Raw genomic sequence first — 243,793 nt, forward strand, 5'->3', positions numbered from 1 at the left:
TCCCCCTCCCCCTTAAGGATTTCGAAAACACGATCCGAGACATCGCGGACTCTGGCTCCTGGGAGGCAACACACCAACCGCGAGTCTCTCTCGTTCCCGCAGAATCTCCTATCCGTCCCTTTAACTATGGAGTCCCCAATGACTAATCCTCTACTCCGCTCCCCCCTTCCCTTCTGAGCAACAAGGACAGACTCTGAGCCAGTTAGCTGTACACCATGGCTTACCCCTGCTAAGTCAACCCCCCCAACAGCATCCAATATAATGGCAGAATAGCTTCACACGCTCTTGTTTTGTTTTTGAGTAGCTATGGATCCAGCCAAGAATCATAGAAATCCTACAGTGCAGAAGGAGGCCATTCGGCCGATCGAGTCTGCCCCGACCACAATCCCACCCAGGCCCTATCCCCTTATCTCCACTTATTTACCCTGCTAGTCGCCCAGACACTGGGCCTGATTTTACCAAAGCTTCGCGCCCGTTTTCGGGTGCGGAATCACGGTAAAGTTGGGCGTCGGGCCTATACTGCGATCTGCACCCGATTCCGAGCAGATCGCGGCTTTACCAACACCCGATTCGGGTGCGGGTCCGGCCTGCGCCTGAATCGGGCGGCCCGACGATTTAATCAATTTAATCGACTTAATGAACCACGCGCCCAACTCTACCGCCAAATCCCACTTTACCGTCTTCTGACCCGATCCGCGTCCGCGCTGTTACCGACCTGCAAAATAAAAGTCTGAAGTCGCTGCTACAGCCTCCGAAGAACGGGGTCAGAGACTGCAACGGCTCTCTGACCCAGGTCATCCTCTGGTCGGGGGGGTGTTCCGCTGCCAGTCAGCAGCCGATGCCTCCTGCCGGAGTGGACGTGAGGCCATGCCATCCCACAAAACCTTCAGGATGAAGCGATTCCTCGCAAAGAAGATGAAGCAAAACCGGCCGATTCCACAGCGCATGAAAACCGGCTACAAGATCAGTACAAGTCCAAGAGGAGATACTGGAGAAGGACCAAGCTGGGCCTGTAAAGGGATACACCATCACTGGTACACTACCAGCCACAGCCATCTCTCCCGCTCTCTTGCCCCCACAGGGAAGAGTACTCTGTGGCTGGTAGTGCACCAGTGATGATTTTCATGCGGATCTACTGTGGAATCGGCCGGTTCTGCTTCATTTTCTTAGTGAGGAATCGCTTCATCCTGAAGGTTTTGTGGGATGGCATGGCCGCACATCCACTCCGGCAGGAGGCATCGGCCGCAGACTGGCAGCGGAACCCCCCCCGACCAGAGGATGATACGTCACACCCCCTCTCCTCTCCCACCTCCCCCCCCCCCCCCCCCCCCCCCCCAGGGGATGATCGGTCACACACCCGCCCCCCCCAAGGGGATGATCGGGCACACCCCCTCCCCTCCCACCCCTCAAGGGGATGAGACATCACAACCCCTCCCGTTCCCCCCCACCCCCCCAGGGGATGAGCAGTCACACCCCCTCCCCTCCCACCCCTCTCCCCCCACCCCCGACCAGAGGATGACCGTCAGAGAGCCGTTCTCTCCGCTTTCTGCTTTTATTTTTCGCGCCCGGGTGCGCTCTGTCAGATTTTTTTCAAACTGCACATGCGCAGTTCAGAGCTCCGATCGGTCCGCCAGCGCTAAGCCCCGCCCACAGCACGGATCGGGCCGGAGCCGGCAAAACGTGTATGGGCGCGCTGGAAAGAGGATTCCAGGCGCGGATCTATTTGACGCCCGGATTCGGCACTTAAACTCAAAATGGTAAAATTCCCCCCACTTAGTGTCAACTTAGCATGGCCAATCAACCTAACCCGCACACCTTTGGACTGTGGGAGGAAACCGGAGCACCCGGAGGAAACCCACGCAGACACGAGGAGAATGTGCAAACTCCACACAGACAGTGACCCAAGCCGAGAATTGAACTCGGGTCCCTGGCACTGTAAGGCAGCAGTGCTAACCACTGTGCCACCGTGCTGCCCTTTTGAGATGGCAGATTTCCATCCCCAAAGGACATTCGTAGACCAGATAGGCTTTTCTGACAATCGACAATTGTTTCATGGTGATCATTAGGCTTTTAATTTCAGATTTCTGATGAATTCATATTTCATGATCTGCTGTGGCAGGATTCAAAGTTGGGTCCCCAGAGGATTATTTTGGGTCTCTGGATTACTAGTCCAGTGATAATGCCACAACACCACTCCATTCCCCCTAGATTAATATCTTGTTAGCTTTAAAGGTTTCATGCTGTGCATGCAAAAATCATTATACCTTTCCAAAGCAATGTGCAATTCTGCCAAAGATAGTCATTCACACGCACATAGGTTTTAATAGAATCGCATTTAGTGGGCCAGTTATATTCCCACCTATGCAAAAAGATTAACAAATTCATTAGACCGAAGTCAATTGAATGAAATTTAGGAGTTTAGTGCTGGTAGTCTGGAGAAATGTCTTACAATATTAAAGAGCTATATAAACACAAGTTTTTGTTGTACCCTCATACAGGGGTGGCATGGTGGCACAGTGCTGCCTCACAGCGCCAGGGACCCAGGTTCAATTCTGGCCTCGGGTCACTGTGTGGAGTTTGTAAGTTCTCCCTGTGTCTGTGTGGGTTTCCTCCGGGTGCTCCAGTTTCCTCCCACAGTCCAAAGATGTGCGGGTTAGGTTGATTGGCCATGATAAGGGTATTAGCAGGGTAAATATGTGGGGTTACGGGAATAGGGCCTGGGTGGGATTGTGGTCGGTGCAGACTCGATGGGCCGAATGGCCTCCTTCTGCACTGTAGGGATTTTATGTTACTGAGTTCAACACCAAACTGCAGTTTATAACTCAATTTGTCCTTACGATTTAACAAAAAAATTCCAGGTGGTAAAGCTTAAAAATTAAGATCAAAAGCTTTTCTTTGTTAAGAACAGATGTCATTTGGCTCCTGTTACCCTCAAAAAAATCGAACCAGGAGAAACTTGATGACCGAGTAGATTAGACATTCTGGGCTCAACTCCAACTGTTGGGATGAAAGTCTTGCTTGTCTACCAGCTATAGAGATCGGATGTAAAATCAGTTTCTATAGTCTCAATCCAGTTCCTAATGGGCATGGGAATACAGCAGAATAAGCAACTTAATTAACTATAGGTTGGCTGGTACAGGGTGGAAAATAGAAAAGCGATGTTACATTAATGCAGTGTGGTGGGAGGAGCGCGCTTGGTTGGGTTGCGAAGTGAGACATCTATTTTTGCGTCAGAATACAGAAACTTTACTCCACGTTGGTCGCACTCTCCCAGATGACTGTGCACTTGACATGGGAAGGCTTCTGCTCCAACCCTACTGTCAACATCCCTCAAATGAATCAGTACAGAAATAAAGCATAACCAGAACACATGAAAAGTTCCACTTTAGCTAATTTGCAAAGTAATGCACAGCAAGCAGTATAACTCTGAATATGCCAATTCTGCATTACTGTAATATCTCTGGTATATTAGTAGCACAACAACTAACTTTACCTAGGACAGATACAGGGGGAGGGAGTGGCGTAGTGGACTAGTAATCCAGAAACCCAGAATAATCCTCTGGGGACCCAGGTTTGAATCCTGCCATGGCAGATCATGATATATGAATTTAACAAAAATCTGGAATTAAAAGTCTAATGATGACCGTGAAACAATTATCATAGAAATCATAGAAACCCTACAGTACAGAAAGAGGCCATTCGGCCCATCGAGTCTGTGCCGACCACAATCCCACCCAGGCCCTACCCCCATATCCCTATGTATTTACCCACTAATCCCTCTAACCTACACATTTCAGGACACTAAGGGCAATTTTTTTTAGCATGGCCAATCAACCTAACCCGCACATCTTTGGACTTTGGAATTATCGATTATCGTAAAAAGCCACCTGGTCTACTAATATCCTTTAGGGAAGGAAATCTGCCATCTCACCCAGTCAGGCCTATGTGTGACTCCAGAACCACAGCAATGTGGTTGATTCACAATGCCCTCTGAAATGGCCTAGCCAGCCACACTGTTCAAGGTCAATTAGGGAATGGGCAACAAAACTGACCCAGCCAATGATGCCCATGTCCCATGAACAAACAAAAAAAAGGGAAGAATTTATACAAGGATCAAAGAGTTATTTTCTTTATTGAAAATGCAGTTTAAGTGTTGATCCTAATTTGATATCAGACTCACCTCCTGCTGCAATTCTTCTATCTCTTGTATAATGTCAGGCGGTTGACCACTTAATGGAACATAACTCTTATATGTATCATTTATCACTGTTTCCACCTTGAAGAAACAAAGAGAAGACATGTTTCAGCTTGAATATACTCTAGAACCAACTGGAAATTATTACATCACTTCAGGAAAAAATGTAATCGAAATGTAAAAGATTACCTCTGATGAATAAAGAGCACCTAGAATGCCAGCAGTTATTTGAAGGACCAGAATTAGGAGCAGTCCAATGAAGAACTGTGAAGCAAAAGAAAGATTCTAAAATGCAGAATAGGCTTTTGGCAAACACATACCAAAGATTTCATAGGATCATAGAATCCCTACAGTGCAGAAGGAGGCCATTTGGCCCATCCAGTCTGCGCCAACCACAATCCCATCCCAGTCCCTAACCCCATAATCCTGCTTATTTAGCCTACTAACCCCCTGACATTAAGGGGCAATTTAGCATGGCCAATCAACCTAACCCGCACATCTTTGGACTGTGAGAGGAAACCAGAGCATCTGGAGGAAACCCACGCAAATACGGGGTGAATGTGCAAACTCCATACAGACAGTGACCCAAGCTAGGAATCGAACCCAGGTCCCTAGCACTGTGAGGCAGCAGTGCTAACCACTGTGCCACCGTGCTGCCCGAAATTTAGATACATTCTGGCATCAGTTGCCTCTTCATTTGTCCACTGCATAAATCTTTGCTGCTGTTCCTCCAATCACAATGTATCCTTTTAGTTTTTATTCTGATCTTTGTCCAATTCCTGTCCATCTTTGCTGCCCATCAGATAAAACTCCAAGGAGACAATTATTCATTCATTTATTTTGTGAAAATAGGGTTTCTCTTCCTGCCATTACGCCACATTTGCTTCACTTTATTCCATTTGTCCATCATTCAAACAATTTTTTTCTAACACAGTCTCAGAAACATTATTTTAGCCACAATACCCAGATTGTCACACAACAGCAAACAAAGGCTTAAAATATTAAATGAAAATTGTGTCAGATTTCACTTCAAAATGGCTCCAGTTCTGACATTCACTGCACCCAACATTTTTCAGTGAAAGCCAAGCTCAAAATCTATGACAAAATTAAACAATAGTCTCAGGGGCCGATTTTACCAAATCGGGACTAAGCGCCGGTTCCGGTCGTCAAACGGATCTGCGCCCGGCAGCCGCGCTCCAGCGCGCCCATACGCCTTTTTTCAGCGCCGGTCTATTGGGCAGGGCTGAGCGCTGTTGGAGCGGCCGGAGCTCCAACTGCGCATGCGGAGTTCGGAACAGACCGCAGGCAGCGCGCCCGGGCGCGAAAGGCAAAGCAGCACAGACAGCAGGGAGGATGGAAGGAATTCCCTTTGGAGGATAATGTCCACGTTATAATCACAGGAACTAAAAACCTGACAGTCCAAAATCTGGGATAATATTACAGGACAGGGATGGGGGGATAAACATTTTGAAATATTATCCCAGATTTTGGGGGGGGGGGGGGAATGGAGAAGGGGAGGGCCGTGTCTCCCCTGGGAGGGGGGGGGGAGGGATGTGTCTACCCCTGGCCGGGGGGGGGGGGGGGGGGGAATCCCTCCTCCGGTGAGGAGGAGGGATCGGCCGCAGACTGGCAGCGCCCCCCCACCCCCAGGGTGGTTCGCGGGGGGCGGGGGGGGTCCGCGAAGGATGGTCGGGGGGGGGGATTGGCTTCGGCGGTTCCCCTGCTGAATTGGAGTCCCATTCGAACTTTTATTTAGCAGATCGTTTAATGCGCGGACGCGAAATGGGCCGCAACCTGGTAAAGTCGGATTCGTTGGTAAAGTTGGGCGCGAGCTTCATTAAGTCGATTTAAATGCACGCAAATGCATTTAAATCATCGCGCCGGCCGATTCGGGCGGGCGCCAGACCCGCGCCCGGATCGGGGCTCGGTAAAGACGCGATCTGCCATGAGTCGGGTGCAGATCGCGTTTTAGGCCCGACGCCCAACTTTACCGCGATTTAAATCGGGCCCTTAATGTGACTTTGCTATATGGGTCTACATAGTGCAAGTAAATGAGTTTAAAGTTTATTTATTATTGTCACAAGCGGGCTTAGATGAACAGTGCAATGAAGTTACTGTGAAAATCCCCTAGTCACCGCACTCTGGCACCTGTTCAGGTACACTGAGGGAGAATTTAGCATGGCCAATGCACCTAACCAGCACGTCTTTCTGACTGTGGGAGCATGGCCAATCAACCTGACTCACACATCTTTGGACTGTGGGAGGAAACCGGAGCACCCGGAGGAAATCCACACAGACACGGGGGGAAATGTGCAAACTCCACACAGACAGTGACCCAAGCCGGAGAGGCAGCAGTGCTAACCCACTGTGCCACCGTGCCGGTGCTTGGTGCTTGATCCATCTTAGAACAATATAAGCTGACAGCACGGAGGTATACAGCTTGCTCCACACTATTCTGCATTCCTATAGATAACAGCCTTGCATGTGTGTACATAAATACTACATAGCTCTACTCACTGGCGCAGTGCTGGTAAAGACCTGGATGTCCACAGTCTTTTTCGACAATTAAAATTCCATTCACTGAATTTACATTATGTTTAAAAAGATGGTTTTGCAATGGGTTTGGTTAATGCATCTGATGAGCTCTCCTTCCACTTCAGTGAAGAGCGTGAACATCGCTCTTCACAAACCAATAATGGGTTGGGGGGGGGGCGATCGTTTGGCCTTCCCGTCGCGTCTTTCCCATGACGGGAGGAGGTGTGCCGTTCGGCGGCGACGAGATCTTCTGGTCCCGTCACTCTCAATGGGATTTCCCATTGATTGTACCCCACTCCGCTGGGAAACCCACAGCAGGTGTGCTCCGCCAGCAGGACGAGAAGACCCCACCGGCTTGAACAGCCGGAAAATTCCAGCCAATGTCATTTCTGATTCAGGAAATCACTGTGGAAAATGGTGGGCACAAAGCACGGAGAACTAAGGTTCGATCGCATGTTCAAACCTCACAACAGGAGCAATCTAAGGAAGGATGTGCTGGCCTTGGAAAGGGACCAGAGGAGGTTCACAAGAGTGATCCCTGGAATGAAGAGCTTGTCGTAAGAAGGACGGTTGAGGACTCTGGGTCTTTACTCGTTGGAGTTTAGAAGGATGAGGGGGGATCTTATTAAAACTTACAGGATACTGCGAGGCCTGGATAGAGTGGACGCAGAGAAGATGTTTCCACTCGTAGGAAAAACTAGAACCAGAGGGCATAACCTCAGGCTAAAGGGACAATCCTTTAAAACAGAGAGTGGCGAATCTGTGGAACTCTTTGCCGCAGAAGGCTGTGGAGGCCAGTTCATTGAGTGTCTTTAAGACAGAGATAGATAGGTTCTTGATTGATAAGGGGATCAGTGGTTATGGGGAAAAGGCAGGAGAATGGGGATGAGAAAAATATCAGCCATGATTGAATGGCCGAGTGGCCTAATTCTGCTCCTATGTCTTATGTTCTTATGGTCTAATCATATTTTCCATCAGTAATGAGAACAGATAATGGAGTGGATTTCGTTTTGGGTGATAATATAAAAATGGTATATTAAAGGTAGCATATTTGATTAGCCAACCATCACACATCTCTCTCATTTCTGTAGATGATCAGATATTGTCCACTTTACACCACCACCAGTGTCAAGTTACCTTTCAACATCTTCCGAATACTCCTAACAGTCAAATACATACCAAGATTAACATGCACTTGCTCTCTTTAATAGCTCCACAGCAACCAAGAAATCCAAGCACCATAATGATGGACCCAACAGTGATCAGAAGATTTATAGCAGGGTAAAACTCCCCAAGATTTACTCCAGCAATCTGCAGTGGAAAAGACATAACACATTGAACAAGAAAATAACAGTAAGTTACTTTTTACTAAAATGTACATTTTGCCATAAAGTTAACATTTGTAAGTTTATAAATCCAAAATTGTTTGAATGTTTTACAATATTGCAGAAGAGGATAATAGCTGAATTCACGAAAATTACTTGGGCTCACTGGAGAAAGTCAGTCCCATTCTATCCTTGGATAGATTGGGAGGGAACAAGTTAATTGGAGATCCCATTTTCCATCCCATTCATATATCATAGAATCCCTGCAGTGCAGAAGGAGGCCATTCGGCCCATTGTTGCACCAACAACAATCCCACCCAGACTCTATCCCCATAACCCCACAAATTTACCCTGCTAATCCCCCTGATACTAAGGGGCAATTTAGCAATTTAGCCAATCCACCTAACCCACACATCTTTGGACTGTGGGAGGAAACTGAAGCACCCGGAGGAAACTCACGCAGGCACGGCGAGAACATGCAAACTCCACACAGACAGTTCACCCAAGGCCGGAGCTGAACCTGGATCTCTGGCGCTGCGAAGCAGCAGTGCTAACCACGATGCCACTGTGCCGCCCATACACAGAATCTACAGTGGAGAAGAGGCTGTTTGGCCCATTGAGCCTGCACTGACAACAATCCCACCCAGGTCCTTTCCCCATAACCCCATATATTTACCCTCCTAATCCCCCTGCCACTAGGGGCAATTTGACATGGCCAATCAACCTAACCCGCATATCTTTGGATACTCAAATGTAAAAGAATCATATAGCATTATTCTAAAAAGATGCACGGGTGTCCACCCCAATATTTATCCCTCAAATCGGCCACATTCAAACAGATGATCTGATTGCTATTATTGAAATATTGACGGGAATTCTCCAACATCGTCCGCGGCTGGGATTCTCCAGTCCCGCTGCTGTGAATGGAGAGTTGGCGGAGTGTCAGATTTTCCATATTCGCCGGCAGCGGGGCGTACCAATTGATTACTGCATTTCTGACATTGCCACAGTGACTATGCTTCGGCTTGGAAATGCATTGAAAACACAAGTTCCTTTTCAAAACTAAACTGCAGCTATTGGTAGTAAACACTTTGGATCACACATCAGTCGTCGTTACCTTCCCGGCACTTTTGCTCACGCGTAGCCAAATTGAGATTCCAAGTATAATCGAACCACACAGCTGAAAACCAAAAGATTGAACAGTTTAAAAATACGTGCCTGAACGGGAAACATTCGTTCAGTTCGAATGATCACTGTAAACAGAAATAATACAAACAACATCTCGTTATCCCATAGCACTCAAAAATGTACTCATAGGCCAGAATTTTACTGGCACGCCTGCCCCGATTTCGGGAGCGGGCGAAGCTTGGAGAACAACACTCTCCGTTGGCCGAAGGCAGGATCGCACAAACCTCGGGCAGACATGCCGGTAAAATTCCGCCCACATTATCCCATGAACAATACAAAATAACCGACAGGTAATACAATTATAAATCCATCATTGTCACAATAAATTGAGTTTAATAGCACTGAGGAATGCCTTCAGGCAACTCGCTAGCGAAAGGATCCTCTGGTCCCATCACCGTCAATGGGAATTCCCATGGGAAACCCAAGGCAGGGGTTGCACCGCCGACGGGATCTGGGAATCCCACCAGCGTGGACAGCCGGAGAATTACAGCCTTAGTCTTTATTGTAAGACATGATGTACATTCCTCCATGCGGTGGTCTTGTGGTATTATCGCTGGACTATCAATCCAGAAACTCAGCTAATGTTCTGGGGATCCGGGTTCGAATCCCACCACGGCATAGTGGACAGTGAAGAAGGTTATCTAGGATTGCAACGGAAGCTTGATCAATTGGGCCAGTGGGCTGACGAATGGCAGATGGAGTTTAATTTAGATAAATGCGAGGTGATGCATTTTGGTAGATTGAACCAGGGCAGGACTTACTCAGTTAATGGTAGGGCATTAGGGAGAGTTATAGAACAAAGAGATCTAGGGACACAGGGTTCATAACTCCTTGAAAATGGAGCCACAGTTGGACAGAGTGGTGAAGAAGGCATTCGGCATGCTTAGTATCATTGGTCAGAACATTGAATACAGGAGTTGGGACGTCTTGTTGATTACATTCTAGTTTTGCTTTTAACATTATTGTTTAGCCTGTCCAGTTTTGTCATTTTCGACCAATTGGTTGTAGTACAAATAAGCCCCAAATGGTGAAATCTAATAAACACAAACAATACAGATTGACTGGTGTGTCAGCATCAGTACAAGACATTGGTAAGGCCACACTTGGAATACTGTGTACAGTTCTAGTCACCCTATTATAGAAAGGATATTACTAAACTAGAAAGAGTGCAGAAAAGATTTACTAGGGTGCTACCGGGACTTGATGGTTTGAGTTGTAAGGAGAGGCTGGATAGACTGTGATTTTTTCCTCTGGAGCGTAGGAGGTTTCGGGATGATCTTATAGAGGTCTATAAAATAATGAGGGGCATAGATCAGTTAGATAGTCAATATCTTTTCCCAAAGGTTGGGGAGTCTAAAACTAGAGGGCAAAGGTTTAAGGTGAGAGATACGAAAGTGTCCAGAGGGGCAATTTTCTCACACAGAGAGTGGCGAGTGTCTGAAACAAGCTGCCAGAGGCAGTAGTAGAGGAGGGTACAATTTTGACTTTTAAAAAACTGTTAGACAGTTACATGGGTTAGATGGGTATAGAGGGATATGGGCCAAACGCGGACAATTGGGATTAGCTTAGGGGTTAAAAAAGGGGGCAGCATGGACAAGTTGGGTCGAAGGGTCTGTTTCCATGCTGTAAACCTCTATGATTCTATGAGTAGTGTGCAAAGGGCTGCATCAAAATGGATACCAGGAAAGGTTGAAACACTATGGGGATTGGTATCTTCTCCAGAGTCCAATAGATTTGATGCAGAAGATTACTAAAATTAAGACTACTATTATATTCTTTCCATTGCATACCAGACTGTACTAAGTTTGCTTTGTACATGACACAATGGCACAGTGGTTAGCACTGCTGCCTCAGCTCCAGGCACCCGGGTTCGATTCCTGTCTTGGGTCACTGTCTGTGTGGAGTTTGCACATTCTCTCTGTGTCTGCGTGGGTTTCCTCCAGGTGCTCCAGTTTCCTCCCACAGTCCAAGAAGTGCGGGTTAGGTGCATTGGCCATTCTAAATTGTCCCTTAGTGTCCTGGGATGCACAGGTTAGAGGGATTTTCAGGGTTAATATGTCGAGTTACGGAGATAGGGCCTGGGTGGGAATCTTGTCACTGCAGACTCGATGGGCCAAATAGCTTCCTTCTGCACTGTCGGGCTTCTATGATTCAATGACACACAGACAGGAAACTAGTAATTGCACTCTGCACAATTAAAATGTAAGTACATGGCTTCAAGCTGGTACATAGTGTAAAACCTGCACCCTTAGAAGGACACACAATTAGCTGAAGGGAGAGGAATCAATGAAATGTTGAGGGAGTGCTTGTTTACTTAACATAAATATTAACCTTGACTAACTGCAGGCAATTAGCAAGACCTATGTGGTTTTTGAGAACAAGAACCTCAGGGAAGTAATAAAGGAAAATTCACGTCCCACACATCAATTCCCCTAAACGGCTAATGTTACGCTGCTGTTTAAAAAAGGAAATAGACAAAAGGCGGGTAACTACAGGCCGGCTAGCTTAATGTCTGCAGTTGGGAAAATGCTGGAATCCATCATAGAATCATAGAAGAATCATAGAATCATCATTAAAGAAGAAATAGCAGGCCATCTGGATAAGAATGGTTCGATTAAGCAGATGCAGCATGGATTCATGAGGGGAAAGTCGTGCTTGACGAACTTGTTGGATTTTTATGAAGATGTGACTCGTGCGGTTGACGGAGGGGAACCGGTGGATGCGGTGTTTTTGGATTTCGAAAAGGCGTTTGATAAGGTGCCTCACAATAGGTTGCTGAAGAAGATTGGGTCACACGGAGTTGGGGGTAGGGTGTTAGCGTGGATTGGGGATTGGCTATCCGACAGGAAGCAAAGAGTCAGAATTAATGGATGCTTTTCTGGTTGGCTGATGGTAACTAGTGGCGTGCCGCAGGGATCGGTACTGAGGCCTCAACTATTTACCATTTATATAGACGATCTGGAGGAGGGGACTGAGTGTAGGGTAACAAAGTTTGCAGACGACACAAAGATAAGTGGAAAAGTGAATCGTGTGGAGGGCGTAGAAGGTCTGCAGAGAGATTTGGACAGGCTGAGTGAGTGGGCGAGGATCTGGCAGATGGAGTATAACGTTGACAAATGCGAGGTTATTCACTTTGGAGGAAATAATAGCAAATTGGATTATTATCTAAATGGAAAAAAATTACAACATGCTACTGTGCAAAGGGACCTGGGGGTCCTTGTGCATGAGACACAAAAACCCAGTCTGCAGGTGCAACAGGTGATCAAGAAGGCAAATGGGATGTTGGCCTATATCGCAAGGGGGATAGAATATAAAAGCAGAGATGTCTTGCTGCATCTGCACAGGGCATTGGTGAGGCTGCAGCTGGAATACTGTGTGCAGTATTGGTCCCCTTATTTGCGGAAGGATATATTGGCCTTGGAGGGAGTGCAGAGAAGGTTCACCAGGTTGATACCAGAGATGAGAGGTGTTGATTATGAGGAGAGACTGAGCAGATTGGGTTTGTACTCATTGGAATTTAGAAGGCTGAGGGGGGATCTTATAGAAATCTATAAGATAATGAAGGGGCTGGATAGGGTAGAGGTGGAGAGATTCTTTCCACTTAGAAAGGAAGCTAGAACTAGAGGGCACAGCCTCCAAATAAAGGGGGGTCAGTTTAGAACAAAGAACAAAGAACAGTACAGCACAGGAAACAGGCCCTTCGGCCCTCCAAGCCTGTGCCGCTCCTTGGTCCAACTAGACCAATCGTTTGTATCCCTCCATTCCCAGGCTGCTCATGTGACTATCCAGGTAAGTCTTAAACGATGTCAGCGTGCCTGCCTCCACCACCCTACTTGGCAGCGCATTCCAGGCCCCCACCACCCTCTGTGTCCCTCTGATGTCTGAGTTATACTTCGCCCCTCTCAGCTTGAGCCCGTGACCCCTCGTGATCGTCACCTCCGACCTGGGAAAAAGCTTCCCACTGTTCACCCTATCTATACCCTTCATAATCTTGTATACCTCTATTAGATCTCCCCTCATTCTCCGTCTTTCCAAGGAGAACAACCCCAGTCTACCCAATCTCTCCTCATAGCCAAGACCCTCCATACCAGGCAACATCCTGGTAAACCTTCTCTGCACTCTCTCCAATGCCTCCACGTCCTTCTGGTAGTGCGGCGACCAGAACTGGACGCAGTACTCCAAATGCGGCCTAACCAGTGTTCTATACAGCTGCATCATCAGACTCCAGCTTTTATACTCTATACCCCGTCCTATAAAGGCAAGCATACCATATGCCTTCTTCACCACCTTCTCCACCTGTGTTGCCACCTTCAAGGATTTGTGGACTTGCACACCTAGGTCCCTCTGTGTTTCTATACTCCTGATGACTCTGCCATTTATTGTATAACTCCTCCCTACATTATTTCTTCCAAAATGCATCACTTCGCATTTAGGACAGAGTTGAGGAGGAACTTCTTCTCTCAGAGGGTGGTGAATCTCTGGAATTCTTTGCCCATTGAAGTTCTGGAGGCTACCTCGTTGAATATGTTTAAATCACGGATAGATGGATTCCTGATCGGTAAGAGAATTAGGGGTTATGGGCGATCAGGCGGGTAAGTGGAACTGATCCACTTCAGATCAGCCATGATCTTATTGAATGGTGGGGCAGGCTTGAGGGGCTAGATGGCCTACTCCTGCTCCTATTTCTTATGTTCTTATGTTCTGAAACATGGCTGCCTTACCAACAATTAAACATGCGTGTGTGTGCTGGCAGGAAGTTGTCCCCTCCCAATCTTTATTCGAGAAAATAATTAAAATTGCTGCTGAGAAGACATGAAGATTTCTACAAAATGAGTTACATTGTGTAGGAAATTATTGAAGGGGAAACAATGAATTAAATCTTAATAAAGAGATCCATGCACTTAGGTCAAACTTGCAATTGATAAGGAGCGCAACTCCTGTAAGGGGCTGATCAGGGAGTCAGTGGCAGTCTTATAGCAAGTCAAGCAATAGGACGGAGATGCATAATTGGACGTGGAAATGTAAACACTACAGTTCCACATGGACATTACATTGCTGTCGCTCTGGAGTCCCATGTAGTAAGAAGTCTCACAACACCAGGTTAAAGTCCAACAGGTTTATTTGGTCGCAAAAGCCACTAGTTTTCGAAGCACTGCTCCTTCATCAGGTGATGAACAACACTCACCTGATGAAGGAGCAGTGCTTCGAAAGCTAGTGGCTGTTGCTCCCAAATAAACCTGTTGGACTTTAACCTGGTGTTGTGAGACTTCTTACTGTGTTTACCCCAGTCCAACACCGGCATCTCCACATCATGGTCACATGTAGGCCAGACCAGGTAAGGACGGCAGATTGCCTTCCCTAAACGACATCCGTGAACCAGATGGGTTTTTCCGACAATTGACAATGGTTTCATGGTCATCAGTATATTCTTAATTCCAGGTTATTTTTAATGAACTCAAATTCCACCATCTGCTGTGGTGAGATTCGAACCCTGGTCCCCAGAACATTCGCTGACTTTCTGGAGCAATAGTCTAGCAATAATACCACTAGGCCATCACCTTTTCTTACTTCTTGAACACGAGTGAAGCTTTAACGCTGCTTCTCCTGCTCCTCGCTGACCGGATAATGAATGAGCCACTCCCACCGCGGCTGTAAAGAAATCTTTCGAAGAAAAGCTGTCCGCTTCAGCGTTAGATACTGTGCAATGTGTGGAGAGTTCAGCAAATACACTAAGCGTGGCTATCAGAGAATCAGTGACTCCTGTGTGGGCAGTAGAAAATGAACACAGGCTAAGGTGATGTCCATTTTTTTAATATTAAGTGATGAAACAGACCCAGCTAACTTACACAATACACACTGCTGATTCTGATTTACTGCAATGGCATGCATTCCAAAGCCCAATGTAAACTGATTAATTTTGGCAGATAACATTTCAAAGTAGGAGGGGCAGGTGGTGAGTATTCAGAATGGACTTCCATGGGACAGAAACAACCCCTGGTATAATTTAAGAAATTATTTCTTATAATTCTCCACATCATAATTTAAGAAACTCAGAGCAGCAATTAGTGCAGTGTGGGTATGTTTTGATGGATGAATTAAAGGAGTCAAAATGTTCAACTTCTCCCAAGTCTTCCTCTCCCCAAGAAGGAAAAAGAAGTTACCCAATGTTCTGAGTGTTCAGACCATTCCTGTTAAACATTGTACCTCTCTGTTAGAAAATGCAGGCTCACCACCCCCTTCTGTGTATGCTGAAGAAGATCTCAACATCTGAACCTCTCAACTTCTACCCTCTCTTTCCTCTTCAAAGATGCTCCTTACAGCTGACCGCTTTGACCAAGCTTTCGCTCACCTCAAACAACGTTTCTGTATGTGGCTCAGCGTAAAAATCTTGCTTGACAATGCAGCTGCAGAGTATTTTATGACATTTTTGTACATTTAGAGGCACAATATAAATGCAACTTGCTGTTGTTGAGATTAGACGTAGCCAGTGAATTCAGCCAGAGGTATTTTGCAGTGTAATAAACCTACCTAATGGGGTACCTGGGCAAGCCGCAGGGAAATGGCTTCAAAGAGAACTAAAGATTTGTTTCAAAAGAAGGGAGCAATTGAAGTGTATAAAGATGGCTGGAATGCATGTTTGAGATCAACCAAGTGAGTTTGTGAGGCACATAGCTTTTTCACAGAAGCCGTAATGTTGTTGCTCCAATACTAATAAAAAAGAACTACAAAACAGAGACACATTTATGGATTTGTATGCTTTTTGACTGATGCTTAAAAATGTACATGCATTAATATCTTTGAAATATTAAATTGAATTCCAACTATAAGAAATTTAATATGTTTCCCTTAACATTCTACACCGATTCAACTTTCTTTTCTGAAATAAATTAATTTTTTGTAGCAAAACAGCCTCAAAACAAGGGCCACAGTTAGTTTCTTAATTGATGTAAACATCTGCATCTGAAAGAGATTCATGTGATTGGCTAATGGGTGATAGGCTAATCACTAGCTCAACGGCACATGACCTCGTGTTGCTTGGCAAAACTGTACAACTATAACTTACGACTTTTGATCCATGCCATGCTTAATAAAATTCCAGTTTTTCTGATTAAATATTTCACAGGTTCTAACTGTTAAAATATCTATGGCTAAAGAGATTAATTGCTATCTGATATTTTTAAAATTAGAAACCATTTTGACAACTATTTTCCAAATACTGATAGAGAATAAAAGGTCCTCGTGAACCCTTCATGAGCAACATATGGCTTCCTGGATGAAGCACAGAGAGTGGCAAGGGTGCAGAATGTTCTCTGGGTGGAGGACTGCAACGTCCATCATCAAGAGTGGCTTGGTAGCATCACCACATACTGAGCCCTAAAGGACAGACCCAAAGGACTGGGTCTGTGGCAGGTGGTGAGGGAGCCAACAAAGAGGGGAAAGCATACTTCACCTCATCCTCAACAGCCTGCCTGCCGCAGATGCATCTGTCCATGAGAGTATCAGTAGGAGTGACCACCACACAATCCCTGTGGGAGGAAGTCCGGTCTTCACATTGTAGATACCCTCCATTGCGTTGTATGGTACTGCCACCATGCTAAATGGGGTAGATTTCGAACAGATCTAGCAACTCAAGACTGGGTGTCCATGAGGTGCTATGGGCATCAGCAGCAGCAAACTGTACTCAACGAAGAATCTGTAACCTCATAGCCCAGCATATCCCCCTCACTATCATTACCACCAAGCCAGGGAATCAACCTTGGTTGAATGAAGAGTGTAGGAGGCATGCCAGGAGCAGCACCAGGCATACCAAAAAATAAGGAGTTAACCTGGTGAAGATACAACACAGTTTAAAGTTTATTTATCAGTGTGTCACAAGTAGGGTCACATTAACACTGCAATTAAGTTACTGTGAAACCACCCCCCCCCCCCCCCTCAGTTGCCACATTTCTGTGCCTATTCGGGTACACTGAGGGAGAACTTAGCATGGCCAGTACACCTAACCAGCACGTCTTTTGGACTGTGGGAGGAAACCGGAGCATCCGGAGGAAACCCACACAGACACGGGAAGAACGTGAGGTTACTACTTGACAAAACCAGGATTATAGGAACCCATTTGGAGCAACTGTGGACTGTTTGCTAAAAGAACAGTAATTCCATGGGGAGTGTGCTGAGTGATAAGTATAAAAGAGGAAATGTTTATTAAAGTTTAAGGAGCCTACAAAAAAGTGTTTATCTAGTAGTGTTTTTGGTCATTTGTTACAGTAAAAATTTTAAAACACATCTTGTCATGTTGTTTCTTTCAGCTATTAGCTGGATGTTTGAATCTCATTTTTAAAAAAGTTTAGGTCTCTGAAGATCATAATAACATGCTGGGTGATGATTTGCTTGTTCCAAATACATCATATACTTAAAAACATATTTCTACTATAGTCTGAATTCTATATAATTCAGTGGCATAGCAGATCCATTTTTTTTAAAAGAAAAAAATAAATTTTGTCAAACAAATTAAATGCCCCACAAATAAGAAAATAGAAACATCAGGGGAGAAAAAGTGAACACGTAAGGCGAGGAAAACGGTTTTAAACCAGAACTGAATATTTATGAACGAAGAACAGTACAGCACAGCAACAGGCCCTTCGGCCCACCAAACCTGTGCCAATCTAATATTTTCTTGCCTCTACGTGGTCCTAATCCCTCTACTCCCTGCCTATTCATGTATCTATCCAGATGCCTCTTGAACGTTGGCATAGAACCTGCTTCCACTACCTCCTCCGGCAGCACATTCCAGGCATTCACCATCCTCTGTGAAAAACTTGCCCCTGACATCTCTTTTAAACTTTCCCCCTCTCACTTTCAACCTATACCCCTGAGTAATTGACCCTTCGATGCTGGGAAAAAGACCCTGACTATCCACTCTATCCAAGTCTGTGATAATCTTGTAAACCTCTAACAGGTCCTTCTTCATCCTCCAACGCTCCAGTGAAAACAGTCCAAGTTTGTTCAACCTTTCTTCGTAATCCCATATCCTCCAAATCAGGCAACATCCTGGTAAATCTCTTCTGTACTCTTTCCAACGCATCAACATCCTTTTGGTAGTGTGGCAACCAGAATTGCACACAATATTCCAAATGCGGCCTAACCAAAGTCTTATACAGCTGCAACACGATTTTCCAATTCCTATACTCATTCTTATACCGCTTATCACAGACTCCAATTAGAAAAGTATCCTTCCACTGTTACTCTTTGCTTTCTAAGCCCAAATGATGTGGAGATGCCGGCGTTGAACTGGGGTAAACACAGTAAGAAGTCTCACTCGTTCTAAGCCCAAGCCAGTTTTGTATCCATCTTACCAGCTCACCTCGGATCCAATACAACTTCCCCTTCCATATCAGCCTGCCATAAGGAACATTATCAAAGGCTTTGATAAAATCCATATATACAACATCCACTGCCCTGCCCTGGTCAATTTTTCTTGTCACTTCCTGAAAGAACTCAATCAAGTTTGTGAGACACGACCTCCCTTTCACAAAACCATGCTGCCTATCGCTGATAAGCCTATTTTCTTCCAGACTTGAGTACATCCTGTCCCTAAGAATCTTAACATAGAAACATAGAAAACTACAGCACAAAACAGGCCCTTCGGCCCCACAAGTTGTGCCAAACATATCTCTACCTTTTAGGCCTACCTATAACCCTCCATCCTATTAAGTCCCATGTACTCATCCAGGAGTCTCTTAAAAGACCCTATTGAGTTTGCCTCCACCACCACTGACGGCAGCCGATTCCACTCGCCCACGACCCTCTGTGTGAAAAACTTCCCCCTAACATTTCCCCTGTACCTACCCGCCCAGCACCTTAAACCTGTGTCCTCTCGTAGCAGCCATTTCCACCCTGGGAAAAAGCCTCTGAGAGTCCACCCGATCTATGCCTCTCAACATCTTATATACCTCTATTAGGTCTCCTCTCATCCTACGTCTCTCCAAGGAGAAAAGACCGAGCTCCCTCAGCCTATCCTCATAAGGCATGCCACTCAATCCAGGCAACATCCTTGTAAATCTCCTCTGCACCCTTTTAATCTTTTCCACATCCTTCCTGTAATGAGGTGACCAGAACTGAGCACAGTACTCCAAGTGGGGTCTGACGAGGGTCTTATATAGCTGCATCATTATCCCCGGACTCCTAAACTCAATCCCTCGATTGATAAAGGCCAGCACACCATACGCCTTCTTAACCACCTCCTCCACCAGCGGGGCCGATTTTAGAGTCCTATGGACCTGGACCCCAAGGTCCTTCTGATCCTCTACCATACTAAGAGTCTTTCCCTTTATATTGTACTCCTTCATCCCATTCGACCTGCCAAAATGGACCACTACACATTTATCTGGGTTGAAGTCCATCTCCGCCCAGTCTTCTCCAATAATTTCCCCATCACTGATGTAAGGCTCACCGGCCTGTAATTTCCCAACTTGTCTCTTTTGCCCTTCTTAAATAGAGGAACAATGTTAGCTACTCTCCAATCCTCTGGTACCTTGTCCATGGCTAAAGTGGATACAAAGATTTTGGCCAAGACCTCAGCAATTTCTTCCCTTGCCTCTCTCAGTGTTCTGGGATAGACCCTATCTGGCTCTGGGGACTTGTCCTCCTTAATGTTTTTCAAAACCTCCAATACTTCCTCTCTTTTTATCTCAACATGTCCTGGGATGTCAACATCCTCCTTTCTACATTCACCATCCACCACATCCTTCTCTTTTGTGAATACTGATGCAAAGTACTCATTAAGGACCTCACCCACATCATCTAGCTCCACACACAAATTCCCTCCACTGCCCTTGAGTGGACCTACCCTTTCCTTAGCTATCCTCTTTCTCCTCACATAGGCATAAAAAGTCATCGGATTCTCCTTAATCCTGCCTGCCAAATATGGCCCCCTTTTGCCCTCCTAAATCCCTGTTTAAACTCTTTCCTGCTATCTTTGTATTCTTCAATTATTATGATTCAGTTAAGACTGCTAGTAGTTTCACATCAACATAGAATGGTTTCCATTTTATCTTAATGTGGAAGAATAAAGTCAAATTAGTGAGCTTGTTCTCGTGCGCCTTAACCAGGGAGATAAGTCCCACCCTCTGGGATGTTACAAGCAGGGTGGAGATTAAGTCAAGCCAGCAGTGTCCGGAGGCTTGCACTGAACCGAATGCCAGAAGAGGCGGATACCCCATCATAGGAGTGGCATCGTCTCCAGAATTTAATGGTTTTGATGCAGAGGATTATTACTACTATATCCGTTCCACTTCACACTAGATTGTAGTAAGTTTGAGGTCTGTATGAACTTCTATGAACCAGCAATAGTTTCAGCTCAACTAAAACTGCCAAGTAATTCCCCTGAGGTTAGTACATGTGGTTAAAAAATGCATCCCTTAAAAGATTGTCTGAAGGGGGAAGGAATCAATGAAGTGTGGAGGGTGTGCCCGTTTACTTAAGAAATATTAACCTTGACTAACTGCAACCTGTACTTTGGTTTTCATCTTAAAAATAGAGCAATTAAAATCCAGGCACGTAAGGAACGGGATCTTAAATAATGGCAAGTAGTAATTAGCAAGATCCACGTGCTTTTCAAAAGCAGGGAAGCAATAAAAGGGAACATTCACGTCCACACATCAATGACTCTGAACATGGCCATTTTATCAACCTGTAAATCTCTCTGTCCGCTAACAGGAAGTGGCTCCTTCCCTATCTTAATAGAAAATATCGAAAGAAATACTAAATTGCTGCCAAGAAGACATCGCGGGTTTCTACAAAACGAGTTGCGTTGCACAGACAAGTTATTAAACTGGAAATAAAGATTTCCATCTCAATGATTGAATTCATTTATGTCAAACTCAACTGGTTAAGGAGCTCAACTCCTGTAAGGGACTGATTCAGGAAGTCAGTGGCCGTCTTGTAGCAATTCAAGCATTAGGGTGAAGATTAAATAAAACCTCATTAGGCACGGAAATGTAAACGCTACAGTTTCACATTGATGCAACATGTTAATTAGTTTTGATCGCAATAGTTATCTACCGCAGCGCGGAAACTGATCAGATAACAATTAGAATTAAAACAGCTCACCCAGAATAGAAAGTTGAAGAAGAACATGGAGTACTTTACGCATTTATTAACTCCAGCCATTTTCCTGTGTTGTTTTTTTTCTCCCCCCTCTATCTGTATCCCGACCAGCGAGTGAAACGTTTAACGCTGCTTCTCTTGCTCCTCGCTGACCAGAATGAATGAGCCACTCCCACCGCGGCTGTAAAGAAGTTTGGAGAAGGGAGGCTGCGTCAGACACTGGGCAAAAGTGTGGAGAGTTCAGCAAATGCACCTGGGTGTGACTGTCAGGATCTGCTATCCGGATAGTGTGGTGCCTTATGATTTAAAAAAAACAAAGTGATGAAACAGGGCCAGCCAATCACTGCTGTTTCTTATATTCAGAAAAGGGCTTGCATTCCGGAGCCCAATGTAAATCGGTTAATTTTGGTAGATGACATTTCACTATGGGAGGGGCAGGTGGCCAGTATTCAGAATGGGCTTCCAAGCGACAGAAACTAACCCCTGGTATCATTTTTAAAAAAACAACTGGGGGCAGCAATTAGGGCAGAGTGTATGGCAGTGTGTTCCATCTACAAGACGCATTTGTACCCATTAACCCAATGCTGAATTCTCCCTCAGTGTACCCGGAGTGTGGCGACGAAGGGATTTTCACAGTAACTTCACTGCAGTGTTAAGTTTAAGCCTACTTAAGGGGCCAAAATGGTCTTCCTCATCTATTAATATCTTTTGAGCTTGCAGTTATCAGCCTTCGGGTGGAATATTGGGAACGGAAGGCAAAGTTGCTGAAATAAAAAGAATGAACAAAAGCACTGGAAATACATGGCAGGTTTGCTACCAGCTTATCTGGAATGACCCAGGTCATCCAAGCATTAACTTGATTTGATTTATTATTGTCACATGTATTAGTATACAGTGAAAAGTGTTGATGACATTAGGGTTTGGTTTGATAGCAAACATGAAACCCATTTTTAAAAATGGTTGGCTGAGATTCCTTCAAGCTGTTGGTGATGTTTAATTTATAATATCTAATGTTTAATATACAATGCAGCGATTTCCAACAAACAAGATGATTGTGGTGTGTCTCAGTATAGTATTTCAATTTGTGTTCTCAAACATGGGCAAATTGTTACAAATGAATTATCCACAACAAGTTACACCAGTAACGTCAGAATTTTAAAATGTTTTCACAGGAGTTTAGTAGTCTTGCCCTTCATTCAGAAGATTAGTGTTCATCCACAAACAGTATTATGGCTACAAGAGCAGGTCAGAGACTGGGAATGAATTATGCAGTGAGTAACTTACATCCAGACTTCCCAAAGCCTGTTCGCCATCTATTAGGCATAAGTTAGGAGTGTGATGGAAATCTCTCCACCTGCCCAGATGAGTACAGTAAGTCAAGAAGTGTGACACCATCCAGGACAAAGCACCTTGTTTGATTGGCACCTAAGCCACCACCTGAAATAATCACTCCCTCCGCCACTGATGCACAGTGTGTACCATCTACAAGGTGCACTGCAACAACTCACCAAGGCTCCTTTGACTTTCCAAATCCACGGCCACTACCATCCTGAGGACAAGGGCAGCAGATGCGTGAGAATACCACCAGCTGCATGTTCCCCTCCAAGCCACACACCATCCTGACTTCGAACTATAATCGCTGATTCTTCACTGTCGCTGAGTTGAAAGCCTTGAACTTCCTTCCTAACAGCACTGTGGATGGACATACACTATATGCCATACAGCAGTTAAAGAGAGGGCTTACCAATGCATTCTCAAGGGTAATTAGGGATAGGCAATAAATGTTGGCTTTGCTAATAACATTCACATTCCATGGAAGAATATTTTTTTAAATAGCTGTCACACACACAAATCGTAGGGAGATATGATTAATTAAATACAAGGGTTAAAGCAAGGTCATCAACTCACAGTCTTCAATATATAAATTTTAATGATCACAAACTAGACAATTATTCAGAAGGTTGTGAACCTTTGGAAGTTTCACTTGTTTTGTTTAAAATTAGTCCAAATTAATTTTATTTTAATACCATAATTGGCTAATTCTGCAACTGGTGATGGGCCATAGAACCGATTGATGCCCAGTTTTGTGCTGCTACTTCTGTGTTTTGCATCTATCCCATTGAGCACAATACAAGGGACTGCGCCCTCAGTGCGAAGATAGGGCTTTCTCTCCGCAAGGACTGTGCAATGGTCACTGTTACCAACACTGTATTAGACAAATGTGTTTGCAACAGGTAGATTAGTGAGAGCAAGGTCAAGAAGGTTTTTTTGGCTCTTTCACTACTGGTTGCAGGGCCAGTAAGTGAGATATTTAAGGCAGTGGCTTTGTCCTGCATGGTGTCAAGGTTTTAAGTGTTGTTGGAGTTGCACTCATCCAGGAGACTTGTGCTTTGTCGATGGTGCACAGGCTTTGGGGAGTCAGGGGGTGAGTTACTCACTGCAGCAGCCCCAGCCTCTGACCTGCTTTTTTAGCCATAATTCTCTATGTGGATGAACACTAATCTTCTGATAATGGTGCAATTGAGTGATGGATAGATATGTCTCCAGTGTATCCTGTGCTATTGTGACCCTCAAGTGCTTCTTCCAAATTGTCCAACATGGAGGAGTACTGACTCACAAGACCAGTAGGTGGTAACCAGTAGGTTTCCTTAACCACATTTGACCAGAAGCAATGAAACTTCAGGGATCTGGATCTGGGATCTGGAGCCTCAAAGTAAAGGGGAGCAGGTTTAGGACTGAGTTGAGGAGGAACTTCTTCAACCAAAGGGTTGTGAATCTGTGGACTTCCCTGCCCAGTGAAGTAGTTGAGGCTACCTCATTGCATGTTTTTAAGGCAAGGATGGATAAATTTTTGAACAGTAAAGGAATTAAGGGTTCTGGTGAGCGGGTGGGTAAGTGGAGCTGAGTCCACAAAAAGATCAGCCATGATCTTATTGAATGGTGGAGCAGGCTCGAGGGGCCAGATGGCCTACTCCTAGTTCTTATGTTCTTATGGAGTCAATGTTGAATATCCCCAGGGCTGCTCCCTCCCGACTGTATATCCTAGTGCTGCCACCAATAGTGGGCCTTTCCTGCCAGTGGGACAAGATATACCCAGAGATAGTGACTGGCTGTAAGGCATGTTTTGCTTGCCAGGGACAGTTCTCCCAAATTTGGCACAAGTTCCCTGGTGTTAGTGAGGAGGACTGGGCAGGGTGTGCCTTTGTCATTTCTGGTGCCTAGGTCAATGCCAGGTGATATCTCCAGTTTTATTATTTTCCAACTTTACATAGAACATAGAACAGTACAGCACAGAACAGGCCCTTCGGCCCACAATGTTGTGCCGAGCTTTATCTGAAACTTTGTAGAGGTTTGATACAACATCGCGGCTAGCCATTTCACAGGGCATTTAAGGGTCAACCATATCATGGTGAGTCTAGAGTCACATGCAGGCCAGACTGGGAAGAGATGACAGATCTGCGTGGGTTTCCTTCGGGTGCTTTGGTTTCCTCCCACAGTCTGAAAGACGTGCTGGTTAGGTGCATTGGCCATGCTAAATTCTCCCTCAGTGTACCCGAACAGGCGCTGGAGTGTGGCAACTAGGGGATTTACACAGTGACTTCATCGCAATGTAAGCCGACTTGTGATACCAATAAATAAACTTTAAAGATTTCCTTCCCTGAAAGACATTAATCAACCAGATAGCTTTCACGACAATGACAGTAATTTCCTGATCAACGTTATTGAAACTAACTTTTCATTTCAGATTTATTAACCAATTGAATTTAATTTCGCCCTGGCCAGCCCAATGGGTTTTGGGTCCATGCAAAAGGCCCATCACAACGTTGTTGGCAAACATTTATTAGTCTACCAAAGTTTACATAGAAGAGTTTTATCATTGCTCTTACTTGTAATAGCCTATCAAGAATAACACATTCTTCTGAGTCTTCCTCTCTCCATGAAGCAAACAAAGACCTTCCCAATGTTCTATCCTGTTCAGACAATTCCCCTTAAACAAGATAAACTGGTATATGTTTGTTATAAAGTACTGGCTCACTACTAACCTCTGTGTACTCCAATGAAGATTTCAAAATCTAAACCATTCCACCTCTGTACCTCTCCTTCCTTTTCAAAGGTGCCCCTTACAGCTGACCTCTTTGACCAAGCTTTTGATCATCTGAACTAACATTTCAGTTTGTGGCTCAGTGTCAGATGTTGAAGCCATGACATCCCAAATGTTACGGTGTTAAACACGGTCACATGACATCCCAAATGCTGTGGTGTTAGACACAGCCACATGGCATCCCAGATATTGTGATGTTAAGCCCGGTCACATGACATCCCAATTTCTGTGGTATTAGACACGGTCACAAGAAATCCTAGATGTTATGTTGTTAAACATAATCACATGACATCCCAGATGTTGTGGTGTTAGACAAGATCACATGACATCCAGATGTTATGATGTCAGATACAGTCTTCAGTTCACTAATGAACTGTTCCCTACTTTGCGCAGGAATATAGTTTGATGCATGTGACTCATTCACTAAGATATCCTCAGTCAAATGTTATTTTTAAATTTTATTAGTGTCACAAGCAGGCTTACATTAACACAGCAATGAAGAAAATGTAGAAGCAGAACAATCAAGGAACTGATGGAAAATAATGAAACTATTAACGAACAACAGAATGTCACCAGTAAAAAAAAAACATAATGTTAGCTCTACAACAAACACTACAACCTATCAGCAGCTCAGATAATCATGCAACAAAGAGACAGTCAAACTCGTAATTACAACTTCAAGCACAGAGTACGAGACTTAAAACTGCTACAGTCTGGAGAGAGTGTGGATACAAAATCAGCAGCAAGAAGGCATTGTAATAGAAAGAGTCCTTATCTCGGCTGTAAGTTCTGAGATCTTATAGAATTGAGATGGACCAGGAAAATATCAGAAGGAACAAAAGAGCTTTGATATCATTGGGAAGGCACCTTGAACATATCCATATGGAGACAAAGAAACAGAAACAAGTAGAAACTCTGCATTCATGTGGGTGGAATACACTCTTATTGAAAGGTGAGAAAGTGCAGTTTGTCTTCAACCTTGAATGATGAAAAGAGCTGGCACAGTGGTTGGGGCAGCACGGTGGCACAGTGGTTGGGGCAGCATGGTGGCACAGTGGTTAGCACTGCTGCCTCAGAGCACCAGGGACCTGGGTTCAATTCCATGCTCGGGTCACTGTGTGGAATTTGCACATTCTCCCCATGTCTGCGTGGGTTTCCTCCGGGTGCTCCGGTTTCCTCCCACACTCCAAAGATGTGTGGGTTAGGTTGATTGGCCATGCTAAATTGATCCTAGTGTCAGGGAGATTAGCAGGGTAAATATGTGGGGTTGCGGGAATGGGCCATGGATGAGACTGTGGTCAATGCAGACTCAAAGGGCCGAATGGCCTCCTTCTGTACTGTAGGGATTCTATGATCAGGTGAGGGGGATTGGTCAAGGGACCAGACATTAAACCCTGTGAAGTCGACTTTGAGGGGAGATCAGAAGCACCTGATACTGGTGTGAAATCACAGAATCTTTACAGTCCAAGAGGCCATTCGATCCATCAAGTATGCATTGACTCTCTAAAAGAGCATTTTACCGAGTCTGACTCCTCTGCCTTATCTCTGTAACCTTGGATATTCTCTCTTTTCAGATAACAATCCAATTCCCTTTCGAATACCACGATCGAACCTGCCTCCACCACCCTTCCGGAAGTTCAATCCAGTCTCCAGCCACTCTGTATGAAAACATTTTCCCTCACATCACTTTTATTCCTTTTTGGCAATCATTTTGAACTTGAGTTTTTTAGTTGTTGACGCTTTTTAAAATTTATTAGTGATCATTGTGGGCACTGTACTTCGAGGTCAGCAGGAGAAACTAGTTTACGTTTATTTATTATTGTCACAAGTAGGCTTACATTAACATTGCAATGAAGCTACTGTGAAAATCTCGAGTGGGAACAGTTTCTCACTATTTACCATGTCCATACACCTCAGGAACTTGAATACCTTTATCAAGTCTCCGCACAGACTTTTTTTCCTCTTCCCTCCCCGTCAAGGAAAACAGTCCCAAACTCTCCGATCAATCCTCATTACCGTTCTTTATCCTGTGAATCTCCTCTGTACTCTCTCCAATGCCTTCACATTCTGTCCAGAACCAGACGTAGATGAGGCCTAACAAGGATCATATCAAGTTCAACATGGCCCCCTTACTCTTACACTCAATGCCCCTATTAATAAAGCCTAAGATACTATATGCTTTATTAACTGTCCTCTCAACAGGACAGCATGGTAGCACAGTGGTTAGCACTGCTGCTTCACAGCGCCAGGGACCTGGGTTTGATTCCTGGCTTGGGTCACCGACTGTGTGGAGTCTGCACATTCTCCCCGTGTCTGCGTGGGTATCCTCCGGGTGCTCCGGTTTCCTCCCACATTCTGAAAGACGTGCTGGTTAGTTACGTTGACCTGAAAAGGTGCCGGACTGTGGTGACTAGGGAAATTTCACAGTAACCTCATTGCAGTGTTAATGTAAGCCTTACTTGTGACAAATAAATAAACTTTAAAAACATGCCCCATCTTCAATTACTTATGTACATATAGACCAAGGTCCCTCTGTTTCAGCCTTGCTTTAAGTGTTTCGTCCTCTAATTTTATTCTTCCTTCCAAAATAAATCACCCCACAAGGTACTGAATTTCATCTACCACTTGTCTGCCCAATTTACCAACATGTCCATGTTCTTTTGAAGTTCAAGATGATCTCCATCACAGTTGACCATCTTTTTTCATCTGCAACTACTGTAACTACTGATGTAATGTTGGGATCTGGTGGGATCTTGTGTAGAGTACTGAAGTGTAGATCTGTAAATCAACAAGAATGATTTTTATAGATAACAGTCAATGATAGTATTCTGAGGTTAACAGGTAAACCCTAACGAAACCCCATCTAGACTCCAAACACAAGAGGAAACATTGCTTATGATTGAGCATTTAACTATCGAGAAATATAGGACGGGAATTTCTGTGTTTTGCGGTGGCGGAAGCGGCCATCAGGATTTTCCGGTCCCACTGTTGTCACCAGGGTCTCGAAGATACACAAGGCAAACACACTCGGCCGTCCCATCGTATCGGGCAATGGGACCCTGTGCGAGAACCTCTCCGGCTATGTCAAGGGCATCCTGAAACCCATTGTACAAAGAACTCCCAGCTTTTGTCGCGACATTACGGACTTCCTACAGAAACTCAAAACACATGGAGCAGTTGAACCAGGAGCACTCCTCGTCACAATGGATGTCTCGGCACTCTACACCAGCATCCCCCACGATGATGGCATTGCTGCAACGGCCTCAGTACTCAACACCGACAACTGCCAGTTTCCAGATGTAATTTTACAACTCATCCGCTTCATCCTGGACCACAATGTCTTCACCTTCAACAACCAGTTCTTCATCCAGACACGCGGAACAGCCATGGGGACCAAATTCGCACGTCAATATGCCAACATCTTCATGCACAGGTTCGAACAAGACTTCTTCACCGCACAGGACCTTCAACCGATGCTATATACTAGATACATCGATGACATTTTCTTCCTTTGGACTCATTGTGAACAATCACTGAAACAACTACATGATGACATCAACAAGTTCCATCCCACCATCAGACTCACCATGGACTACTCTCCGGAATCGGTTGCATTCTTGGACACACGCATAAATCGGAGTATCGAGTATAAAAGTTGGAGTGTTATGGTAAGGTTATATAAGGCATTGGTGAGGCCGAATTTGGAGTATTGTGTACAGTTTTGGTCACCTAGTTACAGGAAGGATGTAAATAAGATTGAAAGAGTGCAGAGAAGGTTCACAAGGATGTTGCTGGGACTTGAGAAGCTGAGTTACAGAGAGAGATTGAATAGGTTGGGACTTTATTCCCTGGAGCGTAGAAGATTGAGGGGAGATTTGATAGAGGTGTATAAGATTTTGATGGGTATAGATAGAGTGAATGCAAGCAGGCTTTTTCCGCTGAGGCTAGGGGAGAAAAAAACCAGAGGGCATGGGTTAAGGGTGAAAGGAGAAAAGTTTAAAGGGAATATTAGGGGGGGCTTCTTCACGCAGAGAGTGGTGGGAGTGTGGAATGAGCTGCCGGATAAAGTGGTAAATGCGGGGTCACTTTTAACATTTAAGAAAAACTTGGATGGGTTCATGGATGAGAGGGGTGTGGAGGGATATGGTCCAAGTGCAGGTCAGTGGGGCTAGGCATAAAATGGTTCGGCACAGACAAGAAGGGCCAAAAGGCCTGTTTCTGAGCTGTAATTTTCTATGGTTCTATGGTTCTAAGGACGGTCGCCTCAGCACCTCACTGTACCGCAAGCCCACGGATAACCTCACAATGCTCCACTTCTCCAGCTTCCACCCTAAACACGTTAAAGAAGCCATCCCCTATGGACAAGCCCTCCGAATACACAGGATCTGCTCGGATGAGGAGGATCGCAACAGACACCTCCAGACATTGAAAGATGCCCTCATAAGAACAGGATATGGCGCTCGACTCATCGATCGACAGTTCTGACGTGCCACAGCAAAAAACCGCACCGACCTCCTCAGGAGACAAACACGGGACACGGTGGACAGAGTACGCTTCGTCGTCCAGTACTTCCCCGGAGCGGAGAAGCTACGGCATCTCCTCCGGAGCCTTCAACATGTCATTGATGAAGACGAACATCTCGCCAAGGCCATCCCCACACCCCCACTTCTTGCCTTCAAACAACTGCCCAACCTCAAACAGACCATTGTCCGCAGCAAACTACCCAGCCTTCAGGAGAACAGTGACCACGAAACCACACAACCCTGCCACAGCAACCTCTGCAAGACGTGCCGGATCATCGACACGGATGCCATCATCTCATATGAGAACACCATCTACCAGGTACACGGTACCTACTCTTGCAACTCGGCCAACGTTGTCTACCTGATACGCTGCAGGAAAGGATGTCCCGAGGCATGGTACATTGGGGAAACCATGCAGACGCTACGACAACGGATGAATGAACACCGCTCGACAATCACCAGGCAAGACTGTTCTCTTCCTGTGGGGGAGCGCTTCGGCGGTCACGGGCATTCGGCCTCTGATCTTCGGGTAAGCGTTCTCCAAGGCGGCCTTCACGACACACGACAGCGCAGAGTCGCTGAGCAGAAACTGATAGCCAAGCTCCGCACACATGAGGACGGCCTCAACCGGGATCTTGGGTTCATGTCACACTATCGGTAACCCCCACAGCTTGCCTCCTGGACTTGCAGTCTCACTGGCTGTCCTGTCTGGAGACAATACACATTTCTTTAACCTGTGCCTAATGCTCCCTCCACTCACATTGTCTGTACCTTTAAGACTTGATTAGCTGTAAAGATTCACATTCTAATCAGTATTCTGTAACTTGATTTTGTGTCTCTGTGTGCCTTGTTTGCGAGCAGATATCCACTCCATCTGACGAAGGAGCAGCGCTCCGAAAGCTAATGGCATTTGCTACCAAATAAACCTGTTGGACTTTAACCTGGTGTTGTTAAAACTCTTACTGTGTTTACCCCAGTCCAATGCCGGCATCTCCACATCATGTCAACAGGGTCTCCCAGTGTCTGCACACTCCACCACCGGGAAACCCATGGCTGGGTCATCATTTTTGGAAGGACCAGAAGATCCCACCAGCGGGGACGGGTGGAAGATCCCACACATGGGATGGGGGAGGGGGGGGGATTGTTTAAAAAATAAAACATTATTCGCAGAAGAAAAAGAAATTTCAACCAACACCATTTAAACAAAATATGCCAAGAATTGTTATTTGTAGAATCTGCCTTTGTGTAAATTGACATGTTTTTTCCCCTATGAAACAAAGACTCAGTTTTGTTGTTAAGTGCTGTGAAATATCTTGAGCATGAGAAAGATGCTATGTAAATGCAAAATATTTATTCATAATTTTAACAAATATTTTTTTAAATCGTTAATAATTCCTTCATTCACATCACCCAAAAGATCCTGCTATGATGAAGGTAACTGTTCAGATAACTGGGAAATTCTGTCCATCTGTGTCATCCATTGCAACTTTTCACATCAAAGTACTTTCATGAAACCGGGTGCTCCGGTTTCTTCCCACAGTCCAAAGATGTGCGGGTTAGGTTGATTGGCCATGCTAAATTGACCTTGGTGTCAGAGGGATTAGCAGGGTAAATATGTGGTGTTACGGGACTAGGGTCTCAGTGGGATTGTGGTCGGTACAGACACGATGGGCTGAATGGCCTCTTTCTGCACAGTAGGATTCTGTTTTGGGGCCACTGCTGTTTGTAATATTTATTAATGATCTGGATGAGGGTATAGTTGGGTGGATTAGCAAATTTGCTGATGACACCAAAGTCGGTGGTGTGGTAGACAGTGAGGAAGGGTGTCGTAGTTTGCAGGAAGACTTAGACAGGTTGCAAAGTTGGGCCGAGAGGTGGCGGATGGAGTTTAATGCGGAGAAGTGTGAGGTAATTCACTTTGGTAGGAATAACAGATGTGTTGAGTATAGGGCTAACGGGAGGACTTTGAATAGTGTGGAGGAGCAGAGGGATCTAGGTGTATGTGTGCATAGATCCCTGAAAGTTGGGAATCAAGTAGATAAGGTTGTTAAGAAGGCATATGGTGTCTTGGCGTTTATTGGTAGGGGGATTGAATTTAGGAGTCGTAGCGTTATGTTGCAACTGTACACAACTCTGGTGCGGCCGCACTTGGAGTACTGTGTGCAGTTCTGGTCCCCACATTACAGGAAGGATGTGGAGGCTTTGGAGAGGGTGCAGAGGAGGTTTACCAGGATGTTGCCTGGTATGGAGGGGAGATCCTATGAGGAGAGGCTGAGGGATTTGGGATTGTTTTCGCTGGAAAGGCGGCGGCTAAGAGGGGATCTTATTGAAACATATAAGATGATTAGAGGTTTAGATAGGGTGGATAGTGATAGCCTTTTTCCTCTGATGGAGAAATCCAGCACGAGGGGGCATGGCTTTAAATTGAGGGGGGGTAGTTATAGAACCGATGTCAGGGGTAGGTTCTTTACCCAGAGGGTGGTGAGGGATTGGAATGCCCTGCCGGCATCAGTAGTAAATGCGCCTAGTTTGGGGGCGTTTAAGAGATCCGTGGATAGGTTCATGGACGAAAAGAAATTGGTTTAGGTTGGAGGGTCACAGTTTTTTTTTTAACTGGTCGGTGCAACATCGTGGGCCGAAGGGCCTGTTCTGCGCTGTAGTGTTCTATGTTCTATGTTCTATGTTCTATGATGTTTGTCATATTAATACGGCCTTTGTTAAGGCTATAGTTCAAAAGAATTGATGGTATTTCTACTGATACCATCTTTGGATTTACTTCAACTTGATTTGAACGTATCTGCGATTATTACAGCTGTCAGTTTCCATTCATTCTGCTGTTCAATCTCGGCCTTTTGGCTAAGATCAAGTGTAGTTATGCGGATGCTGCACTTGGTTGAGGTCATTGGGCTGCATTGAAGCTTCATATGTTTCATATGAAGCAATTTTTAAAAGCGGTATCTCGGCCTTTTGGCTAAGATGCAAATGAGATCAAGCCTTGGCAGAGGAAATCTCCGCCTACTCCAATCAGCTTGGCTCATGTAGATCAGGCCCAGGACAGGTTAAATGGTCGCTTGCCCTGTCTTGTCAGCCTGGATTGGAAATGTCTCAACTTGTTGAGACTCTGAATTGGACTTGATTTGATTGAATTGGAAAAGTGTAAAAAAAAACTCATGCACCAAGAACAATGGTGTCCTATCCTGACATCTTGTGGCCACAAAATGTTAGTCAGCTCAACCAGATTTGGGAGAAGTTCTGCAGGAACCGTCCAACTGAGTCTTTGTTTTATAGGGGAAAAGACATGCCAATTTACACAAAAGGCAGCTTCTACAAATAACAATAAAAATGGTACAATCAATGCAATTTGTCGAGCAGAAGGAAACCTTACACCGTGGAGACGAGGGCAAAGATTTTCATGAAGTTCACCACAGAGGTTCATAGAAACATAGAAAGGCTACAGCACAAACAAGCCCTTCGGCCCACAAGTTGCGCCGAACAATTTCCTTACCTTGTAGGCACATCTATAACCCTGTATCTTACTAACCTCCATGAACCTATCCAAATGTCTCTTAAAAGACTCAATCGAATCCGCTTCCACCACCACTACCGGCAGCCGATTCCACGCACCCACCACCCTCTGAGTGAAAAACTTACCCCTAACATCTCCTCTATACCTACTCCCCAGCACCCTAAACCTATGGTTTAGATTCGATTAAAATACATTTTCAAAAGTGGGTGACGAACAAAATTGCCCTTTACTGTGAATAGGTTAAAGAGAAAAGGTCACGTGTCCATTGTTAAAATTACAGCTGTCTCAGCTTTTGACTTGTTTTTCGTTATTTGTGGTCACCTTATTTTTTTTTATTCCCCCCTCTCTCTTAGAAACTTTGATTCTTGCTGGGGAGCATTTCTTCAAGAGCCATCAGTCTTCCAGAACGCACAGTTGAATCTAGGTGAGTTGACTATGGGGGAGGATAGTTTTGATGCCCATCCCATTTGAACCCTAGCCTAAGCTTGAGGTGACAGTATGGGTCACTACTGTTATTTTCAGCATGGCTGGAACAGGACAAGGGGAAATTGTCCAAGGTCGCCTTTCCTGATCACCGTTCCTGATCATAGAATCATAGAATCCCTACAGTGCAGAAGGAAGCCATACGGCCCTTCGAGTCTGCACCGAACACAATCCCACCCAGACCTATTCCCGTAACCCCTCATATTTACGCCGCTAATATCCCTGACACTAAGTAGCAATTTAGCATGGCCAATCAACCTAACCCGCACATCTTTGGGCTGTGGGAGGAAACCGGAGCACCCATTGGAAATCCACGAAGACAGGGGGAGAATGTGCAAACTCTACACAGACAGTGACCTGAGGCCAGAATTGAACCCAGGTCCCTGGCACTGTGAGGCAGCAGTGCTAACCACTGTGCCACCATGCCGCCCCGAACAGTAGCATCTTGTGAGAGCAGGATCATTGTGGGATGTGATAGCCCCTGTGGTTAAATAACTTACTACCACAAAGCAGGATATTAAAGGACTTCAATTTTTTTTTGGCAACGTACCCCAGCTAGCCTTGGAGGCTGTCAGGAGAGGATGATTGCAAAAGGTGTTCATTTAGAGGAGACCACTTACTGTTTAAGCAAGAAAGAGCAACGTGACATTTTCCATTTATGACAGGTGCAAACAGCACATTTTATACATGAGGATTTTGCTGGTGGTGAGCTTGGAGGTGAGAAGGGTGGTGATGTATCGGAACGCTGCACCTTCCCGCCTTTGCCCAAGTTACATTCCAGTGGGAATGTCGAAGGTCAGCCATCTCACTTCACCACCAAACGAGGCTTTTAAGTGACCAATTAATGGCCATTTCTATATATCAGCCTCTGCCTGCTACCTCTGCTGGATTAATACAACTTCAGCTGGACCTATCAGCATGCAACCCGAACAGGAGCTACAACTCTGTGGGCAGTTTGTCACCTTGGTGTTTTTTTTGGGGGGGTAGGCAGGGGGGGGGGCAAGGGTGGAGCTTGTGTGTGCAGTGTGGGGTGGGGGAAGGAATCCCCCAATCAAAGTTAAGAATGTTCAAGGTTGTGCTATACAGACTTTTAATCAGTCCGGGAATCAAGGATTACAGGGATAAGGCAGGAAAGTGGAGTTGAAGATTATCAAACCAGGTCAGTCATGATCTCATTGAATGGCAGAGCAGACTCGATGGGCCGAATGGCCTACTTCCCCCTCCGACATCTTATGGTCACTCAGTGCCTGATTGAGGGACTGGATGTTGGGCAGGGGGTTACCCATTGGAAGCCATGCTCCCCCACCCCCTACCCTTGCTTCAGACCTCTCTGCCTACCTCTGCCCACAACCTCAGCCCATGAAACCAATAACCACATCACCTTGTCCAGGGTCACTCTTTGATGCTGGGGGTGTCCTTCCGACAGCAGCCACAACCTCTTCCATGGCGCTGCTGAGCCTCTGATTGACCAGCATACCCCAGTAGGTGGGACTCCTGTTTATAAAACAAACCTATCTGAAAGTTATGTTAACTACTGATCACAAACAACGGCTTCACAGTCATCGTCAGATTTTTAATTCCAGATTTTAATTGCATCTGGTGGTATTTGAACCCTGGTATTTGAACCCTGGGCCTCAGGATTCTGAGCCCAATAACGATACCACCAAAACCACCGTCTCCCCATTTTATTGCAAAATGCAGAAAAACAAGTTGAGAAAAAAGTAATCAGTTTGGAAAACAATGGTTAATGAATTATCCTTTCGAATTTGTGAATTAATAAGGGCAAGAATCTGGTCAATTACAGTAATTTTCATGTTTACTGTATTTCATTCACTCCAATCTATATCCTGTTAATGACTATTGGTGCACTGTCCATGAATTTTATTGAAGCATCCAGAGACACATGGCTGCCCAGTGTTAATTGAATGGATAAAAGCAAATTACTGCAGATGCTGGAACCTGAAACCAAAAGAGAAAATGCTGGAAAATCTCAGCAGGTCTGGCAGCATCTGTAAGGAGAGAAAAGAGCTGACGTTTCGAGTCCAGGTGACCCTTTGTCAAAGCTAAAAGGCATAGAAAGTGGGAGATATTTACATTGTAGGGTGAGGAAATGAAAGATGAGTCATAGCCACAAAAGCCAGGGAAAAGGCTGCTAATGGCAGTCCACAGAGAGAATAGAAGGTGTGAATGGCCAAACGGCAGAGAAACTGAAATCAGAGGGTAAGCTGTGACAGATGAAGATGTGGAGGGGATGGGTGAGAGAGAGGTAAAATGAAGAAAAAGGGGTAAAGGGGAAGCCCAGGGGAGAAAAGGTAAGGAAAGTGGGGATAAAATTGGGGGAAAGAGTGGGAGAGGAAGAAAAATAAAAAAAGACAATAAAGAGATAAAAGATAGAGAACTGTTAAAAATTAAATAAAATGAAAACAAAGGAGTCGAGGTGGGGTAGAGCTAATTATCTGAAGTTGTTGAATTCAATGTTGAGACCGGAAGGTTGTAAAGTGCCCAGCCGGAAGATGAGATGCTGTTCCTCCAGTTTGCATTGAGCTTCACTGGAACATTGCAACAGGCCAAGGATAGACATTTATTTAATGGGGTCAGGGATGATTAGATTCTTACATTCTCCCTTCTCTTGGGGCTATGCCATCCTTTCCATGATCACTGATGAAATCATGCAAAACGTCATGTGATATAACTCCAAATTTTAGCTATGCGTGCTGCAATAAGGTGCATCATGATAAGACGGTGCACCATATATTCAATGACTTGATAAAGCAGGGCACCATGTCTGCAGTTCCCCAGATAATAAATTTGTAGCCTCTTGTTTGTTATGATTAGGAGAGTTACCAAATAAGTGAATGCCTATTTCAACAACATGTTTTTTTATACTGTCTATAATGTAAAAAAAATGGGAATTGATTGAAAACAAATTGAACCTTTAAGTCTCAATGGGATCTTTAACTTATCTGGTGTGTAGCAGCTAGTGGGGGCGGGGGGGGGGGGGGGGGAGGCAAGAATGGGGCTTGTGTGTGCAGTGTGGAGTGGGGGAAAGAATCCTTCAATCAAAATTAAGAATGTCCAAGGTTGCACTCTACAGATTTTTAATCAGTAAGAGAATCAAGGGTTATAGGGATAAGGTGGGAAAGTGGAGTTGAGGATTATCAAACCAGATCAGTCATAATTTCATTGAATGGCAGAACAGACTCGATGGGCCAAATGGCCTACTGTTGCTCCAATGTCTTATGGTCACTCAGTGCCTGATTGAGGGACTGGATGTTGGACAGGGGGTTACCCACTGGAAGCCACGCAAGGGTAAGTGTCCTCCTTCACTTCAATGGAGCTGGGCTTCGAAGACAAGCTGCGCTGTCTGCACCTTGCCCGCCTGAGCTGAAAGGTCAGGCGAGACAGGCTCAAAGAAAAATTGATGCAAGTAATTGAGCTCGAAGTGGCAATCTGACCTGATTGCCACTATGAGGAAGTGAAAGCCCATTATAGCTGTAGCTACCTCCTGTAGAACCCAAGATGTAGGCCATTAGGTACAGGAGATTTGCTAGATTCAAGCCTCTTAATGGTCTTTTTCCTCTGTCAATGTTAATTACCTTAAGTTCTTCACTCTTACCCTTTATTTCTGGTTTAAAATTTGTGAAGACACAAATTATTTGTTCAAAGTCTCTGCCATTTCCTCATTCCCTACAATAATTTCTCCTGTCTCTGCCCCTCAGCTAACCAGCTTTTACTTTAGCGACTTTCCTTTTCAACCTTAATTTATGGGATATGGCCGCCGCTGGCGAGGTCAGCTTTTATTGCCGTACTTAGTTGCTCTTCAGAAGGTGGTGGTGAGCTGCCTTCTTGAATTTCAGCAGTCAGGTACACCCACAGGGTTAGGGAGAGAGTTCCAGGATTTTGACCCAGTGAAGAACTGACAATATAGTTCCAAGTCAGTTTGGTGAGTGATGGAGGGGAATCTCCAGGTGGTGGTGTTCCCAGGTATCTGCTGACTTTGTCTTTCTAGATGTTAGTGGTCATGGATTTGGAAAGTGATGCTCAAAGAGTTCTTGCAGTGTACACATGGCTGCTGCTGTCCGTAGTGGAGGGGGCCAATGTTTGTGGAAGGGGTACCAATCATCCTGCTTTGTCCTGGATGGTGTCAAGCTACTTCAGTGTTGTTGGAGCTGCACATATCCATTAAGTGTAGAGTATTCCATTGCACTCGTGACTTGTGCCTGGTAGATAATGGGCAGGCTTTGGAGAGTCAGGAGGCGAGTTACTCGCAGGATTCCTAGCCTCCAACCTGCTCTTGTAGCCACAGTACTTATACGGCTAGTCCAGTTCAGTTTCTGGTCAATGGTAACCCCCAGGATATTGGTAGTGGAGGATTCAGCAATGGCAAGGCCACTGAATGCACAGGGGCACGATTAGGTTCTCTCTTGTTGAAGATGGGCATTGCCTGACACTGGTGCAAATGTTACTTGTCACTTGTTAGTCCAAGCCTGGATTTTGTCCAGGACTAGCTGCATTTGGTCATGAGCTGCTTCAGTATCTGAGGAGTTATGAATGGTGTTGAACGTTGTGTAGTCATCTGCAAACATCCCCACTTCTGACCTTATGATGGGAGTTAGGTCATTGATGAAGCAGCTGAAGATGGTTGGGCCTAGGGCACTGCCCTGAGGAACTCCTGCAGTGATGTCATGGAACTGAGATGACATCCAACAACCACAACCATCTTCCTTCGTGTCAGGTCTGACCCCAACCAGTGGAGGATTTTACACTTGATCCCCATTGACTTCAGTTTTGCTGGGGTTTCTTGATGCCACACTCAGTCAGATGCTGCCTTGATGTCAAGGGCATTCACTCTCACTTGATCTCTGGAATTCGGATCTTTAGTGCATGTTTGAACCAAGGCTGTAATGAAGTCAGAAGCTGAGTGACCCTGGCGGAACCTAAATTGAGCATCAGTGAGCAGGTTATTGCTGAGTACGTGTGGCTTGATAGCACTGGTGTTGACCCCTTCCATCACTTGACTGATGAGTAGAATGATGTTGGATTTGTCCTGCTTTTTGTACAGGGCATGCCTGGCCACTTCCCCGCATAAATGCCAGTGTTGTAGTTTTACTGGAACAGTTTGTTTAGGGGTGTGGCAAGTTTTGGAGCACAAGTCTTCAATAATATTGCTGGAATATTATCAGGCCTCTGCAGTATCTGAAGCCTTCACCCATTTCTTGATATCATATGGAGTGAATCAAATTGGCTGAAGACTGGCATCTGTAATGGAGAGGTCTTCTGTTGAGGCCAAGATGGATCATCCACTTGACACTTTTGGCTGAATATTGTAGCAATGCTTCATCCAAATCTTTTGCAGTGACATGCTGTGCTCCTCCATTTTTGAACAGTTAAAGAAAGCAGCTCACCAGCGCCTTCTCAAGGGCAATTAGGAATGGGCGAAGAATGATGGCCTTCCCAGCATTGTTCACAGCTTATGAAAGATATGTAAAAATCTGTATCAGCACCTAAAGAATTTCACCTAAGGAAACTGGTGTCATCTTCATCCTTAGTATTCTGGTCAAACCATTAGCCATAATAACTTCTAACTTTGGTTTGCCTCCTTTATCTCCCTGCCTGATCTTTCTCATCCATCTCCCACTTCATTCCCTTGACATTCCGAGCTGAAGAATTCTATCTTTCTATCGCTTATCAATTGATTGACTGAGTTAACCCTTTGCATGATACCTAACACTTCAACTCATCATTTTTAACTAATTCCACCACACCATATTAAGCCAATAACATCATTCCAATGGTGTTGAGTCCCTAATTCTTTACTTATACAAAGTTCAACAACCTGAAGCATTAGCTCTGTTGCCTTCTGCACAGATGCTGCCTGACCTGCTGAGTATTTCCAGCATTTCTGATTTTTTTCCCTTCATCCTCACTAATTTTTCTTCTCTCCTTTCTGTGTTTTATTCATAGAATGTGTTCACTTACCTTCCAGGTTCCAGGCACCATAGAAAGCATTCTTTCTGTTTGTATCACAGCTTGGTATGGCTCCTGCTCTGCCCAAGACCGCAAGAAACTACAAAGGATCATGAATTAAGCCCAGTCCATCACGCAAACCAGCCTCCCATCCATTGACTCTGTCTACACTTCCCACTGCCTCAGAAGAGCAGCCAGCATAATTAAGGACCCCCTACGCATATTCTCTTCCACCTTCTTCCGTCGGGAAAAAGGTACAGAAGTCTGAGGTCACGTACCAACCGACTCAAGAACAGCTTCTTCCCTGCTGCCATCAGACTTTTGAATGGACCTACCTCGTATTAAGTTGATATTGAGTTGGTGTAATGTTATAGCTGTGACTGTAATACTACACTCTGCACCCTCTGCTTTCCTTCTCTATGTACGGTATACTTTGTATAGTGCACAAGGAACCATACTTTTCACTGTATACTAATACATGTGACAATAATAAATCAAATCAAATCCTCACAAAGGATTAATGTTTGCAATCCACGCCTACGTTTCCACTTTCCAAAACATTGACAGACCTGCTGAGTAGCACCAGCATGCCTTTCTGCTTTTATTTCACAATTCAGCATTTTTAATTAGGAACCTGGGGTCATTATTAATCGGCTATTTGTCAATTTGCTGCTTGCACAGTAGGTGGCAGCACTGGCGCAGCAAAATTGGTCCTGTTAGATTTACAGTCTTGGGTTAAAACTGAATTTGGTTGAACTTTCAACCACTTGAACAAAGTAAAAAGTATAAGTTTAATTATTAGTGTCACAAGTAGGCTTATATTAACACTGCAATGAAGTTGCTGTGAAAATCCCCTGGTCGCCACACTCCAGCGCCTGTTCGGGTACACTGAGGGAGAATTTAGCATAGCCAATGCTCCTAACCAGCACGTCTTTCAGACTTTGGGAGGAAACCAGAGCACCCGGAGGAAACCCACGCGGACACGGGGAGAACGTGCAGACTCCGCACAGACAGTGACCCAAGCCGGAAATCAAACCCAGGTCCCTGGCGCTGTGAGGCAGCAGCGCTAACCACTGTGACACCGTGCCGCCCACAGATAAACATAACATCCAAAACATGAGCAACCAAACAATATAAAGTGTAGCCCCACTGGGTGTCACTTATGCCTATTAATAAAGTAGGGAACTTCAAAATAACACATTGGTGTTGTGTTCTGATTCCAACTTGTGTGGGTCATATATTCAATAAATAAATGAAAACATATTTGAATGACTGGCAGGAATGGAAACACTGCTTGTTACTTTAGTAAACATCCTTTGCAAATTATATTCCCAAATATGTGTGTGCGTGTTTTTTGAGCTGGAATATATTTAAGGTTCTTTTGATTAGTTGCATGTTTTTTTTAATAAACCTTATAATAAAGTTTCACTCAACAAAGGACATATTGTTAGCGCCTGGACCTGGGGAGCTGGGAGCACAGTACCTGCTTTGTACTAAACATCTATAAACAGATGGTGTACATTTTCGATGCCTGTTTTACAACTTTTTATCAGTAATCAAAAGGGTTTTCGCAAATGAATAACAAAAGCACCTTGCTGGTTTTGCCAGCCCCACCCTGTTTTGTGTGTTGTGTGTGTGTGTGTTTCTTTTAAACTGGTAAACAAGGTGGAAATGAATGAGCAGCAACAAGGGGATGGGGGCGGGGGTGGTGTGGGTAAGATAGTGGGGTTGAGGCCCAGATTTTGCCTCAATGCAAAGTTTAAAGTTTATTTATTAGTGTCACAAGTAGGCAACACTGCAATGAAGTTACTGTGAAAAAAACCCTAGTCGCCACACTCCAGTACCTGTTCGGGTACACTGAGGGAGAATTTAGCACGGCCCAATGCACCTAACCAGCACATCTCTCGGACTGTGGGAGGAAATCGGAGCACCTGGAGGAAACCCACGCAGACAAGGAGAGAACGTGCAGACTCCGCACAGACAGTGATCCAATCCAGGAATCAAACCCGGGTCCCTGGCAACATTCAACCGTCATGACTCTGCTGAAACTTGACAGCGAGTCTGAGAGTTCGGACAGTAAGAAGTCTCACAACACCACGTTAAAGTCCAACAGGTTTATTTGGTAGCACAAGCTTTCAAAGTGTCGCTCCTTTTTCAGGCACAGGGAAGAACGTAGCACTCCAGAAGTTTCACAGTAACTTCATTGCAGTGTTAATGTAAGCCTACTTGTGACTAATAAATAAATAAACTTTAATCTTTAAGTTGCTCTCAGTGAGTTCCCAGAGTCTGCCAACTGCCTTGGGTTCATGATCCGATCAGATCTACACTAACATTGCAGAATAAAACCCCTGGAAAATGTTACACCTTGTTACTCCTATGTCCATAAGACCATAAGGTATAGGAGCAGAAATAGGCCACTAGGCCCATCGAGTCTGCTCCGCCATTCAATCATGGCTGATATGATTCTCATCCCCATTCTCCTGCCTTCTTCCCATAGCCCTTAATCCCCTTGTTGATCAAGAACCTATCTGTCTCCGTCCTAAAGACACTCAATGATCTGGGCTCCACAGCCCTCTGTGGCAATGAGATCCACAGATTCACAACCCTCTGGCTGAAGAAATTCCTCCTCATCGCAGTTTTAAAGGAGTGTCCTTTCATTCTGAGCCTGTGCCCTCGAGTTCTAGTCTCTTCCACTAGTGGAAACATCCTCTCCATGTCCACTCTATCCAGGGCTGTCAGTATTCTGTAAGTTTCAATTAGATCCCCCCTCATCCTTCAAAACTCCATTGAGTATAGACACAGACTCTTCAACCATTCCTCATACGACGAACCCTTCATTCCAGGGATCATTCTTGTGGACCTCCTCCTCCCTCCCCCCTCAAGGCCAGCACATCATTCCTTAGGTATGGGGCCCAAAACTGCTCACAATACTCCAAATGGGGTCTGACCAGAGCCTGATACAGCCTCAGAAGTACATCCCTGCTCTTGTATTCTAGCCCTCTAGGAATGAATGCTGACATTGAATTTGCCTTCCGAACTGCCAACTGAACCTGCATGTTAAACTTAAGAGAGTCCTGAACCAGGACTCCAAAGTCTCTTTGTGCATCAGATTTCCAAAGTCTTTCCCCATTTAGGAAATTATCTATGCCTCTATTCTTCCTACCAAAGTGCATAACCTCACACTTTCCCACATTGTATTCCATCTGCCACTTCTTTGCCCACTCTCCTAATCTGTCCAAGTCATTCTGCATCCCGCCCTCCCCCACTTCCTCAACACTACCTGTCCCTCTACATATCTTTGTATCATCCACAAATTTAGCGACCATCTTCCAGATCATGATTGTATATATGGTCTGACGGTGTAAGTTGGATTTTTAACAGCATAGTAACTTCATAATTACTGCTAAACACCCTCACTGACCCGGGAATTATATTTGTGGAAGATTTCTCCACAATGATTTTAAAAATCCATATAATTTTTAAAACATTTCTCTGCTATTTTTTTAAAAAGTCTGTTCATCTTTATTTTAGCTCTTCCTTAATGCAGAAGGACATTTATTATGCCAACAAATAAAAAAACTTAAATTAAACGTGGAAGATTTTAAGTGCTTTCAATTTTCTGGTTGACTGTGTGAATGCTTCAGTTTGATTGGTTACCCACCTGCTCGCTGACATCACTGCTGCTGCAGCAGCCAAGACATTCCCCTCCCCACCCTAAACTTAGGTGTCAAGTTCAAACTCTCCTCGAGAAGGGGGAGAACCACCCCACAGAGATCACTCGATCATTGTGGGAACTACACTTCGGGGTCAGCAGGAGAAACTAGCTTACGTTTATTTATTAGTATCACAAGTAGGCTTACATTAACACTGCAATGAAGTGACTGTGAAAATCCCCTAGTCACCATACTGCGGCACCTGTTTGGGTAAACTGTGGGAGAATTTATCATGGCTAATGCACCTAACCAGCACGTCTTTCAGACTGTGGGCGGAAACCAGAGCACCCAGAGGAAACCCCCGCAGACACGGGGAGAATGTGCAAACTCCGCACGGACAGTGATCCAAGCCAGGAATTGAGCCCAGGTCCCTGATGCTGTGAGGCAGCAGTGATAACCACTGTGCCGCCGTATCTGAAGCAAAAACAGATAATGCTGGAAAGTCTCAGCACCTGTGGAGAGAGAAGCAAAGTTAATTTTTCGTGTCTGGATGACTCTGAGGAGGAACGCACTCGCTTCACCTATAACCTGAAATTGCGGGACTCAAACAGAAGGGACACTTTGCATTTTATCGAGTGAAAAATCTTTCTCTGCCAGGTCCACATGTTTAACTGTTCCCACACATCAGTCCACAAACAAGCATTACAACTGGCCAAATTCCGTACAAGATTGCAAATGCTCATCATTTTATGAAGATTACAATTTTTGTTGACTGTGTTGCTTGATGTGATTATAGGTTTTAGAATTACATGCCACAGTGAATCATAGAATCATAGAATCCCGACAGTGCAGAAGGAGGCCATTCGGCCCATCGATTCTGCACTGACCACAATCCCATCCAGACCCTATCCCCTTAACCCCACATATTTACCGTGCTATTTCCCCTGACACTATGGGGCAATTTAGCATGGACAATCACTCTAATCTGCACATCTTTGGAGGAAACCAGAGTACCCAGAGGAAACCCATGCAGACACAGAGAGAATGACAGACAGTGGGATAAAACAGTACCAACATTAATTTGTTTAGAATTAAATCTCTAGCTGAAAATGATGAATGTCCTTTAATATTTTATATAGATGATCTTGAACTGAGTGGCTTGCTAGATTATTTCAGAGTCAACCATGTTTCTGTGGCTCTGGATTCACATGTAGGCCAGACCAGGTAAAGATGACAGATTTCCTTCCCTAAAGGACATTAGTGAACCAGATGGGTTTTTACAACAATCATGGTCTCATTACTGAGATTATATTCCAGATTTATTCATTGAACTCAAATGTCACCAGTCTCCATTGTGGGATTTGAACCCATGTCTGTACATCCATACCCAGAACATGAGACTGGACCTCTTGATTACTAGTCCTATGGCATTAGCACTATGCCACCATCTCCTTCCTCTGCCTCATCATCAGAGTGCTGTACTTTGTTTTGCTGTATATCTAATATATGTACACTTGCAATGGCAGTGTTGTTTTAGTATTGGCTCTTGATGCAGCTGGACTGGAAATCTTGCAAACTGTGTCAATCCCATGGGTCAAATATGCACAATGAAACCCATTTCCCTTGGGATACAACTGGCAATGGTGGAGAGATTTTATTTTCAGAGTTTTCTGCCTTTGTTTCAGTGCTGTGCCATTTAACACATGAGTGACTATCCACATGTGGCCAATTGGAAATCCAGATGTTGATAGCTGCATTTCAGATTTGCAGAGAGAAAATTAGGAAATAGACCATTGATGAAGCATGTCATTTCAATGCATTCATACATACAGTTTACTTGTATGTACTTTAATCTTTTTGTAGGTTTGTTGGTAAAATGGCAAGATGGATAAATAGAAGGTGCCAATGCTTTTTGCTAATTCTGTGTGTGTGGTTGCTGAATGACGGGAGATGTTGATTAAATAAATTTACATGGAAATTACATTTACCATATTTTCTGGTGTATAGGTCATTGTGGAGCAAAAGTCAAATTGTTTAGATTTCTATTTTCCCAAACTCCGTTCATATACAAGTCAAAGTGGTGTATAAGATAAGACGAGACCAGTCAAATCTCTTTTATCAGTACATTTATTAATGAAAAGGAAAAATCATACAACAGGAACACTGATAAACTTGTAACAGACATGATTTCCAAGACAACTGCGAAACCGTATTAGCACATTAATGCATATACAAATGAATCACTGACTAGGAACACTTTCAATACACTTTACATCAGGGAAGCCTTCAAATTCTTCCTCCTCTGGGTCTGAGTGGAAGTGCCATGTTTCCGCCATTTTCTTTTGCATATTTCACGATGGGGCAGCACGGTGGCACAGTGGTTAGCACTGTTGCCTCACAGTACCAGGGACCTGGGTTCAATTCCGGCCTCGGGTCACTGTCTGTGTGGAGTTTGCACATTCTCCCTGTGTTTGCGTGGGTTTCCTCTGGGTGCTCCGGTTTCCTCCCATATCCCAAAGACGTGCTGGTTAGGTGCATTGGCCATGTTAAATTCTTCCTTAGTGTACCTGAACAGGTGCCGGAGTGTGGCGACTAGGGGATTTTCACAGTAACTTCATTTCAGTGTTAATGTAAGCCTACTTGTGACACTAATAAAAAAACTTATTTCCATTCTAAACTCTAACCTCTGGATTTGTAATGAAAATTGCTAGTACAGGAATTTCCTGGATAAAAGTTTATTTATTAGTCACAGGTAATGCTTACATTAACACTGCAATGAAGTTATTGTGAAATTCCCCGAGTTACCACAGTCCAGCGCCTGTTCAGGTCAATGCACCTAACCAGCACATCTTTCAAAACGTGGGAGGAAACTGGAGCACCCGGAGGAAACCCACGCAGACACGGGAGAACGTGCAAACTCCACACGGACAGTGACCCGGGAATCGAACCCAGGTCAGTGGCGCTGTGAAGCAGCAGCGCTAACAACTGTGCTACCATACCGTGCTGCAGGTCCATCTCTGAGAAGGTGTAATTACAGCGTAACCAGATTAGATGAATAATTTCCATTGTTAATATAGACAGAATTTATAATGACAGAATAAAAACTAATGGGATTTATTACTTTCATATAAAGACACGATTACATGTGAGCAACCTGGTTTAATCATCCCTGACACTCTAACCCCACTTCATCTGAGGACTTCACATCGCAGAGTTACAGAGTCACAGAAATGCTATGGCGCAGAATGAGGCCATTCGGCCCATAGTTTAGAAAGTCCACCAAAGCCTCTACTTTCTCAGGAGGCTAAGGGCATTTGACATGTCCACTATGACTCTCATCAACATTTACAGACACACCATAGAAAGCATCCTTTCCGGATGTATCAACAACTTTGTATGGCTCCTGCTTTGACTAAAACCATAAGAAACTACAAAGGGTTGTGATCACAGCCCAGTCCATAATGCAAACCAGTCTCCCATCCATTGACTCCATCTATACTTTCCGCTGCCTTGGAAAAGCAACCAGCATAATCAAGGACGCCACGCACCCCAAACATATTCTCTTCCACCTTCTTCCGTCGGGAAAAAAATACAAAAGTCTGAGGTCACGTACCAATGGACTCAAGAACAGCTTCTTCCCTGATGCCATCAAACTTTTGAATGGACCTACCTTATGTTAAGTTGATCTTTCTCTACACCCTAATTATGACTGTAATATTATATTCTGCACCCTTGCCTTTCCTTCTCAATGAACAGTATGCTTTGCATTTACAGCACGCAAGAAACAATACTTATCACTGCATACTAGCACATATGACAATAATAAATCAAATCAAATCGTTGTGTCTGCATCAGCAAATGGCCGTGGCTTATCTTGTGCCGTGCCAAGGGTTTGTCCCGGAATAAACACATGTATTCATTCCAATGTTAAACCTCTGCCAATGTTTTTCAGGGATCTTTTGATTTGATTTGATTTATTATTGTCACATGTATTAGTATACAGTGAAAAGTATTGTTTCTTGCAGGCTATACAAACAAAGCATACCATTCAGAGAGAAGGAAAGGAGAGGGTGCAGAATGTAGTGTTACAGGCTTAGCTAGGGTGTAAAGATCAACTTAATACAAGGTAAGTCCATTCAGAAGTCTGATGGCAGCAGGGAAGAAGCTGTTCATGAGTCGGTTAGTACGTGACCTCAGACTTTTGTATCTTTTTCCCGATGGAAGAAGGAGGAAGAGAGTATGTGCGGACTACATGGGACTCTTAATTATGCTGGCTGCTTTTCCGAGACAGCGGGAAATGTAGACAGTGTCAATGGATGGGAGGCTGGTTTGAGTGATGGACTGGGTTTCATTCACAACCCTTTGTAGTTTCTTGCGGTCTTGGACAGAGCAGGAACCATTCCAAGCTGTGATACAGCCACTTATTCAAGTGCAGCCTTGCCATCAAGGGCAATCACTCTCACCCCCTGAAGTGTTGCCCTCACTGGGCTTAGAAATCAATAATGGCCTCGAGGGATAAATGCCAGAGAATGGCCGGCACTCATATAATCATTGCCCCAGAAACAAGGATGGCCAGTGTTCAGAATAGAAACATTCCGATCAGAGGCAGTCGTTTTGGTCACATCCCTTCCATCTTGTACAGTGCATCTGGGGAATTCCTAAGCTTCTCCTCAAATCCTATTAGATAGGCCTCTACAAAGGTCAAAGGAAAATGCACCTGCAAGAAATGAATATCCCTTGCCTCAATGAATAAAAAGTTCTCTTTAAAGTATGTTGATAAAAAACAAGACATCACAGTCAACACACGCCAGTTTTGCAGTACCCAGTTTCAATTAAGCACCAAGTTATTTTGCCTGACTCTCCCTATCCCAGTATCCTGGAATAGTATCCTATTCCATTATGTACATAGCTTAAAACTCAAGTAATCTTTCTATTTAAGGAAAGGTAAATGTTGTGATAGTGTGTTGCTTGCTGAAGTACTTATTAGCATATTATTGAATATCTGAAAAGCAATAGCTATTTAGTCGTATAGAACTTGAGTACTGCTGAAAAAGAAATGCTGTCAAAGCTTTTCATCTTACACTCATCAGGACAATCACAAGAATACCAATGTCAGGGAAAACAACAACCTTATACTGTATGAGAAGAGAGTGTTGATTGGTTGGCCAGTGGATGCTGATTGGTAGGGGTGGTGCAAAATGCACCAGATAATGGTGACTGATAATTAACTGCCAAGCATTGTTTGAAAATTTAAACAAGACAGCTTGACTCAGGTTGGTCAAGGCTTTGCCTGGAGTAACGAACCAGTGAATGGCTATCACTTATTTTGTTTAGCTGAAACAGGTGCAATGTATGTACATGTTCTTTCTGTCTACAAGGAACAAGGCCCTGTGTATTAATATATGTAATTTCCAATACAGGCAAAAGTGCCACTCTGTGATCCTAACTGACAATTTTTAACTGGTTGTCAGCATAATTCTTAGCACACTGAGGATTATGTAGCAAATGTTATCCAATTGCAGAATTACATCTAGTATTGGACACTGTGTTTTGAGTTTTGCAAGTATGGCTGGTTGGGTACAGTTACCCACTGTGAACAGCGAAAGGGAAATGGGATGTACCGCCTACATACTTAGTATCACACTGGCACCGAAATTCATACACCACATTCATAGTCATCTGTGTTATAGGCAGAATGTCTTTTTGGATTGATGACCAAATTTAGTTAGCGGTGAACACCACTTGTATTGCCACTGCATGGTAGCAGTGTGAAACAGCTAGCTTCATCTGTTGTCAATTTTTTGAGATACCATGCCCATCCAGGGTAATCTAAGGTAGACAGTGTACTTTCAGCCTGTTCATGTGTTTGCATGATATACCAGGTGGAGGGATCTGATCCGGGTAGCCATTATCCCAGAGGATGCCATTGATGCACCCTATTCCAGCATCAAGCTTTCATGGTGAGCAAATGCTTTGGGCCCTATTTACAAGGTTGCCGGTAAGACTACTTTAATAGCATGTGGAATTGTAAGAATCCCAAAGCCTGTATTGACCAGTGAAGGTAGGATTGTGCTAGACCGTGGTAGAGAATGCCTGGCAGATTTAGGCGGCACGGTGGCACAATAGTTAGCATTGCCGCCTCACAGTACCAGGGATCGGGTTTGATTCCTGGCTTGGGTCACTATCTGTGTGGAGTCTGCATGTTCTCCCTGTGTCTGCGTGGGTTTCCTCTGGGTGCTCCGGTTTCCTCCCACAGCCTGAAAGATGTGCTGGTTAGATGCATTCACCGTGCTAAATTCTCCCTCAGTGTACCCGAACAGACGCCGGAGGGTGGCGACTGGGGGATTTTCACAGTAACTTCATTGCAGTGTAAGCCTACTTGTAACACTAAAAAATAAACTTTAAAAAAATTCTCAACTAACATGTCAATGAAGCGAGTTCACTGAACTGCTCTATTTCAAAGGTGATTGTGAGTGCCGGAAGGAGTCCATTAAGACATGTAAGGAAATTATTACATGCTGCTACAGATTTAAATATAGCAAACATAGCTTTAACAAAATGTCCTTTTTCAGCAATATGTAAATAGATTACATATGTATTTACATAATCACAGGAACTGATGCAAGCTAACATATGTGCTGTAAACTACAGGGCAATGGATTGGATGCAGAAAAGTAGGATTAGAAAGGGCACCTAGGTGTCCTGGAGCTGGCATGGAGAAGATGGGCCGAATGGCCTCCTTCTGTGCTGTGACTTTTCTATGGTTCCATGTAATACAGTTCTTGGAATAGTTTTAGCAGCGGGTAACACCTGTGTAGTAGGGCTTTCCTGAATCTTATTATTATTTAATAAAGAACCCTTCATTTAATTGATCAATCATTGTCACAGTGTTTTGTACTGGTGTGTTGAGAGTCAATAACCCAATACTGTCTATTTGCCCAATAGTTTGAATAGACAATGATCACAAGCTGGAATGTATTGGGAATGTTACTGAAGATGCCAATAGTTAGTTTGGATTTATATCACAACAAATGTATAAAATGAGATCAGGTCTTGGTTGAGGACTCTGGGTCTGTACAGAGGGGGGATCTCATCATATATAAATGATTTGGAGGAAAATGTAACTGGTTTGATTAGTAAGTTTGCAGACGGCACAAAGGTTAGTGGATTTAAGGAAAGCGATGAGGACCATCAGAGGAAACAGCAGGATATCGATTGGTTGGTGGCTTGGGCAGAGAGATGGCAGATGGAGTGTTATCTGGACAAATGTGAGGTAATGCATTTTAGAAGGTCTAATACAGATAGGAAATATACAGTAGATGGCAGAACCCTTAAGTGTATTGATAGGCAAAGGGATGTGGGTGTACAGTACACAGGTCACTGAAAGTGGCAACACAGATGGAGAAGGTAGTCAAGAAGATATACGGCATGCTTGCCTTCATTGGCCAGGACATTGAGTTTAAAAATTGGCAAGTCATATTGCAACTTTATAGAACCTTAGTTAGGCCGCACTTGGAAGATAGTGTTCAACTCTTTTGATTTGATTTGATTTATTATTGTCACATGTATTAACATACAGTGAAAAGTATTGTTTCTTGCGCGCTATACAGACAAAACATACCATTCATAGAGAAGGAAACGAGAGAGTGCAGAATGTAGTGTTACAGTCATAGCTAGGGCGTAGAGAAAGGTCAACTTAATGCAAGGCAAATCCATTCAAAAGTCTGACAGCAGCAGGGAAGAAGCTGTTCTTGAGTCGGTTGGTATGTGACCTCAGACTTTTGTATCTTTTTCCCAACGGAAGAAGGTGGAAGAGAGAATGTCCAGGGTGCGTGGGGTCCTTAATTATGCTGACTGCTTTGCCGAAGCAGCGGGAAGTGTAGACAGAATCAATGGATGGGAAGCTGGTTTGCGTGATGGATTGGGCTACATTCACGACCTTTTGTAGTTCCTTGCGGTCTTGGGCAGAACAGGAGACATACCAAGCTGTGATACAACCAGAAAGAATGCTTTCTATGGTGTATCTGTAAAAGTAGGTGAGAGTCATAGCTGACATGCCAAATTTCCTTAGTCTCCTGAGAAAGTGGAGGCGCTGCTGGGCTTTCTTAACTATAGTGTCGACATGGGGGGACCTGGACAGGTTGTTGGTGATCTGGACACCTAAAAACTTGAAGCACTCGACCCTTTTTACTTCGTCCCCGTTGATGAAGACAGGGGCATGTTCTCCTTTATGCTTCCTGAAGTTGATGACAATCTCCTTCTGGTTACCACACTACCAGAAAGATGTGGAGGCTTTGGAGAGGGTACAAAAAAGATTTACCAGGATGTTGCCTGGTATGGAGGACATTAGCTATGAGGAGAGGTTGGAGAAACTTAGTTTGTTCTCACTGGAATGACGGAGGTTGAGGGGCGACCTGATAGAAGTCTACAAGAGTAAGAGGGGCATGGACAGAATGGATCGTCAGAAGGTTTTTTCCAGGGTGGAAGAGTCAATTACTAGGGGGCATAGGTTTAAGATTCGAGGGGCAAGGTTTAAAGGAGATATACGAGGCAAGTTTTTTACACAGAGGGTGATGGGTGCCTGGAACTCGCTGCCGGAGGAGGTAGTGGAAGCAGATACAATAGTGAGTTTCAAGGGGCTTCTGGACAAATACATGAATAGGATGGGAATAGAGGGATATGGTCCCTGGAAAGGTAGGGGTTTTTAGTTCAGTCAGGCAGCATAGTCAGTGCAAGCTTGGAAGGCCGAAGGGCCTGTTCCTGTGCTGTAATTTTCTTTGGTCTTTGTTCTTATTGAAACTTACAGGATGCTGCAAAGCCTGGATAGAGTGGATGTGGAGAGGATGTTTCCACCAGTAGGAAAAACTAGAACTAGAGGGCACAACCTCAGGCTAAAGGGACGATCCTTTAAAGCAGAGATGAGGAGGAATTTCTTCAGCCAGAGAGTGGTGAATCTGTGGCACTCTTTGCCGCAGAAGGCTGTGGAGGCCAGGTCATTGAGTGCCTTTAAGACAGAGATAGATAGGTTCTTGATTAATAAGGGGATCAGGGGTTATGAGGAAAAGACAGGAGAGTGGGGATGAGAAAAATATCAGCCATGATTGAATGGTGGGGCAGACTCGATGGGCCGAGTGGCCTAATTCTACTCCAATGTCTTATGGTAAGAATGTATTTTAAATATTATGTAACAGTTTTAACCTTAAAGCAATCCCAGGTGCAATAGGTGTTTTGAGTTAATACTTAATTTATAATTAAAGGAGATCCCCTATTGCTGTTCGCCTTTGGAGATGCTAGTCGAGATTAAATTCCCAATTTCAACTGTTAATGGGCCTCACCAGGTGATGTTATTATTTCCAACCATGTGAAAACACAGGAGTTCTTTGACGATTTGAAAGGGCGAGCTGGACATTGTTTCTGTAAACAATCTCCACAGTACCTTGCCATTGTCCGAGCCCCAGGAATGCACTGCAAAAGCAGACTAGCACCTACCTCCTACCTGTTCTCTGTCAACCCATTTCCTGGAATCAAACCCCCACCTTTAAAATAATAGTTGTGTCATCTCCGGTGAGAATTACAAATTACATCTCCAGAAAACACACACACACAAAATAATGGCTAATCCTAGTAACGTTACACCAGGTGCAAAAACCTTTGTCTATGGAAATCGTATAATTAGGACGAATAAACCATTGAAAGCAAAGGGCATCAGTCACCCAGGAAAGCAAAGCTATTTCTTTCAACTGCAACAACCGATAGACTGTGGAAATGTCCTGTAACAGCGGGGAGAATTGCAAACTGCATAACACAGCATCCAACACCTGATTGTTATCACATTCTCAGTGGCACAACTGGATGGAAAATGGTACACTTACTGAGGAAGTGCACGGCTATAATTAACAATCAAGGATTAAATGCTTTGAAAGAGTGATTCATCTTGCAAGAATTTCTTGGATGGACTTTTTCTTCATTCTTTGAGAAGGGAGCGAGTATAAAATGATTGGAAATCATCAATGATAGAATGGTTCCGGACTAATAATTACCTTCAAGAAATTCAGTACTTCAATGTCAGAAGGAAATTTTCAGTTTTACTTCATGATAAACATTGACAAGAATTGTCCTGCTTTCTCCCAGTCAGGAGAAATGGGATAGATGCAATTGAATTGCTGCATTAACCCTCAAATGCCAACCAACTCAAGAACAGCTTCTTCCCTGCTACCATCAGACTTTTGAATGGACCTAGATCGTATGAAGTTGATCATTCTCTTTTTTGATTTGATTTATTATCATTAGATGTATTAGTATACAGTGAAAAGTATTGTTTCTTGCATGCTATACAGACAAAACATACCATTCATAGAGAAGGAAAGGAGAGGGTGCAAAATATAATGTGACAGTCATAGCTAGGGTGGAGAGAAAGATCAACTTATTGCGAGGTAGGTCCATTCAAAAGTCTGATGGCTGCAGGGAAGAAGCTGTTCTTGAGTCGCTTGGTACGTGATCTCAGACTTTTGTATCTTTTTCCTGACGGTAGAAGGTGGAAGAAAGAATGTCCAGGGTGTGTGGGATCCTTAATTATGCTGGCTGCTTTACCAAGGCAGCGGGAAGTGTAGACAGAGTCAATGGATGGGAGGCTGGTTTGCGTAATGGATTGAGCTACACTCACGACCTTTTGTAGTTTCTTGCGGTCTTGGGCAGAGCTGGAGCCTTACCGAGCTGTGATACAACCAGAAAGAATGCTTTCTATGGTGCATCTGTATAAATTGGTGAGAGTCGTAGCTGACATGCCAAATTTCCTTAGTCTTCTGAGAAAGTGGAGGCGTTGGTGGGCTTTCTTCACTATGGTGTCGGCATGGGGGTCCAGGACAGGTTGTTGGTGATCTGGACACCTTAAAACTTGAAGCTTTCTACCATTTCTACTTCGTCCCTGTTGATGTAGACAGAGTAAGAAGTTTAACAACACCAGGTTAAAGTCCAACAGGTTTATTTGGTAGCAAAAGCCACACAAGCTTTCGGAGCTCTAAGCACCTGAAGGGGCTTAGAGCTCCGAAAGCTTGTGTGGCTTTTGCTACCAAATAAACCTGTTGGACTTTAACCTGGTGTTGTTAAACTTCTTACTGTGTTTACCCCAGTCCAACGCCGGCATCTCCACATCACGATGTAGACAGAGGCATGTTCTCCACCAAGCTTCCTGAAGTCCATGACAATCTCCTTTGTTTTGTTGACATATTCTCTACACCCTAGCTATGACTGTAACACTACATTCTGCACCCTCTCCTTTCCTTCTCTATGTATGATATGATTTGTCTGTATAGCCTGCAAGAAACAATACTTTTCACTGTATACTAACACATGTGACAATAATAGATCAAATCAAATGGAATCAATTTATTAGCCATTGTGTATGTTCATTTTTTAACCTGTGTTTCCTTTCTCATTTTGAGATTTAACACCCATTCCCAAGGTATAGATTTGAAAGGGCTTTTTGAGCTGGACGTAACTTCAGTGCAGTGTTAATGTAAGCCTACTTGTGACACTAATAAATAAACTTTAAAAAACTTAAAACTTGCCTATGTTTCTGTGGCTTAGTTTAAGACGGGACCAATAAATCTGCGTTGCATTGTGTACCTGATTATTATATATATTACGGAAATAGGCGTGTGTTTGTGTTTGTTAGACATTTGTAATCAATATAGGTCATGAGGTGATAAAATCCGCTGCCGTGATTTTCAAGAATTACTCCCATGTCGTCTTTTAAAAGTGAATTGCTGTCGGTAACAATAAATGAACACCCTAATTATAATGTATTTTAAATAACATTGCAGAGAGGGCTACTCTCATCCATTGAATGCAAGTAAGCAGATGCAGGTTCAGCACTTCCAGTGTTAACCCATCTTTGTTGTTATTTTTGGAGTCTTTGCTAACTTTCTTGTCAAAGATCGTTTCGACTCTGGTAGCTTACATCGTTCTCATGGACTAGTCCAGCGACAAGTACCTTTGCAGCCTTGAGGTTTAGGTACGACCGTCAGTAAGAAACCCTCCAAAGAAGGAGCAAGAAAGCTGGTTTGATCATTGATTTTAGCAACTGACCCTCTCATATTTCTGTATTAGATTACATTGCAAAAACACTAGACTCGGTCTTACGTTCAATGAATCAATCGAATGAATGTTGCTAAAGTTTAACGTGCACACAAGTAATTGTTGTAGCATATGAAATGGAAACTTTTGCAGAGCTATGTGAAGGAGGCAGGCGGGGTGTGTGGAGGGTGGGGGGAGGGGGGGGTGGCGTTGGGTGAGTTGATGATGGCGGTGGCTATAACGGGTAATTCTTCAGGGAGCCCACACTGACGCGATGGGCCGAAACGCCTGGTCCTGCGCCCTGTGGTTCATGATAGTTGTATGTTTGCAATTGACACAACCTAATTCCTTCATTGAACCGAATATATTTTTAAAATCAACTTAAGACTTAAAATAATGCTGGTAAAGGACTTTTAAAGAACTGTAAATCATAGAAATCATAGAAATCCTACAGTGCAGAAGGAGGCCATTCGGCCCATCGAGTCTGCACCGACCACAATCCCACCCAGGCCCCACACCCACACCCACACCCACACCCACACCCACACATCTCACCCGCCAATCCCTCCAACCTATGCATCCCAGGACTCTAAGGGGCAATTTTTTTTTTACCTAGCCAATCAACCTAACCCACACATCTTTGGACTGTGGGAGGAAACCGGAGCACCTGGAGGAAACCCACGCAGACATGAGGAGAATGTGCAAACTCCACACAGACAGTGACCCGAGCCGGGAATCGAACCCGGGACCCTGGAGCTGTGAAGCAGCAGTGCTAACCACTGTGCTACCGTGCCGCCCGCTTCTTTTATCTGTACTCGCTTTTGACTGTGGCGGGCTAATTAATCGCAGTTGTTTCTGAAAATCAAAACAGATTGTTGTCTCTTAACGAGTTTCACTCTGATTAAATATTTTAGTGATTTTAAACATACTCCCTCATTGGGAACAGGGCAATTCTCTTTATGTCTGTCCCAGAAAAGAATTATTAGAACTTCCTGGACTTGAAATCACCCATCATAGATGTTGAAGAGGCTGCCAGTCACATAGACACATCACATCAGAGCTATCCGTCTTTAAATTACAGTATTTCATTTTCTAGGCGGATGACGGAATTTGCTTCGTACACGAATCCGAATTGCAGTCGGGTTTTAAGACGGGTACGCACTGTAATGGAAATATACTGTAATGGGTGTGCATGTCAATAGATATCTAGTGCGAGGAATATGCATTGTAATAGATAGTATTTTAATGGATTCACTACATTTGATGTGTACTGCGATGAATGTGAAGTTTAATGGATACGCTTTGATGGATGTGCACTGTCGGGGATATATAATATGTTGAGGTTTACTTTAATGGATATGTTCTTTAACGGATGTATGCTTTGATGGATGGGTACTGTCAGGGATATGCACTTTGATAGGTTTGTACTTTGATGGATATGTACTTTGATGGGTATGTACATTGTGGATATGCATTTTAATGGGTATGTACTTTGGTGGATATGTACGTTGATGGATATATACTTTGATGGGTATATACATTGATGGATATGTACTTTGATGGGTATGTATTTTAATGGGTATGCACTTTGATATGTATTTTGATGGGTATTTACTTTGGTGGCTATGTATTTTGATGGGTATGTACTTTAATTGATATGTACCTTGATGGACATATACTTTGATGGGTATGTATTTTAATGGGTATGTACGTTGATGGATATGTACTTTGATATGTATTTTAATGGGTATGTATTGTGATGGAATGTACTTTCTTGGATACATACTTTGATGGATATGCACTTTGATGGAAATGTAGTTTGATGGATATGTATTTTAATGTGTATGTACTTTAATGGGTATGTACTTTGATGGATATGTACTGTGATGGATATATACTGTGATGGATATATACTGTGATGGATTTATACTGTGATGGGTGTATACTTTAATACTAACGCAGACTTCAGTTATTGGGTTATGGAATTATTTAAGAATGAAAAAATATTTAATCAGGGAAAAAACAACAACTGGCTTATGGACCAAGTCTCAAACATCACTAACTGTCCCTTCAGTCCAGTATCTTCCTGGTGCACCGTTGTGTATCTTTTATGTGCGAATCTTTTATGTGCGAATTCGACATAGCTCTTCGCGCCATCCTGGGCATTTTTGGGGATGAATTTGACAGAATGGTTCATTTGGGTCCAGTCACGTGTCCAAGATCGCCCTTCAGTCCATCCATCTCACACCCTAGGGTTGGGTTTCTCTAAGGTTCTGCTGGCAATCCTTTTCCATGTATCCACGGTTATCCTTCCCGCCCACCCTGGAGCTTACAGAATCCCCTGAGCTCCCGCTCTTTGATCAAATCATTAAAATGCCCTTCCTTCTCCATTCCTGACACCACCCACCTCCACCCTCCCCCCTTGCCTATTTCAACCCTTGCTCTCCTCTAGTTCTGCTTCAAGAAATTGCAACCCCCCCCCCCCCAAAGTACCTCACCCCCCTCCGCCACCCCCAACAAAATCATCTCACTCTTCTTTTCATCATCCCTACTCTAGATATCTTTTGAATCTGTGGAGAGAGAATAGGGCCAACATTTCTGAGGAAGGGTCATCCCCACTCGAAACGTTGGCACTATCCTTTCCCCACAGATTCTGTCAGGTCTGCTGAGATTTTCCAGCATTTCCTGTTTTTGTTTCGGATTCCAGTATCCCCAACATTTTGTTTTTATCCATTTTAAATCCTTGTTTTTTTTCCCCGTGAATTAGAGATTGTGATAAAGATTAAAGAGGGGAGTCAGGGTTGTTTGAAATTATCAACTCGGTTGAAGTAACCAATGCTTTTTAATTTATGTTCCGGTCTAATTAATGACGATTGTAGTCACATGCACCGATTAACATGAATGACTGTATTTCACTCCAGAATTTTCATTAAGTTATATCCCGAATGCGGTGTGACCCTAATAGAAAGTCAGCCCTGTCATGGGCCATTGATAAATCGTATCTGATTGTAGTTGCAGTGTGTAATTACAATATAAAGATTTTTTTTCTCTTCATATCTGATTAATGTCACTATGTTGCATGATATTTTTTAAAAGTGGATACAGCGTGTTCGCGGGCATTAATATCTTGCAAAGCTCAAACAAAGCGCGGAGCTTCAAAAACAGAAGTTTGGATGAAACCTCCACCCATGTTCTGAAATATTCTCAGGCCCCTTTCCCGGAATAAACTGGATTCATGCCGAACTGTTACATTTATTTTAATATCCTTACAGCTATATTTCTAAAGGAAGTTGCAGCAGCCTTTCAAATCCGAATGGGTTTCACAGATGTCGTGGTGATACTAACGCGAGAACGTTGCAGTTTAAGAGGAAATGTAGGAGCATAGGAATCATAGAATCCTACAGTGCAGGAGGAGGACATTCGGCTCATCGAGTCTGCACCGGCCACAATCCCACCCAGGCCCATCCCTATAACCCATATCCCCATTTACGCCATCTGATCCCCCTGACATCAAGGAGCAATTTAGCCAATCCACCTAACCCGCACATCTTTGGACTGTGGGAGGAAACCGGGGGAAACCCACGCTGACACGGGGAGAATGCGCAAACTCCACACAGACAGTGACCCAAACCGTGAATCGAACCCGGGTCCCTGGCGCTGTGAGGCAGCAGTGTTAACCACAGTGCCGCCCCATTCGGCCACTCGAATCTGTTCCTCCATATAACTGGATCACAACTGGTCTTCTTCCTGATTGCCATCTTCCCACAATATCCTTATATCCCTTAATGTCATTGACGTCTAGAAATCTATTGACCGCTGCTTTGAACATACTCAATGACTGAGTCTCCACAGTCCTCTGGCATTCGAAAGATTTACCATCCATTGACTGTAAGAAATTCCTCCTCTTAGTCCTAAATGGCCTACCTCTTATTCTGATACTGTGTTCCCTATTTCTCGATCCCCCTGCCCGCCAACCAGGGGAAACATCTTTCCTGCATCCATCCTGTCAAGCCTTGTAAGAATTTTGTACCCTTCAATGGAATCACCTCTCATTCTTCAAACTCTAGAGAATAAAGGCCCACTCTCCTCAATCTTTCCTCATAGGACAATATCTATGCTGGCACGGTGGCACAGTGGTTCGCACTGCTGCCTCACAGCGCCAGGAACGTGGGTTCAATTCCTGGCTTGGGTCACTGTCTATGCGGAATCTGCACATTCTCCCCGTGTCTGCGTGGGTTTCCTCCGGGTGCTCCGGTTTCCTCCCACAGTCCAAAAGACATGCCAGTTAGGTGCATTGGCCATGCTGAATTCTCCCTCAGTGTACCCGATTAGGGGATTTTCACCGTAACTTCATTACGGTGTAAATGTAAGACTACTTGTGACTAATAAATAAACTTAAAACATGCAATCCTGGGATTATTCAGGTGAACTTGTGTTGCATATTCTCAATGGCAAGGATATCTTTGTTTAGTTAAGGAGGCCAAAACTGGGCACAATCTCATCAAGGCTGTATACAACCACAGCAAGATTTTCTTATTCTTATACTCAACTCCCCTTGCAATTAAGGCTAACAAACCATTTGTCTTCCTAACTGCGTATTGCACCTGCATGTTAGTTTTCAGTGACTCATGAACAAGGACAACCAGGTCTCTTTGGACATCAACCCTTCCCAACATCTCACCATTTAAGAAATTCTCTGTTTCTGTGAAATACACTAAATTTCTGTTTTTCCTACCAAAGTAGATAACTTAATGTTTTTCTACATTTTATTTCTTGCTGCCATGTTCTTGCCCACTTACTTAATCTGTCTAAATCTCCTTGTGGTTTCTTTATATCCTCCTCACAACTCACATTCCCACTGATTTTTGTGTCATCTGCAAAATTGGAAATATTACATATGGTCCACACATCTAAATCATAGATGCAGATTGTGAATTGCTGGGGCGCCAAACACTGATCCTTGTGGTATCCCACTAGTCACAGTCTACCAGCCTGAGAATGATCAATTTATCCTTACTCTTTGTTTTCTGTCCATTAACCAATCCTCAATCCAATATATTTCCTTCAATTCTATTTGCTCTAACTTTGCTTACCAACTTCTTAAATGCAATGTCATCGAAAGCCTTCTGATAATCTAAGATAGCCACTGGTTCTCCCTTATTCAGCTAGTAAAATGCTCAAAAAGAACTCCAACAGGTTTATCAAATTTTATTAATTCAGGAATCAATGTTGACTCTGCCCAATCCTACCATTATTTTCTAAGTGCCCAGTTATCACATCCTTTAGAATACATTCTAGCATCTAAAATCGATTCCAGACTCTATCGACAATGTCAGGCTAACACGTCTGTAATTCCCTGTGTGCTCTCTCTCTCCTTTCTTGAATATTGCATTTGCTACCTTCCCATCCAAGTGTACATTCCAGAATCTATCCATTTTGAAAAATGATCACCTAGGCATTAGGGACTTGCATCTTTCGAATGGTCAGGTTGCCTCTTCTTAAGAATCGGTCATGATTTGGTGTCAAACAAAAGATACAACTCCCGAAGGTACTTGCAAAGCCATACCCATCAATCAAAAGGCACAGAACATGTGCCTATGTAAATCCATTTATAGTAGACAACAGTCTCCCAAATAACGTGGAAACCTCAAACCTTATAGAGGCATTAATTGTATTTCTTTACAACTTTATCCAACATTTATAAAATAGTGATAGAATAGGAGAGTGGTTGAGTAAGGAATGGGGGAGGGTGGAGTTGTGTGTGTGTGTGTTGATTTGATTTGATTTATTATTGTCACATGTATTGGGATACAATGAAAAGTATTGTTTCTTGCCCGCTATACAGAAAAAACATACCATTCATAGAGTACATAGGGGAAAAACATAGACACATAGAAACATAGAAGATAGAAGCAGGAAGAGGCCATTCAGCCCTTTGAGCCTGCTCCACCATTCATCATGATCATGGCTGATTATCCAACTCAAAGCCTAATCCTGCTTTCTCCCCATAACCTTTGGTCCCGTTTGCCCCAAGTGTTATATCTAGCAGCCTCTTGGATACATTCAATGTTCTGGCATCAACTACTTCCTCACAGGCTCACCACTCTTTGGGTGAAGAAATGCCTCCTCATCTCCCTTCTAAATGGCCTACCCTGTATCCTCAGACTGTGATCCCTGGTTCTGGACAACCCCACCATTGGGAACATCCTTCCTGCATCTACCCTGTCTAGTCCTGTGAGAATTTTATAAGTCTCTATGAGATCGCCCTCATTCATCTGAACTCCAGTGAAAATCCTAACCTAGTCAATCTCTCCTCATACATCAGTCCCGCCATCCTCACAATCAGCCTGGTAAACCTTTGCTGCACTCCCTCAAGAGCAAGAACATCCTTCCTCAGAAAGGGAGACAAAAACTGCACACAATATTCTAGGTGTGGCCTCACCAAGGCCCTGTATAATTGCAATAACAATTATTGCACCCTCCCACCCAACTTGGATCATCTGCAAACTTTGAGATGTTACATTTTGTTCCCTCATCCAAATCATTAATATATATTGTGAATAGCTGGGGTCCCAGCACCAATCCCTGTGGCACCCCATTAGTTACTGCCTGCCAATTTGAAAAGGACCCATTAATTCCTGTTTTTTGTTTCCCCTCTGCCAACCAGTTTTCTATCCGTCTCAATACACTTCCTCCAATCCCATGTGCTTAAATCCTGCACGATAATCTCTTATGCGGGACTTTGTCAAAAGCTTTCTGAAAGTCCAAATATACCACATCGACTGACTCCCCCTTGTCAACTCTACTAGTTACATCTTCAAAGAATTCCAACAGATTTGTCAGGCATGATTTCCCCTTCATAAATCCATGCTAACTCTGTCTGATCCTGCCACTGCTTTCGAAATGCTCCGCTCTAAAGTCCTTGACAATGGATTCAAGAATTTTCCCCACTACCGATGTTAGGTTTACTGGTCTATAATTCCCTGTTTTTTCTCCACCTCCCTTTTTGAATCAGAGAATCATAGAAACCCTACAGTGCAGAAAGAGGCCCATCGAGTCTGCACCGACCACAGTCCTACACTCATATCCCTACATAATCCCTACATAATCCTACACTCATATCCCTCATATGGGCCCTACCCCCATATCCCTACATATTTACCCACTAATCCCTCTAACCTACACATCTCAGGACACTAAGGGGCAATTTTAGCATGGCCAATCAACCTAACCCGCACATCTTTGGACTGTGGGAGGAAACCGGTGCACCCTGAGGAAACCCACACAGATAAGGGGAGAATGTGCAAACTCCACAGTGACCCAAGCTGGGAATCGAACCCAGGTCCCTGGAGCTGTGAAGCAGCAGTGCTAACCACTGTGCTATCATGCCGCATAAGAGAATATTGGAGTGACATTAGCTACCCTCCAATCTGCAGGGACTGTTCCAGAGTCTATAGAATCCTGGAAGATGACCACCAATGCATCCACTATTTCTAGAGCCACTACTTCCTTAAGTACTCTGGGAGATGAAGATTATCAGGCCCTGGGGATTCATCTGCCTCCAGCCCCATCAATTTTCCCAGCACCATTCCTCTAAATCTCTACAGAAGGAAAGGAAAGGGTGCAAAATGCAGTGTTACAGTCAGGGCTTGGGTGTAGAGAAAGATCAGCTTGATATAAGATAGGTCCATTCAAAAGTCTGATGGCAGCAGGGAAGAAGCTTTTTTAAAAATTTAAAGTAAAGTTTATTTATTAGTCACAAGTAGGCTAACATTCACACTGCAATGAAGCTACAGTGAAAATCCCCTAGTCACCACATTCCAGCGCCTGTTTGGGTACACTGAGGGAGAATTTAGCATGGCCAATTCACCCAACCTGCACATCTTTTGGGCTGTGGGAGGAAACCGGAGCACCCGGAGGAAACCCACCCAAACACGGGGAGAACGTGCAAAACTCCACACAGACAGTGACCCAAGCCGGGAATCAAATCCGCGTCCCTGGCACTGTGAGGCAGCAGCGCTAACCGCTGTGCCAGCGTGCCAGCCCAGAAGCTGTTCTTGAGTCGGTTGGTATGTGACCCCAGACTTTTTTATCTTTCTCTCGACGGAAGAAGGTGACGGAGAGTATGTGTGGGGTGTGTGTGTGTGTTTTATACATGTTGTGAGCTGAGATTTGTGTCTGGGGATGAACATGTGCGCTTTGTACAGGGTTGGCTCGGGGGACTGACAGTCACCCTGGAGAGGCTGATAGGCACCAGTGTATATTAACTTCTGGCAGGTGATTGGAAGAGAGGTGTGTGGGGGAGGGGGGAGATGGGGACACACCCCCCCTGGTGATGTAACCGGTGGGCGGGGACAGAGTGGCTGGGAGGCGGGGCTGATTATTTAAAGGGGCCGCTACAGCGGCAGGGCTGGAGTTGTCGCTGCTGTGAGCATGTGGCACTCAGAGTGAAGTGACCCTGCCCTTGCTTTCTCACCGACTGCACCCAGACATGAGGCTGCTGCTGCTCCCGTTCTCCCTGCCGCTGCTGCTGCTGCCTCTGTGCTTCCCCTCCCTGCTGCCAGAGCCTGGCCAGCCGAGGAAAAGCGGTTGCCCGACCCCCTGTCAGTGTGAAGAGGACGGCGTCTTGGTGCGGCTGGACTGCTCGGATTTGGGGCTGGCCGCGATCCCCGCCAACCTCAGCCTGTTCACCTCCTACCTGTAAGTCTACATTTGATGATGGTCCACATTGAGCCAGCCCCTAGCCTGGGCTAATACTGTCAGAGATTTAATGAATGAAACATTAAAATACCTTAACATCCCTCCTCCCCATAATGGGTGAAAACTATTCACCACAAGGTTCTGGGGGTAAGAGGCGATGAGGACACTCACTAGAGCTCACCCCATAGCTGGAAGGAACTTTATTCCAGCCCTCAAACTCCATTCATGCGGTGATAGCCGCAAAATGTAGATCATTGGTAGCTAAAGCAGCGAGGGAGAGAGTCATTCCACCTGTAAGCAAGTGTCAGGGGAGAGAGAGAGAGAGTTCCACAGGACAACATTCTCATTCACTGACTTTCCATCCTCTCCCAGGTTGCTGTGTAACCGCGAGAAACACCGGACAGAGCACAACTTGTGGAGGTTAAACCACAGGGACAACGTGTCTCAAACTACAATCTATTCTGTATCTTTGTTTTAAAGTCTTCTCCCCATGGGCAGTGTGCTTTCCCTCATTCCAGGCAGAGGAATTGTTTCTTTGAGAGATTCTGGGTAGACCTAACTCGCGAAATGTGCTTGCTGAATGTCTGGTGGAAGCAGATTCTGCGGCCACTTTCAAACTTGGACAAGAGGAGGAGGAGGGGCGGGGGAGGTGGGTAAGAGACAAAATGCTCTCTCTAAAGAGCTGGAATAGAGAGGACGGGCCGATTGGCCGGCCTTGAGTGCTGGGTCGCTCCCAGAATGAAAGGTGGCTTTTATTCAGGGCAAGGTTGCGGAGTGCGGGTGCAAAACATTGTCACAGATAGTGTTGTCCAGGGCATTATGAACTCTCCCCTAACCTATCCCGGACACACAGCCTGAGCAAGGAAGGGGTTGCCCGAATTATCTCTGCTCTGTGACAGCTGCCCCTGCCTGATATTGTTCGGGTGGCACGGTAGCACATTGGTTAGCACTGCTGCATCACAGCACCAGCGACCTGACCTGGGTTCAATTCCCGGCTTGGGTGGCTGTCTGTGTAGAGTTTGCACATTCTCCTCGTGTCTGTGTGGGTTTCCTCCGGGTGCTCCGGTTTCCTCCCACAGATGTGCGGGTTAGGTGGATTGGCCATGCTAAATTGCCCCGGAATGCGTAAATTAGAAGGATTAGCGGGGTAAATATGTAGGATTACGGGGATGGGGCCTGGGTGGGATTGTGGTTGATGCAGACTTGATGGACTGAATGGCCTCCTTCTGCACTGTAGGGTTTCTATGGGTGTTAAAATCAATGTCAACCCCAAAGCTGACACAAGGCAGAGATTTGACAATTGGAAGAGTTGGGAACTTCATAAATACATTGTAAAAAAAAATGCATTGCCCAACCCCGCGGGACATTAGATTATCATCCGTAATTATTTTGCTTAATCGTTTGTTGCCTAAATTGAAATGAGGAACTACTTTTCCCCCAAGAGTTAACATGTGGTAAATATTCTTAGTGATGTTAATATCTGATATCAATGGAATATTAATGTCTAAATTACCAAGCTAACAATAAAAAGTACATTGATATTTAAATCTTCATCAACTCCCTTCCATACCTCAGCATATAAGTACAATAGCAATTTTCTTTGTTGTAAGTGGCTGTGGTATATTTTAGGACGGATTTCTCATTCAGTACCGCTGCAGCGCTTAAAGGTGAAGTGGTTTCAGCCCGGAATAGTTTCCAATCTCTTCCATTTCACTTTGACTGCCGCTCGGCCCCAAACCAGGACGGAAAGCCTCGAAATAATCATCTTTCACATCTGACGGGAGACATCCAAGCGGCCCCTTCTGCACCCCAGACACAGAGACTCGGACCATCAGAGGGGGCGAGCGAGGCCTCCTGAAATACAATCAATGGCCTGTAACAGGGTGAGGGGCAGCCGGACAAATCACTCGCCGTAAACTGAAGAATCGGGGTGACATTAGAAAAGTCAAAGGAGGTTGGAGCCCTCTGCCCAGGCTGCTCACCCCTCTAGTATAACACACAGCTCAGCCAAGCTTCCCTGATCCATTTCCAAATGCTCTAATGGGAGCTCAGTCCAGGTCACACCTCCTGAAAGAGGAAAAAAAAATGTTCTAAGTTTCACTTGAACTAAAATGTAAGTTTTAGAATGGTGCCACATTTTCTCAGTGGTTGCCCGGGTGAAATCATTTAAATTTATTTATTAAATACACGACAGCCGCCTAAATCAAAGAAAACTGCTATTGTAATAAGATGAGGTGTGGAAGAGAGTTGATGAAGATTTAAATCATTTGACTGCGGCTTTATAAATACCACTCTGAATGAAATGGTGAACACACACCCCGTGGGTCTGGCTAAGACCCCGGGTGATTTGTAATGAAGGCTCCCAATTCTTGCTGTCTATTTGAGTTCCTTCAGTGTAAACCCGAGACGGATGCTAATAGCAGGGTGGAAGGTTATCCAAAGTTGGAGTGCGCTAGTCAGCAATCAGGAATAGGCTCCTTACAGTGCCCAGTAAACCAAGCTACAGGCGAGGGTACACACTGGGGCGTTACAAAGTTGGGGGGAGGGGGGCGGGGGAGATGTGGTGTATAGATGGCGAGGGGAGAATGCTGATTTTAAAAAAAAATTAAAAACAATTAACATTGCTGCTGCTGTTCCTCATATCTGATTCTGTACACATTTTATCTTTACTGCTTCTTATGCATTACGAAAGGCAACATTTCCACAGTCTATCTCAGGACAGGGTGATTAAGAAATCGATCGAATAAAACCAGCTTCCGCGCGTTTAAACAAAAAAAAACTGGTTTAACATCAGTAAACCAGTTACTGGTTAAACATCAGTTGAGAATACGAAAGATAACAGACTTGGTCCTTTCCAACTTTCCAATTTGACATGGACCATGTCTCTGCTGGTAATTTTTAATGAATAATGGTTTACTCTCAATCGATTTTAAAGCTAGCACACTGAGGTAAAATGTGCTTAACGTGGGAAAACTGCGGAAATAAATCAGCCCCTCAACAGTTTATGCCTAGTATAACTTGCTGCAGGTAGGATCCTGGCAGTTTACTAACAAGCTAACGCAGACAGTTCTACCTTGCGTATGTTCTTGTTTAAATCTGACTTCTGAAAGTGTCACGATATGAATTGCATTAGCATTTGTCTTGAGTGAATTTGATAGCTTCAGGGCCTCTTCTCTCCTCCGAATTCTAAACAACTAAGGATTCTCATACCAGAAGCATATTGTTCTAGGAAAATAATTCAGTTCATATGGCGTATAATGTTACACATTATCTCCCACCTCTGTTTGATGGATAGGCAGACAGGGGAAAGCATAAGGTCCTCTGCTTGGGTCAAACAATAGAAGACTGAAGTTTGGAACTCTGTGTGACAACTGGACTGATGAAGGCAGTCTGGTTCCAACAGGGAAGGCGTGGATCGCACTAAATAGGTTTCCTAAGGGGCCTGGTGAGTTGCTCCCTCCCTAGTTTTAACCATCTCTGAGAGCACGGCAACATTCTGTGCATCTTCTGGAATTGGAGAATCCCTACAGTGCAGAAGGAGGCCATATGGCCCATCGAGCCTGCACCGACAGCAATCCCACCCAGACCCTATCCCCATAACCCCACGTATTTAACCTGCTGTGTAGAGGCTGCACGTTCTCCCCGTGTCTGCATGGGTTTCCTCCGGGTGCTCCAGTTTCCTCCCACTGTCCGAAAGATGTGCTGATTAGGTGCATTGGCCATGCTAAATTCTCCTTCAGTGTACCCGAACAGGCCCCGGAGTGTGGCAACTAAGGGATTTTCACAGTAACTTCAATTCCGTGTCAATGTAAGCCTAGTTGTGACACTAATAAATAAACTTTAAAAACTTTAATCCCCCTGACACTAAGGGGCAATTTAGCATGACCCATCAACCTCTTCCCGCACATTTTTGAACTATGGGAGGAAACCAGAGCACTCGGAGGAAACCCATGCGGACATGGGGAGAATGTGCAGACTCCACACAGACAGTCTCCCGAGGCCAGAATCGAATCCGGGCCCCTAGTGTTGTGAGGCAACAGTGCTAATCACTGTACCACCATGCTGCCCCATCCCAATCCTTTAGTTGTGGCATCGCCAGAGACAAGAGTCATCCTGTCACCTTGAAGAAATGGAAAGTAGCATTTAAAACAGAACGACAGCGACGGATCTGTCAAAGTACAAGAGACCCGAAACTTAATTGTAGGAAAAATCTGGAGGAAGTTTGATTTCTAACTCCTGTTTAATACAACAGAGAAAACTTGACACCATTCCAAAATCTACATTTTAGCTCAAGTGAAACTTAGAAATTGGTTTTGTTCACTGATACCAAACCTCTCAAATCCGGTGGACATTATTCTTAAACAATGTCCCATGTGTACTTTCTGAGGACATACTAATGAATCTATATTATGAAAATAAATAAGTTATATCTAGATAAAAGCAAAATACTGCGGACGCTAAAATCTGAAAGCAAAAACAGAAAATGCTGGATAATCTCAGCAGGTCTGACAGCATCTGTGGGGAGCGAATAGAGCCAACGTTTCTAGTCTAGATGACCCTTCGTCAGAGCAAGGTTATATTTACATAGCACCTTTTGCATCCTCAGGATGTTCTACAGCAGTTTGCAGCCACTGAATTATTTCTGCTGTGTAGTTTCTATTGTACTTTAGGCAACATAGCTGTCAATTTACATGTGGCAAGATCCTTAAGACATAACTAAGGTCAATGACCAACTCAGTTCTTGGTGGAGGGATACATGCATTTCCTGTTTTTCTTCAAATACCATAGAATCTTTTAAAAAATTTATTATTGTCACAAGTAGGCTTACATTAACACTGCAATGAAGTTACTGTGAAAATCCCCTGGTCGCCACATTCCGGCACCTGTTCGGATACACTGAAGGAGAATTTAGCATGGCCAATGCACCTAACCAGCACATCTTTCGGATTGTGGGAGGAAACGGGAGCACCCATGCAGACACAGGCAGAACGTTCAGACTTGGCACAGACAGTGACACAAGCCGGGAACCATAGAATCCCTACAGTACAGAAGGAGGCCATTCGGCCCAATGAGCCTGCATCAACCACAATCCCACCCAGGCCCTATTCCCGTAACCCTGCTAATCCCCCTGACACAAGGGTCAATTTAACGTGGCCAAGCAAACTTACCAGCACATTTTTGGACTGTGGGAGGAAATCAGAGAACCTGGAAGAAACCCACATAGACAGGGGGAGAAAGTGCAAACTCCACACAGACAGTGACCTGAGGCCAGAATTAAATCTGGGTCCCTGGCACTGTGAGGCAGCAGTACTAACCATTGTGCCACTGCTCTAGACCACTTCAGCAGGTAAAATAACATCTTATCTGAAAGATAGCCCTTCCAAAAGTGTAGCACTCGCTGATACTGCACTGAAGTGTTACTCTGGCTCACGAGGGAATCTCTGGGGTAGGTATTGAACACACAACCTGTTGATTCTGAGGTAAGAGTCCTGTCACTTAAGGAAGGAAGGAAAGGAGAAGGTTGAGAGGTGGCACGACTGCTGTCTGTAGGATTCTGAAGGGGCTTAATTAGCCTAAACAATGCCAGGCTCTTTCACCTCATCTCGACAGTAAACCAGAGCGCACAGTGGCACAGTGGTTAGCACTGCTGCCTCACAGCACTGGGGACCCTGGTTCAATTGCCGGCTTGGGTCACTGTCTGTGTGGAGCTTGCACGTTCTCCCCGTGTCTGCCTGGATTTCCTCCGGGTGCTCCAGTTTCCTCCCAAAGTCCAAAGATGTGCGGGTTAGGTTGATTGGCCATGCAATATTGATCCTAGTGTCAGGGGGATTAGCAGGGTAAATATGTGGGGTTACGGGAATAGGGCCTGGGTAGGATTGTAGTCGGGGCAGACTCGATGGGCCGAATGGCCTCCTTCTGCACTGTCGAGACTCTATGATAAATGATCAGGGTGGGCAGTGAAGTTAAACCAAGGCTCTATCTGATGCAATTTTTCAAAGCCATGTCAGCTTTTGGCTAAGATGAAGCATTAGATCAAGCCCCGGGATGGGGCGCAGCGCCTCACCCTGTTGGCTCAGATCTTGTTTGATCGAACCCAAGAGGGATGCAATGTCTTGTCTTGCCAACTTGGATCTTATTTGAACTTCCTGTGGGGACCATGATTGGACTGAATTTGAACTGGTTTTTTTGATTAGAATTAAAGTACTGAAAGGTACCAAAAAAACATTTGACACTGAATGGTAAATGGAATGTCATTTTTAGCAGCCTTTAACAGATAAGCAACAGTTAAGATGAGCAAATGCGTCAGTAGTTCAATCTGCCAAAAACTAAAGCATGACATTGTATATAAAGAATTTGAACATTTGCAACAGTTTAATTTGATAAATTAGTTTTGAACTTTTATTAAAGATTGTTCAATATTTTTACAGAGCTCTTTATGTAATTGACCTCTTATTCCCACATTATAACAAGATCCCACTTCAAAATGTACAAATCCTTGGCTGTAAGGTGCTTTCAGACATTCTGAGATCAAGATAATATTAATACAAGGCATTCTTTACATATATTGGTCCAGATTATGCAGTAGTAATGATGGAGAAATTGCCAAAAATTTCTTGAGTCAGCCTTGCGCAGTGAAATAGGGAAATCAAGAAGTTGCAGTCAGTGATCCTATGCTTTTTCAGATGGTGCAAGTTACATAAGAACATAAGAAATAGGAGCAGGAGTAGGCCATCTAGCCCCTCGAGCCTGCCCCGCCATTCAATAAGATCATGGCTGATCTGAAGTGGATCAGTTCCACTTACCCGCCTGATCCCTATAACCCCTAATTCCCTTACCGATCAGGAATCCATCTATCCGTGATTTAAACATATTCAACGAGGTAGCCTCCACCACTTCAGTGGGCAGAGAATTCCAGAGATTCACCACCCTCTGAGAGAAGAAGTTCCTCCTCAACTCTGTCCTAAACTGACCCCCCTTTATTTGGAGGCTGTGCCCTCTAGTTCTAGCTTCCTTTCTAAGTGGAAAGAATCTTTCCACCTCTACCCTATCCAGCCCCTTCATTATCTTATAGGTCTCTATAAGATCCCCCCTCAGCCTTCTAAATTCCAACGAGTACAAACCCAATCTGCTCAGTCTCTCCTCATAATCAACACCCCTCATCTCTGGTATCAACCTGGTGAACCTTCTCTGCACTTCCTCCAAGGCCAATATATCCTTCCGCAAATAAGGGGACCAAAACTGCACACAGTATTCCAGCTGCGGTCTCACCAATGCCCTGTACAGATGCAGCAAGACATCTCTGCTTTTATACTCTATCCCCCTTGCGATATAGGCCAACATCCCATTTGCCTTCTTGATCACCTGTTGCACCTGCAGATTGGGTTTTTGCGTCTCATGCACAAGGATCCCCAGGTCCCTTTGCACAGTAGCATGTTGTAATTTTTTTCCATTTAGATAATAATCCAATTTGCTATTATTTCCTCCAAAGTGAATAACCTCGCATTTGTCAACGTTATACTCCATCTGCCAGATCCTCGCTCACTCACTCAGCCTGTCCAAATCTCTCTGCAGACCTTCTACGCCCTCCACACGATTCACTTTTCCACTTATCTTTGTGTCGTCTGCAAACTTTGTCCCCAAAACTGAGATCAATTAGAAATCATTGAATTGACAAGAACTTCCACTCTCACATTTTTAGTTTCACTGGAAAAAAACTTGTCAAAGTTACACTCTGTTGAAGAAGATATAGTTGGTTTTTATGGTGTAACTACTTGCGAAACAGCCCCCAATAGTATTCTTTTTTTAATTTGCTGAACGTCAAATGTCTCCATTATAAGAAACTCCTCATTTTAATTTCTTTTACAAGTTTATTCATAATATCTTGCCTTCCATATCTGAATGTCACAATCACTTATTTCACTTTCTGTGAATCTTGAAGCTCAAACGTAATGGGATTCAGTGGTTTTTAGTTCTTGCTGTGTTGTCTGTGAGAATACTTCAATGTGATTGGCCACTTATGCTAATTAATGACATCACTGTTGCTGCATGCCTGGACGTTCCCTTGACTTGGAGCCAGCTTCACACTGATATTTGAAAAGATGAAATTTCTGCCACAGAGGTTGCTAAGCTTTTGTGTTGTCCTCACCCCATGGCAAAGCAGACCATTCACTATCACAGTCTAGATTCGTGCATGAAGTGATTTTGGTGGGCTGGCAACAACTGTGGGACTGCTCATATGACTGAAGTGTTTTAAGACATTTTACAATATTAAAGGCAATATGCAACAACCTGCAATCCTATCTTAACATAGATTTGCAACTTAAAGTAATTTAAAGTTTATTTATTAGTCACAAGTAAGGCTGACATTAACGCTGCAATGAAGTTACTGTGAAATTCTCCTCCTCGCTACACTCTGGCGCATGTTCGGGTCAGTGCACCTAACCAACATATCTTTCAGACTGAGAAGAAATTGGAGCACCCCAGAGGAAACCCATGCAGACACGGGGAGAACGTGCAAACTCCACACAGACAGTGACCCAAGCCAAGAATTGAACCCGGGTCCCTGGTGCTGTGAGGCAGCAGTGCTAACCACTGTGCCACTTCAGCAGATAAGGAGTAACAAATGTAGGGAACAAAACACTTTTGGCAGGTTATTTCTTCAGCAATTTTGTATTGCCACCTAATAGAGACCAGTTTTACCTGCAGTCAAGTTCTGAAGAAGGCTCTGATGCCAAAAACTGCCTTCAGGCATATTTAAATTTCCTGCAACACAAAACAGAAAATGCTGGAAATACTCAAGAAATCTTGGAGCATCTTTGGAGAGAAACACAGGGTTAGCGTTTCAGTTTTTCAGTTTTGTATTAAGTTGATCTTTCTCTACGCCCTAGCTATGACTGTAACACTACATTCTGCACTCTCTCCTTCCCTTCTCTATGAAGTGCGCAAGAAACAATACTTTTCACTGTATACTGATACATGTGATAATAATAAATCAAATCAGAGCAATGGAAGTTCTGATGAAAAGTCATCAATTTAACTGTTAACTCTGTTTCTTTCTCCAAACATGCTGCCTGACCTGCTGAGCGCTGATAGCATTTTCTGAGTTTGTTTCAGATTTCCAGCATCTACAGTACTTTACATTTTAATTTCTTGCTACTTCTGTCAGTGCTAAGGTCTATCTGGAAGCTGACCTGCACCTGAGGGGCCTCTGCATCCTGCTCCAGGACAGGAACTCCCAGCACTGATCAGATATAATTTATGTTGGGTGCACTGTTTCCCCTCCAATGTTTTTGGGGGGCAGGGAGGAGAGGGAAGGGTTGCAGAATAATCAGGTCCGAGGAATGTCCGGCTTCAATTTCTACTCAATGCTGTGAATCATTCTTAGTTGTTGCTGCAATTGGACTGTTGGTACCAACCTCGGTAAAGAGCAAAAAAAAGAGTGAACAAAGGCATTTTAATTCTTGATTATTATTCCATAATTTCTTCTGGAAAACATTAATCTTAATTGTTTCATGTAAGTAATCTGTTCACCCATGATATCCCAGTGGTCAAATAGTTTGCTGATAGTCCCTGTCATGGCTGCTGAATTAAAATTGCCACTTGAGTCAGGCACTTTTGCACATCCAAAAGTGGATTGGCCATGCTAAATTACCTATTAGTGTCAGAGAGATTAGCAGGGTAAATGCGTGGGGTTACGGGGATAGGGCCTGGGTGGGATTGTTGTCAGTGCAGGCTCGATGGGGCAAATGGCCTCCCTCTGCTCTGGTGGGAGGGGCGGGCAGCACAGTGGTTAGCACTGCTGCCTCACAGCACCAGGGACCTAGGTTTGATTCCCGGCTTGGGTCACTGTCTGTGTGGAGTTTTCACGTTCTCCCTGTGTCTGTGTGGGTTTCCTCCAGGTGCTCCAGTTTCCTCCCACACTCCAGAGATGTGCTGGTTAGGTGCATTGGCCGTGCTAAATTCTCCCTCAGTGTACCCGAACAGGCTCTGGAGAGTGGCGACTCGGGGATTTTCACAGTAACTTCATTGCAGTGTGAATGTAAGCCTACTTGTGACTAATAAATAAACTTAAAAAGAAACTTTAAAAACTTAAGGGATTTTATGATTCTATGATCAGTGAACTATTAGCAGCTACGGACCTAAATTTCAGCACCAAGGAGAAAATTGGTGGGTGGGTGGGTTTTGATGGTGGATTGGGCTAGGTGGGTGAAGGAGTTTCTGGCAATCCCAATTTGGTAGCAGAATGACAATAATTATATTTTAAAAGGAATGATGCAAACTGAAGATGGGGACCTGCGCATCTTCAAACGTTGACATGGTTTATTGTTTCCAGGGGTCTGTTTAATGAATCACAGAACAGTTTGCCATCACTGATCTCAAAAGCAGATTCATGCAAATGTTTAAATTTCCTGTGACCTGAGCTAAATCTTATCATATATTGCGACTGCCAGCAAACATAAATACTATACAAGGAAGGGTTTAATGTATACATGCCAGATTTATGCTTCAATGTGGCAGTGTTTTGTTTTACCAAACTGTACATTGTTTGTACCAATCTATCTCGTTAGAACTCTTGAATCGGCCCAGTGCTTTGTGTTCCTGGTTTTCATCTTTAACATTTGACAATGTACATACACTGATAACTTGAGTCTGAAAGTTACTATTTACGTTGGTAATGTACAGATGCTTCATACAATTGTATGACATTCCCAGTTGCTTTGAAAGGATTTAAAAGTTTATTAAAGGATTGAGTCTTGATTTTTGTCATTGAAGGTTATGAGTTTGAGCTCTCTCCCTAACAGCGAATGGCCATGAACATCTCTGTATACTGATTTTGACATCCATCAGTGTGCTCATTGTCATCAATACATTTAAATTTTAAATAATCCTCCTGTGGCTAAACATGTTGTTTTATCAAGTAGCTGGACTCGAGAGGTGGGGAGGGGGAGTTGGTGTCAGGTACAATTCTGCTGTAGGCTGAGAGAGTCGGCAGGACTGCTACAATTGCCATTAGTGCCCATGGTTTTAGGATGAGGAGGAGACACCAGGCCCCTGCTATAAATGTACATACACAAGTGAGGACAGGTTCATGGCTATCCCATGATTGAACAGCCTGTCACCACTGATGGCCAAGAGTTCAAAGGACATTCCAAAGACTGTTCCTGCCAAGACTGAGGGTAGATCCAAGGCCATGAAAGCAAAAAAGGTCATCTTGAAGAGAGTTCACAGAATCATAGGAATGATACAGCACAGAAGGGAGCCAGTCAGCCCAACTGGTCCATGCCAACCCAAAGACACTCAGGTTCCCTTTGATACATTGGATGTTGCTACTAAGATTGGCATCATCTCAACTGGTTTCAAGAACAGCTGTATAAATATTTCAATCACGGTCTTAAAATGAAAAATAATAATAAGTTCCTGTCTCCTGTGGAATGACACCCAGAAACATGCCCAGCAGAGAGTTAAGGTGTTCCAGAGAGGAGGGAATGAAGAATTTTGGCATGAGGGGAAAATACACAATAGAGGGTCAATTTTAGAAAATCTCCTACTTTTCTGGAATTTGTTGAATTGTGTTTTGGGGTTTGTGCTATGGATGGCTGTTCAAGTTGAGTTAAGGTGGAATGATGTACATTATCATTGTCAACTACAGAAATTCAATGTTGAAGGAGTTGGAGAGGAGGCTCTTAAAAATTCTCTTTCTCTTGAACTACTTGGAGTTTTCAGATCTGATTTGCACCTCTCCTGAGAGATGCTGTAGCTGTTGGTGGGTGGGGGGGGGGGGGGGGGGGGGCGATGGGTAAGAAACATTGGAGGTTGTGCTGCCTAATGTTTAGCAATGGCATCAAAAAGCAGCATGTTGCATTGGTCTGTCAGAGGATGATTCTGGAAGATTCCTGCTGATCTGCACCACCACACAGTCTGGGAGGAACTCCAGTAAATCATCTTAGAAGAATCATCTTAGAAACCCTACAGCACAGAAAGAGGCCATTCGGCCCATCGAGTCTGCACCGACCACAATCCCACCCAGGCCCTACCCCCATATCCCTACATATTTACCCACTAATCCCTCTAACCTACGCATCCCAGGACACTAAGGGCAATTTTAGCATGGCCAATCAACCTAACCCGCACATCTTTGGACTGTGGGAGGGAAACCGGAGCACCCGGAGGAAACCCACGCAGACACGGGGAGAATGTGCAAACTCCACACAGACAGTGACCCAAGCCGGGAATCGAACCCAGGTCCCTGGAGCTGTGAAGCAGCAATGCTAACCACTGTGCTACCGTGCCGCCCACGGCAAATCGATTGCAGATGACAGCCAATCATCTTCCTGAGAATCGCCAAAGGCCTTTAAGGTTTCCCAGTCCAGAAGGTTATTTGCAATGACGTCAGTGTTGGTGCTCACATTCCGTGGTTTTGGCTGGTGCCTAGTTTAAGAGGGATGAATAGGACAAGACTCAATGGGCAAGACATTTGCACAGATTTAAAAGTGGGCCCCTAATGGAGCAGCTGCTCTTTCACCTGTCTTTTTCAAATGTTTACTTGTTCAAAAGAACTTAATTGGCGCTTTTACTTTTAGCTTTGCAACTTCCTATCCCTATCACAGTTGCCCATATATTTTTCTACCAATTGTATGGTGGCACGGTGGTTAGCACTGCTACCTCACAGCGCAAGGGACCCGCGTTCAATTCCTGGCTTGGGTCACTGTCTGTGCAGAATCTGCACATTCTCTCCATGCCTGCGTGGGTTTCCTCCCACAGTCCGAAAGACATGCTGGTTAGGTCATTGGCCATGCTAAATTCTCCCTCAGTGTACCCAAACAGGCGCAGGAGTGTGGCGACTAGGGGATTTTCACAATAACTTCATTGCAGTGTTACTGTAAGCCTACTCGTGAGTAATAAATAAACTTTTACATCAACATCGTTAGTTGATAGCCATCACACTGAAGCGGAACATCAATAATGGTGATCGCAAGTAATTCAGAGAAGCTGAATTTTGGGCGGTGGGGTTGGTCTGTGGCAGACGGTTTGCACATTAAAGCGGGCAGGCACAGCTTTTGGGAAGGTTCTATAGCCTGAGTTCATTTCTGGATCTGAAGGAACATCCTGACAATTGTTCTCATTAGGATTTGCCATTTTGGTAGATTAATTCTGACTACTTCAGTACTGCCGAGACCTTTCCTGGGGCTCTCATATAGATAGTTAATTGATATTTCTTTCCAATAAATATAGTGACTGACCACCTCATTAGAATATATTTCCAAAGCAGAATTTTTACCTTGCCAATCAATGCAATTATTAATTGCAGTAATCGTGCTGATTTAATTATTGTTGCATTAAAATGACTTTAAAATATATGCTGCAATGCATTACTTTGCATTGATTATTTGGTAAAACAATATTGGCAAATAAAAGTGTTCATTTTCTTGCAGTGATAACTGAACATTCCAGCGCTTGTACTTACAGCTGCATTTTTCCGAAGCTTATATTTTTGTTTGAACTAGTACAAGTTGTACTTTGCACCAGATGCTTGTATTGATGAGGGCTTTTCATGTCCTTAAATACTTGACAAGTGAGATTGTAGCATTACCTACTGCCGTGGTGCATTATTTTGAGTGGGAGACGGGGTGAAGTCACAGTCATCAGAGACATAACATCATTACAGAACACAAGGAGGCCACCCAATCCATCAAGCTCATATCAGATGGATCTGCATTTAAAATTCCCTTTACTTAAAAATTGAAACATAATAGAACAACTTTGTATTCTTTGAGCAGCTAAACACACAACATTGTGTCCTGCAGACATTCCTCTGCGAATGGAACAAAATGAGAATTTTAGTGACCCTGAGGTGAGGTGGGTTAAGTCTTATTATTCAACTGGATCACTATTTTGCTAAGTTTATGGACTTGGTTTGGTGCAATTTCAGCACTGCATCCAACATTACATTAAACCCATTAGCAGCATTGGAATGTAGATCATGATCTCTCACTTAAGTAAATGTCCTTTTTTTAACGCAATATCAAAGCTTTAGTGCCCAGGTTTACCAGCTTTGTAAACCAGTCCACCATAAAGCAGATTAGTACAGATCAACATTTCAGCACTCAAAGCTAACCCCCTCAGATTATATATAAATTAATCCCACTTTTCCACTTCCAGTACTTCAGTGTACAGAATTTTAACCTAACATGCCCATCCGGTATCATAGGAGATTAATATTGGGCAGGTTGTAAAACCCACATTCTACTCAATTTGATGGATTTCTGGCATGATGAATTAGATTAAATCACCCAGAATGTCTTTATTTAGCTTTTATTTTATTTTCCTTTCCATAAAGGAAAGGAATGTACCTCCTCTTGTTTGGATTCATAGGCAATCTCTGCGATGCAGTGTGGTTAGAATCATTGAATTCCTACAATGCAGAGCAAGGCCATTCGCCCCATCGAGCCTGCACCGACAACAATCCCACCCAGGCCCTATCCCTGTAACCCCACATATTTATCCTGCTTGGTCCCCTGGCACTAAGTGGCAATTTAGCATGGCCAATCAATCTAACCCGCACATCTTCGGAGTGTGGGAGGAAACCGGAGCATCTGGAGGAAACGCGTGCAGACACAGGGAGAACGTGGCATAGCTCATGGAACACTAGTGTTTATGTTCTCGCATATTTCCAATCCCTTAAGATACCTTAAACTATCTTTCAGCCTAAATTAGGACACATTAATAAACTCATGTCTGTAGATTTCCCATTTAAATATCTAAAACTCCTTTCTGTTGGACTTCAAGAACTTTATGTATACTTTATGGAGGATTTAATACTTTGTTAATGTTGTGTGTCAGTCACACTTCTTAAAAGGCTGGAAATCTTCCTTCAAGCTTTGACATAAAGTACTTCCAGCAGTCATTATTTAATTTGGGAATGAAGTTTAACACATGTTGAATGATAAAAATCATTTCCGATTAGCTGTTTTAAGCCAATCAAACAAAACTTCAGCTTTAACAAAGGGTCGTCTGGACTCGAAACGTCAGCTCTTTTCTCTCCTTACAGATGCTGCCAGACCTGCTGAGATTTTCCAGCATTTTCTCTCTTGGGGTTGAAACTTCAGTACAACTTTTTGGGAGGTGATGGTCTAGTGGTATTATCGCTGGGGGAGGCCATTCGCCCGCCACTGTGCCCACCCCAGTCCAACGCTGGCATCTCCACAACATAATTGTAGATCTACTGATTTGTGACTGTACTTTAAGATTGAGAACTGTATGTTGAAGGCCATGAATCATGCTAACTAGTTAAGGGTGCTCTTGAATAGAATACAGATAGTTACAGGTTGTCCACCCCAATTCCTATAGAAATTAAGTTATTGTAGGTAGTTTTGCATTTTTGAATGAGGTGCGGTCTTTATATGTGTGTAGCATGCCCTATTTGCCCATTTTCTAAAACTTCAAAATCATATTTTCATTTAACCCCTTGCTTTATCTTTTCCTCTAGATTCTCTTACTAGAACATTGGCGTTGGGTTATTATAAAGTCTCTTATTGTTTGCCTCAGTTTTGCAATGTTGGACTTCAAGAACTTTAATGTCTTCTATATGTAGAACCATAGAACCCATAGAATTTATGGTTTTATATACAGAAGAAATTTAACAATATTTGTAATTCAAATTGCACAGAAGATATTTACTTGTGTAAAACAAATAGGAGAAAAATGCAAAAATACACTAAGCCATCAATTGGCAGATCTTCCTTAAATTGAAATATGTATTTGTCATCAAAGTATGAACTGATTTGATTTATTATTGTCACATGTATTAGTAGTATACAGTGAGAAGTATTGTTTCTTGTGAGCTATACAGACAAAGCATACTGTCCATAGAGACGGAAAGGAGAGAGTGCAGAATGTAGTGTTACAGTCATAGCTAGGGTGTAGAAAGAGGTCAGCTTCATGCGAGGTAGGTCTATTATTCAAAAGTCTGATGGCAGCAGGGAAGAAGCTGTTCTTGAGTCTGTTGGTACGTGTCCTCAGACTTTTGTATCTTTTTCCCGACAGAAGAAGGTGGAAGGGCGAATGTCCAGGGTGCGTGAAGTCTTTGGTTATGCTGGCTGCTTTGCCAAGGCAGCGGGAAGTGTAAACAGTGTCAATGGATGGGAGGCTGGTTTCCGTGATGGATTGGGCTTCATTAACGACCCTTTGTAGTTTATTGCGGTCTTGGACAGAGCAGGAGCCATACCAAGCTGTGATACAACCAGAAAGAATGCTTTCTATGATGCATCTGTAAAAATGGGTGAAAGTCATTGCAGACATACCAAATTTCCTTAGTCTTCTGAGAAAGTAGAGCATTGGTGGGCTTTCTTAACTATAGCGTCAGCATGGACGGACCAGGACAGGTTGTTGATGATCTGGACACATAAAAACATGAAGCTCTCAACCATTTCTACTTTGTCCTCAGTGATGTAGACAGGGGTATGTCCTCCACTACGCTTTCTGAAGTCAATGACTACCTCCTTTGTTTTGTTGACATTGAGGGAGAGATTATTGTCATCGCACCAGCTCACCAGATTCTCTATCTCATTCCTGTACTCCGTCTCGTCATTGTTTGGGATCCGACCCACCACGGTGGTGTCACCAGCAAACATGAAAATCGAGTTGGAGGGCAATTTGGCCGCACAGTATGAAGAATATATATAGTATGGGGCTGAGGACACAGCCTTGTGGCACCAGCGTTGAGGGTGATCGTGGAGGAGCTGTTGTTGCCTATCCTTACTGATTGTGATCTGTGGGTTAGGAACTCTAGGATCCAGTCACAGAGGGAGGAGCTGAGCCCCAGGCCATGGAGTTTGGAGACGAGTTTTGTAGGAATAATGGTGTTGAAGGCTGGAATAAATAGGAGCCTGACATAGGTATCTTTGTTATCTAGGTGTTCCAGGTTGAGTGCAGGGCCAGGGAGATGGCGTCTGCTGTGGACCTGTTGAGGTGGTCGGCGAACTGTAGTGGATCCAGTCAGTCTGGGAGGCTGGAATTGCTTTGTGCCATGACTAACCTTTCGAAGCACTTCATAATGATGGATGTCAGGGCCACCTGATAATCTTTAAGACACGCTGCCTGGCTTTTCTTTGGTACTGGGATGATGGTCGTCTTCTTGAAGCAGATAGGGACCTTAGATTGGCGTAAAGAGAGGTTGAAGATGTCTGTGAATACCCCCGCCACTTGATCCGTGCAGGATCTGACTGCTCCCCCGGGTACCCCATCTGGACCAGTCGCTTTCCATGGGTTGGCTTTTGAGAAGACTGCTCTGACATCTGCAATGGTGACCTCAGATACAGGTTTGTCCAAGGCTTATGGGTGGCACAGTGGTTAGCACTGCTCAGTGCAGGGGCCCAGGTTTGATTCCCGGTCAGGTCACTGTCTGTGCAGAGTCTGCATGTTTTCTCTGTGTCTGCATGGGTTTCCTCCGGGTGCTCTGGTTTCCTCCCACAGGCTGGAAGACGTGCTGGTTGGGTGCATTGGCCATGCTAAATTCTTCCTCAGTGTACCCGAACAGGCACCGGAGTGTGGCGACTAGGGGATTTTCACAGTAACTTCACTGCAGTGTTAATGTAATCCTACTTGTGATTAATAAATAAACTTAAACTTTAAATATGGCATGTGTGTAAACTGATCTAAGTTAAGGGAGGGTAGACGTTTTCAAGAGTCGATTTTGAAAGAATCGAAGTGCAGCTCTATTCTCTGTCTCAGATTTTGACTATTGGGAGAAATAAATTCTTCACTGGGCACACTGTTTCTGCAGCTCATGAATTTTATTGAGCACTTACAGAAACACAGTGATGTGTAGTTCACCTAACTGTGTTTGTTTTACAGCTTAATAGTCTCCACTGGTAGCCTTAGATGTGTATTCAATTCATTAACATTGAATCGACAATTAGAGCTTCTTTCTTCCCTTTCTTTAGTGGGATTAATGGATATCGGCAAGGTTAGTGCATCCACCAGTGCAACCTCTTGCTGGGAAAGCTAGCAGGCTTGACTAATTCCCAGCGGCACTAACTTCATGACTTTATTCTACGCTTTTAAGTTTGACTGAGGGGCTTAAAGGTAATGACATCATGCTGTTGCTTTTGAAAATGGGACAGTTTGCACATTATTTATTGTGGGCATTGAAGGGATCTTATATTCACCAAGAGAAAAACCTGACAGTGAGTTGCTGTTGAAAAATACATTTTGCATCCATACACAGGAAGAGTGGGAACTACCCAACTAAATATATATTTTAATTGTAGTCCTCTTCTACTAAATTGTTCAACAGAAGTAAATATTTTTTCGCATCCTTCATTCAAATGGGATAGTCCTATACATTGTATCAACGAGCATTCATTCCAGGAGGAAAGGAACTTTTGCAAATAGCAGAATACTGCCAAATGGCTATTGATCAGGGAAGAATTGAATGTGCACAAAAGGCTGTGCCTAAACATTGTGTGACAAATAACAATCCTGTCCATTTATTAGGATTTATTTTCCTACTGAAAATGCAATTGCCCAATGTGTAATTGCTAAAAGAGAAAAAAGCTGGCGGAGTTGCATTCTCTGATTCCTAATTAACAGCTTTGGCCTGAAAGAGAGACCCTCTGACTATGCCATGAAATGTTGCAGCTGCATTGTTATTCCGCTTGATCGGTTTGCTAAAAAGTCGGCTGGGCATTGGCAATGGTGTTAGGAGAAAATTCAATAGATGTTTTGTATTGTGCCAACTGAAGTGAAAGAAGGCAGCGATTAAACTTTCAAATGGGCAGCTGTAATCTGCTCGTTAAATGGAGCTAAATATGAGATTTACAGTTAATTCATAGTAATTACATATAAATAAAAACAGCAACAGTGCCTCTAATGCATGCATGAATGATTAAGACAGTTTGTGAAATGCAAATAAAGTGTGCCTGAGCTAAAAATTACTCAGTACCCCAAGTTGTTTGACAAGGTATAGTTTCCTTAATTCCCAGCAGAAGAGTATGCAGTGAAGTAAGCTACATGGAGAATAGAGTTTAATTTATGTTTTGAACCATCTTAGCAACCTGCAGTTTCCCCAAGTTAGAATTTTATTAATATGCACAGATCACAATGGCATTAACATTATGCTATCTGTTGTTTGCCCTTTAAGAAAAATAACAATAGGTTTGTTAAGTCTCGAGTATCAGTGTCTTTTATGTAACACCATACTTTAGCCCATGCTTTCTCTACCGGTGGAATAAAGAAGGCATTTAACTTTAGCCAGATTAAAAAAAAACTTCTTCACATACAAGCAAATGCAATTAGAAAAAAAAATGTAAATCTTGATGTTTCATGAAATGTTAGCAAAGAAGTTAGTAGTTCTCAGTGTACAATGGCTGAACTAAGGAACTTTGGTCACTGTATAAGAACCATTGTCCTGGTTGCCGTGTCGGTTAAAAACAGAGTCCAGCCTGGTCGTGGGAAATACCTACATATCTGACACTAGACTCATTTCTTTGAGAAAAGGGGTGGAATAGAAAGTGTGGTAATTTTACTGTTGCATTCTAATCAGCCATGGTCTGCCTAATTTTCTTTGATCTGGAAGATAAACTAATTTTCCTATAAGCTGGACAAAAGTAGTTAGCTATGTAATGCTTTTATGTTGCCTGAATAGAGTATAGAGCGAGGGCAGGAATAGTAATGGTGGGAGCACAACCTTTCTCTCAAACTCATCCACAGTCGCCACTGCTTTGAAATGAGAACCACAAGCAAAGACTATTGGAATGGCATCCTCTGTGCTGTCTCTCCCCATTGGTGACTCCCAAAATAAAGAGCGGTTATATTAGTGTTGGCTGAAAAGCGGGTTTATTTGGCCAAATGTTTTCTGTTGCAGCAATAACCAACTGTGATAATTAGATTACATGTGTGTAAACACTTGTCAATATGCATTGAATTTCTTCAGGTCTTGCTTTATTACAGGGCTGAGAAATTGCTTCGTAGGTTTTCCTCAATACTTTGACTCTTGCGAACATGACAACATGCTGGAAAAAGGCTCCTGGATTTGTGCACTTTCTAAAATTTGTAGGAATGATCTTCTGTGCTGTGTTTTTGGATACACTAAGCGAGGCGCGGAGAAAAGTGAAGTCGAAGAACTTTGTTTCAGAAAAATGGAGAGGTCAGCTTTGACCTAAGCTGGTTGTTTTTCCTGTCAGAAAAACATAAAGGCAACGGCTGACATGTTGAATTGCGCCAATACCAGAAAAGAGATTAAAGTTGGCGTGATTGCGGGTTTCAAAATTAATCACATTCATTAATGTAACTGATCAGGAGTTGAACAGATGTGTTGGCCCTTGTATCCATTGTCCACTGTTTAAAACAAAGGCTTGATTTACTCCTTAAAAATAAATTACATAATTCCAACAGGGTATAAGTTTTGTTTAGGTTATCTTTAGTTCATTTGGACAGCAATTGCTAATTTGGTATTACAATGTATTACCATCTGTTCAAAATTAATAGGAGCCACATTCACACTGAATCTAACTGGCTGACTGAGGAACTGAGTTTCCAAAATCCAAAACACGAGCAAATATCACAGATGCAGCAAATCTGAAATAGAAACAGAAAATCTCAGCAGCAATAATCTGAAGCATTACCTGGTGTTTCCCCCCTCTACAGATGTGGCCTGCCATGATGAGAATTTCCAGAATTCTCTGTTTCTAACTCAAGATTGAACCTGTTTGCCTGCAGTAGAATGGATGTGATTTTCTTGTCCTGAAACGTACTTGTGGTAAAGCTGTTTAGCATTCACGCAACAGTTGCCACATAAAGAAGGAACATAGAACATAGGAATTAGGAGCAGAAGTAGGCAAATTCCGCCCTTTGAGCCTGCTCCGCCATTCAATCAGATCATGGCTGATCTCTCCCTGGTCTCAAATCCACCCCCCCCCCCACCTGTTCCCCATATCCCCTTATCCCTTTTTTTAAAGTTAGAAATATATCTATCTCCTTCTTGAAACTATTCAATGATTCAGACTCCATGCGCTGTGGGGCAGTGAGTTCCACAAATTCACCACCCTCTGCGAGAAGTAGTTCCTCCTCATCTCCGTTTTAAATCTACCGCCTCTTAACCAATACCTGTGATCTCTTGTTCAGGATTGCCCCACAAGAGGAACCACTTGATCTACATTTACTCTATCAATCCCTTTTAAAAGATGCTGCATTTCTTGGCTGAAAGTGAAATTGAGGCCGGAACTTTACCGGGAAACCCGCCCAATTCCGGGGGAGGGCGAGGTTCGGAGAACGGCATTCTCCGTTGGCTTCGGGCAGGATCGTACAAAATTTGGGCGGACGCGTCGGTAAAATTCCGCCCTGAATGTCACTGAAATGAGATGAATATGTCATGAATATCAGGAAACAATACAAGGCTAGAAATTATTAAGAAAATGTTTTAAATGATTCTTTTTTTTGCAACTTGATCATTGGAATGCATGGCATAGCTCACAAATTAGACCACTCCATTTTAGTGAGAGGTACAGAGAAGCTGTGTGTGTGGAACAATTGTGTGTTGTCCATTTAGTGGCTAAGAAATGTCTATACAGGTCAAGTTCAAGGCTTCAAAGTATAGTTATTCAGTCCTTCCAATTGGTCTCCTGCTGCAAATTAACTGCTTATTTTCATTGAAGTTCAGTGTAACTTGTGAATACATTCCTTCAACTACAACAGGCAAAAGTATAATACTGTAGCCTGCAGCACAAAAGGAAGCTATTTGGCCCATCACGTCTGTGCTGGCTTGTTGCTAGAACTATCCAAAAGTAAACTCAGTGCTGTGCTTTCTCTAATAGTCCTATATCTTCCTTTATCTCAAATGCCTATCCATTTTACTCTTTACAGATGCAGTTGTAACTGATGGACTTAATCCTTGTTGCAGAGTTTATACTCTAGTAACCCTTCGTGTCAAAATACTTCTCCTAACCCCTTCTGATCTTGTTCTTGGTGTCAATTATAAATTGACTGCTTGTCGTTGATTCTTCGGCCAAAGGAAATGCCTTTTGTCTGTCTATTTTGTCAAATCCCTTCATAATTTTAAACCTCAATTTGGTCACATCAGGGATGTTATATGGGCAACTCTCCAGTTCACCAACATAATTTGCATATCTAAGAAGGCTTTAAAAAAGTGTAACTTTGCTATTGCACCTCCTCCTTTCATCAGCAACCCAGGGGTCCCAGTATTAGGGGCTGCGTCTGGTGACTTATCCGCCTTACATTTTATCATTTTTCATCAGAATCAATTCCTTTTCTACAGTATTGTCCGAATTTTGCTCCAATTCTTCACTTATCATCATCTGCAAGACTGACAAAAATATTCCACAGTGGCACAGTGGTTAGCACTGCTGCCTCACAGTGCCAGAGACCCGGGTTCAATTAAAGCCTTGGGTCGCTGTCTGTATGGAGTTTGCACATTTTCCCCGTGTCTGCGTTAGTTTCCTTTAGGTGCTCCTGTATACTCTCACGGTTCAAAGATGTGCAAATTAGGTGGATTGGCCATGCTAACTTGCTCCTTTGTGCCCCATGATGTGTAGATTAGATGGACTAGTCATGGTGAATGTGGCGGGTTACTGGGATAGGGCAGGGGAGAGAGCTTGGGTAAGATACTCCGTCAGAAAGTTGGTGCAGAGTCAATGGGCCATATGGCCCCTACTGCAATGTAGGGCTTCAATGATTCTAAAATAATGGTCTTATGGTTTCCTCCCCACTGCCCCTATTAACCTTTCTGTGTTGGGTGAAAACTTGAAGTAGGCCCAGACTCCATTCAGTGCTTGTGCATACACCACCCCCACTCACCCACTGGCCTGGGAATCCAGGATAACATAAAATGGGTGGACACCTAGCAAAAGTGGTCTCTGACCTTGTTTCCTGCTCTTTGCATTCAGGGAAATGGGTATACCTAGCACCAAGGATCAGAGTCATGTTCTATAGCGAGATTTACTTCTGCATTGCTCAATTGTCTTATCTGTTACGGTAAATCTATGTATCAATATATCAAGCTAATATTTCCTCCTATGTGTGAAGTTTTGCTATTTTGATTTTGTAAAACCCAATTAATTTATCACTATTTATTTTTTAAATTTTTAGTCCATCCAAAACAAAACGATTTCAGTTTGAATACAATTAATAGACCCCATGAGAGAGACAAAGAGGATCCAAGCTGACAAGATGAGGCATTGCACCCCATCTTGGCCTTGATCTGAGGCAATAGGCCGAGATGGCTATGAACAATTGCAGCAGGCAACCCCTCGGTTAAACCTCATCGGCTACTCTGACCACTGACTGCTCTAGCCTGGGAGATCAACCTGCCTGATCATTGACTCTCCCCTGCCAATTGAAATGGGCAGGTGACTTTGGTGACCATGTCATAGATTCGTAGAATCCCTACAGTGCAGAAGGAGGCCATTTGGCCCATCGAGTCTGCACCAACTACAATCCCACCCAGGTCCTATCCCCTTAACCCCACATATTAACCCTAGCTAGTCCCCCTGATACTAAGGGGCAATTTACCAATGCCAATCAACCTAACCCGCACATCTTTGGACTGTGGGAGGCAACCAGAGCACCCGGAGGAAACCCACGCAGACACGAGGAGAACGTGCAAACTCCACACAGTCACCCAAGGCCGGAATCGAATCTGGGTCCCTGGCGTTGTGAAGCAGCAGTGCTAACCACTGTGCCACCATGCTGTATTGTAGCCTTTTGACTACATCAACATTCTAAGACATGCACTGTGATTTTCTGTTATGTTCATGATAGCGGTTATCCTAGAATTTAGGTTGGAACAAAGTTGAACAATGTTTTAGTACATTTATCAGACCCATTCTGTTCTGCACCAGCACAAATATAAACACATCTAATACCTTCCATTTACATTTGAAGTTTAACAGTAGGTCACCCTTTTGATTCCTTATGATAAATGGTTTGCTCCTTTTAGATGATGATTTCCTCAGGCGCTTTCTCAAATGGCTTGGGACAACAATTGCCGGGGCTGAAGATATAGTCAAAGGCTTTAAAAACAACTTGGGCCATAATTACTGAAGCCCTGCCACTAACGGTTGTTACTCTTCTTTCACATCTTCACACACTTCCCATGGGGAATTGCGGAAGGACTCACAGAAAGAAAGAAAAACTTTCATTTATTTACTTTTTATTCATTCACGGCATGTGGGCGTCACTGGCTGGGCCAGTATTTATTGCCCATTCCTAATTGTCCTTGAACTGAGGCCATTACAGAGGATAATTAAGAGTCAACCATATTGCTGTGGATTTAGGGTGGCACAGTGGTTAGCACTGGTGCCTCACAGCGCCAGGGACCTGGGTTCAATTCCAGCCTTGGGTGACTGTCCCTGTGGAGTTTGCACGTTCTCCCTGTGTCTGCGTGGGTTTTCTCTGGGTGCTCCGGTTTCCTCCCACAGTCCAAAATTGCCCCTCAGTCCAGGGGGATTAGCAGGGTTGATGTGTGGGGTTATGGGGATAGAGTCTGGGTTGCATTGTTGTTGGTGCAGGTTCAATGGGCCAAATTGCCTCCTTTTGTGCTGAGGGATACCATGATTCTAAGATCTGGAGTCACATGTAGGTCAGACCAGGTAAGGATGGCGGATTTCCTTCCCTAAAGGGAACCAGATAGGTTTTTACAACAATTGACAATGGTTTTGTGGTCATCATTAGACTTCTAATTCCAGATTTTTATTGAATTCAAATTTCGCCATCTGCCATGGTGGGATTCAAACCTGGATCTCCAGAGTTATCCTGGGTCTCCGCATTCCTAGTCCAGTGACAAAGCCACTGCGCCATTGCTTCCATTATATAGGATATATCTTTCATGACCAACAGATGCCCCAGAGTGCTTTACAATCAATGAAGTGTTTTTTGAAGTGGACTCACTGTTGTAATGTAGGGAAAATGGCCACCAATTTACACCATGCAAGCTCCACAAACAGCCTAATGATAATGACCAACTGAGTGATATGTCCATCCGAGAAAACAGACATGGTTTCAGTTTAACATCTCATTAAAAAGGTGGTGCATTCAGCAATGCAGCACTCTCTCAGTACTCCGATATGACAGGCTGTTGTAGGCACCTCAAAGCCCTGGAGAAGTAATACCAGCAACGCCTTTGAAAATCCAATGGTTAGAAAGGCAGGGCCACAGCAGAGTCCTCCCCCAAGCCAATATGCTCAGCATTGAGGCACTAGTCACTCAAACCAACACTGTTACAAATTAGTTAACAGTCTGCCAAGCTCAAGGGGTGATGATTATGCAGTGGGAAGAGTTTATTAGCTCCCACAACCCTTATGATGAGAAGGAGCTTTCTCACACTCACTGGACATGTGGATCGGAATTTTCCAGCTGTTTACGCCAGCAGCATCTTCTGGTCCAGCCGACAGCACGCCTCCCCTGCAGGTTTCCCAGCGCGCCGGCTGCAGTCAATGGGAGATCCCATTGACAACGGTGGAATCAGAAGATCTCGCTGCTGGCAAACAGTGGCCCAGTGGTTAGCACTGCTGCCTCACAGCGCCAGGAACCCGGGTTCAATTCCGGCCTCGGTCACTGTCTGCGTGGAGTCTGCACGTTCTCCCCGTGTCTGCTTGGGTTTCCTCCGGGTGCTCCGGTTTCCTCCCACAGTCCAAAGATGTGCAGTTTGATTGGACGTGCTAAATTGACTCTAGTGTCAGGGGGATTAGCAGGATAAATATGAGGAGTTACGAGAGTAGGGCCTAGGTGGGATTATGGTCGGTGTAGACTCGATGTGCCGAATGGCTTCCTTCTGCATTGTAGGGATTCCATGATTCTCCCGCTGCAAGAAACATGCCAGAGGGGTCCGGAAAATCCCCCTCACCCCTCCATGATGTCATAGAGGTTTATAGCATGGCAACAGGCCGTTTGGCCCAACTTGTCCATGATGTCCTGTGAGCTGCTAACATAGAATTTAGAGTTGGGGCTTTGCTCTCCGCACCTTCTGATTCAGGGGCTGGAGCCACCACTGAGTGAAAGACTTGCTCTACCATCCATGGGGTAAAGAAGAGGGATAGGTAGTGGTACAGCTCAGACAAAGGCACTTCGGCCCATTGCATCTGCGCCCGTCAAAGACAACGCACCCAACTATTCTAACCCCATTTTCCAGCGCTTGACCCTGGCCTTATATGCCATGGCAGTGCAAGTGCATAGCTAAATATTTCTTAAATGTTACACAAAGAACCATTTTCAGAAGAGAAGACCTACATAGAATGGAGAGCTGGAGTAAAGCTCTTTTTAAATAAGGATAACAATTACTGGTATTAGATCAAAATACTGGGGGATAAGAAGCAAGTAGAGGTTGGAATGGATCCTGGCAAATCTGGACACTGGATAAAAGTACAAATATAAAAGTATAAATATCTCCCACTTTCTATGCCTTTTAGCATTGACAAAGGGTCATCTGGACTCAAAACGTCAGCTCTTTTCTCTCCTTACAGATGCTGCCAGACCTGCTGAGATTTTCCAGCATTTTCTCTTTTGGTTTCATGCCCAGACAGTGTCTGGGCATAAAGCAAGGTCAAAAGCTGGGAAGAAAGTGGTGAGCTAGGATGTAAAGGTTGGAAGGACATCAATTTAAAACGTTTAGGAACTCCTGATGAACAGTGGTGACTTTTTTCCTCACAACTATATAAAATATCACTGAGAAAAGGGCAATAATAAAAACATCTTTGCATTGTAAACCAGTAATGGATTCCTCCAGTTCCTTAAGTCTGTAATGTATGTGAGAGAGACCGTTCTTACTCCACTGCGAAACATTGTGAGGTTTTTCTCGGTGTAATTTTTTAATATTCATTTGTGGGACATGGGCGTTGCTGGCTGGCCAGCATTTATTGATGTGGAGATGCCGGCGTTGGACTGGGGTGGGCACAGTAAGAAGTTTCACAATACCAGGTTAAAGTCCAACAGGTTTATTTGGTAGCACGAGCTTTCGGAGTGCTGCTCCTTCATCAGAGAGTTGCTCCTTCATCTGATGAAGGAGCAATGCTCCAAAAGCTTGTGCTACCAAAAAAACCTGTTGGACTTTAACCTGGTATTGTGAGACTTCTTACTGTGCCTAGCATTTATTGCCCATCCCTCATTGCCCTTGAGGAGGTGGTGGTGAGCTGCTTTCTTGAATCGCTGCAGTCCAGCTTCTGTGGGTTGACCCACAATGCTGTTCAGGAGGGAATTCCAGGGTTTTGACCCAGCAACTGCAAAGGAATGGCGATATATTTCCAAGTCAGGATGGTGAGCGGCTTGGAGGGGAACTTGCAGGTGGTGGTGTTCCCATGTATCTGCTGCCCTTGTCCTTCCAGATGGAAGTGGTCATGGGTTTGGAAGATGCTGACTAAGGATCTTTGGTGAATTGCTGCAGTGCATCTTGTAGATAGTACACACTGCTGCTACTAAGTGTCATTGGTGGAGGGAGCCGATGTTTGTGGATGTGGTGCCAATCAAGCAGAGTGCTTTGTCCTGGATGGTGTCACGCTTCTTGAGTATGATATGTGAATGCAAGCAGCTGTGTGTGAGTGGTGGAGAATTAGATGTTGTGTGTGCCTGCATGTGTGAGAGAGAGACTTGAGGGAGAGATGCTGAGGTGAGTCCTGATTCAGGTCAACTGTTTTATCCAAGCCACCAGAGAGTGATTGCAGGGATCAGGGTGAGATTGTAAACCAGGAATGGAAAAGTTTAATAATTTACAGTGGTCGGTAGAGATTAGATCATATTATTAATCACATTATATATATTATTTTTGTGTATTGAAAATGACTGAAAGTTATAACATAATGCGATGTTGCTTCAGAAATCTACCATAAAGTAATTTTATCAACTAAAATGGGGGAATTCTTTAGAATACTTGAATGATTGAAAAAGTGATGAGTGACATGTCAATCCTGACAAAAATAACTGCGGAAAGCCTAGAACTGTGAAGATGTAATAGTGGAAAAGTAAATAAACTTGTTGCACATTTCAGGTAGATAGTTTTCGCAAATTTGTCCAATCCCAGTATGTTGCAAAAATGACAACTCTTTATATCATCATTAGAACTGAATTGATTAGCATTTGACTTAAGAACAAAGAACAATACAACGCAGGAACAGGCCCTTCGGCCCACCAAGCCTGCGCTCATTCCTGATCCTTATTTAGACCCACTATTTATTGCTCAAACACGCTTTCTATCCTGCTGTTCACCTTCCGTTCATGTGTCCATCAAAATACGCCTTGAATGTTGCTAGCGCGCCTGCTTCCATTGCCTTCACTGGCAGTGCGTTCCAGGTACCCACCTTTCCCCACACGCTTCCCCAAAACGTTCCCCCTTTCATCTTGAACCTGTGCCCTCTTGTAGTTGACCTTCCACCCTGGGGAAAAAAGTCTCTGACTATCTACCTTGTCTATGCCTCTCATAATTTTATAGACTCTATCAAGTCTTCCCTAAGCCTCCATCTTTCCAGTGAAAACAATCCTAGTTTTTTCTACCTCTCCTCATATCAACTGAAATGTTTCTTGCTTTCGGCTTGTTTGTTTTATTGATGTAATACCCACCAAAACTTTTCATTAGCGCATTCCTCCCAAAGAAAAGTTCACAAGTTTAAAACAGGAGAAGGGGGTGACATAGTGGCTAGCACTGCTGACTCATAGCACCAGGGACCCAGGTTCGATTCCTGGCTTGGCTCCCTGAATGTGCGGAGTCTCCCCGTGTCTGCGTGGGTTTCCTCCGAGTGCTCCAGTTTCCTCCCACAGTATGAAAGACGTGCTGGTTAGGTGCATTGGCCATGCTAAATCCTCCCTCAGTGTACCCGAACAGGCGCCGGAGCTTGGCAACTAGGGGATTCTCGCAGTAACTTCAGTGCAGTGTTAACGTAAGCCTACTTGTGACACTAGTAAATAAACTTAACGCCTGAGCTTTACGAACAGAAAATGTTAAATCTGTTGAAGTCTTGTATTATCAGCTGGATCAAATTTCTGGATTGAGCTTTTAAACATATTTTAAAAATGGTTTAAGACGAACTCAACCAATTAGGTATTTCTATAGTTTCTTCACTTTACAAACACATGCTTTAATGTGACCATTCACTGTTCTAAAAAGTTTCTGGAACCAGTAAAACTGGTTTGAGATTTCCGTCTTTATTGCCCATAGTATAACCTGGGAGGGAAAAATGTTACTTCATAAGAAAAATGCAACAAAGCGATGGATTCAGCTGCTTAGGTGATTTATATAAAGTCACTCATTATAGGTGATTACAGTTTGACAGGGAGAAACGAACCTTTCCAGACAGTAAGACCAGGATTCGGTAACTTGCTCGAAAATGTCTCCAGCAGCCTTTCTAAGGCAGCTCCCACTTGTCCACCGCACAAACGCAGAGCTGAAATAACAACCTATGAATACTGCTTGCGAAATGGCTGTGTACACAAGGTGAAGACTGAAGTCTTTACAGCTGAATAGACTTTCTAATCTCAGCATTAGCTGTGCTTTGAGAAAGTTTTCGGTTGCCTTATGTACAGATTAATGGAAAATGCTGGGGCTCTGATTTTCGGGGCGGGGGTGCGCTTTGCAGAAACAGTTTTAAGGATTTATGGGTGGTTGACAAATACCACCTATTCTTTCAAAGTCTTCCGCGGTCCCATTGAAAAGGATCTGAAGGCAAAAGTCTGCCACTAAAGAGGAGAAGACGTTGGAAGGATCTCTGTGTTAGCTCCCTTTTTTTAACTCTCTTTTGCCCACATCTTTCATTACTCCCCTTCAGAAGAAAGAGTCGTGAAGCGCGTGGCTGTGGAAAAGGGGAGGGTAAGGCCCTCTTTTAAAACATTTGAATGAAATAGAATGTGCCAATCTGCTTTTGTCCGTAACCATGAGAACTGAATACAATTGTTTCCACAAAAATGCCTCTGTACTTGTGGATAGGCCTTTAAAAAGACTCTGAACTCGTTTAGTCTGATAGAATGGAACAGAGGGAATACCTTTGTTAAATGTTGTATTCAACAAGAACCAGAAAAGACTGCTTTCAGAGCCAATATGGAATGTTGTTTTTTCTCCCCCCCCTCCTGCCCCCACCTCCTGCCCCCACCTCCTACCCTGACTCTACTGGTTTATAATTCCAATATTGTTGATTTTAAGAACTTTTTTTTATATAACTTATTCAATTGGGAGCTTTTCACTGTTCTCAATAAACTGAACTTTCAGTCAATATGCTGTACTGGCTTCAGGTTACAGAGTGGATTAATAAACAACTTGCATTTATATTGCGCCTTTCACGACCTCACAGCATTTTGCATTCATGTAAGCACTTTTGAAGTCACTGTTGTAGAAAACAAAATGTGAGGTAATGCATTTTGGAAGGTCTAATACAGATGGGAAATATACAGTGAATGGCAGAACCCTTAAGAGTATTGATAGGCAGAGAGATCTGGGTGTACAGGTACACAGGTCACTGAAAGTGGCAACACAGGTAGAGAAGGTAGTCAAGAATGCATACTGCATGCTTGCCTTCATCAGCCAGAATATTGAGTTTAAAAATTGGCAAGTCATGTTGCAGCTTTTTAGAACCTTAGTTAGGCCACACTTGGAATATAGTGTTCAATTCTGGTCGCCACACTACCAGAAGGATGAGGAGGCTTTGGAGAGGGTACAGAACAGATTTATCCGGATGTTGTCTGGTATGTTGGAGGGCATTAGCTCTGAGGAGAGGTTGAAGAAACTTAGTTTGTTCTCACTGCAACGTCGGAGGTTGAGGGGCAACCTGATAGAAGTCCACAAGATTGTGAGGGCCATGGACAGATTGTGTAGTAGGTGAATTGGCCATGCTAAATTCTCCCTCAGTGTACCCGAACACGCAGCACAGTGTGGCGACTAGGAGATTTTCACAGTAACTTCATTGCAGTGTTAATGTATGCCTACTTGTGACTAATAAATAAATAGGCCCAAAGTCCCAGTGATCCACTGACCAAATCAAACAGAATGTTCCTTTGATCATTTGCAATTGGCAGACTCTACTAACCATTCCGCACTTGCAAAAGCCAAAATCAAACATTCACTGATAGATCTGATTCTGCAATTGTTCACCTAATCCTGAGTGAGATAATAACTACACTAACAACCAATTTAAGATGAGCACTCTAGCTCATAACATTGCTTTATACAGTTGCAAGAAGCTACTACATTCATAGATAGAGATCCATTCTCTGCAAATTAAAGGAATGGGTTTAAGCCTTGTAACCCTTTTGAGTTACTGGGAGCTTGGGGAGCCTATTGTTCCCCATTGCTTTCTCCATGGCATTGCCTTGGCCAATCGAATTTAACTTGCTGACCAATTTCCTTGGTCTTCTGAGAAAGTAGAGATGATGGTGAGCTTTCTTAACTATAGTGTCAGCATGGGGGGGACCTGTTGTGTAAATCCTTGCGGTCATTTGAAATTTGGCATTCTTGCATTTAGCCTGATGCACACAAGGTAAAACCCTTGGCAACATGTCCCAATTCTCAGTGATAACTGAGTGTGTACCAAGGGACTACTTCTGTTTCATGTTTCCATTGAGCACATAAACTGTAGATGGGATTTACAGCGCCGTCGCCACAGTGACGGCAGGGCCATAAAATGTGGAGAGCTATTAAAATTCCATTGACGTCGGTGGGTCTGGAAGATCCTGCCAGCAGGAGGAGCTGTAAAATTGCACCCTGTGTGTCTGGTAAGTTACTCTGACTGTGGATTTTACAATCCAGTGATTTTACAAAGTGAGCAATACAGAGGGCTGGATTTTCTGCACCACACCCGCCCCCCATGATGTGTTTTCCAGTGGTGGAGGTGGATCACCATTGGCTGCCAGCAGGATCTTCCGGTCCTGCCGATGTCTATGGCATGTTTTGTGGCTCGCCCATCCTGCCGGTGAGGAACCCGTCGCAGGGGATTGCCTTCTGCAGGAACAGAAGACACTGCTGGTGGGAAGGGTGGGACAATCCCACCCATAGCTTCACAGGTGGGATCTTACTGAACAGCATAATGTTGGGGGACAAAGTAGAAAGGGTCGAGAGCTTCAAGTTTTTAGGTGTCCAGATCACCAACAAACCTGTCCTAGTCTCCCCCATGCTGATACTATAGTTAAGAAAGCCCACCAAAGCCTCTACTTTCTCAGAAGACCAAGAAAATTTGACATGACCACTCTGACTCTCATCAACTTTCACAGATGCACCATAGAAAGCATTCTTTCTGGTTGTATCACAGCTTGATATGGCTTTTGCTCTGCCCAAGACCGCAAGGAACTACAAAAAGTCATGAATGTAGCCCAATCCATCACGCAAACCAGCCTCCCATCCATTGGCTCTGTCTATACTTCCCACTGCCTCGGCAAAGCAACCAGCATAATTATGCACCCCGGACATTCTCTCTTTCACCTTCTTCCGTTGGGAAAAGATACAAAAGTCTGAGGTCACGTACCAACCAACTCAAGAATAGCTTCTTCCCTGCTGCCATCAGACTTTTGAATGGACCTACCTCGCATTAAGTTGATCTTTCTCTACACGCTAGCTATGACTGCAACACTACATTCTGCACTCTCTCCTTTCCTTCTCTATGAACGGTATGTTTTGTCTGTATAGCGCACAAGAAACAATACTTTTCACTGTATGCTCATACATGTGACAATAATAAATGAAATCATAATGTTATCCTTAGAAGCTTGCATGAATCATAGAATGATACAGCACAGAAGCAGACTATTTGGCCAATCATGCATGTCTGTGTCCCTTGGTGGAGCTATCAAATGATTCCCACTCTTCCTTGCTGTTTTCCAATGGCCCTATAGGTATTTTCCATCCAGGTATTTATCCAATTTTCTTTTGAATGTTATTACTGAATCTGTTCCCACCACCCATTCAGGAAGTGTATTTCAGATCAAAACATCTCACTGCAATTATAAAATAAAATATGCTTTTAGTTAAAGTTAGCTTCATCTTGACATTCCTATTCCATTATTTTAGAGTTCATGGTGTATGCTATAGTATTAGTTATCATTCTATAATGAATATAGCGGGGTCGGACAGGGGAACTGTCTGAATCATTGAGAACGATACCAAGATAAACAAGTTAGACTTTAAAAAACTGATAAGAAGCCAGTAAAATGTTTTTAAGATACATTTTAAACAATTTTTATGGAAACGTACCTCTGCTTCATCCAAATTGCCATATTTTACATTCTCTTTCCTACCCTTGAGCAGGAAAGCCTCATTTGCATTTGTTGCCCAGGATGTTATGATCCTTTTTTTTGGCAAATGCTAACCTTTTGGGTGTATTTTTGATGTTTTCATGCTTGTGTTTCTGTGCACTTGAACCTCATATGGGTTCTATTATCCCATCGTACATGTACATTCTAATTCAGTGTTATCACGCAATGGGCGGGATTTTACACCTTCGCTCGTTCCGAAACCGTAAAGCCCCGCCCGAGGTCAATGGACCTTTCCATTGCCCGCTCCGATTCCCGTGGCGGGCGGGGCGGTAAAATTCCGGCCAATGTCTCATACCGGCTTCTTGACATATTTGCACTGGTATCTTCCCTCTTGAGGACAGATAAGAGAAGGAACAACAATTTGGAGAGGAATTGGATTTGGTGATAAGTGGTGGATTACATAAGGCATTACAGAGTATTACATGTGTTGCTAATATCTGGGTGGTGGGAGTGTAATAATAATAATCATGCAGATATCTTGCTGCCACCTTAATGGTTTGTATGGGGCAATCACATGAGATGCGCGGGTTAGGTGGATTGGCCATGCTCAATTGACCCTAGTGTCAGATGGTTAGTAGAGAAACTAAGTAGGGTTATGGGGATTGTGGTTGGTGCAGACTCAATGGGCTGAATGGCTTCCTTCTGCACTGTACGGATTCTATGAACTGATGTTTCATTAAAATTGTAAATAACCAATTTTAACAATTATACTTTTAGATAAAGTTTTGTCAATAACTATGTTCCCAATCAGCAAATATACAGACAAGGACTTCTGCTTTTTCTTTAGGTTAACTCCCAATTTCTGAATCTGGCCAAATCATAGAATCTCTATAGTGCAGGAGGAGGCCATTCGGCCCATCGAGCCTCCCGTAACCCCATATCTTTACCCTGCTAATCCCCTGACACTAGGGTCAATTTAGCCAATCAACCTAACCCGCAGATCTTTGGACTGTGGGAGGAAACTGGAGCACTTGGAGGAAACCCATGCAGACACGGGGAGAACGTGCAGACTCCACACAGACAGTCACCCGAGGCCTGAATTGAACCCGGGTCCCTGGTGCTGTGAGGCAGCAGTGCTAACCACTGTGCCACTGTGCCGCCCCTAATTCATGTGGATTGCATCTGGAGTTGAATTTGAGTTTTGGGCAGGAGTAGGCTAGCTAGTTGCCCACACTTAACAGGACAACCATGATTCTGGAAGGCTAACAACAGTCAATTCAAGTGTATGCAGGAAGTGACCAGGAGAGTGATTGCAGTCTCCAGAATCTGTCATACCCAAACAAGAAGAAGTCTCACAACACCAGGTTAAAGTCCAACAGGTTTATTTGGAATCATGAGCTTTCGGAGCACTGATCACAAGACTCATCTGATGAAGGAGCAGCGCTCCAAAAGCTCGTGATTCCAAATAAACCTGTTGGACTTTAACCTGGTGTTGTGAGACTTCTTACTATACCCAAATAAGGATAGGTTTATCATGTGGAGAATTGCCAAAGTGTAAATTCCTTCACAGACTTACTTGTCCTTTGTCTTGGGAAGGTGTGACCTCAGTGAAAATGTTTCTCTTCTGTACTGGGCAAGCAATTCTGTGATGCAAGTTCAGATCCTGCCGTGGTCACTTGTGTCAAAATTCAGGGCAATTAAACCTTTATCTGTTTTTCTCAATTCTAAAATGTTCCAAAGTGATCACCCTTATTGGTGACAGTGGTTCTTTGTTTCAGTAAAGATAGAACTTGACACATGTGCTGCTTTGACTAGCATGATGTGGAGGTGCCTGTTTGCTACCAAAAAATGGTGTTTGCTACCAAATAAACCTGTTGGACTTTAACCTGGTGTTATTAAAAATCTTACTGTGTTAACTAGCATGACCAGATACATGCTTCTATCCAGATTGGAATGTGATAGCACTAGAGGAGGTACAGAGGAGGTTCACCAGGAAGTTGCCTGGGATGGAACATTTGAGCTATAAGGAGAGACTAGATAGGCTTGGATTGTTTTCTTTAGAGCAGAAAAGGCTGAGGATGGACATGACTGAGGTGTATAAGATTATGAGAGGTACGAACAGGGTGAGTAGAGAGCAGCCTTGGTTGGGGGGGTCACGCATGAGGGGGATAGTTTTAGGGTAAGGGGCAAGAGATTCAAAGGGCTATGAGAAGAAGCTTTTTCACTCACAGGGTGGTGGGAATCTGGAATGCAATGCCAGGGAAGGTAGTGGAGACTTGAAACCTTACAACCTTTAAAAAATATTTGGATGGGTACTTGAGATATCGTAACATTCAAGGATATGGGACAAGTGCAGGAAAATGGGATTAGTGCGCGTTTAGTGGTAGTTATTGTCAGTGCAGACTCGATGGGCCGAATTACCTTTTCTGCACTGTACAGCACTTTGGAATTGTAACGCGGCTGCACTTTCACATTACTGTTCAGGCATTAACCTGTGTCAAGGAGGTGGCGAATGGAGTATGATTTGGGGAACTGAAATGAACCGCTTTGTTAAGAAGGATAATAAATCATATTTTGTAAAAGATGAGTGACTAGCAAGCGTTGGGAGCAGAGGGATTTGAGGCTCATTGTTCTTTGTGGGATACACAAATCACTGGGACTGCAGGTACAATAAGTAATCATGCCGGCAAATGGTCTGTTAGCCTTCATTGCAAGCGGTTTACAGTATGGGACTAAGCAAGTCTTTCTGCAATTATATGGGGCTTTAATACTGGAGTACTGTGTACAGTATTGGTCTCCACTCCAAGGAAGGCTAACAGTAAAGTAAAGTTTATTTATTAGTCACAAGTAAGGCTTACATTAACACTGCAATACAGTTACTGTGAAATTCTCCTGGTCACCACACTCCGGCACCTATTCGGGTCAATGCACCTAACCAGCACGTCTTTCAGAATGTGGGAGGAAACCGGAGCACCCGGAGGAAACCCACGCAGACACAGGGAGGACGTGCAAACTCCACACAGACAGTGACCCAAGCCGGGAATCAAACCCGTGTCCCTGGTGCTGTGAAGCAGCAGTGCTAACCACTGTGCTACCGTGCCGCTCTAAGGCTATTCTTAGAAGGGGTGCAACGATAATGCAGTAGATTGATTCCTGGAGGGAGAGGGCTGCCTTATGAGGATAGATCGAGTGGAATATTTTGCTGAGTTTAGAAGGGGAGATGATCTCATTGAAACATTCAAGATTCTGAACAATTTTGACAGTATAGATTTTGAGAGGTTGCTTTTTCCTGGCTGGAGAGTCTGGAACGAAGGTTCATAGTCTCAGCATAAGGAATTGACCATTTAGAACTGAAATGAGAAGAAATTTCTTGATTCAGCATCGTGAACCTGGGGAATTCTTCTCCCCAGAAGTTGTGTATGTTCAAGACTGAGGTGGTTAGGTCTTTTGGGCAGGAAGGGAATCGAGAGGAATGGGAATAAGGCGGGAAAGTTAAGTGGAGGTAGAAGTTTAGCCATGATCTTGAATTACGGAGCATACTCAAGGGGTTGACTGGCATACCCTGTCATGTTTCCTCTGAACTTTAGACTGGTTTATCTGCCAGAGGTCCACATGCAGTGACCTGGAACAATCGTTTTGTATAGAATGGTGCAGTAACCTTTCACAACCCCTTGTATAACTTGTAGGACAGCAAAAATTGACAAGGCTCTGGGAATTAAGGCATGTCTGAAACTGAAAGGCAAAAGGTAGAGTCCAGCTAAAGTTAGCACAATGTTCAATGCACAATCTGAATAACACTCACTGCAAACAAGACAGTCACTAAAGCAACAGTAACCTTGCACTAAGAGACACTCCGAAGCAAGCAAGACCAGTTTACCGTTGTGCACCTGAGTTGTATGGATGAACACAGTAAGAAGTCTCACAACACCAGGTTAAAATCCAACAGGTTTATTTGGTAGCAAAAGCCACTAGCTTTCGGAGCGCTGCTCCTTCATCAGGTGAGTGGGATTTCAGTTCACAAACAGGGCATATAAAGACATAATCTTGTATGGATGAGACCAGGGCTTCCATTGAAATCATAAAATTCAGTACTGGACCCGATTTGCAAAAGACTATACATTTAAACAAGCTTGCTGGTGCCTCAGTGCACTCTTATCACACAACACAAAATCAAAAGTATGAAAAATTAGGTACATGACAAGTGCACAAAATTGGGGCCAGGCTTTTGACTAGAAACCTCCATCAATGACAACTGATAGACTCTTGGTAAATCTGAGGCTTATATGCGACCTCAGTGTGTAATATTGCATTTGACAGTTACCCTTGATCTCTTCACATTGAAACTGGAGATAATTAATAATTGACACCTTATGATTTTTATAATGTGCAATAGCCAGAGATCCAACTAGATCCTGCCTGCATTCATCTATCTTATTGGAAAGTTAACGGGGTGTCTCCCATCCATTATTTTAGATTTGATTTATTATTGTCACATGTAACAACATACAGTGAAAAGTATTGTTTCTTGCGCGCTGCACAAAGCACAGCATTCATAGAGAAGGAAAGGAGAGAGTGCAGAATGTAATGTTACAGTCACAACTTGGATGTAGAGAAAGATCAACTTTAGTGCAAGGTAGGTCCATTCAAAAGTCTGATGGCAGCAGGGAAGAATCTGTTCTTGAGTTGGTTGGTACGTGACCTCAGACTTTTGTATCTTTTTCCCGATGGAAGAAGGTGGAAGAGAGAATGTTCAGGGTGCGTGGGGTCCTTAATTATGCTGGCTGCTTTTCAGAGGCAGCGGGAAGTGTAGACAGAATCAATTGATGGGAGGCTGGTTTGCATGATGGACTGGGCTTCATTCATGACCCGTTGAGTTTCTTGCAGTCTTGGGTAGAGCAGGAGACATGCCAAGCTATCATGCAACCAGAAAGAATGCTTTCTATGGTGCATCTGTAAAAGTTGGTGAAAATCATAGCTGACATGTCAAATTTCTTTAGTCTTCTGAGAAAATTGGTGCGTTTGTTATTTGACGGCATTCTTTATACAGACCTCCAGTTTCAGTTTAGAATCACAGAATCCCTACAGTGCAGAAGGAGGCCATTCGGCCCATCAAGCCTGCACCAAAAACAATCCCACTTAGACCCTATCCACGTAACCCCACCAAATTACCCTGTTAATCCCCCTGACATGAAGGGACAATTTAGCATGGCCAATCCACCTAACCCGCACATCTTTGGAGTGTGGGAGGAAACCAGAGCACCCGGAGGAAACCCACGTGGACACGGGGAGAATGTGCAAACTCCACACAGACAGTTACCCGAGGCCGGAATTGAACCTGGGTCCCAGGTGCTGTGAGGCAGCAGTGTTCATCACTGTGCCACCATGCCGAAAAGATTAATATGTTCTTTGAAGAAAGTAATTTCAGGTAACAAATTTCTACTGTGGAATGAGCTCATTCACAATGCCATTTGCAATCGAGCAGAAATGTGTTTGTCAGTTACACCGGCACCATGCCTATCCTGTGCTTTTTCTTTATTTGATCATTAATCTTCTTACTCATGCCCAGTAATTGTTTGTTTATTCTACTCCCTCTACTGGAGCCTTGGCCATACTGAATACCAAATTTATTGGCTGAAGTGATTAACCGTCCATGCAACGCACGCCTGACTAACTCACCAAACTCTGTTTGGGGACTGTCCAATCCTAGTCTTTGATTTTTCACATGTTTATCATAAAAGCTACATTAAAAATGTACAGATGAAATCATTTAAATTGCAGCCTAAATAGAGGTCGTTCCGCCTATTGCCAGTGCTGGCACTTCAAGCTGTAGCTATCTATTGCCATTTCACCGCATCCTTTGTTTCCAAATACTTGTCCAATTACTAGATAAATTATCTCTGCCTTCATAGTTTTCCACTGTATCCTGTCCATGGCTCTGATATGAAAACCACACTCAATGCTACTGTGGCCTAGCCAATGTCCTGCACAGAATGAACATCACTCTTTTTTTCCTTTTGTTTCAATGTCCCTATGTATTAATATCCAGATTTGTATTTCTCTTTTTATCCATGAAGCATGAGCCTGCTAGCCCATCAAAATCCTCATCTGAGTCAGCTGCAGCAGAACTCGTGTGTCTCCTCAATGTCCAGGGAACATTCCCTCTGCCCTGGCTGCAGGCCACAGGAGCCTAAAGCCTCAGCATGCACAGATCTCACTCTAATCTGGCCTCTAGAGCCTGAGCATTATCAGTGCCTGAGCTGGTGACTGCTAATGTGAGAGAGAATGACAGTGTTTCTTCGTCAAGAATCACTTCTTCGCTTCCACATCTTGTCCCTTTACCATCGCTTGTCTAGGTGGCACTTCTTGTATATCTGAAAGGAGAGACAAGTATGGGTTGCAGTGAGGATGGGGTGGGGGGGAGGGGGCAATGGCAGTGTAGCGATTTTGATCAGGCAGTTAAGGTTGGCCTGCTTGAATATGAACTCCCTGATTACATAGACAAGGGAGGAGCAGTAGATGTAGTTTATATGGATTTCAGCAAGGCGTTTGATAAGGTGCCCCATGCAAGGCTCATTGAGAAAGTGAAGGGGCATGGGATACAAGGGGACATTTCTTTGTGGATTCAGAACTGGCTTGCCCACAGAAGGCAAAGAGTGGTTGTAGATAGGTCTTTTTCAGCATGGAGGTCGGTCACCAGTGGAGTGTCCCAGGGATCTGTTCTGGGACCCTTGCTCTTTGTGATTTTTATAAATGACCTGGATGAGGAAGTGGAAGGATGGGTTGGCAAGTTTGCTGATGACACAAAGGTTGGTGGGGTTGTGGATAGTGTAGAGGGATGTCAGCAGTTGCAACGAGTCATAGATAAGATGCAAGACTGGGCGGAGAAGTGGCAGATGGACTTCAACCTAGATAAGTGTGTGGTGGTTCATTTTGGCAGGTCGAATAGGATAAAAGAATATAATATTAAGGGTAAGATGCTTGGCAGTGTGGAAGATCAGAAGGATCTTGGGGTCCGGGTTCATAGGACGCTCAAAGCAGCGTCGCAGGTAGAGGCTGTGGTTAAGAAGGTGTATGGAATACTGGCCTTCATCAATAGAGGAATTGAGTTTAGAAATCGGGAGATAATGCTGCAGCTGTATAGGGCCCTGGTCAGACCCCACCTGGAGTACTGGGCCCAGTTCTGGTCGCCTCTTTATAGAAAGGATGTGGAAGTCATAGAAAGGGTGCAGAGGAGATTTACAAGGATGTTGCCTGGATTAGGTGGCATGCCTTATGAGGATAGGTTGAGAGAGCTAGGTCTTTCTCCTTGGAGAGGCGAAGGATGAGAGGTGACCTGATAGAGGTGTATAAGATGTTGAGGGGTATTGATAGAGTGGATTCTCAGAGGCTTTTACCCGGGCTGAAATGGTTGCCACAAGAGGTCACAGGTTTAGGGTGCTGGGGAGTAGGTACAGAGGAGATGTTAGGGGTAAGTTTTTCACTCAGAGGGTGGTGGGTGCGTGGAATCAGCTGCCGGTAGTGGTGGTGGAGGCGGATTCGATAGGGTCTTTTAAGAGACGTTTGGATAAGTTCATGGAAGTTAGTAAGATAGAGGGTTATAGGTAAGCCTAGTAGGTAGGGACATGTTCGCCACAACTTTTGGGCCAAAGGGCCTGTTTGTGCTGTAGCTTTTCTATCTTCTATGTTCTATTAAGGGCCAAATTGATGGTCCAATCAGGAGCCCATGCTCTGTATTTAAACAGGAGTGCCTGTTCCTCTGTATACTGACAGCGCTGACAGCGCTCTGTATAGTGTTGTTGGATCTTGTAGATAAAGACATTTTGGTGAAGCGACCTCCGCCTCCAAGGACTTATTACAGGTGGGGGGAGCAAAGAGGTATATGCTTACACAATGTGAAACTTGTAAATCAGAAGATATTGTGGGATGAGGGGAATGGTATGTGAGAATGAGGATTAGATTTGAGGATACAGTCACCTTCGATGGTTTCAACCCCATCTCTGACCACAAAGTCAATCATGGCCATTTCAATAATGGTGAGAACTGTCTTCTCCATTGTGGGGCGGAACACACAACCATAGCTGTTTTCTGTCAGTTATCGGCCATTGTGGTACAGTTCTACACTATCTTGTCCTGGAAGAGAGGGGGATTTTGATTTGATTTAGTTTACTATTGTCACATGTATTAGTATACAGTGAAAAGTATTGTTACTTGCGCGCTATACAGACAAAGCATACCATTCTTGGAGAAGGAAAGGAGAGAGTGCAGAATGTAGTGTTACAGTCATAGCTAGGGTGTAGAGAAAGATCAACTTAATGCAAGTGTATTTCTGAATGTGGTGTAACGTGTGGGTGATGTGCCTATCATATTTAAATAGCTGGCAACATGAGCAAGTTGTTAGATGTGTGTGTGTGAGAGGCTTGCAGCAGTGCTACATGTGTAAATGTAAGATGAAGCTATGAATGAGGTGAGAGCCATGGTTGATAGGGAGTTACAGGTGAGTGAAGGAGTGTGGGGAATGGAGCAGTGAGGCGAGTGGCTGAGTGGTAAGGATATGGAATTGGAAGATTCACAAACCTTGACTACTGAGGTTGTCTGGCACTGCGTCCAGGTCCTTGAAGCTAAACTGTTGACATTGCTCATGTTGGCTAACTGCACCCCCCCCCCCCCCCCCCCCCCCCCACCACCCCCCTACCTACCTTCACAGTGTCTGGCTGGACAGCCTCCTAGTCTCCTGTAGAAAGAGGACTTCTCTCCTGCCTGCCCCTATCACACTAAAGCCTCCAATGATGCGTAGATTTTAAGGGGTGCAAACTGGTTTGAACTGGTGCTGGCCAATCAGATGATTGCGTCTCTTGCCAAGGTGTACAGCCACTGAACTATGTCGCCTGCATTGAAAGCACCGAGTGCAAAATTAATCGAACACCTTGATCCCTCCATCCATTTTCAGATCTTATCTAATTTTGTGACCCATACATCTGCAACTCTGGCTCCCTTGTTATTTGGATCTACTTCTTTCCACTGTTCTTTTAGTCAGACTGTACTACTTCACAGTGAACTGTTCTGTCACCTTTTGGTCAACTCTTTTAACCAAATTATATCTGCCTGAACCAGTTGCTCCTTCCTCATATTTTGCTATAATCAGCAAACTCTAAGATCATTATTTCTGTATCTATATCCATATCATTCATTTAAATGTAAAACAAGACATCCTCTTCAGATCCCTAGACTGTACCAAGATCCCACCAACCCATTTACCCTTACTCTTTCTGTCACCCACCACTTTCCTTTCCATGGAACCATATTCCCTTTGCACTGTGTTAATTTTCACAACAATCTCTTGTGTGGCTCATTGTCAAACATCTTCTGAAAGTCTATACATACAACATCTATTCCCTCAATGTCTATACACTGAAAACAATCAATTAAATTAGCAGAACTCAACCTTGCCTTTACTGACCATCCATGGTTAGTGCATGTCTTCACTAAGTCCTCAGTAATCACATTGCTTCTGTGATGACTTCTACAGTGGAAGACATTTTTTAAAAGCCTCAATCATTCAACCAATGTGCAGCACAGTGGTTAACACTACTGCCTCACAGCACCAGGGATCCGGCTTCGATTCCCTGCTTGGGTCACTGTCTGTGCGGAGTCTGCACGTTCTCCCCTTGTTTGCGTGGGTTTTCTCTGGGTGCTCTGGTTTCCTCCCACAGTCTGAAAGACGTGCTTGTTAGGTGCATTGGCCGTGCTAAATTCTCCCTCAGTGTACCCGAACAGGCGGCGGAGTGTGGCAACTAGGGGATTTTCACAGTAACTTCATTGCAGTGTTAATGTAAGCCTACTTGTGACACTAATAAATAAACTTAAAACTAAACTGAAACATTAATGCAGCCCTAACTTCAATCCGAGAAAAGCAGAATCAGAAAACCTCCACATAACAAAGAAAGAATGGCTAAAGAGAGAAAAACTGCCTAAGTTTCTTTAATCCCCATCTCCTGAGTCTGGCTGGTGCAGACAGTCATTCAGCATTGGAGGATTCTGTACATTCAGTATCATTCAGTGATTTACTGGAGAGGAGACATTTCTTCACCCAAAGAGTGGTGAGCCTGTGGAATTCATTACCACAGGAAGTGGTTGATGCCAAAACATTGAATGTATTCAAGAGGCGGCTGAACATAGCACTTGGGGTGAATGGGATCAAAGATTATTGGGGAGAAAGCAGGATTAGGCTATTGAGTTGGATGATCAGCCACGATCGTAATGAATGACGGAGCAGGCTCAAAGGGCCAAATGGCCTCCTCCTGCTCCAATCTTCTATGTTTCTATGTTTCCTTTTCCAGTAAGTGTCAGTGTAACTAAGAAACAGTTCAGTGAGTGATAAATGTCTAGCTGGTTTGAGTAGCTGTCTGACAGGAACACCAATACTCTTCGCTGATTTGTTACAGGATGGGAAACACAAAGGGTTGATTGTCCTATCCAAGTGGCTCAACTGAAAATTGTTGAAACTCTTCACAGACAGTTAGGATTTACACAAGACCATCAGGCTATAATACATCTGTTGATGTGTTTAAGAAGTTTCTACGAAGTATATTGCAACATTAGCGCATTTACAAACTCATGATGTGAGTAATAATTTGACAAATCCCAGCAGCCACATTGACACACAAAGAAGATTTTGATGGAGTTTATTGATGTTTCTGATTGAACATTGATTTATATCAATGATGCGTTTGTACAGTAACTTTTTTTTTGTTATGTGCCACTTTCTACTGGCTAGGGTAGCATAAAATGTGTGAAGATGTCTGTCCTTTTCCCAATCAGATACCAAGTTTAGATTGAGTGCAGACAGCATTCACATGAGCAAATCTTCCACACTGTTACTTAATTAGCTTCACTAATGTTCATACAGCTTCATCTTTATTGATGTTCCACTTTATTGTCACAGCTGACAATCAACAGCTTTTTCGACTCTTTCATTTAAGAGACACCAAGATGTGATAATGGTGGCGGGGCGAGGCGAAACATGTTAGTTAAGTAGGCACCAAACTTTTTGAAGTTTATTATTTACTGTCACAAGCCGGCTTACATTAACACTGCAATGAAGTTACTGTGAAAATTCCCCAGACACCACACTCCGAAGCCTGTTTGGGTACACTGAGAGAGAATTTAGCACGGTCAATGCACCCTAACCCGCACTGGATAAAAGCAAATTACTGTGGATGCTGGAATCTGAAACCAAAAGAAAAAACACTGGAAAATCTCAGCAGGTCTGGCAGCATCTGTAGGGAGGGAAAAGAGCTGACGTTTTGAGTCCTGATGACCCTTTGTCAAAGCTTTGCCTGTGGATTGCTGAAAGTAAGAAGGCAAATGGTATGTTGGCCTTCATAGTAAGAGGATTTGAAGATAGGGATAGGGATGTTTTACTGCAATTGTGTAGGGCATTGGTAAGGCCACACCCGGAGTAAAGTGTGCAGTTTTGGTGTCCTTATCTGAGGAAGGATGTCCTTGCTATAGAGGGAGTACAGCGAAGGTTTATCAGGCTGATTCCTGGGATGGCAGGTCTGTCATGTGAGGAGAAACTAAGTCTGTTAGGATTATATTCACTGGAGTTTAGAAGAGTGAGAGGAGATCTCATAGAAATTTATAAAATTCTAACAGTTAGACAGGGTAGATTCAGAAAGAATGTTCCCAATGGTGGGGGTGTCCAGAGCTAGGGGTCATAGTTTGAGGATAAGGGGGTAAACCTTTTAGAACTGAGGTGAGGAGATACTTCTTCACCCAGAGGGTGGTGAATGTGTAGAATTCATTACCACAGAATGTAGTTGAGGCCAAAACGTTGTCTGATTTCAAGAAGAAATTAGATATAGCTCTTGGGGCTGAAGGGATATGGGAGGAAGGGGGGAATCAGGATATTGAATTTGATGATCAGCCATGATCAAAATGAATGGCGGAGCAGGCTCGAAGAGCCAAATGGCCTACTCCTGCTTCTAGTTTCTGTGCTTCTATTAGAGAGATCTGGGCCAAACACAGGCAATTGAGACTAGCTGGGAGGGCACACCATGGTTGGCATGGACCAGTTGGGTCGAAGGGCGTGTTTCCGTGTTGTATTGCTCTATGACTCAGGTTTCATCTGAGCTGTCTGCCACAGATAATGTGCTAGACTGTGTTTCTGCATCATCATTGTCTTCCCGTTCTGCCATGTCTTTCTTTCAGACCACTGCCTGACCAGGCAGCAGTTCTCAGGTATCTGAAAGATGAAAGCCACAAAGGTAAGGTTGTTATGGGGGAAGTTGGTCAGGTGGGGTGAGGATGTGGAAGCAAGACAGGCAGCTTGCTTACACTGTCCGCAGGTTGTACATCAGACAAAATTGTGGGATGAGAGCGAAGTGAACATCAGAAGGTAGATTAGGTACTGGCATGTCTTTGAATGTTTCAGATCTGACACAGGCCTCCAACAAGGGCGAGCACTATTTCCTCCAGGAGGGGTTAAGAATAGACTTCCATGCCTGTTTCCCATCAGTTAGATGCTGCCACCTTCAGTTTTGTACTATCTTGTCCATAAAGTGAAAGGGAAGCGTGTTATTGAGTGTGGTGTAATCTGCCTGGGTGCTGTGCCTGCAGTGATTGAATAGTTGACAGTCTGTATTGAGATGTGGCATGAGATTTTTTTTATTCATTCAGGGGACATGGGCATCACTGGCTGGCCAGCATTTATTGCCCATCCCTAGTTGCCCTTGGAAGACAGTTGAGAGTCAACCACATTGCTATGGCTCTGGAGTCACATGTAGGCCAGACCAGGTAAGGAGAGCAGATTTCCTTCCCTAAAGGATATTAGTGAACTAAATGGGTTTTTCCGACAATCGGCAATGGTTATCAGTAGCTTCTTAATTCCAGATTTTTTTTTATTGAATTCAAATTCCACCATCTGCCGTGGCGGTATTTGAACCCGGGTCCCCAGAACATTAGCTGAGTTTCTGGATTAATAGCTTACTGATAATACCACTGAGCCATCACCTTCCCTTGAAGCAATGAAGAATGAGGGTGAGGTGAAACTATGAATGTCAGGGTATGAGTCATGGGGTGGATTTTCCGGCCGTGCTTCCCTCAAAGCCGGAAAACACAGCCGGAAAATCCCGTCCAAGGTCAACGAACCTTTGCATGGTCCATGTCCCACCCGCTACAATTCCTGTTATGGGTGGGATGGAAAACCTATGCCCATGATGAATAGAATTGAGTGATGGGAGTGTTTGAGCAATTTCCGAGACCATCGGTTCAGTTGATAAGATAAGGCATTTGAAGGGACCTTCAATGATCTTGTCCACTCATGTGAGGTCATTGAACTTCTTTTTGTCTGTATTGCATTCAGGTGCTTAGGGTTCTACTGCAGTGCTCTCTGCTCCCACTGTCTACACTGTGTTTGTTTGTCTACAGGCCCCCATGGAGAGGACATTTCTCCTCCTGTTCACCTCTGCGAGGTCTCCGGTCGAGCACCTGAGAACCTTGGAGTCCACTCTCTCACCACTTCATCATTCTTATTGCTGTCTAGATGCCCTTCCCCAGCCACTTCCAACAGCTGTTACAGTCGCAATTCCGTATTACAAATCTTGTCAGTGAGTAACTACTGTAATATATGCTGCTCCCACAAAAAGATCTAAAATGGCAAAAAAACCCACAATTAACACATATTCAGTATTAGCAAAGACATGTTACTATATTAGGGAGAGAGGGAACTGAGTACAAACCTTTTTGTTACCTCTAAGAGTTGAATCCCAAGGTATCAACTCATCAGAATCATTTTTCTTTCTACTCATTTGTGGGACACAGGTGTCGCTGGCTGGCCAGCATTTATTGCCCATCCCTAGTTGCCTGAGGGCAGTTGAGAGTCAGCCACATTGCTGTGGCTCTGGAGTCACATGTAGGCCAGACCAGGTAAAGACGGCAGATTTCCTCCCCTAAAGGACATTAGTGAACCAGGTAGGTTTTTTCCAAAAATTGACAACGGTCATCAATAGATTAATAATTCCAGATACTTTTTATTGAATTGAAATCCCCCCCCCCACCCCCCCACCCCCCCCCACCCCCCCACCCCCCCCCCCCACCCCCCCCCCCCCACCCCCCCACCACCCCACCCCCCCACCCCCCCCCCCCACCCCCCCCCCCACCCCCCCCCCCACCCCCCCCCCCACCCCCCCACCCCCCCCCACCCCCCCCCCCCACCCCCCCCCCCCCCCCCACCCCCCCACCCCCCCCCACCCCCCCCCACCCCCCCCCACCCCCCCCCCCCCCCCCCCCCACTGCCATGGCAGGATTCGAACTCGGGTCTCCAGAAACATTAGCTGAGTTTTCTGGGTTAATAGTCTAGCAATAGTGCCACGAGGCCCTGTGCAATTTATTTTAAACAATTTTCTGCTTAATTGGATACAGCTAGCAATGATTGCAAACTGCACCGGTGGCCTTACACCCAAGGACAGTTCAAAACATTTCACTGGAAGAAGATAGTACTAAACAAATTATATTTTAAAAACATCTCTATGCAAACTTGTCTTTGTTGTTATACCATTCCAGCTATTCAATCAGACTGATACTCTTTATATGATTGCAAGAATCGTCAATGGTTTGTAAACTTTTGAAGAAAATATTTGAAATGTTTGCGACTATGCATCTAAATATTTAAATGCGTGCATGTGTTCCAGTGCACTGAATTCCAAGGTTTACTCTTCCTTCGGAGAGGCAAATATCAGTAATAAAAGCACATAGTGTGCTTTGTAAAACTGTGGGGGCTGGCAGTGATCACGAGTACTGATAATGAAAGCTTCATTCAGTCAGATGTTGTTTTCCACTATCTTTTGATGATATTGTCAAGGATTTTTTTACTCGGCTAGTTAAACTTTGGCATAGCTTTCTTGCATTGTGCAGTCAAAACATCTGACAGCTGTCTGCACTCGGTGTGATAAAAGAAATACAAAGTCACCGTGCACAGAACTGCAGTTTCTTTTTGACAGCTCTCTTGTTTGTATACTTCCTATAGCTATCGTGAAGGTATTTCATTCCATTGATCCTGACCACAGGAGTACCTGAGGTGGTTCGCTGCACCTGCCTCGAGAGAGACTTGGAGCAGCACTGTTTACATTTAAAATCCTTTTGGGCAAAACAATTGTCCCGTGGGCTGTTTGCCTATTGCAGGTTCTTCTGCAAAGCACTCGTACATCCAAGCAGAAAAGAATGTAGAAAATGATAATAAATAGGTATTTATACTTTTTAAAGTTCATTTATTCGTCTCAAGTAAGTCTTACATTAACACTGCAATGAAGTTACTGTGCAATGCCTCGAGTCACCACATTCCGGCGCCTGTTCGGGTCCATGCACCTAACCAGCACATCTTTCAGACTGTGGGAGGAAACCCACGCAGACACGGGGAGAACGTGCAAACTCCACACAGAGAGTGACCCAAGCCGGGAATTGAACCCAGGTCCCTGGCACTGTGAGGCAGCTGTGCTAACCACTGTGCCACCCCAAATATTTAATTTTTTAAGGAAAGGGAACGAGTTGGATGCATGTCGGGTAATGTCAAAAGATAGCGAGGTAACCAAACAAAACAGCAGCTCATCGAAACAGAGTAAAAACATTGTGATTGAACTCTTCAATTAATGATACTGTTGATTCAGAGAGCCTCCATTTGCAGTTATCATCTGAGATCACATTTACTGCGCTTATCATGATTTTTGAACAGATAATTCAGCCATTCAAGCCAATCACACACATCAAAGTGTTTCTTTTTAAGTTGCTTTTAAGCATTGTAGATCACATATTCCTGAATAATTTGTCCTTACTTATTAAAATCAGAGTCATTACTGTTTCTGAATCTGAGGCTGAACATTTCTTTTCTTGATGAAACCCTTTCCGCATCTCAAAAGGATTGCATTGTCACAGAGACATTTTGATTTGATTTATTATTGTCACATGTATTAGTATACAGTGAAAAGTATTGTTTCTTGCACACTATACAGACAGAGCATGCCGTTCATAGAGAAGGAAACCAGAAAGTGCAGAATGTAGTGTTACAGTCATAGCTAGGGTGTAGAGAAAGATCAAATTAATGCAGGATAGGCCCATTCAAAAATCTGGTGGCAGCAGGGAAGAAGCTGTTCTTGAGTTGGTTGGTACGTGACCTCAGACTTTTGTATCTTTTTCCCGGCGGAAGAAGGTGGAAGAGAGAATGTCAGGATGAGACAAAGTACAGGAATGAGATAGAGAATCTGGTGAACTGGTACGGTAACAATAATCTCTCCCCCAATGTCAACAAAACGAAGCAGATTGTCATCAACGTAGAGGAGAACATGCCGCTGTCTACATCAACGAGGACCAAGTAGAAAGGGTCGAGAACTTCAAGTTTTTAGGTGTCCAGATCACCAACAACCTGTCCTGGTCCCCCCATGCCGACACTATAGTTAAGAAAACCCACCAACGCCTCTACTTCCTCAGAAGACTAAGGAAATTTAGCATGTCAGCTACGACTCTCACCAAGTTTTACAGATGCACCATAGAAAGCATTCTTTCTGGTTGTATCACAGCTTGGTATGGCTCCTGCTCTGCCCAAGACCGCAAGAAACTACAAAAGGTCATGAATGTAGCCCAATCCATCACGCAAACCAGCCTCCCATCCATTTATATCTGGCTCAGCTCTCTGTTAATCAGTGCAATTCCTTAACCTGAGATAGAGCCTAATGGCTGTATTGGCAGCATAGGAAAGCTGTTGAAAACATTGAAGTGAACAGAAATGGTATTAAGGCTATTAACGGTAAAGTCACCTGATGCAGCATTTGATTCAACGCTGCATTGCAACATGAATATTATTAGCCTTACCAAGAACTACTTGGATGTCCATTGAGATGTATAACTGGATTACTTCACAGCTTTGTTTTGTGCCTTATTTCATTTGCTTAATTCATAAGCTTCCAGGAAAGCAAATTGTTTATCAATGCTTACTTAAAAGGATTTGTTGAGCATACAAAAGTTTGACTACTGTTGGCCGTTATTTGATTTCTCAGAAAAAGATAAACTGTGAAACCTTCTTTACAGTAATAATATTCAGAATATCTCTGGGGTCTGAATAATGTCATCGACATTCCTCCAAACCTGAGGTGTAGCAGGGGTGGGGATCTTACCAGAGTTTGGCAGTGTTGGTTCTGGTGAAAAAAATGTTTGGTGAGATTTTCCAGTCTCCCAACTGCATGTTTTCCGGCAGTGGAAAGCCACATGCTGTTCGCTGGCGGCAGGATTCTCTGGTCCCACCGCTGTCAATGGGATTTCCCACTAATGCCACCTCACGCCGCTGCGAAACCCGTCGGAGGGGGTGCGCCACTGGCGGGACCGGAAAATCCTGCCGGCAGGAACGGCCAGAGGATTCCGATGAGTGTCCAGAGAAACATTTCGGTTTTCTCTCCAGATCTCACCACACTCTGTCAAAGAAAAACAGCTGGGCAATTCTCACGCCATCACGGGAAGGGGCCTAAACACACCGGCAAAGACAGGCTATGCTAAGATCAGAGCGGCCTGTTTAAAGGACGCCCCAATCTGAATATGAATAACCCCCACCCAGGCCCACCACGTAAGCCTCAGGGACCACCTCCATCTGATCGGAGTCGGCACCTCCCTCCCCCACCCCTTCCTCAGCAGTCAGTGTCACCTCATCTCCTTCCCCCGAACATCAGATCCCTCCCCTCCAACCCCTCAACTACACAGTCAATGCCAGCAGTCCCCACTCCACTTCCCCTGGGACATTGAACCCCTACCCCCCATCGCTATCCCCCCCCCAAAGGGCCTTCGCCGGCATCCCCATCCGCTCCCGGCCACCAACACATACTAATGAATCCACCGCCCCCCCCCCCCCGCCCCCCCACCACCAATGAGGCTCCTGTTGGCATGGTGCCAACCTGTGGCAAGGAGCAGTGCCACAGGACATTGCCAGGGCATTGCCTGGCCATCTCCCGCTCCCCCGGGGGCTAAACTCATTTTTACATGCCCTGGGGGGATCCCCACGACAGGTTCACGTCTGGGCGCACCTGTTGTAAACCGTGCCAACATGATGTCACATCAGTACGATGTGAATATACGGCGAGGGCTCAATATTTGGCAGGGGGGGATTGGGTTAATCATATTGAAATGCATTCAAATGGATGTAAATCAGGTTCACACTCATTGTGGACACGGGGCAGCACAGTAGCACAGTGGTTAGCACTGCTGCTTCACAGCTCCAGGGACCTGGGTTCGATTCCCAGCTTGGGTCACTGTCTGTGTGGAGTTTGCACATTCTCCTCGTGTCTGCGTGGGTTTCCTCCGGGTGCTCCGGTTCCCTCCCACAGTCCAAAGATGTGCGGGTTAGGTTGATTGGCCAGGTTAAAAATTGCCCCTTAGAGTCCTGAAATGCGTAGGTTAGAGGGATTAGCGGGTAAATATGTGGGGGTAGGGCCTGGGTGGGATTGTGGTTGGTGCAGACTCGATGGGCCAAATGGCCTCCTTCTGCACTGTAGGGATTCTATGATTTCTATGAATCTAATTGCATCACTGGCGAGTGTTGGCAAAAACCAGAAGTCCCGATCTTGCTGGCGAGATCCGTGACTTCCAGTTTTTGCCGTACTTTGAGCCCACGTCGGCAAACTCGCGGACGGCGAAAGCAGGCTCAAGGACCCGCCTCAAATCAAAACCAGCACCTAAGATGTTCTAACATTACATCCTATTTATCTGAATGTTTAAAAATGAATAGACATTCTCAGTTGCTGGATGTTTCAACAATAATTGCAAGTTTATAAAGTTTATTGTAAATAGCCAAATCTGAATGTTATAACTTAGATTAACACAAACTCCACTTCGTCCTCCTGTCTTAGGGATCTCAGCATGAACAATATCACTGAGCTACCCCAGAATGGCCTTTTCAACTTGCATTTCCTGGAGGAGTTGTAAGTATTGCAGCGCTACTCTTAGTCTTAAGCAGAATACTACGCATCACTTGTGGTTATAAGGAATAAAAATGTTTGCCTTGTGACAATGTTGAGAAAAATTAGCAAAGTTGCTTGAAATAAGTAATGCTACAGAGAAAGGATTAACAGTGAACCAATAATCCAAATTAAAATGGGATATGGGGATCAGGCAAGGAAGCTGAGGTGAGGTTAAAGGTCAACTATGATCGTACTGAGCATGCTCAGTGGGCCAATGGCGACTCTTGCTCTTATTGTGGTAAAGGAACCTGTTATAAACTCAAACACAGTAAGAAGTTTAACAACACCAGGTTAAAGTCCAACAGGTTTATTTGGTAGCAAAAGCCACACAAGCTTTCGAGGCTCTGAGCCCCTTCTTCAGGTGAGTGGGAATTCTGTTCACAAACAGAACTTATAAGACACAGACTCAATTTACATGAATAATGGTTGGAATGCGAATACTTACAACTAATCCAGTCTTTAAGAAACAAAACAATGGGAGTGGAGAGAGCATCAAGACAGGCTAAAAAGATGTGTATTGTCTCCAGACAAGACAGCCAGTGAAACTCTGCAGGTCCACGCAACTGTGGGAGTTACAAATAGTGTGACATAAATTCTGATTCTAGGATCGCATGATAAAGACTCAGGAGGAAAAAAGCAGAAATATTTATGTGAAATAGTGTGACATAAACCCAATATCCCGGTTGAGGCCGTCCTTGTGTGTGCGGAACCTGCAGAGTTTGAGTGTGAAACCTGCAGAGTTTCACTGGCTGTCTTGTCTGGAGACAATACACATCTTTTTAGCCTGTCTTGATGCTCTCTCCACTCCCATTGTTTTGTTTCTTAAAGACTGGATTAGTTGTAAGTATTCGCATTCCAACCATTATTCATGTAAATTGAGTCTGTGTCTTATAAGTTCTGTTTGTGAACAGAATTCCCACTCACCTGAAGAAGGGGCTCAGAGCCTCGAAAGCTTGTGTGGCTTTTGCTACCAAATAAACCTGTTGGACTTTAACCTGGTGTTGTTAAACTTCTTACTGTGTTTACCCCAGTCCAACGCCGGCATCTCCACATCATAAACTCAAACACCAAACAATTAAAGAACAAAGAACAGTACAGCACAGGAAACAGGCCCTTCGGCCCTCCAAGCCTGTGCCGCTCCTTGGTCCAACTAGACCAATCGTTTGTATCCCTCCATTCCCAGGCTGCTCATGTGACTATCCAGGTAAGTCTTAAACGATGTCAGCGTGCCTGCCTCCACCACCCTACTTGGCAGCGCATTCCAGGCCCCCACCACCCTCTGTGTAAAAAACGTCCCTCTGATGTCTGAGTTATACTTCGCCCCTCTCAGCTTGAGCCCGTGACCCCTCGTGATCGTCACCTCCGACCTGGGAAAAAGCTTCCCACTGTTCACCCTATCTATACCCTTCATAATCTTGTATACCTCTATTAGATCTCCCCTCATTCTCCGTCTTTCCAAGGAGAACAACCCCAGTCTACCCAATCTCTCCTCATAGCTAAGACCCTCCATACCAGGCAACATCCTGGTAAACCTTCTCTGCACTCTCTCCAATGCCTCCACGAATTAAGACCATGATTCATTAGAAAAATTTGTCCCCTCCACCCATCCCTAAAGTTTTTTTTTTATTTGTTCACGGGCATCGCTGGCTGACCAGCATTTATTGTCCATCCCTAATTGAACTTGAAGGGGCAGTTGAGAGCCAACCACATTGCTGAGGATCACATGTAGACCAGACTAGGTAAGGATGGCAGATTTCCTTCCCTAATGGATATTAGTGAGTCAGATGGGTTTTATGACAATGGTTTCATGGTCATCATTAGACTTTTAAATCTAGATTTTTATTGAATTTCATCATCTGCCATGGTGGGATTTGAACCTGTGACCCCAGAGCATTAGCCTGGGTTTCTGGGTTATTAGTCTCGTGATAATTCCACTGTGCCATCACCTCCCCACACTAGCTTTCTGGGACTTCATTCGAGGAGCTATTCTTCATTAATTGCTACTCAGTTGTGGGAGCAATGACTGAATTTGATTACATCCTTATCAAACATGCAGACACATGCAGTTCCCAACAGGATCACTGGATGATATAGTGGGATGATCATCTCCCTCACTCCTAACCTTATTAACACTGAGAAGCCAACTGTGGTTCTTCCATCACCATCCAAGCTGGGATCAGCAGTGAAGATGAAGAACTAAGCCTGTAGCTTTACTGATCTATATGGGACAATACCACATCGATTGAGTATTTATCCAGTGATCTATGAAGAGTTGCCTCTTCATTTTACTCTCAAGCGGACAGCTATTGACCAGAGAATCTAATGCCATCATCTATGGATGTCAGCACAATTCTCTATATGTAGGCAAAGAAACCAACCCTTAAACCAAAAATGTAATGCTCACCTAAGCCACAAATGCAATTGTAACTTCCCTGGTTCTAGACTCACCAGCCAGGAATAACAGCCTATTCCCATCTACCCTGTCACATCTTGTAAGAATTTTGTAAATTTCAATTCTTTGGAACTCTAGAGAATAAAGGCCCAGTTTACTCAAACTTTCCTCATAAGACAATCCTGCCATCCCAAGGATTAGTCTGGTGAACCTCCATTGCACTCCCTCTATGGCAAGTCCATTCTTCCTTCGATAAGGAGACCAGAACAGTACACAATACTCCAGGTGCGGTCCCACCAGAGACTATGCATTTGCAGCAAGTTTGCTCTGGTACTGAAGTCCTCTTGCAATGAAGGCCAACACACCATTTGCCTTCCTAATTGTTTGCTGCATCGGCCTACTAGCTTTTAGTAACTCCTGAACAAGGACGTCCAGGTCACAGCTCCTCTCAGCATCAACACTTCCCATTCTCTCCCCAATTAAGAAACACTCTGCCTTTCTGTTTTTTTTTGTTACCAAAGTGAATGACTTCACACTTATTCACAATTCTGGGTGGCACGGTTGTACTGCTGTCTCCCAGCGCCAGGACCTGGGTTCGATTCCCAGCTCGGTCCCGGTTTCCACTGTGTGGAGTCTGCACGTTCTCCCCGTGTCTGCATGGGTTTCCTCCGGGTGCTCCAATTTCCTCCCATAATCCGAAAGACATGCTCTTTAGGTGCATTGGGCATGTAAATTTTCCCTCAGTGTACTCGAACAGGCGCCGGAGTGTGGTGACAAGGAATCCCTACAGTGCAGAAGGAGGCCATTTGGCCCATCAAACCTGCACCAACAACAATCCCACCCATGCCCTATCCCTGTAACCCCATGTATTTGCCCTGCTAATCCCCCTAACACGAAGGGCCAGTCGACCTAACTCACACATCTTTGGACTGTGGGAGGAAACCGGGGCACCTGGAGGAAACCCACACAGACACGGGGAGAACGTGCAAACTCCACACAGACAGTAGGGCACTGTATGGATTCTATGTAACAGTCTGCCATCCTGAAAATGACCTATTTATTCCTAATCTCTGTTTTCTGCCTGTTAACCAATTCTCAGTCCATGGCAGTACAATACCCCCCACCAATCCCATGTGCCCTAATTTTGTTAATAACCTCCTATGTGGGACCTTATTTAAAGGCTTGTGGAAATCATATCCTCTATAAACTCCGAAAGGCTGGTCAAACATGATTTCCCTTTCACAAATCCATGTTGACTCTGCCCAAACATTTCATTACGTTGTAAGTGTCCAATTATCCGCATGCTTTATTGTAGATTCAATACAAACGCGAGTAAATTATACTTGTAGAAAAAGTCCGAATTCAGAAATGAATGAAAAGAAAATCCAGCTGTGTACACACATTATGCACGTGGAGATAGCAACTCCATGACTAGGTTGATGATTTCATTAATCTACATTGTTGCAGTGAAATAAAAATTTTAGCTGCAAAACTGAGCTTACAGAAATGAAGACGCTGTATTGATAAGAATCCAGGAACATTTGATTTGATTTATTATTGTGACATGTATTAACATACAGTGAAAAGTATTGTTTCTTGCGTGCTATACAGACAAAGCATACCGTTCATAGGGAAGGAAACGAGAGAGTGCAGAATGTAGTGTTACAGTCACAGCTAGGGTGTAGAGAAAGATCAACTTAATGCAAGGTAGGTCCATTCAAAAGTCTGACAGCAGCAGGGAAGAAGCTGCTCTTGAGTCGATTGGTACGTGACCTCAGACTTTTGTATCTTTTTCCCGACAGAAGAAGATGGAAGAGAGAATGTCCGGGAATTTACCAATTTTATTTACCAATGTTACCAATTTACCAATGTTATGCCATATTATATCTTTCATTATTCTTGCAGATGTCACTTCCACTTTCTCTTAATCGGGTATCATAGAATCCCTACAGTGCAAAAGGAGGCCATTTGGCCCATCGAGCCTGCTACAATCCCTCCTAGGCCGTATCCCCAGAACCCCACGAATCTAACCCACTAGTCCACTGACACGGAGGGATAATTTAGCATGGCTAATCAACCTAGCCCACACATTTTTGGAGTGTGGGAGGAAACTGGAGCACCTGGAGGAAACCCACGCAGACACGGGGAGAACAAACTCCACATAGACAGTCACCCAAGGCCGGAATTGAACCCAGGTCTCAGGCGCTGTGAGGCAGCAGTTCTAACCACCGTGCTGCCCCATGAGAATACAGAATTATACCACCAAATAAAATAACAGAAATGTTTCTTGGCAAATCTGGTGAAAGATATATTTTAAAAAAACACAATTAAATGGTGGGAGGTACAACTTTACTCACTTTATGCTTGTTCATTTAATGAGTGGTCTCTCAACCGTCAGACACTGAAGAACTAAGCAAGGAAGTGCTTGAACAATAAAGGTTGCAATAAAAGAGCCTATAACTGTTAGTCTGGTTTATCCACTAAAACAGAAACCTGCGGAAAGTAGGGACTGGCAGCTGAAGTAGAAAACCTAGCCAGAAATGATCGATTTCGGAGTGCTTTATACTGAGTGCCCAATTTCCATTTTAAAATGTGGAAAATGGGTGTTTTCTAACATAGAGTGGCTTAGTGTATCGTGGAATATAATCCCGTCGGTGTATTTTTACCGCAATTATTGTTTAAAGCCCAAGACAGGTGTTCTAAGGAAAACAAGGAAATGGATACCACCAAGTATTCATTCAGAGGATCGGGTCGCTTTTATTCCCACTGAACAATCATTTTTGGAGCAAACCGCTTACTAACTTCAAATAACACCTGTTCCACCAAATCACATCTAAACATAGAAAGAATTAAATTCAAACAACATTGGCCTGCTCTGCAGGTACATTGAAGGTAAGTCTATATGCACACACATAGAGGAGAATTGTAAAGCAGTTCAGACTAAAGGCTAGTTTAGATTTCCTTGGATTGTAGGAACTGCAGAGGCCGCCAGCTAGCAATGATAGGGCTTTCTATTATTTAGCAGATCTCTGTTACATTCCCCTGCCTTGTATGAGCTGTGGCCTCCTAGTATTGGTGGCATATTGCTTTATGGAAAGTAATGGAGGTTTCCATATCTTACATGTACCTCTTAAAATCTCCTCTGTCTATCGCATTGACGTGTCTTTGACAGAATCTTCTGTTCGTACAAATCGCGTAACTAAATTTGTATCTCAACTGGTCCGTTGACTCGGCATGTTTTACAGTGAGTGGGTGAATCACAGGAGTAAGGTTAGAACAAAGATCTGAACACACTCATTGTGGTGGCAGAACAGCTGCACTATGGTGCTGCACATCTGAGCTAGGGAGGGGAAGGTTGGTCAAGATCCCTGCACCTGATGACTGTTCAGCGACCCATGTCGTGAATGACAGGTGAGAATCACAGTGGACCTGGTTTTATCGCCAGCCAGGTTGGACAGCCTGTGCAATCATAGAATCCCTACAGTACAGAAGGAGGCCATTCGGTCCATCAAATCTGTACCGACAACAATCCCACCCAGGCTCTATCCCCGTAACCCCAATTATTTACCCCGCTAATCCCTCTTAGCTACGCATTCCGGGACACGAAGGGGCAATTTAACATGGCCCTATTCCCGTCACCCCACATATTTACACTGCTAATCCCCCTGATACAAGGGTTAATTTAGCATGGCCAATCCACCTAACCCGCACATCTTTGGAGGGTCACTCAGCATTGAGTGAATACTGACCACTTGGACAAGATAGCTGGGATCAGCTGCCACCTGCTATATAGAAACTTCTCAGGAAGCCCGATATCCCAGCGGGCAGATGTAGCAGGAAACTATGGCATTTATAACGACTGGGCCCCATTCCAATGCCCCCAGTCCACTTCCTGCCCAGAAGCATAGAATCCTTACACTGCAGAAGGAGGCCATTCAGCCAATCAAACCTGCACCGACTCTTTGCCAGAACATTCCACCAGGCTCTATCCCCGTAACCCACGTATTCACCCTGCTAATCACTCTCATTTATACATCTTGGGACACTTCAAGGGCAGTTTAGCATGGTAAATCCACCTAACCTGCACATGTTTGGACTGTGGGAGGAAACCGGAGCACCCGGAGGAAACCCACACAGACGCAGAGAGAATGTGCAAACTCCACACAGACAGTGACCCGAGGCTGGAATTGAACCTGGGTCCCTGGTTCTGTGAGACAGCATTGGGAACCACTGGGCCCCCATGCTGTCCATGGGTGTGAAGACACAGTAAGAAGTCTCACAACTGTGCTTACCCCAGTCCAACGTCGGCACCTCCACATCGTGAAGACACAGACAGGGTAACTACTGACAGGCAAAGATTGGGCATTTCCCAGTAAATGGTGGGGAGGGGGGTTTGTGGAGGAGGGGGGGAGGGGCGGAGGGGGGGCGGTGGGAGACATTCCTGTTCCTCCTAGCCCCACAAACAAAATCTTTGTGACTTACCAACAGGATCACTTTGTCATCAGACAAACTCCATATCTCCTTCTGCCCCGGGGTGAAACTGTAGTGGTCTCTTCACTCAGGCCTCAGTTAAAATTGCATTGAGGTCCCATTGACATAACCAGACCCCAACTTTCCCGAGTTTATGACACTTTCCTCTGTTTTAGTTGGCCACCTCGCCTGCCTGAAAATCCCCTTCTGGTTAACATCCCAAAAGAGTGGGAATGGTCAGAATCTAAATGAAATTGACCAGTAGTTCCCACAAAGCGACTCGGGATAAAATCAAATCCACAATGTCAGTGCTGATGGTGATGAAGATGAATCATAGTAATGACAAACTAACAATGACGATTATGACAATGCAGCTCACCACATAGTTAAAGAAGAGGGAACATCGTGTGGTTAACAGGTTTTGCTGATAGGAACTTCAGTGCAGCTTGACGTCTTGATGTGAATTCCAATAATTGGACAATTTGGTGGAATGTAGGAAGTACTTTGAGTTTCTGCTGTGAGTGGGGAATCAAAAGATCAGATTGATCCAATACAGAGGATTTAATTCATAGAATCCCTACAGTGCAGAAGGAGCTCATTCGGCCCATCGAGTCTGCACCGACCACAATCCCACCCAGCCCCTATTCCCAAAACCCCACATATTTACTCTGTTAATCCCTTTAAACTACACATTCCAGGACACTAAGGGGCAATTTAGCATGGCCAATGCACTTAACCCGCACATCTTTGGACTGTGGGAGGAAACCAGAGCACCCAGAAGAAACCCACACAGACACAGGGAGAATGTGCAAACTCCACACAGACAGTGACCCAAGCCGGGAATCGAACCCAGGTCTCTGGCGCTGTGAGGCAGCAGTGCTAACCACTGTGCCACCGTGCCACCCCCATTGGCCACTGCAAACAGCTTTTCTTCAGTTATTGTACCCTGGATAGAGGCAATGATTAATCAGCCTGCCTCTCTATCGGTCATTACTTCTGGGATATTCCACTGGAGTAGCATCAGACATATCAAATCTCATTTAAATATGGACAGGCTTATATTTGTTCAGGACCAGATCAGAAACTCCAAGGTATGTTATGAAGTTAGCCTAGATCCCTACTTTTGGCATCAGGGTGAGCGTAAGGTGGTTTGCTCCAGGTATGATTCCAGTGACCCACTAGGAAGCTTTTATCAAAACAAACTTTATTGAAGAATAGATTTAGAACATAACAAACAGAATTAGCATAACTTTTACCAATTAAAATACTTAAACACGACAAATTGGTTGATTGGCCATGCTAAATTGACCCTAGTGTCAGGGGATTAGCAGGGCAAATATGTGGGGTTACGGGAATAGGGTGGGATTGTGGTCGGTGCAGACTTGATGGGCCAAATGGCCTCCTTCTGCACTGTAGGGATTCTATGATTCCATGAAATTATAATTCTTAACAGCTAGCTATCTCTATTGTTGAAAATTGTGCCTCAGGAACATTGGTTACAAGGAATTATAACACATTCCTGAATTTATAATGGGCCCAGGGAACTTAAATTTTAACTGAACGTTCTGACTAAAACATTCACTGCCAGATGGATTAATGTAAAAGGCATATTTAAAATCCAAAGTTAAAAAGAAACGGTAAGCATTAGCCAACATTGTTAGCCATGAAACACTGCAGCAAGGCACCAGAGCACTTTCCCTCCTCCACCTGAAACATCATAAATGGCTCTCGCATCTACTCTTAAATTAACCAGATCCTGGGAAATGGTCAGGATGCGGAGAAAGGGATACACAGAATAGGGGAGGCGATGGCCTAGTGGTATTATTGCGAGACTATCAACCCAGAAACTCAGCTAATGTTACAGGGACCCCGTATCGAATCCTACCATGGTAGATGGTGGAATTTGAATTCAATAAAAAATATCTTGAATTAAGAATCTACTGATGTCAATTGTTGGAAAAACCCATCTGGTTCACTATTTGTTTATTATTGTCACAAGTAGGCTTACATTAACACTGCAATGAAGTTACTGTGAAAACCTTCTAGTCGCCACACTCCAGTGCCTGTTCAGGTACACTGAGGGAGAATTTAGCATGGCCAATGCACCTAACCAGCACGTCTTTCGGACTGTGGGAGGAAACCGGAGCACCCAGAGGAAACCCATGCAGACACATGGCGAACGTACAGATTCCACACAGAGACCCAAGCCGGAATTGAACCCGGGTCCCTAACGTTATGAGGCAGCAGTGCTGACCACTGGGCCACCGTGCTGCCCTATTCCTATAGGGAAGGAAACGTGTCATCCTTACCTGGTCTGGCCTACATGTGACTCCAGAGTCACAGCAATGTGGTTGAATCTTAACTGCCGTCTGAAATGACCTGGCAAACCACGCAACTCAGGGGCGACTAGAGATGGGCAGTAAATGCTGGCCCAGCCAGCGACGCTCATGTTCCACGAATGAATAAAAAAGAAAGAAATCCCATCCGAGGAATCCCAACAGAGTAAATCCCTTAATTTCTTTGGTTATTTTAAGTCAATACTTCTCAGAGCTGATCAGTGTCTAAATCATTCTGTGCCTGGTCAGAACCATCATGTCCTACATCTCAATTACACCTGCCAGCAGTTTCTCCGACTTCACCAAGGACTGTACTTGTGTATTTTAGAAACATTTTTAACAGAAGCTAGTGCTCTTGATTGTTGACAGGTAATAGATTGTCCTTGCATTTTGATTTGCTGTCCTATTCTGTGATTTCAAAATGTAATCAGCACCAGAGGTGTTCATTTTTGATTTTGATTTGATTTATTACTGTCACCTGTATTAACATTTAGTGAAATGTATTGTTTCTTGCGCGCTATACAGGCAGAGCATACCATTCATAGAGAAGGAAACGAGAGGGTGCAGAATGTGGTGTTACAGTCATAGCTAGGGTATAGAGAAAGATCAACTTAATATAAGGTAGGTCCATTCAAAAGTCTGATGGCAGCAGGAAGAAGCTGTTCTTGAGTGGGTTGGTACGTGACCCCAGACTTTTCTATCTTTTTCCCGACGGAAGAAGGTGGAAGAGAGAATGTCCGGGGTGCGTGGAGTCCTTAATTATGCTGGTTGCTTCATACATTCCTGATAAAGACTTTCTAAGCTTCCAGGATACATGGGACATAAGACAACTGATACAATTTCACACCTTGTTTTGTTACCTTGTATTTCTCTCTCTTAAAATGGTTCCTTCATCATCAAAAATAACAGTCCTCGGAGGGTAATCTAATTGCTCACCTCGTCCTGCTTTACTGTATTGCTACAGCTAGACTTACATTATAACAGTATCAGTGAGAAATGGTTTCCCTTTGCACTGACTACAATGTTGTACTGCAACCAGGAATTCTAACCCAATGAGGATTCCCTGGGGGACATTTTCGCATTCCGCCTGCCAGGGGAATCATAGTGGGTGAGGGGCGGACCATGGAAAGGTCCATTGACCTTGAGCGGGATTTTCCAGTTTCGGGGCTAGTGCGGCTGGAAAATCCCGCTCTCTGTCTAGGAAGGAGTTTCACTCTGTTTCACTCCAAAACTAGGAAATGCCTGAAGAATGGTACTGCTGTTGTAGTGCAAATGTACCTTAAAACTCATTTGCTGAATGCTACAGAATGGCTCATTCCCCCAGAAATTAAGTAAATATGTCAACATGAGCTAGAATTTAAAAAAACAGAGGATTTCATTCTACAGAGAAGAAAAAGTGAGAATCATGGAATCCTACAGTGCAGAAGGAGGCCATTCAGCCCATCGAGTCGGCACCGACCACAATCCCACCCTGGCCCTATCCCCATAACCCCATGCATTTACCCTAGTTAGTCCCCCTGACACTAAGGGGCAATTTAGCATGGCCAATCCACCTAACCCGCACATCTTTGGACTGTGGGAGGAAACTGAAGAAAGAAGGAAAGAATGGTTTGTGTCTATTAGATGGTTTTCACAACCTCAGGATGTTCCAATGAAGACCAGCACGGCGGCACAAAGGTTAGCACTGCCACCTCACAGTGCCAGGGACTCGGGTACAATTCTAGCCTCGGGTCTGTGTGGAGTTCGCACATTCTCCTTGTGTCTATGTGGGTTTCCTCCGGGTGCTCCGTTTTCCTCCCACAGTTCAAAGATGTGTGGGTTAGCTTGATTGGCCATGATAAATTGCCCATTAGTGTCAGGGGGATTAGGCCTGTAGGTATATGGGGTTATGGGAATGGGACGTGAGTGGGATTATTGTCAGTGCAGGCTCAATGGGCCAAATGGCCTCCTTCTGTACTGTAGCTTCTATACGAAATGCAGTCACTGTTCTAATGTGTTCAATATGGCAGCCATTTTGAGGACAGCAAGCTTCCACAAATAGCTATGAAACAATGACTAGAATTAGTTGTTGGTTAAGGGACCAGATCAGAAACTCCAAGGTATATTATGTAGGCTAGACCCTAACGTTTCCTTCTGATTTTGGTATTGGGGTGAAAATGAGGTGTTTCGTTCCAGATAATATTCAATTGACCCACTAGGAAGCTTTTAGCAAAGCCAACTTTATTTAAGAATACAGTTAGAATATAACGAAAAGAATTAGTGTAAATTTTACCAATTAAAATGGTTAAACATGACAAAGTATTATTCTTAATAGCTATCCATCTCTTTTGCTCCAATTTAGCAGTATTCCCACAGACATAAATCCCTTCTTCAGAACCAGTTAGCTCCAAAAGCACCCCTGGACAGAGATCCAGATAGACACCTTTCTTCTGACTCTCATACAGCAACCTCCAGAGAAAGATCCACTCCCAAACAGCAAAATCACAAGGAGACTTATTTGCAGGCAGATTTCAGTCTGCAACTTCAGTGAGGAAAATCGAGGCACTGCTCTCTAACAATGCCCAGCAGCATCTAACTTGAATATTCTGTGTAAGCGCAGCTCCACCCAATCATATGACCTTACCTGTCAATCAACCTAATCAAGTCCGACTCTGCAAAACCCCAGGGGAAATCAGTTAAAAAAAAGAACAGCATTAGTTCAGATTGAAACCAACATTCTAGCAACTAAGAACAATTATGCTACTGCAGGAACAATAGAGGATGCCAGTTACAGACCCAGCGGCACCTGCTAGAACAGACAGTTAAATAATCCTGCACAAGATATATGACTCAAACACATTTCTAAAAGGCACAGTATCGTCACACAGGACACTGGGAGTAACGCCCATGCTTTTCTTTGAGTAATGCCAAGGGATTTTTACTGAGCACCTGAGAGTTCAGGCAAGGTCATAGTTTAAAGTCTCATCTGAAAGATGACACCTACCATAGTGCAGCACTTTTTCAGTACTTCACTGGATTATGTTCCCACGACTCTGGCATGAGTTTCTAACCCACACAACCCTCTGATTCAGGTCAGAATGCTCTATATGGCTCCTCGTGGCATTTCTCAGGACTTTCCAAAGCAGTTAAATAGTTATGAAGTGCAATAACTGTGTAAGGCAAATATACCAAGTGTGTCTCATTAGACTTACCAGCATTCCTGTTTCCCCCCAACTCTTTGACACAAGCCAGTGGTGCCTACTTCTAGAAGCCAGTACACCACGTACGTCTTTCATGTTATCAAATTAATTAAATCTTTGTTCTTGGGATGTGAGCAATACTGTATTTATTGCCCATCCTGAGTCCCTCTGAGAATGTAGTGGTGGAGTTTCTCTTTAAAACAGAGTGGTAATCTTATAACCTGGCCCCATTTAACTATTTCTTGCTTACTGATTTATAGGATCGAAGGTTTGATTGACAAATCGGTAACAAAACTAAAAGAAAAAAATAATCTGGGAAAACAAAGATAAAATCTGAAACCACCCCGGCCATTGACATGCTTTTGAGTGGTTAGTGTGTTTGAACTTGTTAAAGTCCAATTAGCCAGCAAGGAATTGTTGATAAGGAGATAGGCACAGCTTGTAATCGATAGAAAGCCGGCGTTGCGAAGGAGTGGTTTATTGTTGTTCCTCAAAGCCAGCCTGATGAAAATTCATCTTAGAGTTGTCTGTAGCCTGTGTCTTAGCAGCATTGTGCCAGAGTTTACAAGGCAGCACCGCACAAAGATGGTCAGCTCTGCACACTCTTGGGAGCCAGCCATTACGGGTACAAGTGACTTCAGAGGTTGTTCGCCAGTGTTACACTTTTACATGGACCAGACATATGGGCTGAAATTTTACTGCCCCGCCCGCCACGCGAGGGGCACAACATGGAAAGGTCTGTTGACCCCTGGTGGGATTTTACGTTTTTGGGACAAGCGAGACTGTAAAATCCTACCAACGGTATAAATATTTCAAAACAGAAGTACAGCCAGTTCCTTGGAGCATGTTTTGATTCCATTTGGGAACATAAGTGGAATATATGCTTTCTTTTCAGTGCAATGTAGCTAATTTAGTCTGCCCTGGCATGGTTAATTCATTTTAATTAGTGTGCGCTGCACCTCACACAGAACAAAGGTGTCTTCAGAAACTCTCCCTCACTTGTAGAGGTAATGATTTATGGAGTATTCTGCCAACAGCTGGTTTGTACAGTTTAAATCTGTTGCTGATTTCAGATCTTGTTCTGATCACCTAAACATCTCACCGCAGCTGGGACAGAGCCGAATGACTAAGAGTGTTTTGCCTCGGAAACCAATAACTGTGAATAGGCTGTTATAACAGTTTCTTTCTTAAAATCCATGCTACCTCTTCAGGGAATTACACTGGAGTCAATACGCATTCCTGGTGTAATTTAGGAATAGATGTGGTAAATTGTTTTGTTAGTGAACTTGTCTGGAGTGTTACTGTGGAAGTAAATATATCGAGTTTAAACGTCCACTCTTTTCTCTCCTTCCAGGTGCTGCCAGATCTGCTGAAATTTTCCAGCATTTTCTCTTATTTTATTTTATTTTTTTAAATGTTCTCTACCTTTTACTTCTTCATTGTCTTTCTTTATTTTTCTTTCTTCCCCCTATTTTGTCCCCCACCTTTTCTTATCTTTCCTCCCCCTTTGCTTCCCCTTTCCCCCTTTCTCAATTTTACCTCTCTCCTGCCCATCTCCCCCCTCCCCGCCCCACATCCTCATCTGTCACAGTTTACCCTCTGATTTCAGCTTCTCTGCCGTTTGGCCATTCACACCTTCTATTCTCTCTATGGGCTGCCATTAGCAGCCTTTCCCCTTGTTTTTGAGGCTGTGACTCATCTTTCATTCCCTCACCCTGCAGTAAAAAAAAATCTCTCACTTTTAGCTTTGACAAAGGGTCATCTGGACTCGAAACGTCAGCTCTTTTCTCTCCTTACAGATGCTGCCAGACCTGCTGAGATTTTCCAGCATTTTCACTTTTGGGTTCAGATTCCAGCATCCTCAGTAATTTGCTTTTATCTTTTATATCGAGTTTGAACGTGTTGGGGGGCAAAACTGGACAGGGCCCAGAAACGGGCATGGCCGTGATTTGGGATCACCCCAAATCTGTTCGTTCCGATGCAGGCATTACACCAACTAACTTAAATAATTTGCATGTGCAGCCTGCACTAAGTGGGCTGCTAAGTGGCTGCATGTCTGAGCAGGAGTGTAAAATCATGAGGTTGGCTTGAGTTAAAACTAGGCCACGTCTCTTAGGAAGGAGCTCATAGTGGCTGGAGCGAGTACTATAAATCATTCTAAAGATCATTTTACTGTAAGGAACACTCAGCGATGGCAGAGGGCATTCTCCAGGATTTTGCGAAACTGCATTGCAGGCCTTGGTGGAGGCGATAGATAGGAGGAAAGATGTGATCCATCCACATCTCCAGACAAACTTTGTGAGGGAGTGAGGTCAGATAGCCACTGCGGTCAATACCAACTATCCAGTCCCCGAGGACCTGGATTCGGTGTTGCAAAAAGTTCAATAATGCCATGCGAGTGATCAAGGTCAGTGAATATATCTTCAAATGCCATAGAATCATAGAATACCTACAGTAGAGAAAGAGGCCATTCGGCCCATCGAGTCTGCACCGACCACAATCCCACCCAGGCCCTACCTCCATATCCCGACATATTTACCCACTAATCCCTCTAACCTACGCATCCCAGGACACTAAGGGCAATTTTAGCATGGCCAATCAACCTAACCCGCACATCTTTGGACTGTGGGAGGAAACCGGAGCAGCCAGAGGAAACCCACGCAGACACGAAGAGAATGTGCAAACTCCCCACAGACTGTGACCCAAGCCGGAATCGAACCCAGGTCCCTGGAGCTGTGAAGGAGCAGTGCTAACCACTGTGCTAACGTGCCGCCTATGATAGCTTACCAATTGGACCATCCAACTCAGAGACTGCTCAATGCACCCCTCATCTATCACTCACATATCAACAATCTCTTATCAGCCAGTGCCAGTGTGCCCTTTGGGCATTGCCAGTTTGCCCCTTGGGCAGTGCCAGCCTGGCACTGCCCAAGGGGCAAACTGGCAATGCCCAAGCAGTTACAGCAGCGCAGCGGGCTGGGAAAATCACCCCCTATATCTGTCATTCTTCCAGCTCATCTGCATCATTAAACCATTCATTCTCTTCCCGGCCACTGATATAAAGCAGGATTTTAATATTAAAGAGACTCTCAAATCATCAATGTCAGACATTTAAAATATCTATTGAATTAAATTTCTCGAGATACTTAAACACTGATTGCATTCCATTTATTATAGTAAATGAGAAATTAAGTGGTGGAAATGATACCATTGATTACATGTTCAACACTGTGATATTCCAAATCTTTTACTGAATTTGTTTTAAGCTGGTATTTTGGTAGGAAATCAAAAAGTTACTTACCTAAGATGCATTGTTTCCTTGTTAACTTTCACAAAACAGCATCTTGATGTCCATCTCACTATTAAAATACAAATAATGGCTTGAAGTAGATATAAACTAAAGTTACAGCTGATTAGAAGTGTTGCAAGGGGCTTGTCTTGGAGCAGTTTACAAAGTGCATATATTTGATTTGATTTATTGTTATCACATGTATTGGGATACAATGAAAAGTATTGCTTCTTGCGTGCTATACAGACAAAACATACCGTTCATAGAGTACATAGGGGGAAGGAAAGGCCAGAGTACAGAATATAGTGTTACAGTCATAGCTAGGGTGTAGAGAAAGATCAGCTTAATATATGATAGGTCCATTTTAAAGTCTGATAGCAGCAGGGAAGAAGCTGTTCTTGAATCGGTTGGTACGTGATCCCAAACTTTTGTATCTTTTTCCTGACGGAAGAAGGTGGAAGAGAGAATGTCCAGGGTGCGTGGGGTCCTTAATTATGCTGGCTGCTTTGCCAAGGCAGCGGCAAGTGTAGACAGAGTCAATGGATGGGAGGCTGGTTTGCGTGATGGATTGGGCTACATTCACGACCTTTTGTAGTTCCTTGCGGTCTTGGGCAGAGCAGGAGCCATACCAAGCTGTGATACAACCAGAAAGAATACTTTCTATGGTGCATCTGATGAGAGTCGTAGCTGACATGTCAAATTTCCTTAGTCTTCTGAGAAAGTAGAGACATTGGTGGGCTTTCTTAACTATAGTGTCGGTATGGGGGGACCAGGACAGGTTGTTGGACACCTAAAAACCTGAAGCTCCTGACCCTTTCTACTTCGTCCCCGTTGATGTAGACAGTGGCATGTTCTCCTTTAGTCGATGACAACCTGAAGTCGATGACAACCTGCTTCATTCTGTTGACATTGAAGGAGAGATTATTGTTGCCGCACCAGTTCACCAGATTCTCTATCTCATTCCTGTACTCTGTCTCATCATTGTTTGAGATCCAACCCACTAGGGTGGTGTCGTCAGCAAACTTGAAAATCGAATTAGAGAGGAATTTTCTTCTCTATATTCCTTTGTGTGCTAGGTTTGATGTGAATTAATCCACTCTGATTTGCACTTCTATCTCAGACCTTGCACTATTAATTTCACACCTGTCAGTTGGGTTGATTAAGGGGAAACAACCTCTTGGTCTATTCCGCAAGGACCCGCATGCCCACTTTCCCTCATGGTAACGCCATTAGCTCACAAACCCAGCAATCTGCCACGCAAAATACCAATGTGACTAAGCAGCCCAGGGCAAAGCTAAATAAAATTGGATACCAATTGAACTCAACAGCTTTGTGCAGCGAAGGCTTACCAGGCTGATTCCTGGGGTGACAGGTCTGTCATATGAGGAGAGACTGAGTCGGTTAGGATTATATTCACTGGAGTTTAGAAGAGTGAGAGGTGATCTCATAGAAGCTTATAAAATTCTAACAGGGTTAAACAGGGTAGATTCAGAAAGAATGTTCCCAGATAAATGCGAAGTGATGCATTTTGGTAGAACTAATGTAGGGGAGAGCTATACGATAAATGGCAGAACCATAAAGGGTGTAGATACGCAGAGGGACCTGGGTGTGCAAGTCCACAGATCCTTGAAGGTGACGTCACAGGTGGAGAAGGTAGTGAATAAGGCATATGGCATGCTTGCCTTTATAGGACGGGGCATAGAGTATAAAAGTTGGGGTCTGGTGTTGCACTTGTATAGAACGTTGGTTCGGCCACATTTGGAATACTGCGCCCAGTTCTGATCGCCACACTACCAGAAGGACGTGGAGGCTTTAGAGAGAGTGCAGAGGAGGTTTACCAGGATGTTGCCTAGTATGGAAGGGCTTAGTTATGAGGAGAGATTGGGTAAACTGGGGTTGCTCTCACTGGAAAGACGGAGGATGAGGGGTGACCTAATAGAGGTGTATAAAATTATGAAAGGCATATGTAGGGTGAACGGTGGGAAGCTTTTTCCCAGGTTGGTGGTGACGTTCACGAGGGGTCATAGGTTCAAGGTGAGGGGGAGGAGGTTTAACACGGATATCAGAAGGACGTATTTTACACAGAGGGTGGTGGGCAAGGTGGTGGAGGCGGACACACTGGGAACGTTTAAGACTTACCTAGATAGCCACATGAACGGAATGGGAATGGAGGGATACAAAAGAATGGTCTAGTTTGGACCAGGGAGCGGCGCGGGCTTGGAGGACCGAAGGGCCTGTTCCTGTGCTGTATTGTTCTTTGTTCTTGGTGGGGGAGTCCAGAACTAGGAGTCATTGTTTGAGGATAAGGACTGAGGTGAGGAGAAATTTCTTCACCCAGAAAATGGTGAATGTGTGGAATTCACTACCACAGAAAGTAGTTGAGGCTAAAACATTGTGTGATTTCAAGAAGAAATTAGATATAGCTCTTGGGGTGACACGGTGGCACAGTTAGCACAGCACCGGGTTCAATTCCAGCCTCGGGTCACTATCTGTGTGAAGTTTGCACGTTCTCCCTGTGTCTGCGTGTGTTTCCTGTGGGTGCTCCGGTTTCCTCCCACACTCCAAAGATGTGTGGGTTAGGTGGATTGAACATGTCAGGGGGATTAGCAGGGTAAATACGTGGGGTTACGGGGATGAGGCCTGGGTGGGATTGTTGTTGGTGCTGGCTCGATGGGCCAAATGGCCTCTTTCTGCACTGTAGGGATTCTATGCTTCTTGAGGCTGAAGGGATCAAGAGGTACGGTGGGGAAAGGCGGGGATCAGGATGTTGAATCTGATGATCAGCCATGATCAAAATGAATGGCGGAGCAGCTTGAAGGGCTGAATGGCCGACTGCTGCTTCTATTTTCTATGTTTCAATGTTTCTAAATACTGACCTAAAACGTTGCTGACTTCTCAGCTACTTCAAAGATACTGGATGTAAAAGAGCAAAAGGTATCACAGACAGTATCTTCACATTGCTGTGTGACACACACAAACTGGCTGCAGCATTTTCGAAGTTACAACAGCGACTACACTCCAAAAGCAGTGAACTGGTTGCAAAGCATTTTGGGACGTCAGGAAATCCTGAAAGTGCTATATAAATGCAAATCTGAGAAATCATTAACAGACCAAAGCGACCTAACAAGGGTACTTAAAGGGCAGCATGCTGGCACAGTGCTTAACCCTGCTGCCTCACAGCGCCAGGGACATGGGTTTGATTCCCGGCTTGGGTCACTGTCTGCGTGGAGTCTGCACGTTCTCCCCATGTCTACATGGCTTTCCTCCGGGTGCTCTGGTTTCCTCCCACAGTCTGAAAGACATGCTGGTTAGGTGCATTGGCCGTGCTAAATTCTCCCTCAATGTACCCGAACAGGCGCTGGAGTGTGGCAACTAGGGGATTTTCACAGTAACTTCATTACAGTGTTAATGTAAGCCTACTTGTGACACTAATAAATAAACTTAACAAAAACTTAAAAAAACATACTTTGCAGAAATGCTAACGATGCACTCTCAAAATATTGATGGCGAAGAAGCAAAATTTTAAAAAAAATTTAAGAGGGAGGCAATGGTCTGGTGGTGTTATCGCTTGGCTATTAATCCAGAAACTCAGCTAATGAATCCCGCCACAGCACATGGTGGAATTTGAATTCAACTAAATAAAATATCTGGAATTAAGAATCGACTGATGACTGTCAAACTATTGTTGATTGTTGGAAAAACGCATCTGGTTCACTCATGTCCTTTGGGGAAGGAAATCTGCCGCCCTTACCTGGTCTGGCCTACATGTGACACCAGAGCCACGGTTGACTCTCAGCTGCTCTCGGGCAACTGGGGGTGGGCAATAAATGTTGGCCCAGCCAGCGACGCCCATGTCCAATGAATGACTTTTAAAAAATCCAAGTGCTGTATGAAGGAATTAAGTATTAAAGACTGGTCACAGCCCTTTATGGTTTTGACAAAACAGTAAACATTCATTATCACTCGCCTAAAAGCCCTGCTCACCCTGTGGGTGAATGATGTGTTCCAAATATGATGCAGTGAACAGATTAATGTCTTTGCATGCTCCAGCAATGTCGAGAAATGATTGAGATAATGCAAATGTCCACATTGACACCAAATTGGGTGCAGTTTGTGACCTGCTAGTAAATGCAGTTTCATATCCCTTGGGTTAGTTAACATTCCACAAAGTACAGCTCCAATAAAACATCATATCAGGTTCAAAGAAGCTCAGAGGGCCAATGCAAACGTTATCAATGTATCCAGAACTTATTTAAATACACTGATTGCCTACACTCTCAATAAATTTAAAAGATAATTATGTATGTATGAGCAGTACTTTCTCCTGGTTCTTGACAAATCATAGCTAGGCAATATACAATTGGTTACCAGACTTAGACTTTTTAATTAATTCTTAGGACATGGGCATCACTGGCTGGCCAGCATTTATTGCCCATCCCTAGTTGCTCTTGAACTGAATGGCTTGCTAGGCCATTTCAGAGGACACATTGCTGTGGCTCTGGAGTCACATATAGGCCAGACCAGGTAAGGACGGCAGATTTCCTTCCCCAAAGGACATGACATGAGTGAACCAGATGGGTTTTTCCGACAATCGACAATGGTTTCATGGTCATCAGTTGATTCTTAATTCCAGATTTTTTTATTGAATTCAAATTCCACCACCTGCCATGGCAGGATTCGAACCCGGGTCCCCAGAACATTAGCTAATTTTCTGGATTAATAATCTGGCGATAATACCACTAGGCCATCGCCTCCTCTGACTGGTAGCTGTAGCGTAACTGTATTCTGTGGATCTGGGCACAGCTAAAAATGGAACAACACAAATCCTACGGAGAAAATGACACCAATTAGCCTTCAAAATGTTATTTTTAAATCATTGTACGCAGGAGGTCTGCACCATCAACATCCACAGCCAGTCAATTCATAGCAGGGAAATAATGTCAAGCCACCAGCAGACATATTAACATGTCCGTCACTCAACCAGTGGCTAGGAAATGGACCCCAAGCCACAAGAATACAGCTTTGAATTAAAAGCACATATAGCTCCTTTGGCCTAGCTACTGGAATTTAAAACAGAACCAATGATCCAAGACAGAAACAGAAAAGAAAATTAACATTCATAAACAATGCCAAGGGGAAACTGTTTAAGTGTCTTACCCTCAGTGTGCACAGACACTCATATTTAGGATCAGACATGATGAATTGGGCTTCTCGTTTATTCCTTGTTGCAGTGTTGTGGGTAGATTTGTCCAGCTAACCAGAGTCTCCATAGAAAGTTTCCAGACAGCACTAAAGTTCAGGAGCAACACCATGGAAACACAATGATCCCAAATTTCTGTTTGGAAAAAGTGAGGTTAATGGACTCGGTTATTATGGAATAAATTGGATAGTAACTTACAGAATACGGTATACCTATGTACCATTAAAAGTTGAAATTTAGAAGTTGTGGTCCAAGTTGCCCTGTTCCTTTGACAAAGGGTCATCTGGACTCAATGTCTCTCCTTACAGATGCTGCCAGATCTGCTGAGATTTTCCAGCATCTTCTCTTTTGGTTTCAGATTCCAGCATCCGCAGTAATTTGCTTTTGTCCTATTCCTCCACTGATACCTTGCTGAGAGACTTGATATTGAAATCACTGTAATGGTGAGAAGTTGCTGTACATAGCTTTCCTTATCCACTACGCGCTAGTTAGGTACATTAGCCATGCTAAATTCTCCCTCAATGTACCTGAACTGGCACCTGAGTGTGGCAACTAGGAGATTTTCACAGTAACTTCATTACAGTCTTAATGTAAGCCTACTTGTGACACTAATAAATAAAATACCACAACAGAAAACATTAAGGTAGGTGTGTACAGATGTAAGTGAGTTTTTAACAGCACAATACATCTTAATAATTGCCAAACAACCTCTTTTGCATTAACAGTTTGATCTTTACAAGTGTGGAGACTCATTCCTCCAGAATTTAGTTTTTTCTTCACTTTCCCATCATTAATCTGGTTGGTTGAAGAGACACACTGTTGTTTGCTCCAGATCCCCTGTAGGGAGCGTGATGCTGTATCAGATGACAGTAGCGTGCCACTAAGAAGCACACAAGTTTACGGGTAGTTCTCAGAATAGTGAACTGCGAGTGCTGTTCCCTCACCAATGATTGCAAAATCCAGTTCATTGCATGAGAACATGATGATACAAAGAGAAGAGAGAGAATTGTGTGTGCATTCTGCACATTAATGTTGACATTGTCTCAGTCACTTATTTAACTACCATTGAAGGCACATCATATTCATGGCTTAAACACATGCAAGTCTACAGCTGTTTTGTTTATTTATTTGTGTCATAAGTAGGCTTACACTGCAATGAAGTTACTGTAAAAATCCCCGAGCCACCACACTCTGGCACCTGTTCAGGTACACTGAGGGAGAATTTAGCATGGCCAATGCACCTAAATAGTACATCTTTCATACTGTGGGAGGAAACCGGAGCACCTGGAGGAAACCCACACAGACATTGAGAGAACATGCAGACTCCGCACAGACGGTGACCCAAGCCGGGAACCGAACCCGGGTCTCTGGCGTTGTGAGGCAGCAGTGCTCACCACTGCGCCACCGTGCCTCCACATGCTAAATGGAGGCTCAGAAACACACACATCATCATTTCCACACTAATTGCAGAGAGTTAGTGAGAGGAACTGGGGATTTCAGTTTACTTATTCTCTCCTTTCCATAACAGAATTGGATGCTGCGATTTGAACCAAGTGGACGAATAAGAGTGGAATTTGACATTAGAAGAATAAATGGGGGAAGAGAAAGTTAAATAGTTGAAACAATTTCTCAAAAACAAAAGACCTCAGCAGCAGATTTTGTGCATTAACACCAGAAATTGCATGACCGGTTTTGGTGCAAAATCATGCGTAGAACAGGGGGGGGGGGATTGAACTCGGGAGAAGTTAACAGCCCTCACAATGGAACAGCTGAAAGCAATAGCTGATCAAATGGATGTTAATCCGAGAAGAATGGGCATGAGGTCCCTGAGGCGCTGAAGATGCTGGCTTGCCGGGTGTGTACCTTGGCCTCGGCCCAGAATTATAGAAGCAGCAGACGATATGAAAGCAGAAACAGCAAAGGTTACCTTAGCCAAAATTCACCTTGAAAAATTAGAGTTTCAGGCAAGAATTGAGGGCTGGGAAATGCGGTGGAAAAAGAGCTCCAAGCGAGAGAGAGAGAACCTTCCAACTGTAGAAGAAATTGTTCGCACAAAATGACAACATTTTACCCAGACCGTAACCCCACGTATTTTCACGACTAATCCCCCTAACCTATACATCTTGAGACACTCAGTGTCAATTTAGCATGGCTAATCAACCTAACCCGCATGTCTTTGGGGTGTGGGAGGAAACCGGAGCACCCGGAGGAATCCCGCACAGACACGGGGAGCAAATACCACACAGAGAGTGACCCGAGGCCAGAATTGAACCCAGGCCCCTGGCGCTATGAAAGCAGCAGTGCTAACCACTGTGCCACCATGCAGGGATGCCACTTGTAAGCAAATCAACAGTGTTGGCAAAAGGGCTTACTGGCAAATGTTTGAAGATTCCCTTAGTTAAGGTTTATCTGCAGGGTAAGTTGGTCATTCCAAACCTGCGAATGCTAATTCAGAAGCTCTCCAGATTGCACTTCTTTTGCCTGTTCATAGCTAGCAAAGTTGCCTGCGGGTAACATGGAATAAAACTCATGTGATTTCCCTATCAACTGACCCTGTGTCCAGAGGATATGGAGCAGAGACTAGGGAAACTGATGGGAACCAGCAAAACTCGGCTTAGCTTAGAGGGCAGTACAGTGGTTAGAGCTGCTATCTCACAGCGCCAGGGACCTAGGTTCGAATCCCGGCCTGGGTCACTGTCTGTGTGGAGTTTGAATGTTCTCCCTGTGTCTGCGTGGGTTTCCTCCAGGTGCTCCAGTATCCTCCCACATTCTGAAAGACGTGCTGGTTAGGTGCATTGGCCCGAACAGGTGCCGGACTGGTGACTAGGGGAATTCCACAGTAACTTCATTGCAGTGTGAATGTAAGCCTTACTTGTGCCTAATAAATAAACTTTAGCTTCAAAAGTCAAAGGAAGTTTCAAGAATCTTACAGGGCAAGTGGGAAGGGGCAACAGAGCATGAAGGGATCACCAAGGCTCATGGGAAGCACCACAGGAGAGAGGAGCAGAAGGTGAACCATTGCTTGACAGCAGTAGTGTCCCAGAGGATATGGGACATATTGGGGAAAGATCCATTCATGAGCTGTAGGGAAAAGGGGAGATGTTGGGGCCTAAGACAAAAAGCACTTGGGAAAACCATAAGGGAAATACAAGTGCAGTCAGCGCAAAACTACTCACTAAAAGATTGCCAGGATAAGTTCAAATTTGAAACCTCACTAAACCCAGCAATCAAAGAAACCCAACAGTGCAGAAGAAGGCCATTCAGCCCATCGAGACTGCACCAAAAACAATCCCACCCCAGGCCCTATCCCCACACATTTATCCCACGAATCCCTCTAACCTACACATCCCAGGACACTAATGGGCAATTTAGCATGGCCAATCAACCTAACCAGCACACCTTTGGACTGTGGGAGGAAACCGGAGCACCCGGAGGAAACCCACGTAAACACGGGGAGAATGTACAAACTCAACACAGACTGTGACCCAAGCCAGGAATTGAACCCAGGTCCTTGGAGCCGTGAGGCAGCAGTGCTAACCATTGTACCACTGTGCCACCCTAATGTAGCTTCAGAGCCCACTGAAGACAAGGTGCAGGAAGTGAATCAAGACTCACGAAAGCAAAGTTAAAAAAAGTAATCAAGATTCCATTTTTATTCCCCATGCAGCAGAGGGGCATCATGCTCAGTGAAGACATGTCCTATTGATAACTTCAAACATGTGCTGTGTTTGTATGGAAGCAGCTAGAACTGTCTTCAATATTTTAAGATGGACATATACAAGGTGGCTAAGGTGACGTTTGCTTATTCAACAAGGACTGTCTCATCTCTTTGAGGAAAACCCGCAACAAGCTGCATATTTGACTTCAGCTGTTTGAACCCACCCAAAATCCAACTCAAAGATGGAAAAGGATTAAGATTAAGGGAAAAGGGTGGCACAGTGGTTAGTACTGCTGCCTCACAGCACCAGAGATCTGGGTTTGATTCCTGTCTCGGGTCACTCTCCGTGTGGAGTTTGCACATTCTCCCCGTGTCTGCGTGGGTTTTCTCCGGGTGCTCCGGTTTCCTCCCACAGTCCAGAGATGTGCGGGTTAGGTGGATTGGCCATGCTAAATTGCCCCTTAGTGTCAGGGGGACTAGCTAGGGTAAATGCATGGAGCTATGGGGATAGGGCCTGGGTGGGATTGTGGTCGGTGCAGACTCGATGGGCCAAATGGCCTCCTATTCTCTAGTGGACTCGCAATGACTAAACTCACAGAATTAGCCAAACAGGTGAACTGTTAACTATTCTTTTGGCTTAACACTTGTAGGAGTGCACTATTTTCTTTAATTGTACCTTTCTCGACTGAGTGGTAGATGACTGGCATAGGTTTAGATTTTTGGAGTGAGTGTATAAGTAAACAGTCTTCTTTATTTTTAAACTTACAAAAGTCAACAGCTGATTGTTTAAATTGACCACACGCTAAAGGGGGATTTAGAAACACACATACCTATCTTTCCAAAGTAACTACACTGAATTCAGAGGGTAAGAGAACTGGGGGGTTCAGTTTATTTCTCCTCCTCTGTCCGTCACACAATTAATCATTGGTAAGTTAATGGGGATTGAGTGGTTACTGTGTTGTGATCGCACTGAGGGAGTTGAGATGCAGAGATCAATCTTTTTCCTACTCATCACAGTGAAGATGTTGGAGTTCAGAACTGGATCACTTAGTTTGAGGTACAACATATACCTTCCTGCTTCCAACTAATCTATACCAAGCCGTCACATAGTAGCCTGCATAAACCTTACCCAAGGGCGCTCCACAGCCAAAATAGATGTTTATGTTTTGTTGGGGAACTGACCCTGCACTGCAGGAATGAAAATAGCTATGACAAGTTACTGAAAGACATACTTAGGGGACCTCAGCCCAAGAATGAAGGGATTGTCCTAAATGTATAGTCCAGCAGCGCTGCTTCAACACAAGAGTTCTTCTATTTAATAGAGATTGTAACTTCAAATGCTCCAAAGAAGGAGTTGATGTAATAACCTATCACTATACGTTGTATAGATAAACAGCAGTTTCTCTATGTTCATGGGGTGGCACAGTGGTTAGCGCTGCTGCCTCACTTCGCCAGGGACCCGGGTTTGATTCCGGCTTGGGTCACTGTCTGTGTGGAGTCTGCACGTTCTCCTTTGATTTGACTTATTATTGTCACATGTAGTAACATACAGTGAAAAGTATTGTTTCTTACGTGGTATACAGACAAAACAGACCGCTCTTCGAGAAGGAAATGAGAGGGTGCAGAATGTAGTGTTACAGTCATAGCTAGGGTGCAGAGAAAGATCAGCTTAATGTAAGGTAAGTTCATTCAAAAATCTGACAGCAGTAGGGAAGAAGCTGTTCTTGAGTCGGTGGGTACGTGACCTCAGACTTTTGTATCTTTTTCCCGACGGAAGGAAGAAGGTGGAAGAGAGAATGCCCGGGGTGTGTGGGGTCCTTAATTATGCTGGCTGCTTTGCCAAGGCAGCGGGAAGTGTAGACAGAGTCAATGGATGGGAGGCTCCCCGTGTCTGCGTGGGCTTCCTCCGGGTGCTCCGGTTTCCTCCCACGGTCTGAAAGACGTGCTGGTTAGGTGCATTGGCCATGCTAAATCCTCCCTCAGTGTACCCGAACAGGCGCCGGAGTGTGGCGACAAGGGGATTTTCGCAGTAGTTTCATTGCAGCGTAAATGTAAGCCTACTTGTGACACTAATAAATAAATGGTAGCAAAACCATCAAACCTTATAACAATTGATGTGTTCAATCTATATTAATGAATGGTAGAAATATATTAATTAATTGATCATTCTGTTCTTTATTTCAACCATTGTGGTTCCTGATATTGCTTTGTAAATTTAAGAATTGTGAACTCTACAATTCTAACTTCCTTTGCTGACTAAAGAAAGTACAAAATGCAGTTTTACGAATGCAAACTGCCATGCTTTTTTTTCGCTTTATTTATTAGAAGTGATTATGGGCGGCACGGTGGCACAGTGGGTTAGCACGGCTGCTTCATAGTGCCAGGGACCCGGGTTCGATTCCCAGCTTGGATCGCTGTCTGTGTGGAGTTTGTACATTCTCCCCATGTCTGCGTGGGTTTCCTCCGAGTGCTCCGGTTTCCTCCCACAGTCCAAAGATGTGTAGGTTAGGTGGATTGGCCCATGCTAAATTTCTCCTTAGTGTCAGGGGGACTAGCTTAGGGTAAATGTACGGGGTTATGGGGACAAGGCCTGGGTGGGATTGTGGTCGGTGCAGACTCGATGGGCTGAATGGCTTCCTTCTGCACTTTAGGATTCTATGATTCTATGTGACAAAATCTACCGTAAATGTTTCCCGACAGCCGCTACAGCTTTTTCATGGAAATCCTTATTTTTCGCTATTTTGTTGTGTTTCTCAGCTTCTAAATGAATGCCACATGAAGAAAATGTGTTTGATTATTCTTTCACCCCGCAGGCGTCTTGCAGGAAATGACTTGACACACATCCCCATGGGAGCGTTTGCTGGTCTTTACAATCTGAAAGTCCTGTGAGTAAACTCTTCCTTTATTTGAAACTTTTGCAGTTTTGGTAATGAGTTTGTTCTCGAAGTATTGAACAAAAAAATGTATCTTAGGCCATGCAGGACATTATGTTCAGATTCATAAGGCATTCACATTGCTTGAATTAAACTCGGTCATTGGGGAAACTGGACGGAACGGTAGCACAGTGGTTCGCACTGCTACCTCACAGCACCAGGGATCCGGGTTCGATTCCCGATTTGGGTCACTGTCTGCGTGGAGTTTGCACATCCTCCCCGTGTCTACGTGGGTTTCCTCCGGGCGCTCTAGTTTCCTCCCACAGTCCAAAGATGTGCGGGTTAGGTGGATTGGCCATGATAAATTGCCCCTTAGTGTCAGGGAGATGGGCAGGGTAAATACGTGGGGTCATGGGGATAGGGCCTGGGTGGGATTGTGGTTGGTGCAGACTTGATGGGCCGAATGGCCTTCTTCTGCACTGTAGGGATTCTTTGGTTACCCTAACCAACTGTACCGGAAAGGGTTAGTTGCAAAAATACATGTTCCATTAACAATTTACTACCTTCCACCAAAAATATTTCTGATCCTCACAAAACTTTGGATTGGTACTGTGTGGCACTATTTTGTAGACGGAAATGGGCCATTTCAGTTGTTCCATTGGAGGTCTTGCGACACAGTGGTTAACATCCCTGCCTCCTAGTCAGAAGCTCCAGGTTTGAGTCCCGCCTCAGGACTTCGTGGCCAAGGAAGGTGCATTCATAATGTAGTGAAACAGGTTGACTGTGTTAACCTGCAAATACTTCCAAACACACCAGTGGCTGGTGGTATGAGTAGGAGAGACACCTGGTCAGCCACGCTTGATGTGGAGTGTCACTCCTCAAACTATAAGCCCCTTCCGACTGACTAGCGACATGTTCTGGGAATTACTAGGTATAGAAACAGATAAAAGTCTACCTTATTGCACCACCAGTTGCAGGAAGAGAATTGGAATTGGTCTATTTGGTTGGGCCCAAAGAGGTAAACACAGGATAAGGAACTCTCATTTTTAATTGACTGATATTTTCAGCTTTAACATTATGGAATCATTGAATCCCTACAGTGCAGAAAAGGCCATTCAGCCCATTGAGTCTGCACCGACTCATTGACAGAGCATCTTACCACGGCCCTCTCCCCTGCCCTATCCCTGTAACCCACACATTTACCACAGCTAAGGGGCAGCATGGTGGCACAATGGTTAGCACTGCTGCCTCACAGCCCCAGGGACCCAGGTTCAATTCCCGGCTTAGGCCACTGTCTGTGTGGAGTTTGCACATTCTCCTCGTGTCAGCATGGGTTTCCTCCAGGTGCTACGGTTTCCTCTCACAGTCCATAGATGTGCAGGTTAGGTTGATTGGCCATGATAAATTGACCTTTAGTGTCCAGGGGACTAGCAGCGTGCAGCTATGGGGATAGGTAGGTGGGCTTGTGGTCGGTGCTGTCTCAATGGGTCAAATGGCTTCCTTCAGCGCTGTAGGGATTCTATGTATCTTCTATGTAATCCATCTAACCTACACATCTTGGGACACTGAGGGACAATTTAGCATGGCCAATCCACAGCTTTGCGCTGTGTTTGGATGATGTTTTGTAATGTGATTGAATTGAGACACTGTTGCTTTTTGTCATTTCTAATGCCTGTTAACTATAATGTCAGGTTTTTATGAGCATTGTCCTCATAAAACTGAGTGAAAATAACGCATAAAAATGACCTTCACCTTTGAAAAACTGTATTAAAGATTGTTTTAAGTTTGAAGCTGGTGCCTCTGATGCATGAATTGTCATTGTATCAGTACTAAGATGCCTATTTTATTTCTTAGAACCTTTCAAAAAGATATAAAATCTCTAGTTTCATTGTATGTGCTTGTAACAATTAGAGGATAGAACAGTATATTACATAATAAAGCAGTGAAGTAATGCATAGCCACAAAATGTCAGTGTGATGGAGCTTGTAATGTAGTGTAATTTCTTCTACAGAGGCTATTTCAAACTGAGAGAAAACGTTGTAATTTGAGCTTTGTTCATTAATCATCTTCACTCTGCCTATTAAGGGAATGTTTGTTTCGCCTGAATAAAAAGTAACCCATATTGCCCTAGGGACGGAGAAGTTTAGTACACACACTCCCACGAGAGATATGAAAAACAGGCCTTTGCAAAAACAAATGGTTATTGACAGAGAATGTATTTGGTTTCTGCAAAGGAAACGGGGTAAAGGTGCGAAGAGAGTTGTTCATTAGGTGGTGAAGCGGGCTGCACTTTGGGAGCCCCCGTTCAGACTTTGCATGACTTTGGAAAAATCCTGGGGCAATGTTCCTGACTGTATGATCGCTTGGAACCATCACAACACTGGCTATGCTAAGCATTGGATTGACTCCCCATTGCTGCGAGTAAGTTAAACTTTGTCAGTTTCCAATACAATTCCTGACAAGTAAAAACAAAGGAAATAAAGAGACTTGTGTTTATATAGGGCCTATATATCCATGCTGAGAGACACATGCCAAAAAATGGCACATACAATTCATTATGTTGAATTGCAGTAATGGTTGTTATGCCGGTTGATGCAGCAAACATTTGCGTACACGCCTTTACCCCTCTCTATTACTTTGCAGAAACCAAATACATTCTCTGTCAACAATCAAGAACAAATCAATTGAAGGAGGAATCTTGGGAGGACCTTTGTAATTGTTGACTGACCATTTTATCCCACTATAGCCAGTGTTATCAACTCATATGGTGAACGAAAACAAAACCATTTGTGGTTAGGGAGGGAATGCAGGATAAAATCCAATTAATATACAATTAACACCCATGGTACTATTGAAAGAAGAGCACGGAAACCCTGCTAGTCTTGTAGGACAGCCTAGGGCGGCACGGTGGCCCAGTGGTTAGTGCTGCTGCCTCACAGCGTCAGGGACCCTGGTTCAATTCCGGCCTTGGGTGACTGTTTGTGTGGAGTTTGCACATTCCTTCCTGTGGCTGCATAGTTTCCTCCGGGCGCTCTGGTTTCTTCCCACAGTCCAAAGATGTGCAGGTTAGGTGGATTGGCCATGCTAAATTGCCCCTTGGTGTCCAAAGATATGTAGGTTAGGGGTAAATATGTGGGCTTTACAGGGATAGGGCCTGGGTAGGTATCCTCGGTGGGCTGAATGGCCTCTTTTTGCACTGCAGGGATTCTATGGATTCTATCAAACACCCACGGTGGCATGGTGGCCAAGTGGTTAGCATTGCTGTCTCACAGCGCCAGAGACCCACTTTCAATTCCCGGCTTGAGTCACTGTGTGGAGTTTGCATGTTCTCCCCATGTCTGCGTGGGTTTCCTCCGGGTGCTCCGGTTCCCTCCCACAGTCCGAAAGACGTGGTGGTTGGGTGCTTTGGCCATGCTAAATTCTCCCTCAGTGTACCCGAACAGGCACCGGATTGTTCACAGTAACTTCATTGCAGTGTTAATGTAAGCCTACTTGTGACAAGAATAAATAAAGTTAAAGTTTAAAGCACTATTCAAAGAAGAGGATGGAAACTCTGTTAGTGTCGTTGGACAGCACAGAGTTCTGACAGACCTGACTTAACAGTGATGAGAGAATAGCACACCCACCTTGAATTCCCAATTATTATATTGCACACCAAGAGGGAGGGAAAGCAGCAAATTAAAATATATTTTTATGATAACTTATCCCAAGAACACCAAATGAATTTGCTGTAATAATTCAATGATAAATTCTAAAATGCAATGGAGCCCTGAGATAGATGGACAAAGTGTTTCTTTATGTGTGTACACTTGAAATTCCACACAATGCCCACCTCTGCATACAATTAACCCCAATTAATAAATAATTAACACCCATGACACTCTTCAAAGAAGAACACAGGAGGTTTTTGAGTGTCCTAAACAGCACTATCCTTCAGTCAGGACTGGCGATGAACGCAATGTTGGTGAATTTCAGATCTAGTTGACTGCCTAAGTCACGCAGTGAGTCCTGGTCATATATAGCAAAGTTTAAGGCCTCCCATTTCACCAACAATTAAGTATGCCAATGACTCAAATGTCAGCAAACTGCCCAAGTTAGAGTAACAATGATTGGTGTAGAAATGCAAATCCCCTATGGTCTCGTTGGTGCCAATGAAGCTATCCGCATTGACCTGTCTTGGCATAAGTGAGCATCTTCAATAAGGTGTCTTTAGTTCATGCCAGTAACAAGCACATTGGCTATCCTTTAAAAACAATTTTTAAGCAGAGAAAGAGAAGAAACTTGCATTTACACAGAGCCTTTTGCAGCCTCAAGATATCCAGAAGTACTTTATAATCAATAAAGTATGTTTGAAGTGTGGGTACTATTGCAATGTATGGAAAAGTAGCAATCATTCTGAGCATAGCAATGAGTTAGAATCCCTACAGTGCAGAAGAAGGCCATTCAGCCCATCGAGTCTGCACCGACCACAATCCCACCCAGGTCCTATTCCCATAACCCACACATTTACCCTGCTAATCCCACTGACACTAGGGTCAATTTATCATGGCCAATCAACCTAACCCGCACATCTTTGAGCTGTGGGAGGAAACCATAGCACTCGGAGGGCCCCGAGCAGACACGGGGAGAATGTGCAAACACCACACAAACAGTGAACGGAGGGCCAGAATTGAATCCGGGTCCCTGGCGTTGTGAGACAGCAGTGCTAACCACTCTGCCACCATGCCGCCGTAGATGAATGACTATAATTTGTTTTAACGATGTTGGTCAGGGGACAAGTATTGAACAGGACACTAGAAAAGCTCCTTGCTCTTCTTCGAATAGTGCCATGGGTGTTAACTGTATATTAATTGGGTTTTATTGTATGCAGGTAGTGGGCATTATGTGTACACATATAAAGGAAGACTTTGTTCTTTTGATTCGAAAGAGTATAAAGAACCATTAATTGAAACTGTGGTGTGGTTGAGTTAGGAGATGTATGCTTGTAACATTTCGGTCTGTAAATAAATGTAAGACTGAGTCGAGATTGGCTACAGCCCTATCATTCACCAATTGACTTTCCAATTAGAGCAATGCCAACTTTTATGTACACCTAAATGGACACCCCAATCTAAGTTTAACGCTTCATCTGAAAGATGGCACCTCAGAGTGTGTGGCACTCCCTCAGCGCTGACTTGAATATGGACATAGATTATGTGCTTCTGTCTGTGGAATGGTGTAAATGCAACCACTAAGCTGAGACTGACATCTGGACTGTATTTAGCATCACCTTTCTCTTTTACTGATTTTAAAAAGAGCTAACACTTTGTTCCTCTCTTCTCAATCAGCAGACAAGTCAGAGGCCAGCAATGACCCCAAGTGCTTTTAAGTGTGCAAGCACAGATTTCTGACAGATCTAACTCTGCAGCGATGAGAGAATAGTACAACCACCTTGAATTCCCAGTTATTAGATTGGACTCCAATAAGATCAGAAGTACTGAGGTCTGCAGTCCCCCTGCCAACATTAACAGCTCACCCAGCCCAAACACTGGGATAAAATCTTAGCCTTTCCTGGTTTGTGTCTTCCGGTAGCGCACTGGTGATGCATTTAATCATTAAGCCATTTATTATTTTCTTAGTAGTTTGAGTGAGCAGTCCGGGAAAGGAGGATTGGACAATAATAGCATTAGCTTCTATAATCCAATTTTACTGAGGTTGGGGGGGGGGCACAGTGGCAGGGGTGGCACGGTGGCCCAGTGGTTGGCACTGCTGCTTACAGCGCCAGGGGCCCAGGTTCAATTCCTGGCTTGGGTCACTGTCTGTGTGGAGTTTGCAGTTCTCCCCGTCTCTGCATGGGTTTCCCCCGGGTGCTCCGGTTTCTTCCCACACCCCAAAGATGTGCAGGTTAGGTGGATTGGCCATGCTAAATTGCCCCTTGGTGTCCGGCAGACTAGCTAGGGTAAATGCATGGGGCTGTGGGGATGGGGCCTGGGTGGGATTGTGGTCGGTGCAGACTCGATGGGCCCAATGGCCTCCTTCTGCACGATAGGATTCTATGGTTGACACAAACTGAGAATAGATAGCTGGTGTTAATTGATGCAAATTGAAAGGTTGTCTGCAACAGCATCATAATTTTAAAAATAAATTAGAACTGAGGTGGGTAAAATTACTAATCAGAATGTTGAAATGCCTCACATCTCAATATTTATGAAGGGTATTTCTTGCTGATAATATTGTCAGTTTGAGTAACCTTTGTCTGTCAAATTCCTTTATAACTTGACAATTCAACTAGTTCACAGACCAGGGCCATCATGACTTTTACAGTGGGTGTTTCTGGTATCCAGTAATTGTCACTTTAATAATATCTAAACTGCAAAATTTTCTCTTGCAGTTGAAATACCTGCTTGCAAAATACCAGACTGACAGAATAATGTTCATTCTCCCGTAACTTAAAAATTAAGAATTGCATCAATGGCAAATGAAAGCACATGTTTCATAAATAACACACCAACCACTGCTCTCCCTTGTTTCAGTACTGACTCAAACCTGAGAAGGTTTTAAAGTTTATTGATTAGTGTCACAAGTAGCCTAACGTTAACACTGCAATGAAGTTACTGTGAAAATCCCTTAGTCGCCACACTCCAATGCCTGTTTGGGTACACTGAGGGAGGATTTAGCAAGGCCAGTGCACCTAACCAGCATATCTTGGTGTTTCGCTGAACTTCTCAGCACAGCACCAGCATTACTGAGTCAAATCACAATGTTACTTTGCAAGATAATATCAATCAACGAGGGAAATGCCTGTGAGTTTCCTCAGGAATGCCTCAAAGAGAAACGTTTAGCATTTATACAGATGAAAAAATTAGGAGGTATACAGTTGCTGTGATGCCTCTCTTTAGAACGAGATTGCAAGCTTTAATTAATGCCACCACGTTGCAAACAGAAACAGGTCCAATACACCCAATTCAACATGATTCTTTTATTCTTGTAAACGCCAGTTCTTGTGACATCTGTAGTGAAATATTTTCCATTAATTAATCCTCATAGCCTTGTGCTTTTGGAATCAAAATGTAAACTTGCAACTTAAACCGCAATAAATAAAATGAAGTGTAGCTTGAGGAAACCACACTGGATCTCAAAGTTTTGATGCTCTGACCAGTTCTCTTTTCTTTTTCCAAATAAACAGCATGTTGCAGAACAACCGCCTGGGGGCGGTTCCCGAAGAGGCGCTACAGAACTTGCAGAGCCTCCAGTCGCTGTAAGTACAGACTCTAGTACTGAGTGCTGCTGAGCTAATCCATCACAATAAATGATGGAACAGAAAATGAGTCAACGACACTGCTCCGACTTTGCCTTGGGATCCCATTTGGTGTGTGATATCCAAGTTGCAATTCTGCAGCAAAACCAAAACAGCTGTTTCTCCTTTCCGAAGCTATGTGAAACTTCCTCTTGAAATATTTTCTGCTCCCACTCTTCACTTGTTCACAGGTATTAGCCCTGACTGTGAGAAAGTTAGGGAAGTGAATTGAATTGAATTAATTTATTATTGTCACATATGTTGGGATACACTGAAAAGTATTGTTTCTTGTGAGCTATACAGCCAAAACATACTGTTCATAGAGTACATTGGGGAGAAGGAAAGGAGAGGGTGCAGAATATCGTGTTGCACTCACAGAAAGGATGTAGAGAAAGGTCAGCTAGTATATGATACATCCATTCAAAAGTCTGATGGCAGCAAGGGAGAAGCTGTTCTTGATTCGGTTGGTAAGTGTTCTCAGACTTTTGTATCTTTTTCCCGATGGAAAAAGGTGGAAGACAGTATGGCTTGATGCGTGGGGTCCTTGATTATGCTGGCTGCTTTCTTGAGGCAGTGGGAAGTGTAGACAGAGTCAATGGATGGGAGGCTGGTTTGCGTGATGAACTGGGCTGCATTCACAGCCTTTTGTAATTTCTTGTGGTCTTGGTTAGGGCAGGAGCCATACCAAGCTGTGATACATCCAGAAAGGATGCTTTCTATGATGCATCTGTAGAAATTGGTGAGAGTTGTAGTGAACATGCTGAATTTCCTTAGCCTTCTGAGAACATAGAGGCAATAGCTTTCTTGACTTTAGCATCAGCGTGAGGGACCCATTTCTAAACCATCACTAACGCCTCTTTGAAACCAACTGGGAGTGATTCTAATTCTGACAGGTTCCCCTCCCTCTCTGTGTGGAATTAGGGTTAGGGAGGGAATTTCAGTGGAACCAAAATCTCAGCAAATGAAGAATAGCAGATGGGAAAAAGTTTAACGTTTATTTATTAGTCACAAGTAGGCTTACATTAACACTGCAATGTAGTTACTGTGAAAATCCCCTGGTCACAACAGTCCGGCACCAGTTCGGGTACACTGAGGGAGAATTTGGCACGGCCAATGCACCTAACCCACACATCTTTCGGATTGTGGGAGGAAACTGGAGCACCCAGAGGAAACCCATGCAGACACAGGGAGAACGGGCGAACTCCACACAGACAGTGACCCAAGTCGGGAATCAAACCCGGGTCCCTGGCACTGTGAGGCAGCAGTGCTAACCACTGTGACACCGCCCAAGGCTCTCATTCTGAGGCAATATTGTGATGTGGTTCCTCGGATGCCAGCTTGATATTCAGTTCTATTCGAGTCATTCTGACTGGTAAATCTCACTAGATCACATAATCCCTCAAGTTTGTTTAAATAAGGGGAGTGGTATTCCAATGTGGAATTAGCCTAGACCTGGCTTGAATGGATATGCATTTTTTCCAAAAATACATATATATTTTCTCCCATACTTTTAAATCTTTGAAAAGAAAAGATTATTCGTCGATTTCAGAATAAAGTGTTATGAGGCTCGCCATAAACAAATCCTATGCTTTCTGCAAAACACAAGTTGAGATGTTATTTGAAAAGGGGAGCAGAGCCAGACAATGTGAAATGCCAGCTTGGTAGTTTTATTTGACCTTTTGTTTATTTGATTTATTTCACATGTACTGGTATACAGTGAAAAGTATTGTTTCTTGCGAGTTATACAGACAAAACATACCGTTCATAGAATACATTGGGGAGAAGGAAAGGAGAGGGTGCAGAATATAGTGTTGCAGTTACAGATAGGTTGAAGGGAAAGATCAGCTTAATATATGGTAGGTCCATTCAAAAGTCTGATGGCAGCAGGGAAGAAGCTGTTCTTGAGACGGTTGGTGCGTGTTTTCAGACTTTTGTACCTTTTTCCCGATGGAAGAAGGTGAAGGAGAGTATGTCCGGGATGTGTGGGGTCCTTGATTATGCTGGTTGCTTTTCCAAGGCAGTGGGAAGTGTAGACGGTGTCAATGGCTGGGAGGCTGGTTTGCGTGATGCACTGGGCCAAGTTCACAATTACTTGTAGTTTCTTGTGGTTTTAGTCAGAGCATGAGCCATACCAAGTTGTAATACACATCTGGAAAAGATGTCTTCTATGGTGCATCTGTAAAAAATGGTGAGAGTATTGGCAGCTTTATTTTCCCAGACTCCTTCACAGTTAAGCAATATTTCTGCTAATTTCATCTCTAACGTCAAAAAATCCTTAAAATTCATGAGACAGAGCCACCCAGAACAGGACATCTGACTTAGCCACTTGGCCATCCTGAGCAGTGCTTGACCACTGCAAGTGCCGGAATATTCTGTTCGGCATGTCATCTTGGCTCGCACTTGCTATCCCGGGACCACCATGATCTAAGCTTGTCCACTACTCTGTATGTTCAAACCAGTACCCTTGAACTGAGATGTCATGGTGAACCTGTCTGGTTTACTAGTTCACATGGCTGCTAACGTTGTCAATATTTATTAAAGAGCTACCCATTCTTAACCTTCCTTCCTCAACCAATACTACCATAACAGCAGACTAACCAGCCATTCACCTCTTTGGTGGTGACACAGTGGTATTGTCACTGGACTAGTAATCCAGAGACCCAGAGTAATGCCCTGGGGACCCGGGTTTGAACCCCACTCCAGCAGACAGCAGAATTTGATTTCAATAAAAATCTGGAATTAAATGCCTAATGATGGCCATGAAGCCATTGTTGATTGTCGTTAAAAATCCATCCAGTTCACTAATGCCCTTCAGGGAAGGAAATCTGCTGCCCTTACCTGGTCTGGCCTACATGTGACATGTCACTCTTAACTGTTGTTCAAAGTGGCCTTGTGAGGCACTCAGTTCAAAGGCAGTGGTGGGCGACACAGTGGCATAAAGGTTAGCACTGCTGCCTCACAGTGCCAGGGACCCAGGTTCAATTCCGGCCTCGGGTCACTGTCTGTGCGGAGTTTGCACATTCTCCCCGTGTCTGCGTGGGTTTCCTCCGGGTGCTCCAGTTTCCTCCCAAACTCCAAAGATGTGCGGGTTAGGTGGATTGGCCATGCTAAATTGATCCTTAGTGTCAGGGGGACTAGCTAGAGTAAATGCATGGGGTTATGGGGATAGGGCCTGGGTGGGATTGTGGTCGGTGCAGACTCGATGGGACAAATGGCCTCCTTCTGCACTGTAGGGATTCTATGATCAATTAGGAAAGGGGATCAAATGCTGGCCTTGCCAGCGACACTCATATCCCATGAAAGATTTTGTTTTTAAAAAGACAATGTTTAAACCCTAATCTTTTCCATACATTAGGTCAATTGTCCTGCTGTTTCCTCTTAGACCCAAGAGTCAAATGTTCTTTGATTTTGCTCCTCTGAAGCATCTTGCAATGTTTTAATGTATTATAATTGCAATATAGATGTAAGCTGGTATTTGTGATTTATGGGACCTTACTGTGTATTAAAAAAATGGTGGCTGCAATTTTTTACTGAATAATAGTCATTGCGCATTTTAAAACATTTCTAACAGATATAATGAGGCGATTTGTACCTGTACATCTTTCTTTCTCTCTGTGCCTTGGGCTTATAAACTAAGTGCATGTTCACTGTAGATATTATTTTTAAGGGTGGGGAAGAAGATAAAGTAAAGTTTATTTATTAGTCACAAGTAGGCTTGCACTAACACTGCAATGAGGTTACTGTGAAAATCCCCTAGTTGCCACACCCTGGCACCTGTTTGGGTACACGGAGGGAGAATTTAGGACGGCCAATTCACCTAACACACATATCCGTGGGAGGAAACTGGAGCACCCGGAGGAAACCCACACAGACACGGGGAGAACGTGCAGACTCCACACAGACAGTGACCGAGCCGGGAATCGAACCCAGGTCCCTGGCGCTGTGAGGCAGCAGTGCTACCCACTGTGCCACCGTGATAAAGGATAGACAAGTAAATAAGGTAATGTTCAGGCTTGATAAAAAAATGGAAAATTGCAGACAATTCATCAGAGGCATGTGATGCATAGCTTCACAGTAAGAAGTCTCACAACACCAGGTTAAAGTCCAACAGGTTTATTTGGAAGCAAAAGCCACTAGTTTTCGGAGCGCTGCTCCTCAAATAAACCCGTTGGACTTTAACCTGGTGTTGTGAGACTTCTTACTGTGTTTACCCAAGTCCAACACCGGCATCTCCACATCATATATAGCTTCAGGCATACTTATCCTTGCTGCTGGTAGCTTTAGTGTTTTTGTTGCTATTTAACACATGTCTTCATGCTGTTATCTTTGTTTGAAAGCGTTCTCACGTGAGTAAAATGTGCTGCAAAATTATCACCATTATCTAGATAGTTTTACATCTCCAAACTGACAACATTGTGGCTTGAAGCAACACCATCTATATATGACTAATTGGAAACTAAAAATCTCACCCAAGGTTTGTTATCATTAGCAACCCTATCTTTCAAATAAAGCATGCAATGTGTGTGCATATCAGTACACAAGAGGACGAGATAAAACGAGGTAGGGTAAATCTTGTCTCGTGTCTGTTTTCTATGTAGAGGTGTGGGTGAAAGCCAAGCACTAGATTTTCATCAGCCAATGGAGAGGGGATTTGTGCTGCACAATGCTAAGCTTAGGTTTCTTTACCAGGAAAACAATGTCTCTCTTTCTGATCCTGCACTATTTTCGTGTGGTCTTTTTGCAAGTTGGGAAGGCTTTGGTTGCAAAATGCGCGCACAACTCTTCTGAGGTCAATGTCACCATAGTGAGGATCGCAGGAAATTTGAATTTCCTCCCCCAAAGCTATTGCACATACTGCTGTGGGTTTTGGGAGGCCAAGAAAATACACATGCTTTCAGAGTTCATGACAACTGGGGAATGACTGCTGAGGAATCTGGGATATTCTGACAAGTGAGGATTGACAAGTTCAAAGGTCACTAATAGATGTTTTATTGTAATGAATATATGCTTTAAATGCAGTGATTGATCAAAGAATGCTGTCCTGCAAAGATAGGTTAACCATTACATGGCCAGCATTTTGGAAGTGCTGACATGCACTACAGTACTTTTCCCAAAGGAGAAACCTCTTTAATGCATTCAAAATTTTAAAAAAACATGCTGGAAAACTGCCTTGTCACGTTTTGGACTGAGATTTAAATGTTCAAATGTCTTTGGCTTTCAAAAAGAAAAATTGATCTTTTATTTAACATTAAAAACATCCCAATGGCTTGCTGCACTCCATTGATTGTCAATCTGTTTTGTAATGAAAATGAAAAACCATCTGGTCTTTCAGTTTCAGGGCCCATGGAACTGAAAGCTAATGCTTTAATAGCATGGCTTTTATGAATACTTAGCTGGGTTCCAAAAGTAATGGAATGTTCAGCTCTGTTGAGAGAGTTGCATGGGTGTGATTAGCAGTTTTAAGAGATCGTAAAAGTATAATCTGTCTTTGATGTGGTTCCTGAATACATGTTTGTTTTTTTATACAACTTAAGGATCACTTAAATATAAAGCACCTTTCTGCAGTTTGTTTTGCAGTCTTAACAACAGTTCTCATTAGTTTGTTATAGATTTTTTTTCCACCTGCAACCAATGCTATTGCATGGCTCCTGAGGACCGGTCTTAGTAGATGCTGGGTGAGTGGCTATGGAGAATACATGGTAGATATGAGGGAGTAAATTTTAAGGTTTATTAGTGTCACAAGTAGGCTTACATTAACCCTGCAATTAAGTCACTGTGAAAATCCCCTAGTCGCCACACTCCAGTGCCTGTTCAGGTACACTGAGGAAGAATTTAGCATGGCCAATGCACCTAACCAGCACATCTTTCAGACTGTGGGAGGAAATTGGAGCACCCGGAGGAAACCCGCAGGGAGAGAACATGCAAACTCCGCACAGACAGGAACCCAAGTTGGGAATTGAACCCAGTGGGAGGAGGGGGGGGGGGGAGGAAATTCCATTGTCTACGTTGGTGCTGCAATAGAGGAAGAAAAGAGCTTAGATTTTTGAAGAATGTGGCACAGAAAAATAACTCAGCCCCTCAAAATGTCACACCAGAAAGTTCTTGTGTCCAAGAATCATAAAATATTACAGCACGGAAGGAGGTTATTCACCCCATTGAGTTCATGCCAACACTCTGTCAAGCAATCCAGCCAATCCCATTCCCCATTTTATCTCTGTAGCCCTGTAAGTTTATTTTCCTCAAGTGCCCATCCAATTTCCTTTTGAAGGCCATAAGGAACAGGATCAGGAGTAGGCCATTCAGCCCTTCAAGCCTGCTCCGCCATTTAACGAGATCATGGCTGATCTAAAACTCACAAAGTCCACTTTCCTGCCTTCCCTCCATAACCCTTAATTCCTTGACTGATTAAAACCAATTGCTCTTAGCCTTGAAAATGTTCCAGGACTCATCCTTCACAGCATCCTGGGGTAAAGAATTCCAAAGATTCACCACTCTTTGAGAAAGAAATTCTTCCTCAAATCCGTCTTAAAGATGCACCCCCTTATTTTGTGACTGTGTCCTCTGGTCCTACACTCTCCCATGAGTGCAAACATCCTCACAAGATTTACTCTGTCTATTCCCTCAAAAAATCATTGTTCACCCACTACCCATGTCAGCAGCCAGTTCCAGGTTATTACCCTCATAAATAACTGTTTTCTGACATCTTACCTGCAACTCTAGCCCAAACCTTAAATCTGTGTCTTTACCATCAGTTGATGGAAGCAGCTTCTACCTTTTCTAAACCTGGAAACATTTTAGTAAAGCTCTTGAGGTCCTTTCAATTCTTTGTAAAATGTGCGACCAAAATGCACGCATCTCTCTAATTTTATGAACCCTATGTCAATTTGCACGTGGCTCAGGTAATGATTCAGAGATTATAACCTTGGAAGTTATGTTTCTTAACTTGATGCCTAGCTCCTCAAACTCTCTACACAGGCCCTCTTTCCTTGTTCTACCTGTGCCATTGGTATCTACATGGACCACAACAATGGGATTCTTCCCCTCTCACCGTCAGTTCGTCTCCAGTCCAGATCTCTGGCACTGGGCTGTCGGAGCTGCCGTTCCTTACTACAGAGAACAGTGTCAATCCCCCTCACTACTGTCAGCCACATTGTTGTGGATCTGGAGTCATGCGTAGGCAGCAGATGGGTTTTCTGCCCAGGTGGGATTTGAACCCAGGTCTCTGGATTACTAGCCAGTGGCAATACCGCAGTGCCACCACCTCCCCAGTTGCTGACATAGATGGGATGTGACTGGTCAAATAGTCCACTGGCAATCCCATGTGAAGAAAGGCAGGGTAAAGGAGACTGTCTGATACCAAATCACCCTCCAGGAAAGAGTCAATGCTTTCAGAGGAGCATAAAGGGAGCCATAAGAGTAAAAATCTTCACTGTGTTTTACTTTCAGTTGCGTTGATACAATCATTCCAATTTCTACAGAGGTTTCCTTTCAGGTAAATTAGGTTGAACTCTTTAGACAGAATTTTATCTTGGGTGTCTATTGTCAAAGTTTATTGTGCAATAGAAAAGTCAGTTTTCCTTGTCTTTGGCCTGTTCATGGTCAAGTTATTCAAGCTATCTTCTGTTCAAAGATAACTCCAGTAAAACAAAGGGTTCGTTGTTGAATTTTTGAACTCCGAGGCACCTTAAACAGAACTTTGTTCTGAATGACATGATGGCTTCATTTTCTTTTCCCTTTTGTAACCTGAATTCTCTCCCTGTCGAACCAAAGTAAATAAAGCTGCCGGGTACAGGGAATGGTATCCTGTGACCAGACGATGAAGTATATTGGTCAATAGGAGTGTTACAGCAGCTGGGCAGCAGGCACTGAGATGGAGATGATAAAGGTAGCACAGAATGTGTATTGCTGGCTAGAATAACTCCTTAGAGAAAGACTAGACTTCTTTTGTTCACTTTGGAATCGAGTTGAGTGCTGATTAGGTAAAGATGTGCTGCGATTTAGTTTCAGGTTGTGTTTAGTTTTATAATGCCACATTTACCAGGTGCCACATTCCACAACTACCCGGCTGAAATCTGCTGTCTTGGTCACCTCTGTACAAAAGTCACACCCAGGAGCTTTGCACTAACGCTGGCAAATAAAATCTGTAAGCAGCATGAATCCGCAAACAATAATCCCCATGGTTTTTTTGCACATTGGCAATAAATGAGTAACTAATTTCTCAGACTTTGTAACCCCAGGGGGAAAGAATAAAAATGCTGGACCTGTAAAGTAAAAATCCTGTCAGAATTTTGGGGAGTACAATGTACCCATCAGCATCTAAAAAGGGAAAGGGCAGGGCCAAATGTTTTGGACTGGGACCCTTCATTAACCCGTATGGGCGGCACGGTAGCACAATGGTTAGCACTGCTGCTGCTCCGCTCCAGGGACTTGGGTTCGATTCCCGGCTCGGGTCACTGTCTGTGTGGAGTTTGCACATTCTCCTCGTGTCTGCGTGGGTTTCCTCCGGATGCTCCGGTTTCCTCCCACAGTCCAAAGATGTGCGGGTTAGGTTGATTGGCCATGCTAAAATTGCCCCGTGGTGTCCTGAGATGTGTAGGTTAGAGGGATTAGCGGGTAAATATGTGGGGATACGGGGGTAGGACCTGGGTGGGATTGTGGTCGGTGCAGACTTGATGGGCCAAATGGCCTCTTTCTGCACTGTATGGTTTCTATGGTACTCATTTGCAGACCTGATGGGCCAAATGGCCTCCTTTTGCAGTGTAGGAATTCTATGATTCTGTGAAACATGCCTTGCAATCACAATAGCCAAAAATGGATCCTGTCAATTTTGACTTTATCTGTTCATATTGTCAATAAAATCCCGCCCATTGGTGGAGTTTTCTGTTCTGGAGACTAAGTGCGATGGAAGGCTAGAAAGTTGACGTGATTCCCACTGGGCAGTGGGGCAGGATGAACATGTGCGATCTTCTGCTACAAAGAGCTCAGAAAATCTCATGTTGGGTTGGCCCAGCGTTACTTAAAGTTTATTTATTAGTGTCACAAGTAGGCTTACATTAATACGCAATGAAGTTACTGTGAAAATCCCCGAGTCACCACACTCTGGCGCCTGTTCGGGTACACTGAGGGAGAACTTAACATGGCCCACGCACCTAACCAGCGCGTCTTTCAGACTGTGGGAGGAAACCAGTACACCCGGAGGAAACTCACGCTGACACGGGGAGAACGTACAGACTCGGCAGAGACACTGACCCAAGCCGGGAATCGAACCTGGGTCCCTGGCACTGTGCTAACCATAGTGCCACTGCACCACCCATTTGGGACTGCGTAGTGTGAAGTTGTTGAAGAAGGCTGCTTCAGCTGACCATGTAGCTACAGGAAAGTTTGCCAAGGCGCTGGAGGAACACACTGAGGAGAGAGGCTACCAGGCAGAGCAGTTCTTCAATGCGGATGGAAGTGGCCTGTTCTGGAAGAAAACGCCAAATAGAATTTACCTGTGGAAAGAAGAAAAAATAGCTCCTGGTCCGAAAGCATGAAAGGTCAGGCCGACAGCACTACTGTGTGCCAGTGTAGCTGGTTTTAAATGTAAACTAATGTTGGTTCGTAGGTGAGAAAATCCTAAAGCTTTTAAAGGGAAAAATAAATCCCATCTGCCAGTGTTTTGGAAGACTATCAGCAACGCCTGGGTTACGGCAGTATTTGAAGACTGGTTTGCCAGTTGCTTTCTGCAAGGTCAGGACTTACCTCAGGACAAAGCTTACTTCTGACGCAAATTTAAAAAATACGCTTTTTAATGCAATGAACTATGCTGTACTGGTTAAGAATTGTTTGGAAGGCAATAGAGGGGCACATCCTACACCATTTTCACCATCATTGGTGACACCTGCACCAATCTCTTCACTACTCTTCATGTGCTGGTACAATTCAAATGCCTTATTTTGAATGATTGGACCATTAACTGGGGCCCTCCATTGATGCTGATGCTCTATCCACATGTTTATTCTCCATTTGAATGGCCATGCAAAACTGCCCCTTAGTGTCAGGATAAAATGTGTGGGGTTACAGGGATTGGGCCTGGGTGGGATTGGTGTTGGTGTGGGCTCGATGGGCTGAATGGCCTCCTTTTGCACTGTCGGGATTCCATGATTCTATGATTTCATCTTAAGCTTGGATTTTTCCCACTGATTAGTTAACCTGGCAATTGACAACTAGCGTAAACACTAACACTGGCCCTTATTTTTTTTCTTCGGACTACCTCATGTGAATTCACTGACAGAGTACTCTCTGGTCGTCATGGTAGCTCTTACACCATTTTTCAGTCTGTCTAAACTGTGACTCTTTGTTCCAGCGTCATCACTTCGCTTGGACGTTTTCTGCTTAGTTCTGACTTGCTCACCTTTTAGCAAAGTGTTGTATTGTACAAATACTGCAAAATAATGGTTGGGAGTTACTGTACCCTATAAATCACTGCGAACCATGTACCATTGGAGATGGCACATGCGCAGTGTGCACTATCTACTTGGGAAAGACAATTTGGAAGCCTTGTACTTTATGGCCCCTAAATTCTGTCTTTTATTTTGGGCACAGGTTGGGTGAGATTCTCCGGCCTCCGTGTTTCCCGCCGGCGGGAGGTGGTGCGTGGTTTGCTAGCGATAGGGTTCCCCAGTCCCGCCGCTGTCAATGGGAATTCCCATTGATGTCACCCCACGCTGGCAGGAAACCCGCAGGCTGGGATGTGTTGCCGATGGGACAGGAGAATCCCGTCAGTGTGAACAGCCAGAGAATTCTGGCCCATATCTTTAGAGTGAGAAGGTTGAAATGTTAAATCACAGTGGGGAGAGATTTGGGGCCATGAACCGCGATCGGATGCACAAACACTTCCACGCGGGTAAATGTATTTGCTACAGAGGGGATCACAAACAGCTCGAGTTGACCGTACCATCTACAAGATGCACTGAAGCAACTTAAGAAGACTCCTTCGACATTTCCTTCTCCCAAACATGCGACACCACCACAGAAGGATAAGGGCGGCAGATGCACGGGAACACCAGTTTCCCTCCATCCTGACTTGGAATTGTTCCTTTACTGTCACTGGGGAAAAATCCTGGAACTCTCTAACCACACTGTGGGTGTTCCTACAACACATGGACCGCAGCAATTCAAAACGATGGTTCACCGCCCATCTATTGAACGGTAATTAGGGATGGGTAATAAATGCTGGCTTTAGCCAGCGATGCCCACATCCTGTGAACAAATAGCATTTTTCAATCTCACCTGCAGCTGAGTTACAGTGAATATATTTGTCTCACTTCATGTATAGAAACTAAACCTTAAGAATTGGGGGAGTGAAATAATTTTGCAGCTTGTACCTCTGGATCCAGCTAAAAGATGCAAAGGTCCTAGATAAAGTGTGGTTAAATCAATCCACTTTTATGTTTGTGAATGTCATTCCACAGCACAAAGGTAGCCATCACTTGACTGTAGCTGTGCTAATCTTGCATTTAGAATCCCTACAGTGCAGAAGGAGGCCATTCGGCCCATCGAGTCTGCACCGACCACAATCCCACCCAGGCCCTAGCCTCGTAAACCCTCATATTTACCCTGCTAATCCCCCTGACACTAGGGTTAATTTGCCAATCAATCTAACCTGCACATCTTTGATTACTCAAGGGGCAGTCACACTGATGGTTGAAAACAAAAAATTTAAATATCACAGATTGGAGTGCCGAGGGTACAGGATATTATTTGAGGCAATGTAACAGCACCTATTAGTCCAGTGATGGGCAACCTAGGCTGGTGAGTGGGGTGCACGAGTGGCCCTCCTTCACCTCAGTGGGTCGCAAGTTTGGAATTGGATTTGTTCACTAACCATGGCCCCAAAAATAAGATTGAATACATTTAATACACACCGAATCTTTCATAATGTGTTCTAGAAAATGCTGAATCATTCACATTGACTGAACGGTCATCAACTTCAACTGGTAAAATCAAAAGACTTTGGACACAGAGGGAGCGCACAGCTCTCACAGCCAATGTTGTGTGCAATCTGCGCGCACCTCACTTCATGCGTCCTTGCTTTACGTGAATACCACTTCAGCCTCACCGGTAAGAGAAAAACTAGGTGGATGGAACCCAGCGGAATGTGCAATCCTACACTTGGGCAACGCTCAGCAAAATGTCTTGTGGGTCCAGAACCCAGGCAAGCTGCATGTGGTCTCCGGGCCACATGTTGCCCACGACTGAATTAGTCTGCTGTGGCCCAAGATATAAACCAACCTGCACACAGTGGCACAGTGGTTGGCACTGCTGCCTCACAGCGCCAGGGGCCCGCGTTCGATTCCCAGCTTGGGTCACTGTCTGTGTGGAGTTTGCATGTTCTCCCCGTATGTGTGTTGGTTTCCTCTGGGTGTTCCGCTTTCCTCTCACAGTCTGAAAGATGTGCTGGTTAGGTGCATTGTCCGTGCTAAATTCTCCCTCAGTGTACCCAAACAGGTGCCAGAGTGTGGTGACTCGGGGATTTTCACAGTAACTTCATTGCTGTGTGAATGTAAGCCTACTTGTAACTAATAAATAAACTTTAAACTTTTTATTTCAAACTTAAAATCAAAAAGTTTAAAGTAAAGTAAAGCTTATTTATTAGTCAGAAATAAATTTATATTAACACTTACTGTGAAAATCCCTGTGTTGCCACACTCTGACACCTGTTCAGGTACACTGAGGGAGAATTTAGCATGGCCAATACATCTAACCAGCACGTCTTTTGAACTGTGGGAGGAAACCGGAGCACCCAAAGGAAACCCATGCAGAAATGGGGAGAACATGCAAATTCCACACAGACAGTGACCCAAGCCGGGAATCAAACCCTGGTCCCTGGTGCTGTGAGGCAGCAGTGCTTACCACTGTACCACTGTGCCGCCATCAAAACACACTCCAATTGCCCACAATCCTTCCCAGCTGACAAGATCCCATTGATTAATGTGATGGATAGAAAGGCACAGTGGCAATTTTTAAAAATTCATTCATGGGGCATGGACGTTGCTGGCTGGCCAGCATTTATTGCCCATTCCAAGTTGCCCTTGTTCAGAGGACAGTTGAGAGTTAACCACATTGCTGTGGCTCTGGAGTCACATGTAGGCCAGACCGGGTAAGGACGGCAGATTTCCTTCCCTCGAGGACATTAGTAACCAGATGGGCTTTTTTTTTGACAATCGATAATGGTTTCATTGCCATCAGTAGATTCTTAGTTCCAGATATTTTTTATTGCATTCAAATGCCACCATCTGGTGTGGTGGGATTCGAACGCGGGTCCTCAGAACATTAGCTGAGTTTCTGGATTAATAGTCTAGGGGAAAAAACCATTAGACCATCGCCTCCCTGAATGTATTCAATGCCGTATGTATTCATAACTGTGACAGTTTCTGACTGTAGGTGCCTTCAAATCACATTATAAAAACTCTGATACCGCAAGTGCATTTCGCAGCAATAAACAGAAGACCTTTTTGTTTCCCATTATGTCTTGTGGAGAAGGGAAGTGGCAGTCAGGGAATTGGGGCGGGAGGAGGGAGGGGGCAGTTGGGGAGTTGGGGCGGGAGGAGGGAGGGGGCAGTTGGGGAGTTGGGGCAGGAGGAGGGAGGGGGCACTCGGGGAGTTAGAGCGGGAGGGTGGGGGCAGATGCTCAAAGACCTTTTAGCTTAGATGGGCATTTGGTCGGCACGGACCAGTTTGGGCTGAAGGGCCTGTCTTTGTGCCATAGATTCTATGATTCTGTGACTTACTCACAGAACAAAATGTTACATAGAAAACAAAATTCTTTAGAGAAAAATGGGAGGTTTAGTGTTTTAATAAGTACTGCAGGAAAACTGGTAATGTCATTTTTTTTTGAAATTCCGCTACTTCCCCCTTGTACTATTAACTCAACTGGCCAAGCAAGTCCCACTAAAACATTTTCTCATTGCAATATATCTTAACACAATAGCCTGTGCAAGATGAAAGTGTAGCTATTCAATCATTTTATTTTAAATGTCCTCATAAAATACTTTAATTATGGCATTTGAGTACGAAGTAAATTATTGAGTCTGTGCAGCTTAATTTCCTGGCCAATTTGTTCCAGGTTTTACTTGAGAGAGGAGCATATGTAATGCTTGTCATGGAACACTGAGTCCAATAGGAACTCACTGGGAGTCTGGTCACCTCTCGCTTTCGTGGTTAGAAAACAATCGTAAAATCACACACCCACAGTTTTACTTCAACGGCTTAATTGGCCTCTAGGATAATGAGTCAAACAATAAGGAGCAAGGTTCCCTGGTTTCTTGGAAAAGCTGTCCATTTTTTAATTAAATGAAGCATGATTCTGCTCCCAAGGAAAGTGTAAATCCGTAGTTTACGATTGAGTAATCAACAGGGTACATTATGCAGGATGGTGCAATTATGTCATACAATGAACAATGGGTTTATTCGGTAAAGTCTATTGCTTGAAGTTTTACAGAAATTAATTTTCCCTGCTTTTTGCAGCAAAAACAGAGATGAGGAGGAATTTCTTCAGCCAGAGAGTGGTGAATCTGTGGAACTCTTTGCCGCAGAAGGCTGTGGAGGCCAGGTCATTGAGTGTCTTTAAGACAGAGATAGATAGGTTCTTGATTTACAAGGGGATCAGAGGTTATGGGGAAAAGGCAGGAGAATGGGGATGAGAAAAATACCAGCCATGATTGAATGGCGGAGCAGACTCGATGGGCCGAGTGGCCTAATTCTCCTATGTCTTATGGTCTTGTGGCTAGAGTCAAGGCTGCTGCCTCCTGAAGCACGGTGGAAATGGAGGCAGGCATAAGCCGAGGTGGACAGGTTAGGAGTCTCCAATCTCTGCGACATCAGTCCAGTTCTGCAAATGAGTGTTAGGCAATTTAGCCTCTACCCCTCAACTTCCTCTCCCCCATTAACCCTTTGTGCTCCTCCTTACCTCCAAGCCCCCTTATAGCTCTACATTCTCATTCATCCTGCATCCACTATGGACAGAACTCATGAGCCTCCTAATACCATTGGGAAGTCTTTGAGGTGCTCATGAAACTGTCAAAATAAACCAAAGCCTAATCAAAGAACTCTTCAAAAGCTTTAATTCTCTGAGGAGTTCAGGAAGCTATCAATCAAAGACACAGAGTTGAATTTTCCCATCCTCGTGGGAATCATGGCGGGCAAGACAGAAAATCCGTCAAACTATTTAAAGATCCATTGACCTCGGGTGGGAATTTCGGTCTTGGGGCACACACGGCTGTAAAATCCTGCCCACGGTCATTCAAACCTCAGTTGAAAAAAAGTTAATTCTCTGAAGTGCTGTCAAAATAAATAGCCATTCAAAAATCTCTTCAAAAACATTAGTCTTATTGATAATAGGATTCCAAAGCACAGCTGTGCCAACAAAACATTGAGTGTTGAATAAATTAAAACCTTGAAGCAGTAGAGAAAGGATGAACAGATGACTAGACAGCTCATCAAAGCAATTATTAAATCATGGGGGGGCGGAGGGGAGCAGAGAATTGACACATTAAATTTTAATCTCAAACAGTTGAATGCAGCACTGCATTTCATCCATTGAATAAAGTATTCTAACACCTCTGAACACTTTCACAATGCTAGTAAATTTAGTGGTCACATACCTTTTCAGAACAAACTTATCATATAATCACTCTATTAAAAACATATTTAACTTGTCATCATGTCATATGATATGATAACATTTGAAATTACCTATCAAATGTTTTCCAATGCCACACTAGCCTCCCCTCATGGTCCGTGACTCCTCTGAGCTGCCATGAACCATGTCTCCTAACAAAACAGGCCTGACTCAATGAAAGTAGCGGGCTGTCTAAAATGCGCAAACCCACAATGGAGTAGGCAAGGGTGGGGTTGCTGCGTGCTGGCTGACTACCCAAATCCTTGTCCTAGAGCCATAAATCCCAAATGCTGGCAAAGGTGCAGGAATCCCAGAAGAAGGTCCTATTTGCCCTGACCGAAATCTACCCCTGACTTCATCCCCACGAGGACAGAAGCATGAAAATCCGGCCTCTTGTATATTCCCCAAGTGCCCATCGTTTGCCGTGCATTAGTGTCAGCTGGCTGTAGGATTGTAGGTACTCTTTCAACAAGCCCATCCTTCCTTCACCTAACGTCACTCACATGTACTTTCCAGTGATGGGACCCAGATCCCTCGCTGGCATTCTTTATTCTCATACGCCTAATTGTAGCGCCCAGCTCTCTTGCCATGGTCGAGGCCAGCAGTCAGCAAAATCAGTAGCATCCATGAATGAAGTGTTTGTGTTCGCTGGTCTCTTTCCATTTTCACATTTCATTCTCCCTCTAAGCTTGACACAATAAAATGAGTCAATCACATTATGCAACCGAAGTATATCCAAAATAATCGATGGCCAGGAGATCCCTGGAGCTTCTGCCACCTTACCTTTGATGGATAGCAATGGAACTCCCATTTACACATGTTCTAATATTTAATATCTTTTTCCTGACCAAAGACAATGGAAATAGCATCAAAGCTGGTGTTTTTAGACCCAAGGCAAGATCTGGGGACCCAGGTTCAAATCCCACCATGACAAATGGTGAAATTTGAGTTCAATAACAATCTGGAATCACAAGTCTAGTGATGACCATGAAACCATGTCGTAAAAATCCATTTGGTTCATTAATGTCCTTTAGGGAAGAAAATCTGCTATCCATACCTGGTCTGACCTACATGTGAATCCAGATCCACCAGCAATGCGGTTGACTCTCAAATGCCCCCTGAAATGGAGGGCAGTTAGGCATGGGGAATTAATGCTGGCCCAGCCAATGACACCCACATCCCGTAAATGAATTTTTAAAAAGGACACAGATATTGCTGTGGAACTGGAAGAACAGTCTTCGGCATTCGTTCAGGATTGGGAGAGAGAGGGAGGGAAGGTTGGGGAAGAGGAAGGCTAATGATTCCTTCCAGGAATAGAAATGGGTGTAGCTAATGGCTTTGGACTTTTGAGAATGACTTCAGAATGGTAAGCTGAATTGCCTGATGTTCCTGCTCGACTGGAAGGTGCAGGGTGTGGGATGTAAATTTGAATTCTACCTCAACCACCTCCCCCCCCCCGCCCCCTGCTAAGAAAAGGTACAAATTTAGATTCACTTCTGTTACGAACCCCGCTGATGTTAAATGTCAGGATATCCCAAAACTCGGAAGGGTAACTTGGCATCCCGATTCGTAGTGGCGTATTTTGTCAATTTGGCATAACGTAAGAAAAGATATACAAAACTGGGAAGAAACAGCCCAGCCATTTTATGATCAATTAATAAAGAATATATATTAACTTAAAAGAAAACACATGACAAGAAAGACTCTCATACACTATGACAGTACACTTAAATATATTGATAATATATATAACTATATTAATTGATTGACAGGGTAGCACGGTGGCACAGTGGTTAGCACTGCTGCCTCACAGCGCCAGGGACCTGGGCTTCGATTCCTGGCTTGGCTCACTGCCTGTGTGGAGTTTGCACGTTCCCCCCTGTCTGTGTGCTCCAGTTTCCTCCCACAGTTTGAAAGACGTGCTGATTAGGCGCATTGACCCGAACAGGCGCCGGGCTGTGGTGACTAGGGAAATTTCACAGTAATTTCATTGTCATGTTAATGAAACCTAATGGCTTTGGACTTTTGAGAATGACTTCAGAATGGTAAGCTGAATTGCCTGATGTTCCTGCTGGGCTGGAAGGTGCAGGGTGTGGGATGTAAATTTGAATTCTACCTCAACCCACCATGCCTGCCCACCCCCCCTAAGAAAAAGTACAAATTTAGATTCACTTCTGTTACGAACCCTGCTGATGTTAAATTGTGACAAATAAAATAAACTTTAACTTTAAACTTTAACTGACGGCTAGACACACAAAGTATCTTCAAGTTACCCCTTTGTCCCAAATACCAACATTTCCTCAACCCTGAGATGTCCCTTTTTCCCAAACATTCCATGTAACTCTATGAGCTAAATCCAGCAGATAGTTTAGCACCCACAGGTTATTTGTATACATTTGGGAAAACCGTCTTCAGTTTCAGCAAAGACATAATCTTCTCTGTTCAAGTTTTGGATTTTAATCAGCAGCCTTTTACCAATAGCTTCCATTGCATTAGCTATGAAGAGAAGTTGGAGGAACTTGGTTTGTTCTCACTGGAACGACGGAGGTTGGGGGGTGACCTGATAGAAGTTTACAAGATTATGAGGGGCACGGACAGAATGGAGAGTCAGAAGCTTTTTCCCAGGGTGGAAGAGTCAATTACTAGGGGGCATAGGTTTAAAGTGCGAGGGGCAAGGTTTAAAGGAGATGTACGAGGCAAGTTTTTTACATAGAGGATGGTGGGTGCCTGGAACTCGCTGCCGAGGGAGGTAGTGGAAGCGGATACGATAGTGAGTTTTAAGGAGCGTCTGGACAAATACATGAATAGGATGGGAATAGAGAGATATGCTCCCCGGAAGGGTAGGGGTTTTTAGTTCAGTCGGGCAGCATGGTTGGTGCAGGCTTGGAGGGCCGAAGGGCCTGTTCCTGTGCTGTAATTTTCTTTGTTCTTTGATCTGAAGGTAGCTGCTTCTACTGTGTCCCTTTCTCCAGTTATTGTGCTATGGACATATCATTCCTTTCCTTTGATGTTGCCCACCCAGTGGACCCTGCTTTTAGCATATAAGTGCTAATTCCTTCATATGTTCCACTTTGAAGTCACCTCTTTGACACCCCATTGTTTTCCCCTAGTCACATAGGTAAACACTTGCTTTTCTCACTGGTATGCTAATTCACACATCAAAACACCCCTCAGGTAGCTGCACAGATCAGTCCCCTTCTATCCCCATTCTTGATTTTATTTTATCCCAATTTTGTGTTTTAATCTTCCTCAAATCTTAACACATCCTGGGGACATTATATGATACAAAAACAGATAAATTGTGGAAAGTCTCAGCAGGTCTGACAGCATCTGTGGAGAGAGAATAGAGTGAGCCTACGTTTCGAGTCAGGATGACCCTTCGTTGGAGCTCTGATGAAGGGGCATCTAGAATCCAAACATTGGCTCTATTCTTTCCCAGTAAGAAGTTTAACAACACCAGGTTAAAGTCCAACAGGTTTATTTGGGCAAAGAAAGCTTGTGCCTTTTGCTACCAAATAAACCTGTTGGACTTTAGCCTGGTGTTGTTAAACTTATTACTGTGTTTACCCCAGTCCAACGCAGGCATCTCCACATCTATTCTTTCCCCACAGATGCTGTCAGACCTGCTGAGATTTTCCAGAATTTTGTGTTTCAGGTTCCAGCACCTGCAGTATTTTGCATTTATGACATTTGATACCTCACATATGAATGTGAAATCAATTTTTCTTGTTCTATGGCACTTCTTTAGAATTTTCAGTTATCACCAGTTGCACCAGTCAGGGATATTCTGACACAAAACTGTACAGTAAATTTTCTATTATCTATTTTTAATCATCTTTCATTCAAATGAAAATAAAAGTTCCCAGCTCCTCAGTAGTTCAGTGAGTACACACATCTTGACTCTGAAAGCACACAAGAAATTATTTTAACTTTTCTAATTATTTTAGTCCAATTTTCTTTACTATTGAAGTCAGATGTAGAACAGAATATCCATTCACAATCTCCAGTTTTTCAGTAAACATGTAAGTATAAAGTCACCCTGGCGGTGTGATTTTAACAATGAATATTATATCAGTTGTTTCAGTAGTGTAGTGGTTAACACATTCACCTTACACGCGAAAGGCCCCCAGTTTGAACCTGGGCAGAAACATAACTCATTCAGTTTAAGTCATGTTATCGGAACTTAAATTTCTATGGGCGGCACGGTGGCACAGTGGGTAGTGCTGCTGTCTCACAGCACGGGTGACCCGGGTTCAATTCCCACCTTGGGTCACTGTCTGTGTGGAGTCTGCATTTTCTCCCCGTGTCTGCGTGGGTTTCCTCCGGGTGCACCGGTTTCCTCCCACAGCCCGAAAGATGTGCTGGTTAGGTGCATTGGCCATGCTACATTCTCCCTCAGTGTACCCAAACAGATGGCAGAGTGTGTCAACTAGGGGATTTTCACAGTAACTTCATTGCAGTGTTAATGTAAGCCGACTTGTGACACTAATAAATAAACTTTTAAAAATATATTTAACATAGATACATCAATTAATATGGAGAGGAGAAAAGAAATGATAGTCAAAAGGAATATGAGGGAGTTGGGAACAGGTGGAGGAAAAATGAGTCAAAGTCATAGAAGTCATAGAATCTTACAGTGCAGAAAGAGGCCATTCGGTCCATCGAGTCTGCACCAACCACAATCCCAGCCAGGCCCCATCCCCATATCCCTATATATTTACCTACTAATCCCTCTAACCTATGCATCCCAGGACACTAAGGGGCAATTTAGAATGGCCAATCAACCTAGTGTTTGGTTTTCAGAAGAATTCTTTGAAGATGGGGAAGGATGTAGCAAGCTTGAGCAATTTAGGGAGGATGTTCTACAGGTGCAGGATAACCAACGCTATCCTACCAATGGTGGAGTGTAGGGAGGCAGGGAGGCAGGAATGCAGAAAACATCCAGATTCAAAGGTTGGAAGAAACAAGAGAGCACTCTAACCATTACCCAATAATTCAGCTCATGGTAATTAATGAGATGAAACTGCCATGTCAAAATGTTTGTAACCACATCCTGTTTAAATGAAATGCCTTGGAAAAATCAACATGGATTTTTTTCGACAAACCAGTTGATCTGATGAAAGGAAATAAAAGTAAACACTGGGGCATCCCATAATTTGAGGAAGTGGTTTTGTAAGTAAGACCGACTTGCATAGAAACTATAGAATCCCTACAGTGCAGAAAGGGGTCATTCGGCCCATTGGGTCAGCACCGACCACAAACCCAACCAGGCCCTATTCTGTAACCCCACATATTTACCCTGCTAGTCCCCCTGACACTAGGGGCAATTTTTTAGCATGGCCAATCAACCTAACTCGCACATCTTTGGACTGTGGGGGGAAACCAGAGCACCCGGAGAAAACCCACACAGACACGGGGAGAATGTGCAAACTCCACACAGACAGGGACCCGAGGCTGGAATTGAACCCGGGTCCCTGGCACGGTGAGGCAGCAGTGCTAACCACTGTGCCACTGTGCAGTCGTGCTTCCCAACATTTGGTCATGGGACCGAGTTCCATTTCTATCGATTTCTCTTCCACTAAAGACAACTTTAGTTGGAAAGATGATAGGACCTCAGATTCTTGTGTAAAATTATTCAAAGACAGAACAGGTTAAAAGAAAAAGCCTGAATTTATATAGTACCTTAATGCACCATCGCAACATTCTGAAGTATTTTGCAATCAACAGAAATATCTTGAAAATAACAAAATAATGCATGATCACATGATTTTAGTGGTATCGGGAGAGGGAAGAATTTTGGCCAAGTCACCGGGGAATCTTTTAATTTTTCTTTGAATCATCCCTTGGGAACTTTTACATTCCGGTCCCACCCGCCCCAGGGCCGGAAATTCTCGGCCGAGGTCAACAGAGCTTTTGCTGGTCTGTCAACTTATCCATCCTGCCCACGATGATTCCTGCGGTGGGCAGGACTAGAAGATTTGGATCTTAGTCTCAGTTCAACTTCTCTCCTGAAAAGCAGCTGTCAGTGTCACGTTGATCGGTCCGGCTAAATTGTATGGCTGGAATTGCACTTCCTTGCTCCAGAGGCCCTGGGTGCGGAAAACTGGGGGAACGAAGATCTTGCAAAATAATTCACATCTTGAAACACACCGCCGAAGGTTTCCTGCTGTGACTATGTTGGAGGTGCATGCTACTGTGGGAGTGCTGCACAGTTGGAGATTTATGCCGGAATTTTACTGCCTCACCCGCCCGAGGCTCGTAAAATCCTGCCCGAGGCCAACAGAGAATGCCATTCTGCGAGCCTTGCCCGTCCCAATTCCGTGGCAGGCATGCCTGTAAAATTCTGGCATTAGGGCGAGATTTTCTGGCCGCGCTCAGCCAAACACTGGAAAATCCCGCCCGAGGTCAACGGACCTCTGTATGGTCCTGTCCCACCCGCTACGATTCCCATGGTGGGCGGGATGGGAAAATTCTGCCTTTATTCCCTCAGATGAGACATTAAACCAGAGGTTACCTTCTCAAACTGAGGTAAAACTTCACTTGACACTTCTTCAGTGAAAAGCAGTGGAGTTCTTCCAGGCTTATGACCAAGGTTTATCCTTCAATCAACATAAGTCAAACATACGGTCATTATCCCATTGCTGTGTCTGAGATTTTGCTGTGTGCAAATTGGTTGCCATATTTCCTACATTTTAGTGTGAGCACACTTCAGAAAAATACATTACTGGCTATAAAGTGCTTTGGGATATTCTGGGGTTTTGAAAGGTTGAAGAGAAATGTTCTTCCTCTACGATGTGTTTCCATTTAGTGCAATCATGGACAGATTGACAAAGTGCTGTTTACATTCTCAGCCCTTCCACGGCTATGGAACCAGCCATTGTTCTCCCTAACAAGAAACTTGCAGCATGCAAGCAAGTGCTGGGGAGTTTGCCATGGTTACACTATCCACTCTTGACAGCTCGAGGAAAATGAGGGATGTGTCATGTATGAATATGGAGTGTTCAGGTTTAAATGAGCAAAGGAATCCAAATAGATAAGGAAGTAGTCTGTGAAAGTATGCTGTAGGTTGACGTGTGTGTGTGTGTGCGTGTCTGTGTGTTTGTGTGTGTGTGTGCGTGTGTGTGTGCATGGCTGTGTGTGTGCCTGTGTGTGTGTGTGTGTTCGAGCCTGCTCCACCATTCATTTTGATCATAGCTAATCATGAAATTCAATATCCTGATCCCCCTTCCTCCAAGATCCCTTGATCCCTTTAGCCCCAAGAGCTATATCTAATTTCTTCTTGAAATCACACAACGTTTTGGCCTCAACTACATTCTGTGGTAGTGAATTCCACACATTCACCACTCTCTAGGTGAAGAAATTTCTCCTCACCTCTTAAAAGGTTGACCCCTTATCCTCAAACTATGACCCCTAGTTCTGGACTCCCATACCATTGGGAACATTCTTTCTGAATCCATCCTGTCTAATCCTGTTAGAATTTTATAAGTTTCTATGAGATCCCCTCTCACTCTTCTAACCTCAAATGAATATAATCTTAACTGACTTAGTCTTTCTTCATATGACAGTCCTGCCATCCCAGGAATCAGCCTGGTATATCTTCGCTGCACTCCCTCTATAGCAAGGACATCCTTCCTCTGATAAGGGCACCAAAACTGCACACAATACTCCAGGTGTGGCCCATACAATTGCGGCAAAACATCCCTATTCCTATACTGAAATCCTTTTAGTGTGGTAAGTCCTTAGTGAGTCCCAAACTCTTAACACATTTGCACCACTTAAAAGACCAAGAACTAATTTATTGTGTCATAAAAGTATCTTAAAAGTACCTCCCACAATGATTGCCAACTGATTGGACAATTACCAAATTTTTCTCAATCTGAAAATTCTCCTATGTTAAATGAAGCTGAGAGGAGAATGATAGAGGTCTACAAAATTATGAGGGGCATAGACAGGGTGGATAGTCAGAGGCTTTTTCCCAGGGTGGAAGTGTCAATTAGAAGGGGGCACAGGTTCAAGGTGAGAGGGGGAAAATTTAAAGGAGATATGCAGGGGAAGTTTTTCATGCAGAGAGTGATGGGTACCTGGAATGCACTGCCAGAGGAGATGCTGGAAGCAGGTACATAAGCAACATTTAAGAGGCATCTGGATGGGTACAGAAATAGGGAGGGAATAGAAGGATACGGACCAAGGGAGGAGGGTTTCTTTTAGTTTAGTTAGGGCATCATGATCAGCACAGGCTTGGAGGCCGAAGGGCCTGTTCCTGTGCTGTACTTTTCTTTGTTCTTGTTCTTTGAATAAAGCTGAAATTTAAAGTTACTAGTGCTACGGAAAAGTGCAGAGGTAGATTCAGAGTCAGACTAATATGTTTGAGAGTAGAATCTTCCATTAGTTCAGTCACTCAGGAACTCACCGACAGCCTATTTGTTTCTGCTGGTGACATTCATGAATGAATATTTAACACACTCATTTGACATTTCTCTTTCCCTTAGTTTCACAGAGGTTTAACCCCATTTTAATAAAGTAGTCTTATCAGTGTAGCAGGGCAAGGACTTTCAGTGAAATGTGGAACACAGATTAATTTTAGCAACAGTGATTTTTGACCCTGCGTTCCATCAAAATGCTGCTCACATTGATCAAGGTTATCAACTACATCCGGAGGGACTTTCCAGCCCCAAGAAAATCCCACCCGAGGTCACCGGACCTTTCAATGGTCCTGTCCCAAGAAAATTCCACCCATTGTGTTCCATAGAATCATAGAATCCCTACAGGGCAGAAGGAGGCCATTCGGCCTATCGAGCCTGCACCGACCACAATCCCACCTAGGCCCCTTCCCTGTAACCCCCACATATTTACCCTGCTAATCCCCCTGACACTAATTTAGCATGGCCACTAGTTCCAGGCACCCACTACCCTCTGTGTAAAACATTTGCCTCGTACAGCTCCTTTAAACCTTGCCCATAGCACCTTAACTTTTGCCCCCTAATAAATGACTCTTCCACCCTGGGAAAAATCTTCTGACTATCCACTCTGTCCATGCCCCTCATAATCTTGTAGACTTCTATCAGGTCGCCCCTCAACCTCCGTCATTCCAGTGAGAACAAAGCAAATTTCTCCAACCCCCTCCACATAGCTAATGCCCTCCATACCAGGCAACATCCAGGTAAATCTTTTCTGTACCCTCTCCAAAGCCTCCACACTCTTCTGGTACTGTGGTGACCAGAATTGAACACTATATCCCAAGTGCAGTCTAACTAAGGTTCTATAAAGCTGCAACATGACTTACCAATTTTTAAACTCAATGCCCCAGCCAATGAAGGCACGTATGCCAAATGCCTTCTTGACGACCTTCTCCACCTGCGTTGCCACTTTCAGTGACCTGTGTACCTGTACACCCAGATTCCTCTGCCTATCAATACTCTTAAGGGTTCTGTCATCTACTGTATATTTCCCATCTGTATTAGACCTTCCGAAATGCATGACCTCACATTTGTCCAAATTAAACTCCATCTGCCACCTCTCCGTCCAAGCCTCCAACCGATCTATATCCTGCTGTACCCTCTGACAGTGCTGCTGGCAATTAATTAACACTTGGTATATGGTTTACACTATTAAGTATGGATTTCATCCTTAAAATTGCTTTCTGTCTCCTCCTATAATTAGAAGAGCTGATTTTCTTTCCACAAGTGACTTTCTGGTTTTATCAACTAATCAGAAAGTTAATATCTGGCCTCGGAAGAATAAAGGTCAACTTCAAGAAATAATCATTTACATCTGTAAACAATTTGTGTTTTTAAAGTGCTCACAAATGACTTTAAATGATAACATTTTCCAACTGTCCACGCAGGAGCTATCATGACCCTGAGACACATTTTGAAGCGAATATTGCAACGTCGCATGGAGTGTTAAAGACCATTGTGACATGCCCTCCCACACAATGTGTTGTTCCTTAATAACTGATAAACAAATAGCAATCAAGCTACTGAATGTTTATTTCATTTTTTTTCCAAAAACATAGTCAACTGCCTGCACAGAAAATAAATATTCGCAGACATCCTAATCAGAGTTCAGTCTGGTCACTTGGGATTGGAGCAAAACTGATTTTGTTGTTTCAGGTTTGAATTAAACACGGCAGTTTGCATGATTGCGAAAATACAGTCACTAGAATGTCCGAGGGTTCACAATAAAAGGCCTTAAAATGGGTCCCAGGGCTTTTCTCAATATAAATATATAGGGGCAAATATATAGGGGCGGCACAGTGGCACAGTGGTTATCACTGCTGCCTCACAGCGCCAGGGATTCGGGTTCAATTCACAGTTTGGGTCACTGTCTGTGCGGAGTCTGCATGTTCTCCCCGTGTCTGCGTGGGTTTCCTCCAGGTGCTCCGGTTTCCTCCCACAGTTCAAAAGACGTGCTGGTTAGGTGCATTGGCCATGCTAAATTCTCCCTCAGTGTACCCAGACAGGCGCCGGAGTGTGGCGACCAGGAGATTTTCACAGTAACTTCATTGCAGTGTTAATGTAAACCTTACTTGTGACACTGATAAAATAAACTTTAAACAAGGTAAAACTTGTGAAGTCTGTCTTTTATTTTGTATTTTCCCTTCATATTCTGACAGTATTTGTTAGCAGACTGCAGGATATGATCTGAGCATGTTCAAGTCTTGGAGGGCACCTCAACCCTGGCCTACAGCTTAGCATGCACTTGGATTGGGATAGTTTCAGAAATCAGCAAAGGGCAACCAAAAAGTTGATCACAAAGGAAAAGAAGCAAATATGACAATAGAGCAGCCAGGAATGTAAAGTCAGACTGCAGAAACGTTTGCAAGCATATAAACAGGAGAGTAGCCAGTGTAAGTATTGGTCCATTAGATGGAAGAGGTTATTGTGGAGAATGAGGAAATGGCGGAGACATTAAACAAATATTTTGAGCTGAGTTTTTAGGTCCCTTTGGAGATGAGCATGGAGATGGGCCGGCACAGAATCTGATGCCATCATCCCAAATGTCGGTTTCCCACATATCCATCCAGCCTTGCGCCATAGTCCTGGAGACAGGATGGGGGTAGTTGGGGAGGTGGGGTGGGTGGGGATGGGGGGGTAACAGAGATACCTGCTTGCAAGTGGTGAGTTGCTAATTAAGGAGAGTAAAGGTTTTTGAACCTGACTAGATTACTGCACCCCCCCCCCCCCCCCCCACAAACCACCCCCCCCCCTCCCCCCACAACTGTCTGCTGCCTGGAGGCCGACTCTAGCCAAAAGAGACCAGGAGTATTGCGTCCATGTTTGTTAATGGTACAAAACTAGGTGGGAATGTAAGCTGTGGGAAGGACACACAGAGGCTGTGCAAAGGCTAAGTGAATGGGCAACAAGGGGACAGTTGAAGTATAATGAGGGAATTTGTAGGTTATTCACTTTGGCATTAAGAATAGAGATGTAGAATATGTTAGATAGGTGTGAAACATTTAAATTTTGCTGTCCAGAAGGATGTTATTGTACTTCTAGAACACAGATTTACCTGCAGATACAGCATGCAATTATGAAAATAAATGGCTTGTTGGCCTTCCCTGAAAGAGGATACAAGAATACAATATCCTTGTGCGATTGTATAGGTTTTTGGCCAAGCCTTTGTCTAACACTCCTAACGGGGTGGCCCGGTTAGCACTGCTGCCTCACAGTGCCAGCCACCTGGGTTCAATTCCAGGCTTGGGTCGCTGTCTGTGTGGAGTCTGCACGTTCTCCCCGTGTCTGCGTGGGTTTCCTCTGCATGCTCCAGTTTCCTCCCACAGTCAGAAAGAAGTGCTGGTTAGGTGCATTGGCTGAATTCTCCCTCAGTGTACCCGAACAGGTGCCAGAGTGTGGCGACTAGAGGATTTTCACAGTAACTTCATTGCAGTGTTAATGTACGCCTACCTTGTGACTAATAAATAAACTTTAAATTTAATGAGATCTTAAAAAATGGTGCGCAAAACCAAAATGTGCAAAATGGAAATCACTTTGCTATCAACAAAATGTAACCGTTATCTTTCTGACTTGTAATTTTACATTAAAATCCCATTGGCTGCCTTAAACCGTACCAACCCAAAAAGCCTCTTACTGGCCCTTACTAACTCCTACTGCCTTTCTAACTCTTGATGTGGAGTTGCCGGCGTTGGACTGGGGTGGCCACAGTAAGTAGTCTCACAACACCAGGTTAAAGTCCAACAGGTTTATGTGGTAGTATGAGCTTTCAGAGCGCTGCTCCTTTATCAGGTGAGGGAAGGATTTGTTTCACAAACAGGACATATATAGACACAAACTCAATTACAAGATAATGGTTGGAATGCGAGTCTTAACAGGTAATCAAGTCTTTACAGGTGCAGACAATGCGAGTGGAGAGAGGGTTAAGCACAGGTTAAAGAGGTGTGAATTGTCTCAAGCCAGGACAGTTAGTGAGATTTTGCAAACCCAGGCACGTCGTGGGGGTTACAAATAGTGTGACATGAACCCAAGATCCCGGTTGAGGCCGTCCTCATGTGTGCGGAACTTGGCTATCAGTTTCTACTTTCTAACTCTTGGTAACTTGCTAAGTGTTAGAATTTTCTTCCAGCCCTTCCTTTGGCTCTCCCACTTGCTGATTCCCCTGAGCCTCTTGCTCAAAGACCCTCTTGTTCCATCTCCTAACCCTCCTACTCACTGCTTCCTGCCACCCACCCAGCTCTTTACCTCCCACCAGCAGCCCCACTCTCACACCCTACCTCTCGACACCCCTCTCCTGAGACCTCACTCAAGGTTTGGGATTGGCTGAGGGAAGTGGCGGATGAGAAGATGAGGATAGGGGTGGTGAGCAGAAGGATTGGGAAGGGGAGCAGCAGGATGGAAGCGCCAGGGAGGGAAATGGTGAGTGAGAGGGTCATGGAAGGAAATGGCTTTTGAAAGACTTATGTGCAGTAACCGCAGTAAAATGAAAATTGGGAATGTCCCTAATTTCCAAACTGTGCTAAAATAAAAACATGCTTTTAGAACGTGCTTTAAATGGAGAATATCTGCACTATGCACAGTTTGATCTCCACATTCAAAGGATATATTTTCATTGGACAGCGAAAGTTCACTCAATTGGTTCCTGGGAAAAGAGGGCTTTCCAATGATGAGAGGCTGAGTAAATTGGATAAAGGCTGGAATTCTCCGGCCATTCATACTGGCAGGATTCTGGTCTTGCCGGCAGTGTACCCACTGCCGTGGGATTCCCAGCGGCGTGGTGTGGCTTCAATGGAAATTCCCATTGACGGGGATGCAACCAGATGGTCTTGCCACCAGCGAATGACACACCGCCTTCCTCTAAATGCTGAGGGGAGGCCAGAGAATCTCACCCATCCTCTTTTGAGTTCAGAAGAATGAGAGAAGATCTCATTGAAGCATACAAGATTCTGAAGGATCTTGCCAGGACTGGGCAACATGGTGGCGCAGTGGTTAGCACTGCTGCTTCACGGTGCCAGGGACCCGGGTTCAATTCCGGCCTCGGGTCACTGTCTGTGCGGAGTCTGCACATTCTCCCCGTGTCTGCGTGGGTTTCCTCCGGGTGCACAGGTTTCCTTCCACAGTCCAAAGATGTATGAGTTAGGTTAATTGGCCATGCTAAATTAACCCCAGTGTCAAGGGGATTGGCAGGGTAAATATGAAGAGTTGCGGGAGTGGGGCCTGGGTGGGATTGTGGTCGGTGCAGACTCGATGGGCCGAATGGCCTCCTTCTGCGCTGTGGGGATTCTGTGATCTAACACTGAGAGGTTGGTATCCTTGGCTGGGGAATCTAGAACATAGTGGACACAATCTCTGGATAAGAGGTTGATCATTTAGGACTGAGGTGAGGAGTAATTTCTTTATTCGGAGGGTTGTAACTGTTTGAGCTGCAGGAGATTGTGGTTGCCCCACAGTTGCATCTACTTAATATTGAGATAGACCGAGACTTGGACCACAGAAAATCAAAGGATATGTGGAACAGACGGGAAAGTGGTGTTAAGACAGATAATCAGGCCTGATCATATTGAATGGCAGAGCAGGTTGAAGGGCCATGTACTTTTCTCCTGCTCCTATTTCCCACGTTCTTATAAGGCCTGATTGCAAGCTGAGAATTAAATACCCCATGCTATAAAACCTTTCAAAAAGATGGAAAAACTGGAATAGGAAGAGAGCTGGTTTTATTGATTTTAAAGATACGATTACAATATTTCTGAAGAAAGAGATTTGCTATCAAAGCTTTTCCTCTGGCACTCATCAGGACAACTCGCAAGAAATATCAATAGTGAGGGGAACAACAATTTATACTGTATGAGAGTGTTGACTGATTGGCATTTGAACTCTGATGGAGGCATTACCGTGGAGAATGCAACAGAGAACAGTTATCTGCCAAGTGGTTGTTCGAATTCAAACCGGGCAAGCCAACTCTGATTGGTCAAGGCATTGCCATGAGGAATGAACCAGGGAATGGCTGTCCCCCGAAACCTTTTATTTGTTGTTCCCCTGACAGGGAGTTGGTATTTCTTGTGAGTTGTCCTGATGAGTGCAAGACTAAAAACTTTGATAATATGTCTCCTTATTCAGCAATGCATAATTTCTGTACTACCAACCAATTATTACAATGTTGCTGAAGAGAGGATAAGGCTAAGGGAAACCTATGGTTAGAATTGAGGGGTAAGCCAGGATTGAACACTAGGGTAAGCTAGGATTGAATACGGGCGGCACGCTGGCACAGTGGTTAGCACTGCTGCCTCACAGCGCCACGGACCCGGGTTCGATTCCTGGCTTGGGTCACTGTCTGTGTGGAGTTTGCACGTTCTCTCCGTGTCTGCGTGGGTTTCCTCTGGGTGCTCCAGTTCCTCCCACAGTCCAAAGATGTGTGGATTAGGTGGATTGGCCATGCTAAGTGTCAGGGAGACTAGCTAGGGTAAATGCATGGGGTTATGGGGATAGAGCCCAGGTGGGATTGTGGTCAGTGCAGACTCGATGGGCTGAATGGCCTCCTTCTGCATCTTGTCTGCTATATTTGATGACCTTTGCAGGCAGGAATTGAGAGACTTTATTAATTCAGATATTAGAGAGGCTTGTGGCAAAACTAAAGTTGGTTTATTGGGAGACTATTTTTCATAATTAGACAAGACAGAGTTCCTCCAGTCAGAATGGTACTGAATTTCTTGAGTGAACTCAAGGTAGGAACAATGGGTTGACTATTAGGGGATGCAGGGGGTGGGGAGGGGAGGGGGGGTGTGGTTTGTGGTGGATGGATCGTCCCTCCCAGAAGCAAAGTTGGTGTGGAGCTGTCCTATTGCACATTGGCCCATCCCGCAGACCTATCCCACTGCAAGCAGATTAAACGTGGGCTGAGTGGGACCTCTAACCCTCGCTGCTGGCCAACCGGATTGGCCAGAAGCTCCACCAGTCCCAGCAGCACCAAGAGCGCGTTAGTTGGCACTGTCTGGACTGGAAGAGCTAGAGTCCCGTGGATCCCAGAGACAAGTCTGAGATCTTGGGCAGAAAGGGTATGGGCAGATAGGGAGGGGTGTGGGATGGAGTTATGTGCAGCAAGCAAATAAATATAGAATGTTATGCAGGGTCCGTTTAGTGTATATCATACGCACAAGGAAAAAATAATTCAGTGTATTATAGAATCATAGAATCCCTACAGTGCAGAAAGAGGCCATTCGACCCATCGAGCCTGAGCCAACAACAATACAGGCCCTATCCTTGTAACCCCACATATTTACCTTGCTTGTCCCTCTGACACTAATGGGCAATTTGGCATGGCCAATCGACCTAACCTGCACATCTTTGGATTATATTCCAAACAAGGTTTAAATTTATTTATTAGCATCACAAGTAGGCTTACATTAACACTGCAATGAAGTTACTGTAAAAATCCCCTAGTCGCCACACTCCGACACCTGTTCGGGTACACTGAGGGAGAATTTAGCACGGCCAATGCACCTAATCAGTCCGTCTTTCAGACTGTGGGAGGAAACCAGAGCACCTGAAGGAAACCTACGCGGACACAGGTAGAACGTGCAAACTCCGCACAGACAGTGATCCAAGCCGGGTATCGAACCCGGGTCCCTGGTACTGTGAGACAGCTGTGAGGCAGCTGTGCTAACCACTGTGCTACTGTTCTGCCCCTACTCCCCGGTGCATAAAGTATGCAATGATAGGAGTTATACTTGGATTGAGCCACACCCAATGGATTAACCTGTATAGTTAGACTAACGATTCGCATACTTAAATTGCTAACAATGTAAACAATGCCGATTTTAAGGGTTACATTAAATAAATTCTTCTTCCAGGACTGGTGGAGCTGCCAGCCAATCTGACTGGCCGGCAGTGAGGGGTGGAAGTCCCACTCAGCCCTTGTGTCCACATAAGCAGTGACCATCACCATGTAAATTTAGTTTAAGTCTATTCATTAGTGTCACAAGTAGGCTTACATTAACAATGCAGTGAAGTTACTGTGAAAACCCTCTAGTCGTCACACTCAGATGCCTGTTCAGGTAGACTGAGGGAGAATTTAGCATGGCCAATGCTCCTAACCAGACATCTTTCGGTATGCAAAAGGCAAAACCAGAACTGTTCAAAATGGTAACAAAGGGTAAGCTATTCTCTTAAAACGTATGTGCTGTTGAGTTGACAACACATTGAAAATAAATTGCCCTGGAGTTTATTTGATCCCAAACGAATAACCCTCAGAAAATAAATCTCAACTCTTTTTATTCCCTAGGCGACTGGATGCCAACCATATCTCTGTTGTGCCACCGGACTGTTTCAACGGACTAGTCTCACTCAGACATCTGTGGCTGGATGACAACGCCCTGGCAGATATCCCAGTCAAAGCTCTGAGCAGTTTACCTTGCCTGCAAGCTATGACCTTGGCTTTGAACAGAATTCCTCATATCCCAGACAATGCATTTGGGAACCTTTCCAGTTTGGTCGTTCTGTGAGTAACGTTGCTTTGTTTGCGCTGTTGAGCATGCATAACGAGTGAAGGTATTTCTGTGTAGATACGGTGCTATTTTGAATAAGTGAATAATAGTGATACTAAGTGTACCGTGAAGAGTAGAAATTATTCAATCCGACTTGTAGCCAAGCTAAACAGTTTGGATGAGTGCAGTTTGCTCAGTTCACTTTAGGATGCCAGAATCATTGTGCTAGGCAGGGGTTTTGTCCAACAGTACGTATGAATCAAAATGCTTTGAGCTTGGTTTGAATTTTTGCAAAAAAGATTTGAGGAGTTTTCAAAAAGTCTGCCTACTAAAATAAAAATGGATGCTGCCATTTAATTTAAGGTTCTATTTCATACATGATATCTTAAATTGCCACTCAAGTAATACTTGGGACAGTTACCCTTTACAGTCCTTGGTTTAAAAAGCTTAAAAGCTTTGTCAAGGGGCAGCATAGTGGCACAGTGGTTAGCACTGCTGCCTCACAGCACCAGGGACCCGGGTTCAATTCCTGGCTTGGGTCACTGTCTGTGCAGAGTCCGCATGTTCTCCCTGTGTCTGTGTGGATTTCCTCCGGGTGCTCCGGTTTCCTCCCACAGTCTGAAAGATGTGCTGGTTAGGTGCATTGGCCATGCTAAATTCTCCCTCAGTGTACCCGAACAGGTGCCGGAGAGTGGCGACTAGAAGATTTGCACAGTAACCCCATTGCAGTGTTAATGTAAGTCTACTTGTGACACTAATAATAAAAAATAAATAAATTTAGTGAGGAAATGGTGAGAGACAGCTAAGGCCTGTTACTGAAAAGACTGGTTATAGCTGATCAGGAAATGTAATGACCAGAAATGAGTTTGATGTTGCCAATGTACCTTCTTTGCAGTAGGGCAGCTGTGTCAGAATGGTTTCCCAACACATTCCCATCATTGGGTGAGTTTCCCAGTAGAAGGCAGGCAATTTAAATAGTTAAGGCTCAATTAAGGATGGTTTTTCAGGGAGGCTGCTCCCCGCACCGTGTCGGAGGGCCACCAGCTCCAATGTGGAGGCCTCACTGTGGCATCCCATGAGGCCAGCAAAACCAAAAGCCCCATCCCACAAAGAGAGCCACAAACAGGAAAGACACTCCCCCAGTGATCCAATTGGTGGGGCTTCCCCTCTGAAGGAAAGGGTACGCCGCATTCCCTCCTAAAATATTTAATTCTTTTTGCACTTTCATCAGAGGTGCTCTTGCTATCTCCTACTTGCCTCAGTGGCACCCACCACCCCCCCCCCCCCCCCCGCCCTTGGCGTCGACGGGGTCCTCGGACCTGTGATTGGGCAGCAGCATCTGGAACCTGCCCGCCTTACTTAATAGGACAGCGAGCACTGAGACAACCAATTAGGAGGCCACTTCCAGGAAAATAGCTCCGCCGGTCTAACTCCAAAGATGCGCGGGTTAGATGGATTGGCCATGCCAAATTGCCCCTTGTTGTCAGGGGATGCTGGCAGGGTAAATACATGGGATTATGGGGATAGGGCCTGGGTGGAATTGTTGTCGGTGCAGGCTCGATGGGCCGAATGACCTCCTTCTGCACTGTAGGGATTCTAGGATTCTATGATCCTAACTCCTGGTGACTGCAGGCTCAGGATCCCTATTTGGTCCTGATATCAGAATGTCCCGAAGCCCACAGGAAAATCCTGGTCTGATAACCTCCATCCAAATCTGCAGGCCTAGGACTTAGTAAGGGTGTAACGTTTGAGTACAGTTTGATGCACACAAATACTTAGTCAGTTCAAATACATATTTTCCACTTATTAGCGTAGTCTTATGTATTAGAAAGCATGTTAATGATTTCTAGAATGTATTTCCATCACTAACTTTTCATCACAGACCTAAACGTTGTGGTATTCGCTAATTGCAATAGGGGTGATTCAATGTCCTGAAGTCATTCTCTCAAGCCGTTGCGACTGAGACTCCTGATAACTGTTTTGACTAAACATTTTTGATTTTGATCTTTTAAACTATGTTTAAAGGATATTCTTTCTTGCCATTGAACAAAGGGAGACATGACCCAATGTTTTTTGTGTAATTCATGTTAAGCTGCAGTCTACCATAACAGCTGCCCTTTCTACCTCAATACTGTGAGCAGGTGACAATCCCTGGTATTTTAAGATGACTTATCAACAAGACCTTTGCTGAGTGGTAGTTAGTAAGAGTTGTTGTGGGAGTTTATACCTGGATTGATTCATGATAAAATGTTACAATGCCACGGAGTCAAATGAAACAATCGATGACGCTTGAGTGAGTAATGGTCAGACAACAATGTGTCCTGGAGGAGTGATTCAACACACTGCTAAAGCATGCCATTTTCTTTGTGCTTTTATTTACCCTTACCTTTCCTCTCCTCTAGACCTCGGCCCAGAACTTCCAAACTCCAGGGGTTCTGTGTGTGTGTGTGAACCTACCGTTATACATTGTGTAGATACACAGCAGTTTCTCTATATTCATGGGGTGTCACGGTGACATAACAGTTAGTGCTGCTGCCTCACAGCGCCAGGGACCCGGGTTCCATTCCCGGCTTGGGTCACTGTCTGTGCGGAGTCTGCACGCTCTTCCCGTGTCTGCGTGGGTTTCCTCCGGATGCTCCGGTTTCCTCCCACAGTCCGACAGACATGCTGGTTAGGTGTATTGGCCATGCTAAATTCTCCCTCAGTGTACCCGATCAGGCGCCAGAGTGTGGCGACTAGGGCGTTTTTAGAGTAACTTCATTGCGGTGTTAATGTAAGCTTATTTGTGACACTAATCAATAAACTTTAATGACTCTACCACCCCCCCCACCTCCCACCGTGACTACTCTCCCAACCCCCTGGCTCACCCACCACCCCCAACAACCTCACTAATCGCTTCAACCAGCTGTGTCCTGGAGTGTAAAGGTGGGCCATTTCGCTCATAGCAGGATCATGGCTAGAATTCTCCAGTCTCTCATACTGCTGCCAGCAAGAATTGGGAATTTGGCACTCAGCCAAGTCTCCATTCACAGCAGCGGAACTGGAAAATCGCAGCTGCGGACGAGATCGGAGAATCCTGGCCCGCGACATTAGCATTGTGGAAACAGAAAACATCGATCAAAGGTGATGTAATTTCCCTTGGAGGCAGGAAACAGGGGAGAAGAACAAGTTATTCTGGTCTCTCCCATGACATCACTCTGATCAAAATTAATTTAAGTATTAATACACCAATTTAACTGTATGAAATAACTAGGTAAATAGCGAGGCTTCATGAGAATAACATGTAGGAATTGAACAGAATTCACATAACAATGTCATTTTAAAATTACATTTAGAGTTACTTCCATAAAGTTTAGTTTATTTTTTTATTAGTCACAAGTAAGGCTTACATTAACACTGCAACGAAGTAACTGTGAAATTCCCCTAGTCACCACAGTCCAGCACCTGTTCAGATCAATGCACCTAACCAGCATGTCTTTCAGACCGTGGGAGGAAACCAGAGCACCCGGAGGAAACCCACACAGACACGGGGAAAATGTGCAAACTCCATACAGACAGTGACCCAAGCCAGGAATCGAACCCAGGTCCCTGGCGCTGTGAAGCAGCAATGCTAACCACTATGCTACCGTGCCATCCTACCAGACAGAGCAGCAATGGTTAAGTGTGGCCTGCTAGTTTTGTTGTCCAAGGGATATTGTGAAGGATGCCTTAGGAAGAAGGAACTGGGAAATGCATCTTTAAAAAAAACATAATCCAGAACCAGAAGCTGGAAGAAATTTGGCCTTTTAATTGCATTGGAGTTACAAGCCAGTTGTAAAAATATTGCTCAAGTCTTTTCACAAATTAAAAGTGTTTTTGTGAATGTCACAAGTAGGTTTACATTTACATTGCAATGAAGCTACTGTGAAAATCCCCTAGGCACCACATTCCAGCACCTGTTTGGGTATGCTGAGGGAGAATTTAGCATGGCCAATGCACCTAAACAGCACGTCTTTTGGACTGTGGGAGGAAACCAGAGCAGCCCCACATAAACACAGGGAGAGCGTGCAGACTCCACACAGACAGTGACCCAAGCCAGGAATCGAACCTGTGTCCCTGGCGCTGTGAGGCAGCAGTGCCACCGCAGTGAGGCAGCAGTGCCACCAGCAGTGAGGCAGCACTTGCCACCATGCTGCCTGGTAATTTAACATCCTAGAATGCAGGTATAGCCCTAGGTACAGCGTAATCAAACTGGTGGGTTTAGAAACTCCTCCAGAAAGCTTCTCTTTGATGTTAAACTCATAATTTGTACAAAGGTTAATGAAAAAAAAACAAAAAAAGTTGATCTTTAAGGAATGATTCGAGAAGCTTCAGCATAGGGCAAGATTTTCCAGCCCTTCCTGCCGGCAGGATCTTCCTGTCCCGCTGAAGCTGACACCAGGTGGTGGGTTCCTTGACGTCGGGTCAGACATGCCACGCAACGTGCCATAGACATCAGCGGGATCGGAAGATTCCACCGACAGCCAATAGCGAGCTGTCTCCATTGCTGGAAAACATGCCTTGGGAGGGACAGCTGGAAAACTCTGCCCAAATAATGGGAAGATTCATGGAGGCTTTTAAAAATATTCAGTTGTATAGGTAAGGCAAAAACAAAATAATACTTAAAATGAAGTGAGTTGGGTAAGAATGCAGAACATAAAATTACTTTAAATTAATTCAAATGTAACAGAAGTATTAAGGGAAAAAAGTGTTTATTTGAAGGACTATTAATATTTGGTATATTTTACCAGGGAAGCTTGGAGCAGCAAGGACACTAGAGGTCTTAGAAATTATGCTTTGCTGAGAGAGTTTTGAATAGTAGGAAGATAAGCTTTGAAGGTCTCAGCATTTTCTTCATAAGACCATAAAATATAGGAGCAGAATTAGGACATTCGGCCAATGGAGTCTGCTCCACCATTCAATCATGGTTGATATAATTCTCATCCCCATTCTCCTGCCTTCTCCCTGTAACCCTTATTGATCAAGAACCTATCTATCTCTGTCTTAAAGACACTCAATGTTAAATGTTCTTACAAAGTCAATCAATGATTTAATGTTCAATTTGATTGCTGATACTGAGATTTACATTCTAATTTGATGCTGTGCCTATATTAAAAATATCTCTCATGGAAGCTATTGCAGCTTTCCGATATTAATTCCTTACAACTGCCCATCCAAATTGATTAGATAATAGAGAAGATTAACTCCAAATGCTGAAACTCTGAAATAAAAGCGGGCACACATTGCAGGATGCACCGGGATTTCGAAAGAGGAAAAGGAGGTTAACTTTCTGGATGTAAACCCTTCACACAGCTGGGAAGGGCACGTTTAATGACATTAGCAGTCTAATCCTGTTTTTGGAGTGAAAGTTCACACCCTTTGGATATCTGATTTTAACTGAGGCAGTGGAACAGCAATGCCTGATGTGAATCTTTTAACATGCTTCAAAGCGAATGAGAATGACTTCCGTCGTTAAGTTGGTAATTTAACACTGTAGAGTCTGAGCGAAATTTGAGCCCCTGTGTAAACTTTGGGAGGTGAATCTTCTTAACAAGGAGTAATGGTTTAACGTAATGAAACAGAAAATGCTGGATAAACTCTGAACCATGGCTTCATTTTTAACTGGGGTAAATCCAATTGCGTATATTGCCGCAGTACCTTAACATTTATATTACAGGTAGCCTTTGTACAACTTGGATGACGTGAGTGCTTGGAATGGCTGGAGCACAAGTCCATGGGATGCAGCCAATTATTTTTTTTTAAAGTTTGTTTAAGCCTGTTGCGTGCATTGTCTTTTTCTGACTGTGCCATTAATGTTACCCTGCAGGCATCTCCATAACAATCGAATCCACTCCCTGGGAAAGAAATGCTTTGATGGTCTCCACAGCCTGGAGACGTTGTAAGTTGACCTCTGATTTGTTTTCCCCTCTTTTTTTCTGAATGTTTTCAAAGTATAAAAAGGAAAGGTTGAAATTCAGAGAAAAGGCCCAAAGATCACTGAAGAATCAACATGTCCTTCACAGTAAAACACAGCCAGCAATGTACTTCCAGCGATTCTGTTCTTACATTTGAAAGATGCAACATTCTCCATCAGTGATGGATATTTCATGACATGACAACCAAAATACAGGTTTAAAACTTGAAGATCTGTTATAACATCAATTACTGCAAAATAATCAATTTTGGGAATTTAGTTAGACATTCACTGACGTATAAATGTTTTATATGTATAAATGTTTGCCATGATGTGGAGGTGCCGGCGTTGGACTGGGGTAAACACAGTAAGAAGTCTCACAGCACCAGGTTAAAGTCCAACAGGTTTATTTGGTAGCAAAAGCCACTAGCTTTCGAAGCGCTGCTCCTTCATCAGGTGAGTGGGAGTTCTGTTCACAAACACCCTGTGAACAGAACTCCCACTCACCTGATGAAGGAGCAGCGCTTTGAAAGCTAGTGGCTTTTGCTACCAAATAAACCTGTTGGACTTTAACCTGGTGTTATAGAATCATAGACTCATAGAATCCCTATAGTGCAGAAGGAGGCCATTTGGCCCATCGAGTCCGCACCGACCACAATCCCACCCAGGTCCTATTCCCATAACCCCTCATATTTATCCTGCTAGTCCCCTGACACTAAGGGGCAGTTTAGCATGGCCAATCAACCTAACCCACACATCTTTGGACTGCGGGAGGAAACCGGAGCACCCGGAGGAAACCCACGCAGACACGGGGAGAATGCGCAAACTCCACATAGACAGTGACCCGAGGCTGGAATTGAACCCGGGTCCCTGGCGCTGTGAGGTAGCAGTGCTGACTACTGTGCCACCGTGCTGCCCACGTAATGTTAAGTTTAATTGTAATGTTAAATTTTCGCAAATATTTTCTCTTCTCTTTTTCAGACCCCATGCTCCCACAAGATAACTTTTCAGCTCAGGATAGGATATAAAAGGAGGTTGGGGATACCAAAGAGGGGCGAGGAAACAAATGAGAGCCTGCCCACTGTCTAATGGAAAATTATGCACAATTAAATCTTACAGTATCAGATTCCACAGATAAAATGGTAGATTTTGTTTTGTAATGAGTAGTCCTGAGTAGATGTCAGCAAGATAATGAATAGCAAAGGTCCTAACACCAATCTCTGTGGAAGACTATAGGTAATTCTGTCTCCAAGCAGATATTGTACATCACAGCTAATTGTTAATATAATGCAGCAAATTGCAATTCTATTTTGCACAATTCTGTCTTGTGGAGTAACCTCTTAGAGACATGCAATTTTGTTCTTGTAAAAGATCTTGCTTAGGTTTCAAGTTAGAAGACTGTCTCCAGTTTGGTCCCATCATATGATGGGCAATATTAAGACTTTGGAAAGGGTACAGAAAAGGGCCACATGTTTAATTCACCATTTAAAATACCTTAGTTACCCAGAGGAGTTCAAAGAACCAGGCCTGCAGACATTAGAAAAGCACAGATATGGAGCAACTTGGTTGAAAGGATTTGTGTTTATATAGCACTTTTCATGGCATCAAGAACATTCTAAAGTGCTTTGAAGTCAACAGAGTATTTATAAAGTATACAATGTTGTAACATGGGAAAACGTTCCCAAAATAACAAAGGAATAAATTGCTTACATGGATAAATTCATTCAGATGGATTAAGGAGGGCCAGAGCCAAATTTCCAAGTCACAGCTGAACTAGGCCAGAAGTTAGACTGTTCTTCTTTGCAAGGGCCTGTGGAAAAGCTTCCTGACTTTTGCAGTGAATACTGATTCACCTTCAAGAGATAACTGGAACCTCTCCAGTGTGGAGATTTTGCACCAAGATAGATGCTCTAATATAAATCAGGATCAATGCAACGTCTTGGGCGAGTATTGATCACCTGAAGGAAGCAAAGAGGAATTTTCTAATTTGTCCCGTTAACTTATCGATGATTTAAGCTTTTTTTTTGCTTCACCCTGGAAATGACAAGTTGTAGATGGTTAATGAATATCTGCATCATAATGTATTAGCATCAAAATGAGCTGGTGGCAGCCTAGTTGGACCTCTGGTTTTTCTACAGCACAGAGGCAGGCCATTTTGTCCAACTAGTTTATCTTAGAATTTATGCTTCAAATGAGCTTTCTTGCCGCCTTTTCATCCAGTCCCATCAACATGCCCTTCTATTCCTTTCTCCCTCATGCTTCCCCTTAAATGCATCTATGGTTGCACACTCCACATTCTTGCCACTCTTTGGCTCACAAGGATTCTTCTGAATTCCTTATTGGATTTATTAATGACTATCTTATATTTATAACTTTTAGATTTGGTCTCCCATCAAGTGCAGACATTTTCTCCATGTTTTCCCTCTCAACCCTTTCATTATCCCCTCTCAGACTTCCTTTTTCAGGAGTAAAGTATCTCAGTCTGTTCAGTCCATTCTGGTAGTCACAGCCGCTCAGTTTTAGTATTTGGTTTCATTCTCCTGCTGTCATTTTTCATTGGAGCGTAAAACTCAGGTGGGGGAAAAACTCATCTGCAAATTTACTAACTTCTTAAAACACACACAGATTAGAAAGACACACACGATCTTTCTAAGGGGCATCACTTATCATTGAGCACTTTACACATGAGTGGTCAAATGAATGAGGCTATAGTTCTCCAGCACTATCTTTTAAAAAAACTGGAACCGTATTTGCATCTATCCAATAGGCCTGAACAGTCCCGACTCGAGGGAGTTTTAAAGACGTGGCAATTGACTGGCAGAGGAGATAGTTAAAATACTCAGATCCAGAGCCTGTCAGGTTCTGGACTGCTTTGGTCACAATAACATTTAGACCACACAAATAATGTAAAAAAAACACTTGCAACAAAAGTCTCTCAACAAAAAACATTGTTGAGAGACTGTATAAATGTTTGCCAACTATGACGATACCATTTAATTGTCATCTCAGTTTGGTCCTAAACATTTTAGACGTTTGAGCTATTTAAAGTAAATTAAAGTTTATTTATTAGTCACATGGAAGGCATACATTAACACTGCAATGAAGTTACTGTGAAATTCCCCAAGTCGCCACACTCCAGCACCTGTTCGGGTCAATGCACCTAACCAGCACGTCTTTCGGACAGTGGGAGGAAACCGGAGCACCCGGAGGAAACCCTCGCAGACACGGGGAGAATGTGCAAACTCCACACAGACAGTGACCCAAGCAGGAAATCGAACCCAGGTCCCTGGTGCCTTGAGGCAGCAGTGCCTCAATTTAAGCAATACATGTAGAGCAGAAATTGCAGAACCTTCCCTGTGCTGGTTTCAATGCTTGTATCTGTAGGAATTCCACAAACATGATAGAACAACATCGAACATAGAACAGTACAGCACAGGAAAAGGCTTTTCGGCCCACGATGTTGTGCCGAACATGATGCCAAATTAAACTAATCCCTTCCACCTGCCCTTGATCCATATTCCTCCATTCCTTGCTATTTCATATGCTTATCTAAAATCCCCTTAAACGCCCCTATCATATCTGCCTCTACCACCACCTCTGGTAGCACGTTCCAGACCTACAATCTGTGTAAAAACTTTTATGCCCCTCACATCTCCTTTGAACTTTCCCCCTCTCACCTTATGTGCATGCCCCCTAGGATTAGACATTTCAACTCTGGGCAAAAGATTCTGACTGTCAACCCTATCTATGCCTCTTATAATTTTATAGACTTCTATCAGGTCTCCCCTCAGCAATAACAAAGCAATTGAAGACTTCTTTCAGCACATTCATGATGCAAAGCAGCGAAGAGCAGAACAGTTGATACCATCATCTGCGACTATTAATACTAACTTTATAATGCAAGGCCTATGTGATATTTTGTATGAAAGGTTCGTATCAGAAGAACATTCCTGGCTGTGAGTTCGCGAGTCCATCAATAAATTTACTTCAGTTTTATGTTTGGGGATGCACAGTGGCAGCAGTGTGTACCACCCACAAGATGCACTGCAGCAACATGCCAAGGCTTCTTCGTCAACCTCGGCCAAACATGTGGCATCTACACCTAGAGGGACAAGGAAACTAGGCGCACGGGAACTCCCAAATTTCCCTGCGAGTCACTCATCCTGACTTAGAAATACATCAGCATTCTTTTCCTTGTTGGTGGTGCAACGTCCTGGAACTCCCCAACTCGCAACACTGTGGATTTACTTCCACCAAATGGACTAAAATTATTCAAGAAAGTGGCTCATAACATTCTCAAGAGCAATTTTTTGATTTGATTTGCTTTTTTAAATTTGATTTATTATTGTCACATGTATTGGGATTATTGTTTCTTGCACGCTACTTAAACAAATCATATAATTCAGAGTACATAGGGGAGAAGGAAAGGAGAGGGGCAGAATATAGTGTTGCAGTTACAGATAGGGTGAAGAGAAAGATCAGCTTAATATATGATAGGACCATTCAAAAGTCTGATGGCAGCAGGGAAGAAGCTGTTCTTGAGTCGGTTGGTACGTGTTACAATTGTACGTGGGCAATTAGGGATGGGCAATCAATGTTGGCCTTGCCGGCGACGCTCACATTTTGTGAATGAACAAAAAAATGGAAATTTGGCACTGGAATTCTTAAAGTTGATACAAAGGCAATATCTACAAAAGCGATAACATCTCCAAAAAAAGTAAATATGTTGTAGCTTCCAGCCTATTATAGCTTGATTTATGTATTCATGACAGCTCCTCAATATGCACCTTAAGAAAGTTCCCTCAGTTTTTCAAAAGATAGCCAGGTTTTTAATATGTGTAAATTCACCCATTCCTTTGATTCGACTGAAATTGGTGTGATTGTTGTTGTGACGTGTGTATTAAAGCTTGAAGTGAAATGAAGTTCGCAAAACATGAACTGTTCATTCATATGAATGTGCCACCATGAATTCATTTGCAATCTAACTAAGTTCATTCGGATCGCAACTGCATGTGATCTTGTTATATTTCCTGATATTTGTTTCTCATGCAGAGATTTGAACTACAACAATCTGGATGAATTTCCCGTTGCAATAAAGACATTAACAAATCTCAAGGAATTGTAAGTACGCAATTCAATTCTTTTTCATTCAATTCGATTCAATTCCATTTCACTTGATTATCCATAAGGAAATCCATACAGAAATTCATTTGGGTAACATTGCTTGTTCATTTAAAAAATGACCATATAAATAAGTACAGCAAAAAAAAACAACATCGCCCAATCATTGAGATCCAATTTTAATTAAAATATGTATTAAAGAACTATTACAATGCACTAAAATAATCATAGAAACATAGAAGATAGGAGCAGGAGGAGGCCATTGGCCCTTCGAGCCTGCTCCACCATTCATAGAATCATAGAAATCCTACAGTGCAGAAGGAGGCCATTCGGCCCATCGAGTCTGCACCGACCACAATCCCATCCAGGCCCTACCCCCACATATTTTACCTGCTAATCCCTCTAACCTACGCATCCCAGGACTCTAAGGGGCAATTTTTTTAACCTGGCCAATCAACCTAACCCGCACATCTTTGGACTGTGGGAGGAAACCAGAGCACCCGGAGGAAATCCACGCAGACACGAGGAGAATGTGCAAACTCCACACAGACAGTGACCCGAGCCGGGAATCGAACCCAGGACCCTGGAGCTGTGAAGCAGCAGTGCTAACCACTGTGCTACCGTGCCGCCCATTCATCACGATCATGGCTGATCGTCCAACTCAATAGCCTAATCCTGCTTTCTTCCCATAACCTTTGATCCCATTTGCCCCAAGTGCTATATCCAGCCGTCTCTTGAATGCATTCAATGTTTTGGCATCAATTACTTCCAGTGATAATGAATTCCCACTCTTTGGGTGAAGAAGTGTCTCCTCATCTCCATCCTAAAATGGTCTACACCGAATCCTCAAACTGTGACCCCTGGTTCTGGACGCACCCACCATCGAGAACATCCTCCCTGCATCTACCCTGTCTAGTCCTGTTAGAATTTTATAAATCTCTATGAGGATCCCCCCTCATGAACTCCACTGAAAAAAATGCTAACCTAGTCAATTTCTCCTCATACATCAATCCCGCCATCCCCGGAATCAGCCTGGTAAACCTTTGCTGCACTCCCTCGAGAGCAAGAACATCCTTCCTCAGAAAAGGAGACCAAAACTGAACACAATACTCTAGGTGTAGCCTCACCAAGGCCCTGTATAATTGCAACAACACATCCCTGCTCCTGTATTCGAAACCTCTTGCAATGAACGGCAACATACCATTTGCCTTCTTTACCGCTTGCTGCACCTGCATGCTTACCTTCAGTGACTGGTGCACAAGGACACCCAGGTCCCGCTGCACACTCCCCCTCCCAATTTACAGCCATTCAGGTAGTAATCTGCCTTCTTGCTTTTGCTTCCAAAGTGAATAACCTCACATTTATTGAATACCCTCACATTAATCAGTCAGTGAGTCCAATTCTGAGGGTGGGATTTTTCAGCCTCGCTCGCCCCAAGACTGGAAAATCCTGCCCGAGCTCAACGGGCCTTTCCATGGACTGCTCCTTGCCACTCTGATTCTCGTGGCAGGCGGGACGGTAGAATTCACCCCTGAGTGTCTATCTTTGTCCATACATCAATAGTTCTTACAAAGAGGGGTGGTCAGCATTGCTGCCTCACAGCGCCAGGTTGGGTGACTGTCTGTGTGGAGTCTGCATGTTCTCCCCGTGTCTGCATGGATTTCCTCCAGGTGCCCTGGTTTCCTCCCATAGTTCAAAATATGTGTTGGTTAGGGGGCATTGTCCATGCTTAATTCTCCCTTAGTGTACCCGAACAGGCGCTGGAGTGTGGCGACTAGGGGATTTTCACAGTAACTCCATTGCAGTGTTAATGTAAGCCGACTTGTGACCCTAATAAATAAACTTTAAAATTGTAAAATGAGTTGAGGAACCAATTTGTCCAGCATCTGAAGAATTGTAGCCTTTTTCCTTGAATTCAATCAGCAGTGATACCAAGACAAGAGTGATTCTTATTGTTCATGGCACTCTTATGTCAAGATTCTTCAAGAGCAGATTCCATCACAAAATATCTGCTTATCAAATACCCTCCCTGTCTGATTCAATAATCTTCATAGCCTTCTAAGGCAACAGTACTGAGCAAGACATTGAGAGAGGATAGCACTCTCAACTACAGCCATATAAAACAGATTCATGATTGTAGGATCATGTGTAGGAGAGGCCATTTGGCCCACCAACTCTTCGGCAGAGCACCCTATCCAAGCCCTATCCCTGTAACCCCACGTATTCGCCCCGTTAATCCCCCTAATCCATACATCCTATTGAGGCCAAAACGTTGTCTGATTTCAAGAAGAAATTAGATGTAGCTCTTGGGGCTAAAGGGATCAAGGGATGTGGGGGAAGGTAGGATCAGGATATTGAATTCGATGATCAAAATGAATGGCGGAGTAGGTTCGAAGGGCCGAATGGCCTGTTGAGGATTAACTAGGCAACTCATGGTGAGTACTCAATCTCCTGTGGGCGACACGGTGGCGCAGTGGTTAGCACTGCTGCCTGACAGCGCCAGCAACCCAGGTTCAATTCCCGGCCTTGTGTCTGTGCGCAGTCTGCACATTCCCCTCGTGTCTATGTGGGTTTCCTCCGGGTGCTGCGGTTTCCTCCCACAGTCCAAAGATGTGCACGTTAGGTGGATTGGCCATTGTAAATTCTCCCTCAGTGTACCCGAACACTGGCGCCGGAGTGTGGCGACTAGGGGATTGTCATAGTAACTTCATTGCAGAGTTAATGTAAGCCTAGTTGTGACTAATAAATAAAACGTAAACTTTCCCTAAGCTTTATTACTTGCTAACGCAAGGAGAACAGACACAGTGACTGTCACTCTGGTGTTCTGTTGATTGATATAGATAATTAGCAGTTATAGTTAACTACAGCAAATGAGAAATAAGCAACTTCCTCATCCTTCATTTGCATACATAGTCCACCAATCACAGCATAGTTTTTTGCCCTTTCTTATCCAATAGAAAACCATAACACCATAAGACCATTAGACATAGGAGCAGAATTAGGCCACTCGGCCCATCGAGTCTGCTCCGCCATTCAATCATGGCTGATAATTTTCTCATCCCCATTCTCCTGCCTTTTCCCCATAACCCCTGATCCCCTTATTAATCAAGGAGCGATCTATCTCTATCTTAAAGACATCAATGACCTGGCCTCCACGGCCCCCTGCGGCAAAGAGTTCCACAGATTCACCACTCTCTGGCTGAAGAAATTCCTCCTCATCTCTGTTTTAAAGGATCGTCCCTTTAGCCTGAGATTGTGCCCTCTGGTTCTAGTTTTTCCTACTAGTGGAAACATCCCCTCTACGTCCACTCTATTCAGGCCTCGCAGTATCCTGTAAGTTTCAGTAAGATCTCCCCTCATCCTTCTAAGCTCCAACAAATACAGACCCAGAGTCCTCAACCGTTCCTCATATGACAAGCTCTTCATTCCAGGGACCATTCTTGTGAACATCCTCTGGACCCTTTCCAAGAGGATCCAAAACCGTCTCCTTTATTAGCATCATATGTCAGCATATCTTGTTTTTTGGTATCTGTCATGGTAACTTGTCTTTGTTTCACCCTGTGGCCAAGGCCAGGAATGCAGTGTTTATGAAACTGACACAAAGTTAGATTAGTCTCTTTCCTGACAAGGCCTCATTGAGGTCAGCTGACCTCAATGAGGCCTTGTCTGCCTTGCTGACAGGGCTACCCGCCATAGTTGTTGTAACTTAATTTCCACAGCCTACTCCTGTTTCTAGTTTCTATGTTTCTATCCTGGGACACAAAGGGGCAATTTAGTATGGCCAGTCCACCTCACCTGCACATCTTTGGAGTGTGGGAAGAAACCAGAGCACCCGGAGGAAACCCACACAGACACGGGGAGAACGTGCAGAACTCCACACAGACAGTGACCTGAGGCCAGAATTGAACCCGGTTCCCTGGCGCTGTGAGGCAGCAGTGCTAAGCGCTGTGAGGCAGCAGTGCTAAGCACTGTGCCACCATGTCGAAAAGATTAAAATACACTGAGGTAGTATAATGTATGTCCCTTGCCTTTCACAACTGTACATTGTTCCCTCCAGTTCAACTTATCATCTACATTGGCACTTAGGTGATAAATTGAATTGGAGGGAGGATGTGGTCAAGGGACATAGACAATGCTGTCAGGATTCCGATTCAGAAAGTAGAAGCACCTTTACCATTGAAGCCATTAAGCTGGCAGTTCTACCCGAGGGTGAGTGGTTGGTGTTGTTAGCATTGTGCCCGGTGAATTTTGAGGCCAATCTTTTGGTCCACTTTTATAAAAAGGCAAAAACGCCAATTCCACTATTCTGGTTGGCATTTTCTGTCCTGTATTAAGTGAGCGCTACTATTTAGTTTTACATCTGGAATCTGATAACACTGATTCTGATCCTGGAAGTGGAAATGGAAACCAGAAGAGATTATGACTGAATGAGACAGCGTCTGCTGTGATAGCAGTCAATACCTCCACAATTTGTCCTTTCAAAAGTTACCACCTTTAATTTTCCAACGTTTTTAACTTTGGCCAACGATTTGAAGAGGCTACAAAATTTCTAGACTGCAAAACAGTCAGTGGAAAAGTAAATTGGTAATGGTTCTCGATTCCAGGTAATGGTTAAATATATTCACACAAATCTACAAGGCAGGACTTGTTTTAAATCAAAACATTTAAGTTGTGAGAGTCTTCAGAGGACCCAAACAATGCCATGTCAGTGCACTGGCATGCAGTAGAACTGAGGTCGGGGGAGGTGTTGAGCAAAAGTTAGATTTCTTCCACAATGGGGAAGATTAGCCGAGAAAACGTGCAGAGACTATTCTGCCAGGAATCCAGGCAACTGATCCAAAGTCGTATTGGCAGAAGCAGTTTGTCCACAGGTGATATATGACATCAGGAGATCTGCGGGCGGGACTGGGAGAAAAACAAAAGGAGAATTAATACTGACATTTTAAAGAAAGATTTAAGGGTTTTTCACTTTGAAATATTTTGTAACCAGCATATTTTTTTAAAAGTGGGGAGGAGGAACTATGGTCAAGGAGTTGCCAAGCACTCAGTTCCAGCAACCAGAGGATACAGTAAGTGGCAGGGGCCCCAAGGTGGGGAATGCTTGAGGGATTGTGAGGAGGAGTGATCAGAGTTTTTGGGTATAGGCCGGGGAGGGTACATGTTTGGAGGTCACTAGGTTTTAAGGGGCGGATGCCCATGGTCAGAAGGAGGCTTCTGATGGAGGCACCACTCCCCCATTCCCAACTTCACACCAACTATGTGGGTGCTGAAGTGGGGGAGGGATGGGGGAGTGTGAAGTTGCGTAGACAGGATTCCTTTCCAGACCCCATCTACCCCTACATGGTAGTGATTTTACACTGGAGTGAGCAAGGCCTCAGACCCAAAGGCAGCCATTGCCCCAGTTAAGGCCCTTAAGTGGCCTCTTATGTATAGTTTCCCACCCAGTCTCAGTTCTTAGACCGGTGGGCAGCTGACAGCTCAGACAGGTAATATGCGTAATTAAAGATAGTTGGTGTGAAGTTGGGAATGGGGGAGTGGTGCCTCCATCAGAAGCCCCCTTCTGACCATGGGCATCCGCCCCTTAAAACCTAGTGACCTCCAAACGTGTACCCTCCCCGGCCTATACCCAAAAACTCTGATCACTCCTCACAATCCCTCAAACATTCCCCACCTTGGGGCCCCTGACACTTACCGTATCCTCTGGTTGCTGGAACTGAGTGCTTGGCAACTCCCTGCAGTGCCTCTACAGACCACTGCAGCACTCTGACTGAAGGGACTGGAGACCTACCAGTGAATCTGATTGACTGGCAGCTGTCCAAGGCGCAATTTCCTCTATGTGAAAGGTGGAGGCCCAACCTTGAGCCAATCAACTCTCGTTAAAATGTAATATGACATCAGGGCTGCTGGAATCAGTGGGGTGCCAACTCTATGGAGGCCCATTGCCATCCTGAAGATTCAGTTCCATGTCTTTGTCAGTTTGGGATTTAATTTTCCTGATACCCTTCTCACTGGCCTCCCACTGTCCAAACACCAACTGCTCCAGAACTTCATTGCATACCTGTCACCACTGCCTTCCCCTATCTCCATTAGTTTTCCAGCCATCTGTCTATCAAATTCAAAATCTTTCTCTTCATTTGTATATCCTTCTACAGATTTCTCCAATCGTCTTCCAGTTCTGCATAGTTTAAACCCCCATCTCTCTGTCCCACACTCAGTGGCAGAACATGCAGCAATCTTGTTCCAAGAACCCGGGACTTTCTATCCAAATCCCCTCTCCTTTCTGCAGCTCCCCCCACTTTCAACTATTTCTCTAAAATATACTTTTTCAACCACTCTTTTGACCACCTCCCCTAACTTTCCTCATCCTGCTTTGGTCTGACCATCATATTGGTATGCTTTCTTCATGTGATGCTGCTATAGCAATGTAAGGTATTGTTGTTGTTGGGATCAAATTTGTCCATGGTGGGGATATAATGTACCTACTGCGGCAATTTATTTGAGAACATCTCATAGCATTTCACAAAACAAATAACTTCTGAAAAGCAGCAATTGTTGTGTAACAAATGAAATAAGCCAAATCATTGAATATATTGAATGTATTCAAGAGGCGACTGGACTCAGCACTTGGGGCGAATGGGATCAAAGGTTATGGGGAGAAAGCAGGATTAGGCTATTGAGTTGGATGATCAGCCATGATCGTAATGAATGGCGGAGCAGGCTCGAACGGCCAATGGCGTCCTCCTGCTCCTATCTTCTATGTTTCTATGTTGTTAACATGATTATCCTGTGCTTAGGCACATCGGAAAGGGAAGCAGAGTAGGCCATTCGGCCTATCAAGCCTGCTCTGCCACTCAAACAGATCATTCTAATCACCTACCCCTAAGCCATTTTTCCTTACTGCCCCCATTTCCCATAATGTCAATAGTATCCAGGAATCTATTGATTTATGTCTTCGACATGCTAAATGACTGAGCTTCTGTGTGGTAGAGAATTTTCAAGGTTCACTACATTTTGAGTGAAGAAATTCCTCCTCATCTCAGTCCTAAATGATCTATCCCTTATTCTGTGACTGTTCCCTTGCTTTAGACTTACTTAGAGAAACATCCAATCCAAACATCTACCCTGTTGTAAATTTTGTGAATATTTGCTTCCAGGATTATTTTATTCTTGCGTGGGATGTGGGTGTTACTGGCTGAGCCAGCACTTACTGCCCACCCCGAATTGTCCTTGGACCGAGTGACTTGCTAGGCTCTTCCGGAGGGCAGTTAAGAGTCTGTGAGTCACATGTAGGCCAGACCAAGGTAAGGATGGCAGATTTCCTTCCCTGAAGGACATTAGTGAACCAGATGGGTTTTTATCACAACCCATAATGGTCACATGGTCATCTTTAGAGTTTTAATTCCAGATTTTCATTGAATTCAAATTTCATGCTGCGGGTTTCGAACCTGGATCCACAGAGCATTACAGTGGGTCTCTGGATTACTAGCCCAGTGACAATACCAGTATGCCATCTCGTCCCCTCATTATTTAGGTGAATATAGGTGAATTATTTAGGTAATTATAGGTGAACATCCACAACATGAAAGAACACATGAGCTTTCTGAGAATATGTTGACACAATAAAAACCTTTGGAACTCTATATTGTATGCCATTTTTCATTTGATATAAATGATCTTGTAGGGGGTTTCACAGCAACAACGTACAGGCAATCCCGGAACATGCATTTGCTGGCAATCCATCACTTCTAACAATGTAAGTTTTCCTTTAAAATTTACTTTTACCTCCTAAGTTCCAAGGTGGGCTGGAGCGTGGTTTCTGTCGGAGAGTCTATAGACTTGAAATATTGGCCGGGATTCTCCGCTCTCGTCCGTTCCCGCCCCGCTGACAGCGAGAATGGAGAATTTGGCACTCAGCCAAAACTCCATTCACTGCAGCGGCAACGGAGAATCCCAGTCGCGGATGAGGTCGGAGGTTTTTGGCGGTTAACTCTGTTTGTCTCTTGATGGATGCTGACAGACCTGCTGAGTTTTTCCAGCATCAAGATTTCTGTTTCAGTTTTTGTTCATTTTTTAAATCGACAGGTTTACAGTTTTCAGATTTGTTCTTTCAGAAAATTAATTCGATTAGATATAAATGGCTATCTTTATAATAATGTGTATCATATATTATGGGTGGAATTTTACTGGCACGTCCGCCCAAGGTTCATACGATCCCTCCCGAGGCCAACGGAGAATGCCATTCTTCGAGTCTCGCCCATCTCCGGAATCGGGATGAGCGTGCCGGTAAAATTACTGCCTATATGTATGAGTTTACTCAATAATTAATGGAAATTTATGGAATGAATTTCCAATCTGCACTCAAACCTCACTCCAATTATTTTTTGAATGTTTTCTTTTTCTGTTTTTATAATATTTCTTTCCTTTTCTGTAAATGTGTATTTATTTAAGATGCTGAAAATCCTCAATGGACTACACAACCAATCAGCTTCTACAAGCGTCAACAGGCTACACTGCATTCTGTTTCATTTCTGTCTAATGTAATAAAGATATGCAGTGTTAACCTGAATGGTAAAAACCTCTCTCCAAAGACAAGTGAAGGTTAAACTACTGATGAGAGAAAACTGCACACTCTTCTAGCCTCTTGCAGTTTGATATTGAGTTGTTCTTAACTTTCATGGTAACTCAAATATAATAGGAAAAACTGCTAGATAAATTAATAATCATAATTCTCTTTGTACTACCGCGAACCTATTTTTGATTTGATTTATTACTGTCACATGTATTAGTGTACAGTGAAAAGTATTGTTTCTTGCATGAACAAAGAACAGTACAGCACAGGAAACAGGCCCTTCGACCCTCCAAGCCTGTGCCGCTCCTTGGTCCAACTAGACCAATCGTTTGTATCCCTCCATTCCCAGGCTGCTCATGTGACTATCCAGGTAAGTCTTAAACGATGTCAGCGTGCCTGCCTCCACCACCCTACTTGGCAGCGCATTCCAGGCCCCCACCACCCTCTGTGTAAAAAACATCCCTCTAATATCTGAGTTATACTTCGCCCCTCTCACCTTGAGCCCGTGACCCCTCGTGAACGTCACTTCTGATCTGGGAAAAAGCTTCCCACCGTTCACCCTATCTATCCCCTTCATAATCTTGTACACCTCTATTAGATCTCCCCTCATTCTCCGTCTTTCCAGGGAGAACAACCCCAGTTTACCCAATCTCTCCTCATAGCTAAGACCCTCCATACCAGGCAACATCCTGGTAAACCTTCTCTGCACTCTCTCTAATGCCTCCACGTCCTTCTGGTAGTGCGGCGACCAGAACTGGACGCAGTACTCCAAATGTGGCCTAACCAGCGTTCTATACAGCTGCATCATCAGACTCCAGCTTTTATACTCTATACCCCGTCCTATAAAGGCAAGCATACCATATGCCTTCTTCACCACCTTCTCCACCTGTGTTGCCACCTTCAAGGATTTGTGGACTTGCACACCTAGGTCCCTCTGTGTTTCTATACTCCTGATGACTCTGCCATTTATTGTATAACTCCTCCCTACATTATTTCTTCCAAAATGCATCACTTCGCATTTATCCGGATTAAACTCCATCTGCCACCTCTCCGCCCAATTTTCCAGCCTATCTATATCCTGCTGTATTGCCCGACAATGCTCTTCGCTATCCGCAAGTCCAGCAAGTCCGTGCTTTACAGATAAAGCATACTGTTCATAGAGAAGGAAAGAAGAGGGTGCAGAATGTAGTGTTACAGTCATAACTAGGATGTAGAGAAAGATCAGCTTAATATATGGTAGGTCCATTCAAAAGTCTGTTGGCAGCAGGGAAGAAGCTGTTCTTGAGTCGGTTGGTATGTGACCTCAGACTTTTGCATCTTTTTCCCAAAGGAAGAAAGTGGAAGAGAGTATGTCCGGGGTGCGTGGGGTCCTTCATTATGCTGGCTACTTTTCTGAGGCAGCAAGAAGTGTAGACAGAGTCAGTATATGGGAGCCTAGTTTGCGTGATGGACTGGGCTCCGTTCATGACTCTTTGTAGTTTCTTGCGTTCTTGGAGAGAGCAGGAGCCATACCAAGCAATGATCCAATACAAAGTCCAAATGAACAACTTTAAACAACTGGACGGCATGGTGGCACAGTGGTTAGCACTGCAGCCTCACAGTACCAGGGATCCAGGTTCAATTGCAGCCTTGGGTGACTGTCCATGTGGAGTTTACATGTTTCCCTGTGTCTGCGTGGGTTTGCTCCGGTTTGCTCCCACAGCCCGAAGATGTGTGAGTTAGGTTGACTGGCCATGCTAAATTTCCCTTTCGTGTTACGGGGAGAGGGTCTGGTTGACATTGTTGTCGGTGCAGGCTCGATGGGCTGAATGACCTCTTTCTGCACTGGAAGGAATCTGTGAACTCCTCGCAATGAAAAACCGAAATATAGGTATGTGCCAATAAATTTAAATTTTTACGCAAAAGCTTTTGTACTTAATTCCCAAACACTCCAAGGATAAACTCCGCACTCTTCGTGCATTTCATGCTTACACCAGCATCTTGAGCACAACATTTAAGATGGCAACAGAAGGTGAGAACCCTCATTAGTCAAATAGCCGGTCACTTTCTGTTCTGGGCTCACAGATAAGGACGGCTGGCAGCGATGCAATTGTACTTTAACACGACTCACTGCAGCCAAGAGAACAAGGAAAGGAGGAAAATCCAGAGGAGGTCAAACAAATAAGATGAAAAGAACATTTAGGGAGTGAAATTAGTCCGGCCCAGTAGCACGAAACGAGCAATAACAAATTGGCAGCCTGTTCTGAACTGTGCCAGTTTTAAATTTCAATTGTCCTCAGCCAAACAACTGAATCAGCTTCTTCAATACGACCTGGAAAATATTGTCAAGATTTTAAATTTCAAATCACGTAGAAGTGACAGTGAAACTAGTCAGGTCTCCGAAGGGAGTTGTTCGAGGATCATTGTCCTTGGGACCTCAGTGAGGATATAATGAAAAAGCTAGCTGCCATTTCACTGTGAACCTGTTTTGTGCTACTGGTGTGGATTGGCTTCACCCCTTTAGACTTTGGAATCATTTAACTGAAGCCCAGTCCATCACGCAAATCAGCTTCCCTTCCCATCCATTGACTCTGTCTACACTTTCCACTGCCTCGGAAAAGCAGCCAGCATAATCAAGGACCCCACGCACTTCCGATATTCTCTCTTTCACCTTCTTCTGTTGGGAAAAAGATACAGAAGTCTGAGGTCACGTACCAAGAACAGCTTCTTCCCTGCTGCCACCAGACTTTTGAATGGACCTAGCTTATATTAAGTTGATCCTTTTCTACACCCTGGCTATGACTGTAACACTACATTCTGCACCCTCTCCTTCCCTTCTCCCCTATGTACTCTATGAATGACATGCTTTGTCTGTATAGCACGCAAGAAACAATACTTTTCACTGTATCCCAATACATGTGACAATAATAAAATCAAATGTTTCTATCGAGGGTAAAGGGATCAAGGGATATGGGGGAAGGGGGAGGTTCAGGATATTGAATTCAATGATCAACCATGATCAGAATGAATGGCGGAGCAGGCTCGAAGGGCCAAATGGTCTTCTCCTGCTTCTAAATCAAATTGAAAGAAATTTCACTATCTTGAATGGTTATGCGGAGTACTTTTTTTTCCTACCTGATAGAGACATATCATAACTACTGTTTTGTAATGGATAAAGGATTATGCTGCGGAGATCTGTTTATAATCAGATTGTTGTAGTGAAATTTATCGCAAAATCTTTTGGGACAGCAGAAATGTGAGCCCACAGCTCTCGAGTCGATTATTTGTTACATACAGTTGGTTAGGCAATTATTGTATAGAACATTGTTACAAATATGAAGTTTATCAGCACATTATGTGTTGGGAACTGTCTCTTTAATTTAGGGTTAAATAAAGAAAGGAAGAGGGTCACACGGCCTGTTCTGAATTCTGCCCGGCAACAAGTTTGGGTGGTCGGAAGAAGGGGAGTGCAAGTTGTTTTATTGGCAAGGTGTTCACAGGTGTAGATGTGGCATCTGTACTGACTATGGGGAGAGTGTTAGGGCGGAATTTTCCTGTCCTGCCCGCCATGGGAATTGTAGTGGGCGGGGGCGGACCATGCAAAGGTCCGTTGACCTCGGACGGGATTTTCCTGTCTAGGGGCAAGGATGGCCGGAAAACCCCACCCTTAGCCGCCAAGTCTCACAGGAAGGAGTTGGGAATGTCAGGCTATACAAATTAATACCTTAAACTGTTTATTTAATTCCAAGGTAGAGTGGAGGTGGGGACCTAGAGCATATCTGGCTCACATTTCTACCTGGATACAGGGCCGAACATGATTCACATTCCCACAGAGATGGACATTGAAAGATTAATAGTACATGGCAAGCCTTTGTAGCATTGGCTTACACGATTGTCTAATGTACCACTGAACCTGACAGAAAAAGTCGGTCTGCGAGAATCTGAGAGAGAAAGCAGAGACATCAAGGCAGTCAGATTAGACAATATTGCGTTTAGTATGTTTTTTGACAGTAAAGTCTTGTCATGCAACCCTTCCAGTCAGTCACTGGAAATTCACATTTTTACAAGTCATTGGTTTCTAACAGGTTGTTATAATACTCCCACTGTGCTAATGACATACTGAACTGACTTTTAAAAAATACAAGGTAAAGAATCCAAAATATCAAATCCAAACTTAAAATATTAAGGGTAAACAAAGCTTTATTCACTAAAATTAAAGCAAAATACCACGGGTTCTGGAAATCCAAAATCAAAACAGAAAACACAACAGGTCTGGCAGCATCATAGAATCCCTACAGTGCAGAAGAAGGCCATTTGACCCATCGAGACTGCAACTACTCTCTGACAGAGCATCCCACCCAACCCCTATCCCTGTAACCGCACTTATTAACCCCACTAATCCCCGACCAACACATCCTTAGTGGGACAACTAAAGGGTAATTTAGCATGGCCAATCAACCTAACCCACACATTGTCTCCCCTATGTATTCTATGAACAGCATGCTTTGTCTGTAAAGCACACAAGAAACAATACTTTTCACTGTGTCCCAATACATGTGACAATAATAAATCAAATCAAATCAAACATCGGTGGAGAGAGAAACAGGGTTAACGTTTTGAGTCCAATATGACTTCAGAGCATTTTTTGTTTTTATTTTCTATCATATATTACTTATTAAAGTTTTCTTCAACCCTGTGTTTAAATTTTGTAACTCAGTAGTCTAAGCTGCACTGATCAAAATCAAACATGAGTTGAAAGTTGGCAGCATTGTGTTCTTGAGCCAGTAACTATTCCAAAGATACTCTGTTAGAAGCATTGGTGCGATCACAATGTTCTTGTTCTTTGCAGCCATTTCTATGACAATCCCATTCAGTTTGTTGGAAAGTCTGCTTTTCAACATCTACCGGAGTTACGTATACTGTAAGTATATCATTAAAATTAAACCCTCATATCCTCAATATTTTGTGAGAGATTTACAGGCCAAAAAATTATATCAGCACCAGCACAGTGGCACAGTGGTTAGCGCTGCTGCCTCACAGCGCCAGGGACCAGGGTTCAATTCCGACCTCAGGTCACTGTCTGCGTGGAGTTTGCATGTTCTCCCCATGTCTGTGTGGGTTTCCTCTGGGTGCTCTGGTTTCCTCCCACAGTCCAAAGATGTGTGGGTTAGGTTGATTGGCCATGCTAAATTGCCCCTAATGTCAGGGAATTAGCAGGGTAAATATGTGGGGTTACGGGAATAGGACCTGGGTGGGATTGCGGTTGGTGCAGACTCGATGGGCTGAATGGCCTCCTTCTACAATGAAGAGTTTCTATGGTTTCTATGAAATATTAATCCAATTTCTCTTTCTAGCTCACTAAAAGGAGCCACAGAAATAACTGAATTTCCCGATCTCACTGGGACCATAAGTCTAGAAAGTCTGTAAGTTTTTCAAAATCAAGCTTAGAACAATTTAACTGATATTTCAGAATATATTCAAAAGAATAAACCTGATCAGCTATTTTATTTACCACGGGTAACATCTTTTATTTCGTCAGGACTTTGACAGGAGCACGAATTGCCTTTCTTCCAAGCACTGTTTGCAAGCAGTTACCAAATTTGCAAGTCTTGTAAGTAATAAATGACCTAACCATTGCCTGTTAATAACTCGTGGAATTAAAAACAGACAGACTCAACCTTTTTTAGAGACTTTCTTAAGTTAGAAGGTGGTCACAATCTCTTCATCAAAGTGCATGGCCATTTCATCATCTTGTTTTAGTCCTGTGTTAATGATCTTATGAAAAGGAAGCTGGTGTCTTGTCTAGAATTCATGGGTAGCATTTCAAAGAAATCTATGATATCAGCCCTCAGGCTGCCTTGAAGAAGTCTGGGATTTGGGAAAACTACTGAAGGGCTGCTGCTGATTGTGGAATTGTGGGTATGAAGTCATTATTGATGTCGATGAAATAGAACAGATATTTTGCGAATGGTTGGTGACCTGCCTGCCCTTGAGTTATTAGAGACTCTAAATCATAGAATCCCCACAGTGTCGAAGGAGGCCATTTGGTCCATTGAGTCTGCATCAACTCTACAATAGAGCATCTTACCCAGGCCCCATCTCCCTAACCCCACGTATTTAAAGTTTTTTCCTAAAGTTTATTTATTAGTCACAAGTAAGGCTTACATTAACACTGCAATGAAGTCACTGTGAAATTCCCCGAGTCGCCACACTTCGGCACCTGTTTGGGTCAATGCACCTAACCAGCACGTCTTTCAGACCCATTACCCCATTTGACCCCATTAATCCCCTTAGCCTACATATCTTGGGACACTAAGGGTCAGTTTAGCATGGCCAATCCACCTGACCTGCACATCTCTAGACTGTGGGAGGAAACCGGAACACCCGGAGGAAATCCACGCAGACAGAGGGAGAACGTGCAAACTCCGCACAGACAGTGACCCAAAGCTGGAATTGAACCCGCGCCCCTGGTGCTGAGAGGCAGCAGTGCTAACCACTGTGCCACCCAAATTGGCAGGACCATGCCATGCAGCAAGGCCTCCTTGCGGGTTCGGCCAAAGAGGCCTCCTGATCAGGCAACCTGTATCCCATGAAGGGGCCTCACAGTAGCCCACCCCTGGGCTACTGGGCTCTTCAAGGCCCACCCCTACTTGAAGAGCCAACCCCTACCCTCACAACTGATATTCCCTCCTTGCAATGTGGCCCCGCCTCACCTGTCTTCCGGGCCTCCAGCGATGCTTCTGGCCCAGGGCCTGCTGCAGTCCCAGCAGTGGCCACTGTACCCGGCAACGCTGCTGGGACGGAAGAAAAGTTGGCCGGAATTCTCTGGCCATTCAGTCTCTGCCACCGCCACAAGTGAGGATGGAGAATTAGCCGCTCAGCCAAATCTCTGCAGATCTCTGCAGTTCACTGCAGCGGGACCAGACAATCCCACTGGCGTGAACAGCTGGAGAATTCTGGCTGTTGGCTCTCTTACTGGCCAACAACTCTTGAAAGCGGAAAGTCCTGCTGCACAGAAGTGAAGTAAAGACTTCAGGCAACTAACAGCCTGAGCCAAGAGTCTTGGCTTCGATGCGGGTAGAGGCAGGCTAGCCTCCAACTTTCAACTGGCGGTTGGGGCCATCACCTCTGTGTTAAACCTTGGCGCAGATTTCCGGACGAAAGCCAAGAACATTAGGACAACAGTTGCACATTATTTATTAAGTAGGATAACTGCTGGTGAGGAGGGGGTGGTGGCGATGAGTTTTGACTTTCCATGGTTATCAACCTTTCTGTTCCATTTAACAATGAATATGGTGGTTCACTGTGGTGAGCACTGCTGCCTCGCAGCTGCCAGGGACCCGGTTCAATTCCAGCCTCGGGTGGGTGTGTGAATTCCCATTGAAATCGTAAGAGATGAAAATTGGCTGAGGTATACATCCAGCTGCCACTCTTGCTGAGGAGTGGAATCTCATTTTTAATATTACTGCTGATTTCAAATTGTGTCACTGGCCGATTTTTAAAAATGAACTCCAATTGTATTCTCAACTGTTATGTGTTAACTGTGTTTATGCTCCAATCTATTGGGCTGGATTTTGACAGTGATGGGGGAGCATTGATGATGAGGTGTTCGCGTTTGCCGTCATTACCCCTCTTAAACTGATGGCAACTTCAGAAAGTCGGGCATGTGCAGGTTGGCGACTGAGGTTTCTTTTATTATTAATTTGTGGGACATGGGCGTCACTGGCTGGCCAGCATTTATTGCCCATCTCTAATTGCCCTTGAGGAGGTGGTGGTCAGCTGTCGTTTTGAATCGCTGCAGTCCATGTGCTGTGGACTGACCCACAATGCCCATTGTGGAGGGAATTCCAGGATTTTGACCCAGCGACTGTGAAGTTACAGTCTGTTATTCAGTGCTCTGTCAAAGGCTGCGCCCATCAACTCTCCCCCAACCCAGACCCAATCGTCACTGAAGTCAAACAATAACTTTAACTTTCCTGCCCCACCTCACTGTTAGAAACCCCCTAAAGAGCCACATTTTGTTCAATCAGGTGTAACTGGACTTTTAACAGTGATGCAAATCAAATTTGATTAGCAGGAGAAATTTCCTGAAAAGGGTATGATTCCTTATGTCATTACTAGGGAGACAGAGGTTAAAGGTAAAACGGGAATATTTAAGGGAGATGTGAGAGGCAAGTTTTTTACACAGAGGGTGGTAAGTGCCTGGAATGCGCTGCCAAAGGAGGTGGTAGAGGCAGATGCAATAGCAACATTTAAGAGGCATCTGGACAGATACATGAATAGGCAGGGAATAGAGGGATACAGACTGCGTAAAGGCAAAAAAGGTCATTAGTTTAGAAAGGCATCATGGTGGGCCAAAGGGCCTGTGCTGTACTGTTCTTTGTGACAGTGGAGTGCTGTTAGATGATGCTGCAGTGAGGTCAGAGAAGTCAGCGGCCAGCCAAATCTCCAGGCACTGCAGCGGGATGAGAAAATCCCGCTGGTGTGAACCGTGGTAAGGTTCCGACCAATTTTGTTTTCAAAATGTCTTTTTCCCAAATATATAAGTTTCTACCTTCACCCTCCATGCATAACATAATCTTTAATTTTTTTTATTCGTTCATGGGGCATGGGTGTCGCTGGCTGGCCAGTATTTACTGGCCAGTGGACCTGCAGAGTTTCACTGGCTGTCTTGTCTGGAGACAATACACATCTTTTTAGCCTGTCTTGATGCTCTCTCCACTCCCATTGTTTTGTTTCTTAAAGACTTGATTAGTTGTAAGTATTCGCATTCCAACCATTATTCATGTAAATTGAGTCTGTGTCTTTATAAACTCTGTTTGTGAACAGAATTCCCACTCACCTGAAGAAGGGGCTTAGAGCTTCGAAAGCTTGTGTGGCTTTTGCTACCAAATAAACCTGTTGGACTTTAACCTGGTGTTGTTAAACTTCTTACAGTATTTATTGCCCATCCCTAGTTGCCCGAGGGCAGTTAAGAGTCAACCACGTTGCCGTGGCTCTGGAGTCACATGTAGGCCAGACCAGTTAAGGACGGCAGATTTCTTTCCCTAAAGGACATTAGTGAACCAGACAAATTTTTCGGACAATTGGCAATGGTTTCATAGAAACTAGAAGCAGGAGTAGGCCATTCGGCCCTTCAAGCCTGCTCCACCATTCATTGTGATCATGGCTGATCATCGAATTCAATATCCTGATCCCCCTTCCTCCCATATCCCTTGATCCATTTCATAGAAAACCTGCTTATCATCAGTAGATTCTTAATTCCAGATATATTTTGCTGAATTCAAATGCCACCATCTGCTGTGGTGGGATTCGAACCCGGGTCCCCGGAACATTAGCTGAGTTTCTGGATTGATAGCCTAGCGATAATACCACTAGGCCATCGCCTCCCCTTTGCTCCATGTAAAATAATTTTTCAAACGGTTTTATTTCAGGTTTTTAGTTTCCTCGTTGGGTGAGAATGCAACGCAATTGGCTGCTTGATAACATCCCTCCAATGCCCAGTGAAGAATCAATTGCAGTAACAGATTTCAAGAAGAAATTAGATATAGCTCTTGAGGCTAAAGGGATCAAGGGATATGGGGGAAGGGGGGATCAGGTTATTGGATTCAATGATCAGCCATGATCAAACTGAATGGCGGAGCAGACTCAAAGGGCCGAATGGCCTACTCCTGCTTCTAGTTTCCAACAGGGGCGATAGGGGTGAAACTCTCCCCGGAGTTCTAGCTGTGCCATTGACCATAAACTCCAAGCCAATGAATGAGGCACCTTGATGATGAAACAATAAACTACATATTGAAATGTTTTTAATTGTGTGATCTTGTCTTAAACAGAGACCTGTCCTACAACTGGATCAAGGAACTCCCAAGTTTCTCCGGCTGCCAGAAGCTTCAGAAGCTGTAAGTTCAAAGGCCAAGGTGGTAGAAATATGCTTTGTGCTGCTTTGAAGCGAACTTGAGTTAAGAGCTCTTATACTAACTAACGGCACATTTAAAAAGAGTCCACTCATTTGAATGTGCAACGTCCTTTGATCCAGCTAGAATTCTATTCCCATCAGAAATGCAGAGGGTGTCCATGAGTCGAGAGACTGATTGATTTGATTTGATTTTTATTGTCACATGTATTAACATACAGTGAAAAGTATTGCTTCTTGCGTGCTATACAGACAAAGCATACCATTCATAGAGAAGGAAAGGAGAGAGTGCAGAATGTAGTGTTACAGTCATAGCGAGGGTGAAGAGAAAGATCAACTTCATGCAAGGTAGGTCCATTCAAACGTTTGACAGCAGCAGGGAAGAAGCTGTTCTTGAGTCGGTTGGTACGTGACCTCAGACTTTTGTATCTTTTTCCCGACAGCAGAAGGTGGAAGAGAGAATGCCCGGGGTGCGTGGGGTCCATAATTATGCTGGCTGCTTTTCCGAGGCAGCGGGAAGTGTAGACAATGTTAATGGATGGGAGGCTAGTTTGCGTGATGGATTGGGCTTCATTCACGACCTTTTGTAGTTCCTTGTGGTCTTGGGTAGAGCAGGAGCCATACCAAGCTGTGATACAACCATAAAGAATGCTTTCTATGGTGCATCTGTAAAAGTTGGTGAGAGTTGTAGCTGACATGCCAAATTTCCTTAGTCTTCTGAGAAAGTAGAGGCATTGGTGGGATTGTTAAACTTCATTCTTCTATCTGTTTGCATCTTCAGTGACCTACACCACAACAAAATTAATGAAATCCAGCGCGACACATTCCAACAGCTCACTGCCCTGCGATCACTGTGAGTATCCCACTTGTTTTGCTATGATGAATTTCATTATCGTTAATAAAATGATAGGTTTACTTTGGATGCCAGTGAGAAACATTAGTCAGCTTGACAATTATTTTAAAATGCTGAGTAAATTTTAATCTCATAATAAATAAAATTAGGTTCCAGGCAATCATAGAATCGCTACATTGCAGATGGAGGCCATTTGGCCCATCAAGTCTGCACAGGCCACAATCCCACCCAGGGCCTTTTCCTGTAACCCCACATATTTACCCTGCTAGTCCCCCTGACACTAGGGTCAATTTAGCATGGCCAATCAACCTAACCCACACATCTTTGGACTGTGGGAGGAAACTGGAGCACCCGGAGGAAACCCACGGGGAGAACGTGCAAACACCACACACACAGTCACCCGAGGCTGGAATTGAACCTGGATTCCTGGCGCTGTGAGGTAGCAGTGCTAACCACTGTGCCACCGTGCCGCCCCAATCAAATATTATTTTCCCTCCCCCCCAAAAACTCTTACTATTTTGGCAAACACAAGAACAATTCTTGTTTGCTTGCAGGTTGAGATATTGTTTTGCACATTCTGGGGCTGAAATTGGAATGCATTGATTCTGTTTATTGGATGTAAAATGGATGCAGCACTCCAGTAGTCCCCAGTAAGAGACAGGCCTCTGTCAAATTTAAATGTTTAAGAAACCACTCTGTGGAAACACGGAAAAACAAGGGGTCTCACACAATTAGCCTCGATGGTGACCAGAAACCCCCCAGTAACCCTAACATTTCTCGCTCCAGCCATCTCTCCCTACACACAAGACAAACCTTCCAGCTGCTGCTCATGGATCAAGCACCTCGAGTTCCCCATCTTCATCTCCCCTTGTCTTGGCCAACATTCACCCCTCAATCATTGCTCAAAACCTATGTTCCAGGCATTTATTTCCCTCATGATTGCGTGGTCTTATTGTCCACAAATTGGATGTTGTATGTTTTGTATTAAAACAGTGATTTTGTACTAAAATGGTAAAACGGGGCAGCATGGTGGCACAGTGGTTAGCACTGCTGCCTCACAGCGCCAGGGACCCGGGTTCGATTCCCGGCTTGGGTCACTCTGTGTGGAGTTTGCACATTCTCCTCACATCTGCGTGGGTTTCCTCCGGGTGCTCCAGTTTTCTCCCACGGTCCAAAGATGTGCCGGTTAGGTGGATTGGCCATGCTAAATTGACCCTAGTTTTGGGGGGATTAGCAGGGTAAATATGTGGGGTTATGGGGATAGGGTGGGATTGTTGTCGGTGCAGGCTTTCTGTACTGTAGGGAATCTATGAACTTCTATGAATTAGACTTCACAAGTACAGAGTTGGGGGTAAAGTGCTTTGGAAGGACATGGCGTCATGAGAAAGGTGATAGAAATGCAAGCCTTTTGCTTTTATTTACAATGCAGCAAACACACGGAAGCACCAAGCGCTTTCGGAATGAGTTGGCTGGTGGTGGGGGTTTGCAAGTGACCGACCAGATAGGTCACAGCAGGGTTAAAGGTGAAAGTTGAAGGGGAGAAATGGAGTGCGGAGCATGCTTAGAGACTGTTTACACCTCATTCTCATTGGCTGCTAGATCCTATTACCCGTTGACTATTTTTGAAACCTTCCACAGTCCATGAGGTATACAGGAACTCAATGAAATGCTCATGTGCAAATGGACGTCACCAAGTTTAGACCGGTCCTACCCATGCGCGTGGATCAGAACCAGAATTTCTTAAAGACATTTGTGGAGACCACTCAGATAAAGCTTAAAAACAAAACAGGCGTGTGGTTAATTTTCCGAGGCTTGCAAGATGGGATATGGGGTGGTGACCTTCCTGAGCCTCCACAAAAAAAGGTCCTGCTATCCATTGACTAACTTTCAGCTGCTACCCCCACTGCGAAAATGTAATGCTTCATTTCGACATGGACTTGCCAGCTCTGCTTTGCAAATGAACCATTAGAATCCTGCTCTTGACTCTTTTCCCCACTCATAGAAACATAGAAAAGAGAGGAAGGAGTAGGCCATTCAGCCCTTCGAGCCTGCTCCGCCATTCATTTTGATCATGGCTGATCATCAAATTCAATATCCTGATTCCGCCTTCCCCCCCCATATCCCTTGATCCTTTTCGCCTCACTTCAGTCCAGTCAGTATACTGCCTTTTGATGCATGTTCAGTATAGGCTCCTTGCCTATTATTGGAACCCTGGCCATGAAGATGTGCTGGCCTGGTGTACTCCAGTAGACAACTTCTGGGCTCCCTCCAACCCCCTGCCAATGCATGAAGCGACTGAACTATCATCCCCATCGCATCTTTTCTTTAATATGTCATGCGGAAGCAACGTCCAGAGTAAAGCATTTGAAACTGTTGGATTGCTCAAAATATTGGATGGTTAAACCAATTGGATGCTAAACAATGTCAGCAGCGCAACTGGTTCTGGAAATGCGATTTAACGGCGAGCAGATGGAGCAACACTTTCTAATCCTCTCATTAGCCGTGGTGCCATGAATGTTAACATTGTTCAGGGCATTTAATGTTTTTTTTAGCCCAGCTGCAGGAATGAATCTGCAGGGAAGCCTGAGATTCTCTCATTTCATATCTTAAAGTGAAAAATGAAATACAAAGATCCTCCCTCGATTGCTCATGGCCTGGCTCGAAATGGTCATTGTGGTTGTCTGCATTGCATTAAAAAAAACATACTACTCCAGCTGTGTGATTGATGGAAAGAGGAAAGAAATTCCTACTTAGCAACCGGGTAAAAGAACACTACTGAGGCAAGATGGCACGGTGGCACAGTGGTTAGCACTGCTGCCTCACAGCACCAGGGACCCGGATTCAATTCCTGGCTTAGGTCGCTGTCTGTGCAGAGTCTGTACATTCTCCCCGTGTCTGCGTGGGTTTCCTCCGGGTGCTCCGGTTTCCTCCCACAGTCCAAAGACGTGCTGGTTAGGTGCATTGGCCATGCTAAATTCTCCCTCAGTGTACCTGAACAGGTGCCGGAGTGTGGCAACTAGGGGATTTTCACAGTAACTTCATTGCAGTGTTAATGTAAGCCTACTTGCGATATTAATGAACTTTAAAATAAAACTTTGGATCGCATATTGGCTTAACTAAGGTTAATCTTTCTGACCTGTCTGGCTCAGTGACACGTGATTCGCTGAGTTATCAGGAAGTGTACCTACAATTTCTATAGCAAATATAGTAAGTGCTCACGGCCTCCATGCTAAATCCCTTAGCCTGAGATGACACTATGTTGTGCACCAGAGCAATTACTGGGACAGTGTTTAGTTAAAGGCCAGAGTAACACATCATTCAGATAAAAACAGAAAATTCTGGAATTACACAGCAGGCCTGCAGCATCAACGTAGAGTTAATGGGCTGAATTTTCATTTTTGGGTCAGGATACAGACCTGGTGATGTAGTGGTCTGGTCAATGGATTAGTAATCCTGAGAGCCAGTGCTGCTCTGAGGACTCCGGGTTCGAATCCCACCATGGCAGATGGTGAAATTTAAACTCAATAAAAATCTGGACTTAACCATAAAACAATTGTTGATTGTTGTAAAACCCCATATGGTTCACTAATGCCCTTTAGGGAAGGAAATCTGCCATCCTTATCCAGTCTGGCCTACAAGTGACTCCAGATCCACAGCAATGTGATTGACAAGAGCCATTAGGAATGGGAAACAAATGCTGGCTTTTGCCAGCGATGCCCGCATCCCATGAAAAGATGCAGAAAAATGGATGGGAACATCTCTGTCTCCCAAATTCTCATCATGTTGGCACCTGTCACCAAAGATGGTGGCCAATTAGTGATCAGCGTGTTCATGTGCAATTAAGGACAGCAAGTGGGCACCAGGGGCCAGAGCTGCCAACAATCATAGGAGGAAGAGTGGCTGCCTCAAAATGGAGGTGGCTTCTGAGGAGTTTTCAAACTTTACAAAAACAAAGAGGCCACAGTTGCAAAGCTGCCATTGTGGAGCGGGGAGCTGTCATCGTATGACATTTGCAGCTGCATGGATGAGGAATCGGGAAATGCGTAGTGCAGTGCTGGCTCCCCGTTTGCTGCCTGTCTATCAGGCAGGTTTTGGTCTGGGTGGGGGAGTCTGCATCCCGATTGGAAATTTCCAGTTGGCGTAAGGACAGTGGCGGGATTTTCAGGTCCGGAAAATCCCACCCAAGGTCAACGGACCTTTGCATTGTCCGTGTCCCGCCCGGTACAATTCTCACGGCGGGCGGGATGGGAAAATTCCGTCCAGTGTCTTTAATAAGCTCTCTAAGTGGCCTTATTGTCTATCGGCCACTGGGGGATCGATCGCAGTCATCCCTCCAAATCAGTCTCTTCCAAAATGGCCCAGAGGCCAACAAACCGAAGCACCTCTCTCTCTTTTACCTGCATGCAGCCACCGCCTGCCTTGCTTTCTCAGTCCAAAAATTCAGCCAATAGTGAAGATTGCTGAAAATTCAAGATCATTTTTAATAGAATTGTACAATCTTAGAAAAGCTATCTACTTAGGCCCAAACACTTTTAACTGTTTCCTTTTTTTGGAATCAAGAATTTCTCTGCCCAGACCTGGCAATTTGTGATGAGGGGAAACTCATTCAAGATTTTTGCAACGTTACCTCATCACATCCAGAGATAAACTGGTTGAGTGTTACTAACAAGTTTGATGAAATGAAAAATAAAACAGAAAGTTCATGTTCACTTCCATAAATGGAGCATGGTGATGAAGCGTTCGATTGCTCTGTCTTTGATTATGAGAATCTGATCTTTGTGCACTGTGCTTGATTGATAAAGTCTGGGTGTGGACTCTGACCAAAGTGAACAGAGAAATGGCTGGAAACTAGAGCTGGAACAAGCATGAGTGCAGACATTTTGTGATTGCAGTTGTATATTAAAAGTCTAGTATATAAAAGTATATTAAAACCTGTTGCACACTAAGGAGGGATTTTCCAGCCCCAGTCACCTCCCCCCCCCCCCCCCCCCCCAGTGTATTTTCTGGCAGTGAAGGCTATTCGCCATTGGCTGTTGGTGGGATCCTCCAGTCCTACTGACATTTACAGCTTGCCCATCCTGCTGTTGGCGACACCACCATGGTGGGTTCCCCATCCGCGGGGCTGGAAGATCCCAACAGCAGGAAGGACCACAAACCTTAGAAACTAGTGCCATCTTCGCACTGCTCTGGGATATTAAGTAAATAGCAAACTGGCTAAATGCAATAGGCAGCATGGAATTGAGAAATACAGATTTGCCGGAATTTTCTGGCCGTTCAGGCCAGCGGGATTTTCCCATCCCTCTGCAGTAAATGGAAATATGGCTTGGTGCCAAATTCTCCCGACTTTACTGCAGTAGGAGCGTGGTGTGAACAACCAGTAAGATCGCACCCAACATGTCCCTGACTCCATTGGAAACCACAATCTGAGCCAAATCCCTAATCTCAGCCATTCTCTATATATGGACGTGTCTGGCTGAAGAGGAAAATTCTCATCGGATTGATCCATTAGGCCACCCTCATACACCATGCTACTGCCCCCAACCACCCCCCCACCCACCGGGCCAGGCAAAAGAACAACAGCAGGAGTCTATGCCACTACACCTAGTAAGGGCTTTAGGAGGGACCTTATAAAATAAGGAACGGAATTCAAGAGTTCTGGCAAAAAGGGTGACAGAAACAATCTGTTTAAAATTGTTCTATTCCCTTTTAAATATCCAGAGGCAAATCCATTAAAAAAAACATTCAATTAAGGGTTCACTGTTGCTTCAGTTTAAGAACTTGCCAAAATAGAGTGCTTAACCAAAGCATACAATCCTGTGATGGAACATTTCCCCTAGCTCGAATAGTAGTATCACTCTTTAAAAAACAACTGCGGGAGGCGATGGCCTATTATGGCCGAGACTATTAATCCAGAAACTCAGCTAATGTTCTGGGGGATCCAGGTTCGAATCCCGCCACGGCAGCTGGTGGAATTTGAATTCAATAAAACAAATCTCGAATCAAGAATCTACTGATGACCATGAAGCCGTTGTCGATTGTCGGAAAAACCCATCTGGTTCACTAATGTCCTTTAGGGAAGGAAATCTGATGTCCTTACCCGGTCTGGCCTACAGGTGACTCCAGAGCCACAGCAATGTGGTTGACTCTCCAAGGGGCAATTAGGGATGGGCAATAAATGCTGGCCAGCCAGCGATGCCCATGTTCCACAAATGAATTTTTAAAATGCCATAAAGGTATTCAATCAGTGAGTGGTGGAAAGTGAACACGATTATTTGATTTGGTTTAATTTATTATTGTCATATGTATTAGTATACAGTAAAAAGTATTGTTTCTTGCGCACTATACAGACAAAGCATACCGTTCATAGAGAAGGAAAGGAGATGGTGCAGAATGTAGTGTTACAAAGTCATAGCTAGGATGTAGAGAAAGATCATCTTAATATAAGGTAGGTCCATTGACAGTGGTGCATGGGCAGCACAGCAGCGCAGTGCCTCACAACAGCAGCCAGGAACCCGGGTTCGAATCCAGCCTCAGGTGACTGTCTGTGTGGAGTTTGCACATTCTCCCCATGTCTGTGTGGATCTCCTCCGGTTTCCTCCCAAGGTCCAAAGAAGTGCAGGTTAGGTGGATTGGCCATGATAAATTGCCCCTTAGTATCAGGGGGATTGGCAAAGTAAATACGTGAGGTTATGGGGTATAGGGCCTGGGTGGGATTGAGGTCAGTGCAGACTCGATGGACCAAATGGTCTCTTTCTGCATGTAAGGATTCTATGAAAAGTCCAATGGCAGCAGGGAAGAAGCTGTTCTTGAGTGGGTTGGTACGTGATCCCAGACTTTTGTATCTTTTTCCTGACAGAAGAAGGTGGAAGAGAGAATGTCCGGGGTGCGTGGGGTCCTTGATTATGCTGGCTGGCTTTCTGAGGCAGCGGGAAGTGTAGACAGAGTCAATGGATGGAAAGCTGATTTGCGTGATGGATTAGGCTACGTTCACTACCCTTTGTAGTTTCTTGCAGTCTTGGGTAGAGCAGGAGCCATAGCAAGCTGTGATACACTTGGAAAGGATACTTTCTTTGGTGCACCTGTAAAAGTTGGTGAGAGTTGGTGAAAGTTGCCGAATTTCTTTAGCCTCCTAAGAAAGTAGAGGCATTGGTGGACTTTCTTAACTATAGCATCGGTGTGGAGGGACCAGGACGGGGTGTTGGTGATCTGGACACCTCGAAACTTGAAGCTCTTGGACACTTTATGCGTCCAGATGTACATTTATCTGGATGAGGCATCCAACTGTTCCGTGGGCCAAATAATAAAAGACTACTGGTCAGATTTTCAGGGAGTAAGACTGAAACGGTCGATTTTATTTGGCACAAAAACCAAGACCGTTGATTTACGAACAGAGGCCATCCAATGGAAAAGCATATAATACTCTGTTGTTGCCTGTGTAAGAAGGCCAACCAAGCAGCAAATCTACATGGCTGATGTACCCAAGTGGAATAAATTGCTCCTCACTGTGTTTTACATTTTTATGTAATTGGTGTCGGTTAATTTTATTTCAAGGCAGATTTTTTAAATTGAGCTTTAATGGCTTTGGAATGGGCACCAACATCTAAACCGTGTCCTGAAGCAATATATCTACAGGGCCAAGCCAACCCCACCTATTACTGTCAAGAATGAGTTATGGAGCTGGCACCAGTGGCAATTGTTTGTTGGCAGGATTGGGAGCATTGATACCAGTGAAAGCAATAACATTATTTTCCATCTGGTTGCAATGACATAGCTTACCATCAATATGTTTCTGATTTCAGACATCACTGTGACAACAAGTAGGAAAGAGTTAGCCTGGGCTTACGGTGGGTGGCTGTGAAAAGGTTGGGTTACTGGTATCACCGACAGTTCATTTTCCACTCTAGTTGGTAGAAAAAGGGAGTAAAAGATTTTTTAAAAGGCCAAATTTACAAAGAAAACTGAGAACAACTTGAGAACTTTTGAAAACGACGATTAACTACAGATCTTCTGTGGAGGGGGGGGGGGGTTGGGGGCAGGGGGGCGGGGGGGGGGGTGGCAGATTACAATCACATACGAAAGATTTGCTGTCTTCATTTTCTCTCAAAAACTACCTCTGGATCACCAAAGCGGCACAGTGATTAGCACTGCTGCCTCACAGCGCCAGGGACCGGGTTCGATTCCCGGTTTGGGTCACTGTCTGTGCGAAGTCTGCACATTCTCCCTGCGCCTGCGTGGGTTTCCTCCGGGTGCCCCGGTTTCTTCCCACGGTCCAAAAGACATATTGGTTAGGTGCATTGGCCATGCTAAATTCTCCTTCAGTGTACCCAGACAGGCGCTAGAGTGTGGCAACTAGGGGATTTTCACAGAACTTCATTGCAGTGTTAATGTAAGCCTACTTATGACTAATAAATAATTTTTAAAAATACCATTAAGCATCCCCCACCTGAAAATGTTCGGCCATTGTCTGATAACAAAATTGCTCTCAGTCACAATCCCTCCCAGTTAGACTAGCTGCTGACTCTCACCATTTAGTTTAAAGTTTATTAGTGTCACAAGTGAGCTTACATTAACACAAAATCCCCTAGTCACCACACTCTGGCGCCTGTTCGGGTACACTGAGGGAGAATTTAGCGTGGCCAATGCACCTAACCAGCAAGCCTTTTGGACAGTGGGAGGAAACCCGAGGAAACCCACGCAGACAGAGGGAGAACGTGCAGATTCTGCACAGACAGTGACCCAGGCCAGGAATCGAACCTGGGGCCCTGGCGCTGTGAGGCAGCAGTGCTAACCACTGTGCTACCGTGCCGCCCACATGTAGGTTCACATGCAGCCACTCAACTGTGATTGCAGAGGGTTGTCAGTACTCCCCACAGCCAGGCGACATTTTGTTCAAACAAAAGCCAAATATCTTCCTCTCCCTTTCCCCATCCTCCACCCATCTCCTCACATCGCACCCTCAGTACTCACTTGGAAGATTGTGCACAGTTCTGGTCTCAATATTGCAAAAAGGTGGTGAGTTTTGCAGTTCCTTTACAGCTGTCAGCACAGCCAGAAATAGGCACAAAGACCGCTAGTGTTTTAAAATCTTTAACCAAGAGAAGGAATTTTAGCCCCTGATAGGCAGACACGGACTTTCGAGCCACCTAATGGCATGTGTCGGATCCCCAACAGCATCCCGGCCCTGGATCACAGGGAGGGCTGGCAGGGCTAACTGCCCACAAGTGGCAATTATAGACAGGGTCTAACTGTAATCATTGACGTCGAAGTGAACCACCAAAACAATGGAACTCGCTTTAATGTCTTCTCTGAAAGACAACACCTCCAACAGTGCAGCACCCTGAAAGTGTCATATCAGTTCATATGGTCAAACCATAGAATCATAGAGTCCATGCAGTGCAGAAGAGGCCATTTGGCCCACTGAGTCTGCACCAAAAGAGTATCATACCCAGGCCCTCCCCCCTGCCCCATCACTGTAACCCCACACATCTACCATAGCTAATCCACCTAACCCACACATCTTTGGACACTGAGGGACAATTTACCATGGCTAATCCACCTAACCTACTCATCTTTAGACACTAAGGGACAATTTATCATAGCTTATCCACCTAACCTACACATCTCTAGACACTAAGGGACAATTTACCATAGCTAATCCACCTAACCTACACATCTTTAGACACTAAGGGACAATTTACCATGGCTAATCCACCTAACCTACACATCTTTAGACACTAAGGGGCAATTTAGCATGGCCAATCTACCCTAACCTGCATATCTTTAGACACTAAGGGACAATTTACCATAGCTAATCCACCTAACCTACACATCTTTAGACACTAAGGGACAATTTACCATGGCTAATCCACCTAACCTACACATCTTCAGACACTAAGGGGCAATTTACCATAGCTAATCCACCTAACCTACACATCTTTAGACACTAAGGGACAATTTACCATGGCTAATCCACCTAACCTACACATCTTCAGACACTAAGGGGCAATTTAGCATGGCCAATCTACCCTAACCTGCATATCCTTAGACACTAAGGGACAATTTACCATAGCTAATCCACCTAACCTACACATCTTTAGACACTAAGGGACAATTTACCATGGCTAATCCACCTAACCTACACATCTTTAGACACTAAGGGACAATTTACCATGGCTAATCCACCTAACCTACACATCTTTAGACACTAAGGGGCAATTTTACCATAGCTAATCCACCTAACCTACACATCTTCAGACACTAAGGGGCAATTTAGCATGGCCAATCTACCCTAACCTGCATATCTTTAGACACTAAGGGACAATTTACCATAGCTAATCCACCTAACCTACACATCTTTAGACACTAAGGGACAATTTACCATAGCTAATCCACCCCTAACCTACACATCTTTAGACACCAAGGGACAATTTACCATAGCTAATCCACCTAACCTACACATCTTTAGACACTAAGGAACAATTTACCATAGCTAAGCCACCTAACCTACACATCTTTAGACACTAAGGGACAATTTACCATGACTAATCCACCTAACCTACACATCTTTAGACACTAAGGGGCAATTTAGCATCGCCAATCCACCTAACCTACACATCTTTAGACAGTAAGGGGCAATTTAGCATGGCCAATCTACCTAACCTGCATATCTTTGGACACGTTGAGCTTGAATTCAGAACATTCTGACTCTGAAGGAACCAACGTTAAATGGTATGCATAAAAGGGAAGTTATATCTTTATTTCTCAACGGCAATGCTGTGTGGTGTATTTTGTTTCCAATCTAAAGCTGATTTTTAAAATAAATTGTATAATTAATTCCCATATTTTATCTCATGATAGGTTTAGGGGTGTATGTGTAAATTTGTAAAGGCGGTGGCATGTTATTGATAATCTTTACATGTCTATCCACACACAGTGACCTCGGCTGGAACAACATTGAATTCATTCATCAGGAATCATTTCTTTCTTCATCGTCTTTAACCAAACTGTAAGTCTCCGGCGACTTGAAATTCTCTTTCAGTAATATTTCCCGATATATTAATTTTCCTCAACCAGGTCATGTATAGGAAAGGTGCAGGGGAGGTGGTGGCATAGTGGTATTGTCACTTGACGAGTAACCCAGAGACTGCCCTGAAGACCCGGGTTTGAACTCCAACACGGTTGGTGGTGAAATTTGAATTCAATAAAAACCTGGGATTAAAAATCCAATGATCACCAATTGTCGTAAAAACCCATCTGGTTCACTAATGTCCTTTAGCGAAGGAAATATGCCATCCTTACCTGGTTTGGCCTACATGTGAAGCCAGACCCACATCAATGTGGTTGACTGTCATTCAGTTCAAGGGCACTTAGGGATGGGCAACAAGTGCTGGCCGTGTTAGCAATGCCCACATCCCATGAAATAATAAAAACATGAGTTTTGCCACAGCAGATGTGAGGCCCAAAGTTTAATACATCAATGTTTAATTGATTCACTTATAATTCCATGCAGTGACCTCACCTTCAACCTTCTGTCATCTCTTCCTGTGTCCGGACTAAGTGGATTAACACATCTAAAAATAACCGGCAATCAAGCTCTACAAGATTTGTTACCAATAGAAAGCCTCCGTAACTTGAGGTAGGTACACAAATACCCCCACTATTTCAACTTTATTCTTTGACGCCAAGAGATGGATTTGCCATGCAAGTAATTAATAGGGGAGCTGATAGCCCAGTGGTATTATCACTAGACTATTAATCCAGAAACTCAGCTAATGTTCTGGTGGCCCAGGTTCGAATCCCGCCATGGCAGATGGTAAAATTTGAATTCAATAAAAAGTATCTGGAATTAAGAATCTACTGATGACCATGGACCATTGTTGATTGTTGGAAAAACCCATCTCATTCACTAGTATCCTTTAGGGAAGGAATTCTGCCATCATTACCTGGTCTGGCCTACACGTGACTCCAGACCCACAGCAATGTGGTTGAATCTCAACTGCACCTTGAAATGGCCTAGCAAGCCACTCACTGTATCAATTGCTACAAACTCTCAAGTGCAACTAGGGATGGACAATAAATGCGACGCCCATGTCTAATGAATAAAATTAAAGAAAGGTTGGGGTTCAAGGCAAGAATTGGCCAATGTTCTGTTGTACAATATATCAAATATAATGAAAACAATGTGTAATAGCGCCCTTTACATAAGAACATAAGAACTAGGAGCAAGAGTAGGCCAACTGGCCCCTTGAGCCTGCTCTGCCATTCAATAAGATCATGGCTGATCTTTTCGTGGACTTCGCTCCACTTACCCGCCCGCTCACCATAACCTTTAATTTCTTTACTGTTCAAAAATTTATCTGTCTTTGCCTTAAAAACATTCAATGAGGTAGCCTCAACTGCTTCACTGGGCAAGGAATTCCACAGATTCACAACCCTTTGTGTGAAGAAGTCCCTCCTCAACTCAGTCCTAAATCTGCTCCTCCTGATTCGAGTTTCACCTGCCAGTGGAAACAACCTCCCTGCTTCTATCTTATCTATTCCCTTCGTAATCTTATATGTTTCTATAAGGTCTCCCCTCATTCTTCTGAATTCCAATGAGTATAGCCCCAGTCTACTCAGTCTCTCCTCATAAGCCAACCCCCCCAACTCCGGAACCAACCTAGTGAATCTCCTCTGCACCCCCTCCAGTGCCAGTATATCCTTTCTCAAGTAAGGAGACCAAAACTGTACTCAGTAGTCCAGGTGTGACCTCACCAGCATCTTACACAGCTACAACATAACCTCCCTTTAAAAATACAATGATTTTATATTAAATAAAAGAAGGATTTCTGCAGTGATTTATTTTGTATTCCTGCATTTTACATGCTTTTATGTTCAATTCACAGGGTGCTAGAAATGCCATATGCTTATCAATGTTGTGCTTATGGACCTTGTGAAACTTCCTACAAACTTACAAACCAGTGGGATAAAACGGAGAACACCAGTGATGATGAAGTACATAAACGGGATGCTGGAATGCTGTCTGGTCAAGGTAATAGTTAACCGTACCATTCATTCTACTAACTATTGAAATTTAGCTCCAAAGTATTGTATTTCAGTTTATTCTAACCATTCCTGCAGTAAAATGAAAGCACCTTTTTATAACTTTTCATTTGCCTCCAAGCAAGGAGTGGCATGATCTTAGGCTGTTAAGGGAGAATGAGGAGGTGATAGACAAGAGCTATCATCAGGTGGTCACACCAGGGCCACGGGAGGAGGCCAAGTGGGTGACGGCCAGGAAGGGTAAAGCTCGGGTGATTGAGAGCACCCCGGTGGATTTGCCCCTACACAACAAGTACTCCTGCCTGAGTACTGTTGGGGGGGGACAGCCCATCTGGGGGAAGCAGCAGTGGCCATGTCTCCGGGGTGGAGTCCGGCCCTGTAACTCAGAGGGCTAAAGAAAAGAGGAGGAAGGCAGTATTAATCGGGGACTCGACAGTCAGGGGGACGGACAGGCGATTTTGCGGAGGCAGGCGGGAGTCTCGCATGGTGGTCTGCCTCCCTGGGGCTGGGATCCAGGATGTCGCTGGGCAAGTCCCAGAAATCCTGAGGTGGGAGGCAGAGGAGCCGGAGGTAGCGGTACATATTGGTACCGCTGATGTGGGAAGGAAGGGGGAAGGGGTCATGAAAAGAGAGTATAGGGAATTAGGGAGACAGCTGAGAAGGAGGAAAGCAAAGGTAGTAATCTCAGGATTGCTGCCTGTGCCACGGGAAGGTGAGGACAGGAATGGAGTGAGGTGGAGGATGAATGTGTGGCTGAGGGACTGGTGCAGGGGGCAAGGTTTCAGGTTCCTGGACCATTGGGACCTCTTCAGGGGCAGGTGTGATCTGTACACAAAAAACGGGTGGCACTTGAATCCCAGGGGGACTAATATCCTGGCAGGAAGTTTGGCTAAGGCTACTGGGGAGAGTTTAAACTGGATAGGTTGGGGGGAGGGGATCAAAATGAGGTGACTGAGAGTGAGGAAGGTAGCTCGCAAACAGAGAAGGGTTATAGGCAGTGCAAGAGGGCGGATGGACAGGGAATAGAGAAGGGGAGAGCTCAGACCAAAGGATTGAGATGTGTTTACTTTAATGCCAGGAGTATAGTGAATAAAGGGGATGAGCTCAGAGCGTGGATTGATGCCTGGAAGTATGATGTGGTGGCCATTACAGAGACTTGGATGTCTCAGGGACAGGACTGGATACTCCAGATGCCGGGATTCAGATGTTTCAGGAAGGACAGGGAGGGAGGCAAGAGAGGGGGTGGAGTGGCACTGCTGATCAGGGATAGTGTCACAGCAGTAGAGAAGGTGTATGCTGTGGAGGGATTGTCCACCGAGTCTCTGTGGGTGGAAGTTCAGAGTGGGAAGGGGCCAGTCACTTTGCTGGGAGTTTTCTATAGGCCGCCCAATAGTAGCAGGGAGGTGGAGGAGCAGTTAGGGAAACAGATCCTGGAGAGATGCAGTAATAGCAGAGTTGTTGTGATGGGAGACTTTAATTTCCCAAACAGAGATTGGAATATCCCTAGGGTAAGGGGATTGGATGGGGAAGAGTTTGTTAGGTGTGTTCAGGAGGGTTTCCTGACACAGCATGTGGACAAGCCTACAAGAGGAGAGGCTGTACTTGATCTGATACTGACCAATGAACCTGGACAGGTGTCAGATCTCTCAGTGGAAGAGCATCTTGGGGATAGCGATCAAAACTCTATCTCCTTTAGGCTTGCATTGGAAAAAGAGAGGATCAGGCAAGCTAGGAAAGTGTTTATATGGAGTAAGGGGAAATATGAAGACATTAGACAGCAAATTAGCGGAGTAAATTGGAAGGAGGTATTCTCGGAGAAATGTACTGAAGAGAGGTGGCAGTTTTTCAAGGAATGTCTGTCTAGAGTTCTACAGGACAACGTTCCGAGCAGACAGGGAGGTGTTGGTCGGTTAAAGGAACCGTGGTGCACGAAAGCTGTGCGGGACCTAGTCGAGAAGAAAAGGAAAGCGTGCAAAAGGCTCAGAGAGCTTGGCGAAGATAGGGATTTAGAAGAGTATACGGCTTGTAGGAAGGGACTAAAGAAGGAAATTAGGAGAGCCAGAAGGGGTCACTTAAGGAGAACCCTAAGGCGTTCTATAAATATGTGAAGAGTAAAAGGATGAGACGTGACGGAATAGGGCCTATAAAAGGTGAAGGCGGGAAAGTCTGTACGGAACCAGTAGAAATGGCAGAGGTGCTCAATGAGTATTTTGCCTCGGTTTTCATAGAGGAGAAGGACCTGGGTGGATGTACTGCGGGCGTGCGGAGGACTGAAAGGATTGAGTATGTGGACTTTAAGAAAGAGGTTGTGCTGGAATCTTTGAATGGCATCAAGATAGATAAGTCGCCGGGTCCGGATGGGATGTACCCCAGGTTACTGTGGGAGGCGAGGGAAGAGATTGCAGAGCCTCTGGCGATGATCTTTGCGTTGACGATGGAGACGGGAGAGGTGCCGGAGGATTGGAGGATTGGAGGATTGCGGATGTGGTTCCTATTTTCAAGAAGGGGAATAGGGATAGCCCAGGTAATTACCGACCGGTGAGTCTAACCTCAGTGGTTGGTAAACTGATGGAGAAGATCCTGAGGGACAGGATATATGAGCATTTAGAGAGGTTTAGTATGCTCAAGAATACTCAGCGTGGCTTTGTCAAGGGCAGATCGAGCCTTACGAGCCTGGTGGAGTTCTTAGAAAATGTGACTAAACACATTGACGAAGGGAAGGCGGTAGATGTGGTTTATATGGATTTTAGCAAGGCGTTCGATAAGGCCCCCCATGCAAGGCTTCTAGAAAAAATGAGAGGGCATGGGATCCAAGGGGCTGCTGCCTGGTGGATCCAGAACTGGCTTGCCCAAAGGAGGCAGAGAGTGGGTATAGATGGGTCTTTTTCCAAATGGAGGTCGGTCACCAGTGGTGTGCCCCAGGGATCTGTTCTGGGACCCTTGCTGTTTGTCATTTTCATAAATGACCTGGATGAGGAAGCGGAGGGATGGGTTGGTAAGTTTGCCGACGACACAAAGGTTGGTGGGGTTGTGGATAGTCTGGAGGGATGTCAGAAGTTACAGAGGGACATAGATAGGATGCAAGACTGGGCGGAGAAGTGGCAGATGGACTTCAACCCAAATAAATGCGTCATGGTCCATTTTGGTAGGACAAATGGGATGAAGGAGTACAATATAAAGAGAAAGACTCTTAGTACGGTAGAGGATCAGAAGGACCTTGGGGTCCGGGTCCATAGGACTCTGAAATTGGCCCCGCAGGTGGAGGAGGTGGTTAAGAAGGCGTATGGTGTGCTGGCCTTTATCAATCGAGGGATTGAGTTTAGGAGTCCGGGGATAATGATGCAGCTATATAAGACCCTCGTCAGACCCCACTTAGAGTACTGTGCTCAGTTCTGGTCGCCTCACTATAGGAATGATGTGGAAAAGATTGAAAGGGTGCAGAGGAGATTTACAAGGATGTTGCCTGGATTGAGTGGCATGCCTTATGAGGATAGGCTGAGGGAGCTCGGTCTTTTCTCCTTGGAGAGACGAAGGATGAGAGGAGACCTAATAGAGGTGTATAAGATGTTGAGAGGCATAGATTGGGTGGACTCTCAGAGGTTTTTTTCCCAGGGTGGAAATGTCTGCTACGAGAGTACACAGGTTTAAGGTGCTGCGGGGTAGGTACAGGGGAGATGTTAGGGGTAAGTTTTTCACACAGAGGGTGGCGGGCGAGTGGAATCGGCTGCCGTCAGGGGTGGTGGAGGTGAACTCTGTAGGGTATTTTAAGAGACTCCTGGATGAGTACATGGAGCTTAATAGGATGGAGGGTTATAGGTAGGTCTAGAAGGTAGGGAGGTGTTCGGCACAACTTGTGGGCCAAAGGGCCTGTTTGTGCTGTAGTTTTTCTATGTTTCTATGATGGTTAACTCTGCTGCCTCACAGCGCCAGGGACCCAGGTTTGATTCCCGGCTTGGGTCACCATCTGTGCGGAGTCTGCCCGTTCTCCCCGTGTCTACGTGGGTTTCCTCCGGGTGCCCCTGTTTCCTCCCACAGTCTGAAAGATGTGCTGGTTAGGTGCATTGGCCATGCTAAATTCTCCCTCAGTGTACCTGAACAGGCGCTGGAGTGTGGCAACGAGGGGATTTTCAAAGTAACTTCATTGCAGTGTTAATGTAAGCCTACTTGTGACACTAATAAATAAACTTTGATGAAAGATTTTGTCTTGTGATACAACGTTACTGTATTCTAATCTCAGTGTTACTGAATATGGGGCGTGCTCTTAAAAAAAGGCATATTTGAGAGCAAAACCTTGCAAGATAATGTGAGAAAGTTGCAATATTTATATGGTGATTCTTTTTATTGCCTGTTAATGAAAAAAGTCCAACAACAGAATGTTTTTATATGCAAGACTATGCATAACGACAGTTGAATTATATGCAATGTGCAGATGATCAGGATCTTGATGATTTGCTAATCGACTTTGAAGAAGATGCTAAAGTCCACCATTCTGTCCAGTGCACACCAACTCCAGGTACATTCAGTGGAATAAGTCTTTATTTTGTAATCTTAGGGTGGGATTTTCTGGCCCACCTGCTGTCTGGTCCTGCCGGGCCACCCAAATCTCCGCAATGGGGGCCGGAAAATCCCAGCCTAAAGTTTTTTTTCAAAAAAAGAAAACTCCGCGTCCTGACTCCCAGAGCGTCTCAATAATGAGAAGCTGGTCACAGAGACCAGAAAGAACAGGATTTGATCCCTGGCCTGCACTGGGTTAAGCGGTGCCAGCCACGAGAATGGTTGGAATGGGCCATTTGAGCTCAGAATCGTGAGGATGTGAGCGTGAGAACTCCACATGGCTCTCGCTTAATTCCCATCAAAACATTCCATTGGCAAACAAAAGGTAAACTTAGAACTTACGTCAGGTAGTTCTTCACACAAAGGGCAGGATTCTACTGGCACATCCGCCTAAGGTTCATATAATCCTGTCCGAGGCCAACGGGGAATGCCGTTCTCTGAGCCTTGCCCGCCCCCGGTATCGGGGTGGGCGTGCCGGTAAGATTCCAGCCAAAGTATGATCAATGCATAGAGTGGAGTTCTAGACAGGCAAATATCCTAGAAAAATGTTGGAGATGGGTAAGCATAGACAAGTCTAAATAACCTATCTCATTCTCATCCATTTTGTGACGTTTCAATATAATTTGAAGTTTTTGATATGGTTGATCATACCTTCCTCTTCCAACATCTCTCCACCATTGTTTAACTGGGTGGGACTGTACTCACCAGCTTCATTCTTACCCATCTAATCCATCTAATGGCCAGAGCTTCAATGGCTTCTCTTCTTGCTCCATTAGAGAATCATAGAACCTCTACAGTGCAGAAGGAGGCCATTCAGCCCATCGAGTCTGCACCGATTCTCTGACAAGCCCAATCAGGCCCTATCCCGGTAACCCCTCTAATCCCCCCCTAACCTACGCATCCTGGGACACTAAGGGCAATTTGGCATGGCCGAGCAATCTAACCTGCACATCTTTGGAGTGTGGGAGGAAACTGGAGCACCCGGAGGAAACCCACGCAGACACGGAGAGAATGTGCAGACTCCACGCAGACAGTCATCCAAGGCTGGAATTCAACCCAGGACCCTGGCGCTGTGAGGCAGCAGTGCTAACCACTGTGCCACCATGCCGCTTGGGCTTGGTTACCTCTGGTGTCCAGCAGGGATCCTATTGCATATTTGCGTGCTGCCTCTCAGCAACACCATCCAAAAGCACAGCGTTAGTTTTCACACATTCACTGACAACACCCAGCTCCAGTGCAGCATTACCTCTCTCGACACAGCTACTGTTGCTAAATTATCAGGCAGCTGATCTGACATCCAGTACTGGATGTGCAGAAATTTCCTTCAATCAAATACTGAGAAGGCTGAAGGTATTGTTATCCGTCCTGCTCCAAACTCTGCTCACAATCAACTATCAACGTGATCGCTCTCCTGGCCATTTGTCTGAAACTGAATCAGTCTGTTCACAATCCTCTGGGCTATTTGTCATTGAGAGGAGATGGTCATATTCACACCATCACTAAGACAACCTATTTCTACCTCCGTTAACATTACGAGACTTCACCCCTGCCTGAATTAATCTGCCATTAAAAATCCTCATTCATACCTTTTTAAATCATAGAATCCTACAATGCAGAAGGAGGCCATTCGGCCCATCAAGTCTGGACCAATCACAATCCCACGCAGCCCCTATCCCCGTAGCCCCACGTATTTACCCTGCGAGTCCCAGCAGGGTAAATCTTTAGATTTTACTATTCTAACGTACTCGTAATTGATGCCTCATCATCTACCCTCCTTAATTTCAAGGTCATCAAAAGCTCTGCTGCTAGTGTCCTATCTTGCAGCGAGTGATCTTCACTAATCACCCCTGTGCTCGCTAACTTACACCTGCTTCCAGTCAAACAGCTCCTTGATTTTAAACCTCTCAACCTCGCTTTCAAATCAATGGCCTCACCCCTCTCAATCTGTTCCAGCCCTACAACCCTCAAATATCTGCGCTCATCTAATTTTGGCCTCTTACGCATCCCTGATTTTAATTGCTCCATCATGGTTGGCCATGCTTTCAGCTGCCGGGGCCCTAAGCTTTGCAATTCCCTCCAACAACCGCTCTGGCTCTCTCTTTCTTTCTTTAACATGATCCTTAAAATTTTTCTTTGACCAAACTTATGGCCATCTGCCGTAGTAACAGCGTTATGGGCGTGGTGACTAATGTTATTTTGTAATCTTAGGACATTTTCTCACATTAAAGGTGCTATATAAATGTAAGTTGTTGCTTTATTTAACAATTATGTTCAACATTCTAACCTGACTTGACATATCCCATCTTGCATTGAATTTGGAAAAAGTAGCATGGGGCGTGTAGGGGTGGCACGGCGGCACAGTGGTTAGCACTGCTGCCTCACAGCCACAGACACCTGGGTTCAATTCCAGTCTTGGGTCACTGTCTGTGGGGAGTTTGCACATTCTCCCCGTGTCTGCATGGATTTCCTCCGGGTGCTCCGGTTTCCTCCCACAGTCCAAAGATGTGCAGGTTAGGTGGATTGGCCATGGTAAATTGCCCCTTAGTGTCCCAAGATGTGTAGGTAGGGGGATAGCGGGGTAAATATGTGGGGTTACGGGGATTGGGTGTGGGTAAGATGCTCTGTCGGAGAGTCAGTGCAGACCCGATGGGCCGAATGGCCTCCTTCTGCACTGGACGGATTCTAAGATTTATTGTTTTAATTCTATTTAAATAAAAAAATGGGCTTTTATTGTATCAACTTTTATTGTATCAATTGAAATGTTGTTAAGTTATCATTCCTTGAAAGGGTTTCCTTTTGGAGATATATTGAATTTCAACCTGAGGGGGGATTTTAATTTAGTAAAATTGAATGTAAAATTAAAGTGTAAAATGGGTGATGACGAATTAAAGCCCAATTTGCAGGTGTTTACACATTCTCCCTGTGTCTGTGTGGGTTTTCACCCACAGTCCAATGATGTGCGGGATAGGTGAATTGGTCATGGTGCAAAGAAAATGTCCCTTAGTGTCTCAAGATGTGTAGGTTAATGGATTAACCATGGTAAATGTATGGGGTTATGGGGATATAGTGGGGAGAGGGCCTGGGTAAGATATTCTGTCAGAGAGTCGATGCAGGCTCGATGGGATGAATAGCCTCCTTCTGCACTGTAGGGATTCTGTAATTTTCTAACAAAAGATTGTGTGATTTCAAGGAGAAATTAGATGTTGCTCTTGGGGCTAAAAGGATCAAGGGATATGGGAGGAAGTCAGGATCAGGATATTGAATTCGATGATCAGCCATGATCAAAGTGAATGGCAGAGCAGGCTCGAAGGGCCAAATGGCCTACTCCTGCTTCTAGTTCCGATGTTTCTATGCTACCATTGGGCGAGAGGTAAAACAGGCTGGAAATTCATTGTCATTGGCTTTACTTCAATGCACTAAGAGTCAAAATTACTTCCAGTCTGTGGATTTTTCTTGGTATGAAGTGAAAATGATAACATATTAACATCAATTAATTTAAGTTCTTCTTCATTTTAGGACCCTTCAAGCCCTGTGATCACCTGTTTGGCAGCTGGATGATACGTCTTGGTGTGTGGACCATTGTTTTCCTCTCTCTGGTCTGCAATGGTTTAGTGGCCACAACAGTTTTTGGATCTCCAGTGCTCATTTCCGCACCAAAACTTTTAATAGGTCTTCTGTCACTAGTTAACGCTCTAATGGGGGTTTATAGCGGTATTTTGGCAATTGTGGATCTGTGGACATTAGGCCAATTTGCAAAATATGGAGCATGGTGGGAGAATGGAATTGGATGTCAGGTTGCAGGTTCTCTCTCTGTTTTTGCTTCGGAGATGTCCATTTTCTTGCTTACAATTGCAGCAGTTGAACGCAGCCTATCCACCAAATGCGACGTGAAGCAAGGAAAAACCCTGGGTGGCACCAAGATAGCAGCCACCTTCTGCGTGATTCTGGCGTCCATAATAGCAATGCTTCCACTGTTCCACATTGGAGATTACGGGATTTCTCCACTTTGCTTTCCTTTACCCTTTGGGGAGCCGACCACTTTAGGCTTCCTCGTGGCTCTCGTTTTGCTGAATTCTCTTTGCTTCCTTGTGATGACGATAACCTACACAAAGCTTTACTGCGGTTTGGAAAAGGGAGACTTGCATAGCCTGTGGGACTGCTCGATGGTAAAGCATGTTGCCTGGCTGCTCTTCACTAATTGTATTCTGTACTGCCCTGTGGCTTTCCTGTCCTTTTCCTCCTTGCTGAACCTCACGGTCATTAGTCCGGAGGTAATCAAGTCAATACTTCTCGTGATTCTACCATTGCCTGGATGCCTCAATCCCCTGCTTTACATTCTTTTCAACCCACATTTCAAAGATGCTCTCGGACTTCTGAGAAAACATGGTCATTTATGGAGGAGATCAAAGGAGAGGAGCCTGGCTTCTATAAATTCAGAAGACGCAGAGAAACAGTCATGCGATTCTACTCAAGAACTGGTGACACATCCAGGCAGCAGAACTGCCGCTGGCACATCCTGTGACTCGGGAAACAATACCTTCAGTCCATCCACTTACCAGGTGATGGAGACCTGACAAGAAGTCATCAGTAAATTCTGTTTGCTGTCATTAGATTGTAATGGCGAAGGACCCAGAAAATAATTCACGCAAGATTAAACTGGTTTGCTTCCGATAGTTCTAAACATTCTTTTTTTTAAACAGTGGCACATATTTATGCATGACTCCTTCCTACCAAAACATTTAAACTGCAAAGGACGTGGCAGGGAGATCAAATTACGTGGAAAACAAAACCTTACCGACCAGAAGATCGAAGTAATACTTAGCTTCTTCACTCCAGAATGATATGCTGGTACACTGGTCACTGCAATTATTTAACCAATTAAAAAAAAAACCTTATCATTTATTTGAAATTTAAGTTCACAGATAAGAGGTTTGACAACTTTGTCAGCGTAAACACTATAGTTTCAAACCCTAACATACACAGTCCCTTGAAATAGTTACTAGCTTCCCTTAGTGCAGGTTATCAGTCAGAAAATTTTATTTGAAGTATAGGTGATGTGATTATCAGAACTACCTTATCTCATAATACCTTCAAATCATTTAAATGTCGAATAATCTCTCTCAGTTCCTGGGTCTACTTGGTTTCAAGTGTAGACTGCAATCAATTTGTTGCATATAGACACTTCTGTCCCCCATCTTCAATTTAAATTTGTTACGACTAATGTATTTAATTAATTTTTGTCCTCACACTCTAATGTTTTATTGATTTATAAGAAGATAACAGTAAGACTCAAGTCTTTTCCATTGACAAAAAAATGTGTAACCATTCAAATATAAAAGCAAAATACGGCGGATGCTGGAATCTGAAACAGAGACGGAAAATGCTGGAAAATCTCAACAGGTCTGACAGCATCTGTAGAGAGAGAATAGAGCCAACATTCAAGCATTTGAGGACGGCACAGTGGCACAGTGGTTAGCACTGCTGCCTCCACAACACCAGGGACCCGGGTTCAATTCCAGCCCCGGGTGACTGTCTGCGTGGAGTTTGCACATTCTTCCCATGTCTGTGTGGGTTTCCTCCCGTTTCCACCCACAGTCCAAAGATGTGCGGGTTAGGTTGATTAAATTGCAGTTTAGCACAGCCAGTGTCAGGGAGATTTGTAGGATAAATGTGGGGTTGTGGGGATAGGGCCTGAGTGGGATTGTCGGTGCAGGCTCAATGGGCCGAATAGCCTCTTTCTACACAGCAGGGATTCTATGATTCCCTCTCCACAGATGCTGTCAGATCTGCTGAGATTTTCCAGCATTTTCTGTTTCTGTAACCATTCAACACAGTTTCCAAACAGTGTGTATTACTGAGGGACAGACTTCTCCTGCAAGTCACTGAGTATTGTGTGTTCATCTTATTTCCTCTTTCCCTTTGCCCACTGGTTGAATCTTCGAGTTCATAAATTAGCTGTAAATTCTATGTGGAACAGTCAATTAAAGTGTGTTCAGATGCACACATAATTCAAGAAATTTTTGAACGTTAAAAACATCTGATTATAGACCATTTAAAGGGCATATTTGAACTTCCATTTAATGATTTTATTGGGTTAAAGTGGTAAATTCAGCACTCTATTCTTTCAGGGGATCAGAAGTTATGGGGAAAAGGCAAGAGAATGGGGATGAGAAAAATATCAGCCATGATTGAATGGCGAAGCAGACTCGATGGGCCGAGTGGCCTAATCCTGCTCCTATGTCTTATGCTCTTATGGTGATATCAATTGACAGATGATCCATTGGGATGGGGGATCTAAATCAAGAGTTTAACCCACTGCAGCTTGTTATTGCTTGACAATGTCAATTCAATTCTGTTGAGTTATTGAAGCTATTACTTCATTTTTTTTAACATTTCTGGACCATGACAGAAATCCTGTCCAAGATAAATGACCCATATGAATCACAGAATAGATTGCATATTCATTCCTGTATTTACGTAAATTATGTACATTTTGTGATTTATGAGAACCGTATCTTTAGTAAAGAGACCTGCACTTTTCCAAAACTAAATTTAATAGTTCAGCAATCAATATACACAAAAATGTTTGCAATAACTGTATTGAAAATTTTTTAACAATAAATAAGACAGGTTCCGAAAATATTTTCAATAGGATTTCCTGATATGTTGCTGAAAGAAGACATATCGTTGAAGCCTTTCATCTTGCACTCATCAGGGCAATCACAAGAATACCAATGTCAGGGTGAAGCAACAACTTTACACTGTATGAGAAGAGAATACTGATTGGTTGACAAGTGGACTCTAATTGGTTGAGGCATTACCATGGAGAATGTACTAGTTGATAGTGACCGGCAGTTAACTGCCAAATATTGTTTGCAAATTGTCCTGAGGAATAAACCAGCAACTGGTTATCACTTATTTTGCTTAGCTGAAACAGGTGCAATGTGTATATTTGTTCTTTCTGTCTGCAAAAAACAGGACTATATGTACTAATGTAATAGCTTCCAGTTCATGTAAATGTGCCACACTGAGAGCCTGACTGGCAATCTTATATTGGTTGTTAGCAGAATTTTTAGCACACAGGATAATTTAGCAAATATTGTCAAATTGCAGAACCAATCTAATGTTGGACACTGTTTTGTAAGTTCAGACTAGTTGGGTACATTCTACATCTTGGGGCATGCTGTTTGATGTGATCTGCCAGCCTTTGAGTCAGTGGTGGGCAATGCGTGGCCCACAGGCCACATGGAGCCCATCAGGATACTGAGTGCGGCCAACGAGGCATTTCGTTGACTGTTCACCACATGTAGGGTTGCCAGATTCCACTGGTTTTCGTCCACGCAATCTCTCTTCCGGCGCTGGCATGACTAAAGTGATATGGGTGCAAAGCAAGGACATGAGAAGTGTATATTGATTGCACACAATGTTGACTCTGTGCTCCCTCCACATCCAAAGTATAAATTTCTTTGCTTTTAAGCATTTGAAGTTCATGACAGTTTTATTAATATATGAATGATTAAGCATTTTCTATAACTCATTTTGAAATTTTTGGTGTGTATTAAATGTATTTAATCTTCTTCGTGGGGTCATAGTTAGTGAATGTGCCCGATTTAAATCTCGCGGCTCACTGAAATGAAGGAGGGCCACTCATGAGGCCCACTCACTAGCCTAGGTTGCCCATCACTGCTTTGGGATGTACGCTTACATACTTAGCATCACACTGGCAGTGAAATTCATATACCACGTTACTCATTTGTGTGATGGGCAAAACATCTTTTTGGCTTGACAGCAGCATCTTATTAGTGGCGAGTACCACTCCTGTTGCTGCTACTGCATAATATCAGCTAGCTTCCCTCCTTGCTCATATTTCTGAGATACCTTGCCCTTCCAGGGTAATCATAGAGCCATTGAGGTTTACAACATGGAAACAGGCCCTTTGATCCAACGTGTCCACGCTGCTCAGTTTTTACCACTAAGCTGGTCCCAATTGTCCGCATTTGGCCCATATCCCTCTGTACCCATCTTACCCATGCAACTGTCTAAACACTTTTTAAAAGACAAAATTGTACCTGCCTCTACTACTACCTCTGGCAGCTCGGTCCAGACACTCACCACCTTCTGAGTGAAAAAATTGCCCCTCTGGACCCTTTTGTATCTTTCCCCTCTCATCTTAAACCTATGTCCTCTAGTTTTAGACTCCCCTACCTTTGGGAAAAGAAGTTGACCATTTACCTTATCTATGCCCCTCGTTATTTTATAGACCTCTATAAGGTCACCCCTCAGCCTCCTACGCTCCAGGGAAAAAAGTCCTAGTCTATCCAGCCTCTCCTTATAACTCAAACCATCAAGTTCCGATAGCATCCGAGTAAATCTTTTCTGCACTCTTTCTAGTTTAATAATATCCTTTCTATAATCGGGTGACCAGAACTGCACACCGTATTCCAAGTGTGGCCTTACCAATGTCTTGTACAACTTCAACAAGACGTCCCAACTCCTGTATTCAATGTTCTGACCAATGAAATCAAGCATGCCAAATGCCTTCTTCACCATCCTGTCCACCTGTGACTCCACTTTCAAGGAGCTATGAACCTGTACCCCTAGATCTTTTTATTCTGTAACTCTCCCCAATGCCCTACCATTAAATGAATAAGTCCTGTCTTGGTTTGATCTACCAAAATGCATCACCTCGCATTTATCTAAATTAAACTCCATTTGCCATTTGTCAGCCCACTTGCCCAATTGATCAAGATCCTGTTGCAATCTGAGATAACATTCTTCATTGTCCACTATATGCCACCAATCTTGGTGTTATCTGCAAACTTGCTAACCCCACCACTGGTCACAGGCCTCCAGTTTGAAAAACAACCCTCCACAACCACCCTCATGTCTTCTGTCATCAAGCCAATTTTGTATCCAATTGGCTACTTCACCCTGGATCCCGTGAGATTTAACCTTATGCAACAACCTACCATGTGGTACTTTGTCAAAGGCCTTGCTAAAGTCCATGTAGACAACATCAACTGCACTGCCCTCATCTACCTTCTTGGTTACCCCTTCAAAAAACTCAATCCAATTCATGAGACATGATTTTCAACTCACAAAGCCAAATCAGAGGTGGAAAATCTCAGCAAGTCTGAAGCATCTGTGGAGAGAGAATAGAGCAAACATTTTGAATCTGGATGACCTTCCATCAGAGCTAAGAGCTAGCTTTTAGCTCTGATGAAGGGTCATCCAGACGCGAAACATTGATTCTATTCTTTCACCACAGATGCTGTCAGACCTGTTGGGATTTTCTAGCATTTCTGTTTTTGTTTCAGATTCCAGCATCCGCAATATTTTGCTTTTAATTTAGATTGTCAGTCGGACTTGCATCGTGCTGCATTTGCATGTACTGTAAGCTACATATATTAATACAAGGGCCCTGTTCCTTGCAGACAGAAAGAACATGTACACAAATAGCACTTGTATCTGCAAAAAAAAATAAGTGATAACCATTTGCCGGTTCATTCCTCAAGGCAATGGCTTGACCCAAGTCAAATAGTCCTGTTTATATTATCAAACAATGCTTGGCAGTTGACTGTCAGTCACAATTAACTGGTGCATTCTCCATGGCAACACCTCGATCAGAGACCACTTGGCAACCAATTAGCACTCTCTTTTCATACATTATAAAGTTGTTTCCCCTGACATTGGTAGTCTTGTGCTTGTCCTGATGAGTACAAGATGAAAAGCTTTGGCAAAATGTCTTCTTTCAGCAACACACAAGAACATCCTTACAAAATATAACCAGGAAAAAGAAGAAAAATCCAAATGGTATCTTAGAAATTAAAGAATCAAAAACCTTTGTAATGCCTGAATTTTTTTAAAAATCCAAATGTCTATAAGATATATGTACATTTATGAAAATTAGAAAAATGTATTTATTTGTTCCAAGGATGATGCCAATTTTGTACCCATACCAGATATTCTTGTGTAATAATTTACCAGGAAGAACAGATTCATAATTTCAATCCCTCCTGTTGTGTATAACATTTTCTGTGCATTTTTGAAGTACTATATTAAACAGAAATGTATCACCATGAATTCACTTTTGGATTGTAAATAATGTATGTAAACATTTAGCTGTAAATAGTTTGGCTGCTGGAATTTCTACTTCAGAGAGGAACTAAGAACATGTTAAAATAAATACTCACAATAAACAACAGAGGTTATATTACTGTTCTTCTTTAAATGTGCCATTACTATATTCACTTGTGTTCCTTTTTCTATGATGTTTGACACTATAACAGGGTGAAGTTGGATGTAGCCATTGGTGGCGTCACACATTTAAGCCTAGTTGGTGGTTCCTGAGTGCACAAAAAGTATTTTCAAAATTATTCCAACATGGAAAGAGCAAGTCAGATATTTCTTAGAAATGTAAGTGTCAACCTTGATTAAATTGTAACATTCTTACCTCAGATTCAGAACGCTGTGTGTTTTGAGCATGTAGTATAAGGTTCTGGCCTAGAAGGGGCTAATATGGGACTGGGTAATGCAAAGCGTCACATTACCAAAACCTAGAAGGCAGTCTTTTACTTGATAGAGACGTGTGTAGAGGCAAGCATGGAGATAGCCCCTAGCATAGACTGCATGCTGTCTGTAGTTACAAGTAGTTACCAAATGCACACTGTTAAACTATAGAAGACTCCAAACTTCTTCATGAGACCGACTGAACCACACACACCTTACAACACAACCATAGACCACAAGCTTGAGAATGCGATCTCGGCTGGCATTTCAGATGTGACCTTAAAACCAAAGCCCCTCACAGGTTAATGTCACAGATCCCATAAATTATTATTTGAACAACAGGGAGGGGTTGCCTGACCAATATTTACCCCACCAATTAACAACACTAAAATGAAGGCCCAATACAGATAGGAAATATACAGTAAATGGCAGAACCCTTAGGAGTATTGATAGGCAAAGGGATCTGGGTGTACAGGTACACAGGTCACTGAAAGTGGCAATGCAGGTGGAGAAGGTAGTCAAGAAGGCATACGGCATGCTTGCCATCATCGGCCGGGGTATTGAGTTTAAAAATTGGCAAGTCATGTTGACGCTTTATAGAACCTTAGTGAGGCCGCACTTGGAATATAGTGTCCAATTCTGGTCGCCACACTACCAGAAGGATGTGGAGGTTTTGGAGAGGGTACAGAAAAGATTTACCAGGATGTTGCCTGGTATGGAGGGCATTAGCTATGAAGAGAGGTTGGAGAAACTTGGTTTGTTCTCACTGGAGCGACGGAGGTTGAGGGGAGACCTGACAGAAGTCTACAAGATTATGAGAGGCATGGACAGAGTGGATAGTCAGAAGCTTTTTCCCAGGGTGGAAGAGTCAATTACTAGGAGGCATAGGTTTAAGGTGCGAGGGGCAAGTTTTAAAAGAGATGTACGAGGCAGAGTTTTACACAAGAGAGTGGTGGGTGCCTGGAACTCGTTGCCGGGGAAGGTAGTGGAAGCGGATACGATAGTGACTTTTAAGTGGTGTCTTCACAAGTACATGAATGAGATGGGAATAGAGGGATATGGTCCCTGGAAGCATAGGGGGTTTTCGTTAAGTCAGGTAGCATGGTCGGTGCAGGCTTGGAGGGCCAAAGGGCCTGTTCCTGTGCTGTAATTTTCTTTGTTCTTCGAATTACCTGGTTATTTAACTCATTGTTGCTGGTAGGTCCTTGCTCTTCACTTACTGATTGCCTCATTTCTTTAACGTACAGCACTTTAATTGATTCTTCAGACATCCAGAGGCAATGAATCATAGAATCCCTACAGGGCAGAAGAAGGCCATTTGGCCCATCGAGTCTGTACCAACAACAATCCCACCCAGGCCCTATTCCCGTAACCCCACAATTTACTCTGTTCATCCCCCTGACACTAGGGTCAATTTAGCATGGCCAATCAACCTAACCCGCAAATCTTTGGAGGTACTATAAAAATGCAAGTTCTTTAAGGCATAGTCTAACGAGGTAAAATTGAAAAGAAGTGCTT

General features: G+C 44.2%; 2 protein-coding genes and 1 non-coding gene across 3 annotated transcripts in view; 2 read left to right on the plus strand and 1 right to left on the minus strand.

The window, feature by feature from the left end:
* LOC144499046 (tetraspanin-8-like) overlaps positions 1 to 21,627 on the minus strand; it is a 32,834-nt gene extending 11,207 nt beyond the window's left edge. The window contains exons 1-5 of the mRNA XM_078221100.1: positions 21,349 to 21,627; positions 9,173 to 9,235; positions 7,910 to 8,041; positions 4,385 to 4,459; positions 4,181 to 4,276 (exon numbers count right to left, since the gene is read on the minus strand). Of these exons, the coding sequence (XP_078077226.1) occupies positions 4,181 to 4,276; positions 4,385 to 4,459; positions 7,910 to 8,041; positions 9,173 to 9,235; positions 21,349 to 21,408 (426 nt within the window). The 5' untranslated portion in view covers positions 21,409 to 21,627. The remainder of the gene's footprint in view (positions 1 to 4,180; positions 4,277 to 4,384; positions 4,460 to 7,909; positions 8,042 to 9,172; positions 9,236 to 21,348) is intronic.
* Positions 21,628 to 64,069: 42,442 nt separating this feature from the next.
* LOC144498517 (leucine-rich repeat-containing G-protein coupled receptor 5-like) lies at positions 64,070 to 236,435 on the plus strand. Its single transcript, XM_078219744.1, has 18 exons — positions 64,070 to 64,374; positions 116,427 to 116,498; positions 143,875 to 143,946; positions 151,100 to 151,171; positions 183,603 to 183,818; positions 189,650 to 189,721; positions 194,789 to 194,857; positions 202,539 to 202,610; positions 208,255 to 208,326; positions 208,760 to 208,828; positions 208,945 to 209,016; positions 213,239 to 213,304; positions 214,100 to 214,171; positions 225,105 to 225,176; positions 225,681 to 225,806; positions 227,056 to 227,201; positions 231,642 to 231,725; positions 235,283 to 236,435. The coding sequence occupies exons 1-18, from the start codon at positions 64,166 to 64,168 to the stop codon at positions 236,338 to 236,340; spliced, it is 2,691 nt and encodes an 896-aa protein (XP_078075870.1). The 5' UTR covers positions 64,070 to 64,165; the 3' UTR covers positions 236,341 to 236,435.
* trnav-uac (transfer RNA valine (anticodon UAC)) lies at positions 170,949 to 171,021 on the plus strand. Its single transcript has one exon. It is a non-coding gene; the product is annotated as a tRNA-Val (tRNA).
* Positions 236,436 to 243,793: the final 7,358 nt, after the last annotated feature.

This window comes from Mustelus asterias, chromosome 9 (genome assembly GCF_964213995.1).
Source record: "Mustelus asterias chromosome 9, sMusAst1.hap1.1, whole genome shotgun sequence".
Taxonomy (NCBI): Eukaryota; Metazoa; Chordata; class Chondrichthyes; order Carcharhiniformes; family Triakidae; genus Mustelus; species Mustelus asterias.

Bases quoted from the DNA above. Each gene is read 5' to 3' on its own strand.
- LOC144498517 (XM_078219744.1), top strand. From the start codon at position 64,166: ATGAGGCTGCTGCTGCTCCCGTTCTCCCTGCCGCTGCTGCTGCTGCCT. The intron at 116,499-143,874 runs GTAAGTATTGCA...TTCACCCCGCAG, and splicing joins TTGCATTTCCTGGAGGAGTT to GCGTCTTGCAGGAAATGACT. The intron at 225,807-227,055 runs GTAGGTACACAA...TTCAATTCACAG, and splicing joins GAAAGCCTCCGTAACTTGAG to GGTGCTAGAAATGCCATATG.